This window comes from Acipenser ruthenus, chromosome 1, assembly GCF_902713425.1.
Source record: "Acipenser ruthenus chromosome 1, fAciRut3.2 maternal haplotype, whole genome shotgun sequence".
Taxonomy (NCBI): Eukaryota; Metazoa; Chordata; class Actinopteri; order Acipenseriformes; family Acipenseridae; genus Acipenser; species Acipenser ruthenus.
Window position 1 is genome coordinate 34,386,644 of NC_081189.1, and position 288,358 is coordinate 34,675,001.

Consider the following 288,358-nt stretch of genomic DNA (forward strand, 5'->3'; position numbering starts at 1 on the left):
CCTTGGGCTGAATGACAGCCGAGTATTACACCCTGCCCTTAATATCAACCTAATGGATTGAACATTAAATCTGTAAAACTTGAGTTTGTTCTTTGATGACCAAAAAAAAAAAAAAAAAAAATTGAGTTTCTGGAAGGGCAGACCAACTCACGACATTCACTCAATTAACCTGCAATCTATGCAGGCAGGTTCCAGACCCCCTCTGACAAAAGAACACAATGCAGCTATTCAGTTTACATTTATCTTTGCTTGCATGTCTGTTTTTGTAATGCTGCTGCATCACCATTTAACAGCAAATAACAATTAAATATGAATGTAGAAGCAAACTAACATGTACGTTAAAAATGAACACGTTTTAGTACTTGGGTTATTTAGCACTATTAAGAAATTAAGGACAACACAACAACTGAGAGGGCCAAGGCAAACCCCTGCTGTAAAGCTCTGTTATTAAAATTGCAAAGTGAAATGTTTTTTCTGTGCTGTACATTATTGCCTAATCAGATGTCACTAGTAGAAGTAGCTGCTATTTGAGTAGGCCAATGGAACCTTATACCCAGTGGTGTAGTCGATGGTAAACAGCATTTACACATTTTTAATTTGGGCAATATAGCGTTTACCCACTTCTCATATAAGGGATACAGAGTTTACTAATTTCTACTCTCCTGTGATATGCAAATCCTGGGTTAAAGCAGGGGGGCGTGACCACTGGACTGCTTGTTCGGCTTGTGTGTGTGAGCGTTCTGTGATTGGTTGTTTATGTTCTGTTAACAGCACCTGAGAGTGGAAATAACTGTATAGGAGGGGGAGGGGGGGGGTTGGCTGAGGGCCAATCACAATGTATCTGTTCATGTTTATCTGTTCAATCTATCTGCTCAACTCCACCAAACAGGGGAGTTTACCCACTTTTTTATTTACCACTACGCCACTGCTTATACCCACATATATACAGGTATCATTAGTATTTTATTTCTTATTAATCACTTTGTGTTGTGTTGTCAAACAGGTATTGACACAATTGCCTTTTTCGGACAAGATGGAGAATGGGACAGCAGATGAGAATATGCAGAAACGCAGTGTTAGCACTGATATTAAAGGTAGGTAAATAGTTGAAGATGTGTGGAGAATCCATCATGGGTGAGATTTATTGATAGCAATCGCAGATGGTTTAGTGAACTGTGATGGGAGCTCAGGGCCCGAGTGAATAATAAATTTGGCCGGAGGCCTCGTCCGTGGGTGCGCAAAGGCTACTTGCACAAGGCCGGCTGGAAAAACATGAACAGTTACATGCATCCCAGTGCCGCAGATAGGAAGTGGCTATGAGCCCGCTCCCCCAAAAGACAAGCCCACCAAACCATGAATGGAAAAAAAATAGTGAATGATTAATGCACCCCACAGTGGCGCACTGCCACCTACCCCCCCAAATATTGAAAAAATAATGAAACTGAGCATCTGAGACACGGCCCGTCCCCTAGAGCATGATTGCGCTGGGGGAAAGAGCCCAGCCTCTGCAGCCCGACCACACACCCCACAGAACTAAATACAAACCGCTCAGCACTCAGTTAAGGAAAACCCCCCACTCACATATTTTTTATTTCTTGGGGGGAAACCTCAGGGAATCCATGGTTGAGAGCAGCCCTTCCTCCAGGCTTTAAGTGGTCGACTCCTATTTCGGATTCCCAGCGCTTGACTGAGCGGCCGAAACAAAAGAAGCAACATGAGAGAATAACACACAGAGCCTTTATGTGCTTGCTGATGACTTGTTGATTAGGGGCGGATTCTCCTGCAGAAAAGCAACTGAGTTTACAATGAATAATACAGCAAGTAAACACACATATTTGAAAAAGGAAAACTGCTGTGGACCAAATGGTACAAAATGAAAAAGAAAAAGGTAATCGATTAAAAGAGTCAATTATATCAGGACATTTCGCACTGCTTTTTCCATCAAGCTGAAGAACTGTAGTCTGAAACTTTTTGATATAATACTTTTTTTATTAATTATACACATGTTTGTGTACCAACATTACCTTTTTTATATATATACGAATGATCTCAACCACTGGCTTGCTAATTTAAACTTACAAAGGCTTTACATTGCTATAGTGCAGAGGCATTCCTCAGCATGCACACTTTGCCAAAGAAGGGCTGCTGTCATAAGCTATGAGTAGAAGACACATTTGCCAGAACTATAGATTCCAGTCCAGTCAAGTCTTCTGAGAAAAAATCTACTTTTATTTTTTTTTTACTTTTTGAAAAAACTTCATTAACAATTAAATAGAATACACAAAAACAATATTATAAAATCAGATACCATCGAATCCTCATGAAATCATAGTTCAGTTCCACCCAAAGTGAAAATAAATTACATAAAACCCCATCTGACTAGCGTGTCAACACTGCAGTATAGCAACATTAAGGTCACATTATAGTTACTCACCCAGTTCACAATCTTTAACAGCACACAACACACTGTTTACACACCACGTTTGTTCAAACATTTCCACATTATGTTCAAATCCATTTTAACCTGTGTTAAAACAAGCATTCTAGAAATTACAACATGATTTAAAAAGCCATTCATTTATTTTTGTCAGCTCGTTAAAATTGCTTGCTTGGCCAGTCCAAGAATACAGTTCATCAGCTGGATTTGTAATACCTCATTCCAAAAAAAAAATCACCTCAGAGAAACGCACTGGAACTGGAAGTGAATTAGGGAGAAAGAGTGGCTTCTGCTAATTAGTGATATAAAAGAGATTTGATATATATAAAAAAAAGAATAACAATTTTCCAGACAGCCTTATTAAACAAGCCATTTTTTACATTAATTTAAGATATTTGGTGTTTATAAAGTTGATTGTGTTAATAGACTTCAATGTTGTCTGTACTGCACAGAACTAATCTGTTGTACAGTGTAAATATCACGTACAGCAATGGTAAATCAGAATTGACGAATATAATTCATGAATTCTGAAACAGCTGTGGTTGTGGACTACTTGTAGGTTAATACCTTGTTCAAAGGCCGTAGTTTCTGTTGCTTGAATTAATTATTCTTTAATTGTTAGCAAACATAACAACCTTGGTGATTCCAGAGCAACAAAGACATGACACTGACTAAAGACATATTTATAAGGAACCCAATTTGGTGGGTGTGGTCTTATAATAATAGAGGCAAAGATACTGAAAAGCTCTGTAGAAAATCGGCAGGCCTTACATTTGGGCTTTTTTCAAAATGTTTTTTTTTTTATTGTGAGTATCCAGGAGTCTGCTAATGGGTGGCAGCAATACTTGGCACGCCTATGAAAGTCATTGCACTGTGGTTCAAGTGTGGATTAGCAATCCAGATTGCATAAGTAAATTAGCTAGGAATAGTAATGTCATGTTTCTCAAACCATTTGCGTACAATGGTGAATGGGTGCATTACTGTCTTGAAAGAAGCCATCACCATTAGGGTACAAGTGCAGCATGGATCCACAAAAATGATTAAACAAACTCCGGCCTACCAGGAAAAACCTTCACCACACCAGGCCAATGCCAATTGAGTAGAGAGGTCCTAATAAACTGGCTAGGCAGTGAATTTTTGACCATCTTATAACCTGCAACTTTTCTTTCCCCAATTAAGGCGACGACAAAAAAGAGCTTCAACATCAGAAAAAAAACAGAAGTGGTCAGGATAATATCAAGAAAACTACGGAAAAGAACAAAAAGAAGATGACAGAAACAGACAACAAGAAAACCACAGAAAAAACACAGTCCAAAACATCATCAAATAACTCATCCACCTGTACGCTCTTATAATCCTCTCTGAATGACAATAGACATGCTTGAGGGAGCACAGGTGCCATTACCACGGAGACACACTAGCGCCTCCATCAAAAAAAATACTAATGTTAAATACAGTATAAGGCACAAGAGCAACACCAAAACCACTTTCATGTAAATATGTGTCTTTTTTTAACAAATAGCATATTTGTTTACCAAATGTGATAGTTGTATATATATATATATATATATATATATATATATATATATATATATATATATATATATATATATATATATATATATGGGTTGACTGTAAGTTGTCTTAGTAAAAAGAAAAGCATTACCTTAATATAAAGATCCAATAAAAGTATTTTTGGTCTGCCATGCTCTCATAACAAAATGCTGCAGTAAATCGTGAATGCTCTAGCTTAGCCCAGTTTAGATTCTAGATATTCCTTACATTGGAACACATTTTATATTGTACTTAAATAGTCACCAGTGTTATAAGGTGTTATAATTTCATGTAAAATGATCAGAGGATTTCTTGTCAATAAGTTCAGAATTCAGGTATCTGAAAACACATACATTATGCAAAACATTTGTATAATATATTTTATAATTGTAAGTTTAAATAAAGAAACAAAAAAGAAAGAAAATAATAACAAATACTAAATAGAAAATATAATTAGGAAGTGGACAAATGTATCTTTTTGTATAGTTTTTAAATTGTTACTGTATGTATTAACTAACCATAAACAGAACATGAACAGTGTTTAATAACATGTTAGTAAGCTAGTAGCTCCCCTCAAAGAAGTGTTAACCCTTGTATTACCACACTGTGGATGGTGATAAAGTGCAGATGGACGTACTTACGTACAGTACATATGTTTGTCACACTTCACAGCTTCACAGTTTTCTATATATCTGCAGAACCACTTTTAAATTGTAATTAAAAATGCATGGCCACGTGTTATTGTATACTATTCTGCACATACTGTTGCTATATGTCATGGTCATATACAGGGTTCAACTATAAATTTCCACCTAATTAAAGGGCTCACTTTATAAAGTACACCACAGCATGCTGTGCCAGTCAGTGTGCCTAATATTATTGGTCCCTGTGCAAGAGGTTTAAAATGAAGGGACCAAGAGTGCTTTAGGTTGTATATGGTCAACTGGATCATTGGCTTAAATTGGTCAAGAAGCTGCAATACATTTATTGAAACTACTGCAAGGGAGTTTGAGGATAATGAAACTATAGTATGGCCTCCTCTGCTGTCAATGGAGTTTAAATGCCATCTAGTGGAGAGTTGCAAACTAAGCAACATATACTGCAGCACTAAATCATAGAACACGGCTAGAGCTCTCTGTCAGTCGCAGAAGAAATAGCAAGAATCCCAGACTTTCGGAACAAATTCTCCAAAATTAAGATTTAAATAGTATCCACTGAAGCTAAAATATGTGTCATATTTGATTTAATTAATTTTAATATGGAACTCCAGTAGGAAACATAATAGCCACCACTTTTTCCCCAAAACTAAAGGCAGATCATATGTGTATGTGGCAATAGTCAATGTAAAATTGAATTGTTGCACAAAGTTTATGAGAGGACATCACCTGAAATCCATCACCAAGAACAATGCTTAACCAACTTCTAATGCAAAGTGCCAATAAACGTAAAGTCAAGGTAATCTGGGGCCTTACTGCTAGATCTGATAAAATTCAACCTTTCTCTTAAGTTGTCAGCGAGACCTGCACTTTATATAGCTTAGTGCTACAGAATTTCTTCTGAATAAAAAATAGTTACTAACTAGTGTCAGTTGTAGATGGAAATGCTAGTAGTTATTGTTTTACATTTAACTAGTGAGTTGCCAATATCTGAAAAACAAAGTGATGGCAATTCAATTCTTGGAATTGCAATAAGTATATATTTGAAGTGTTCTTTCGGTTTTCCCCAGCGACACCTGGACTGCAGGTTGAGTTATGCAAATCTGGAATCATAGGAGAGCTGCATTGGTCTGTGCAGTCCCATGGGTTAGGGAGGAAAGTCTAAAATCTTCCGGGATAGTTCATCTCTACACTTCAGAGACCCTGTGGCAGGGCAGAGCCCTGCTTGTAAATAATCTTTGGTTTGCGTGTTGGTAGTGGTGGTTGGCAGGGATGGGGTTAATTACTATCCCTGCCAAAAACATGTGAGAAAGTGGCTGGAGCCTATATGGAATAATTGATGATTAATTAGGCTCCAGCCACATGGGATATAAGGGGAGAAAATCCTTTGTTTGAGAGGTGTTGGGAGGGAGTCGGTGAGTGAAGACTGTGTTGTTTGTTTTATGGCTATATGAACCAGTGAAGGAGAATGCCCAGCCTGACTTTAGTATCGTTTTGTGTTTGTGGCTTGTTTTGTTTACTGTTTATTTTGCTCTGTGAGCAGTGTTTATTTATTTTTGTAAAGAAATGCATGCCCCAGCTCTTAAACCCACAGCTACTGTCTCTCTAACCCTTTGCCATCCTGTTTGAGTACTTTCCTCGCATCCACACCCAGGGCTCAGCGGCTTGGTAACACCTATGCTTATGTTTAACAGAAGAGACAGCTGGCGTGACACTGGGTGTTTGCCTGTTGATCTTTAGTCCTCCTGATTGGTCAGTTTGAGTATCAATAAGGAAACGACAGACCAGTCAGCCTTTAAGTGGGTGATAGCAGGCATTGGGTTGGCTTCGTTTTAGAATACTTCACAGTACTTATGTTTCACAAGTAACAGTTACAACTCTGATGACTCTGACTTAGCTTGCATTTGACTACACCAAACTTCCCTGAATTAATGTGTTGTCACCAATTCCTTGATCCTTCAATAAACCAATGCATTTTTATTAAAGTGGCAAAAACAGCACCAGCTCTTTTTTTTTTATGTATCACCACTTTAGTATTTTGGTATCCTAATTTTAAATCAACTAATATGCATTCATGTTATTAAACAGAAGTATTGTTATTGGCATTTTAATAATTTGGGAATCAAAGGGTTAAACTGCAGGTTGTGTGTCTTTCTGACTGCAGAGGCTTTCCTTACCTACTCTCTTCACAGTGTCATGGCAGTTGTTTATTTTTTTTGTTTTGTTCAATGTTGTAGGCTGCTTAAACTTTATCTAAACCATTAGATACAATAGTTTGGCACTTACTTCATGGCATTATACTTCACAGAAATAATACTTATTAAGGAGTACAGTAAATGTAAAGGTACTTACCATAATTAATCCTAGTTTGCATGTCGTGAAATCAACACAGTAAAGGGGATTGGCGTTATTCAAAACAAGCAATTCATTCAAAGATCATTTTTATTTATTTCCAGTATCCTGGATAAATATCATATTGTAAGAGAAAAATACATATGGCAACAAAAATAATGTAAACTCATCTCAGTATTTATTCTAATTAAAAACTGAACCATGTTGAACAATGAACAATGTAAAGGCCAGTTTATTTGACGCAATGTAACATATGGTTACCTTGCACTAATCTTTGCAACAAAAAAATAAATGATGTATTTTTATGTAAGGCAAAGATCTGAGAATTTTTTTTATGAATTTCTTTCCAAAGTGGGGTTGCTATGTACCAACACTGTAACACTTCAGAAACATGGCTGTTTTCTTTACAGTTCAGTACTTGATATTGGGTCATCAAAGTGAGATCCAGTGTGGTTTGTGGGAGTTAAAAGATCAAACTTCACATAGAAGAGCAAACATTAGGACCTACGTTCCCTGGACAAAGTCTACCCACAAAACAATGTTAACAGTGAATTACAGCAGTAGAATGGGGCCAGTTAGGATGACAGGACAAGAAATGACCCTTATAATAGAAACACCCATGTTTCTATGGGGCGCAAGTACATTCCAAAAGGCAAAACAAGAAGCTCACCTCAAGCACCAATAGCTCTTACTTTAGCAAAGCTTAAATACATTTTTTGTTTGTTACCTGCTTATATAGAGCGTGAATTTATTTTAAATTGATAACTGGAAATTTAAAAGCAACTATATTTGTTTAAAAGGCAGCCAACATGGTGATCAGACAGTACACCAATTTTCCAGCCACGAGGTTCCCTTTCAGTCAATTCTGTTAAAAACCATCATGTACACTAAGGCCTCACGGTCTTGTCCCTGAAAAGCAGTTTGTCTAAATTGGTTTGTTAGTTCCTGGAATGGGGACAGTGTGGCGGAGGAGCACCCTCTACAGGTGCTTTGCTAGACACACTCATCAGCTGGCCGGCATGCATCCTCTCGTTGACACGTAGCACGCAGCCGTCCTGCAGCATGCGCATGGCGATCCGGGCGATGTTCCGCGAGTCATCCAGCCCGCAATGAGGCCGGCCATCATACTTCATCCCAAGGTTCCCCAGCATGGTCGTCAGCTTGGTTTGGGTTCTGGGTACCTGTGGATAACATGGTCGCATATTCGCATTATTCCCACAAACTCCCACAAAGTTGCCTATTACTCTCTCAGCACTGCTACATTAGAAAAACGGTTTATGGTTTTAACTGATAAAACATGTTGTTTCAGGCAAAACCGGCTGTGACAGGGTAGAAGCCCTGCTGGTGTAAATAGTGTGTGGGGGAATGCAAGGTTGGCAGGGATGGGGTTAAATCTGTCCCTGCCAGCAATTACAGGTGTGGCCATTCCCCAATTTGGTAACTGAGTGCTAATTGGGGAGTGGAGTATAAAACGTAAGTAAAATCCTGTTTGTTGGAGGAGTTTGGGGGAGAGTGTTTGTGCTGTGATTTTTGTATGGTTTTGCAATGTGGTAGTTAAGGCTAATGCTCAGCCTACAAGTATTGTTCTTTTGTTTAAAACCTTTATTTTGGCCCTTGTGCCATGTTTTGTTTGTATCTATTTGCTGTGTTTAATAATCGTGTGCATACACGCTTAAACCGCAGCTTTCTGTCTCTGGGTCTGTATTTCCTGCAGGTAGCCTGCCTGGGCCGTGACGTTACCCTGTCACACTGGTCAATTCCATTTTTTTGACAATGTAGAGAAAGTAAAAACCCCAACTTTTTTTTTTTTTTTTTTTTTTTTTTTTTTTAAAAACACAGAAAAACAGAAGCCCTTAATATAAAAATCAGACACATACAGTAGACACTTCCAAACTCCATGCTTGCACATAAAAATCATCCACAGACACCAGACGCTAGAAATACTGCTCATGACTGCAGTAAAAGGTGAAAAGTTCACGTTGGGGCCGCAGCAATTTTGATCAATTAAACTAAGGCTGATGCAATGAACCACTATTGAGAACTTAAAAAAATATATATTCCAAAATTCTTGCAAAACCAAATTAAAAAAAAAAAAAAAAAGATGTTGTTAAGCTATGAAACACGTGAGAAGACTGAAAAGCAGGGTTTCAGGTCAGGATTTTAGGGCATGAGTAAATGAAGGAAAGCATACAAAAGTAGCAGAGAAGGCTCACCTTGTAAAAGTTCCCGTAGGCTTTGCGTATATTTATCCATTTCTTGGCAAACTGAGGATACCGGATACGGCTTATATGGCACTGAATGTTTAAGAACTTACTCATATCCCAGGATCTAAAACACATAAAAAAGTAAAATACAAATCAAAAAAGGAAAAGATTTAGCAAAGAAAAAAAATAGGTCATACAACAAACTTAACATGCTAAACACAGAGAGACACTGGCTTTATTCTAAACAATATATAACTATGCTGCTACAATTTGACAAATGTGTAATGCATGCTTTTAAAAGATGCTTTTCCTCTTAATTACAAGCAGATCAAAAGATCACTGATGACGCACAAATCATGAAATCATGTTTATGCTCTTCATAAGTTAGATCTAAGATAACATTAGACAATTTCAAAAGAAAATAAAGACTTGCTCCTGCCCTATAATAATGATAAATTGGTACACAATTTAACATTACCACAAACAGGAAACTGAGTTCACAAAGTTTAGGGCAGCGGTATTAAGATCTAACACAAATGAAATAATTTACACTGAACACTTACATATAGATTATCCAACCCCAGTAATCCTACTCGATCAACAAATAAGAGCAACACTGGTTCAAAGTGACATAGTTCACTTTTGAGACTTTTGTAAACTAGTACAATCTTGGATACAGAAGCACATGCTATCTGAGAGTCTACAACCTGTTTGCCACACCAGCTCTACTATTGTGGCTGAAAATCTGAGAGACACAGATTTTGCAGATGATCAAACATTGTAAGGCCTCTTGTGAGCAATACTTCTCAAGAGACGCTGTGAGCAGATGCCCAACACTGGATTTGCTGCACTCTTGGGACAAGTCAGACTCCTGTTCCTAGAATCTGCAGGTAGTGTGCTATAAAGGTTTTGTTTTCCAGGAACTTGGACAGACCCCTGTCATTCTCTTTTCAACTTACCCATCTGTCAGCACTGCATATTTATGCTTTGTTCCTAGCTCCTTTTCTTTAAGCCAATCCACTACCTTCTGAAGCACATTAGGAAAGGTATCAGCCTTATCAACAGTTTCCTGAAAAAATAAGAAACACAAGTACTGTACTAAGATTTTAAAACGTTTTTTAAGGTTTAGTTTCCATAAAATTAACTTTGTGCTGAGAAAAAAAATGTAAATTAATCTATTAGCTGTTAGAACCATGAACAAGGCAGTAGATGTCAGGTTGTTTTATTGATGTGCATTAATGTGAGTTTTTTGAAAAGATGTAAGCAAGGCATTGCAGTGGACTCGTACATATCTGATTTTGTTTAATTGAAAATAAATAGTTTTATTATATTGTTTGTAACTGAAGCCTTTATGTCAGGGGTGTCAAACTCAGTTCTGGAGGGCCGCAGGGTCTTCTGGTTTTCGTTCCACCCAAGCTCTCAGTTACTTAATTGGTCTAATTATTTGATTAACTGGACACATTTAACACTTCTCTTCAGGCCTCAAAATGTTTCACAGGTAGTGTACCTTGAATCAAGTGCATTTTTAAAACCATCAACTGTAAAAGACCATGAAAAATCAAATTGAACAAATAATTAGATCAATTGGGTTAATTGAGAGCTTAAGTTGGAATGAAAACCAGAAGACCCTGCGTCCCTTGAGGACTGGAGTTTGACACCATTGCTTTATGTACTTTGGTTGTGCCCATGGTAAACAGAACCCTGAGATACCCCCATTTGTTATAAAATGTTGAAAGACCTTGATTATATATATACATATATATATATATATATTATATATATATATATATATATATATACATACATATACACACACAAACATATATATATATATATATATATATATATATATATATATATATATATATATATATATATATATTTTAAAGCAAACAAATAATCCCCTCTTGTTTGAAGATCAATGATTTTAGCGAGAAGGCCTGTGACCACACAAAAAAGATGTATGACTGAGTGCTTACTTCTGGTTTTTCTATGGGCTAGGACAATGCTTCTCAAATGCAGCCACCAGCAGGATTTTGTGCGGCCACAGCAGCCCCCCAGTAACTCCTCTCTTAATCAACCATTACCTTAACCCGCTATCTAGCTTTCATTCAGTGCAGCTCATGCTGCTTCTGTTTGTTAGCCTCTATTGGCCAACAGTGTCACTATAATCACATGCATGTTGATTGGCAGAGCTTTCATTTTGGCATGCGTCACAAATCTCTGCCCATTTCGCTGTGTCAGTGCTCATTGGTTGATCAACAAGAGAAGACTTTAGTAGTGCCATGTGAAAACAGCAGTATGGAGTACAGAGTAATATTATTTTCTGTAGTGCAGAGAAACTAGCTGAATATTCAAGTAAAGTGCTGCTTCAGATCTGACAAGCTAGTCAGAATCGGGGGATAAAGATGCAGCTATGTCATTCGAAATGCTTCACGCTTTCCAAACACTGGCCCAACTTCCTATTTCCTATTATGAGAGTAATAAATAAAAACCAAAACTGAGTTATTTTTCTTTGTACAACTGTGTAAAAAAATGTGTAACTTAACTACTGTTTGACATCTTCTGCTTTATTAGTTAATTCAGTGGAGCAAAGTAAGGCCTTCAAAACCTATTATTCTGGAATATTACAGTTCTACATATAATTTTATGATATAACAGCATTGCAAATTGTTATACTTTTGTTAGATTTCGCTGTTGTCAGAGCAGCAGTGTGGAGTAGTGGTTAGGGCTCTGGACTCTTGACCGGAGGGTCGTGGGTTCAAGATGGGGGACACTGCTGCTGTACCCTTGAGCAAGGTACTTTACCTAGATTGCTCCAGTAAAAACACAACTGTATAAATGGGTAATTGTATGTAAAAATAATGCGATATCTTGTAACAATTGTAAGTCGCCCTGAATAAGGGCGTCTGCTAAGAAATAAATAAATAAATAATAATAAAGGAATTATCCGTTAATTTAAACTAAACTCACCTGACAGCTTTAGAAGTTCCAAGTTGTTTTAAAGTTTATACTGAAGGAAACCAAAAAAGCGGTCTTGTAATGTGTATTCAACCCAAATCATTCTGCTAAATGTGTGTTAAATAATGATAAATTACATTTCACTCATTAGTGTACAAATAAATTGAATGTTGCAATAACCCTTAAGAAATAACACTAGATATTAGTGTTTGGGAAGTTACTAAAAAGAAATCTTTTACAGTTATAAGTTACTTGAATAAAGATGTAACTAGTTACAGTAACGTATTACTTTGAAATTTGTTTTAAATACTTACATTTACAAATAGTTGCTTCTCAGGCACAGTTTACATTTTACACAGATACTTCTTTTTTGGTTTGGTCAGGCTGCAGCTCAAAATATTCTTTGAAACTCCAGTTATCGAACCTGCTCCTTCCCTCCTCTTTCGGCATTTTCTAGCAAGATGATGTAATTGACTTGCATTTCTGAAGTGCTTTCTGATGTCAACTTATGCATTATATATGTCTTTTTTTAAATGTATTTATTATTTCTTTAAGTGTAACTAAAAGTAACTATCTGAAAAATGAACCATTACAGTTACAAGTCTCTGAAAAAATATAATGAGATTACAGTACTGCACTACATGTACTGTGTTCTTTCCCAACACTGATAATACAACTTGCTGTAGCTCGGAAACAAATTGCAAAATTACCTGTGTGATTCCAGTAAGTTGGACACAGAAATCAGAAAGCTGGCTGTTAACTTCTGGCTTCACATATTGCTGAAATGAATCTTCCTGTTCACAAAATACATAATAACATTTTACAAATTATAAGTTTTCAGTAATTGGAGCATCCACAATAGTCCCACATGATTTTAAAATATCTACCAGTATGTCTAATAGAACAACTACTGGTCAAATTAGGTAATTGCCCCAACCCTTCAGTTGGAATAAACATCCAGGTTAAATTCTCTACATTTATTGAAACATTATCATCTTGTCTTATTGAGCTTCACAAACCGATGACTTGATTATTCAGTGAGCGTGATTGGTATTGATCGGGGTACAATTCCAAGTTAAACAAATGAAGAAACAACCGATTAGATTTGTGTGGATTGCTGTTCTCCAGAGTAATAAAACCAGCAATCGCCACACATCCACGCAGCCGTTTCTTCACGTGTATCACTTTGAATGGTAAATTAGACCGATCACCACCAATGACCCTCACCCCGCCTGATTTCTGTCGAAAGCTCAATTCAAATAATCAGTTTGTGCAGCACTATGGTCTTGTTACCAAAAAACAATGCTAACAGCAGCACCTACAATCTCCAGTGTGTGTGTGTTGACGAGGACCACAGGGAACTCAATGATCTCATGGAGGTAGCCTGGTGGATTGCTTTCCTCGCACGTGGCTTCGAAATCCACAACACAGATGTACTCGTAATAGGTGTCATTGCTGATGCTCTCAGTCTGTACCGTCTGCATCAGTTTCTGCTTCTTGTAATAACTTTTGAGCCTCTTCTTTAACACATCTTTCACACCCCTAAGGAAGAATTTGTATGGGTTAGATGGGTCAGCTTTTGGTTCATTGAAGCATACGAAATTGAAATGCCTTCAATAAATTAAAATGCAGTAGCAATGTATAGCCAACAATTGCCTTCAAGTCCATTTCAAGACTTTTTCAGTTACTTAGTTATTTCATTGAACTTTACATGTATATGGACCTGGAACAAAGTCTTGCATTTGAATGGAATGGACAAGACAAGGTTGCCTACAGGGTCGTCCAAAAGTCTGGAATTGAAAGCAATATCATATATTATGCTGAAGGATGTCTGTTAAAATCGGACTGCCACAACCTGTTGACAATCTGCAACACACATCAAAATGATCGGAGTTTGTTTTTCTTTGCTTAAAGGCATTTCACACCAGAGCAGATACACCCACATGATGCCTGACTTATTTATGGAACACCCTGTATGGATGTTTCTGACCTTGGACAGACAAGATTGACAGGTATAACATGAATAGCTCAGAAATATATTGTCGAACAAGACACCTCGCTGACACTGTCACCAATGAATTGCATGTTGTATAGATTTTGGAGAATCAGACCATGTAATTTAGGACATTCATGAAAATTCATACCTATAGCTATCATTCAATCAATTCCATTTAAAATATCCAAATGTTTGTGGATGGCATGCTTTATAAAATTAATTAATTCATTGAATGAAATCACCCATTTAGCATGGAATGACCCAATACAGATTCCAGGAACACTAATTATGCTTCACAAACATCTCAAATGCCTTGAAGACTACACTGCTTTCTATCACTACCTTGTGCTCACCTGGTTTCAAGTTTTAACTCTGCAAGCTTGGCGCTGAGCTCAATTTTACTCATCCTGTTGATGTGGCCATTTGCAAGAGCTATCTCTTTGTAAACAGGATCACTGAATTCACTTTTATTGGAAGCAGAGGGGGGTTTCTCCTTCTCATCAGGTGTGCAACATTGTTTATCCTGAAATACAAAACATTTGTATTAAAAAAGAAGGCTTGTTGTGTGACTTTTAAACAGGCACAAGCATTGTTAAAGACACAGAAGGGTTTTAAATAATGTAACTCAACTTTGTGTACCTTAGAAATTGAGAAACGGGGTCTCTGACTGTGGCATACTTTTTTTGCACACTTTATACTGCTGAAGGTGTGGAGAAAAAACCCTATGCCAAAATCTAGAACGCCATAATGTTGCATGTACTGTTACTTATCATACATATGTGTAATTATTTGAATAATAATAATAATAATAATAATAATAATAATAATAATAATAATAATAATAATAATAATAACCTGCACTGGTACAGGCAAAACAATTAAGCAATTCACTTACTTGAGCAGCTGTGTCACGTTTCTCCTGAACATTATGTTTTGGTTGGTTTTCATCTTGATATTTTATATTCTCCTTTTGATCCTCCATTTTCAAAACTTAAGAAAGCTTCGTCGGTGTGCTGATACAGCACCAGATATAAATAAATAGTCTGTCTCGATTACAATAACAATACTATTGTATTGTCAAGAATATATATTTTTTTAAAAAATCGTTTCAAACACTGGACCGTGCATCCGATGACTGGGACTGACACATTCGCGCTATATTCCCAGCTGCCTCAGTCAATGTGTGCTTCCAAGTTTTTCGTCCTGCGCATCTCTCACAGAAACAACATTTACGTCTCAGTCCTCGATGACAGCAAATACTGAAATTACATTCCACTTTACTTTACCGTTAACTGTCGTTTGTTTGCCAGTTGTCATTTTTGTTAACAGTTAAAAACGGTTTGATTTTAAAATGCGCTCTTTATAGTTGGGCAATTACTTATTTCCTGTTTAAATTACAACGCGCGGAACAGATGCAACTACTTCCAGGGCACCACGACACGGAGAGAACTTAAAGAACGCCCCCCTAGTATTCTGGCAGACCGAATGCATGGCATTTTTTTTTTTTTTTTCAGAATTATATTTTACTAACATGTATGCTTTACCATACCAATATACTGCGCAGGGGATTAAACTATGTTATGTCTTTACAATAAATAAATAACACATAGTTCTATTTTAAAACGTTTATAAAGTTTTTATTTGGATCTTTTATTTTAATTTATTACTCTTTTGTATAAAAAAGACAAACAGGAAGAGATCTACCTCAAAGATAAGGGCCATTAACTGAGAGAAATGATCTGAAATGCATGCTTATATGTTGAAAAATAAATGTAGGACACAGTCACAGACAGACAAAAGTGTTGGCAGTCTATGCTTATTATGTGGTAATTCAAGGTAACAGATTAAGGACAAGCATTTAGTAAACGTTAACCACTTTTTAAATAAAACAAAAAGCCAAAATACGCCATTTCTAGTAATTTAACAAATACTCTTTATTAAGAGTGTCCTCCTTTTGCTTTTATTATGGCTTTCAGATGTTTATGATCTTTCTTAGCCAGCATGTTACATCTTATTGGTGAAATCTGGGCCCATTTCCTTCAGCTCAGACAGATTGTATACAATGCTTGTCTACTGCTTTTTCCAGATCAGTCAAAAGCATTTCGATTGGATTGAGATCTGATGATTGCAAATGCCATTTCCTTAAAAAGTGGTTTGCAGTGAGGTCTACATGCCTACCTCTTCTGTGTTCAGTGGCTTTTGCTGTACCAGTAATTTTCTTTGGACATCTGCCTCTTTCAAGCGTTTTAGTTTAATTTGTTCTTTATTGTTGATTTTGGTATTCCATATTTCTTTGATACTGTTCTGTAACCATTTCCTTGTTGTAGTTTTCTGTAAGTGCTTTTTTCAAATGTGAATCCAACTCCTATGTACAGTGCCATGAAAAAGTATTTGCCCCTGTCTGATTTTCTGCATTTTTGCATATTTTTGACACTGAATGTTATCAGATCTTCAACCAAAGCCTAATATTAGATAAAAGGGACCCTGAGTGAACAAATAACACAAAAATTTGATACATATTTCATTTATTTATTGTAGAAAGTTATGCAACACCCAATGCCCCTGTGTGAAAAAGTAATCGCCCCCCTTAGACTCAATAACTGGTTACGCCACCTTTAGCAGCAATAACTGCAACCAAACGCTTCCTGTAGTTATTGATTAGTGGGGTCAACTCTGGTGCAAAGTTGTATCCATACACTTCTATGGGGGAGTCAGGTGTTCACTCACATGGTGCGTTCTGACAGCTCTGCAACGCAACACAAACGGGCTGCAAAGATTTAGTCTGCGCTCTCTGTTACACAACCCCCTCACCCCTTAGTTCTTCTCGTCCCTGAGGAGGTGTTCTGAGTCCCGGAAATGGCAGGACAGCCGTCTGTGTCGTCTGTGAAAAGCAGTGGCAGCGAGTTATATTGTTAAGAGGTCCGGACCCGGGAGGCTGCTGGCTGACATTCCTGGTTGGCGATGCAGGCGGCCCAGGCAGTGATGAGTCTGGGTCCTCAGCCCTGTTTGCTGGAGTATAGGTGCTCTGCCCCCGGTATGGGGCGAGCCGGTTCCAGTGTAGCACCACCTTAAAAAATGCTGCTAACAAAATAAAAAGATTCACAATAAATAAAGTGTTACGGGTTGCATTCAAATACCGTATAATGCCATCATGCAACAAATTTGGCAATTATGGCATTTTTAAAGACAGCCAAGTATGAATTCCAATTGTATAAGGGCAGGAATAAAATATGTCTTCTAAAGATTCAGAAAGTGTAAGCCATTAATCAATAAGATGTGGTAAGTAGGATTAACTTTATAATACTGAAGTGAACCTCAAATGAGAAAGACTAAAGCATTGGATAGGTGTGACAGGGTGACTAGTGGTCTGACGTCACGGCAGAAGCAGGAAGGGAAAAATAAACTGACACCAGGGCAAGTACTGCAGTTCAAAAGAAACAATCGGCTGGCTGCCGTTTTTATTTGCAAAACAAAAATAAAATAAATATTTAAACAAAAAGACTTTGCTCACAGAGCGAAATAAAAGGTTTAAACATAAACAAATCACGAACACAAAAATAACGCAATCAGGCTGGGCAATAGCCTTCACTGATCACTGAAATCAAGTTTCTCGCTCTCCGTCTCTCTGCTCGCTCTCTCCCCTTTAACACCCACCCGGAGCTAGAGAGCTGCAGCCTTTTTATATCGTGGCCGAGGGGTTTAACCAACTTGCAATTAATTATTCTATTACCCCTCGGCCACAATCTGCACGAGTTTATTAATTACTACTGTGGATGGGGTTTCCCATCCACGCTACTAAATAAATCGGCTACGCTGTCAAAATCCCAAACAATAACAAAACATATGGCGCTCGCCGTCATATATACAATAAATCATCAAAATAAACAAACACAAAATAACACAGGGGCAGAGGGGGAACCCTCGTTCTGAAAATAAATAAACAAATGAATGTACAGGGCACCTCGCCCTGTTACAATAGGGCTTTAATAAGTTTGATATACTCCTTGTTCGTAATTGACAGTTTGAATTTGCATAGAAAATCATTATAGGATAGTGTGACAGGGTAACGTCACTGCCCAAGCTGTTACAGGCAGGAAAGAGACCCAGATAGAGTTTATTACACAAAAACAGGAACAAATAAACAGGCACAAGGGCCAAAATAAATGGTTTAAACAAAACAATACAATAAGCGACTGTAGGCTGGACATTCAACTTCACTACAGACTTCAAAACACAGCCACACCTGTGATTGCTGGCAGGGATAGATTTAACCCCATCCCTGCCAACCTTACTAGTTTTACCAAAAAGGCAAGACAAGTAGTTTACTGGGTGGGTTATCACCCGCTAACACAGTACAGGTATTTAATTACCAAGTAAGTAGTAAATATGTATTTATAGCAATTGTAAATCAATACATAAAATAAGCTAAAATACGGGGCATTTCTCTACAAGAAAGAAAGGAAACTAAAATAAACTCAACCCTCCCTCTAATCTACAGAACAACAGGCTATCAGGGATTACACCGTATACCAAGCCTGTGTGTCACTTTACAAGTAGTCGGCCACAGTAAATGTAAACCTGCTTAATTTTGAACAGTACATTTCACTAGTCACTTCCCTTAGGGATTTGCTCCCAACAGCCAGCTATGGCTGTAGTTAACCAATTACTAATGATATATCCAAATTGGTTTACTCACGCCCTCTCATAAGTCAGAGAATAGTTTGCCCGCTACTCTCAGATCTTACAAAGGCAGATTTAGAATCTTAAGCCCCTTTCACACTGGCACTCCTACCCGGGTCCCGACCCGGTTTCTGACTAGCCGGGTCACAATCCCGCGTAGTGTGAAACCACGTACCCGGGTTGGCCTGGGTCACAGCGACCCACCTCAGAATGTGGGCCAACACGCTTTGACCCGGGTTGAGAAAGACCAAATGCATGACGGCTGTTCGTAAGCCGACAAAATAACAAACAGCCACGCCTGCGTGAAGGTTTCATTTCCGCAAGGAATATTTCTGTTTATTCTGTTTTGCCATATTTTTGTTGATTGAGACACACCATGAGCCAGATTGCTGCAGGGATGAGGTAACATTTGCTCTAATCCACATTTGGGCCAACGGTTCAGTTCAGAGAAGCTTGGATGGAAGTGTCCGTAAGAAGCTGCTTCACGGGCATTGATACGCGTATTGTGTATTATTATTTGTTTATTTAGCAGACGCCTTTATCCAAGGCGACTTACAGAGACTAGGGTGTGTGAACTATGCATCAGCTGCTGAGTCACTTACAATTACGTCTCACCCGAAAGACGGAGCACAAGGAGGTTAAGTGACTTGCTCAGGGTCACACAATGAGTCAGTGGCTGAGGTGGGATTTGAACCGGGGACCTCCTGGTTACAAGCCCTTTTCTTTAACCACTGGACCACACAGTGGACCACATTAGTTTAATTGTATTTTTTAATTTTTCACCAACCCAAAGGATTTAAGGCTCTGAATACAAATGGATGTTCCAATGTGTCAAAGGCTTTAAAGATAAAGAATAAAACCACTGTATCTAATGTCTAATAATAAACATATGTGATTATGATTATGAATACCTTTAATAAAAACTGATTGGGATTCACTGATAACTTTAGCGGTGCCATTATTTTAATTTATTTGCGTAAATGCAGGCTAACAACTTATAATCAGAACATAATAAAGTAATTGGTAGCCGATTATTCAAAAATAAAGCTATTTACCTGGCATAGAAAGCAGAGTTATGGCCTTGTTTCATAGAACACAACAATTAATTTAAATCCGTGCATTCACTGAAAGCATAAAGAATCCCTAAGATCAGACCAAAAATATGTATCAAACTGTTCATTGAAATGATCTAATACCTCAAATGTTGTTATATGTTTGTAATTTCCATCAATTTGAGGTATAATTGTACAAGTCTATAATTGAAGCATTAAAGAAACTCAATTTGAGAACATTTGGAATTGTATACATTTTATTAGCAATTTTCTGGTGATCATCTATCTTTTGATTATAATGAGGAGAGCAGTTATGGATTTTTTTTTTTTTTTACTTTGAATCTGCTTTTCTAAATTAAAAAAATATGAATTGTTTTTGCCTTTTTTCTGTCTCTTTGCTTTCGATTAAATAAAAGCCCCAATGGCTTTATCTTTATATAGTTTGTCTGGCTGTGGTTGGAAAGACTTTCATTTGGATCTAGTTTAATTATTTAGTTTAGCATATTTATTGCAAACTAGATGTATATCCAAAATAATTGTTAAATTTGTCTAATTTTAGACAAGTCTTTACCAACTTTAATAGAGAAGTTTCCAATGTTTTAGTGATTTGTGTGTCTTTATTGAGCCTTAATTTGGTTACAGTGAGATGCATTGTTAAGTTACAATTACATTTCCAGTAAGACTTAAAGATGTACGTTTGTAGCTGAGGTTCTAAAAGAAGATAAATACAGGAGCGAACAGAGAGGCAGAGAGGGCAGGATGAGATACAACACTCTAACAAGCTTTTAAATGAATTATGTGCGTTAACTTCATCTCAGACCTGGTCCTGACTGCTGCTCTATATTGAACAATCTTATTTTAAATGTACAGACCAAAATTGATAGATGTCTTGAAAACATCCCTTTTAAATGTTTACCACAGTAAATTTGCACAGTAAGTTTTTTTTTTGTTTGTTTGTTTTTAAATATGCTTTACACTGTTTATGCCTTATCATGTTTTCATTATGTTTTACTACACTTTGCTATGCTTCTACTATTAACATTTTTAGAAAGGATGCTACATTGCATAAAGAAAAAAGAAAGACACAGATAATTCTGGTGATAAGTGAAGAATGTGTCAGGTTTCGATATAAATCCCTATATTCATTATAGATATATATATATATATATATATATATATATATATATATATATATATACACACACACACACAAACGTGCTCAAATTTGTTGGTACCCCTCTACAAAAAACGAAGAATGCACAATTTTCTCTGAAATAACTTGAAACTGACAAAAGTAATTGGCATCCACCATTGTTTATTCCATATTTAATAGAAATCAGACTTTGCTTTTGATTTTTTATTCAACATAATATTGTAAATAATAAAACAAATGAAAATGGCATGGACAAAAATGATGGGACCGCTAACCTAATATTTTGTTGCACAACCTTTAGAGGCAATCACTGCAATCAAACGTTTTCTGTAGCTCTCAATGAGACTTCTGCACCTGTTAACAGGTAGTTTGGCCCACTCTTCCTGAGCAAACTGCTCCAGCTGTCTCAGGTTTGATGGGTACCTTCTCCAGACTGCAAGTTTCAGCTCTTTCCATAGATGTTTGATAGGATTCCGATCAGGACTCATAGAAGGCCACTTCAGAATAGTCCAATGTTTTGTTCTTATCCATTCTTGGGTGCTTTTAGCTGTGTGTTTTGGGTCATTATCCTGTTGGAGGACCCATGACCTGCGACTGAGACAGAGCTTTCTGACACTGGGCAGTACGTTTCGCTCCAGAATGCCTTGATAGTCTTGAGATTTCATTGTGCCCTGCACAGATTCAAGGCACCCTGTGCCAGGCGCAGCAAAGCAGCCCCAAAACATAACCAAGCCTCCTCCATGTTTCACTTGTATCTTTTCTAAGGGGTACCAACAAATGTGTCCAGGCCATTTTAGAATATCTTTGTAGAATAAGCAATAATTCATCTCTTTTCACAGCTTCTTTGCTTTATTCTATGACATACCAAAGGCATGCAAGTATACATGATAAAATAGCTTTTCATTTCATCACTTTTCAGGAGGAATGAAGCATTACTTCAATGAGCTGTAAGGGTACCAACAAATTTGAGCATGTCTGTATATAAAGTGTAATTGAATTTGCTTCCTGAACATATGTGATAGAGGTGATCATTTAAAAATGAACATGATACAAATCCATAGTTTTGGGGAAAAGATCTGGTTATTTATCATTTTAAATCACAAACACAACAAACCCTCTTTTATTATGTCGTGCTTTCTTGAGAGTGCTGTGATTGTATCTGTTTTGCCATGAACCCAGTTCATTTATCATACTTTCTTCAGCGTAGGCTTTTCTTATTGGCCTAATATGACAAATATATGTTTGTTTGACATATAAAAGAGAAAGCTTCAAAACTACTTGTTCACAACCAACTTGCTGTCTGTATGATGAAAAGTTGCAGCCGAGTAAGCTGTGGCTCATGTGACACTAATTTCACTTTGTACAATACAGAATAAAGAGGATATCACAAGGTGGAGGTATGTATTATAGCATGATCAGTTTACCTTGTAAGGTCACCATCAAGTTTCATGACCTACAGTGGTGCCACTGTGAACTTTTTTTTTTCTTTAATGTGCTTCTGGAAGCATGTTTTCCAAAGTAGAAGATATGAGCCAAGATATTCGAAGCGATGCGCAATCCCCTGGCAGAATTTGTATTTTCCAACACGGCACATTGTTTCAAAAATATTTAGCTATACAGTTAAACGGGATTACACTTAAGCGTGTTGGTGATTCCCAGTCCTTGCATAAAATATTATTTTACCATTAACAAAATCCATAATGTAAGTATTGAAAGACAATGACATATGTGGAAATAAATAGTAAATATACAGTACTCAGAAAAGTATTATTATTTCCTTTAAAAAAATCCATTCCTTTTCATAAAAATGGAAATGTATTTGTTTACGACTGTAAGTCGCCCTGGATAACAGCATCTGCTAAGAAATAAATAATAACAATAATAATAATAATAATTATAATAATAATAAAAAGCAAAAGTAGTAATCAAATTTCACGATTTTACTTAGTCACGTGCATATTCCTTTTGTAACTATACATGTTCCTTTGCGAGTAGGAAGAGAGCTAGGAAAAGGAGCAAGGAGCTGTATTTAATCTTTAATTTCCAGTTCGAAGCACAGTTTATGTCGTAGCTGAATATCTGTAGGCTATGTGCTAAACTGTATCTGTATTTACATTCTGAAAAGAAACGAGTAAATGTAACAACTGTGCATTATCTCTGGAGTTGTCTGTGTTCATCTTTATACTGAAAGTAATATACCCACGGCCTTACATTTGTATTTAAATGTTTTTAATTTTAAGTAACGTATTGATTAATACCCCCCCCGCCATGAAAAGAGCAAAATTTGTGTTTTGTCCTGTTGTGGTGGTCGCGATCGAATCGTGTCCCAAACAGTAACCTTTCCTACCTCAGCCTTGATTACAAAGAATTTCTTCCGCTCTAAGTGCCACGCGATCGGGTTGTTCACCCACCCAGATGTGAAGTATCTATAGCTGTCAGTACTTTTGTACAATTTCATCTTTCAAGTTGTGTAGGGTGAGGGATTTACAGCCAGATGTGGCTGAAATCGAGGTCAGGGACTTTTTGGCTCTTTTATTGCTGTAAACAGCACCGGAGGTGCACAGTAAGGGTCACATAACCAAGAATTTGACATTTCTCGTTGTATCTTATTAACTCCTTATTTTGGGGGTGACAAGTGTGTTCGTTGTTAGTGTGTGGAATCTATGTAATTTGTATTTGCCGCCATTGCTGTTCTGCCTGCCAATATGGCGCTGGGGTCATGTGACTGCAACCCCTCAATTAGCCGTGATCCCGCTGCTCTGATTTTTGTAATGTGTTTTTTTGTAAGAATTGTAAGTCGCCCTGGATATATATAACTTGCTTGACAAACCTGGGGGGCAATTAATTCAACTTAAATAAAACGGGCTGAACGGGCAGTGGAATAAGAAAGGAGCACCTTTCGTACATTAACTTTACATTCAAAACGACAACAAAATTTACCAATACAGTAATCAGTAGCCTAGCCTACTACTGCAATAGCAGTGTCCTTGATATTGAAATCTATGTGAATGCAAGGTAAGGAGGTGCAAACTGCTGCTTGATCGATCTAGGGTCGATATACTGCTGTATGTGTCTATCAAAATAAATCTTTCCTGCATTATACAGGTAGTTGTTTAGTATCTGCTGGCTCGGTCTATGTTACATACCGACGGTATGTACTATGATACCGCGCTATACGCTTGATTGTGTTTGGGGAGTTATTCTTTCAGCACCAAGAAAGCGTGCTTGGGAAAGTGATTCGTTTTCTTTCAGAACGATCATGATTGCAGCTTCCCTGTTTATTTTTTAAACATGTATTAACACTAGTGATGCTGCTATCACAATCGCTCTTTTGAATATAATCATTACCGTTACATAGATGTGAACGGAACCTTGTATGAACGCTGGGTGTTTTCCATTGTTGTATTACCTCAGACAGCGCCTCCATTTCACTTCAGTGATTGGGCGAGTGCTGGAGTGATGTGCGCGGAATTAAGACATGCTTTTTTAAAGCGTTATTTTGTGCCTCGCAAAACTGATTTTGTGCTTGCCGCAGTTTTGAACATGGCAGGATCTCACAAATTGTCAGCCTCTCCCGCCAAATTGCGCTATGCATACATTATATTTGTGAACAGCACAAAATGGATTGTGGCATGCAAAAAGAAGTTTCAAATATGGTACATTTTGTGCATTCGTGCATAACAGCCATTTGCGAAGGCAGAACCCTCTGAGCGGTGCGCAGACCTTTCCAATATCTGGGCCATGGTCTCTTGGAAATATGGTTCACTGTACTCCAAAACAAGTTCTACTCATTCTAAATATCATCACAATTGTAAGAGAGGTTCTCTCGAAATTAGTTGCTGACAGACTTGTCTGGGTGCTGGTGAAATTAATTCACAGTGGAAGGGCAAGGGGAATTAGATTTCTACTACTGCCCCAAATAACTCGAGGCCTACACTGCGTTGGGAATCCTAATGTGGTATTGAGAAGAATGAACATCATTAAGAGATTGATTAATCATTCGTTCTTCATTGGTTTAGAAAAGACAACAAGCTATGCCAAATTGACCCCCAGGGTCTCACAATAAATTAATGGGACTGACCCAGGCATTCAATTCCAGGTCCCATTTACATGCATCATATGACACTGTCCAGCACATGTAGCATAAATAATTCATGAATACTCTAAACTAAGCAGCATCATTAAAATAATTACTAGCATGTAGAACAGATCCAGCGGTTTCGCTCATTATTCCATTTCAGAAGTATGCATAACAGCAATCCAGAACAAGGATGATTAGTTGCAATCAGAGTAAATATGGAAGTGGAGATCATGTGTTCCATGAGATAAAGCCCTGTTGCATAGCTCAGTTAAGGTTCAGGGACTCTTTCAATTGCAAATAGTCCATAACCGGGACTTTATACAGTACATGCTGCAAAATGAACAAGGAATTAATCATGCAAATATATAAATATGCAGCACATTTTCTTTGAAATGACTGTCAAGTAATTAATGTTATGTGAAGGATGCAGGTGCAAGAGAAAGCTATTCTGAGATTAGCTGCTAGGAGCACTAGATGACTGTTTTGGCAATGCAGTACGATTGTTATTGAAAGAACCATTCACCGATGTAGAACTTTGGGTCAGCAGTGTACTTTACCTATAGGATTAAGAACTATATTTGTCTGAAAACATGCACAATAGGTGTAGGGAAGCCAAAATTATTTAACAATCTTTATTACATTTTTTTCCCACAACATAAAACAAACCATTATTTTCTCTCTCAAAAAATGTACATAAATCTATTTTGTACTTTGCAACACGCCATGCTGCACATAGTTTATGGTACAAGTCACTTTCAAAGAAAAAGTATAAACTCATTTTATTACACACATTGGCAAAAATAGTTCAGATTTACCTTTTTACAATCCAAAACATTATTTCCTACTAACTAGGTGCCCTTTCCATTATTATGAACAATTTGGTGAATTTCATTATATTTTTCAGTGTGCCCCCACCTGCAGTGTACAAATAGCTAAAACCAGGTTTTAAAAAAAACTTTTTGCAATAATGTGTGGTAGATAGAAGAACGCCAAAGAAGATCACCTTTCAAGCCCTTTAGCAAACACTGTAATCTCTACTTTAAAGTGCAGGAGGTATTCAAATTTTAAAAAATGACGATTAAAAATTCTGACGTCATTTACCTTGAATCCCTTGTACTCGTGATCATTTTACAATTATTAATCATTTAAAACAAAAGTGGCGACTCACATTGACAACTTTCAAATGAAAGGGTATGACAATAAAAAGGCAATTACATAAATAAATACTGCTAATTCTCTTCGGTTTAGAGATCACATTTAATTTTTTTTTTTAAGTAGCCATGATTGTTTTAAAATGGGATCTCCAATTTTTCTTGAAAATATTCACTTGCCCTCAAAGATTATAATAAACTTACAAACAATCCCTTTTTTCATTTAGCAAGAGAATGGGGGCCCATAGTACAATACGGACAGATGTCTACAATACAGAGAGATACCAGTTTTTTTAGGCACACAGTCTACAAAAGGATTAGCCTACATATTCCCTTTGTATGCCCAGAAATAACTTGCTACAAGTTCATATTTCTTCTATATACATATAAGGACTCTGACCAAAACGCATAGAGGGATATCGGTGTTACACAAACACTTTCTTATTTAAACATATACCTCAATAGACCGTTTACACAAAAAAAAAAAAAAAAAAAATCTGGATCTGATGGCAAAGAATAAATACTTGCCACAAGCTCCATTTATGGATTCCAGAAATAATGCAAATTTAAAACACTTCCACTATACCCAGTAAATGGCCTTGTGGTTCCTCTGAACCGGAAGGTAAAATATTTGATCCCTGACAATACATAGAGACCAAGATACTAAGCTTTAGCTTTGAAGTTTGTGTGTATATGTATGTGAGATTTTATATAAATCACACACACTTCACAGCTAAAGCTTAGTTGCTTGGTCCCATTCAGTAGCACCTAGTAGTGAGGGCTATCAAAGGCGGAATGGGCAGGATGATAAAAATCCTATTAGAGCTATCTTGTAAGACAAAAGTTCTATTAGAATAAGGGGTTTAGATTGTTATGGACATGATATCATATATACCCATGAAAAAGCAACAACCACTCTGACTGCCACTCAACTCTGCTGCTTTTTCGATACCCAAAACACCCAATTCCCTTTTCTTATGCAGCACTACCTGTATATGAAACTGTATTTAAAAATAAATCTTACTGCAGGTATGCTGATTTTCTGGACAAATGTTCCCTCCTTTTTTCCCCCCTTATTCAATGGCCTAACCGATGCAATTTTATTTCATTACCTGACTGACAAAAGTGTGCAATGGCAGGAGGTTACAGGTGATGGTTGTGCACAACATACCATGTACTACTAAAAAGTGGCTGTGGGAAGCCCTAAATATGTAATGCACTCAGCAGGGAATCTACCTTCCATTTACAATATAGTGCAATCCTCATTCGTGGTGGTTACATGGCAAGCATGCTTACTGCAATTATAGCAGCAAAAGGGTACAGTACAGCCAACCTTACTTTTTAATCTTGAGTAAGCAAGTCAAAATGTGTCCTATCTTGTGACAAAGCAAAATGTTGGCTTCAATGTTCCCTTCACAGATTTCAGGAAGCAAGTTACCAAGACTACCACAATGGTATTTAGTAGTATTGCACTGTGTTAATCTTTTCACCGGCCTAGCAAAAAGGCCCCATCTGAAATTGTTATAAAGGTTGTGTCAAGATTCAATTGACAGAGGTCAAGGTCCAATATTACTGTAACAGCTTAAATATTATTGGTGGAAGTGACCCATAACCAAATACATTTCTGACTACACACCTCCATCTAGGCAAGTTCCTTGTGGTCAGTTCTCATAAACCCAACAGTATTAGGTGCTTAACCTTCAACGTTTCACAGATCAGATAAAAAGAGAAACAAGTAGATCATATGGCTCTTCAGCATGGATATGTCCCTCAACAAAACAAGTTAGTAATAAGGCCCTATTTTTTCAAAGCCTTCATAGCAAGGCCATTCGGGAAAAATACCATACGAGCATCTAGGGCTGCCATAGGGGTCAAAATGAATACCTACGTCAGAAAACCCATTAACGTGAGAACCGTTCACTCCGTTCTCTGGAGAGGTTTTTAGTACAGATCGAATCACCTTGTAATTTTGGCCTTGGTTGCTGTCCCAGAAATCCTTCCCATTGCTTGTGTAGCACAGAGCGAATTCTATGCGTTCATGTGGTGGTATGTTGTGTGGCAGGTCGATCTCGAAGGAGAAAGTGTCCCTGTCAGAGCCTGTGTAAATGTCATTTACATACTGGCACTGGTGGTCTATGAAGCTCTTCCAAGTGTTGAAGGTGACCCGCAATTTGACAGACTTCTCAAATGCCAGATTCTTGACTTTCACTGTGCCCACCAGGGTTTTCTCTTTCAGCATGCAGTTCTCCAAGCAAACATGGTCATTCTCCAGCCGCTGCCTGAAGGCCAGGTAGTCTGCAGAGGGCTGCTCGAAATCCAGCACCAGGCTGTCCCTCTCCACCGACAAGTTCACCACCGTGTCGATCAACTCCTGGATGTTGTACGGGATTTCAATGGGGTCTTCAAACTCTGAAAAGATCTTGACCATTGTCAGCGCCAGCCCCTTGTGGTCTGCAAAGGACACTTGCTTCTTAGCTCTGCACTCCCCTTCAGTGCTGGTACTGGCCTCTTTATGCTTCACTTCCACACTAGAGCACTGAATGCAAGGCCTCAGGGGCTTCGTGCGCTTGGGCCTCCTTTTGTAAATGAAGTCATCACTTGCCATGTACAGAGGCATGGCCAGCTCTACAGGCAAGGTAGACTTATGGGAGAAAAAGCTGAAGATGCTGCAAATAATAGGAAAATAAACGTTATTATAAATTACAATTTGCTACCAATGGTGCATCATGTATAACTTAGTTTCCAAACACATGAGCTGTAGGCATATGAGGTTCATGCTTAAAATATCTAATGGTAATCAAGACAAGAAATGTTGAATGTCAGTGCTGAATGTGTCTTCCCACTGTCTAAGGCATCAAATCCATCCAAAAAGTAAAGCCATTTACTGGATTTTTTGATTTGTGAAACTTTAAAAAAAAAAAAAAAAACCTGACACTTAAACTTGTCATATCTGTAAACAATCAGAAGACAGTTATCTGTAAATAAATTAGATACATTCTGCATATACTATATGTTCACTACATTAAGATGTGGGAAAAGTATTTAAAAAACATTCAATACACTATTTATACATCTATTTGACAGCAATTAAAAGTTTGAGCAACATTCTAAAAGTTTAAACATGTATATGTTGTTAAACTCTAAACTATACCCCCCCCCCCCCCATGTGCTCAATGTGGATTTCTAGAGGGGGCACCCCTCTGAAAAACAATTTCAAGAGAAATTAAAAACAAAAGGAAAAAAAAGAAATAATTGTTGATAATGACAAAATGCTAAACTGGACACAACACATAGGCCTATCTGATTCAGATCACAGCAGTCAGTTGATATTTAAGTGAAGTTCAATTAGACTCTTGACATTTGGAAAGTGCAAACATTCAGGTTGTCATGTCACTGCTATGCTTGTTCACCAGGGAAATCCTTTTCAAAACATACTGTGCTCTTGAAGGCTGGTTACAGTTTTGATGCTTGCTGCACCATGAATACTACTGTTCCAGAACCACCACTAACATTAAAAAAACGTAATTTGTTTAACTTTCAATATATGAACAGGCAAAGGGCTGATGAGTACATTTCTAAATCACCCATCCAGCCACCACTTTCTGACCAAGTTATTTTTGGAACAACCAGGTGCTTCTACCAAGATACACTGACATTTTATATTGATTAAAACACCAAGTCAGCAATTCAGACACGTCACTGTACTACTACACCTAACCTAGACTTCACCATATCATACAGGAATACACATTTGGTTAATAAAAGCTAAATCAAACACACACACACACACACACACACACACACAGACCATCTATCTGTCGACATTAACTGACCTCAAATAAGGCTTTACCACTACTTCGTGGCCTTACCATAACTTTAAAAAAAAAAAAAAAAAAACACTGGAAAAGGAGTGCAACTTTAAAACAGTTTTTTAAATCGATTTTATCAATTGGTAATTTCAGTAGTTTGTCATTTATTTTAATGGAACCGTGGAAGACTGTGCAAAAAAATATTGTGCGTAATTTCTAAAGCTTTTAATTTCTCAATTAGGGGACCTAAAAAAAACTATGTTGTCCAGGAAATTGTTAGCACTGGGTTCCTGAAAGACTTTCAAGCAAGGAGGATATGAAAATATATACTATTTACCAACGCCAGCATCTTACAAAAAAAATAAAATATAAAATACCGGTACAATCCAACATGTTATTGTCAAAGAAAACACACAACAACGTTACCTAGCCGAGTCTATTTGTAACTTCTGTAGAACAAGACTCTTGAGTCTTGTCAAGAAATTCGTTTTTGGTCCAGTCTTTCGGCGCGTTCTCTTCCTGGTTTTAACAGCTGTTCGGAGCAAAAGCTCTCCTCCCCCTATCGTTCTGAAAACGAACCAGTACAAAAGCAAAGTTAATTGCTTGCACATGCTAAAACTATATTGCACGAAATAACAACTTCGTGCTGCTTTATATGTAATCTGTACAAAGAGCCCGCCATAACGTTGTTGTGTGGAGAATACCTAGTTTCTGTAGCACACGGTACCGTACACAATGTGAGATTTCCAATGCACAAGAGTCTTGGTTTGAAACTACAACTTTGTTTAAATTTTACAGTGTGGACCTGAAGTCGTCACACTGTTATACTGTGTCTTTGTTATTTCTGTTTTTATTTACCGACGGTAATTTACGTATAAATAACCCATTAATAAAGTTCTGCAATTACCCAATAGAGACGAACACAGTATTTGACAATTTCAAAAGGCTGTGACAAAAAAAACCACAAAGCATATATACATACCTGGTGCAATTCATTTGAAAACCGCAGGCAAACGCAAATTCGAGAGGAGTATTAGAATTGCATGTGCCCGTTAACAATCAAATAAAGTGCATTATTAACTTATCGGGTTGTTCCGGTGTGCGTTTCACTTATTTCCACGATTTAAGAGTTGCTTTGTTTATTACTGCAGCCATACAACCGTTCTTACAGCACGACTTCACTTTGCAATTCCATTGTTTTAATAAATGAACTACTCTGTGTGAAGTGGCTTTCTACCACAAACAGGTTCCACGTGAACCCAGCTGCGGGGCCAATCACTTTGGTCCTAATTCTGCATTGACCAATGGAAAAACAGACCCAGAGTGAATGATCAGGTCATGAGTGCGTGATAGGAACGCCAGCCTGAAAGATGCCTCAGGTTGTGGCGTCGTCATACAAGTAGAGGGAGCAATTGTGATTGTAATTTGGTTCACGACTCCCAAAAGTTAAATATTTTCGTCGGAAACGTCAAACATTTTTTTTTTTTTTTTAATGCAATAGAAACCAGCGTCTAAAATATGTACAAGCAACTTAATTATCTCAAATAAATCGAAAATAGTAAATTGTAAGTAAATGACACTTTAGAAAAGTATGCACAATTCAAATTGGTTATAGTTTTCTGACGTATTTACTTTCAAAAAGCTTATACTGCAATACTATTCTGCAGAATTTACCATGCATTTACAGCAAATTACTGCTAGATTTGTATTCTTTAAGGCAGAAACAGTGAAATGTATTAACACTGCAGTAAATGGCAGTATTTTTTTTATAAAGGTAAAAAAACAAAACAAAAAAAAAACCAAAAAAAAAAACCACATTGGTCAAACAAGGCTTGCTCATGCAGGAAATATGAAATTCATCCCTTTAAAAAAAACAAGCAACTGGGTAACACTTGTCTTTGTTCATGGTGGTATAGGTGGTATTTTTGTAAGGTGGTGTTTGAATTGGCTGAGTTTGTGTGTGATTAGTACCAGGTGAGTGGCTAAATTGATTAGCAGTTGATTTTGCTATTTGATTGGTTTCCACACAGTTTAGTTGGTTCTTTTGCCAAGCAGGGGTAACAACATTTATTCAAGCAGCTTATTTTAGCGCCAGCACGAAGTGCCAGCCAACAGAAGAGCCTCAACAAAAGAGCCGGGAGTCTAGCTGTGGGAGTCCAGCGAGGGGAGGCCTGCGCTGAGACGCTGTTCGACTAGATCCGAACCTACCAGCGCTCTGGAAGAAGCCATCTACTAGTCAGGTCTGTATCCTCCACCCCACTGCTCCTACTGTGCCTTTTGTCTTGCTTGTCCTGCTATGACTGTCTCTCACATCCCTGTTCTGTCCTCCCGTCCTCGTCCTCTGCCCTCCCTCCGCTACTGCTCCTCCAACCCCTCTAACCTCATTTCTCTGCCTCTCCCCCCCTCCCGCACACTCTCTGGTGCACTCTGGAACTGTCACTCTTCTGCTAACAAAGCTGATTTCATCTCTGCCTTTGCCTCCCACCTCTCGCTCGATTTCCTTGCTCTCACTGAAACCTGGCTGTCCCCTGATAACACTGTTACTCCTGCTGCCCTGTCCTCTCTCTACGTCCTGTCCCATACCCCGCGTCTCACCGGACGGGGAGGTGGGACGGGTCTTCTCCTCTCTCCCTCCTTACTCTTTTCTGTCCCCTCTGATCTCACCTCCCTCTCTGTCACTACCTTTGAATTTCATGCAGTCCAACTAACCTCTCCCTGTCAACTCCTGCTCATTGTTTTGTACCGCCCCCCTGGGCCTCTCACTCACTTTCTGGATGAACTCGACTATCTACTCTCCTCCCTCCCCTCTCTGTCTACCCCGACTGTCCTGTTGGGTGACTTCAACATCCATCTCTCCAACCCCAGCCACTCTGCTGGATTCCTCCCTCTCCTTCACTCCTTCGACTTCTGTCTCTCTCCGTCCCCTCCTACCCACAAAGCTGGCCGTCAACTGGACCTCACCTTCTCCAGGGCCTGCTGCCCCTCCAACCTCTCTGTCACCCCCCTGGACCTCTCTGATCACTATTTCATCTCTTTTTCTCTGTCTCTCCCCCCTCTCCCTGCTCCTCCTACCCCCACTGTCACCTCTCGCCGTAACCTCCGCTCTCTCTCCCCCTCTGTCCTTGCCTCCACTGCTCTCTCTCACCTCCCTCCTATCGACTCCTTTTCACAACTCTCCGTAGACTCTGCTACCTCCACCCTCTTCTCCTCACTCACCTCCTCCCTCGACTCCCTCTGTCCCCTCACCTCCCGACCCGCTCGCCCCTCCCCTCCCCATCCCTGGCTCTCCTCTGTGCTCCGCTCGGCAAGAATCACACTGCGATCTGCTGAAAAGAAATGGAAGAGAACCAAACTCCCTGCTGCCCTAGACCTTTACCGCACTCTTCTCTCCTCCTTCTCCTCTACTCTCTCCTCTGCTAAATGTGCTTATTTCCAATCTGTAATCCAAGCCTCCACTAACAACCCACGTAAACTATTCTCTACCTTCTCCTCCCTCCTAAACCCTCCCCCCCTCCTCCTCCCTCCTCTATCTCCCCTGACGACTTTGCCTCCTTCTTCTCTTCTAAAATCTCAGATATCCGCAAACTCTTTAACACCTCTCCCTCCCCCGCACCCCCTCCTGCTCCAACCCCTACACCCACTACATCCCCTACTAACTCGCCCTCCCTCTCCACCTTCTTGCCCCTCTCAGACTCTGACCTCTCCTCCCTGCTCCAGGGTCACAAACCCACCACGTGTGCCTTGGACCCCCTCCCCACTCACCTCTTTCAAGCTGCTGCTCCTGCTCTACTCCCCTTCATCTCCTCCCTCCTCAACACCTCTCTACTTTCTGGCATCTTCCCCTCTGCCTTCAAAAAAGCCTCTATCACTCCCCTCCTCAAAAAACCTACCCTCGACCCCACCTCCCTCCAGAGCTACCGTCCTGTCTCCCTCCTACCCTTCCTCTCCAAAACCCTCGAGCGGACTGTACACCGCCAGCTCTCTGCTTTCCTGTCCAACCACTCTCTGCTTGACCCTCTCCAATCTGGCTTCCGCTCTGCTCACTCCACTGAAACCGCCCTTCTCTCTGTCACCAACTCACTTAAGTGTGCCCGAGCTGCCTCTCTCTCCTCTGTCCTAATTCTCCTCGACCTCTCTGCTGCCTTTGACACTGTTGATCACTCTATTCTACTATCATCTCTTGCTGACCTGGGGATCTCTGGCACTGCTCTGGCCTGGTTCTCCTCCTACCTCTCCAACCGCACTTACCAGGTAACCTGGCGTGGAGCAACCTCCACACCTCACCCTCTCTTGACTGGAGTCCCCCAAGGGTCAGTCTTGGGTCCTCTCCTGTTCTCTCTCTACACCCGCTCCCTGGGCCCCCTCATCGCATCCTATGGTTTCTCATACCATTTCTATGCTGATGATGCTCAGATTTTCCTCTCCTTCCCCACCTCTGACTCCACCATCTCCTCCCGTATCTCTACCTGTCTGTCTGCTATTTCCTCCTGGATGCACTCGCATCACCTCAAACTCAACCTCTCTAAATCTGACCTCCTTTTCTTTCCCTCCTCCTCCCCCTCCTCTGATCTCTCTATCTCTGTTCCTCTGGAATCTACCACACTCTCTCCCTCTTCCTCAGCTAAAAACCTTGGAGTCACCCTGGACCCCTGCCTCTCTTATTCCCAGCACATCTCCACTCTGGCACGCACTTGCAGATTCTTCCTGAGCAACATCCGAAGAATCCGACCCTTCCTCACCAACTATGCTACCCAGCTCCTGGTCCAGGCCCTGGTACTCTCCCGCCTAGACTACTGCAACTCCCTCCTGGCTGGCCTCCCTGCGTCCGCCACCCGTCCGCTCCAGCTCATCCAGAACTCTGCTGCTCGCCTGGTGTTCTCTCTACCTCGCTTCGCCCACGCTACTCCACTACTCCGCTCGCTCCACTGGCTCCCGATCACCGCTCGCATCCAGTTCAAGACTCTTGTACTAGCCTACAGATGCCTTGATCAGACTGCACCCAGCTACCTCCAGACCCTCATCTCTCCCTACACCCCCACTCGACCTCTCCGCTCCGCCTGCACTAGAAGACTGGCTCTACCTCCGCTACGCTCCCCTGCCTCCCGAGCCCGCTCCTTCTCCACCCTTGCTCCGCAGTGGTGGAACGACCTTCCTACAGATGTCAGGACTGCCCAGTCCCTGACCACATTCCGGCGCCTCCTTAAGACTCACCTCTTCAAACAGCACCTGTAGAACTCCTCTGTTGTATCCTGGGACACTATCACCCTTCATTTAAATATGCTTTATTTTGCTCTTATCTGCCCCCTATTTTACTGCATTTAATCCTGTACCTCAGAATATTGTAATCTCCCAAGTGTTTAATCTGTAGTATTTTGTACTTAATCATATCCTGATGTAACTATCACTACTTAATCATATCCTGATGTAACTTTCACTATTATCTGCTGTATTATTGAATTGTGGTTTGTCACACTTGAGAATTATTGTATTTCTTGTTCTTATTGTATGACTTATATTGTAACACTTGAATGTATTTGTATTTGCTTGCGATTGTAAGTCGCCCTGGATAAGGGCGTCTGCTAAGAAATAAATAATAATAATAATAATAATAGGCACAACTTTGGAAAGATGACAATAGAGGATGTTCCAGAGCTTTTGGAATGGCCCAGAGTGTCACCATGAGGCTGCAGTGCAGATTCCATCTTAATGTTAATGACAGAAGGTCATCATTCATAGTGGCCATCTGCAGTCTTTATATTTCAGACAAGAATCCTACCTGACATCAGTAACTAAACAACACTACCCGGTATGAAACACACCAGCCACTTCCTGTTAGTGGTTAGAGAAGAAACTAAACATTTTGTGTTCTCTTGCGGGGACAGTAAACACACAGCATTTTGTGATAGAGGAGCACACCCTGTCCTCTGAATAAAGACAGCATTGTTTGTCTACTACAGCCGATATACTGTCCAGACTTAAACCATATTAAGCCTGCGTGGGATACACTCTGACAACCTCTGCTCTGAAAACCTGTACACAGTTGGTGCAGATATTGCTTAACAAGCAGGACTGGATAACCTGATTTTTAGCATGCTGAAACTGGCAGTCTTTGATGACAGCGTTACCACTTTTTAGTGACAAATGAATGAAACCATTACCTTTTTAGAATTTGATTTTATTTGTATAATGTAATAGTTGTTGGTTTAATTGTTTGAAGAGAAGTCCTATTGAAAGAAATAATTTCAAACAAAAGGGAAACAGAACAATTATTATTTCAGAACTGGTAAGTAGTTCATTGTGCTGTCATTGTTTATTAGTGTATTAACAAACTTTGGTGCTCAAATTCAGCAAAGCCGAATGTACAGGTAGTGGACAAAAAAATGGAAACACCAATGTAAAGTCACTTCATAGTGCGTTGGGCCACTATGGTATCCCGCTCTGTGGAGTTCTCGGCGGATCGTTTTTGATGAAACTGGCTGATCGCGCCCCAGGTTGAAATTTGCAGTCAATTGATCTGCAGTTGCTCGAATGTTTTGCCTTGCACTTCGAATTAATGCACGGATATCACGATCCTGGAGTATGCGCTTCCGCCCACTGTTGCCCTTTGGTGATGATGTCTTTCCCTCGGAGTTCCATGCTGATATCACCTTAGACACCGTTGCTCGTGAAACATCAGCAAGTTGTGCTGTCTTGGTCACTGAAGCTCCTGCCAAACGCGCCCCAACAATCACCCCTCTTTCAAAGTCACTGAGGTCTCCTCTTGCAGCCATGCTAGCCATAATTATAGGCAACCAGGCCTGTCCAGCATTTTTATACATGACCTTAAGCATACTGGGATGTTATTTGCTTTATTAACACATGAGCCACACCTGTGTGGAAGCCCTTGCTTTCAATATACTTAGTGTCCCTCATTTACCCAGGTGTTTCCAATTTTTTGTCCACTAGCTGTATGTATACAATATTGTAATGATCTTTGTTCCTGCAGACAGGGGTTTCTTTCTCACAGGCGGTGGGATGCGAACCCAGGACCTCCCGCACTGTACAAAAGAGCCGGCGGTTTCTTTGTAAGTGCTTGACAAGAACCTTTGTGCTGTTGTCTCTGCTGCAGCTTAGTGTTACCCACCACCGCACTGTGTAAAGCAAGCTCTACCACTGCACAGGGAAGATAGGGGGCTGTACATGAATGGATAATAACATTTGCTATTGATTGAATTATTTAAATAATTGTTGCAGAACTAATAATAATAATATAATAAATAATAATATCTTTATTTTTATATAGTGCCTTACATAGTGGACCACCACCGCAAAGCGCTTTACACAGGTAGGCTGTGATTGTGTATTATATGCAGAGGCACTTACAATAGGACATTGATGTACCGTAAAAATGGTGTATAAGTCCACCCCCCCCCCCCTTTTTGAGACAACAATTTCAGGAAAAAGCCTATAGGTCACACCGGTGAATAAGTCGCTCCCCCCTTTTTAGGACCCCCTTAAAATATTTAGAAAATAGACTTATACAAAGGTTTTTACAGTAACATCTCATCCGCAGGATGGAGCACAAGGAGGTTAAGTGACATGCTCAGGATCACACAATGAGGCAATGACAGAGGTGGGATTTGAACCAGTGACTTTCTCGTTACAAGCCCTCGGCTTTAACCACTGGACCACAATGCCTCCTATGAAAAAGTGCAGTAGGATTAATTATACAGGTGCTGTTTCTGAATATGTCAGCAAGATTCTAAAAGTATGGCCCTGTGATGCCATAAAGTAAGTGTAAAGGATTCTAGAACGGTATCGTGTTCAAATCATAACCAATGTTCAGAAATCAACAAAAAGCAGTGCTGAGAGTATGGTTGGGTTGCTTTTATTCTGCTTAGAGAATCCATATTTGGCTTGCAATGGATACAAGAGTAACTGAAAAAAAAGAAAGTGAAATGATAAATAACAGGAGGAATTTCTCTACTGTGAGTATCAGTAATTATGAGCAAATTATTTAGAAATCTAATCAGATCTAAAGGGGAATTCCCTTTTTCTTATAATAAATTGACATGTTCTTGAAACATGTTATTTTTTCAGGAACAAGAGTTATCAGACAATTCTAAACAGGCATCTGCTGGGGACTCAGTTCCAAAAGAGGCATTTGAGGAGGACGATCAAGAGAAACAAGCTGTTGCCTTAAAAAATAAACCAAAAAAGAGTGTTTACGATCTGGTATGTTTGTTTCAATAAGTTCACCAATAATGGCTGGTTCATACTAAAGTTGTGAAACCAGCTACAGGTGAGTAAAAGTTGTGCATAGTATGAATCAGCCTTTAGTTCACCATAACTTGTGCAAAATCATTCAGGGAGCCTGTCTGATACTAATATTGGAATCTATCCTATCTGTCCTATCTACAAAAGGTCTACAGGATCAACAATACAGTCCAAAATACAGTTTTGGCACACAACAGTTTTTATTTTTCAAATTATATATATATAACCTGGGAAGCTGTCTATTTTGAACAAAAACATATATATATATATATAATAGCATTGAATTTACAACAGAACTGGCAGAAGGCACAGGTGTCGTTGTCCATCAGATCAACAGTACGAAGGTTACTCTTGAAATCAGGACTTAAAGGATGTGTTGTAGTAAGAATACCTCTGTTAAGAAAGGGGAACAAGACTAAAAGACTAAAATATGCACTAGAACACAGAAATTGGACTATGGAACAATGGTCAAAGGTGCTTTGGACTGTTGATTTGATGGACACCGACACCCGTGCCTTCTGCCAGTTCTGTTGTCAATTCAACGCTTGTCGTCTTTCTATTCCTTAAGGATATGATCTTCAATTATTGCTCATCCTTGTTAGACAGCTGTTTGGGTCTTCCAGTCCTGGGTTTGTCAATTACAGATGATGTTTCTCTGTACTTGTTGATTATGCTTCGGATACCACACCTTGAAAATCAAGTGATGCGAGCTATTTCACTCAATGTTTTTCCTTCTTTATGCAAGTCAAGGTTGTTATAATAGTAGAAAACACTAGTGGAGGCTTTGAGTAAATTGTTGATGATCATAATGCATCAGAGTAGAAAAATGCAACATGTCTAAGACTTTTGCACAGCAGTGTCTATATTAGTTGTCTCCCAGTACTATGGATTTTATTAAAAAGTCTGTTCTGCTGCTTTAATTTAATCTGACATCAAATTCAGTCATTATGGGAGTCTTTGTAACATTTGTCTATCCAAACTGTACTGTGTCGTTTTATTGCTGGATAATGGCAGAGTGATTCCTTATTCATGTCGTATCATAAATTACAAGGAATATGGTGGTGTGCTGTTTTTCTTTTTTTTTCTGCATGTGTACAAATAGTTACTTTTTTTCTGGTAAAAGTAGTTAGGGTTGTGGTATTGGTCATGCTATATGTATACTGATTGACATTAACCACGAATGGATGATCTTTGCCCTTCCAGTGTAGGAAGTACATGAAGCCTGTGAAGGCAGAACTGAAACTGTTGGATGAGCAAGACTTTTCATCCAAGGAAGAAGAACTGGATTCCTTCCACAAACACATACTTAAAATTGGAGCTCACCTCAACATGCATGTGCAGAGATACTCCAGCCCTAAGGAAGCAAATGAGTGGAACATGTATGTGCATTTAAGACAGTTCTGATATTGTATAGAGGGATACTGAAATCTAATATGTGTAGAAGATTTGTTGCTACTCATATTAAATAAATTAACTTGTGACTTGCATTCACCACGTAATTGTATATGAAAACCTACACTGAATATTGAGCTGAGGTATTTAAAAAAAATAAAAGAACTTGGTTCAGTAATTGGTTTAGGATGTTTTGTATATTTTTGTATTACTACATTCATAAATAAAATCGATCTTGTTTCTTTCCATGAACAAAAAATGTAACTATATGAAAGTTATATATATATATATATATATATATATATATATATATATATATATATATATATATATATATATATATATATATATATGCTTATTTTAAGTTGGAGTTGAGAATTCATGATATATTATTCCTTCTGTCTAGATATCTTTGGCAATATGTCTCCATATTCTCAAATTTTGATGACTTAAAGTTGTGCCTTCTCTACAACTTTGCAGCTAAGAAGGACTCTGAACAGTTCAAGGTACACAACTCAATTTATTCTTTTATGATGACTGAGTTAAACCCAGTAATGTGTTCCTGATATTAAGGATGGAATATCTCCTTAATTTGTACTAAATATCATACAATGCTTCCCTTACTGGACTACTGAGGTAGTAAGGTGCCTTGATCACTGTCTAGCATATTCTCTCTGCCCAGTTCATGATACCAGTGGTGGCATAACTGGAGGGCTCAACAGTTGTGCAGCAAGCTAAGTCGCAAGCCTATCCTGCCTTTCACCAGGTTGGATGTCAAATGAGTAGACAGATGAGTTCACAACACAAAACCACCACACAATTTGGCAATATTCACAGTCTGAATTGCAGTCCTCAGGGTGTTTAGGCCAGGACCGCCATGTGCTCACAGAGATACGAGGGGGAGCTCTTGGGGGTTTGCTGGCACCATGCTTAATCTATTCAAAGCCGCTATCCCTTACCACACAAGCAAAAAAACAAAAAGCTTATTGACATTACCCTTACTGGCCCCTTATTTCATAACAGGCCCATGTGAGACTCTGTTGAGCGACACTGAGGGGATAGATGCAATTAATGTCTTACTGTTCTTCAGGCTACCTATGAGCAGTCGCCTCAGAGCTTCATCCTGGTGCCGTTGTGTAAAAGCTCCCATGACCTGGAATGGCTCGACAAAGTCTGGGGCCTTCGTGGCCACCCCTTCAACTCAGCCTCCACAGGGACAGGGAAAGCTGAAAAGAGGCCCCGGTCTCCTGGCCAGCAAACCTGCGTGCTCTAGTGAACAAAGCAGGTAACAAATCAGCACTGAAATTCACAATGGCCTTGCTAGAGTTTGTAAAATTGTGTGTGTGTGGGGGGGGGGGTCAGCTTCTCAATGAAATAATAATGTTAGATCCCTTAGTGGTGCTACAGTGCTATTAATTGCATTCTATAGATGGGTACCAAGTGCCACTAGCAGCAGGGTTGAAACCAGTTTGTCACTTAACGATACACAACACAACACAACAGTGTAAGAGATGCAAACAAATCCAAAACTCATTGTTTCGGTTTTTTACTGTATACCATTTTTAAAAAATGTTTGCTTATATTGCTTTCTCTTTCAAATCCACAGGTACTCCCAGGAAAACAACTTGTCGAATTACTGTTATTAATATATATATACAATATGTATTTACTGTACAAAATCATTTATTTCAGGATGTTTCAGACAAAAACCTTTCTTCATCTATCTAGCTCTAGATAGATAGATAGATAGATAGATAGATAGATAGATAGATAGGCTATAGCATTTTTTTGAACAATTAAGAATAATTAATGCTTTAATTAAGATAGAATTCATACTTTTGTAAAAAAATAAATAAATCTTCATTTTTGTTGTTAACATTTTTTCTATTTGGCATTTACTGTATTTCAATGTCAGGAAACTGCTTGAATCATTTTTTCATAAACAAGGACAAGACTGTAGCACGTTTATTCAACAAATTAAATATATATTGATTAACAAAAATACATATATATATGCACACAGAAATTCACAAATACAAATAAAAATGGCATGTAATTTAAATTATAACAAACCAGTAACAAAGCAAGGGTTAGTGCGTGTTCATGAAGGATCTTGATGCTCCTCAAATGCACCTCCATGCACCTGCTGTTTTAGACAGTTTTTACACCTCTTTGAGCGCAAAGCTTAGTTGCTGGCTTATCTCTGTATGTCAGTAACATTTTGAACAGACTTGTAATGTTTTCATTAACTTTTTATGTTAATACTGCAAAGCAACACTGAAGAGAATAGTAAAATGTAGATATTTCAAGGACTACGCTGTAGATGAAAAGTTGCTGCTGCTTCCTGGTACCTTCCTTGTATACATTTCATGCGTGATATAGTTCAATAATCATACGTCCTACATGTAGCAGTATGGAGCAGTTGATCTATAGCGTTATATTTGAAATATGTGAATATTCTGAATTAACAAGAGTGCAAATTTAAAAACAAACAGCTAGATAGTGACAATCCTGTTTGCACAGGCATTCACTTTGCTAAAAATGGCATTTAGCAGAGTTTTGCAAAGCAATGAATCAGTGAAGCATGGCTCTGCCTGAGGAGGATTTGTATGAGGCAATTAGTCCAAAAAGACTAATAAAGTGATTAGCTGCACTGCACATACATGTGGTTTCTGTGATTAGAGTATCAGGCTTCCCAAGACAGAAGACAAGCAGATTAGCTACTTTGCCTGCTACAAAAAATCTAGTCCAGACATCCTAACTCGCACTGAGAGAGAGTCCCATTTGAAATGACGAATAGGACAGATATCTGATATTTCTCAATTTGATCCCAGTGGCAGCTGGAAATGTGGCATTAATAAATATATTTTCGTGAAAAATATATTTGTGCACATCATACATTAAAATAATAATAGCATAACATGAAAGCGAATGTTCTGAAAGCCAGAAGTTACTTCTACACACAATTGTCAGCCCTACATTAACAAAGAAGTTTAATCCCTATGGCTGGAGTCATGGAAGTTAGATGTTATGTGCAGAATTTATCCTGGTCATGCGGGTCACTGTATCATGGTCTTCTTTGAGAAAATGATAGAATCTTCAAAACTGACAGAAACATACTGTAAAACCAAAACAGTTAACTTACTTTCTACATAGCAGTAAACATTTAGACAACATAAAGACATGGAAAACCCTTCTAATGGCTGTTTAATGCATAGGGTCCATTATTTTCACCTACGCAGAAATGCAGCATGGAATGGAAGTATTAGGCTCAGGTGGGGTCCTATTACATGTAACACAGGAAGTGAACTTGGCAGGTGTGATGTGGCAGGAAATGTAAGAAAGTCTGGAAAAAACCCCAGCCAAACAAGGTTAGTGAAATGTGAGTTTTAATTTTTTTAAGACTTGGCTATTACATATTCAGAATAAAGTAATGGTACTTTTCATATATAAAATATATTTCTATGACTTATGACTATATGACTATATAACTGCATCAATACAAACTACACTCACCCCTAACCAAACACATGTCTTATGTAAATAACTCTGTGCAAGCCAGTTGGATCCTGTTTATCCTTGTTTTGACTGGAGGCCCCAGATATCCCCTCACTGAAAGTGCCTTCATCAAACACTTAGGCCAATGGACTGTCTTTAATCATTAATCACAAACTGAGAAGCAATATATGATTCTCATAGGTTTTTCATAGCTTGTGTTGCCCCCCTCTGATGTGGACACAACGTGACCTGCTGTTCACCTCCCTCATCGGGTCAATAAATAAGCCAAGGCACATTGTTCAAGGAAATTTTCTTTCTATTAAGGCAACAATCCCCAGCCTTACAATCTGACCAGAGGCTCTTGGAAGGCCTGGCCCTTTAAAGCAATGTTGATAACTGGAGACAGCAAGGCAAAGAAGAGATAAAAGGCTACTGAGCTCAGCTCACTACTCAGACTCACACACTCAGTCACAGTGACTCTCACACACACACACACACACACACAAACACTCACCAAACTCTCACACGGTACACAGACAACAGTGAGAAACACATACAGACGACAAAGAGTGAATATAATCCAACTATTTATAAAAAAAACAAATGTAACAGTAAAAATTCTCCCAAGTGACACAGTCCTTCACAGAAACTATTTACATAAGGTCATACAACGTGATGCATACAGAAATATTCTGTAATAAAACAGTATAGTTTGTTACATTTTAAGTACAGTATATGTTCTGTAATAAAAAAAGACTAGTTGTAAAACTACTGTGTATGAAAAGTACTAGAATTCCCATTCAGAATATGCTGTATTTGGAACAGAAACACAATTCCGTCATTTAAACATACTTATTGACAACAATTCTCCAAAAGTGATGATATGACCTTTGGCAACGCCACAGGATATTGATCAAGTGTAAACGAACTTGTAAAATGTGTAATTGAAACCAGATTAACAGGACAAAGAGCTGGGAGTGCTCGCAAATATCACTGAACAGCAATAGATATTCATTCAGCAAAAAACTGATTCATTACTTGACTGGCGCATTAGACCCATAGAAAAACTTAGGTAACGCTTCATCTCTTCCAAGCTTATATGCGCACCAATGACAGTAGAGCACTGTGTGTTTGCATGCACTACTGGGGCAGGTGCATTACACCATAATACAGTTTTAAATTGGCTGACCAGCATCAATGCAGCATAGTAACTGATAATAAATATGAAATCTGATTGACCAGTTGATTTGATTACTAATGCTCCAGATAAGAGCAAAACCAGTCATTTTATCGTGACTGTTGGAACTCTTCACAGCTGGCACCATTACAGTTCCTAACACTCACTTGTAATTGTTCTCTCTGCCTCGCTTCTCCCATGCAACTCCACTACTCCGCTCACTCCACTGGCTCCCGATCACCGCTCGCATCCAGTTCAAGACTCTTGTACTAGCCTACAGATGCCTTGACCAGACTGCACCCAGCTACCTCCAGACCCTCATCTCTCCCTACACCCCCACTCGACCTCTCCGCTCTGCCTGCACTAGAAGACTGGCTCTACCTCCTCTACGCTCCCCTGCCTCTAGAGCAGGGGTGCGCAATTCCGGTCCTGGAGGGCCGGTGTCCCTCCTGGCTTTTGTTCCAACCTTGCCCTAAATTACTTAATTGGACCAATTATTACCAATTATTGGTCTAATTAAGTAATTTAGAACACAGTTGGAACAAAAGCCAGGAGGGATCCGGCCCTCCAGGACCGGAATTGTGCACCCCTGCTCTAGAGCCTGCTCCTTCTCCATCCTCGCTCCGCAGTGGTGGAATGACCTTCAGGACTGCCCAGTCACTGACCACATTCCGGCGCCTCCTTAAGACTCACCTCTTCAGACAGCACCTGTAGAACTCCTCTGTTTTTCCCCTGGGACACTTATCACCCTTCCTTAAATGCGCTTTACTTGCTCTTATCTGCCCCCTATTTTACTGCATTTAATCCTATACTTCAGAGTACTGTAATCTGCCAAGTGTTTAATCTGTAGTATTTTGTATTTAATCATCTCCTGATGTAACTATCACTGACACTGTTATCTGCTGTTATTGAATTGTATTTTGTCACACTTGTACTTGCTTGAACCAAAGTCATTGTATTTATCTTGCTCTTAATTGTATTATTACTTGTACTGTGATACTTTAAATGTATTTGCTTACGATTGTAAGTCGCCCTGGATAAGGGCGTCTGCTAATAAATAAATAATAATAATAATAATAATTGTAATTTATCTTGCCCCATCTTTACCTCTTAAAAAACTACATCATGGTCCAGCCACCAATGGTGTTCCATCCTAAACCGTCCCCACATGTGTGCTGACACAACCAATTTAAACAAAGCAAACCACAAGGATTAATTTAGAAAGGGCCCCCAGCACAATCATGCAAGTCCAACAAACTTCTCCTGCATGTCAGGGATTCCTCCCCGGACCATGCCAGAAACCAGTGCCTAAAATTACAGGGTCCAGTGTGACTGATCAGTACACGTTACATAGTTCTATATGGGCTGCCTCTCTCCTAGGACCACAATAATTATATATTGTATATAATAAAGACATCTGATCTCATTTTCTAAACAGTACTACTGCAAATTCCATCAAAATATGTATCTGTTAATTGAATAAGTAAAGCAATACGTCTGTGTAAAAATAGCATAAAGCTTGGATGAGGCATAGGCAACAGGTTTTCCAATGGCTTTCTGTTTGGTGTATTTCTTTATTTTAGTGACCTACTTTGCAAGATCTAATATGTCATTAAGAAAGCAAGAGTTACACCTGAATGTAATCTAACAATTACAAGCCCCTCTGTTATCATTAGTTGTGGTGGTGATTGCAATGGTGATGGAAGGTTCAAAGGGAGTTTGTTTGGGTTGACTGTGGAGTTTCAATACAGAGTTTGCATTTCCTGATCTACATACGAGATATTAACTTGACAGTGTTCGCTTTACAAATGCTTATAGATATATATATGTATTTACTGGGGCAAGAGAGATGTGCATTTAATTTCCTTCCCAATGTCTGGAGTGCTCCTCACACACATAATAGCATAGGGAGATTTTTGTCTGCAATAATGCGCTTTTGTTTTTCTCTTCTTAAGGTCCCTTTTTAAATAATCTACTTCATTTTGTGCCCTCTGAATCAGCCACTCTGCTTCAGCGCTGCCAGTGAACAGTTTCTGATTGAGCAATTGTGTCTTGTATCACAAGATAACATGATTAGGAATCCCAATTAAAGCAAACGGCAGAGAGATTTCACCTGTCACATAATTTGGCAATCATTTATTAGTTTCGAACCATAGCCTATACAATTGTATTTTCTGATTTTTCTCTTTGATGTGCTATCCCAAGTGATAGCAAAGGGGAGAGATAACACATGTAATCGTTTTTCGTTAGGATAACACAAGCAGCTATACAGTTGAAATTGCCCAAACAGAGTCAAACACTGCAGGCTTTAATTTTGGCAAATACTTCACTGTGATTGGTTGATTTCTGATATTTGCTTTATAATGAATATGCAAAAATACCATGAAAATATAATCCATGTTTAACATATTGTGCACATATTTCATATAGGAAATGTGAAATTTACAAAATGGTGTGTGGCAGGGTGAAAGCCCTGCTGGTGCACAGGTGTGGGTGTGTGGGGGGTGGGGGGGGGGGGGGGGGGGAATATTGGGTTGGCAGGGAGGGGGTTAAAATCCTCCCTGCAGAAACATGTGGGAATGTGGCTGGAGCCTTAAATTGAATAAGTGATGATTAGTTAGTCTCCAGTCACAATAATAATAATAAAACAACAAACAAAATTCTGGAAGAAACAAACAGCGGCATGGTGGCCAAAACAAACATTTCCACAAAACAATACATGTACTTTAAATATAACCCTGGGGTTTTAAGCCAAGTTGCCGCTTCCAATGAAACACATAATCCCTTAAACACCACTACTATACCCCAAACAAACCCTATCCTTCTCCAACATTAACTCTGCACACCCCCCTCTACCCAACACTATTAACACCCTATTTATACCAACATTCATTTAAGTTGTTTATATTAAGTTTTTTTTTCTATATCCTCAACAATTCCTTTGATTGATTTATAAACAGGTTGTAAAATGATAAACCTAGTTATTTTAAGAGATACCTCTAGACATGTGCAGCCATGGCATCACGTTCAAGTATCAACTCCTCAGAGTTCTTTTACTATGGAATTTTGCTTGAAGTGTGTTGTCATATAGATGATTCATTGTGGGACATTCTCCATTAAATATTTATAACTTTGTTCCAATGGTGTTGAAATCAGTATCTCTGATCACATGTGATATTTAAAGTAATGCATCTAGTTATAGTTACTCTGGGTATGCTGACCTTTATGGCTTTAGTGCTGCTACTGAACATTAGCTAGGGTAGTCTTGACTGCTGTAACCTTCCAAGACACTTATTTCTTTAAATGACTTAATGGAAACTGTGGTGTGTTTAGAAAGTCAATTTAAATTTAAAATGCAATCGCCACTGCTTATTATTATTATTATTTTTATTATTATTATTATTTATATCTTAGCAGATGCCCTTATCCAGGGCGACTTACAGTCGTAAACAAAAATACAATTCAAGAATCACAGTACAAGTATTAATACAATTAAGAGCAAGATAAAATACAATGACTTCGGTTCTAGCAAGTACAAGTACATGACAAAATACGATTCAATAACGGAGCAGGTAACAGTGTCAGTGATAGTTACATCAGGATATAATTAAATACAAAATACTACAAATTAAATAACACTTGTGAAAGATTACAGTACTCTGTAAAGTACAGGATTAAATGCAGTAAAAGAGGGAGCAGATAAAAGCAAGTAAAGCGCATTAAGGAATATCATCTAAGCTGAGCAGCTCAACTCTTTTGTAAATAGAAGACTTAAGGCCACGATACACTATGCAATTTCTGTGCAGTCTGATCGCATGCAATCCGATTGCGTGATTGCATGCAATCACGGCTGATCTCTCCGGATGCAACAGGGTGCGATCAGATGCGATGCACTATATATAGAGGGTGTCTGGAAGCGGGAACGAGAGTATTTGTATACGTCTATTTCGTATTTTGATGTTGCTATGCGCATAGCACATACAGCATGTGTACTTTTGTGTTTGTAAACTGAATTTGTTTACAAAATGTATTAAGGATTTATTTTTTGTTTTAAAAAAATACATTTAAAAAAATCATTCATTGTTATTGCATCATAAATTGCATCATCCAGAACACTTTCAGTTTAGGACTGTTTCGGTATATCCCTGTGGCGGAGTGTCCCGCCCCTATTTATTATTATTTGTATTTTTGTTTGCGGTGCGGGTAAAAGCGCCGCGTCTTTTATTATATATTTAAAAACCCTGTGAGGATGCATGGCTGATCAGCTACTGATTATTTAACTAGCTGACAGTCATGCATCCTTACCAAACGCGTGCAGACTCTGGCCGAGGGATAATAAAATAATTAACTACTAGTTAATCCCTCGGCCAGAGTATACCTGCAGCTCTCTGCACTCGGGGTGGAGTGTTGGGGAGAGTACGGGAGAGCGGAGAGAGAAAGAGCGCAAGGAGAATAAGACAATAAGACAATTAACAATTGCTAAAACGTGCTGGATTAGCCAGCACGACACTTACTTGTTTGTTTGTTTATTCGTTTGGCCCTTGTGCCTTTTTGTTTTGTGTTTTGTTTAAATCTTTTGTTTATTAATAAATACGCTGAGTGCCATTGCACTCAGCTTCAAGTTAACCGCCCATCCATTGTTTTGGTTTCTACTTCCTGGTCCGTGACGTCACCACTGCGAGCCAGACTGTCACAATCCCTTACAAAAAAATAATATAGGCTACTGCAAGTAGTTATGGTCCTATTGGTACTATCCTATTTTGGCACACTTGCAGTACGACTTTTGGTCATTTTTTTGTAACGGATGTATGTGTGTGTGTGTATGTGTCTATATATATCTGCCTTGAGAGGAGGGGCAGTGGGCGATTGGCTGTGCCGGTCCTCAATCAACAGGTGGGCAGGTCTCGACCGAGTGTCCTTCAGTTTAAAACATCCAGTGGAGATCACTCAGGGCGACTGCAATGCCATGCTGCAGAGGGGTGCTGCGTATACTCAGGAGGAGAGAAGCATATACTCAGGAGGAGAGAGTCTGCTCTGCAGGAACGACAGCTACGCAACCCTGAAACTGCTAGCGGTGCTTGTGAAGTCAATGCCCAGCCATGGCCGTATGAAGCAGCAGGAGTCGTCATAAGAATACCGGTTCATAAGTAGGTTAGTTTAGGGGATAGTGGATCCCAAGTAATATATAGCGAGGGTTACGTAGTGTAGCCGGCTCCTGGAGCGGGACGCCTCATTTATAAGGCTAGCGCTTACCCTGTGTGGCACCTTTTATTTGTAGTTTTTGTACTGTGTTTTATTTTGCCTTTTGTACAGCCTGCTGTATGTGTCCTCTGTGTGTTACCATCGCTGGTAACGTCACATGACCCCTTTGTTTATTTACTTTCTTTTGTATTAATAAATCCTGCGCGTCTGTGCCGGCGGTGACACAAGCACCCTGTCACAGCATATTATTTTCAGCGTTATTTTATACATTGACTGGATACTTGTCCAGGGCGATCGCATCTGATTGCATGAAAATAGAGCCCCGCTCGATAGCTAGCAATAGGATGCAATCCGATCAAGCCTGATTGCACTGTGCAATAATGATGCAATAACCATGCAATCACGGGCTTCAATTCGATCGGATTGCACCGAAATTGCATAGTGTATCGTGGCCTTTAAATCACAGTGTTGCAGAACATAAATTCCCAATATTATCATATCAAGAAAGAGGATTAGCTGTTTAACTGTTGACTACTTCATGGTACAGTGGAGCTGGAGTCAGTGGAAACATTCAGAATTTTTGCAAACCTCTTAAAAAGGTAAGGGAGTTTGTGTGTGTGTGTACTAATAAACTCCAGGGTGAAGCAACCCGCCTTGAGATATTCCATTTTAGAGAACATTATTTTCACTGTAAATCCATCAGCATTACTATTATTTATTTCTTAGCAGACTCCCTTATCCAGGGAGACTTACAATTGTTACAAGATATCACATTAATTTTACATACAATTACCCATTTATACAGTTGGGTTTTTACTGGAGCAATCTAGGTAAAGTACCTTGCTCAAGGGTACAGCAGCAGTGTCCCGAGCTAGGATTGAACCCACAACCCTCCGGTCAAGAGTCCAGAGTCCTAACCACTACTCCACAGTGCTGCCCTATAGACTTAAATCTCAATAGGGAATGTAGGTCAATCTTCAGCTGAGTCTCCCTGTTTAGGATTAGCTTGAAGGTGTTTGCATGACATCAATTATCTCTTTAACTTCACGCTGCAGTAAGCTAGCTCACTTTCCCTCGTCTAATTACGCAACAAAATGAGACTCACACAGTAGAGCAACATCTGTGCAGGGTTGCATAAGACTGCATACCAGCACGGAGAACCTATATCAGGTGATGCATTTCTGAGCTACTTTGCAGCGCCTGTGGAAGTTAAGTTAAGTTCAGTCATGCTGTAGGTTGTGAAGTGGAGCTTGGAAAAGAGAAGAAGCAGTCAGAATTAAAGTTTTGATTGGCAGTACAGACTTTGACATGGTTTTTCCATCTCTATACAATAGTGCTATGTCATGACTTGTGACTTCTTGTGCACAGCTAATTTTATATCAAGTAAAAATAACAAAGGGCATCTATCACTGAATCTCTGCTCCATGGGGCCAGGTTCTGTAGCATATAGCTAATTTTGCTCTCTGGTCTATAAACAAAAACTTAGCGCTTCAAATGGAAAGGAGAAACAAACCCAACTAACCATGCTAACTATAATATTAATAGTATCCAGACAAGAACAGGGTAATATTGTTACCAGCAAAAGGTTCCCAGAAAATAGTATGAACATGTAATAAATGTGGTGACAACTGTTAATAGCAACAATGATATATGACCCACCATTTTGTAAATACATTATATAGGGTCTTAAACAGCCCCGTTTTATGACCTACTAATGACTAAATGAGATGCAATGTGTCACTTCAGATGCAGATTCAGTTCAGTGGAATAAAGGTAAAGAAAAAATGTCAATATAAAATGCAAGGACAAATGGGAGGATATCGGTGGCCTAATTTTACAGTGACCTACATATGAGTATGGAAAACAAAAGACTGAGTAGCTTCAAAGTAGTTAGATTTTCCTCTTGTCAGGGAGCTTGACATTGAGAACAAATCAAGCGTACTGTACTACTATTCATAAAGACTGAATGTAATCCCACTCATGTATATTAATAGCAGAAATCCCTACCCTGCACCCAGAACCACTCTTTCATTAGGCAAAAACACAGTTCTATTGAGTGCGTATAACAAAAATAAAGGTTTTTCTGTTCTGTGTCAATGGAATTGGGAGGCAGTTGCCAAATTTCCATGTTGTTTTTTTAGGAGCTCTGCAAACTCCTGTAAAATGAGGACACATATCAGCTAACTCCCAATAGCTCAGTTTTACTGTAAGATCTGGTCATGACTAGGCAAACAAACGTCTCATGAGCCGAACTATGAAAAAAAGTTTATTTCTCTGATTTGAGTACCAAAGGAACTATATTGAAGCATTACTCTAGAATACAGTTAGATGAAAGACAGGGTCATTTATTTTTTTTTACAGATTTTACTACTGCAGAGAGCATTAATGCTATTGTGTATGTTTTGTGTATGAGGGTTTTTTTATTATGTATTTTGGACTAGATTGCTTAGGCACCTTGAAATCTATGTTTCAAGATCCTAAAGTCCTATTAGCTTAAATGGCATCTACAACAGAATAATGACCTTTTTTTTTATTTAGTGTGTCCAATTACAATATTCATCCCGATTTTCTCCCAATTTGGAATTCCCAATCATTATTCCCCTCACCGCAGCAATTCCCCACATAGCTCAGGAGACCCGAAGGTTCAGTGGGCATCCTCCGATCCCACGACCAAGCCAGCTTCCTTTTTCACCCAATAACTCGAGAGTGGATTTCAGCGAGCTACTGGCCTCTGGAGGACAAAGGCCAGCCCTGCAGGTGTTTGCTCTGAGCTCACTGGGCACCTGGCCAGCAGGGTTCGCTGTAGAGCAATGAGGAGAAACAGTCTCTGCTGCTTTTATTATTATTATTATTATTATTATTATTATTATTATTATTATTATTATTATTATTATTTATTTCTTAGCAGACACTCTTATCCAGGGCGACTTACAGTCGTAAACAAAAATACATTAAGAATCCCAGTACAAGTATTAATACAAATCACAGTAAAAGTATTAATTTTACCTCTCTAACCTACGGGAGCGCCAGAGTGATGCTCCCTTCAGCGCCCCCAGCGAAGACCAGCCAGGACGCGAATCTGCACTGTACGACTCACCCTGCGCACCACACGGCTGCACTTCTACCAGGTGAGCCACTTGGGTACACCCATAATGACTGTTTTTCCCAGAACCAGATTGGCTGAGACAATCCTTAAGGTACCATTTATCCGCCAATTTAACCCAAGAGCCAGGCATCCCCTCAGTACAGAGGTAAAAATGTAAAAAGCAACCACTATGGTAAATCAATCTCATACTGTGTACCCTTCACATTTGTGATCACATTCTCCAAGGCCTAAATGTGTGTGTGTGTCCTTCTACTGAAGATAATTACTTCCAATAATTACAGACAGTGAAGATCCCCTCTTGCTCTTGTTCCAGCAAGATTAAGAATGCTTCTATCACAAGCAGACATAGAGATCATTAGGTTCAGCTGCTCTGTGCACATTAGCAATCTTCAAGGGCCAGATGAATTTAACCTTTGTTTCAGAGCACAGTTTGCCCCCTTCCAAAAAGTAAATAAAAACTGTTAAAGGGCCCAATTTCAAAGCTCTAACTCGCAGTTATTTTTCTGTTAATTAAAAAGGAAAAGTAGTATGGTTTAAAACACTCGAAGAAGCAGTGAGTAAAATTCACTAGGCATTTTCTGCAGTGCTATGTTTGCACCATTCTTTTTCCTAAAATGGAAAAACAAACTAAATATTGTAATGCACTGGCAACTCATGAATTACAAGACAATGCAGAGTCTGTACCCCCATGTGACGGAAATATAATGAGTTCTGGTTGTAAATCTCTCTCTCGACCTGTGAGGGCACTAAGTAGTGAAAGGGAAAGGCTTTGGACAGGTTGGTCTGACAGTTCATTCCCTGGGTCGGGAAGTCAGTCAGCCTGGAAAAAGGCAAAACTCCAGTGCAGGAACGTATTGACCTGGAAGGTAAACGAGGTAGCAGCTGCAGGCAATAGAGTCAGCTGCAATCGTTTACCAAGGGGTCATGCATAATTGAATAAAAGGGGCCGGAGAATTGTAAATCTGAACTGAAAAATACTGAAAAATATTTGTGAGTTCATGTCTGTTTAGTAACTGTCTGTGTTTTTTGTTATATAGCACTAGACGGCTAAACACGAATCCGGAGCTGTCGCCAAGGGCCGCACAAAACCAGATCAACATTGCACTACAGTCACGATTAACATTGTTATCAGCACTTGTTTCACCAATAGCACGTATTATATTGTACTTCACCACAAGCACTGAGAGCACTCACTTTGGACTTGTGATCATGTATGTGTCTAATTGTGTGTGTTTCGTACTGTGCTTATTGTTTGCGGGACTGCAACCCTTTTTCATTACGATGCTATACACATTGTTTATTTACTGGCTGGTCATCAGACCATTGGATTTCTAATCATTAAACTAACCATTTCACCCGTACTTTGTTGTCTGTGTGTTCTTGGAATTACTGCATCCGCACCGCACCTGCTATACACCTGCTACCAATTACCACTTTGCCACACTCCACCACTCAGAGAGACAGAGATCTTACCATTCATCTCTGCAGTCAAGCAGATAAATACCTTATGCCGGTGTCCCTACTACAGCTTGGTATCCAACACTATTTGAGGAAACTTCAGCTTTCCTAGCACTGGGGAAATATTTCCCTGGGTAAAATAACTTGTCTAATCAAATTTTGGTGGTAGTAGGCTGTATTTGAGGAAATATTTATTTCTATTTGGTTTTTTTTTTAACAGTGTAGCGATATTATTACAAATTTCAAATAACCAGAAAACAGTATCTGAATTATATATATTTCCGTTATTGAACTTTACTTTTTTCTGTGAGCCACGAATATAACCATAGTTACAATAATAGAAACAGATCTGCCTCAGCACTGTGAATGAGTAGAACCTTTCTTGCTACTAGAAGACAAGCATTTCCGTATTTTACTTACACTTCATAAATTGTTTGAATCAATGAACATTTTAGTAAACCTGGTGTAATAGGCAGTGGTGTGTGACAGTTTCTGTCCCCTGTAGTTAAGATAAGATGAAGTTAATAGTTCTAAAACCACAAATGCAGGTGAGCCCGGTTGTTTTGCACAGTGGTTAAGATGCTCAATTGTGGTGTGTGTGTGATAGCCAGTTCGTGCCCAGTCTCCGCACTCACAGTTGTTCAGAGATATGTGAATATTGTTGGGTGCTGTTCAAGCTGTGTTCTGGGATGCACACAGCATAGGTCAGGCAACACTGAAACAAGTGTTGGTTTGCTGTAACCTGACTCAGGTTTCAAGTACAAAGTACAAGTTAAACAGGGCATTTTTATGAAGATAATCTTTTCTGTTTCAGGTCTATTATTATTATTATTATTATTATTATTATTATTATTATTATTATTATTATTATTATTATTATTTATTAGCAGACACCCTTATCCAGGGCGACTTACAACTGTTACAAGATATCACATTATTTTTACATACACTTATATTATTTAATTGTAGGTTTATGTATTGACAACTGTACCTGGATAAACTATATGTACTTTACATGTTATTTCTTTGATTGAGATATGTAAAAATGAGGGATTCAAATTATGGGTGGGGCGGGTTACAGCAAACCAATTTTTTTTTCATGACCTCAGTCAGTAGAACTGTGTGCAGCGATTGAAATGGCATTGATAGTATGTGGGAGGAAAGGTGCTGCTCAGTTAAGTCTCATTCCACTATCTGACAACACGGTTAGCTGCAGAATTGCTGATATAGCAGAAGACATTAAGGAGCAGCTTGTTGAAGCAGTGAGGCAAATACCCTTTTTCGCACTACAAATCGAAGAGAGTACTGACAGCGCCAATGCAGCCCAAATAATGGTTTATGTTGGATACATCAGCTCAACTGAGATTAAAGAGGACTTTTTATTTTGCTGCTCTGCCCCAACGAGAACTACTTCTGAGGAGCTGTTCAAAATTTTAGACGGGTGCATGACGGATAAAAACATCGAGTGGAATTGTTGGTCGGGATTTGTATGGTTGTGGCAAAAGCCATCAGTGGATACACAAGTTGACTTGCAGCTCAAATGAAGTCTGTTGCTCCATGCTGTGTATGGCGTCATTGTTGCATTCACAGGGAAGCGCTTGCTGCAAAAGCGACGCCGAAAGAGCTGTCTGATGTATTAAGCACTGCAGTAAAAATAGTTCACTTCTGTGACAGGATAGTGTCACAGCCCAAACTGTTACCGGCAGGAAGAGAGACTTGGAGACAACAAAACTGCAGTTTAGCGCTGTTGCACACATTAAACAAAAAAAACAAACAAAACACAGGAACAAATAACCAGGTACAAGGGTCAAAACAAAAGGTTTAAACAAAATACAGAAATATACACTAAAAAATGCTGCCAGGCTGGGCATTCACCGTCACTGAACAGATATACACAAACAGCTACACACAGTTCAAAGATCGAAGCTCAGCATTGTAAGATGTAAAGTGTAGTGTGGAATAATGAATTGTGTGACCCAGGATCTTGCCTTCTGAACCGATAGGAGCCGCCCTCGTTTGAGATGCGACCTCCAACGTCAGACAGAGGTCACCAAGACCGGGTGACGGAGGACCACCGACCCCCAGAAGGGAGATACAGTTGCAAAGGAGGTGGTGTGGAGGAGAAAGACTTGCAGAACAAGTATTGGAAGGTAAGCCTGGACTATATAGGTTTAGGAATCAATAGGATTAGCATAGCGAGCTGAGGCTTGCTCCTAGAACTACAGCAAGCCTCTAATGCAAAGATTGAAGCTCAGCATTGTAAGATGTAGTGTAGTGTGGGATTATTGACCGTTTGACCCAGGATCTCTCCTTTTGGACGTTGGTCAGAGGAATCAGGGAGTCTATAAGCAGAAAATCATCCAGAAGAACATAAGAATTTCCAGAGCGAGGAAAGGCCATTTGGCCCACTCATGCTAGCTTGCTTTGGTGCCAGCGTGGTCTGTTAGCACTCAAAATTGGAACCCCCCCCCCGGATAAGCATGTTAACAAACACACCCACTGGATCAGCATGTTAACAGACACACATAAATCATAAATTAATTAGTAAATGGCAATCATATGGTTTCAAAATGCATTGACCATGCATTATTTAGGTAGTCTGGGTTGGATACTAGTCTTAGGTGAGACATTTAATCTATTTTAGTGGCAGGCATTTTTTTCTTAGCACTTTCAGTAAACTTTCTTAGCTCTTTACAATACCTTTATGTACAGGACTAAATTTGATCAATATTGACAGTATGGCTATGGTATAGGAAGACCAAAAAAGTAGCTAATAACTTAGACATTATGTTAATTAGCAAAATCAACTATATTACAGCCTTGTCTAAATAATTTAGATTATAAACATTAAATGATACCATAAAACAGTGCATTTTGTACCCTTTTCAATGATAAATAAAATACTAATGCAATACAATACTCATTATATGATAAAATTCATATATGAAATGAATAGTGAACACCTAATGCCTCATTAACATTTCTTACTACTGTATATTCATTAGAAATCCTGGACAAAGATTACATAGTGGGGCAGCAGTGTGGAGTAGTGGTTACGGCTCTGGACTCTTGACCGGAGGGTCGTGGGTTCAATCCCAGGTGGGGGACACTGCTGCTGTACCCTTGAGTAAGGTACTTTACCTAGATTGCTCCAGTAAAAACCCAACTGTATAAATGGGTGATTTTATGCAAAAATAATGTGTAAATAAATAAATAATCTAATTGTATGTAAAAATAATGTGATATCTTGTAACAATTGTAAGTTGCCCTGGATAAGGGCATCTGCTAAAAAATAAATAAATTACCTGCCAACTACTTTTGTTTGAAAAAAGAGCTTCATGTTTTATTTGTCAAGGATCTGACATTGAACAAAGCAAACTCCCTTTATTTGATTAACACACCCCTTTGTGTTGCAGTGTGTATTAATGGTGTTAATCTTATAAATCCTGAAAGACAATCTTGTTAGACCACACTTGTTTGACAATAGGTGCAACACATAGTCCACTATCATGGCTTCAGTAGCCTTGAGGTAAAACTATTAAAAACTGAACTGAGTAGTATATATTTCACCATGAGTGAAATTGACCCCATCTCTGCATTGCCTTTATTCCTGGATTAACCAACCGTTTCCCCAAATGACTGAAAGCCAGTAACCCGGGAAAGACACGGCTGATCTGAAATAATCCAGGAAGTGAAATAGTCATAGCCTTCATAGAAATAAGGACAGCAAACTGAGAACTGTTTAAATTAGTGTAATATCAGGTTTCATGTTTTAAAACGAGAATCCTGGTTTGGTACTACTTCTTTCAAAACTGCCCATATGAGATCTACTGTAAACATTGAATAGAAGTAAAAGACAGGTAAAATTTAAGGAATTATTTTATTAGCTACAATTACTTTAAGGTATTGCTCTTTAATGTAATTTAAAAAATTGAACACATTCAATAAAGTCTTCTTTCTTTGCACGGCTATGTTTATTCAACCTGGTTAAGAGGGCCGTGCGTCTATGGAGAAAACACAGTGCTGATAGAACCTCCAGGTGAAAGTCCATCGTGCAGTACTGTTTACACCCATTCTTCAAGCAGACTGACTTTGGGTCAGGCAGGTTCGAAGGCCTTTGGTTTTGTTTATTGGTCACAGTGTTTAGCTACTGATTGGGAAATTCAGCTCTGGAAGCCCTTTCTATCCATTTATTGATGTCATATATACAGATGCCTTCTAGACTACAGTTCAAACTACAAGGGGATGTGAACAAAGTTAAACCCTAAAGACTTTTAACAGTGTCTACATATGTATTTCATACAGCTATGGCCAAAAGTTTTGCATCACCTAGAATTTATTTTTATTTTACATCATGCAATCAAAGAAACTACAAAATGATATTGCAAAAGTCTACCGGAAGCCATAATAGTAGTACAGTATTGCACGTTAAGTATATGGAAAACTACAAAGCGGCATGTCATTCAATATGTTAACGCAACATTATTCAGCAAAATGAGTTAATTCTATAGGGTATTCAGGAACCTTAACAATGACAGGGCATTTGCTTTATTTAATTTATTTTCTTATTTTAACAGTATATTACCCCCTGTATTTACAAACAGTCTTAGCAAAACAACACAGACACAATCAAATTGATCACAGAAATTCATTATAAAGGCAGTAGCACATTCCAATTCTACCTTTCAACCTTAAATCCCTGCTTCAATCTCTAGAAAATATTTCTCCAGAAATCACAAGCGCATCACAACCATTTGCTTCTCTTCCTTATAGCCTTGCCCTTACTCACATTATCGATTTCCTAGTCCCCACAGGCTAAAGCATATATTCAATTCTCAATCACAGAGCAGATGGTTTATTAATCGTGGTTTAATTATAGAACGGAGGACAGAGGTTTAATTTAACTACTCTAATCAGCCTTCCCATTTCATGAAAGCAGCAACCCAAAATAAATAAGCTGTAGTTGTTCAGTTTTGGACGTCCTGTTTTCATCTATGTGATTTAGATGATAGGTTGTGTCTGGGGAGTTGCCAATGCTCAAGGCTGTACAGATGTAGAACTGTTGTACACAGTGTTTTTTCATATTGGAATGTCCTGTTCCATCATTGTTATGTGCATACAAATTCAGTACATCATCCTTAAGTTAACCTGTAAGTTGACTTGATTAAGTTAACCTGTAAGTTGCTGCTGTCTAAATGAATAAAGCTACTTGTGGCCACTGCTACTTGTAACCATTCAGAGGGTCCTCATAGTCACAAAGGTAACAATGTAAAATAGTGAATGCACACATTACAAAATATTTAGACATGGGCGCCTGACTTTGTTTACATTTTATTTTTTACTAAGAAGCTCTGGGAAACCTAATTTGTTCTGTTCAAATTTTTTCGTTACTGTTTTTGTAATAGTAAACCCACAAGTGTTTCAGGTGTTTCAGCATCAAATGTAGAATATCTACTAACTGAACATTTATTAAGTACAAACACAAGTAGCACCAAATGGCAGAACCAGTTCCAGTGGCAAATCTTCACAATGCTGTACAGTACCTATAATTCCAACATGCATCTTATTAAAGGGAAGTGCTAAACAAGCACAAAGAATAGCATGTACAACATGTTATAATATGGCTTGTTTATTGATAGATATATTGACATGTGTATGTTAACAGTTAAAATATTCCTTTGCTCTGCTTTGTTTAAAATGTAGTGCTGGATGATAGATAATGTTTTTCACGTTTAGTCATTATATTGCTGCGCTCAGTTATCACAGCGAAACCAGCTGCTACGAGACTTTCGTAAAGTAAACGCTGTCTACAGCAAGGCAATGCTTGGTGCTTATAGGTTGAAACAATAAGCACCCATCCTCACATGGCAATGCTACGTGCAGTTGGTTGAAACAGTTGATTTATGACAATACAACCGGCAGTGCAGATCAACCATGCTCACCCATAAGTTAACAAGAGAACTGGGACAAAAAAGCTCTGCATTCACTTATACATTTCAGCTAAGTAGACCATACAGCTATACACTGAGCTGTATACACTAAGCTGACATGGGGAGGTTCTGCTTATGACTTGCATTTACTCAACACCTCTATCACTCCTGCATTCATTTTCAAGTAAATGCCATTAAAGAGTGGATATCACTGACAGTGTGTCACGGCACCCTTTTGCAAATTTTAAAAGCTTTACACAAGATGAACGTTACATACACGGTGCTGTATATTAACCCTTGTTTTAATTGTAGCTGTCATTACCATTGAGAATGAATTGATGTTTGAGAAAAAAATACAACTACAACCAAATATTTTATATTGTTACATTGATACTATAGTATATAAAAACACAGTTTAAAGTATGATTGTTTCTACTAAGTATAATTATGCGTTTATCCCTCTATATTTAGCATAACAGAGAAGTCTGTTTTACGAGAGGAGCGTGTTTTACAAGGGTTGCACGCTATAAAAAGGGAGCGCGTCAAACAAGGAATGTTAAATTAAACCTGCACGCAATACACAGTACTGCAATCAAACTCTTTGTATATACATAACTGCTCTGAAGGCTATGCAAATATGCAATATCGTTGTATTAATTTTAAAGTGCATTTAAAAGAAGGTGGAAAATAAAATCCATCAATTTGGAAAATATATTTGCATTTCCCAAGGAATTGTACTCCATCATATTCAATTTCCAGGTTTGTAAGAACAGACATCAGAAGATAAAATTGTAAATAAATAAATAATAAATAACTAAATAAGTTATATTAATCACAATATATGTATCCAGAAATGAAAGTCTTATTGAAAGGTGTGACTAAACTGAATCGAAATCAGATCAGTGTGCTATTCCTGGCAGCTTTGGGGCCCTCCATTTCCACAGCTCTTTAAACCCCTCCCACAGCCTCATGGTTCATTGGGGTCAGTTTAGGTCAATTCACTTTTCTATACTGCTTTGGCACCCTTCCCATTCTATTTCTACTTTAATGCCCCCTACAGTAACACAGGGATCTGAGAGAGCTAACACCAACACCCTATGAATGGTAAACCCTTCTCACTGGCATGAGGAGTAAACACAAGGTGTGTATTTCTGTGGGGGCTGTACTGTTGTAACCATGGCAGCGTTACTGTGTGTGGTAAGTTGGTGGTGTTTTTGTTTTCAAGATATAAAAAGCAATAGCCTTCAAATTTACATCATTTGTCGGCATCATTTTGGGTCAACAGCCAGCCGGCAAATTAGCCACTTACTCACACACTCAAAAAAATGGTCTCCTAAAAAATGTAGAACAGTCAGGATGAAGTTTCTTTAGCTACCCTTTCTCAATGCCTTGGATCAGGGTAGTGTAATTATTTTACAGGATCTAAAACAAAAGCATATCCCTGGGAGAAATGGGGTGGAAGAATGATTATCAAATTGCCATTGAAAAAGGCCCCAGGAACATTTTGCGACAGACGAACCAAAAGAAGCACACATGAAGACAAATGTTTCTATACTTTACTTTGAAACATAATTTCAGGCTTTTTAATTAATTAATATTTGATTAATCATACTCCTCTTCACAGGATATCTATTTAAAAGGAATTTTACTCCCTGTGCATTTTTTCATGCACATTGATTTGTAAAACTAAAATGAGCAAAAACATGTGCTTCCTTCAACAACAATGTTCTGAGTTCATTATTAACCAGTATTTTCTATTAAAGGCGTGACAAAAGCTAAAGCAGGTCCATTCACTATTCCTGGTTGCTTGAGGGTCCTGTACACTGCACTTCTACTTTAACACCTCTTGCTGTACCACAGGGATCACTGAGTTCAGTCTTTGCCTCGTAATGAATGTGTTCACCTTACACTGATCACGTGACGAGGAGATGCACACAAACCCAGTAACCTGCTCTTTCAGTGGTGGAGGAATGTGGCGCTAGTAAGTACTTCAAACAGAGAAGGGTAAGGAGCCTCTAATACCAAAAGTCTTTCACAAAAGTCTGCTATCCAGTTTCACAATCATTCTTTTCAATTCAATTTGCATTTGTAAAATATTTTAATAAAATGATGACCTGAAACTACCAGTGCTGAGAAAAAGTGAGGTAAAACAGTTATTGTACTAAAATTGAGAAATTCCACTGTTAAAACAATGACCACTGTTAAATCTCTATGATCATGACCAGTAGGTTGCAAGCTTGTCATAAGCTACAGATGCTGCCATGGTTTAGAGCACTATGCTTCGCATCATAATTGAGTTTAGTGTTTGGTTAACCTGCTTTGTATCTTTTGCTAGTAACCGGAACTTCGTTGTGTTTCACCAGCAGGTGTCCCACGCTGAAGCTCATGAATAGCAAAAGCACTAAGCTTTTACTGAGTTAGTCATTGAGATGTGTTCTGCCTTATAACAAGAAAGTGCTAGTGTAATGGGGCAAATACAACCGTGCCGCATTTTAAATGGTTCCACGTTATAAAGACCCACCTTATAAAGGGGGAGTACTGTAGTTGGTTTGACCACATCAAGCATCTACACAGGTTTTTAGAATAAGAAATCTCCAGGTTTGTGTCGCACTGCAACATTATTCTGAGTGCAATAAGATAGCTCAATATTACAACATACCGGGACCTGTAGCACAGCTGTTAGAACATGCAGATGTAATACAGGTAAAGGCAAGCAAACATTTTAGGTATCTTACATAAGCCTCATTGTTTATAGGTTGGATTGTTGTTCTTTATGACCTATTTCTTGGTCCTTTACACCCAACCCTTATCTTTTAAACTAGCCCCATCTCTGAATGGACCCAGGTAACTGAGCAAACGCAACTGTTGTAACAGGTCAATAAAATCCAACCTCAATCTGCTGTTTGTTAACAGGGAGATTACTCTGTATTCATATCATCCATGTGATGCAAATACAAGCAGACATAAACACTGGCAGAAAGTAATGTCATATACTGGGACAGCACTCACAAAAAAATCAGGAAGCAGAGGCCAAGGCTTGCTGTACCAAAAACCCCAGCATGGAGTGCATTAAACTGGACAAGGAAAAGTTCACAGGCCTTGGAGTTAAAGTCTAGATCGCTACACTATCTTCTGAGCAGGCTGCATAACAGAGGCAAAGCTAATACAATCTAACTGGTGCTCTGTGGCAAAGTGGTGAGTGGATACAGGTGAGTGCAGTGCAGGTACAAATCATACAGACAATTATTAACAGGTGCAAGAGTGTTTATTGATAAATTACTACAATGTCCAGAGCCTTATGGAAAACACCTGTAAATAATAATGTTGGAAGTGATTACAGCAGCGTGTATCACTTCGGTTTTGTAAAATCCCACGGGTTTGACCCGCAACCAAAAAGTCCAGTTGTATCACCCACGCAAAACACAAAGACACAGACACAGTTCCTACGGTGCGTGATTTAAGTGCTTGTGGTGAAAAGACAGTTCTCAGTGGAAAGTGAAGTGCTGGTGTCCGGGTTTAATGCTGGCCTGAGCCTGCAGCTCCGGATCATGTTAGTAATCTTTTAGACAAACGAAACAAACAAACAACGTTTACAAGACAGACTAACAGAACACTCACGGTTATTACATGCAGGGTCTCCTTAGGTTCTTTCCTAACCATTCACAAAAGGAACCGATCACGTACGCTATGTCCCCTACTTATATCCTCGCTCATGACCCCTAAGTTAACGAGCGCATCCGCTCCTCCAATCCTCGGATGCCACGCCGTTTACCGTCTGAGTCATTGAGTTTGGATACCATAGCTCCGCCCCTTTCCTAAATGATCAAATTCCACCTACCCTAAGGAATAAATTGTAGTGCCATTTAGGAGGCTGTATGGTCCAGTGGTTAAAGAAAAGGGCTTGTAACCAGGAGGTCCCCAGTTCAAATCCCACCTCAGCCACTGACTCATTGTGTGACCCTGAGCAAGTCACTTAACCTCCTTGTGCTCCGTCTTTCGGGTGAGACGTAATTGTAAGTGACTCTGCAGCTGATGCGTAGTTCACACACCCTAGTCTCTGTAAGTCGCCTTGGATAAAGGCGTCTGCTAAATAAACAAAATAACAATTAAGGGTACTCTGTTCCTCTTACACAGTGCCCTCATAGGTCGAGAGAGAGATCTAACACCAAGAATCATCCGATCTCTGTCACATGCTCTCGTTGATCCTCTTTACAAACTGCTCCACTCTGTTGTCCCTATTTCCTGCTTGGCTCCACAATCTCCACTTCTTAAATAACGACATCACATCCCAGCTACTAATTGTATTCGGTAATAGACACTACCCCTCATGTGTGCTAACCTGGCGACAAGCCTAAACACAACCCATAGAACAAGTCCTCAAACCACTCCAAGCTAGACAGGGGTTTCTTTGCAGACTGGGCTGGAAATGAATGCTTGAGCTACAAGGGCTAGTGTGACTGGTCACCCCTAAAATAAGCCATACAGTTAATAGTTGCATTTCCCAGTGCTGTAAAATGCTCTGAAATCCAGCTGTGGTGGGGAATATATTTAAAGAGGCAATAGACTTGGTCTAGTGAGGGAACATAATTGGACAATTTAAATGTTTTCCTGTGACCCGGATGGCTTGTGGATGACATCAGACCAGGAAGAGATGGACACACCAGACAAGTACTACGGGACAAGCGCTGAGGCGCACATTTCTTAATTAAATTAAAAACAAAACACTTTCACAAAACAAAATGGCATGGTGGCCAAAACAAACAAAAACAAGTAACGTGCTGGTTTATAGCCAGCACGAGTAGCAATTGTTTTTATTCTTACGTTCTTTATCTCACAACTCACGTCTCTCGTTCTCCACTCTGAACACCAGCCCTGTTCAGCCAAAGCTGCAGGCTTTTATACATGTGACCATCTCCAGATTAGTAATAAATTAATCAATCCAGAGACTGTCACATTCTGCATGAGTTTAGCATGGATGGGGAATTTTAACCCCATCCATGCTGTAAAACAACAATAACAAAACATTGTGTTTTTACTCACTAAACAATACATTTAAATAATAATAATAATACAAAATAAACAAAATATACACAGGGGCTGGGTGTACCCTTATTACATTTCCCCAATGGTCTTATTTCCCCAATGGTCTTATATTTCTGATGTTGTAATATAAATTCCAAAGTAGTCAAATGTAAAAAGTCTTGCAACATATGGGGTATGTTCCAATTCTACATTCTCATTTGGCAAAATAAGGACAGTCTGTGAAGACCTGCTGAAATCTGGCAGCAGTTCCAGTTATTGGTATTTGTGCACTATTGGCAAATGACTTATCTGATCTTTGAAGTTCAAGGAGAAAAGATACAAATAATAATCTGCTGATCTAAGGGATATCTATTTGGATAAACGTGGCCAGTCGATTTTCAGTTTCTAAAAATAACAGAACTGGTTAAATAGGCCAATGAGCTGTTTAAACATAATAGTAAGATAAATATTGCAATTGGACAATTAAGGTGCAATTAGGATCTTTTCCCATAGGCTGAAAGCTTGCTTAGAGTATAAAAAATAAACTTAACTGACAAAGGCAGAAATTGTTTCCAAGAGAGACTGTTCAATCTCAAAATGATCCATATAATCCTTGTATTCTATTTGTAGGATGTAAGTGTTTTACTTTTTTATGTGCTCTATTATTCTCTCCTACATTTTTTATTGTTCCGCACATTCAGAATGGCTTAGCTTTTCATTTTGCTATGCTCATGTAACATGGTTATAATCATTTATACACTTCTAGACTCAAAAAAGACTCCAGGACATTTCACACATGAGCAGCTTGTTGATGCATGGGAGAAATTATTTGATCATCATTCCACTGGCTATTCCATTATCTTCAATTGCTGCATATTGCGCTTCCTTTATTTTTTAATGGTTTTCCCAGTAGGAATGTCCACTTTTATACTGAAAAAATTGAAATGGGTGTTCTGGAGACCTGTGTTTTTTAAATGTGTGCAGTAACTTGGAAATGACATCAGCATGCCTTACATAATGTGCATCTCTCTATTTACATGTCCACTTCAGTCCAACATGATATACTTCACGTGGACCCTAGTTCAATTTGGAAATGACTTGGAGTCTTCTTTTTTTTTTTAAGTCAATCTAAGAACCTTATCAACAAGTAAACTCCATGTGTAGATTTACAGGAGCAAGTCAAGGAGACTCATAAACAGAATTTCCCAACTTGTAGGGGTTTTAAAGCAGATCAGAGCCTTACGTGAAAAGGCAAAAAAACCAAGAGCACGCATACACAGAATGTCCTTAAAATCTTGCACTTTCTGAACATTCTCTTGATTTTGACCGCGTATGGGGTGATACATACTGTAATCAGGGTGCAACATAAATTCTGGCACCAGTAGACTTGTTCATTTTTTTCTTTTTTGTATTCCTTAGCAACAATAGATAAAGATAGTTTCTCACTGGATCTAGACTACTCACATGTTTACAGCCTGGATGGGGTTAAAATGCCCCATCCAGATAAATTCATAAGAATGTGTGGTCAACAGTGAGTTATTATTGACAAACTGGCTGTTGACCACGCATATGAGAAAACCCTGTGCCGAATGTGGCAAAGGGATAAACTAGGTAATTAATAGCCAGTTAATCCATCTGTCACAATATAAAAACCAGCAGCTTTAGCTTAATGTTGTGTGTGTTCAGAGGCGAACGAGACATGAGTGAAAGAGAAACTAAAAGCTTAAACATAACAATTGCTATGCATGCTGATTATACACCAGCACGATACTTGTTTCATTTTGTTTCGTGTCTGGTTTTGTATCTGTCTGTTTTGTTTTGGCCACCGTGCCGTTTTGTTTTGAATTTAGTGTTTGTTTCTGTTTTGTTTAAACCTTTTATTTTTCAATAAATCTGCGCACCAGCGCATTCATTCATACATCAGTGCTGTCTGTGTGTGCTACTTCTTACGGGTCTGATGTTACCACAAAGTCTAGATCAGATACTGGAATTACTGATGCAATCTGTTTGTTTTGGATTTAAAGAGAAATTCCTCTGGGCATTTCAAAACCTCAGGTCATATAAAAAACACATTAAAAAAATCAATAAATTGCAATTATAAATACTGTATAAAGTTAAGGAAACGTAATGGAAAACTAAAATATAATTTGAAGCTACCATACTTGCACTTTAAAGCATGTCTAAAATTCTGATTCCACAGCACATTAACAGATAAAGTGTGCATGAGTGAGAGATAAGTGTGAGCATCAACTACCTATAATAGGATCCAGCTGAATAGCTTTCAGAGCCATTCTATTTTGATGCACAGTACATAATAAATCATTTTTTTCCATTGCCACCCAAGTGCAGTTTCATCTTCTTTGTATTACTGTTCTATTAGGAAATAACTGAACTGCAGGGGCTATGTGCACATTCTTATTAAGTAAGTCAGTAACTGGGAGGTCTGGTCCTGTAATGAATAAGATATTCTCCTTTATCACTGTAATAGCAATGTATTTATTTTTTAATAAAGTATTTTATTTAAGTCGGCTAAAGTCAGGCAAGGGGAGTGCAATAAAACAATTGAAAACCAGCAAACTAATATAAGGACTTGTACATGATTAAATAGCACATGGCCCACGGTGCTGTCCTACAGTATGACAGACACTGTATAATATATCCACAGTGTGTGTCAGCTGGTGCTTTTTTCATAAACTGTCCCTTTAAAGCAATAAGAAAATGTTCAAAGATTACTAAAGGCAAATATCCATGTGTGCGGTCTTTCAACATCACTAATCAAACTTTCTGGATTGACTGATTTTCTGTCTTCCCACTGTCAGCAACCAGCCAACACACACAGGGACTGATAAAACCTGACATTGGACAATGGTTGTCTCACCATTATTTGGCTTCATAAGTGATCACATTCGAGGAAGATCAGTATTAGTTTGCATACCGTATACTGGTAGCTACATTTAAAAATTGCATGAAGCCTGCCTAGAGCTGGTAAAAAGAGGAATATTAATGCAGCTGTGTGTGTATTGTGTTTTATAAACACAAATGCTTAGCGACCAAGAAATTAAGTTTGGAGAATTTAGAAATGTAAATGTATAGCATTTTTTATTTCAAGTTCAAATATACTTTTCTATTGTCTTGGAAGAATTGTCATATACATTGTGTTATCAGGGTGGGATCAGTCAGGCAGAATACCAGAAGGAAAATAAACTAGACCACACTATTATGTCAGGCAATGAACATCGTTTTATTAAACACAGGTGGTAAACTATACTTAACAAGCAACAGGACAGACCTAGAATATACAGTCACAGGCTCAATACCTGCACCGAGACGGGGCTCACAAAAAAAAAAAAAAAAAAAAAAAAGATAATAATAATAATTATAAAACCAATGCAGCCCATCTCCAGCACTCCTATAAAACCCCAATGCCTTTTAAAATACTAGTTTAAAAACACACATACACAACAGAATGGAGACCAAAAGCGCAGGCAGGGAGATACACCCTTAAATTCGGCAGTTCTTTCTTTCCTATTTGTCTTCCTACCACCTGCCGAATCAAATGCCAATTCCTTTACTCCTGCGTGTTCGGCCTCCATTCCAAACAAACCTGAATTCACTTCACAATGGACAAATCAATCTCTCGAATGGATGAAATCAGGAACATTTATACCAGGTGCTCAGCTTCTCCAAATCAATCAATTTACACTGATGGGAGCTGTGAACAGGGGAGCATTAACATGTTAGTGTAATCAGTGCAAATCTACAGAAAGTAATGTGCCAAAATAAACATGCTTTATACAAATGATAAAATCAAAAAGTACAGGAGGGGTCCTCGGGTGCCTCCAGCTCTCGCAGCCTCTGTCAGGGTCTCCCAGTTTCCCCAGCGCTCTCGTCTTGACACCCGTCTGTTCCAGGAACCACTCCTACAATAAATCACTCCTCTGACAAGACAAAATAAAACCTAAACTAAAAGAAATACATTGCCATGACCGTGCTTTCTGTCCGCATAAACTAGCAGGCCACGTAGCAGAATGCTCACAGCAATGGGGGCACAGTGCTCCCACCCCCTCCCTGGTCCTGCAGCTGAACCCCTCCGCTGCGGTCTGGTGGCCGAGCTCTCCTCGGGCGGCGTACTCCTACTGGGTAGGCCACTGGTGGAGGTGGGATCCTTAAGATTTCGCCACCCCACTTTTACCTCTGCACCAGCGCCCTCCCAGACCTGCACGCCCTCCTTACCCTCCTTACCCAGCCCTCCTTAGGCCAAGGTGAAGTACCGGGGGAACGGCTACCCCTTGAGGCATCTTCACCTACGCAAGCCGCCCCTCTCTTTTCCATTTAAGGACCGGTCCCCACGCTAGCCTAGCCGTCGCCCTGAAGGCATCCTCTTCTCGGGGTGCTGGCTGCCTCTTGCTGTGCAGGGGGGTGGACACTGCATGCCCCAGGCACCGCAAGATGCCCCACTGGTGAGCCACTAGAATAGAGACAGAAATGTTTCTAAAAATGTCCTCATTGCCCCGTTTCCCTCTGCATATTTTGCCCAGACGATCCACAACACCCGATCCTGCGAGGGGCACTGGTTCTTTCTGATCCAGTTGGGATCAGCCAGGCGGAATACCAGATAGAAAATAAACTAGACCACACTGTCAGGCAATGAACATGGTTTTATTAAATACAGGTTGTAAAACATACTTAACAAACAGGATAGACCTAGAATACACAGTCACTGCACGGGGTTTACACTGCCTGTTGATTAAAACAATAACTAAATACAGAATTACAATTTAAAACTAAAGCGCACCGAGACAGGGCTCACAAAAAACAAAAAAAACCCCACCAATACTAAAACCAATAAACCCCGTCTCCAGCACTCCTCTAAAACTCCAATGCCTTTTAAAATACTAGTTTAAAAACACACATACACAACAGAATGGAGACCAAAAGCGCAGGCAGGGAGATACGCCCTTAAATTCGGTGGCTCTTTGTTTTATCTTTGCTTTCCTAACCCTCCCCTACAGAATCAAATGCCAATTCCTTTACTCCTGCTGGCTGCGCGTTCAGCCTCCATTCCAAACAAACCCGGGTTCACTTCACAATGTGCACGTCAATCTCTCGAATGGATGAAATCACTGATTTAATCAGGAACATTTATACCAGGTGCTCAGCTTCTCCAAATCGATCAACTGATGGGAGCTGTGAACAGGGGAGCATTAACGTGTTAGTGTAATCAGTGCAAATCTACAAAAAGTAACATGCCAAAATAAACATGCTTTATACAAAGTGATATAATCAAAAAGACAACATTAAATAAAAAGTGAATATACTACAATAATTAATCAAACGTGCCTATTATAAACGTGCGCAACCCCGTTGCAATAAAATTGCATGCTGGGGTCAGTTCATTGTCTGCCTTTCCATTGCTAGTATTTTATGGTTAGCACTTTTATACCTTATGGTGTACAGTTATAAATCAAAGACTTTCTATATCTTTTCTAGAATCAGTCTATTCTACTCAGAGCTCTGTGAAAGTCAGAGTGACAGCTTGAATAATTCTGAAGGATGTCTTTTCTATTGCTTTTTTCCCTGCGATCAGCGTTCTATATAAAAATTCTTTATAATCCACTTTTCATGGCCGAATACCCAAAGAGAAAAAGTTTGAAAGTGGCTCAGCTAGTAGTGCTGTCTGGAGTGCAGGGTCAGTCATGAGAAAGTTACTGTAATGGCCGCCGCAGCCACTGATACGTGGAGTAAATTGATGATTTGTGTACCTCCAGTAAAGCAGGAAGAAATCGATAACTGGTGAATAATGATGCGCTAATCCCAAAAAGCACACAACAGAAAGGATACAGCAACTGGATTGAGGGTTACATTCATGAACTGTAACTAGTATGTACAGTGTTGATATTAAGTACCTGTTGTTTGTATTGTTTCTACATGTGTTGGTATTAATCATGTGCTTGTACATTGTTTCCTAAATACAGTTAAGAGGCAGGAGAATGGATGTAGCGTTAGGGCTAAGGGGTTCCGGTCAATGAGAAAGAATGAGTCTCCTTACAGGTTCAGGTAGCACCATCTCTGAAACCTAAAAGCTTGGTTTGTTCCTCCAAGTTTGTGTTCAGTTTTATACTAATTAACATGTTGAACACTTTGTGTTGTATAAGTAATAGTAAGGTAAGTAATTAAACCACTGCAAGTAATTTTTTAAATAGCTAATACAGAATTCAACTTTTGTGTTTACCCTTCTGACTGCTCCTCCTGTGGCTTACTTGGAGTTAATGTAAAGATGCCCTTTCTGTCATGCACTGTGTGACAAACTGTCTTGTACTTATTCAAACACATTTTGTATTATTTTAACATGCGTTAATACAAACTTTCATAACCCAGTAACAGAAGTTCACTCCCAGGTATATTGCAGTATTGCCACTGTTTAATCATTTCTTAAATGTAAAAATATGTGCTGTACAGATTATGAAATATGACAGATGTTAAGTTAAAATATACATTTTCAATTGATAAGCCCTTTATTGTTACATCAGTAGACACACCATATAGAGGGTTAATCAGCGTTTTACAATTTGTTGAATATAATATTTGACTTATGTATAAAGTTACATCTGTGTTTTGAGTCTTGTGCAGTTGTGCTGAATTCATATTAAATGTGTTCATGATTCATGGGACATCCTATATAACCACCAAACAGTATGTTTATGTACAGGCTAATATTTTATTATTCAGAATACTCAGTATTCCAAATAAGTACTAATAAGTATAGCATACTTGTAATAAGATTTGCAGTATTCTGAATATGAGTACTCCGACATGGGATTATTACGCTACAGGGTTAAACACATTATATAATTTACAAAGTATAATTGACTGTACATATTATGTCTTTGGTTTTATTTATAAAACATTACCAATTCATAAACAATGTGTTAATACAAGGTTAAGTTTATCATATTGTTATGTGAAGATACATCGGTAAACTGGATGATTCTTGTTATTTACCTGAAAATTAAGACAGATGTATCTTCTTTTCTGCATCCACTCTTTGGGAAAGCAATGAAAATACTTTTTTTTTTTTCTTCTTGGGATCACATCGAGAATCAGACACACAACCATGCAACGCCATATTTCAGACTACAACTGACACCCGTGTTGTCCGATCTGAAAAATGAAAATATTGTACTGGAGCCTCAAAATTATTGCATTTCACAAAAAAAAAAAAAAAGATCATACATCGCAAAAATGAAAGAACACGTGAATGTAAATGTTTTTTTTATATATGATCATATTGCTATAAATATATGCTAACCTTGAGTTGATGTATAATACACTAATATTGTCCAAGGTAATGCATTAAGCATATTTGTATAATGCCTAAATGTAGTTAGCTAAAATGATTGTGGAGTGGTGTAAATGAAGTATTTTGAGATCTATATCATATAGGTTATACATAATAGGAAAGAAAAGTATACTAAATGGTTGTTAACATGTTTGCAGCAGTAGTGTACGTTTGGGAGACAATGCAAGAAAGATCTGAGCCAAAGAGAATGTGCTGCCCCTCTTTCTTGCTCCCAGATAGAATATTTCTCTGTAAACCCTTTGTTTATGTTGCATTCACCAGTCAATCTGGATGTCAATACTGTATAATAATCAGGGTTAGACTCCTACAGAAAATAGTGAGTGGACTGTAAAGTACGAAGCAGAATACGCATCCCATGGACCCACTGATCCAGGTGACAAAACCCTATTTTGTTAATCAAATTTACAGCTCTACTCAGGGTGGATTAACTATTTCTCACCCAGTTGATCCCATGTAAACAGGGCCGGATTAACAAAGTCAACAAAATTAATCAATTTTAAAAATGCAAGCTATATCTGATCCAATACACCAACATGAAACGTTTTGAACAAAAATGATTACTATGCAACTGTTTCAACGTTAAAAAAAAAAAAAAAATCTATTATTTGACATACTGTTTGGTTTGGTAAGTGTCATACAAGTTAACTGTAAAGTGAGAGCTGAGGTAATTCTACTATCACATAATGTTAAAAGCAGTGTAAACACAAGAGTAAAACAAATAATACTGTTATCCTTTGACAGAATACAGAACACAATATACCAAAAAAAAAAAAATCATCCCAGATACAATGTTCAGTTCTCAAAAGAACACAATTAATAATACAGGGACGAGGACACACCAATATTTCTTGCTACATAAAAAAACGAACCTCTTACTGTTAAACACAACTCCTCTAAATCCTGCTATGCAAATCACAAATTGCTAAAAAAAATAAAAATAAAAAAAATATCTTAGTAATAGCGGATTACTAATTTATTAGAGTTTATTACAGCTCATCAATAACTTAACTATTTATGAATCCTAACCACACGACCAAGAGAAGGCATAAATAGATAACATTTGAATAATTAATTAGCATATGTTTAGTAATTACCTACTTGCCTACATTTATCTTAATTATCGATGAGCTGTTCAGTAATAAATAATTATACTATGTTTTTATATTATATGTTGTGTGCTTAAACAATCAGGAACATATAAACAATTATCAATGGCCACTCATTGAATGTACTCTATGAAATAAAGACATAGAGACCAATTAAAGAATATGCTTATAGTGTTTTATTTCCAAACTTAGTTTCCAAATCGTCTTTCTAGAACTACACAGTACAATGATGTTGTCCATGTTAAGATGTACTGCCACCTACTGGCCAACAAAGGTTCTACGCTTGGCTGCTCCATGTTATCTATTGCTTTCCAGAGTACGTGTGTCAGCTGCCGAAAAGTCTGACTCAAGACGGTGAGAAAACGTTTAACAAATCTTTAGTTGAAGAGCTCAATCCTTTTTTTTTTTGGCAAACAAAACACTAGCATCACCATTGATTTAGCTGGATTTGGACTTGGTTTTTTGTATTTTTGTAAGTTAATTTAATTAAATGTAGGGTTAAAGTTAAAGACAAATAATTAATTCTTAAGGGAAATGGCACATGCAGATACAAATAGGGTTTGACAGTAGCATGGGCCTTTAGTGTACAAGACAACACAAATTACTTGTATAAGCAGTTCTTGAGAAGAGAACTAGCTACACACAGGGGCTAGATGATAAATAGATGCATCACCTCTCTATAACAATTTAAACACTTTTCAGTCACATCATATCAGTGCTGTCCCAGTGGCCCATTTTACATTTTTTGTAACCCCTGTAGATAACAATTTGTCTTGCAAGCTCTGTGCACATACTGTGACTCATTTAACAACACTTCTGTCTTGTGTTTTCACATCCTAACCACCAGATGGCAAAGACGGGTTAATACCTTGAGGACTTCAAGTGAATGTGAGGGGAAAGTTAATATGGGATAATGTCTTCATAATATGTACGCATTTTTTGTACTTTATATAGAGGGGATAGTGTGTCGTTTGTCTTGCCATTGTCTGAACATGGTCCTCAAAATTTCTTAATTAAAAAAAAAAAAAAACTTTACTGAGGTTGAATATGAAATCCTCTGCACAAAAAACAAAAAAACAAAACCATTTAAACCAGGAGCAGAGTTTGGTTGAATGAGCTATTCCTCATGCACCTGAACAGAGCACAAACAAACACAACTGTCAGCATCAGATTAAATTGTTTCTGATATATGGGTATGACATATCAGAGTTGTAAAATGTATTTTTCTTCTTGTTCATATTTCCTTTGTATAATCAAAAATCCATCTCAAGAAGGTGAGAAAATGTTTAACAAATGCTTAAAATTGGGGAGCTGAGCTGAAGTTTTTGATATTTCCAGTAATCATTTTTTTGGGGACATAATAGTGTAATTTCATTTAATTTAACCACGTTACAAGTTTTAAAAATATTTATAATACCGTGCATGCATTCTCATTTTCATTGACATGAATATGAAATGCTTCTCTGTCAATAAATGATCCATGTTTTTGACCAGCATTCTGCACACAGCAAGATACATACAAATACATTTTGGTTTCTTAGAGACCAGGTGACAGTCATACCCACTTCTTTTATCTCAGTGGCTTACCCCAATCGCTTAAAGCTGGGACTTGCCTCTTTCTCCTCTGTAGTGAAATTTCTGTCATCCTCCCCCCCTCTGCCTCCTTTGCAGCTACATCTGTCTATCAGGGGTTAATGGGTCCCATCACCCAGCATGGCTGACCTCAAACAGCTTTTACAATTTTCACTTCATTAGAATGACAACTCCTTTAAGGCCTAACCCTGGGTCACACCTGTATATTTCATCTACAGAAAAGGTGCTGACTTTATAAAACTCAGAAGTTTAAAGCACACATGTGGTCTCAATAGGATCGTCCAACCTCTAAGTACAGCTTGTACACCACATTTGATTATTTCCATGTAAATTAAAGCACAGAATCAGGTTAATGACCGATCACTGTATTATATATTTTAAACAGGATTCCAGCAGCATACTTTTCTGTTGAATTCCAAACAGATAATTCTTCAGTGTCTGAAGCATTACTGGCAGTCTTCACCCATGAAAACAACAACCTGCCACAAATGCAGTGTTTAAAACTTCTTGGTTTTCAGAATAAAAAATAAATAAATAAAAAAAACTCCTGAAATATATATACAGTAGCACATTCAGAAAGCTAGAGCTTATGTCAAGGTCACAAACACCCATGTAGAAAATGTTATATTTGCAACAAATTTAAATTGCTTTGAGGAAATGAACTATGCAGAGAAAAGTCAAACAAATAATAAAATGCAAGAAATATAACCATTTTGAAAAAGATTTCACAAAGCCTTGTGGTAATTGATGTAAAACTGAAAATGATTGTGGGACAGTAAGTGCACTTCAAACTTTTAATTTTAAGGATCATATTGTGAATAATCTTAATGTGCGGGCCGGGGGAAAAAATCTGTTACATCTGTTCTGTTACATTTAACTTTTCTTCTTTTAATTTTTCCAAAGATGAACCTATGGTAGTAACAAATTAAAAAATAAAGCCAAGCGAGTTTTATTAACCTCCCATTCTGATGAGGTAATGTGGGTAATCTAGCGATGATGATTATAATGGCTCCTACAACCCACAACCTAAGGGTTATGGGAAGCAACATGATTAAAAACATTTTGATAGAGAAATAAATGACAGGCAAATCAGACTTGTGGAGATAAATTAAAAAGAAATGTTGTGTCTTCGCAAAGACAGGATAAATGTTGGAATTAAAACAACAAATTCACTATGCTGTCCAGTAGCTACTGTATGTATTAAAACAAAAATGTGTAGGCGTGTGTGTCTTTTAACACATACAGACACATACATTCAAGTGTTGTATAACCTGCAATTGGTATGTTCTTTTTTATAAGACAGCTTAAAGTTTGAAGCTTGAATATTCACATTAAAAACACTCAAAATATACTTTTTTTAAGGCTGAACCTAAATGCAAGAGATTCACGCATTCCAGGTTCAACAACACAAACATAATGTAGTGTCCCATATAATAGAATGAATTGGTAAAAAAAATCCAAGGTTATTTAATTGCAAACATATTTAAATAAAAAATATATCACACACACACACACCTCTGAGTCTTCTCTTCAACATGGGATGTCATTAGAGTTCAATGAGTCAAATTAATTTCCTCCTGTAACTGAGCATTCTGACTCTCTGGTTCCTCTTTGTTATGCTGAAATCCGCTTTATATAATGAAGTGTTTAACAGACACACTCCACACTGATGGCATCCCACGTTGTAGAGCTGTAACAACCCACAAAGCATAAGAACAGTGTGCAATATTACTGTGGTGAGGATACCCTTGAAGCAGCTTTTAAACACTTTTATCGCTGTACACGATGTTAAAATGTACAGTGCTCCCTTGCTATCTGACCTTGCTATCTGAACTTGAACATCAGAAAAGATGATAATAAAAAGACCGCGTTTACAGTGTATGTAAGCCATACATAATTACAGGAAAGCATGTCAGAGACAAATAGAAAATTCATAAGTTATGGGCCCTCTTTTAAGAGACCACCTGTGTTAAGAGGCCACTATTAGATTGTCCCTTGAGTGGTCTCTTAATACAGGTTTGACTGTACCAAGTTTAATCACAATTTGATAAACTGTTTTTCAAATATATACAAACAATGTAAGTGTGACATACAGATGGACAAATAGAATGTACAGACAGACAGATTATGGACCGGTTTTAAATATAATTTTGTTTTGCAGGAATGCCCGCTTTTAATATCTCATAAAAGCCCCTTTATCATCTCCCACAAGGGATGAAATCCCAGGCAATGGAGATATAGTGAGGCAGCTGTATACGTACGTCACACACTTTACATATAAATACAAAAACGCTTTCCAATTATGAAGAAGCTTGCTATCAAAATGATTTTGATAAAGTTATTATATTCTGGTGATATATGGGGGTGCCTGTCATAGTGATAGCTCTAATTTTGAATTTACAGCCAAGCCAGAGGCTTTATGTTAATGACATACTTGTTTCATTAGCAGATCCTTTTAAGGCTAAAGCTTGTGTGCCCAAAGGGTTAATTTTTTGGCCCACAAAATGTACTATTCTGTGGTAAGCTGGTCACTTAACTAGCATGTGTGAGAGCTTAACTGGAGATTTAATCTGAAATAATGTATTTTTCATGATATCCAGTTTGTATATATCAGTATCCTCCCCCAGCTGGAACCACTGCAATTTCCTTGCTGCAGTAACTCATCAATGTGTGTCACGTATGATTATTGTTCTGTTTCCTGATAGTGGGTGGTTGCTATGGAAACTTGATGGTGTTTTTCTTGCAATGCACGTGAAAGAGTTGAATGATAGACAGGTTCTAGCCATGCTCAGAAATTGGTCATTGTTGTGCACCTGGCCACACTCTTTAATTTGGTAATGTGGGTTACTCCACAGTACATGCCTCTCTCATTAAGTCAGGGATCAATGTCATAAAAGGGATTCCCTAACTATGACATCTGTTGTTCCAGGGAATACTTTATTGGAATCAAACTGTTATGAAGAAAAATGTATTGATATAAACACCAAAGAAAGACTGAAAAAAAGACACAATAACGATTTCTAATAATACTTCATCTATCATCGTTTCATTATTGTTGGTGGTGTCCGCACTAGCCTTCTTCTCGTGTGTTTGTAATGTTGACTGCATTGGCATGGTAATTTTCAGAGTTCTCACAGTCAGAAACATATGGACAGGATGTAGACTCTGCTGATCTCCTATCTACGGAAACATGCTTGTTTATACAGTATGTGTGAAATCTGTCAGGCTGTGGTGTTTGTTTTCTAGGAATACAAGGCACATGGCTACCACTTGTTCTTTTTTATGTTGTTGGGTTTCTGAAGTTGGGAAGATAAACATGCTTTCAAGTCAGTAACCCCCCACCCTCAGTAACCTTGGGGGCGTGTCACATATTGGTTCATTAAGACATTGACAAACCCCTTGCATAACTATGGTGTCATTTCTATTGTATGTTGACGTAACTGTAGCTTATAATTTGCTGTGTTTTATGGGTGTGTGACCAGCCTCTGATCATTGTTAAACAAATAGTTAATAAATCAAATCACTTTTCTATATGTTTATTCCACATGGAGTTCTAGCTAGCTATCCATAGATTAATATATAGGTGGCACCTTATAGGATACATCATAACATGAAATCTGATTTTCATAAAAATACAATAAAGATTTACAGAAAAAAAAGGAGGTACCAATGGTTATCTTTATTCCATTTCTCTTCTCAGTTTTGGTTAATGATCTCCCAGTTGTCTCGGGCCAGTGGTGATCATTTGTATGCGGATGATACAGCTATTCAAAAACCCTCAATGAATTTCTGAACTAAAAAAAAAACTATAAGCAGATTTGATAGACTGCAGTCTTGGATTATTTAAAACAATTTAGTTATAAATGGAAACAAAATGTTGTTCACATCCAATTCCCAAAATGCCATAATTCATTTAATATGACACAAACACTTTAAAATATTTTGGGAGATTTTCTGTGTGTTATATACAGGTTGTGCATTATAAGGTGCACAGTATACGTAGTACAATTATATAAAATGCAGTATGGTGTTTTTGATAGGGTAGTATACAAAAGATACACATTATACTACAGGAGGCAAATCCTTAAGTTTGTTTTCTCTGGGTATATATTTGCAAGTGGTGGTCCAATGAACATTGTTTTGAAATTATCTGGGCTTAATGTACAATTACTTTTCTCACAAGGAACTTAATGATTTTAATTAAAATTCTATTGGTTGCACACTGATGTTATTATCTCAGTGCTAAACATAAGATTGGCTAGATTGTGACTTTTACTGTAACACACACACACACACACACACACATATATATATATATATATAGGTTTCCGAGAAGGTAGAACTGCAGTGTGTGTGTGTGTGTGTGTGTATGTATATATATATATACACAGCCCAAGTTCATAAATCTTTCATACAGGTGTTGATCCAAACGGCATAGAATATGACAAAAGTAGTCTCTGTTTAGTCATCAACCATGTTAAGTAAAAGATATTCAAGAAAGAAAAAGTAAGTGGCAATATTTTACATCTAAAAAACAATTCTTTATTATTAAAAACACTAAATACATGAAACGATACGTGTCTTCATCAGGTGTTAGAGATATAAAAAGGATTAAAATATATGTAAAAATATATGTAAAATTAATGTAAAAAAAAAATAGGCTAAGAAATAATCTATACTTAATGCAATAAGAACATATTTCATATCATAATGGTGTAAACCAACACCCACAGATATTTCATTTCAGGGCCATAGCAATTGCAGTCTTTATAAAATGGAAAGAATGATAGAAGAATACATTCAAATGCTGTTTTAATCCTTGGAACAACAGGCGCCTCCCTGCTAAAATATAATTTAGATATACTGCAAACCTGCAATGGGTGAATAAAACCTGATCTTATCTGGGAACATATAGGAATGAGATGCCTGTGTGGATCCCAAATATTTTATATGGGGGTAAGTAAATGTTAAACGATAATATATGAGAATGGATTGCTTTCCGGAAGATTGGTAGGACTGTTTAAGCCAAGGTATCAATTCCAGCATGGAGATGTATACATTGTTTCCATCTGTCACTGCTGACAACAAATGCATATAACACGACCGATTGCTATTGAACAATCTGTTTACAGCAATATGACTTATGCAAATCTCTTTTATAAATGACAGGCGTGAATTTAAGTACCTATTTTACATTCCCTTTTTGTGATTTAGAATTGTTTGTTGCTGTGCTGGTGGAGCACACAGTGACACACAGAGACAAGGATTTTATAAATGTCTACACATAACCATTACTAACTTTGTTCTCCACATTCATAATGCTGCCTGCCCTTGGGTTTTGTTCTTTATTTTTATAGTGCAAGGCTTTCACATACTTTAAGCACATGGTTGTTTACATTTTAAAATTTCAAATTAATGTATAAATCTATTGCAAGTGACACAACTTATACTTGCAAATGTTATGAAGCTGTTTTGCTAGATACAAGCACATGAGTTGTTTGCTGAAATAGGCCTACAGTACTGTAAAGCCATTAATATTTGCGACCAAAATATTCGGCGAATCACACCCATAAAACCTATTTTGCTCCAGAAATGTTGGTGACCTATTGCAATATACAAAGTATGTATTGTTAGTGGAATTTAATTTCCTGGCAAAGATTTTTGCAGGGTTTTTTTATAAGTGAAAAACACATAATACAATGCTTGCAAATATTTAGGCTTTACAGTATTTATAAACAAGTGCATTTCTTTCCAAACGTGCTACTGATCAAACAACACTGATCTGCTGAAGTGGCAAATGACAAAAAGAGACAATCTCCGATATGGACCGTGGTTAAAGATAATCTCCCATATGCATACTGTAGCTTTGTCTTTAGGTGGATACACATGGACATTATTAATACTGTACATGTTTCAGTGTTCTCATGAATATCACAGATGGCACCAAGATTGATACTTTCATTTATCCTTATGCTTTGAAATGAACTTGACATATACAGGCAGTTCACCAAGCTGTAGTACCAAACATATTATTATTATTATTATTATTATTATTATTATTATTAGTAGTAGTAGTAGTAGTAGTAGTAATAGTAGTAGTAGTATTTATTTCTTAGCAGACGTCCTTATCCAGGGCGACTTACAATTGTCAAAATATCACAGTACAAAGTATCACATTATAAAATATCACATTACAGAATATCATAATACAGATAAGAGCAGTCATGAAACACAGTAAGATCAAATTTAAGTCAGAACAAAATAAGGAATGCAGTAAATTTAAGAGCAAATTTAAGTAAGAGCAAGTTTGACGAAGGGCAGTTATAACTTACAGTAAATATTTGCTTATAAGAGTAAAGTCCAGTAAGAACATGTAGTAAGTATGATAAATGGGTGAGAATGATTTCCAAATAAGAGCAAATACAAGAAACATGAGTATGGTTACCTATAAGAGTAAAATCAAATATAAGATACAGTTATAGTTAGGGTAGGGCATTCCACCACTGAGGGGAAAGGGCCGAGAAGGAGTGGGCTCTGGAAACGGGGGAGCGGAGGGTGGTACAGCTGGTCTGCGGGAGGTGGAGGAGCGGAGGGGTGAAAGGGGGTGTAGGGAGGATAGGAGGGAGCAGAAAGGTCGACAGCGATAGGCGGTTACAAGAGTTTTTAATTGGATACGAGCAGCGATAGGGAGACAGTACAGACAGCGGAGCAGCGGTGCAGTGTGGGAGAAACGAGGAAGGGAAAAGACAAGGTGAGCAGCAGAGCTTTGGATGAGCTGGAATGGGCAGGTAGCAGAGGCAGGAAGGCCGACCAGGAGGGAGTTGCAGTAGTCAAGGCGGGACAGTACCAGGGCCTGAACTACGAGCTGCGTGGAGTAATCGGTGAGGAAGGTGCAGTTCCTGCATAAGTTGCTGAGGAAGAAGCAACAGAAGTGTGCCAGAATCGAGATGTGCTGAGTGTAGGAGAGGGAGGGGTCATGGGTGACACCAAGGTTCTTGGTGGATGAGGTGGGAGAGAGGGTGGTGGACTCAAGTGGAATAGAGATAGAGAGATCAGCGGTGGGGGAGGACGAGGGGGGAAGAAAAGGAGGTCTGATTTGGAGAGGTTGAGTTTGAGATGATGCAAGAGCATCCAGGAGGAGATGGCCGAGAGACAGGTAGAGATACGGGAGGAAATGTTGGAATCAGAGGTGGGAAAGGAGAGTAAGATCTGGGCATCATCATCATAGAAGTGATATAAGAAGCCATGGGAGGAGATGAGGGGACCCAGGGAGTGGGTGTAGAGAGAAAACAGGAGGGGTCCCAGGACTGAGCCTTGGGACACATGTCGAAAGAGTTCAAGAGGTGGAGCGTGAGCCATGCCAGGACACCCGGTACGTGCGCTCAGAGAGGTAGGAGGAGAACCAGGCAAGAGCAGTGCCGGAGAGTCCCAGATCAGCAAGGGAGGACAGGACAATAGAGTGGTCAACTGTGTCAATGGCAGCAAAGAGGTCCAGGTGACAGAGGGGGCGGCAGAGCAGAAAGGGATGGGAGCGACAGAGAGGAGATAAAGTAGTGGTCAAAGAGGGGAGGGAGGAGAGGAGGAAGTCGAGATCATCAAGAAACTGAGTAAGGGGTCCAGGAGGGCGGTACCGAACAATAAGGAGAAGGCGACAAGGGGAGGTGATTTCAACAGCGTGAAACTCAAAGGTGCTAACAGAGAGAGTAAGGGGGACCGAAAAGAGCAGGATGGGAGAGAGAAGAAGAGAAGAAGTCCTGTTCCCTCACCCAGTCCAGTCCAGAGGGGTGAGGAGAGTGAGATAGGACATAGAGAGAGGAAAGGGTGGCCAGATTGGTAGTGTTATCAGGTTTCAGTGAGAGCTAGGAAGTCAAGAGAGAGGTGGGAGGCAAAGGCAGAGATTAAGTCAGCTTTTTTGGAATCCGAACGACAATTCCAGAGGGCGCCAGAGAGAGAGTGGGGGGGGGGGGGGGGGGGGGCAGTGGAAAGAGGGAGAGGCAGGGGGATGAGGTTAAAAGAGTTAGATTTGCAGGAAGTAGACAGAGGACAGGAACAAGGGGAGAGGATTACAGAGATATTAAAGGTAGTCATGATAAGGAGCAGTAGAGGAAAGGAAGTAGAATGGGTACTTGAGGGGGTGGTGCAAGATGGAGACAAACATAGGTACAGGGGGAGCGAGAACATTAAATAATAGAGAAAAAAAAAAGAATGGAATGTATGCAAACCTGGTTTGGAGTTATAAACAGTGTGTATGTGTGTGTGTGTGTGTGTGTGCAATTCAATGGTCCTTCTGAAAAGAGCTTGGCCTATGGTTCTGACTATATTTGAGGCACCACCATTTTACTATCCTATACCTTTACTAGAGAGGAAAGGGTTAAAATGCATGGTACTGTATTTTCACTGGAATTAACAGTAGCACTGTAAGCCCATTCATTGCAACTGGAAATATCAAAGCAATTACACCCTCTAAAGTAGTGTTGCTTCAGTGTAATAATTGAGCATGCTATTGAAATACATGGTGCAAGTCAATTTAGAAATAATAGCCTCAAATCTATTGCCCACTTGAGTTTTATCAATACATACAGTACTTTATTCCACATGATTGCTTTTGCTTCTTGCAAGATATCAAGAAAGGAAGCTTGATTGAACCTCAACTCTAGCAACAGAATTCATTTTTTAGACTGTTCTCCAATCATTCTGCATGACTCATTCAAAGATGTGAAAGGTACCAACTCTGCTATTTTTTGTAGTACTGGTATTTCATTATGTATAATATCTATACTGTACATTATTATCTTTCTGTTGTTTTCTTTAAAAACGAATTCACACTGCATGTAAAATAGCTATAAAGGTAACAAAAAGGTGAAATTGGAATCGCTCTGACATCCAGTGACAAGATGTTGTTTCCTCTTTTGCTACGTGCAAAGCACTCACTCATCATGGGATCCTGTGGATTATTACGACAGGCCAAATTAGAGAATGCAAGTACAGATTTAAGATTTGAGCTGCAAACACACAGGCTTTTGTGTGAAATCAATGGAGTCAATGCATTTACTCAGAAAGCAGTGTATACACACAAGTATAAGCCCATGAGCATTTGCTTCAAGCTGTGTATAATGGTGTGAAACTATTCATCTACAATGATGGGGAAGCAGAAGGATATCAGTGACTTCAGAATGGGCATGGTGGTGGGTGCTTGTGCAATAAACTTGTGCCTCAACGCAGTGGCTGCATTGACTAATGTGTCCATCAAGACCAGTTTTATAAAATCCAGGTCCTGGAGGGCCATTTCATTCCAGGTTTAACAGGTACAATGAAATTATAATTACTTTAAGATCTGGAGGTTTTTTATTTTTTAGACTAGGGTTGGAACAAAGACCAAGACTGGAACTTTGGCCATTTCTGATCAAGACAGTGCCACAGCTGTTCCTGGCATATAGCAATGTTTGCAATAAAACACCAGTGGAAAACACAACCCCAGTTGCAAGCATGATAAATAAGCTCCCTCCTTCCTCCCTACTTTGTCATGCTGCAAACTTAACAGATATACTCCTGCAGCTACATATAGCAGCAAGTGCTATGAATGTCATAGCAAGATGTTTTTTATCTCAGTAAAGCACATTTTCCAAGAAACATCTAGTTAATATTTTCAATGTAGGCTTACGAGATAGTAACATTTTTAAATATATAGCTATATATTCATCAGTGAAAATGTAAATTATGTATTCAATGTCTGTCCTGCTTACACTTTCAGTGTGGTTATCAACTGTCTTCAAACGTACCGACTTTTTTGAGGTTAAAAAACAAAACAAAACAAATAAACAAAAAACAGGTTAGCGTTACATTTTAATCAGCACAACGGGATGACAAAAAACATTTGCCGGCGTTACTGTAAAAGTGAAGCTTTGTTAAAGATGTGCACAAAGAACCTAAGACCACCGAGGTCGTCCCGGAAGTGCGCATTGCCAATATCCCGGAAGTAAGCAGAGCTGTTTTTGTTGCCAAAGCAAAGGGACTCTGTGTTGTGAAAATGGCGGCGTCTCGTCGCTCTTCTCAGCAACAACAGCAGAGTCTATTGTCCCCTCCGAGGAACACGGCTATTTCACCTAGTCCCCCGGGTACTCCTCCAGCTCCAGCTGGAGCAGCAGCGACGTCGGCTCCGGTCGGAGCCGAACAAGAAAACAGTGATGATACGGAGATCATTCCGGCCTCCCCTGATCTCCCAGCTCTGGCCCTAAGTAACAGCAGCAGCTCCACTACAACAACTACCGGCGGGGGCAGCAGCGGCGGCTCCAGCCCTGACTCTGGCACTGTCAGTCCCGGTGGTATTGGAGGGGGTTGCGGGACGAGCGGGGCTTTCAGGGAGCTATTTGAGGCCTGTCGTAATGGGGATGTGTCCCGGGTCAAGAGGCTTGTGGACACCGGGAATGTGAATGCTAAGGACATGGCTGGCAGGAAATCCACCCCGCTTCACTTTGCTGCAGGTCAGTTGTCTGCTTGCTGGTATAGTAATGTTTGATTTTCGTTGACCAAGTATATTTAATTTAACATAACGCAAAAGGCAAGGAGAAAACAACTACAAAAAAACAAAACAACAAAAAAAATGACTTCATGTTTGTATTATTATGCAGTTATGTAAATCATATTCTTAAAAAGATCGCCTGCATCTATCAGTTAGTGTTCATCGACACATTGTGTTAACTTTCATTGTATCGCTATGTTTAAGAGAGTACATGTGTGTTTGTTTTTATCGTATAACCCAGTCAACTGATTCCTCGAGGGTTAGTTAAGTAAGACCAGTAACTACACAGCTGTATCATTTTCGTTTAACTTGACTAACGCCAGGATATGCTGGTTTTCACAAACTCTTTAATGCCACTTGAATTAGGTGGCAGGTGAACTGCTGTCAGCTGAAGTTTTGATAAGCAGGAATTGGAGTCTCTATTCTTGGGAGGTCTGTCCCTGGGTACTAGTAGAACTTGCAAACATTTTGAAGTACTGTCATGTGCTAAGCAAACATAAAATTAAACAACTTAAACTTGAAAAAAATATATATTAACAACTTTAAATAAAAACGCAATTATTAAACAGATGTGACCTTTATTGGGCCTCCCATGAGAGATGTTAAATTGTAACCTGTGATAATAACTCACACCGACCCTTTTTATATAACAAATCTTATGTCCATTTCCAGTATTTATGTAAACTTGTGATAATTGCTGCATTTGGCAGTCTATCAAAGGAGTTCAGTTTTCATGAAATCTACCCCCTTGTCTGATAGCACCCCTCCCCTTCCACAAATAATAGAAAATAAAATAAAATTTTAAAGAATTGAATATTGTTGAAGCTGACACCCTGGGATCCTTCAAGAAGCTGCTTGATTAGATTCTGGGATCAATAAGCTACTAACAACCAAACCAGCAAGATGGGCTGAATGGCCTCCTCTCGTTTGTAAACTTTCTTATGTTCTTAAGTATAGTAAAATGCAAATTCCATCTGACTGACTGGCTTTAAACTTTCTTTGTTACAGTCTGAACATTATTGATACAAATGAGCTATCCAGTAATGGTTGCTTTTGTAGTGTGTGCTTTTTTTTTTTTTTTTTTAAATCACAGAGCTCTCTAAACCATTTCTTTGTTTAAAATTTTTAAACCCTAGGAGCTTAATTCTTGTAGTGCAAATATCAAAGTGACATTGATCACTGACTTTAAATATCTGGTTTTGTCATTCTCTAAGGATCAATTTAACTAACTCACAAAAAATGCATATTTGACTTTAGCTGACAAACCATTGCATTAAAAAAAAAAAAAAAAAAAAAAAAAAGTTATTTTTGAAATGGCTCTAAATTTGATGGCTTTAAGATGTTTTTCACCCCACTGGGGACCTAATATAGTCAGAGTTTGGGAACCGCTGATGGAAGCGGAACAATTGCTGTTGTTTTTTTTCCTTCTGCCAAGGCAGATTTATAGCACAAACTGCTATCCATGAGAAAAGGTCTGGCCAAGGAATCCATTTAGAGAAGAAAACAGCTTGTGCTGGCACCAGTAGTTTTATGTCTTGATTTACATTCATTAAATTGAAATGCATCCTGTTTGCAGGAGAGTCCATGCCTGGATCACTAGCTGTGCTAGTTGTTGTTGTTGTTGTTGTTGTTGTTGTTGAAAGGTGGGGCTGACATGTAAATTAGCTATGCGTAAAGTACTCGTGCTGTTTTTGTAGATTACTAGTGACATTTTGTGAATGTGGTTTCCATGCGCAGAGAACTGGTACACGAGTGAATCTAAGCTGCTGTAATAAAGCAAAATACCCTGTGCCTGCTTGGTTAATAATGTGTTTTACTGCTCTTGACCAAATTGTTTTTCAAATGTCAGGTGGGTTGGCTTGTCGTTAGTATTGAATCCGGTTTCAACTAATTTATCTGATGACTCATTAATTAAAAATTAACTCGGAGGTATAAAATTAATCTGACCAACACAGGTATTGCAGATATACCATGGCTGAAAACTGGCAGAGACGTTCTATCTATCTATCTATCTATCTATCTATCTATCTATCTTTCATTCAGGCAATACAGCATATAGGGGATCAGGTAATGCTGCGTATACTACCCTGGCTTAGCAACCCTACCTGTCCGGACGGCTGACAGCTGCTGAGGAAGCATGCAACACCACGCTTGGGAAAATACGAGTAGTGGGCACTTGAAAGGGAGGTGGCAGATACTGATGAAACAGACTGAAGTGCATTAATTCGCTCCCAAATGTGCCACTGCCTGCTGCCTGCACAAACTCTTGCCAACAACAAAATTAGGTGTTCAGGAATCAGTGGCTACCTGTGAGACAGATGTGGAAGATTACAGTCTCACAAGAAAAAAAAAAGCGGCACTGCCTTTCACAACAAGCCCAAAACAAGCACAACCCATGTTAGAGTACGGGTGTTTATACAAATTACAACCCGCGTCTCTAAAAATGTATTATACGCTTACTTGGCAATAGGATCTAAATTAGGAATGCATTTTGCCAGTACATACATGGGGAAATGGGAAGAACAATTACTTAGAGAATCGGAAAGAGAACCTTTAGTATACATTCGGTTTGTAGATGATATTTTTGGGGTTTGGACACATGGAGAAGACTCTCTTTTCCAGTTTCATAAAATGGCAAATGAAATACACAGTAATATTAAGGTGGACCTTCGATGGACAAAAATAAAGAAATGTGTTAAAAACAAATCTTAAAAAAGAGGATACAAAGAAAGAATTATAGAGATGGAGTTAAGAAAAGTGGATAAACTAAAAAGAGATGATCTACTAGATTATAAAAATAGAGATAAAAAGGTCAAAAGAGTCCCATTAGTAATGACTTACTCTAAACTTTTGCCCAATATTTCTAAGATAGTTTGGAAACACTTGCGGATTCTAATTCAGAAAAATTAAAAAAAGTATTTCTTAAGGCCCCAGTTGTAGCATTCAAAAGAGAAGCTAATTGATATTTTAGTTCACAGTAAACATTAAAGAATAATTGACAAAATAGGTTCTACAAACATGTGCACCAGTAAATGTAAAGTGTGTAAATACATAGACAAAAGTAAAAATATAATTAAACATAAGAACACCACATATCCACTAAAAACTAATACCTACTGTAAAAATAGCAATGTTGTTTATGGAATAGCCTGTGAAAAATGTGATGAAATCAAATATGTTGGAGAGACTGGAACTACTTTATATAAAATAATTCAGAACCACCTTTCATTAATTAGAAATAAAAAAATGAATGAACCAATAGTACAGCACTTCACCAGTCAGGGACATGACATAAATGATGTGAAGTTTGTAGTATTAGAACAGATCAAATTAGACAATGCGACATATAGAAGAATAAAAGAAAGTAAATGGATAAATAGACTGAACACGATTATGCCAGCGGGACTCAACAGAAAAGAATGAACTAATTAACTTCAATAAATATATAACATTTAAATAAATAAACAAAATTCATTCAAAAGTTGTGCATGCTGATGCGCTGGGGAGGCCAAATCTAGACTGATCCTCAGAGCCAGCATTGCATGATATAATAAAAATATAAGTTTATATAAAGTAGTGTTAATTAGAATTAATACAGATTCAAAGATAGAAGTAAAAATTATGTCACAATATATAGAACACCATTACATCATGTAAGAATAAGTCATGGATTTGAATGTAAACAATAACAAGTAGTTGTCATGCTGTCAAAAACCTATAAATACCTCCAATGTTTTGATTCAAACACAGGCTCCCTTGAGAAAGATATGTACAACGGAGGGTTGTGGGTTCAATCCCCAGTGGGGGACACTGCTGTTGTACCCTTGAGCAAGGTACTTTACCTAGATTGCTCCAGTAAAAACCCAACTGTATAAATGGGTAATTGTATGTAAAAAGAATGTGATATCTGTATAATGTGATATCTTGTAACAATTGTAAGTTGCCCTGGATAAGGGCATCTGCTAAGAAATAAAATAATATATATATATATATATATATATATATATATATATAAAATCTGCTTTAGATTAGTGTCAGTCTTTTCATTTTCATTTAAAGTAGGAGGCTAAAAATCCCAAGTAGAAGGCAGGGGGGTTTGCGGGTCCTCCCCCAGCGCGGGTGCAGAGGGGTATGGTGGTGCTCCCCTAGCGCGGGTGCAAGTGGCAACACCCCCCCCGAAAATGAATTTCAGGGTTTTGTAGGGGTCTAAATCCTGCATGTCCTGGGCCTAAATATGTGCCTTAATAGGGACTCAACATTCAAAATAAGTGTAACTTTGTTAAATTTTTAAAATTATTTTAGGCCTTGAGATTTAAAGAGCAATTAAAAGTTACTTATTTGTCTATGAAAAGTAATTACGTATTCATATTTATATTAGAATTTTAAAACCACAAACTTGTCTTAGCACACAATACATTTAAAAGCAAGTAAAGTCCACATATTTAAGCAAACTCTGTTGGTTTTGCAATAATTACACACAGAAAAAAATTGGTGAAAGACAGAACCAGAAACCAATGAAACAGAAATTATATTTCAGACACAAAAACAAATTGTCACATTATATAAATACCATAATACCAAGTGAGACAGAAGAGAAAAATGTGAAGCAATTTCTAAATTAAAGATGATAAGAAACAGTATTAATTGGTAGTAAATTTGAATACAGAAAAGGTAAGCTATAAGCTGTATTTTCTATTTTTTCATGGAGTATTCAATTTTTTCCTTTGCATTCATACAAAAAACAAACAAAAAAACTTGACATTTTAAGTTTCTAAAAATAGTTATGGAACCAACCAGTCCTTACATTTATTTTTAGTCTTCCATGATTCTGAGTCTACATACAGTACTTAACCATGTCGCTGTTTCTCATTAACTACCAAGTCAGAGAATGCGCAAGTGCATTAATAAATAAACCATACATTGAAAAAAATGCGCTTGCGAGAACTTCGATTTCAAACACTGTTGAGTTTACATTTTTCAGAAGAGTTCATTTCTGTTGCATTTTCTGTAAACATTAAATTGATTTCTACAGTAAGTTGTTTTTTTTTCTCTCAGTGTTTAATATTTTTTTAATTCTGTTAACTGTTGCCTTATTAAAATAAATACAGATAACAGTAATGTATTGGATTTCCATTACATGAGGGTAGATGTTAACTTCATGCTGCTTTGAACTCTGCTCTCGCCAAGATAAGCACCAACTAAGACGTAGCTTTACAGTAAACTAATGTGATCCATTTGCGTTTCCTTCCATGTGATGATGTAGATATCCTTCTGCCTGGTGCTGATGGCTGAAGTGTAATGCTGGCTCCAGGGATCAGCTTATTTTTCCCTTCCCAGCGCATCAGCACTCACAATGGCTGCGATGCCGGCTCCAGGGATCAACCCCAGAGCATCAGCATGACAACCGTCAGGATTGATTTGTTCAAGTAAATGGAACAACTTATCTTGAAAGTAAAAGTCCAGTATATAAATAAGTTTATAGGTATATTAAATGGAAACTATTTCAAATGGAAAAGAGTAATATTGAAACAGAAAATCACTTAGGTGTACAAATGACATACACAAATGGTTTTGGATATTTCTTACTCATTTTATTAATATAGATTAGCACAAACTGACATACCACTTCTTTATGAGATTAACATGAGCTACGATAGGAAATCTGGAGCAGCTTCCCTTTTGGGCTGGTGCTTGCAGTCTGCCACAAAACACTGCAATACACGGCTTATTAGCTTTAATTTGTATTAAATTAAAGTACGACTACTTACTGTGGAAATCACATTAATGTTTATGTAGTACCCTGGACAAGTGTAAAAGTTATTAACGTAGATTGTATACACTCTATTTAAAGACTTTCAATGTAATACTGTTGTAGCTCAATTTTGCCAGAACGTGTCGCCACGAGAGGCACTCAGATTGATGGGGCAACTATACAGCTGGTGAGTGTGTAGGAGTAAAAAGTTTCAAAGTGAAAGCAAACTTGGAGTTCACCCATTAATTAATGCCTACATTTTCATACTGTGTACCTATGTTTGTACCAAGCCTTTTGGCACCCTAAAGGGCCTGGACGCTCTGTGTCGTGTGTTTCTTTTTCTTTCTTTGGCGCGCAGTAGACAGTGCCACACCAGCGTGTCTATAACCGTGCTTCGGTTCCCTTTCCCGGGTACAAAAAAAAGTATGTTAGCATTATATTTAGCGCTAAAATACCCCCGTCCGCCCGTCCCCCCCCAATGTTGCTCTTGCCTAATATACAAAGATAATATAGTTGTGTTTTGGGAAGACATGGAAAGTGTGGCATCAACAGAAGAGGAGGAGGAGGAAGAAGAGATTTGTACTGTACATAAGTTTGAACATACAGTTCCATTTGACTTGAACTTCTTAAATGGAATTTAGATAATCACAGTATGTGTTTATGCGTATTTGTACGTGTGTATTTGTGCGTGGGTGTACTTTATCTGCACTTTGTGTGTAAATGTCAATAATTACTTGACCACAGTTTTACAGTAACTGATTATGCAGCAGAAAATCTGACCGGTACATCTTGTAGCTCATATAGTGATCAGCAAAACAAAGCACATAAAAATAAAATAATCGGTCATATTCATTAATTGCTCAATGCGAATATCGTTTCCTGAATTAATTGTATACAGTATGCTAGGTTTCATTTTACAATGCTATAACATATACTCACTGTATTTCCTACACTTTGAGTAAAAACGACGATCTTACATATAAAACGTAGGTTTTTGATTAAAAAAAAAAAAAAATGTTATACAGTGTCAAAACTCTGCTGTATGGTTACTGACCAATTGTTCCATTCACAGTGTCCATGGAAACATAAGCCTGGAAACTAAATGCCCTCAGAGAAGGAATGTTTCACTCGTCTTACATACATAATGAATTGTGGAAATTGCCGCTATTTTACAGGAACAAAATAAACATTTTGAATACTATTCACTGGAACATACGAGCACTGTAAAAACTATTTTTTTTTTTTTTCATTTTGAAATAACTATTTTAGGCAGCTCATCTTGCAAAGTAGACGTCAATTTAGTCGGCCGCCAGCTCGAAATGAGAAGGCTGCTGTGTACTTAAGTAAATATAAAAATAATAAATTGGAGGCTGGTTATTTTATGTTGTCATCTGAAACAACAACTCTTAACCTACCTTTTTCAAATAGAGATGAAAATTAGTTATTTCAAAATGCTGACACTGACTCGTGATATATAGCAAGTCCATTTACACTCCACAGGTCAGCCTTTGAGTGATTATTTTGATTTAAAGGTAGTAGCCTTACTTGTGGTTTGTGCCTTTGCTTCATTTAGGCTAAAGTTCAATGCTCCATTCTGCTTAAATTTTTTTTTACGCATTGCAGAAATTTTACCACCTTTGAAATGCATGTTGAAAATATCAGCTTTGTAAGTATTTTGGTGTAACAAAAACAGGGTTCCCTGATCTGCAACAGAGCTTGCAAATGACTGGATATAATGTTTAATGCACAGAGTGGCAAGAAGGCTTCAGTGCATTTCACTTTTTCAGAAGGGGGTGAAGTCCCCCCCTCTCCCCTCATAGGGTTCCAATTTTTGGTATGGGGGAAAAAAATAAATAAATAAATAATTTAAGTAAAGAATGATTAATTTCCAATCGCTTTTTGTTTTAGTTTTCCTCATCAAAACATTGGGGGTAAATTTTCCCTTTTTCTCCAAGTCTCCTTGGATACAGGTGTCTGCTAAATTACCAACCGGTACCTGATGCAAAGGTCCAAGAAACGCAGATGATGAACTGTATAAAAAAGAATTGGAAAACCCCAAGCATACAAACAGCATATACACAGAAATGTATTATCATACAGTGTTAACATGACAAAGTTTGCAACAACAACAAAACCAAAAAAGTTATAAATAAGATTGCACTTCCTTCCGCGAGCCAGCACACCCACAACCATGTGCTCTGACCAGTGGCGAGCTTGCTTGATTGATGGGGAGGCACGGGAAAGCAATTTGTAGAGCGTGGATTGAGAATGAAAACTTTGACCCCCATGTTAAACTGAAGTATAACATCACAGATTTGAGACTAAGCAAATAATAATAATCTGTGATGACAGTGAAGCGCAGATTACAGATGATGGTATTTTATTAAATCGGCTCTGATTCCGATCCGATTATCGGTGCATCTCTAGTTTCAACTGGAACAAAATGGAAAAGATACAGCATCTATTCATAGCCTAAATGGTTTTCTGCACTGCTTTATAGGTTACACTTGACTGTGACAAATTAAACTGAGCAGAGCCCAAGCCTCAGTTTCTTCCTGCTGTTCATATTTCTACATTAAAACAACATTAGCAAAATGTGTATTTTGATTCGCTATCTTTAAACATAGCCTACAGTGATTGTCCCTACGTATGAATGATTTTATCTTTAATTAGCTTATTTAAGAAAACATATGAAGTCCTATTTTTGTTTGTCGCAGGTCCAATAAAATGTTAATTGGTATAATTTAAATGGTTTTGCACCAGTGTTGAAAGGCATACACTGAGTTTTAACAGTAATTTGCAAGCAGTGCAGGCCATTTATCTAGAAATGATCCACAGATTCACTTCCTGTGCAGGATCAATTGTGATTCCTCTTGACACCACGTAAAGGGTGTTTATAGGAGTGGAAGTTTAACAAGGAGACAGTATGGTCCAGTGGCTAAAGTCCAGGGCTTGTAACCAGAAGGTCACTAGTTCAAATCCCACCCTGCCACCGACGGTCACCAGTTAATCCCACCCCTGCCACTTACTGACTCACTGTGTCACCCTGAGCAAGTCATTTAACCTCCTTGTGCTCCATCCTGTGGGTGAGATGTTAAGTCAATGTCCTATTGTAAGTGACTCTGCATATAATGCACAGTTCACAGCCTACCTCTGTAAAGCGCTTTGTGGTGGTGGACCACTATGAAATAGATATTATATGATTATTATTAAAACTAAGTTTACTGTTCCTTTCATTTTGTGTAATGCCCACCTGATTGCTAAGGCGTTAATTTGCATGTAACCACTATTGTTCTGCTTAGGGTCAGCCAAACATTATTGTACATCAAAGTTAGCAACATTGCACAGCCATGTTTATTGAGAGATACTGTTTAGGCTTTTGAAGAGAAATGCTTAAAATCACTTTTAATGCTAAAATTGCATATATGAGCCTAAAGAAAATCAAAGTAAAGGAAATATTACAGAGAACAAAGGTAAGCTATGTTTTATTAAACTTAAGCCTATAGTATGTTAAGCAAAAAACTTCAAGAAATATTTCTCAATTACTTGTTCATTACCACTTTAAGACATATAGTGTCACATGACATGTTCACTATAAAAGAGACCATGCAAAGTAGTTAAATTGGAGGAATTGTTACTGTAATACAGTTCATTGTGCTGGAAATACAACTGGAAAATAATCTACAGTACGTGAACAGCTTCATTTTTCTGAGCTACTTCAGTATTCCATGCACTGCTGAAAGATCAAACTGAATATCGTGTCCCTGCAGTGGGTAACCGTTTGATAAATTCCTTCCTTATTGTTTACTCCAGCCACGTCCTCAGAGGCACATTTTTTATTCAGCCTGTCAGAATTTTCAATCTTCCTGTCTAAAGAGCTGAGCCAAAGGTGATTGTGTGTTGGAGAAATTACAGCTGGGGGCGATCCATTGGGATCACTGTGCTGGGAGATGATGTTTTATTTATTATTGTTATTATTATTTATTTTTTAAATGTCATCATTCCCAACACAATTATAACTAGGGCTTCTGTTTTTCAGTTATTAATTGTATTTTTCGGTGCTTATTTTTTAGCTATTTTCGAGTTTTATGTAAATTGTTTGTTTTTTCGGGGCTTTCGTTTTTGATATACTGTATGAAATGTAGTGTTTTCGGTTACTTTCCAAAATGCTTGAGTGTTTTTTTTTCTGTCAAAATATGTATAGTAGTAACTCGACAGTACTTGCACACTTAAGTTGTACCTTCTTGCCTTTGCTGTCTTCCACAACGAAATCACGAAAATATGGTCACTGGCACATTCTTCTAGGGTTTTTGTGTGTAGACATTTTTGTATATTTCGCCACAATTCAGTTTTAAATCCTCCGTATCTTAACTGTAATACATCTTTAAATCCCGCTAACACGCCTCCATTCCTGATTGTAATCTCGTTTTAAGTCTCGCAAGAGGATTCTCCAATAGAAATGTAGAAATGTGCTGTCACTCAGTATCTGGGGCGGGTTTAAAGTATTCAGAATGAATCAATGATAGATACAAGTCAGGAAGGCGGGACATTGCCCAGAAGCACTGGGAAATGTATTTATTATTATTTTTGTAGTAGGTTTTATTTTTTAATGGGGAAAAGGGTAAAGTCAATGTGAATTGAGTAACCATTTCCACAGTTTTTCCCGGTGTTTATTGGCTATCCACCGATTTATATATATATATATATATATATATATATATATATATATATATATATATATATATATATATATATATATATATAATTTCTTGCATCCGGGGGTGTTTTATAGGGTTTTATTGGTTAAAACCGAAAGTCAAAAGCCCTTATTATAAGGTTTATTTTGTATTCCTGCCTCGTGAAAAACAGTATTTTAATTTAAACACCATGCATTTGAAATCTCTGAATATATATTGTTGCCAGGGAGCCAAAACAGAATTTAAAGTAGTTAAAGTAGTTTAAAGTAGTGTGTGTGTGTGTGTGTGTGTGTGTGTGTGTGTGTGTGTGTGTGTGTGTGTTGGATTTCGAAAATACAGTAGGACCTCAGAGTTATGAACACCTTGGGAATGAAGGGTGCCCTGTCACGGGTTCGTGGAGTGCTTGTGTGCCTTTTGGAAAGCAGCTGCGACACAAAGTGCTTGGTTTAGGTAACTGCATTGCATGAAAAGAAAATGCAGCTGAATGAGGATTTTACGAGAATGGCGAGGGAGTAAGTACAAACATTTATTATAATATTATAGTACAATATTTAAGTTTAATATTCTGTTTTTTGGCTCGTTGTCCCGTTTTTCACAAACGCCTGTTACCATAAAGGGATGTCAGTAAAATTCGATTTTATAAAAATGAACACAGCCTTAACATTTTTAATGTGGTTAAGGCACATAAGGCTTCTGTTTACTTTGCAAGTAGCGTACAATTACATTGCAGATAAATGCAGTTTCATTGTGCTTTAAACAAGTCATAAACGCCTGGTTTGTGATTTTATATTGAAGTTCAGCAAGATCCATAATGTAGCATTATGGATTTTAACGGTAAAATATTTTTTATGTAAGGACTGGGAATCACCGACCCGCATAAATGTAATCCTGTTTAACTGTATAGATAAATATTTATGAAAAAAACTGCCATACAAGTAAGCGTGTTAAAGTGGGACTTAATACTACTACTACTACTAATAATAATGATAATGTAATAATAAAAATAATAATAACGTAATATCATAACTACCAATACATGCTTACTGATAATAACTTTTTATGAAGCGCTCACTACAAACGAATGGTTCCAGTCTTTTTCGTTTTTTTTATTCTCTTTTAATTGCTGAAATCCATTTTGCCCTCCTGTCTGGATCAGCATGAATCCTGTAGAAGGAAGCTATATTTGTGTCCAGAACAAAAGAATCGGGCATTACTGTAATGTTACCGCGCTAGGCATTTTGGTCATCTTCCACAATAATGCTGACTGTGAAAGAGATCGTTCAGCTTGGTGACCAAAAACAAAACCCAACACAGAGCCAGCCTGAGCACAGACATGCTAAGTTCACTGGTAACGCACAAAGTCATGATGTCAGCGAAGCAGCAAGTGTGTCACAAACAAACCTTTCATGCACTCCACGAGGAGCGCCTTTATTGGATGCACCACTTGGGAGCACTAGAGTTTAGAACATTTAACATGTTTTGAGATGACAATATAAAGAAAATTGGTTATCTGCAATAAATATTCTCAATGTTTAATTTTTAAACTATTATTGTATTATTATTTTTTAACGGGTCTGCAAATCTAGTAACCCTAATTACGTGGGCTGTGTGAGAAACTAAAGCTCTGATATAAATTCACGCAGACACCGAAATCTAAGCAGAACAACTGGACGAAACTCACAAAAATAGTGAAATATGCAGTCTTCTCAAATTAATGCCAGTAGGAGAACAGTGCTGTGTTGCATAACTGAATACTGTACTATTCACCTACTGCAGGTTATTCAACAAATGTATTAAATTAGTGAACCTAAAAAATGCTATTAAAACTGAAGCAATACTTCAATAGTTGCCATCTTTCAAGATGCTTTGCAGGATATTGTAAACATCTGGTTCACAGACCATGTAAACGAACCGAGTGCACACAAATGAGCTAAAAATGAAAAGGACAAAAAAATAAAAAGTAAACTTTAGCTTCCATCCAAACTAACTCGGCCCCTTTTATTTTATTTATCTATTTTTATTTATTTATTTATTTATTTATTTATTTATTTATTTATGTATTTATACAGGAAATTAACCCATTGAGGCCCAGGCCACATTTACAAGGGGGTCCTTTGCAGATAAGTGTGAACAGCAAGCTCATTGATACATTGTTCCAAACAAAACGAACCAGACCGTGTCAGTTTGAAATGGACCCATTGTGAATGCAGCCAAAAAAATGAGAGGGTTAACAGAAGTCTACTTTTATGCCTTAGTGTTTTGAACTATGATTCTTCACATGCTTTAACGGTTTCTGTCTGTTTTAAAATGACTGTCATTTGTTATCGATGTTCACGAACCCGCTGCCATATGACACTTGCTTATCCGCAGTAGCAGAACCATGGTTAACTATGGCAATGGTCCATCTACTGCTTTGATTGGTGAATAGCTATAGGAAAAGAACCACAATAGGCTGCTCTGTACAAACTTTTGGCATCACATGTACTCAATTATTTGTTGTTTACTCGCTGTTGAAATTGGAATCCAGTGAAGACCAAGAAGTCGCTAACCTCACTCAATGTATTATTCTTGCTTACAGGATTTGGCAGGAAGGATGTGGTTGAGCACCTCTTGCAGAATGGTGCCAATGTCCACGCAAGAGATGATGGCGGGCTGATCCCGCTTCACAACGCCTGCTCTTTTGGCCACGCCGAAGTGGTGAGCCTGCTGCTGTGCCAAGGGGCAGACCCTAACTCCAGAGATAACTGGAACTATACACCTCTCCACGAGGCAGCGATCAAAGGCAAGATTGACGTTTGTATCGGTAAGTCATCAAGTGTTGCGATATGCAATTTGATTGTGGATTCCCATCTCGTAATGTTAAAAGCCAATAAATAATTTTTTAATTTTTTTAATTTATTTTTTTACTAAAGGTCATCAATCATAGCAAAAAAAGTGCTTTACGATGGATGCTGCAAGTATAAATGGCCCTAGCGAGTTGTTTTTGGCTGTGTGTAATTCAGTCTAAGCTTTTAAAATGAGATGTTGATGATGATTACTGAGGAGCTGTAAAAGATTATTGAGGAAGTCATTATAAACACAGGCTGCACCAGAGTGGGCCTGTATTAATAATTTCAAAGGTTGCTGTTCATCTAATATTTAATGAATAACCCTTGTAAAATTAGAAAGGTAGGCAAAAAAATAGATGTGTTGTTTGAGGGAAGTTGGGGTTGAGTTTTAAATAAGTCCAGAAAGATACAGTTGTTATAATAATGGTAAATAATTCTTAATTTTAATATGTGGATAATTTACTTTGCATATTGCATGTAATGACAAATCAAACTGCAGTGGAAGGGAAGCTGGGTTGGCAATAGCACCAATTACCCAGCAGTTGATGACGCAGTTGTATTTAGAAGAGCAATTACAGGTTTTGGTTTAATAAATAGATATGACAATTTCATTGGCCAAAATGAGTCTTACTGTTGTAAAACTCAAGATAATTATCATGGAAAATGCCCAGAACTAGTAATTTTCAGTGCTATTTTGTGTGTTACAAATCAGTTAATGTTGTTAATACGAGTCAATTTCACCAACCTGTTTTGTGCAAATTTGGTGCATTTATAGGCCAGCATGTTACCCTAATAAAATAACTGATGTATCTTAAATTATTTTTGTCATGATCCCAAACAAACATGTAAGTTATGATAAGCATAGGTCTGAGGCTGTTTTTCTTACTGCATTTAGCCAAATGAATACCCCAACATCTTTTCCCCAACATCTGCTTATAATAATTTGCAGAGACTGCATCCCTTGATATATGATATGTTACACAGATTTTGCTTTCTTGTTGGGTAACCAGATTGCAAAGTCATCTGTCAAATGCAGCACAGTGCAGAAATCAATTTCAATAAAGTGGTGTAGATGGACCATTGCATACCATTTCTTTTTTTTTTTTTAAGTAACATTGTGAGGGGGACTCGGCAGGATATTGGCTCTTTATTTCTGAGTCAGTAGTTTTGTTGAGATCATGCAACATAGGTTATGTTCTTGTGATTTTAAGACCACTTGCAAAGGTTTTTTTTTTTTTGCCTGTGGCTGAATAAAATGTCTCACTGTAACACTGTAATAACCATCTTAAATCTTTGCCACATAGTGAGATTATGCGCAACATTCCACTAAATGACAAAAAGTGATGTTTTGTAATTTGTTCTGGAATCTCTCTTGTTACTTGGCTAAGTATAGAATAGCTTATTCCAGTCTATAATGTACAATATTTATCTAAGATGTTAGCGCAAAATGCACAAAAGGGGTATGCCAGCGATGACGGAATGAATGAGATCAATATCATACCTAATACACTGGAATCAGCTTTCCTATTTATACCACAAGTATTTTCTATATGCACATTTATTTTTTTGGCTTCTTTTGTAGAAAGCTGTTATCAACTGTAACCTAGCAATAGCCTAGGGATGTCATAGAGGAGTGGTAGCTGAGGAAGAAACTTTCACGGAAGGAGCCTCAAAAGAAGGAGCAGGTCTTAAAGCACCCCAATAATGCAAATCCGAATTTACATTAATTTCTACTTTTGTTTTTAGTGTAAACAGAAAATAAATAACGATAAAACAATTCTCTTGACGAGCTAGTCGTTGTTTTATGATATTCTTTACTGTGGTGTATTTAATATCGTAAATAACAGAACAAATTCACTGAAACTTAAACTTGTTTTTTACTGAAACAATACATGGTTACATGTACAGTAAAAACATAAGAGCTGGCTGTGTTGCATGCTCTTCGATCAGGACTACAAACTAACACTGAGCACGTGAGCTGCAGCATGTGCTATTCCCCATGTCACAACTGCACAATTAGAGGTGCGGTCGCCAATTCTATACACACATGCAAAATATCTCAAATATAAAATGCTGAGTTCATTGCAGCTTGCTGCATAGTTCACATATTCAACATAATGAGACAGCGCACCAGTGAGTGCAATACTGTTTTAGTATCACTTTAGTAACATTTTCTGAATAAGTAAATAGTTATTACTAAGTTAAAACTGTGTTTTTTTCTTTCTGTGGTCAATACTTAGCTTTATTTGTGAAATCTAAGCAAAATTACACAACATCATACACTTTGGCCTTGACTTTAGTTTTGTGGCTTTGTTGCCCTTTACATATTTATTGAACTGAGGCTAATATTGGCCTTGGCCTTTTTGTTGCCAATTTAGACCCCTGCTGTATCTGTATACCCCCCCCCCCCCCCCAACACACACACACACACACACACGCTTGTTAAAAGGGGCAAAGCTTTATCGTAAACCTTTTTGCTTTATTTAACACACTATATTAATTACATTTCATTTTGTGCTCTTTCACTGGTACTGTATGTATTGTTGGTTTGTAGAATACACCGGTAGTGCAGAAAGAGTATAGTTTATGTAGAATATACAGTATAGTTAGGAAGTATTCGTAATTGTAAATTTGTTCATGTATTGCATGTAGCTCAATGGAAGGTACTCTAATATCAATATAGAAAAAAGGCTTTTTGTCAAGTCCTAAACGTATACTTTAGATTTGTATTTTATGAAGCGCACTAGAATCACTATTAACAGTGACAGTCGAATGAAGAAACCCAGTCTCACAAAGAAGTGATGTAGGCCAGCAGTTCCCAAACTGCGGGCTGCAAAAGGTCCCAATCTGGTTCTTTTTGAACAGGGTATAGTTAACACATACAAATATTTAGACATCAATGTGAAGGACAATATTCCATGCTGTGATCTTATTGACTATAATCTAATGGTTTACAGGGCTCTACGTTTTAGATTTTTAAATACTGGCCCCTTGGGCCACTGAGCTACTGTTTTTACTGGCCAGGTTGCAAGTTTATCTGACCCAATATATTTATATATTTTTTCATGGTTTTTATTTTCAGTTTGTTTCTAACTGTGTATGGTAACCAAAGAGAGACCACGTCTCAAAAGAAAGTGGCTAAACAAAGCCTTTCAATATATGTTACTTCAGCCATTTAACATGCGCACATTTGTGTGCTTGTCAGAAAATGAAAATGCTGTATTCAAGATTTGAAAATGTATGTGTGCAAATGATACTCATGTTTTCACAAGCAAACATGTAACTGAGCTGATACCATATGGTCACAGCAACGCTAAAACTGAATTATAATAATCCTAATTAGGGATGGGTAAGTGTAGTCGATTACACGAAAAAAAAAAAAAAATTTGAATAGCATATTGCATTCAAGTACACAAAAATAGCCTTATACATTAGCTACTAGTAGAAGCATATGCATCTTTTATTTATTTTTTAATGCTGATGCTTAACAAGTCTTGTCAGTCTTAAACCCGTTATTTACATATTAAATGTAAGGACCCTAATTAATTATGCAATGCTTGTAATAGCAACATTGTGTAATCGTGTTCTGTTTGAAATTGTTGCCAATTTTATTGCCTTGTTTTTAGCTAATGTTAACAGATCCCTGCTTGAGTTCCTCTGTAATGACTGTACACAGCAGCTTCTGCAGCTGTTGCTAGCCAGTCGTGAAACAGCTTCCGGGAGCATGGCATCGGCAAACTATGAATGTGTGAACTGAAATAAAATAATGTGTATAGCAAGTGCTAAAAGAAGTAATCCAAACTTAGGTAACATTGAATTAGAAATGTAACTTAACATGATAAATATAAATACACACTAAATGTTAAGCAGAACAACGCAGTGACTAATAAGAAAAGGCAAGATACTTGGAGTTGGAAAGGAGTTTTTTTTTTTTTTTTTAAACTCTGGACTGCAGTTCAATGTAAAACACCTACTGCTGACTTTCTGTAAATGGATGGAGTAACGTCAACATTTGCACTGACCATTAAAAGTACAACCAGGTGTCCTTGTTTTGAATTATTTACAGGTTATTGAATAAACAAAGTAACTTGACTTGGATTCATCTAATGTCAGTACTTGATGGCTCGTGTAATTAGTAATGTTAAACTATTGTAATGTTGGAATGTATTTTCTATTGTTTTGGCCAGGTTACAATATTTACACTATTAAGATTATTTTATAAATATTTGTTAGAATTAAACAGATGTAGAGTATTTAGGTTGCTATATGATAGGTGTTATTTTATTCTGAATACACTACAGCAAAAAATTATTTGGTGGTTTGCGCAATATTATGCTACTGTTGCTTTAATCGGCCATATTTAAAGTATGAACAGCTGCGACCCCTTTGTGCAGTGAAAAGGGCTGCGACACGATGAGTCCCGTACAGCGAATAGTGAAGCTGCACAGCTTTTAGTTGTCTGCACCTGACGTATCTCATTCATCTGCAACAGAAGTACTGTATGAACCAGGCTTTAATAGAGTTTCCCATGATTCTGAAACAAACTGCATGTTGTAAAGAAAGCATCTAAGTTGGTAAACGTCTGTTCTCCGATGCATTATTTGTTCTGTCTTTTACAGAAATCAGCTCATTCACTATTTTTTTTTGTTTTGTTTTGTTTTTGTTTTTGCATTTTAGCTGTCACTTTTTTACATGCTTGCTTCTGTCTCATTCGCTGACCTCCATAGCTACACGTAAATGCTGCATGCATACACAACCAAACAATTTACAGATACTCGCAGATTTTTATTTTCAGTGACTACTGCATTTTATAAAGTAAATTGTGCTAAATCAAAAGTGTTTACATCCATTTCCAGGATTTCACTGACTTTTCTTTTTCAAATTCACGATTTCCGTGACCTCTGTGACCTCTAAGTCATAGCCTTAGAGAAGTGATCAACTAGTGGATTTAGCAGACATTGTTGGCACAAAACAATACAATTATTTTTTTTTTTTTCAAGACCCATGCCACCTTTATTTTGATTATTGGTATTCATATGGTCAGTATGCTGCAAAGGTGACCATTTTGAACTGTAAAGCCCTGCTCTATTCAGCTGCTAACTCAACTGAACCTGAACAGACAGCTGCGTGTTTCCAGAGGACAGTGTTACTTATTTTGCAAATGGATGAGACAGTTTGTGTTCTGCAGTCGCAATAAATACAGACATGGACCTAAGATCACAAGTCGCAACAAGTCTTAACTAAGCCCCTAGACACCAGCACACACGACAGGTGGGAGGACCATCCACTTCAGCTTTATTCTGGAAGACAGCAGCCCTAATAGCTGAGGGATCTTCCAAATTGAATAGGAGCTCAGCCTGCAAACTCTTAAACTTCAAGATTCTACTGTACAGTACATGCAAGCCATTGTATTTCACACCTTAATATTTCTGTGTTTAATCTGTATTTATTGTTGCTTCCTAAACACTGATTTATAAAGCACTATTCTTCCAGTCTCTCTATACAGCTATTACAGGTGTAAATGAAAAAAAAAATAAACTAATTGTTCGCCTTTTGGGCAATTTGGGTTTTAATTTTTTAGGGTGAGTAATTCTCCTTCAAACTTCAAATGACCTAATTAATATTAAAATATGAGAGGTTATATTTAAATATTTCTGTCAGTGTTTTACCTCAGCCTTGGTTTTGGTTTTTTTTCTTAATTTCATGTTTTTGTTCTTTTGAACCACATATTGCCCTATGAATTAGGTTTAAAAGCATTTACTTCAACTATGCACAGTCTAATGCTGAGGTCGGTAGCCTGCATCAATAATGTAGCAGACCTCTGGCACGAATTCGAAGCTATGCTAATTGAATACATTTTTGGGTTCAGATGTGACTTTTATTGTTCTTGTTAGCTACTCATTATAGATGCTTTTTAAGACTAGTTAAACACAAACTGTATCTTATCTTGCTGCTCAGGGACAGAAAAGTCTAAGCTTAAAACAATCCGCTGTCTAATAAACAAACAATGAAAATAACAAATGTAAAGGGTATATATTTTTTTCTTCTAAGCTTAGCAAGTGGCTTTGTTTTATTTATTTATGTGTTTATTTATTTATTGCAATTAGGGGTGCACCGATACATCGGTTGGTTATCGGATCGGCACCAATAAAGGGGGAAATAACTTTATTGGCTGTCTGCTATTTATAGCCGATAATGTTTACCGATATTTATGCGGTGACGTATAAACCGTGAGACAAGAATATATTCGCTATAGTGTGTAAGGTGCGCTCTGTCAGTTGTAAGTGTCTAAATTAAGGAGTACAGTTTGGAATTTTTTTTAAGTGTCTGTAAAGAACTCCAAAACAGCTGATTGCAAGCTATGTGGTGCAAATATTTCACGTGGTGGCAACAGCGGTAAAGATTTCAACACACCAAACTTAATTCATCACCTTGTAGGTCGCAATCTATTGTACCAAATACCAAACCACCTTCATTAAGATTTGTCATGTGGAATAAGAGTAACAGATTAAAGTAAAATATAATTTTTTCCCTGAAAGATCAGAGCTAGGCACTTAGAAAGTCTCTGATAAGCAGGGCTGAGCCTATGTTCAGTAACTGACTCGTCCTAGGCACCTACAGTACAGACATTAATAATGGGAAGCTTTTCCCCTCTGTCAAGCATCAGAGGCCATGAAGGTTAAATGCCGGACAGTAAATGGTAGACGGTCATCACATCTGAAGTACAGTTACATCTTAAATATTTCAAAAGAAGCTGGGAATGTCTAACATTGTACTGTGACTGTTTACTCCATTCACTTGCCTCACAAGAGCAGTGTGCTACCCCACACTGTTACCTGTTTTCTATGAATGACAAATGCCCAGGGGTGGTACATTTATTGCCCATTAAACCCACTCAGACCCCTTCATTCCTAAATATCTTGGTGGTATCCCTGAATATCTAATTGACCCCACAAGTGCCATGGCACCTCAAAGTCATCACTAATGAGTCGTGGCATATTTTGCCTAGCATGAATGCACTACGTGTTTCACACCCATGCAATGGCAGGATGCCATAATCGTAAGCCAGCTAATTGTGCCAGGGTGTCATAAATCCATTCCTGGTTATCATTTTATGGACTGAGATAATTTAAATTCAGCAACAGTAATGTGGTTATTGCTGAACCTTGACGTTAATTGATTAAAGAGGCTTTGAAACTTTGTTGTTGCTATCTGAAAAGTTATTTGTCTGAAACAGAAGTGTCACATGCTTATCAAAGTTTTGCATATCAGTAGGCCTGTATGTTTATAATAGAGCTGCATGACAGAAACAGTCTTCAATCTTGTTGATTTTAATCTAGAATTAATTTGCCTTTAACTATTTTACTATCCAGTACCATTTTAAAAAAGCACATTCGGTGTGTGTTCAGTAACTCCCTGAAAAAAAGTGCCAAGCCTAAATGTTTGCAAAATAATGCTTTTTTGATTTAATCTGATTATTCAAACACGTTTTGCAACAGTAGAGGGATTTTTTTTTTCTTTCAGGTTCCCTTGTTGACAAGGCAAAATATATAATCCTAGAAAATGTAGACGGATCTTTAAGAATCTCTGCGTACCTGTATAAAATCTGAGCTGAACTAGGGAATGCAATTTCTTTGAACTTTGTATATTTTAATGTAATCTATTTTATTGTTTTGAAATGACTGTTATATACCCAATGGCCACAAGGGGCTCATCAAGCTTAACAAAAACTAAAATCAGAATTTTAGAACTAAGCCTGGCCTAGCGCCAATACCTGACCAGAAACATTTCATACAGTAAACCTTTGCTATCATGTTGCTTGTATTTGCTTTTGAAATAAAAAATCTTAGCCAACCATTTTGTAGATGCAGTCTCACATCTGTGTCTGATACCTGCATTTTAACTTGGCTGTTTTTGTACATGTGAAATAATTTTTGGTCATTGTGTTTTGTACATTACTGCAACATGACAGATCGTTCTTTTATTTAGTAAGAATTTACTTACAACACAGATAGATAGATAGATAGATAGATAGATAGATATATAAATTAGTGTTGTAAATTGAACCCTGACTGACATCGATTTATCGTGCAAATTCTAACGACAATTATCGATCATTATCATTAACTTCCCTCACAGTAACAGTTTAAAGTAACAGTAAGTCCTCTTTTTATAGAGCACGGTATACAAAACGAATACAAACAAATCCCAGTGTTTCAAGACACGTTTGATAAATACATTGGCATTTAAATATAGCACTCTCCAATTTTCATATTCTTACCATCATATGCCTTCACCTTGTTTTGTGAAAATCTTATGGCCTGTTCACATGGAAATAATTCTCTGTGTTTTTTTTTTTTTTTTTGATTTGCTGTTGGAGGTTACAATTTCTGAATTACGTAGCCCAGCTTCTGGTGAATGCAGCAGTCCCTGGCCAGTATGCCGTGGCTGCAGAGATGCATTTCACTTTTTTCTGTCAAACTTATTTAATCAGAACTTTACATGATTTTGCATAGCCACTTAGATTTGCATTATCTTCAATGAATGCAACTATAGCATAATTTTCCAGAACCGAAAATGCTCCCAAGCATTACTTTGGTTGCTCCTGGATTTCTTACCAGCTCCTGTTCAGACACCATGATGTATATATCCATGTGTCTGACAAGCAGGTTGCGTTCTGGTATTTAACCAGAAACAAAACAACAACAACAAAAAAAACCTGTCTTTCCGAAACAGCAGCACGTGACAATGTAGTTAAGTTAGAGTATTTCGCTCAAGACAGACGGCTGCAGTTGGGACTGAATTTAAACAAAATAATGTCTATAAAACAAATGAATAAAAGCAGGTTACTCTTGACATCTGCAGCATCATCCAGTATTTGTTCACAGACACATTCTCAGTAACTTTTAGAAGCAACAACACAGATTGCGTTCTTGACAGCAAGTTAATATATACAGGACATGTTTTTAATTTCATGGAATGTTCGACTTCAGTAAAATATTATCGATTTTGTTATTGTTGGGTCCCAATCGATAGATAATTCAATTTATTATCGTTACAAGCCTTGTGCCATGTGAAAGGCATTTTGACCTGGAAACAAGAAATGTAATTACTGACGCATGTTCTAAGAGAACACCTTCAAAGGGGTTTGTTTTGTTGGCTTTTTTTTCGCTGTGTAGTACTTTTTATTGTGGCAAAGAAATAAATAAAATATAAGTAGCCTATGAGTATTTACAAGGTGTCTGGTGTGTGTGGTTTTTCTCTGCCCTGCTTTCTTTCTTACTCCTTCCTACATGTATATATTTTGTGATTTCCCTTGGGTCAAGTTGAACCCTTTCCTGACTTAATTAGAGCCTCATATCTCAGTGTTATGTTTGTGTTGGTGTCTGACATTGACCTCCAACCTAAAACGGCTGCCATATTGAGGTCATATAACCTTTTTAAAGAGAGACAGTACAATTTGACCCACTGGAGATGCTTTGTTGACAAACTCTCCCATGCCTGTCTGTCTGTCACACTATACTGGATGAACATGATAGCTGCCTTCATTTTCCATCAAACCTTTGACTCTCACCAGACACTCCTAGCCTCCTATAGACGTTTCAGATTGCATTGGCTTTGATCCGATAAACTTTAGAATTTTTAATATCAACATTTTTTATCCTGTTCATGCACTCATTCACATTAAAGTAAAAAAATATCCCAGGAGTAAAGAATATGTTGTGTAGGCCTTTCTTTACTGCAGTGAATTAACTACTAAACAAAGGATGCCAAGTAGCAGTTTAAGTTAAACATTGTTTTGTTTATTCTCAAAATAAACAGTACATAAAGTTGACACTACATTTTATTTATTTTTTACTTTTTTTCATTCCTTGCCATTGCCGTTTCTTCACAGTAAACAGTGGCCATATACACATTTTCATAAAGTAATAACATGAGGTTGATGCTTCACATATATATGTTGTTGGGAAAGGTAGCAGCACTTTCATGGCTGCTTTTATTAAGACTGGGTACTCCACTGCAATAGTTGGCCAAAACTGGTAAGGGGCTTGTTCCTGAAACTTAATTTTCAGCGTGCGGTCACAGGAGAGTTCGACGAGCTCTTGTTCTGCTTTTCCACTCAAGCGACAGGTTGACGTAGCAAAAGTTGAAAATGGATCTCGAACCCAATCGTATTCCTCCATGTTTAAATTTTTAAAGTAAACTCCGAAGTACTCTGCCAAAGTTGAAAGGTGAGCAACGATAGTGTCTCTCACACAGTCAATTGTCATGCTGTTTGTATCCAGGAATTCTGTCAGTTGCGGAAACATATCGGAGATTCCATTGCTCTCTTGTTTTCCAAATGTCTAGTTTCTTCGTAAATGATGCAATCTTGTCACTCACCTCAAGTATGGTTGTATTGCCCCCTTGTGTGGACAGGTTCAGGGCATTCAACAAGTTAAACATATCTGCGAGGTATGCAAGCTTCGTGATCCATAGCGTGTTAGAAAAGTTTGTGGCAAGTGTAGGATTATGCACAGAAAGAAAGCCCAGCAGTTCTTTGCGAAGTTCGAAATCCCGTTCCAACACTCTGCCGCGAGATAACCAACGCACCTCTGTGTGAAACAATAATTTATCATATTCAGCACCCATTTCGGAACACAACTTAGAAAACAGGCGTGAATTCAAAGGCCTGGACTTCACAAAATTCACAACTGTCACAACTGCATTTAGAACAGCATGTAATTCGGGTTCCATTTTCTTCGATGCAAGGGCCTGGCGATGCAGCATACAGTGTGTTACAATTATGTTTGGGTTTAGCTCCTATTCTTGCTACAACACCATTCCTGTTGCCTGTCATAGCGGCCGCGCCGTCTGTACAAACAGCAACACACTTCTCCCAGTTTAGAGATTCAGCTTTCATGAAATCATCCTATAATTTGAAAATGTCTTCACCTGTTGTACATTCTGGTAACTCCTGACAAAAAAGAAAATCTTCCACAATTTCCCCCAACCAAACATAACGAACATAAACTAACAATTGTGCTGCATTACCAACATCTGTTGTCTCATCAAGCTGAATTGCAAACTGCTCACACGTACGTAGCCTTTCGGTGAGCTGGCATTTCAAATCACTTGAAAGCTCTTCAATTCTCCTACTTACTGTGTCGTTAGAAAGTGGTATGGCCTTCAGTTTTTTCGCTGCATCTTCGCTAACCATCACTTCGCACATTTCTACAGCAGCTGGAAGAATCAGTTCTTCTCCAGTAGTATGGGCCTTTTTACTCTTTGCAATCCGAAGCGCTGTTAAGAAGGATGCTTTCAGAGCCTTTTCTGGAACCGTTGTTATGTTTGTCATTTTAGTTTTCTGTTGATTGTATTCTTCTTTCTTTCTTTTAAAAAAGTCTCTGGATTTATCTTTGTATTCCGGGTGCCTTGTAGTAAGATGTCGTTTCAGCTTTGCAGGTTTCATTGCTTCATTTGACAGAATTTGTAAGCATACAACGCATTGCGACCGCCCATCACTAAATTCCATAAAACCAAAATCAATGTAACTGTTATCAAACTTTCTCTTTTGCTTTTTACTGGACTCAGCATTGTCACTGCCTTCAGCACAACTAGCAGTACATGGACATTTTAAATACTTATCCATTTTTCTTAATGTTTGCTCACTCACTATTTATTTTCTCTCACTAATAATATCTTTCACTTCCACCCGCCAAATATGTCTCAGACTGACGACACTGAGCTCTTGTCGTAAGCATTTCTGCATTTGACGCTTATTAGTAGGCTTACCATAGTTTTCATATTAACCAGCGAGATTTGAGAACATTTTAAAGTTGCCTTTAAACTGCAATATGTTTTTATCTGCAAGTATTACGCCTTTGTTAATATGAAAAGTTTAATTAATCTTGCTGATTAATTTTTCTGATTTGATCGGGAGTGCAAATTATTAGGGCAATATTAGTTCATAGAATGTAAAAAGTGACAGTTGACACTGCAAAAAAAAACATGAATGAAAAAAACGTAATCATTTTAATTATTATTATTGCTGTGTACGGAGTTACGCAGGTGTAATGCTTAATTTACATGTTACTTTATTTCAGTTAAGGGCAACATTAAAATCCCATTCTGTCTCCCCAGCGGTGACTGGGGTACTACTGTCCTAAATGTTAGTAACTCTTACTGTACTATGTTTCTGTACATGCACCACTAAGTAATTATGATTATATGCGTCTGTTCCGGTAGGCATTGCATACGTGCGGTGAGATTTTTTTTCCCCTAATATTTTGCGGACCCCCTGGGCAGTCTCTAAGGACCCGCAGGGGTCCGCGGACCCCAGTTTGAGAACCCCTGCTGTAAGTAATCAAAGTAGCAGATTTGGGTGGATGTGGGGAGCAGAGTGTGGGGCAGTTTAACTGCTTTGAAAGGCAGTTTTAAATTTGATTCAGTTCTGCTAGGCATGAGAATGATTGGAGACCATATAGTACATTTTGATTGACAAGTACTGTCATACTGTCAAGAAAATGTTTTTTTCCATGCTGTTACACAGTGCAATAGTTATTATTTCAAAATCGTGAAATACCCTAAACTGTTGTGTAAGTATATTCCACATGTACAGTGGTATTGTTTCTGTAAAATTAATGAACACAATCTACGAGTAACTGCAATTCATATAAATGCAATATCTGGATTTTATGATTGTATCTACAGTACTTTTAATACTGTTTTTCTGAAATAAGCAGCCGTGCATTTATGAATTCCACCCACAGGATAATCCTGGATTTTAATCTTACTGTAATCCATTACCTAATTCAGTACACAAAGCGGGACTAGTCTATTAATCATGCTTCGTTCTTGACTGAATATTGTTGAAATGCAATCAAGTCAGCATCATTACGACATCACAAAATGAATCCGCTCACAAACAACCTGCTCCGACAGCCTCCGAGTGTAGCGCGCACAATGTCTGAGAGGGGGAGGATGTAGTACATTGTTCCCACTTTTGATAATACAAGTTTCCCTTCTGTTTACCTTCCAGTGTGTTTCTATTCATCAGGCTCTGTAGAGGACAGCCACATTTTCACATGGCAGACTGCAGTGTGCCAGCTCAGTGTGTATTAGCCTATCCATTACATTTACTGGAGCCCAGCCAATGTTTCGTGGTGAGGGTTTCGTATGAAAGTTGCAAGCCACTCAAAGGCTCGAGTCTCTATTATTGTTGCAGCGAGGTGAAACAGCATTTGGACCTTTAAGAGAAACAGCAGTAGGAGTCGACAGGAGGGAGATAAAATAAAGCGAGTCGGTTGTTGGTGTGCTGCTCCTGTGATCCGTGTTGTCCCTAGAAAAGAGGGGGTGAAACAACACAAACCAGCCAAGCAGGAAAAAAAGGACTCTTGAGATAACAACATTGCAGTTTGATATTCAGGTTTCATACCGGTGATGAAAAGCTGTATAGTTCTTGCTTAGAGCATCATTCGTCTCTTGCAAGGAACCTTTTTTTGCTGCAGTGCTTAATTCTTTTAGGTTTTCTTTTTTTTTTTTTGTGTGTGTGTATGCAATGTCTGTGTATGCCTACACTATGCCTAGGAGAGTCATACCAGCAAACAGCTTGTGCATCCCCGAGATAAGGTATTGCTTGTGTTTTCCTTGCACAGTCCTGCTGCAGCATGGAGCAGATCCGAACATTCGCAACACTGACGGCAAGTCTGCCTTGGACCTGGCTGATCCCTCTGCTAAAGCTGTCCTCACCGGTAAGTGCTGTTCAACTTTCTAATCTTTTGAGCCCTCCCTCCCCTGCTTTCTCTCTCCTGTTGTGTGTTTTTTTTTTTTTAAATCTTCCTCTTCTCATTTTGTCATCGGTGTTTATTTTTCCATTCTGAATTTTTTGCAAAATCAGTCTGTCATTATCTTATTGACTGAACATGTAACTACAGTGTTGTTATTTGGTGCGTTGTCATAGCTTTATTTTTAGGTCTGCTTATGTCAAAGAATTATTTGCAGGGTTTTGTAAACACCTATGTTTAGGGTCGAAGCAGGCGGCTGGTGATTTCTGCCTATGGAGAGTTCTGCTCAGAGCTATGTGCTTCTCATGAATTTTGCAGTTTTCAACTCGACGTATAATTGAATACTAATCAGTGAAGCACAGTCTTTCTGCATTTAAGAAGTATAAATGCTCCAGTAAACATAAATAATGATTACAATACTCATACTTTGACCATTTTTGTTTTATTCGCCTTTAAAAAAACGACCATTTCAGAAAATATCATCATCTCTAGCATTTGGAACTGTTAAAAATGAATAAATATTAGTCACAAATGCACATTTATGTAGTAATTGAGAAAGACATAGGGCCTACTATGTGCAGTTTATTTCTTTTTGCTTGTAGTATCTTCTTGATTTAAAAACCGTCTGTGATGATGTGTGAAATGGGTGTTTGCCACATGTTTTTTAATAATAAATGTGTAGATTAGAAAAAATTCTAGCAATCATTTCCTAGTGTAGACCCATCTAAAGGGATAAGAGTAGAACTCTTCACAAACCTAAACATTGTTATTGATGAAGAATTGGTAGCTTAGTAGTAGGCTGTAGTACCAGAGGTAAAGTTTTTAATAACACTGTTTGGGCCAAAAACAATGCAAAAACATATTTCCATTGCTAATGCACATTGAATAAAAACATTGGCTATAGAATTGGCAAGACTTCCAGCTTCCATGAAAGGTAATCTGTCTGAGTGACAACATTAGCCTCTGGGGATGCAGATTGAACAGCTAATATTTAAAGAACATAGGATTCTTTAAACTGTGTCTGCTTTTGGTTTGCTAATGTTTTAAATGGTTAGATTTTAAAGCTGTTTTAAATCTGAGACCCAATCAGTTAAATGAAACTGCTTCTAATGTGTGCGTATATTTATATGTCTATAATCAGACTTGTAGTCGAGTCCTCAAACCTAGAGTCCGAGTCACAAGTCCTTGAAACAAACTCAAATCAATTTTCATTCAACTAGCGGTAGTAGTGGGGGAACAGTGTACCTAACGAACGTTGTCTGATATCCCTCAGGAAAAAGGCACAAATAATAAAAATACAAAAAATTATTTTTTATTTATTTTTTCTAGCTAGATTATTCTATTTGCATGCCTTTTTCAACTTGTCTGCCACTATCTTCTTTTAGAATTGAAATGCTGTTTGAATGTACTTGAAGTTGACTGTAATGGCAGAAAGTGGTACGATGTTGGAGTGCGCTGTCGTATTTTGGTACAATGTGCAATCCATTGCGATCTGATGTGTGTTTTCCTATTGTCTAAAGAGGTACATTTACCATTAATTATACATTAATTTTTTGCAAACTTAAACTGGCAACAGACAATTAATTTCTCTAAAAAGAAAAAACAATTCACGAGAAGCCCACCACAAAGTTACACATGACAAAAAAAAAAGGTGCAAGAACCAGTGTATTGCATATGATAAATATTGGAAACATGATCAATTACATTAAATGACATAAAAGACTGGAAAATATGATTAAATTCAGTAAAAAAATGTAAAAGACCGAAAACAGCATAACGTACCATATTTGAATGGGTGCTTCCCTGCTTTCTTCTTTGTGGAAGTTGTTTAGGCATGCGTGAGCAAGCGCAGTGTGCTGAGTACACTACACAGGTAAGAAATTAAAGTTACTTTCACCTCTGACTATAGCATCTACTTTGACTTCAATTTGGGTAAAATTTGCCAGTCTGACTTAGACATTGCCAGAACTGTATATATACTGTGTTCTTAAATAGTAAATTTAGTATTATTTTTATTATTTGTTTTGCAAAACAGAAACGTTATGTTTCACTTTCATTGCATTTGTACTTTTATTAAGTATGTAATACAGTGATGCATTTATGAGATTGAGCTTCAGTGGTAGGAAGCACTGTCCAGCCTGATGCGGCTAACAACAAGATAAAAAAAATAAATAATATTAAAATACAAATATACTGTATGGTATATTTAATAACCGATTGCCCTAAACAGGCAGTAGTGGTCGGTAAATTAACAAAAAAAAGAAAAAGAAACATTGCCGAACACAGCAAGGTATTACTGAGCTTAAGCACTGCTGAAGGGCTGAGGGTCGGGAGAAAAAGGGACAGGCGGCGCAAAATAAAGGCAGATTAAAACTGTGAAAAGAACAAAGTTGCACAAAGAAGACAAATAACATTAGTTTAAAGTTAGACTAACTTAATTCAGACAGCTTAAACGTTTTCTGTCTTTCTGCAAAGTAACACACTATGCAAGACTGAGAAGAGCCGAAGTCGTGCTGCTCAAAATTATAGCCTATGTGCACATGCGTGCTGATCGCTGTGTTCGAAAACCAACTGTGCTCTATCCAGACATTTTTTAAGCCAATCATAGCCAGTCCTGGCTGGCTGCTACTGCTCATGTGCACGATGGATTTGGGTGCTCGCGTTTCTGAGCGAGCACAGCCCGGCTTCAGCCCATTAAACAGGTGGCATGAACGGCATTGTTGATGTGCCAGTGTCACGTGAGAGGGGGAAATGAAACACACATCACCCAGAAGGAAAGCGCAATTCATTAATAAGAGACAGGGGGTTTGGCGAGCAAGCGAACACTGTTAACTGGCTGCCCCTGGTATTTCCCATTTGTGTAGGTTCATAATGGAACAAAACCATGAAGTTCATACAAGACAGATTTCTAGGTTGATGCTGCACAGCGTATTGTTAATGTATTTTTCACAGCATGCATAATAAATCCTTTTCATTTTGGTAAATTAAGTGGTATTAAGTTATTCTGTCATTCTTTTTTTGCTATCAGTCAGTCCTTCTGTCCTATCAGTCTGATATATCTGCCTGTTTGACAGTAAGCAATTTTTGACTGAATTTGCCAGGTGAATTTATTGACGTTTCTTGCAAACAGTGATGGTGTGTGCTGGGAACGAGTTGATATTAGAATCTCTAAAAGTATGATATAACTTATATGTATTATTTTTCATTAGTTTTTGTTTTCGGTAAACTCAATTAAATTACTTATTAAAAAATGCAGTTTTAGAAATGTATTTCTAAAGTGCTTAAACTTAGAACACGGTTTAAAGTAGTAAAGAGAAATATGTACTTACTTGTTTCTCTTTACTTGTATGCATGTTAACGACAAGAGCCATGGCATTAACGTGCATATAAGTAACAGAACTCGCATGTTTACAGTATTTACACGTTTATTTTTAGTTAAATGTCCTTATGAAAACGGTTGAAAGAACTGTAGCGAATTAATCAATTGCAGTATACAGTACTTTACGAAAACAATCCAACCACAAACTGTTTACTATACTTTTAATTAATGGCTTGTACTGTCTAATTTGATGGCTTAAATAGCAAAAGTTAACAAATGTTCATTATACAGAATTAACTCGGTGAACAAAAAAATAATAATCAACTTGGTTTCACGCAGAAATCGAGCATTGTCGATTTGTTTCGCATGCAAAAACACACGCTTTGAAAGGTCTGCTGACAAGGAGCTGAGACTCTTTTGGAGTAACTTCAATGCCTTCTTGAGCCAAAAACATCTGAACCATGTCCAGTGCGTCGATGGCTTTATCCAGTTTGATAGGAGGCTCTGGAAGTTCAGGTGTTGAGTTTTCCACCAGTTGAGTTAACTGAGGTTGATCTCTTTTCTCCCAATTTGAAATAGCCATTTTAGGCTTAGCTCACCGCTACCACCCCTGCGCTGACTCGGCAGCGGTGAAGACGAACACACGCTGTCCTCCGAAACGTGTGCCGTCAGCCGACCACTTTTTTTTCCACTCTGCAGGCCCACCAAGCAGCCATCTCAGAGCTACAGCGTTGGAGGACAATGCAACTTACAGGCAAGCTTGCAGGCGCCCGGCCAGTCTACAGGGGTCGCTGGGACAGAGGAATTTTGTTCTTCGTGTGTCATATATTGCTGGCATTGGTGGCAAGCTGTTGGTCATGCTGCGTATGTCTTCCAGTGCTAAGGCCAAACACTACAATAGCATATACCAACCGAAAACCGAAAGTCGAGTCCTCAAACCTCGAGTCCGAGTCACAAGTCCTTGAAACGAACTCAAATCAAAAATCGAAAACTGAAAGTGTGTGCCGTATATGTAAGGTAATGTATAGTATTGTAACGACCGAGCGAAAGCGAGCTGGCAAGTGTATGATGGGTTTTTAGGTTTTATGTGGCTGACAGCGGTGGATGGACTTTGCCTTTTTTAAATGTAATTTCAAAATGAATTTTCTAATATTTCAGATTGACCGGTACGTCTGTCCGGCCTGGGCTTTTCACATCTAAATATCAAAACCTCACCGACATGTTAATCTCTGCGGCAATTTCTTCAGTTACCTTGCTCTTTCATTTTTTTATCATGATACTCTTTCTTTTTTGTATTATATAAACATGGATATTTCTCATAGAGATCAATCAGTTTCTCAACGCACTCCCGTTGCCACGTAACTAGAGACCATTTCTTCAAGTTGTTTGAATGACTTTTACCACATGACATCAACAGCCACACTTATTGGTTGATTCCAAGCGACTTGTTGTCCAGAATAGAGGGGAGCTCTATTCTCTGACGACCTGCCGTTTCTCTCAGACAAGAAACGGTTTTTCATCATAGACGGGGCAATTTTGTTGGACCGACATATTGCAGGCGACAAAATCGCCCCGTGTGTGGTGGCCTTTTAGTTGCTTTTAGTGTGCCATTTTTCTCCCTGGTAAATAACTTCTTTGCAAATTTGAATGGGTCTTTATAAAAGTTAGTTGTTGCATGTTCCTCCTTTTTGCAGTGTTTCCGTAGGCACTCAGCTCTGCGCAATGTTGCAAGCTTATCTTTTATGACCCTTTGTAATAGATTGAGTGCCTCCTTCTGACTTTGTTCTGCTCTCCTCCGTTGCTTCCTCAGCTACCTCCTTTCTCGAACTAAGCACTCAATCTCCTGCTGCCGTCTAGACTTTATAGGAATAGTTTGTACTTTCTCCTTTCTTTTTTCAACTCCAAACCTCTCGTTTCCATATGCGTAGATGGTATCTCCAAATTTATCCAGCTTCTTTTCGACTATTCCACTTAACCTTTCCAACGCAAAAAGAGATCCTTGTTTACTGTGTCCCACGCTGTTTTCTCAGCAGCTGTTGGCCATTTAACTCCAGGCTTATGTCCACTGAGATTCTTTAATCTCTTACTCTGGTTCATCTGACCAGGTCCACAAGGATCATTGGGTTCATCACTAGTTGTGATTATGCAAGTCCTCCACTCATGTATGACAGGGATGCTGATATCCTGCGAACTGTGGTTGCTGGATTTCATGCGACTGACATGACTGACTTCGTAAAAAGTACTGATCAATGCAAGGCCCTTGTCCCTTCTCCCTCAAGCATTTCATTCTCCGTTGATCACTTTGCTCCAGCCACAGGCACAAACCTGGAGCTCCATGTCTTTGCTACCTGCAGATCTTGAGCTAGTCCTTTACAAAGTACTCTCCATTCTCATATCAGTTTCTTTTCCTATGTCGATAACCGTGTTGTCAAACCTTGTCATCTGCTGCCCCTGCTCTCGCAGACTCTAGGGGTATTTGTCTCAATTTCTTAGAAGCCTTGGGCGGGTGTCACCAGCATACGTCCTGCTCCATCTGAAAATACAGAGCTGGATTCTGCCAGCTAGGTTGGCTAACCCTTGCCAGCGCCAATGGGCTTCTCTCTCTCTCTCTCTCTCTCTCTCTCTCTCTCTCTCTCTCTCTCTCTCTCTCTCTCTCTCTCTATCTGTATCTCTGTCTCTGTCTCTCTCTCTATCTGTATCTCTGTCTCTGTCTCTGTCTCTCTATCTGTATCTCTGTCTCTGTCTCTGTCTCTCGCTCTCTATATCTGTATCTCTGTCTCTGTATAACTCTCTAGCTCTATCTCTGTATATCTCTCTAACTCTATCTCTGTATATCTCTCTAGCTCTATCTCTCTATCTCTATCTACTCTATCTATGTGTTAGATTGCCAAATCCAGAAAAGTCTAATGCTACAAATAACTGAGCACTACATCTAATTCAGGGTTTAGCTGTACTCAAAATGGAGGGGTCCTGTTTAACCAAATTCATTAGCATTTATGTTCCCTAGCAACAGCAGTTTCTAAGGTTACTTCTCTCTTAATCACACAATCTGATTATCCAGAGGTAGGACAATGACAGAATTTTAGATTTATAAGCACAAATAAATAAATAAAAGCACCCCAACATCTATTTTCTCAGTACAGTCAATTTTCTCAGTACAAGTCAATTTTCCGACCATTTGGGACCAATAGTTTGCATAATTGATTTGTATGGATAACCGAAGAGGTATTAATAAAAATTATTGTACCTTTTAATAATGTATAGAATAAAGTTAACATACACAAGTACCTACTGATGATATATAGCTAGTAACCTATTCCATCACATTAAGCATACAAAATTACAAAGCTTTACAAATCATTAAATTTAGTAAAACTTTAACACCTACAGTTAAGGTAATGAAATACTGTAATTAACGTACCATATATCAAACTTTGAAAATCGTCAAAGAATACAGTTCAGCACAACTTTGACACATTACATAACTTTAGGAATCATTAAACTTCAAAAATGTCTCTATACTTTGATACTTGCTGTTAAGGCATTATAATAACATGCAATTGAAATGAATAAAATAAAAGTTATTAGCTGCTCAATAACATAGACAGGATCTCCAGCCCTTACTGACGAAATAGAAGAATAATCAAGAATGAGGTGACCATTTTAATTTGCTACAACAACAACAATTTAAAGCATACAGTGCTCCCAGGTTTCGGTTCTGAATAATTCTGTAACTTTAATTTGCCTCAGTCTGCTGGTCCTTTTTTTGGCAGCTAAATCTCGTAGCCGTTTTAGCAGCAGAAGCTGTGTGCGTAATAAACCACACGTAATTCATCACGTGATTACAGGTGCGTTCGGTTGATTAGACAGTATGGTTGATCAAAGATCGGATAAGTGATACTATATTTGGAATTTTGAATTATACAGTAGTTTTTTTGTTTAATAATGCTAATCCTGATCCTCTGTTATCAGACCTAAAAGCTTCAGCATGTCTACTACGACAAGTGTTAGTATTGATACAGAGTTGAAATATTCCTTTGCCACTGTGTCTTTCTATACAGAGCTCTGTAATCAATAACATTCTACAAGTTGTAAATCAAAAGCTTGGTTTTGTCAATATTTGTTTTTGACTAGTATAATGAATTCCTGAACTCCACAGAATCTGCTCCTTGTTATCAAAGTGCAGTACTTGGTCGCTTCTGTGACCTGCTTGTGAACTGTAAAAAGACATGAAAACCAAACAAACCAGGCTCACAAAGTACATGGGAAAAGGCTAATATGGCCCTTTCAAAAAGTCTGACAATTCAGTCCTCAGCTGTTTGGATGATTCTCACGATCAACTTTCATGGCAGTCACTTATCCAAATAAATTCACGCCCTCTGACCTAACATGGCTGCTGTACTTGCTGTTATATGACTCAGTTTCCAGAGGATAAACATCCTCCTTTTTGTTGGTCAAGCAATTGGCTTCTAGTATCCAATATTCTTACTAATAGGTTCGCTTTTATTTTTATATACATGAATTTTCAGAAAGGCCTTTTACCAGTATTTCACCTCGGTTTATGGAGTACAGTCGAGGAAAAAGCAGCCCTGCCTCTTGGTGATCTCTCCCTGATTACATCGCAGGCAAGCCATAATTTAAAAAAACAATTTTCTTTTACCAGTTGCACAAACATCTTGCCATTTATTGAAGCAGGCAGCGAATACATTTTAACAGAGGTGCTCTTTATTTTATATTCTGGTTTTAATATAAAAGATGTTGACAGGTTTTTTGAGGTTTGCAGCCTTCCTATTAACCCTGTGTTAGCCGGCCACCTTGGAAGATCCAAATCTGAAGATCCGTCCAAAGGATTATTTTTGTCAATCTATGTGAAACTTCCCATAGATTGACAATCCCTGACTTGAACTGTTTTTTTTTTTTTAATTATTAGTCAAGTTACTGATGTACAGATTTCTACTATAACAATAATTCTGCCTTGACACTCTACCTAATACATATCAAAATGTTCTCTTTTAGTAGTCCTTCAGATGATATTGACCGTGTGTTCATTGATGCAAAGCATATGACAAAAGTTTTGCATCTGTACCTTAGAACTGTATGTTATAGACCAACTGTATGTTTTCACCTTTTGTTTTAGAAGGTAAAACTTACAGGAGTAGAGTCGGAACACATTTCAGCTAGTTCCTTAATCAGTGTTGCTTTAAATTCTATGGTTTGTGTGTTTGAAGTTGTGGATGATGTTTGTTTGTTTGTTTGTTTGTGTGTTTGTTTGTTTTTAGCGCAACACTTTAAACTCAGTGGGGTCATGCTTGCCCCTGGGGTTGTATCTAAACGGAGGTCCTATCTACCCTGCAGATATTTGATTGCATAGTACTAGGGCTGCAACAAAGGGTACATTTTGACCTTCGAAAGTTTGGAACACATTACCGAAGGAAGGTTCGAACCTTCAGTGGTACTATTTTGCATAATTTACTGGTGAGGTCACCATAGCTACTTGTTTATATTTGATTGAAAATCCTGTTATTTTACAGATAATCCATATAAATGGAATAAAACATTTACATGTAGTTTAAAAATGTTATATAGAACAGTAATCATGTTTTTATAATTTGGATAAAAACTAAAATACACATTATTTATTTACACATAATTGAAGATGTTTGCAATATATACAGTAAGCTTGCATTGCAGCACCAACTGCAGCGGACTTTGGCAAAACAAAGCTTTATTTAACAGTCACTGTTCCAAGCAGGTTATCAGTCAGTCACATTTTACAACTACTAAAAATATTAATAATGATACTAATATGAACTTACGCTTGTCAAGTGACCCCAGAGATTGGTTATGCCTCCATGATACAAGTTTCCTGGATGCAACTTTTTTTTTGGTCGTCTGGGCATTTAACAAAAAAATCCCAAACAGCAGAGGGGTTTTCTAGACATTTCTTTCAGTACAGCTTACGCTATACAACGCTTTGCTGTCGAGATGGCAAATGAAGAAATTAAAGGTTTGGCTCTGGATAACCCAAGCTGGAGGGGGAGGGCCGGACGATGCTCAGTTTTCGAAATTAATGATTACTGTTAGCGTATATTTTGTATGTTTTCAAACATATTCTACCATCGCACTTCTCTTACACTGTCTTGTACACTAGGTATTCAGTACATATTTTACTGAAGCAGTACAACCGCTATAGGTACCTCCCCAGTGCTTTGGATACTATACCCTGTTCCCCACACGGCAGTGGCATTATATGAGTTGCTACGTATAGTGATTTGGTAGTGGATTTTAAAACAACAACTTTTGTAAACGTAATATGCATTATACAAATTTAAAGATCGAATGTTGCATGCGAGTGACATTTTAATGTGTGCTTTACAGCATTTACACATTGTCAAACGGCTTCTGTTAACCGAAAAAAAATGCAACTTGACGAACCTTCAAAGGTTTAAAACTACCTTTGAATTCCTGGCTAGTGAACGAACCTTCAGACACAGCCCTACACAGTACAGTACTGGAGTAGGATATTAACCACATACCTGCCCTCCCTCATAAAAATCGTCACGTTTTCTAATCAGTTTGGGCTAATCAGGGTCGTGCACTGCGAGAATTGCATTTCGATAAATTTATTTTACCATTAATCTGTTTTACTAGATTGAATGTTTTATATATCTGAAAATTACCTGTACTTCTAGTAACGTTGTTGTTGTTGTTACAGACCTCTGTGTGGTGTTTGATGGCCAAAGTACTGTTAAATAGACATTTTGTCCTAAGATTTAAACCAGATTTATGCAATGCTTTTTTTAAATACATTTTTTCAAGCTCTGGTGTAATAATAATATGCAATGCAGTTCTGTACAGTACAATACATACATTTCAATTACCAAAAAACAATACACAGTCAATTCTCTTTAATTACAGTAACACTGAAATCAAATTCCAATTCCAGAACAATGAAAAGTATTATACATTTAAAAGTATCGTGCATTTTATTGAGAATACGGCTGTAAGTGAACCTGTAAAAAGTATACATTGCAAATGAACTGCACTTGAAACCTGCACGTTCCATTCTGATCACAGGCATTTTTAAACCACTAAAGCAAGGCTTCCTTAACGTCAGGGTATTGAGCAAATCGGACACACTGACGACTTGCATCCACAGTTTGCTGTTCATGGTCTTGTATTACTGTATCCCATTTCTTCAGAATGGTTGAGTGTGTTTTTGTGTGCAGCAACATCTTTCTTGAGCACTACGGCAACTTGAAGTGCATCAAGGGATCTGTAGTCCCAAAACCACACTAAAATACACTACAGAGGCACTAATATGGATGCAAGTTAATACATTTCCCAATATCCTTTATACCCAGCTGTTCAAACTAGGGCAGTTTCGTTTTATTCAAAATGTTCTTCCCTGGGAGGGCTGCAAAAGAATTTGCACCAACAGGAAATTTGTGTTGTGCATTTGTATTGTAAGAAGTAATTTACATTAAGCCACTGCTAAATTTGCCTGGGACCGTCTAGGAAATGAGTCTAATCAGAGTTAAATGAGACTTGAGTATGTATGTATGAAACTTAAAATATACATTTCTTTATCCACATGAATATGATAACTGTTTTGATTTTGCACCATTTTAAATGCCCACCTAGCCTGCTGTAGAAGTTTCACATTGTATTTCACATAAACGTGTGCTTATTACAAGATTGACAACCCTCTGCATGTTCCTGCACTGGCTGATTTCTTCTTTAGTGGCAGCATATAATTTAAAATCAAAAAGAGGCGATTTTATTTTTAAGTGCATTACAGTGGCAGTAGAAAGAAGGTTGCATCAAAGGGTTATTTTTCAACAGAAAACATGATCAAAGCAGGGTCGCACAAGCCAGTAAGCACCCACCCCTGTAACTGCTGCACTTCCTACTGTTCTAAAGTCCATTGGCATGTGCTTTTGCTTTTTATTTTGGAAACCCTCTTGCATCTTTACAGGTATACACACATGTTATCCCCTGTTTTTTCACATACATTTTTTTTGCAAGCAGGTGTAATGAGTCTGCTGGAAAACAAAAGGAACAATCACTAACTTAATTTAAAGAAAAATCTGCTTGCTGTCTTTGAAAACTACCATTTATTGAACCCCTTTTTTTTTTGGTTTAAACATTTTTAATTTGATGTTTGAAGGAATCGTATTTATTTTTTCAATTCACTGGACCTTGGAGACTGAACCCAAATCAGCCAGGTTAAAATCCATGTGTTCCGTGAGATGCACTGTCAACTTGTGACAGGCTCAAATTGACTGACTCTCTTATAATGGAAATGCCTCGCTATGGGCTTAGAGTACTTTGTCTTCTCTTATCAGAGCTAAACACGACTGTTTGTTCTGCTTAGCACCTTGAAGTATTTACTGTAGTCAGGGAGGGTTTACCCTACATTAGTACCCAGTAAAAGTACAGGCACAGACAGAATTGTGGCACTGGCAGATGTCATTCCGTCACATAATTATACTGGGCTGAGTACCAATTGAGGCTTTTCATCATTCTGTGTAATTTTTCACTCGTTACTGGACACCTTACAAAATATGACTGCAAAGTTGGATGCACTGGAAATTTACATTTTACTTCAAAGTAACATTTTGCCTTTTAAGAAAGCTGCAAGTTTGTACTATAAGACAGGATCAAAGTACAGTAGGTGCTGTGAGGTGCTGAATGGGTGACCCTGAGCTAGTTCTTGCCTACTGTTCATAAGGTAGGTGTCAAAACCACCAAATATATAATGGCTGCCAATATACCTCTGGAAATGTTGGAATTCAGTACAGAATACTGATCCCTGAGCTGCCAGTCTGTAAAGAATTGTATAGTGTATTGATACAGAAGCCGCTGCATAACTTAACTATTCATTTTGACTGCAGTATAGAGGATTTATGTATGCCGTACAGTTTCTCTGGTCGACTCACTAGATTGTAAATTCACTGAAAGAATCAAAGCTCCAGTAACATTTTATAATTTAATAGCTGATCCCTTTGGATTTGTATCTAAAGTAAGAAATTGAACAAAATGATGGCTGGTGAAACTGAGCTCACTGATTTCTTCTCTGGGGTCTGCCCAGTCAATGATGCCTACTTTCATCAATACTTATGCTAAAAATAAACTCTCTTTACCTCAGCAGAAAGGACTGTGAAAAACAGTATGACCTTCAAGCTATTTTCTTTTGTCCAATTAATTTTTGAATCTGTCTACCAACCAGTACCTGAACAAGATTGTGGGTTCCATTCTAGTTTAAAGTATACTGTCTAAATCAAGTGGATATTGTATGACTTGTAGTAGCATGCTTCATTAAAAAGAAATCACAATGAAGATCTATGTTTCTTGATCCCAGAACTCCTATGATAAAGCACTTTCACCCTTATAATATAACTCCAATATAAATCACTGTGCCCTTAGATCACCACAGTGGATATTCACCAGTGGCTGGTGCTTCTTTAGCAGAGAGCTAGGGACCTTTCTTGGAAACCACTCCCCTCTACTCAGGTCATCAACTAGCCCTGTGCTTGTAAGATCTGCTATCAGTAACAGACTAGGTTCACTGCTTGGCCCATCATGTTTGGAAGGGGCCTGAAAGGCACCAGGTTGAGTGCTTATTAGTACACTGACGTTCAGGCACCTTGCTGGTTAATTAGCAGGTCTTTCGACCTGCCTGTCTGCCTATAGATCTGTCTATATGCCCAGCTATTTTAATATGTTGTGTGTATTTTACTTGTCAGTTTATGTCCCTAAAAACTCAGTATACAGTAGCACAATTAAGTACCTATTTACGGGGATGGAAATGAGAAGCTACTCTAGGTTTTACTGTGCTTCACCCTGTCTGTATGAGCACTCATGCAAGATTGAATCCACAAGATGACACTACAGTAGTTTTCATACACAAACTATATTGTATTGCACACACTATACAGTTGTAGTCAAAAGTTTACTTACCCCAATGAAAATTTAGAATTTATAGATATTTCTCAAACAAACAATTAAGAAAAATCTTTTGTAGCAAAAGTTTTGCTTTTGTGGATGAGGAAAAAAAGCTACAAGAAGTAGAGGTCTACAATTATTTATTTCAGCACTTTTTTTTGCAAAACTCCAAAAATGCAAATTCAGAACTATTTATACCCTTTGATGCTATGATAGTATTGTCTACAAGGTGCTAGAAATTTCAATATAATGCAGAACCTAATAATAGAAAAGTCTAGAGAATGCTGGATTATAGGTGAACATTCTTAGAGAGCATATAAGGGTTAGGCATAGGGTGATTGCTGTCATTACCAATAAGTCAATATAGGAAAAAGTAAAGAGCTATCTAAGACCTTAGGCAGATAATTATTTATTGTCATAAAGCTGGAGAAGGATACAGAAGATTTACAAGCATTTGAGTATCCATTTTTCAAATATTGTTTCTTTTATCAAGAAGTACAAGACTCATGGTACTGTCACAATGCTCCCTCGTTCTTGGTGACATCTTCTTTCTTCCAGACCAAGTAGAAGAATTGTGAGGAAGGTTAATAACAATCCGAGATTGACTGCCAAAGTGAATTGGCTGCAAGTGGGACTGGGGATTCCCTTTAAACCATAGGTCGAGTATTGCATGGTGAAGATCTCAATGGTCGCAAGCCAAGGAAAAAGCCACTCTCAGGAAAACGTCACAAGGGCAAATCGCTTAAGTGCACAAGAGAAGTCCTCGGGAATTTGAATGAACTGGAACAATTTTACGTTGAAGAATGGTCAAAAATCACTAAAGAATCATGCCAAAAGCTCATTAACAAATATCATAATCGTTTGAAAGAGGTTATTATTGCTAAAGGTGCCTCAACTACCTATTAATTTCATTTTCCTTGTCAGGGAATTAATATTTTTGAGTTGGCATTTTTGGAGTTTTGCAAAAAAATTACTGAAATAAATAATTGTAGACATCTATGTCTTGTAACTTTTTTTTTCCTCATCCACAAAAGCAAAACTTTTGCTACAAAAGATTTTTTTCTATAATTTGTCTGAGAAATATTTCTAGAAATTTATAAATTTCCATTGGGGTATGTAAACTTGATCATTACAAAGGGAAGCTGAACATGTGTTTGACAACATACTGTAGGGAGATATCGGTGTCACTTTATTAAAAAGTTGCCAGTTTGCCAACTGAGCATACAGGGGATTTTATCTTGTGACATTGCACATCAGGAGAGAATACATAAATCATACTGAAATAATTACGCTGCAGTACTCCTTGAAAATAATGAAGTGTAAATTGTCCAGTAGGTGCTATGTGGCATTGATTATCATTCCCCTATGTGCTGTTGTCTTAGAATGGCTAAAGATTTTTATATAGAGATTAAGGGTTTAAAATCTATTTTCTTTAGAGTTTTTTTTCAGTGCTGCAAGAAACCAGTTTACAAAATTGCATGCTGCAGTACATACATCCTATAAAATAACCTCAGTGACTTGGCAAAGTCCTTCAATCTATAATTTCTTTGTTTTTTCTTGGAGATTATTATTCCCCGCCGGAGAAGTAGTCCTGTACTAGGTAATATAGTGGAGGCGGTCATACGTCCTTCTGTGTGTACATATGTACATATGTCATACTAAACACATTTTTGCATACATCTGGAGAACTGGGTATCCAAATGTCAAACTTATTTTATATTATTTGGCATAAACTATTGAGTATCAGATGCTGTGGATATGGGGGTGTCTCTGTCTCCTGTCCATCTGTATGTTACACTTGCATTACATAGAGTACTGCAACATTAGAAAACAAATTTAAAAACTAATAAATCAGGGTCTCGCCTATTCTGGAATCCAGCCTACAGCAGCATTTTTTCTTCTTTTCTGAGGTGAGCCTTTATAGACAACAGTGGAATTATTTTTTTCATTTTTAAAGACCTTCCTTCAATCGATGACTGATTTGCTGCCAGGTATAGAAAACCCTGGGCTACCTCCCTTTTACCTCCCTTTTATATATATAATATATATATATATATATATATATATATATATATATATATATATATATATATTAGATAGATATGTGTATATATATATATATATATATATATATATATATATATATATATATATATATATATATATATATATATATATATATATATATATATATACACGACTGCGTAACAGAAAAGCAAGAGCACAGTTGCCAGGTGTTGGTGCCATTTTGGTAGTGAGTGTGTTTAACAGTAGTAATTGTGAAGTATTGCAGTAGTTGTAGATGACTGAGGATAAGGGTTCAAGTAGGTTTGCAAGGGGTTTATACCCTCCCCCCATTTTTAAATAGAAGAAATTATAACCCTAGACGTAATTTTGACAACAGGCATGTTTGTAACTTTTTTTTCCATTTGAAATTCAAGTCTAGGTCCCCAAAGCTTTTTCCCTGCAACATGTGCCCTTGTACAAGAATGCACCGCTTGCTTTATGAGAAAGCTCTTTAGTGATTGACTGGGGGTTGATTTGATTCATTTGTCTGTCAGAGAAACTGCAGTGTGACCTGCTGTCAAACTGACACAAATATGGTATTATCTGGGACAAGCAGTTAGGATTTTATTGCTTTCTCTACCCACTTTAACTCTTACAATTTTACCGTGGTTGACATGTTATTTAATACAAGAATCTATTGTCTATTTAATATTATTTAAAAATAAATAAATACTTTTAAATTTTAGTAATTCATAAAATGCTATCCACATTATTTATCCAGTGAGACTTGGTTTGGATGACTAAAACTGCCCACTCATTTGTAATGTCTTCTGAAACTAGCTTTATTACATTGCATTTCAAGCCTCATCATCGTCATCATCATCATCGATCTAATATTTATTTAAAAGGGGACTAGGAAATACTGCAGTGTAAAGTCACGATGCTGATTTTGCATCTTGCATCTAAATTGAACAATAGTATGCAGCTTGATGTTTTCCCAGAGCCGTAAGCCCTTGATGTAACTGATATGAATTCAGAATGCTATCACAGTCCTGTGCAGAATGCGCTTAAGGAATTATCTGCTGTTGGATTTCATCACATCCACCTACTGAATGTTATGATTAATCCTGATGTATGAACATACAAGGTTGACTAATTTAACAAAGCTGAGATTTATTTATGCCGTTTTCTGATGTTTCTGGCTTGTTCATGGCCACACATGACCTATCCATTTAAAAGAGCAGTCTGTTCATGGCCACACATGACCTATCCATTTAAAAGAGCAGTCTGTTCATGGCCACATGTGACCTATCCATTTAAAAGAGCAGTCTGTTCATGGCCACATGTGACCTATCCATTTAAAAGAGCAGTCTGTTCATGGCCACATGTGACCTATCCATTTAAAAGAGCAGTCTGTTCATGGCCACACGTGACCTATCCATTTAAAAGAGCAGTCTGTTCATGGCCACATGTGACCTATCCATTTAAAAGAGCAGTCTGTTCATGGCCACATGTGACCTATCCATTTAAAAGAGCAGTCTGTTCATGGCCACATATGACTTATCCATTTAAAAGAGCAGTCTGTTCATGGCCACACGTGACCTATCCATTTAAAAGAGCAGTCTGTTCATGGCCACACGTGACCTATCCATTTAAAAGAGCAGTCTGTTCATGGCCACACGTGACCTAACCATTTAAAAGAGCAGTCTGTTCATGGCCACACGTGACCTAACCATTTAAAAGAGCAGTCTGTTCATGGCCACATGTGACCTATCCATTTAAAAGAGCAGTCTGTTCATGGCCACATGTGACTTATCCATTTAAAAGAGCAGTCTGTTCATGGCCACATGTGACCTATCCATTTAAAAGAGCAGTCTGTTCATGGCCATATGTGACCTATCCATTTAAAAGAGCAGTCTGTTGATTTTAAAGCAACTCTCCAGGACAGTTAAGAACAAAATGATCCAGCTCTGTATTGAGTACATGTACTAATGTGTTTATCCAGGCTCTTGAACAGTGGGCAGTGGATCACTTGGATTAGCAAAAGACAGAAGCTGACTGCCAACCCAGTCTGCACTGGAGTAAGCATGCAATGGAACCTTTAGTGTTCAGGGTTTTTCAATTTGTTTTGAAGTATGTGGTACTCACGAGGCAGCCATCTCATCGATTTGAAAAAAGGGATTCAAATGGTGGATGGTTTAAGCATGTGCTAGACTAGTAGAGGTCTGCTTGTAGTGTCTGACAAAGTACTCTTAGCCAAATAAAGGAGCATTAACATCCTTATATAATCAATAATAGTTTTAAATATTGTCTTGCATAGATTATTTTTAGTTCATTTATTATCTTTTGATACTGAAGCTATTCATAAATAAGTTAGTATTCCTCAATTTAGTTGCATACTATAATGGGTTGTCTGACGACATATTATTTATTTAACTGCTGCCTTTATCCAAGGCGATGTTTTAATAGTAAAAAACAAAATACAGTTGTATCTCCCAGCTCAGCAGAGACATGCTCCACTTTTGTGTCTTGGTTACCCCAGCAACCCATCTATATTCATTATTATTATTTATTTATTTTGCTTCAATCTCAAAACTCTTAAGATATTTAAATACATTGACGTTAACATTTGTAATGTTGGATTTATACAACACACAGGGAATTAAGGTTTAGGCTATGTGAATATGAACAGAAAAATAGTACAAAACAAGATTTATAATGTGTAAAGAGAGCAAGTAGCTGGAGCTGCTTCTGAACAAAATAAATTGATACTGTAGTGTTAACAGTAAAAAAAAGACCACACTACTTTAGTACTGTAAGTGTTTGATATGCGTCAAATAAAAATTGAGTACCCTGTCCTGCTTGGTGTCAAAGGTATCTTTTCTTTCATAATAATGAATCGAAAGCAACATTTATAACAATTTGTGAATTTAATAAAGACTTCAAAAATACAATTTAAAACATAACCTGTTCTCCAATATCAAGCCAATATTACAAAGGCGCAATAAAAAATATATATATATATATATATAAAATAAAACTTTGGCGATTGTCAGAAAATACTGGATTAAGGTATTAATCAAAAGTATTGATATTTAACACAAACTGCGGTACGGATGTATCATATTTATTTATTTTATTTATTTCTTAGCAGACACCCTTATCCAGAGCGACTTACAGTTGTTACAAGATAGCACGTTATTTTTACATATAATTACATTATTTTTTACACATTATTTTTACATACAATTACCCATTTATACAGTTTGGGTTTTTACTGGAGCAATCTAGGTAAAGTACCTTGCTCAAGGGTACAGCAGCAGTGTCCCCCCACCAGGGATTGAACCCACGGCCCTCCGGTCAGGAATCCAGAGCCCTAACCACTACTCCACACTGCTGCCATTCTGACATTCACGAGAACGGGGAGTAGTTTGTTAAAATTAGTGCTGGGAAAAATATCTGAATATTCAAACTAGTATTTTTTGACATGTATTCAAATACAAAAATCAACTGTTCTTGTTGCAAATGAAAAAGAGCTGTGTGTGATGTGAGATTTAATATACAGTGCCTTGCAAAAGTATTCAGACCCCTGACCAATTCTCTCATATTACTGAATTACAAATGGTACATTGAAATTTCGTTCTGTTTGATATTTTATTTTAAAACACTGGAACTCAAAATCATTTATTGTAAGGTGACATTGGTTTTATGTTGGGAAATATTTTTAAGAAAAATAAAAAACTGAAATATCTTGGTTGCATAAGTATTCAACCCCTGTGCTGTGGAAGCTCCCAGTTTACACCGATGAAAGAAATTGCCCTAACGAGGACACAATTACCTTACCATTGGCCTCCACCTGTGAACCATTAAAGTTGCTGTCACATTTTCTGGATAAAAACCCCACTGTTGAAGGATCATTGGTCAGGCTGTGAATCTGAAGGAAAATGAAGACCAAAGAGCATTCTACAGAGGTTAGAGATAAAGTAATACACATGCATAGATTAGGGAAAGGGTACAAAATAATATCCAAGTGTTTGGATATCCCAGTGAGCACAGTTGGATCAATAATCAGGAAGTTGAAGCTGCATCACACCACCCAGGCACTGCCAAGAAAAGGCCGTCCCTCAAAACTCAGTGCTCAAACAAGAAGGAGACTTGTGAGAGAAGCCACAGAGAGGCCAACAATCACTTTGAAGGAGCTACAGAGTTCAGTGGCTGGGAGTGGAGTAATGGTGCACCAGTCAACCATATCAAGAGATCTGCATAACACTGGCCTGTATGGGAGGATGGCAAGAAAGAAGCCATTACTCAAAAAGTACTATCTGAAAGCACGCCTGGAGTTTGCCAGAAAGCATGAGAGTGACCCAGCTGTGATGTGGGAAAAGGTTTTGTGGTCAGATGAGACCAAGATAGAGCTTTCTGGCCAAAACTCAAAGTGCTATGTGTGGCGCAAACCTAACACTGCCCATGCCTCAAGACACACCATCCCTACAGTGAAGTATGGTGGTGGCAGCATCATGCTGTGGGGATGCTTCTCATCAGCAGGGACTGGGCATCTTGTTAAAATTGAAGGAAGAATGGATGGAGCAAAATACAGGGAAATACTGCAAGAGAACCTGCTTCAGTCCATAAAAAAATGGAGGTTGGGAGGAAATTCACCTTTCAGCAGGACAATGATCTCAAGCACAAGGCCAAAGCAACATTGGAGTGACTCAAGAACAAAAAGGTGAATGTCCTACAGTGACCCAGTCAAAGTCCTGATCTCAATCCCATTGAGAATCTGTGGCACTATTTGAAAATTGCGGTCCACAAGTGTCGTCCAACCAACCTGAACAACCTGGGGCAAATCTGCCAAGAAGAATGGGCCAAAATCACTCCGACACTGTGTGTAAAGCTGGTTCATACTTACCCCAAAAGACTTAAAGCTGTTATTGCAGTGGAAGGTGGCTCAACCAAATATTAATGTGTGGGGGTTAAATACTTATGCATGCAAGATATTTCAGTTTATTTTTCTTAAAAAATATTTCCCAACATAAAACCAATGTCACCTTACAATAATTGATTTTGAGTTTTAGTGTGTTAAAATAAAATATCAAACAGAACGAAATTTCAATGTACCATTTGTAATTCAGTAATGTGAGAGAATTGGTCAGGGATCTGAATACTTTTGCAAGGCACTGTATATATATATATATATATATATATATATATATTAAAAAAAAAAAAAAACAGAGTCAACACAGCAGCTCTTGAGTCTCTATTTAAACGTTTTAGACAGCAAAAAGTAAACAACCCAGATTATGTGCACACACATAGTGATCTCTATGGAAGGCCATCTGGGTAAAAAACGGATTGTGCTGCTTCAGAGTGAGTGAGAATCTCATGGGACAGAAAAAAAGGCAAGCATGTCATGAAATGCCTCGCTTAAACAGTACCCAACTTGCTGTAAATGTTGTGTAGTGATTTTTATATAGATTCATATATTTTTTGTTTGTTTTTTGTTGTGACTGTGGAATGTAATGAACGAGAACCAAAATCGTGAGTTTTCTCCCCTTCATTTTACAATGCCATTTCCACGTTTTGTTTTATTTGAAGTGTTTAAAGTTAAATTTAAATGTTAATGCAGTCCAACATAAAAATGACACTACTAAACATAAATTTGAGAAATGTATGGTGGTGGAAATCTCTCCAGAAGCTTGGAACTCTAACTTCTAATGTTAAAATTTGATCTATAAATGCTAGGCTTCACTCCATTCAATTCAAAATTATACACCGTATAAACTATATAGATCAAATTTAAAACCTAACTCAAATTGCTGGAGATGTGACAGTGAAAATGTAACATTAATACATATGATTTGGGAATGCAGCAGATGACAAGGATTCTGGTCAAAGGTAATACATTGTATCTCATATCTGTGGAATATTATTAAGAAATGATCCTCAACACATTGTTTTAGGGGAACTTAAATCTTCACCTTTTAAATAAATCACAGAAAAGAATCCTATTGTTTTTACTGACTGCTGCAAAACGCTGCATCCTAATGAATTGAAGGATACCAGTCCACCATCATTGGAGTTATGGAGATGCACTTCAGTTGAATTTTTAGAATATGAGAGAGAGTATTATTATAAAGGACAAAAATCTGACTTCTTCATTACAGCAAAGCCTTAAATCTTTTAATAGAAATATCTTGGATACCACCTTTTGTCCGTAAGATTTAAGAGATATTTAAAAAAAACATGTGAGTATCTGTTTCTTAGGAACTGGTGAGTTTTGTTTATTTGTAATATGTATTTTAGATAAATACATATTTTCTTTTTTGTTGATGAAATCATTCAATAAATTGTACTTGCTATGAACCGTTTTTTTTTTCTCCTAATATTATATTTACTGTATGTACACTACTAAACTTATTAATAAAGTTTTATTCTGTGGAAGTTATTCATAATATTTCCATACTGTCCCAGTTTAAACTTAAATCTGGTCACCTTAACATACCAAGTATTTTAACATTTCCCTCAATAAAATGTATTTTTATAATAAAGAGAAACGTTGAACAGATGTTACAGTGCCTATATTGGTGCCAAGTATTGGAGACTGATTCAGATTTATTTTTAAAGTTTGCCGCGGCTGTGTGTCTCCAATTGCCAAACTCTTTACATCGTCCTCCTCCTCAGAGCTCCCTCCCATTCGTCGTCTGACGTCTGCTGATATCCCATCATGCCTTTAATATTAAAGGAGTACAGCCGCTATACATGACATGAACCCCCACTATATCTGATGATGGATACATAGCTATTATGTACTATGTAACTTTGCAGTATGATACTACAACAAAATTGACAATGGTAATACACGCAAGTAATCTTTATATAAATAATCCGCCTCAAATATCGTTTTAGATGGTGAAACGTGTCTGTCGAAGGCTTATTTTGAAAACCCTGTGTTATAACCCCCGTTTACATGAAAAATATGTTTCTGCACTGACATGGCAGCTCTTGTTGGTGTAAATGTTTTCTTTATCTTCATATCAATTTGCATTCTTTTTCAGATTTGGAACTTGGTGCTGCAGAGGGTAGTTTTGTAATTTTGTAATGAATTGCAATTACAGTGTAACTGTAATTGAACCTTAGCAAACCTTTGTAATTATAATTACCGCATACTTGGTAAATTACAGTTCCATTACACACCTTTTCCAAGCTTAATCGTTCACCGTTCCATGTTTTGTTTTACATTGAGCGAATACGCTTATATTTTCAACCACTTTTATTGACCCCATAAAAACTTTCTAGTATGTTTCTGTATTTGTGATTACTGCTTGGTAGAATAAACAGAGTAAACATATTGATGTGTGTAGCTATTTGTTACTTTTTAGTGTAATTGTAATTGAACAGAATGGCATTGTAAGCAATAGTGGTGTAATTATAATTGACCCCAGCTCTGCCATTTGTGTGTAGAGCTGTTCTGGAATTACTGGGTGGAGGTTAATGGGATATGACTTGTGTTCTTTCACTTGGCAGATTAGGAAGTTAATAAGAAAATGTGTGCTTTTGATTTCGTTTAGCTAATGAGGAAAGAAAGTTTAGGTGTTGGGTTTGCATAAGCTGACATTTTGAGAGGAGCTCATCGAATTATTGGCCTTTGCAAGGTGCCCATTAGTGATGCCTGTTTTTTTTATTTTAAGAATTGTTCTGTTCTCTGACCACCCACCTCAGTTTATTTTTCGCTTGGTCCTTTCTTGCCTTTGATCAATGCAAATTCAGCCTATAACAAAAATAGTGATAGTAAAGCACTCTTTACAGTTGTAACAATCTTCAAAGCAAACTAGGAAAGAAAGTTCACAGAATACTAACTACTGTTGCCCTCTATCTACTGAGTTTAGATAACTACAATTCTGCTGCAATAGGATGCATTTTTTCATTACTGTATTACAGTACAATAAAATTCAAAATGCAAAATAAATGAGACTGGTCACCAAAAAAGAAAGTAATTTCTGTACAACGGCCAAGGAATCCACTACTTAAAATTTTTGTATGGATTGTAATTATTTCTTCCCTATAATCCACAAAGGTTAAATTATGCATGCAAAAATTGGTGTTATTGACCAACATCAGGCACCAGTTCTATAAAACATGTCCATACTAATTACAGGTAATGAAGATAAATCATTATTATGAGATGTGTGTTATTTTTATCAGGTGAGCAGCTGTCTCTTGATGGGCAAGCAGGTGGGAATCTAGCAGTACATTTTTTAAATGTGTATCACAAAGTTCTTCTCATTAACAGCAATTAATAAACTCTGTTAAGACTAGAGTACAGTAGACATGGTCCTGTACATTCTTGTGCTGTTGAGCTTACATGACTGATTTGTAAATAATTTATTATTTTTTGGGGGTAAAGGCACTTGCTGCACTTTACTGGACATGTTTTCAGTACTATTCAGCTGAAGATCTGTGACTGCTTTAACACTGTAGGAGCTTGCTTCGTCACTTGTTTCAGTGAAAGTCATGTGTTGGTGCTGTTTTTTATTTTTATATAAAGCATTTCCATGTACTACAGTGTATTTTAGTTGCGGTTATACTCTGCGTCCTACATGTAAAAGCGAGTCGCTGATTGAAATCATTTAAAAATGTACCTTACTAGAGTATCCTGAGCTGAGCGCAGCATTTTATGCCTTTGACGGCTGAAAACATATCTACGATCATGCATGAGTCGGACTGAACACCATTTAACTCCCCTCCTCCTTCCTCCACATTGAGACATCTGACTTGTTCTGTAGATCCTAAATGTTTTACAGAATTTTTGTGTTGCCAGTGACAGACAGCGTACGTTTTTTGGGAAGATCTGAAAACTTCCATTCTAGTCTAGTGTTAACGTTAAGTTGTGCATAAATGCTTCATGGACAAGTTTCATTGTCAAAGCCTTTATACTGAAGTTCACTAATAGGTTGTGCTACTGTCTGTAACAGCCAGTTGAAACATTTTACTCTGCTGTTTAGACAAGTCAAGAGCAAAGCAATACTCCAAGGTCGACTGTAGGTTTTTCTCAAAACATTTAAATGATGTTTTTCTTATAAAGATATTGGAAAAAGACACATTTCTGTTGATAGGTTTTATCTGTGGGAAAATGTTTACCTCCCAAAAGTTGTAATCTGGTTTTTCATTTTCTAGTTTTCTGAGATGTTTGATCAAAATATTATTTTCATTTATTCCTGAAAACCATTGCTACCCCCCCACACTTTTTTAGAAAATCTCCTGTGCCATCGGTATTGGACATATATTTTATCAATAGCTTTATGTTGCTATACATACAGTAGACTTGCATAGAACCTTGAAATTTAAAGTACGCATCCATTGTCTGTGATTATTGAGGAAATCTGATTAAGGCTTTTTTTTCTGGCAGGTAATGTTGATGAATCTCAATGGTTTTATTCTATTTCATATGAGAGATGTTTGTCTTGAATGCTTAGACTTTTTTTGTATTAAACTTAAGAGCTGACACTAATTCCAGTAAGGCTACATCTTCTATGTATTACCATCACTTCAAAGTGTATTTTGTTGTATGATTTATTTTATTATTATTTTTTTAAATAGCATTTCTAAAAAATAAAAATGATCTTCTGCACTCTTCCATGCTTCCCATTTTATTCTTTCATCCGACATACATGAGTTGCTTCTGGGAGTTTGATTTTTTTTTTTTTCAAAATGTTTTCCATTTATTTATTTTTAAAAAACTCAAACTCCTAGACGCCAGATGCATTGGCTTGCCTTTGAGTGCCAATCGCTGGTTTTCCAATGACTGAAGTGTTTTCAGTGTTTAATTTAGTTCCTTCATACAATGTCTCAAAGTTTATTTTGCCATGTAGAGATACAGGCCTACAGTAAAAGCTGTCTAATCCAGGCCCTCTACATACTGACATTCTGTACAATTCAGCCCGACCAAGTCCCTGTTGAAATGAATGAAGTTATACCTTCTACAATTCTACAGTCTATTGTGGAATCTGGCATGATATTTAAGATTCTTCTGTCCCAGAATAAATGTAAATCTGACACCGGGTCATGAGTTTTTTTTTTTTTCAAGTTTCCAAGTTTTAAACTAGCATAAACAAAAGCAAGATGGGTTGCGTATGAACTCCAGCCAGCGCCATTCTGAATCATGCAGATGTTCAACAGAAAATAGTCTAAACATCCACACGATGAGCTATCTTATCAAAAAAGCTCATATGGCCTCTTTGTCTCCTACTGAGAACCAGAGTAATAAATGGCTATGCTGTAGGCGTACATAAGTACCCTTGTATCCTTTTAAGACATAATTTGAGCATTTGGGTAAGGTGAAATGCAGTACGTACCCATATTTTTTGCGGAAAAGGGTAGGGGAAATGTGACCGAGCTGTTGTTGCAGTGACGTGTGGGTAGTGATGTCACGGACCAGGAAGTAAACAAAGGCAATGAACGGATGGAATGGCGGTGGTGAAGCTGAACGCTGTGGTGTTTAGCGTTTTATTAAATGAGTAAACAAAAACAAAAGATTTAAACAAACACCAAAACAGTACAAAACAAAAAGGTGCGTTGGCCAAACAAATAAACAACTAAGGTTTAGCAGTTGCTTGGTTTCGTTTTCTCTCTCCTCGCTCTCTCCGCTCTCACTCCTAATACACTCTCCACTTAGGGTAGAGGGCTGCAGGTTTATATACAGTGACCATCTCCCGATTAGCAACAGTTAATCAATGAATTAACTCGGGAGATGGTCACCGTTTGCACAGGGTTTTTAAAAGTACAAAAACAATAACAAATATGCAGCACTTCCATCCGTGCCGCAAACAATAATACAAATAATAAACCGTGCACATTGCATGAATTATTGCATAAAAACTCTTTCCTCTGTGTAGCCCATTCCTCTGTTTCTATGCCGAGTGCAAATCAGGCATGACCCATCATTAGTTAGTCTATTGTTGTTCTAATAGGGTCCCATACTCTATGTACTGTACAGTGCACATTACCAAAACCTGTATTGTGTAGAGTTGCCTTTCTTTGTTCTGCAAACAATGCATACCATTCATTAATATAGCAGAGCCGAATTAGTTCTAGTCTGTGTAATTAATACGTTTACTATTATATCACAACTTCCTAATGCTCCTACTTTAAGTACTACTAAACATTGTGCCTACATGTACATTGTTTCTTACCACCTGCACTCCCCTGGCTGTGCCTCATTTTGCAAATTAGAATCACTAAACCTAAAGAATTGACTTCTCCTAAAGATAAAAGGCTCCCTTTTTTATTACATGCCATCATTACATTTTTTATAAATGTATTTATATTTTTGATTTTTGTTTTATACATAGTCCACACCCTGCAGCAGCAAAGTATGACTACAACAACCTTGCCATAGGTTTGTGAAATAAGGGTACTCCTTTTTTTTTTTTTTTTTTTTTTACATACATTTTAGAGTTCTTCATGTCAGGACAGAAAATGTATTCCCTTGTTCTCAGATGAAGTGCTTTAAGGCAGCTGCTGGGCAACATGAATTTGAAAGCCTCACACTCCCAGTGCAATCAGAAGGATTTTTAAAAGCAGCCTTAATGATCAAGTGTGAAAGCATTTTTTTCCCTTGTGTGACAGATGTTTTCAAAACCAAGGTTAGACTGGTGGCAGTCCTTTTTAATTATTGTTATTATTTTTTTTAAACCAACACTGCACATTTTACATTTATTATTTTTTCCTTAAATAGTAACTAACTAGTGTTGTGGTGAGCACTACAATGGGAGACAGATATCCATTAATGTAAGAAGACTAGGAACCTCAAAAGCAATGTGTTTTTTGTTCTAGGTATGTGAGAAACTAGTCTTTTAACATGACCTACAATATGCATGTCTGTTTGCTAATGAGCCTTTAACAGCATATCTGCACAGCAGGCCTTTTGCCTGAATGCAGTGCACAGATTGGCACAGTAGGAACAGTGAAATATTCCTTCCATTCTTCTTTGGTTGCTAAATGAATACATGATATACATCTATTATGTTACCTGTAGCACAGGCTTTTTCAACCAGGGGTACTTCTGAGGGTCATCGGGGGTATGCAGGATGACTCAGAAATGCAATTATTAAAATGAAAGTAAAGGATTAATAATTTTGTAAAATAAAATGTTTTTTATTTAACGGTATTATATGTTATTGCTAAACCACGGTGCATAAATATTTCATTATTGTTTAGCAGTTCAAAGGTTACAGTCTGACCTATATATAGTTTCAAAATTATCATCTACCTATACGCATACATGATTTTAATTGAGCGGAGTGAAAGAGGGTGGGTGAAGCAGGCGTCTGGCCATTCTGCCTATGGAGAGCTCTGCTCAAAGCACTTTGTGCCACTCATGAACTCTGTAGTTTTCTGTACTTGAATACTAATCAGTGAAGCACAATCTTTTTGCATTTTTTAGAAGTACACTGTACACTTCTCTTGTAATATTATTGTATGCCACCATAGTGTACTTGGTATTAGGACGGTTGCCATGAATTTTGCAATTGCAATAGTCGGGTGGGCTTTTTTCATTTAACTCGTTGTTAACATGTCCCTTGAAATTATTGCAGTTATAATAAAAAAAAGGTGCATAAATAAGTGTTTTTGGAAGCAGCATTAAATGATCTACTTGGGGAACATTTTTAACAAAAGCAATTTTGCTTTTTGGGGTTTTTACATTCCAAATGTCCTCACTGACATTGTCCCATGGTCTACTGGTGACATTTTTAAAACATACTTTATATTATTTTTTTTAAAACAAAACAAGTCTAAAGAGAATAAAGTAAGCTTACTGTGACATGTTTCTGTTTTAACCCTATTTTCATATTTACTATTTGCATTTTTATTGCTGTCCCTGATTTTGTTCACTAAAATATCCTCACCAACATCAGGCATTATTTTGATATAATCAGTGTTGTTTAAGTAAAGTTTTTCTTATTGGGGTGAAAGGTCATCTTGTCCTTGAGGAATAGCAGCATGTGCTGAGGTAAGACATCTCCTGCTTTTTATGAAATTGTCATGTATTACATGAAATCTCTGTTTAGAGACTTTTTATGCATCTTCATCAACATGAATAGAAATGAAGAGAAATAAGTTTTTTTTCTTTTCAAAATGCAATAAAAAGAATTGAAAAAATAAAAAAATTCCTGTCCTGACATTGCTGTCTTCAACATTATTACTTTAAAAAATTAGATGTTGGTGAAGACACTTAATTCGTTTAATAAATAAATACATTAAACAAACAAGCACAAATAAATAGATAATCTTCTCCTAAACCAGACATGGGGTCAAATACATATACATGCAAATGACTTCATGTTTTTGAAATTCCAAATTTGCAAATGTGATATGCATTTGCATTTGACCCCAAGTCTGTCCTAAACCAATAAAATTACTATTTTCTAGTTATCATGCCATCCAAGAGAACCAGTAAGTTAACAAATGCTGAAAGATGCAGAAGGTATAGAGAAAAAAGAAGAATGACAGGGAAAGACAAGGAATGTATTTAGAGAATGAAAGAGAAAGCAGCAGAAAGCATTATAGGGACATTAGCAAAATGACAGATAGGGAACGCAGGCAGGAACAAAAAAATGGAGATTACAGAAAAAACAGTACAGAAAACCTAAGGCAGCACTTCAGGAGACGTTACCACTCAGCCCACCAGTTTCTTCAGTAACTCCAGAAATGGCAGACAGAACAGGAGTTCGAACAGGAGTACTGAGGCTTACAGGAAGCACCAGAATCAGGGGATGCTGGGAAGAATGGGTATAACAAGCAATTAAAATACAAGTCCAAAAAGTGACTGGAAAAAGCAAAGGAAATAAAACAGCTGAAAGCACAGCTTTGCAACTTAAAAAGAGAAGTAGAAAATGGAGAGGTACTACAGAATTAAAAAAAAAAACTTCAATGCTCAATTCACCAGGTACAAAAACAAACACAATTTTGAAAGGCTGTGGTGTCAACAAGGAAGTGAAGAAACCATTACTCTTACACAATGTAGTTGTTGAAGAACAAAAAAGAATATCCAGATTCAGACTCTCTCTTCTGAAGAAGTACAAACTGATAAATTATGCACAAAAAACTTTCATAGAGATATAAGCACACTGACCAAAGAACAACCAAAGAAAAGACATAAAGTGAAAACAAGCTCACAAATCAAAAGGAAGATAGTCACCAACTTTTTGTCAAGAGATGACATCAGTAGAGTGTGTCCTGGAAAGAAAGACACTATAACATTTAGGAAAATTCAGAAGCGCAAGAGACACTTGTGTGCACCAATGAGAAAGCTCTACTTGAAGTTCACGCAAGAAAACAGAATGAGAACTATCATTTAGCCAGTTTTGGCAGTGCAAACCCTTCTGGACTGCAAGACAGAGATACCTGCAGGTGCATAAAACACGAAAACTTCCAATATAAAGTAAATACACTTTTTCAACACCAGGTTATCACAACAAATGACAGTGAGGAATTGGCCAAAACACTTATTTGTTCACCAGCAAATAAAGCTTGTATGTATAGACAATGCTCTGTCTGTGCAGTGAAAAATGAATTGTTGTGAATGTCTGTGATCCCACCAAGCAGGTCCAATGGAAGGCATAGACAGCAAAAAAAAGAAGAAAAATGAAAAGGGCAGCTTAAACTGTTAGTTTTACTTTTAAAATAACTGCTGGTGGCACTTTGGAGAAGCTTGTGGCAGAAGTGGACATGGATGAGCATAACATGTGTATGCATTTCTGTAACATAACCCACCAATTTACCATCCGTACAAACCTAAAACAAAACCTGAAAGCAGTTATATTTGTTGACTTCTCTGAGAATTACAAATGTAAAAATCATTCTCAAGTGCAATCGACCCATTTCGGAGCTTCTTGTAAATTGTGCACCTGCCATACAGTGGTGATTTATGTAGGCCAAGAAGATCAAACATTTGCCAAAAAGAGCATATGTACAGTGTCAGACAGCTTGAGACATGATGAAGCTGCAGTTTGGGCACATCTGATGCCAGCTCTTGTTTGGATGAACAGAGATTACCCTTCTGTCACAACTCTTCATTTTTGCAGTGATGGTCCACTAGTCAGTACCGAAACAAAGGACATTTCTATCTGATGAGCACCGTTGCTTTCCTCCAGGGTTTTAAAGCTGTCTGTTGGAACCGAGTGGTTGTAGAAGGGGAGGACTTTGAGAATGCAGAAATGCTGATCAAAAAATTACAAGATCGAACCAACATACTTCTAATGATGCTGATAGAGGAAGGAATTCAAACTCTTGATGAGCTGCTACTCAAGGAGAGTCTGAAGACAGTGAAAGGTACAATGCAGAGCCATCAGATTTTTAGTCAAGCAGGTGTAATACATCTGACCAGCTACAGGTTGAATGCATGCATTGTATTGGTAGCAGTAGGTTCTACTGGTCTTCAGCTACTATGGAATGCATGCACTACTTGCTGGATGACGCTTAAACCAGTTCAACAAAGTGGACAACATTTCATACTGAAGCAGAGCTAATGGCACAAGATCACCAAGTGAAGGATTACATACAGTACTTGTTGAACAAAGTTGGGATTCAAACACACACGTTTTACAATCCTCCATTGTTAGATACATTTAGGAGCATGATTTTAAGAAGGACAAGTAGATTTTTCTAGTTGGACAAGAATGTTTTTTTTGAATAGTACAGTTAAAATCCTACTTGGCTGTTTCTTCAGCAGCCAAAGGAGATGGTAATCAGTTAGTACAACATAACATTGGGAATGAGGAAGAATCACAATAAAAACGAGGGCAGTCATAATAATAAAAAACTGTATTACAGAAAAGTGAAATTTAAGGCCCACTAAACTATTAGGAGTGTTAAAATGCCTCTTAGTCGAGGGCATGAAGATTTTGCTCCCGCAGAACAAATTGCTGATCCTGGGAGAGCTGCTGATTTCCTTGCAGGTGCCATTCAACACACTGATAAAATGGAAATAAAGTGCTGCAGATGTATTCTTTTCCCCAGCTGATCCACTGTACGAAGATTTATACTTCTCTATTACAAGAGCTCTTATCTCACTTATTTTTTTGGTGGTTGGGGTGGTGTGGATGGAGGGTGGGTGGAGGGGTGGGGGGCTAATGTTTGGCAGTAGATTTGCTGCATCTGAGACTTGACTGAACGAACATTTATTGCTAAAGCCTGTTGTATAAAATCTTTAATTAAGACACTTGGAAAAACCTTTTTTTTTAGCCTTGCAGTGTTAAAGGGGTGAGGGGATGTGTTCATTGATGGTACAAGATGAATCAGTTTGTACAAGAGATTTTTATGTGTATTTTTTTTTTTTTCATTGGTTGCTTACAAATGGCATGGAGAGGAGTGTCTTGATACATTTATAAAACGCCTTTTAAGAGGTTGTTCAAAATAATTCCATAAATCAGTTGTCCACTTCCTTTCGTTTTGTATATCAAATATGCAGTTTTGAAAGAACCACGTGTTGTTGCAAACATGTATTTTCTTAATCATGATATTGGGAAGTAATTTGCTGGTGCTTCACTTGTGTAACTGGCTGAACGCATGTCAGACAATAAGCAAAACAGACGGTTGGTTAGTGGCAGGAATGGCGGCGATGAAGGGGTGGGAACAATTTCACTCTGACATAAAATGGCCATGGAAATGCAAGACTGTCTGTTAGCCAAGCTTTTAAAAGCAGCCAGGCAGAAGAAAAAGCTTTATATGATACTGTATATTAAATAGACTGCGACAGAAGCCATGCAGTATATCAAAGTAAGGATACCGTGAATTTAAAACTGCCAGTTTTTAGTATAATCAGTTATTTCAAGGTTTGCTACTGTAGCTGTCAGTGGGCAAATGACATTCTTAAAGCATATTATATTTTTACATAAAATATGGCAATTCCTGTTGGTGGCTCCCTTGCATTGCATTACTTGTCATTCCATGCTTGGATGTGTTTGAATTGGATGTGTGTTGACAAGCACATCTTAATCAGTCAAACATACATCATCCAGAATAACTTCACAATGGCACTGGTCAGATGACCACAGTACAAGCAAATACAGGTACTGTAACTGGCCTCTTAATTCCTATCAATTATGTTGCTGTCAACTGCCTCTGCACCTGATCACCTAACCGTGCAGTGTTTTTTAGTTATTAGTTTAATTTTAGTTTTATAGTTATCACAGTTAACTGAATACAATTGTAGTTATTAATTAGTTATTACAGTTAACAGAATGGTGATGACCTTGAAATCTATCGAGGTAAAAATAACATGGGTAATGCCAGGCTCTACACCTCTTCACAGTACACTCTTTAGGATAGCCAACCGCAAAAATGTATTGATCAAAGATTACCATTACTAGCCAAGTCTTGCTGTACAGCCCTCCACACACTTGAACACTAGTCAAATAGATTCTGTATGCTGGAAACAAGTAGTAAAAAGCAGGCTGTTTATTTCAGCTTGATTTTTACTTAATTTACAAAAGCTATATTTAGGTTTTTTCACATTAAACTAACTTGAGGAAAAATAATTAAACCATTTAGCTTGCAGTTGTAAATGTTCAAGTACAACCTCAATGCCTGATGAAAATAAGGCATATTGAAGGGTTAAATATATAAGCAACTTGCCTGAATCAATGGTACCCATGGGAGGAAAAAAATTAATAGAAAATAAAACATTTGCCTTTTCTGTACAATACAAAATCACAGGCTGGAGAAAACATACTGTAAGCCCATATTTATAAAGCATTTACCTTTTAATCCTTATTAGAAAACAACACAAAGAAGTTGGAGTGTCAGGTAGGTTTTTATTGTGCTAATTTACACTCCCTATAGGAAGTTAAAATGTTTATTTTTGATTTTGGTTGAAAATGCTTTATGAATATGGACAATATTGAAACAAAAACTCATTAAAATGTACATTTTCTATAGGCTCACTTTTCCATTCCATAATCAGGTAACAGCTTTGTCGCAAGATACATTTTCATTCCATACATCTAGTACAGCACTAGTTTTGTTTGATTAACTTTGATTAAAGAATTTACTTTTTTTTCCATTCAAGCAGAGAATGAGTGAAATCGACCCCTTTATGCTTAAAAAAAAACACTTTGTCATTGAGAAATGTCTTATTTAGCAAAACCCTTTTATCATATTCAACATGCAACAAAACCATGATTTCCAATATTCTAATTGAAATAACATTTGGTCACAGCGAAGCTATACATATAGATAAAGATCCTACACACATTTCAAAATGTTCTCAAATAAACTGCAGAAACCGCATCATATAAAAGTGTATTACACAGTCTTTTATAGCATAAATTTACGGGTAAAAATAATATGCACAGAACAAAACTAGAGTTAGTTGAACAGAACTAACTTGCACTTATTCGGAGTCCAAGGTCCGCCCCTCTCCTGCTTCAGCACAGCTGGACTCGGAGTCACTGGAAGGCAAGGCAGACAGGCCCGCTTCGTCCTGACCGACTTCAGCCGTCGTTCAGGGTATTGTGCACAATGTTCATTAATGTTTTCCTCTTGCGCCCCATTTTCAAACCAAACTAGTAACTGTCACCGTATACCTATAGAAAAAGCTTACCTACACCTTAACCCGATAATTTCAAGGTAGGCGGTTAGAATGACAGGCGCTGTAGCTGGAAAATGAAAGTGCACAGGGTGCAGGTCTTGACAGTCAATGATTGACAGTCATTTAAACAATTCTAGCGCTGCTTCAGTGAACGAGATCTGTCAGAACAGGATGAAATGACTGACAGTGAAACTACAGTGAATGGCTAGATGTCGTTGACTGACAGTGACATCTAGCCATTCAGAGCGGAACAGAGACAGCAAAAATAAAAAGTACACAAACTACAGATTTTTTTTGGTAAGAAAATAAAAAACAGCGAGTGGTTTTACAGACATTTTATCCTATATAAATTTATTTCAGGCAAACTCATTTATGGGGAATTCGACGTTTAACGAGCTTTACCAATTTACAATCAAAGTAGCAAGCCTAACTATAACAAAATAATTTGTATTTATTTTTTGTTACTATTTCATTATCGTTTTACATTCTATTTTAGTTATAGTTATTATTAACGGATATGATTTATATTCGTTGATAGACATTTTTGTTATTGTTACAGTTAACTAAAAAAACACTAACCAAGTGGTAGTCAAGCTTTCCAAAGGCTTTCAATTGTACCCCCGGCCCCATGTATGTATGGTGCATCTTTTAAAATGCTTGTTCAGATCTTCTTGTATCCATTGCACCTTTTAATTTTGTCTCCCTTTTTGAGGCAATATTTGCTGCATCTATAATTATTTACTTACCACAGCTGTTCTCCTAATGTAATATCTATTTATACCTCTACCCATCTGCTTTTCTTATACATTTGCAGTATATGCTTTTGTCTATGCATCCATCTATTCATCATTTATAGACTAATTCATCTGTTTGTATCCAATTTATCACTCGCTCTTCTGTACCTCTTTGCCACAGTACTTGCCTTAACCTACCATCTATACCCCAATTCATATACCAACTCATGATCATCATTCATTTGACTGCAAAGCAGTTGGACAATAAAAAGATGCTGAAGTATGTGGCATCTACATCTATAGTGTGTGTCTCTTTGCAGATAGCATCAAAACCAGACACTGAAAAACAACAAAGTAATAAATTAGTAACAAACAGAATAAACACCCAATTGATGTCTAATCCCAGTTGTTGAAACCCTGTACTTGTATGTGTGGAGCCCCTTGGCACAGCATAACGTAGACTGCTGGTATCCACAAACGTGCAAAATGCTATTTAGAATTCCCTTTCAAAATATCAATTCTGCTGCTTTGATTGAAATTCTATTTTCAGTCAGTGGCCCTACCTTACACCAGCATACCCAAACCCAATTCAAAAGTTCTCCCTGATTTTACACTCAGGCGCTCCCTCTTATTTGATTGCCAAAGGTGCCAAGATTTCCAGTCACCTGATCTTTTTATCTTAATTTCTCAGCATATTATAATATGTGAAATCTATTGGTGTTTTTTGGCTGGCAATTATAAATACACAGTTCAATAAAAAAAAAAAAAAAACCTTGCATTGCAGTCCCAGAGAGTAATATACCTTACTTGGAGATGATACAGTCTGCACTACAGCTCCCATTTGTGTGCTCCACCCCCCACCTCCTCATCAAAAGGAAAATAATTAATCACCCACAGCTATCTATTGTCATTGGCTTCTATTATCACCTGCTGAAATTGTCCAGTTTCATACATGGCTGATCTGCTGTTCAGGATAGGTTATGGGTTGTATACAGACCAAATCAGTGTGAGAGATGGCCTGTGCTTTCGATCAATACCTCAGATAAGGATAACGATTTAATGGGGATTTCAGCATTACAAGAAAATGAGGATAATGCTGTCCATATATCACCTTCATCAGAAATATTTGTTATCAGAGAATAGCACAATATGTAATAGAATATTAAATCTGATCTGTAATTTTGGTCAGTGCTTCGTATGCACAGCCCATCATAAAATCCATCCGGAGCCTTGCAATAAAATCATTATCAACCAAGGACTTTTTGCAAGTGGAAATTGTGAACTCTGGCAAACTAGTATCTATTCTACTTTATCAGAATTGATCAGAATTATGTTGTGGTACATCTCGTCTCATCTAGATCTACAGTATATTGTCTGTTTTTGAATAATTCCTGAGCTGATCTCAAACTGTGTACTTCTGTGTGTTTTGAGCTCCTGCATTATTTGATTTTGGGGCTATACGGTATTCAAGTGTCTGTCCATATGCCTGTCCAAAGGACATTCTTTTGGCACATAACTTAATGTATTGGCACTATGTCTGTATATTAAACTTGCATTTTTACTGTGCGTACTGAAAGATTGATGTAAGTGATGATTTCACTTTTTAATGACTGATATAGTAATTATTCTGCAGTGCGAATGCAAATCCAAGTCAAAAGATGTGTTGGGGCCATTACACGGGTTGCATGCTATATACTAGAGGTCTAAATTTAAAACACGATCCGAACGCGACCTGAGACCTTTTGAAATATTTGCATACCCGACCATCTTCACAAATATATTTTAAACATACAGCCTTCTGATTTCCAGCCGGCCACTGGCTAAATTGCCGTCTACTTCACCAGATGAGCCGCCTAAAAGTTATATTTAGAGTATTTTGCTGCAGAACGAAGGCTTCCACAGCGTAGCTCACACAGGGTAATGCTGCGTGCGCAACTAATTTACGTAGTGCTTCATTGACCCTCAACACCCCTACCACGTGACCATGATACCCCACGAACCTGAGGGTTAGGGTTAGATTATTGTTGTGTGTATTTAAAGTTACGGCCAATACCCCACGAACCTTAGTTTTAGGGTTAGGTTATTGTTATAAAATAAACTTTTGTTTTAGTACCTACATTTATCACCCTTATCATGTGGTCGGGCTGTAGCATATAATGATGACGTCTATTACGAGTTACGCACGCAGCACTACCTTGTGTGAGCTACCGTGTTAGAGCTACGCTGTGGGAGCCTTCGTTCTGCAACAATACCCCTCTCGCAATTTCCACAATTCATTACGTATGTAAGTCGAGCAAAACATTCCGGGCTTATGTTTCCATGGACACCGTGAATGGACCAATCGGCTTCGAGCTTAAATGAAGGCCCAACTGTACAATCATATACCTGAGTCAGTAACCGTACAGCAGAGTTATGACATTTAATTTTTTTATATAAAATTAATTTTATTATTCATTTTCCAGTGCTGCTGGGCAATGTCCAGCCTTCCTTACTTGCATCTATCATTGATTCGTTCTCAATACTTTAAACCCGCCCCAACTACTGAGTGACAGCACATTCCTACATTTCTATTGGAGACTCCGCTTGCAAGATTTTAAACAAGATTACAATCAGGATGGAGGCTTGTTAGCGGGATTTCAAGCTGTGTTACAGTTAAGATACGGAGGATTTAAAACAGAATTGTGGCGAAATGTACAAAAATGCCTACACACAAAAACCCCAGAAGAATGTGCCCGTGACCTTAGGGATTTCGTTGTGGAAGACAGCAATGGAAAGAAGGTGCAACTTAAGTGTGCTGTCAAGTTACTACTATACATATTTTGACAAAAAAAAAAACGCTCAAGTATTTTGGAAAATAACTGAAAACATTAATTTCATACAGTATATCAAAAACGAAAGCCCCCAAAAAAACTGATTTACATAAAACTCAAATAGCTAAAAATAAGCACCGAAAAATACAATCAATAAAACCCAAAAAACAGAAGCCCTAACTATAATATACAAACTACACCCCACCTGACCCGAACCCGACACTTCTTGTCGGGCTCGGGTCGGGTTGCAAGGCTGTACTATATACTATTTGTTCTGCTGTATGACTGGTGCAGCTACTGTAAGTTGCATTTTTGTCGGAAACATAAACAGGAATAAGATCTCCTAATATTGGGATATTCTGAGAAAAACCTTGTCCGTGTCTTGTTGTTTATGCAACTACAGTAACTGTTGTGTTATTACATCAGGTACTGCTGTTCTGGGGTTGGCAATACTCTGTAGTGTTTCCCAATGCCCTTACATTTTGTATAGAATTATTACTTTTCACTTCCACTGACTGTCTGTCTGGATCTGCTTCAGTGAGCATGGAACTCTCCCAGCACTCGACTTGGAGGAAGGGGTTTGTCATCATAAGCGCATCACATAAAACAGTTTTCGTGGCATGACAACTTCTCACAGTTGCTTTTCTTTTATTACTGGTAGTACAGTACTCTACTACTGCACCAGTTCCCATGTGATTATTAGCAGTATGGTCGGTCTTTCCAGCTTTTTCGATTTCTAGCTTGCATTGCCATATAACTGAACTCCAGGTAACTAGCCTGCATATGAAAAAGCTGTCTGGAAACAATGTATTCACACTGTGGCCCTACTAGGATTTGACATAAGAGTGATGCCGTTTTTATGTAGCGGTAGATGTTGATTTGCATCCTGTATTGCGTACCTTATTTTGACACTTTACACAACATGGTTCTAATGTAGTCTAGCTCAGTGCTGAAGACATGTTTTAAAATTAGGTTGTTTGCCTTTAAAAACTATAATATGAAAGCTTTGAGACCTATGTAATGTGTGCATGACACTCTCAGTACCACCAAGCCTTGATTAGCAATACAATGTGTTGCACATATGGTCTGATCTGCTGTACACTGGCCTACAGTACATGCAGCGTGACTGTAACATGATTCACGCAAGCTAACGTCACCACCACACTGCTTTCCTGCAGCTTTCACTCTGTCTTCATTCTGTCTTCACGCTACTCTTCTGCACATTTCACCCTACTCTCACGCTGCCTTCCCTCAACATTCTTATTGTTTATTTTATTTTATTAGGTACATGGCTGAAGCTGCTAGGCCCAACATAGCGACCCAGCTACAGAACTACGAGAAATATGCTAGAAACTAATAACAGTGATGATACCGTTTTGTACATTTTAGAGTGGCTTCAAAGTATTTTGATTAATTCAGAGGAAAGCGGAATTTATGCTAACGGCCCGTTGGTGGAAGTTTTATCTGAAGTCATTTCTGAGTTACATTGTGAGTTAACAGGTGTTGTAATCAGTTCAGTACCCCCTCAGAAACCTGTATCCCCTGGTGCATTGCGCATGCATAAAATGAGATCGTCCCACAGGCACAAAATTTTTCTTTTGCTCGTGTCTGAAGTAAAATACGAGTGAGGTGCACACGCAGCAGTTGTCGGCTGCATTTTGCAATCATTTACTAACTTTTTTGACACGACGGCTTGATTTCTTTGTGATGTGTATAATCAGTTATAGTTTGTTTTCATTAAAACGTCTTTGACATGCACAGCTAAAACAATCTTTAACTAATTAATGCTTAATGTATAAACTATGCGACCTACCTGTTTATAAACGATTGTGCCGATTTCAAGGTAGCCTGTTTTTTTATAAATTTTTTGGATTTCAAAACTTGAAAGTTGAAAGTAAATGATCACAAAAGTTTTCACGAATGTTGTTGCTCTGGGGCTTGTGCTGTTATGTCTGGAATAAACACGAGTCGTGTAAATTATATTAAAAATGCATAATGTATTACATATAACGTTATTGTTTACAGATACCGTATTTGTTTATATATTTATTTGATGTATAGTACACACACAAGTGGTATTGACTGAGAAACACAGGGCATACCAAATTAGACAGCTAACAATATTTTAGTCTATGGCGGTATTATTTGCTATCCCCTGTGCATTTTAGACAGTGCGGCTCCTAGAAATGTCAAACTTCCACAGTGTCTACGTGTGCCCCATTATCACACACAAAGGGTTTGATTGATATTGGGTGTATTTACAGTGAGATCAGAGGTGGCTAACTGAAACATACTATGAAATAAAACACAGACGAAAACCTAATAATAACTTTTATAACCTGTTGTGGTTTTCAACGTTTCAAATTCTGTATCATTTATACTCAAAGTCTGAGATCTACACTCAACGAAAATATAAGAGCTATTGCTGTTATAATACGCTTCACTGGGGATATGACATTATTAAAACACTGCTCTTTAGTTCAGTGTTAGTTTCCTTTTTTTTTTTCTCTGGCACTCATAATGTGCTGTCATAGGCAAACGTGAAACCCTGTTTTATTTCACAAATTATGCCTGCACGGCAATCATGATATAAAGCAGGTTCATCTGTGTTTAATTAAATTGAATTCATCAGGATTTTCATGCTGGGTAGATGTTTTAGAGTTAGTTTGGTTTAAAGTTTTTAGTTTTTGTAAGAATAAATTCATAAAAACAAAAATGGGACAGAACAGCAACACGATTTTGGGAATAGGCACAATCAACATTGCCAGATGAAAGGCGGTTGAGGGTGGAACAGCATTGTTTTCAATGCATTTAAGAAGTGGTCTGTGGATTTTGTTATAGTGGGAGAACAGATCAATTATTACACCTGTAAAAAAAAAAATGTGTTTGCACTGCTGTGGAATTTTGCATGTATTTTTGAAACAGCAGCTACAATACCAGCCTTTTACGTCAGTAGGGTTATTCAAAATACAATTGGCCTCAATTAGTAGTACTGTAAGCATGCACATTTTAACTACATTGATTTTTATTTAGACAAACTAGGATTTTATTGTGCCATGTATAGGTAGTTAAAGGATTTATGGTGCGATGTGTTCTGTGTGAAGTAGTTTTGCAATTTTTGTTTTTTAAATGTATCGGTGAACAGCCCTTTTTTTATCTGTGAAAATAACGAAAATTATTTATTTTGCAACATGCATTTATTATGCTAAACTTTCAAGATACATTTCTTTCTGTAATATTAAACCAATGAGGTTGAGTTTATTGACTTTGAACTGGAGCATGTATGTGCGAGGTATGCATTGGTTTTTAAAAAGAGGAAGAGAAAAAAATCACTGCTGAAGTGACACTCTGTAAAGAGCAGTGCTGTACAAGTATTTAGCTCGCAGCGGCAGTGCTCCACAGCGCCCCCTTCAATGCCAGACGACACTCGATCTCAACACGTCCTTCATTCAAGCTTCACGCACCATTCCTGCAATGTCCACGCAGCGCTCACAATGTATTAATGCAGGAATCCTGCGTGAATCGTGTTAGTCATGCTGCATGTACTGTACATGATCTGTTCCTCTGATTTTGTATTTCAGAGCACATGCTTGCTTTGTCCATTGATGTGACAGCCTGATAAACCTACACAATTTTCCTCTGTTGCAAAAGTGCCTTTTAAAAATGATTTCAGATAATACTAATTGACTGAGCTTTGTGGGGGGGTACTTGTAGTAGATGGAAGGTGGTTCACACTTTTGAGGTGCTCACGTAATGGGAAATCAGACTTGCACTAATTAATATTGACTTGATGGATATTCTCAATGAACACAATGTTTAGTAAAGTTTTAATGAAAGTATGAAAAAGGCATGTTGATACCTAATATAATTGTCTGCAGATCTTTTGTGTCATTTTTTTCATTGACTCGGTAATCTGTATGTATACTGGATGTACCTGCCTACCATATATCTGTCTCATCTATGATTATCAGCCATGTTAACATTCATAATGAAAGTATCTGTCATTATTTACCTGTTGTACAGTATGTACTCTATTTAGCACTGCTGTAGTATATCTGCCTTACTGCTACGGTAGATATCGATCAGTCTGTCTAGTTTATAGGTGTCATAACATTCACCGCTGCAGCACTTGGCTGAGCTCATGCCTAAAATGGTTGCTAAATTGCGGTGACTTTTTAGTTTCTGGGCGATGGAGACCAAGCAGTGTATTTTGAAGTGACTTAATGTTTGTTGGCAAAAGCAGATCCTTTTTTTTTTTTTATTTCTTTTTTTTTTTTATTCCCATTTCTTTTTTTATGTTGCATGCATACGCAATTTTATTTATTTATTTCTTTTTTCGACAATGAGAAATATCAGAGGAGATCTAAAAATAGGGAAAATATAATAAAGTATAAAGGTATTGTAAGGGCAAAATAGGCTATGTCAATCACCTTTCTGTCAGTTTTGATCAATACAGTAAATCATCTTTCATCATCTCGGGTATTTGGAAGTCTACCTACACAACAGAATCCTTTTGTCTGAATTATACAGAAGGGAAGTCCATCCCTTGTGTTACTGTAGCAGAGCCAATTAAGTATACATACTCATTTCTACAGAAGCCCTTTCCTTAAAGCAGCCTGCCAAAAGGTAACAAAGCAGCAGTTAAACAGCACTGTTTTTGTTTGGGATTTTGGTTTCATTGTCTCCCGTGCCATACTAAATTGGTTAACGGAAGGGCTGTGTCTCCCTTGCATGTGCACACTCTTTTTCAGGATGTGCACATGTCAGGGTTGAACGCATTTATCCCTGAATTTGTTTTGGTTCACAACAACTCAGGCTGGATTGAAAAGGAGGAGGGAGAACTAGAGAATGAGGGGGGGGGGAGGGGATGAGGAGGTGGGGGAGGTAGTCTGTTATCAAGGCAACCTTTCCTCTGTGCAAAAATGGGGGATAGCATTGATTGGTTGTCGGAGGAAAGCCATTTCATTTGAGGATTGGACAAGAATCTGCATCAATTTGCTGCCCGTCTCCAAGACACTGGTGATGATGCCACCACAAGCAGCCTAACGTCACAGCTCTGTCACCCAGCGGGGTGTGGGATAGCTCTCTTCCAGTTTACATTTGTGTTTTTTTTTATACAGACAGGGAGAGATCCTTGTGTGTGTGTGTGTTTGTGAGTGAATATTAGTGTACGGAACATAGACTGTCTTGCTTGTTATTCATCTCTGGTTGTGGCTGTTTCTCTCCCTTTAGCCGGCACTGACACAATGATTTTTTGCAATCACTTAGGTGAATACAAGAAGGACGAACTCCTGGAAGCAGCGAGGTGAGTATACCCTTTCTCTTTCTCTTGATTGTTAGAAAGAAGCAGACACTGCTGTTGTGATCTAGGGGATTATTTTGAATGCTGTATGTTTCTTAAATTTATTTTTTAGATTTGAATAGAATGCCTGTTTTAGTGGTGTGTTTGTGTTTTTTTTAAATGTCTTTTTAATGTTAGTGTTAATCACACACTGCTATGTTGCGCTGAACGGAAGGTTGAGTTTAACTACACATCTTGCTCAAAGCCACCAGAGACGACATGTGCATTCAGGCAGGCTGCTATCTTCATTTTATTTTTGGTTGTAAATAATTTAGTGCCAGAATATCCCCCTGCCTTTTTAATTGACCAGGTGAGTCCTTTTATTTCCAACACACTCCCCTGGGAGGTGGTGGTCAAGGCAATAAGGCACAGGGAGTTTACGAAGAACCTCACAACATTCAGAGTTGCCTTTCTGACAAGCAACACAGCACAGCTTTTCAATCTGAATGCCTGCACAACTTTATTAAGAAAGGCTTAGAAAAAATGTAATTGTTGTCTAAAAACTCTTATATTCAGAGGGGTTGGGGTTGGATGATGAAACTGTGCATACTCACCTGGAAAAAGAATACATACTGTATACAGGCTGCTGGTTTGTGCATTTAGTCCTGTTAAATATTGTATTTTTTATATTAATGTAATAAATATTGCTTTTGGAAAGGGCGGGGAAGTGTTAATATCAATAACAAGTAAACTAAATTTGTCACCACTGAATTTAGCTGATCAATTTACAGTAGAGGTGCCAGATGCGTTTCTATTTCAAATAAAAATGAAATCTCTGTCTTGGTCTAGCCTATGAAAAGTTTTTACAAATTGTTATGTGTTTTATGAAATGTGTGCACAGTGTCATTTGCAGGGTGTCTTGTTAGTAGGCCAACACAGACAACACAACATTGATTTAAAACCATCATGGCAAGACATATCCAAAAACAGAGCATTATGTGTCATCAAAGCAACTTTTTTTCCCCCAGACAGTCTGCTCTGTTATGTCACTTAATATACACAGGTGTCTATCGAATGCATTGTGTCTTGTATAGAACGGGGGGAGGGGGTTCTGCAGAGTATACAGTGTAAGGTAATAGGAAATAAAAATAAACTTGAAATTTAAACACAAACAAAACAGTTTCTTTGCTTTGCATTTTAATCAGATATCATGGTAAAAGCATCAGAAATGTGCCATTCACATATAAATAAACGATTGTTTTTTTATAAGGGTAATCACAACTGCACATAGAGGAAGATAACTTTTTGTAGTTGCTGTCTGGAAGCTTTTAAAAAGTACCACATAATAAAACAAACAACTGTGATACAGATAACGCAGTAATATATGCAGTCTTAGCATACAGTAATTCAGTTATTCTGCTTTTTGGTAAAACTAAATAAATAAAAACTATAGAAATAGTGGTGCCATAATTTAACTCCTTGCTTGATTTAATTATTAATTGAGGTTATTATAAGTCTTGATTCCATTCATGTATTATGAGAGAAGTACATTAAAAAGACTAACAATCCATCAGTCTCCTTAAAATAAATATACATCTGCTGCCAAGAAGCCTGGCCTTGGCATCTCACAAAGAATGGAGAGAGAGAGAGGCTGGGTGCAAATGTTTGCCAAGGCACAATAGACAGCGTGCACATACTTGTGCATCACGGGCACAGAATGTTCTGACAGTTTCGTTTAGTCTTTGTTGGGTAACAGAGGAAGCATTTATGGCTTCAGGTAGGCTTCTGTACCTAATAGTACTGCAGGGTCTTGCCAATTCAAAGATTTTATACTTTGGCACCTGGACATTTCACGGGTTGTATGCCATCAGATCATACAATCTTGTGAGTGTACAGTTGCACCAAAAAATATTCAGATTGGCTTTTAATATCCATAGTTGTATTATAGTTGTGTTTACAGTAATTGTGTAATGGATCAGTTTTCTCTCTTAAGGTGTACAGAAGCATTCTGCATTGTGTTGTGTCCCTTTTATAGTAGGCCACAATTGCATTCTGACATTGTACTTCTTAAATTGTATAACATTTCCTGATTTTTTCATTGTGCCAGTTTACTTATCAATATACTTTGACACCACATTTGTTAACATTCACATTTTACAGGAAAACCCAAGTAAGAAATGTGTGTTGTGCAAGAGCACTCAGTCAGTGATGTGATTAAAAAGTAATGAAGCACCAGTATCACAACATTTATGTAGTGATCAATACCATAGAGTATGGTAGTATATGAGGCTCAAAGTGTTTCACTTGGTTGCATTACACCCGATACACTGCCATTTTTTTTTTCATTTTGTTTTTTTTTGTCCCAAACAAACTTTGTTACAGGATTACATTTAAAAAGGTACACCCAATACTGTAGGTGGGAGCATGTGAAAAACCTGGTTTGTGTTTAACACATATGCATTGTCCATGCTGTGTCTGCATTATAATTTTGTTGGTGATATCTGAAGATAAGTGTAGAAGGTTGAGATTTTTATTTTATTTTATTTTATAAATGGATACACGTTTGATTTCCCATGCTACTGTAGCACAACTTGAGACGCAGCTTCTTATAGTGGGGATTTTCATTCTCCCTGGATTTTTATAGGTCAAGTGATTTGTCCAAGGTCACACTGTGCTGGGATTTGCACCCAACATCTTATTTTGCTTCAACTATTCGTAGCCAATATATAATGTATGCCATGATGGTACAACCTGATAAATGCTTATTCCGTTTTAAAATAGTCTAACCACCTCCCCTCAGAGAGTTAGCGTTTCAAGATTGTAATGCAATTTACATTGTGTTTGCTCTCCTTTTATTAAATGCTATTTTGCTGCAGGAGCGGTAACGAAGAGAAGCTCATGGCCTTGCTGACTCCATTAAACGTGAATTGCCATGCGAGCGATGGAAGAAAGGTAAGACAGTGGTGTGATGTCAGCTTTGAATTAGAGATAGAATGGAGCTGCTGCCACACGACTGAAAACTGTTCACGTTTATGTTGGCCTGCCTGCTGTTGCTTCAATAGTAATGCCCAATTTTACATAATAAATCCACCTAGGCATTGTTTAATGAACATAGTTTCAAATATTACCTATTGGAAGGTTGGCACACATTCTGGCAATGTTGTCCCTTTGTACAAATGGACATTTCTACATGCTCAAACTATTACCAACAATGAATCTATCTGGTTGCTTGTTTCGGAAAACAATGCAGTGCAGTTGAAGTGTATCCTCCTGTATTGAGATTCGCAAAGTCGCCCCTGTATTGAGTTGCTGGTAAAAATGCAAAGAGCTGTTCCTTTCACTTTGAAAACCACAGCTGAGCATCGCATTTGTGACAAGCTGTATCAGTGTATCTGCTAGTACAGGACTTGAGCATTTAAGGCTCAAGTGTTTGTACAAAAGAGCTGTAATGTCTGCTTTAAAAAGAATGGTTCACTGGTGGAGCATTGTGTGTTACTTGATAAAAGGGGATAAGATGCATTTAAGAATCCAAAGAATATTCTACCATGCTAGAACTTATGACAAAATACAAACATTCCGAATAAAACCCATCTTACAGTATAGGAATCGGTTAACCCTTGAACACCATAAACCATTTGGTGTTCAAACATATTCATCAATCAAAAACCAGAGGGACTGCAGACCCCCAATACAATGTAATATATTATGCAAAGGTAGAGCCTTTAAAATCTTCCATTACAGGTACCCCTCAATGGGCTTTCTCCAAAGTTCCTGCAATATGCATTGCTACAGACCTGTAGTAAATGTATTTGAATTCTCCAATTCTTCTCAACCCATATAGATGTAGATGATCAATCCATCATATTCCTTCACGCTTGTGTAGCTGTAATGAATACATGTACTTCCTCATTACAAACGTGTGAGTTTTTTTTTATTTAAGTCAAATGTATTGTGATGAGTAGTTCACAAATTAATTAAACTAATTTCAATGCTTGTTTCAAGATGAAAATTCTAAACTTCAAAACTATTTTTTTAAATGTTGTTTTTTTTTTGTTGTTTGTTTTAAATACAACTTCAGTCACTCAGCCGCTCCAATCTTTTATGACATAGGAGGCTGTGTGGTCTGGTGGTTAAAGAAAAGGGCTTGTAACCAGTAGGTGCCAGGTTCAAATCCCGGCTCACTCACTGACTCGCTGTGTGACCTTGAGCAAGCCATAGTCTCTGTAAGTCGCCTTGGATAAAGGTGTCTGCTAAATAAACTAATAATAATAATAATACTAGTTTTCACCCTGGAAAGCCAAGTCTGTGCCAAACCAAATCCGTAAGAAGCAAGGGTGGCAGATGGAAGTTAGGGCTTGTTTTGTTTTGTCCTGTTTGCTAGGGCGAGAATACATCGACTGAGCAATTCCTGACAGACAAGTTACTCACTGCTGAACTATTATTAGTTTATTGATTTAAGTGTTTTCAGCAGCTTAGGTGCCATGTTTGAACCCAGATAAATCTATGGATTTAGCAAAACCCGCTTAATGTCAGGCTCCCTGTGTTATCACCAGATTTAAATGTCCGGGCTAGTGTAATGGGAGTCAATGGAAATAACTCATGATAATATCACTTCGGTTATTTTCAGCTTCTGCTTTTTATCAGTCAGATTTGTCAGTCGTGCAAGTAATTTTCACCCTACAGTATCATTTCAGACTCTGCATGTATATTGACATACCAAACACTACATGAAATAATTGTAGGAGAATTAATGGAGAAAAACAGAGTTCTTGCTGACCCATTTTCTTTGCTTTGGGAATGACCGGAGAGTAAAGGCCCTACATGTAAATAAGTCCACTGTGAAGGATTTTTGTACATTACTTTTTTCATACATTTCTTACTTTACAAATAAAGAAATGTGAAGATTGGACATTTTACATTTCAGTACAGTAGTTGCTATTACAGTCTTTGTTTTGATTTTTTGTCAAGTTACTGTTTTAAATAAAAATAATAATTTCAGAAATAAGCAGGACAGTTAAGTAGAGTGTACTAAATAAAATGAAACCACTGTATTAACAGGATACAGTACATTGTTTTTTAGTACTGTATGTTCAGTTTGTTGCAAGTCTACATGTGGGGCTGGTGTTCTGAAACTTGCACGTGGTGGACCTGCCCAGCTAATTTTATCAGAACAATGCCGAATGCTGGGCGGTGGTTTAATAGCTCAGCAAGCCTCAGGAAGTGCCAACGCTCTCTGGAGTGGAAAAGCTGGGCAGTGGAAACCCTTGGGGAAGGAAATGCCCTCAAAAGGCGGATGAGTGAAGCATTAGGCTAGCCAATGGTGTCCACTGTGGAAGGATCTGGGAACCCACCACATATGTCCCGCAAAACCATCATGAGTTGTCACATTCGAATGTTTAATGCTATGGCATACAGAGGTGAGGCCCCCAGGCCAAAGGATGTCCCTAGAACTACTGGGGAAGAGGGAGTTGAGTGTCTGAGTGCACCCACATGTAGTGATGCTAGCGGATCAAAGCCACTCTGTGGAAGTCTGACGGCTGAGGAAGGAGGGAGAAAAGACACCATGAACCTTGGTAAGGACATGCAGATAGCCACTTGGAATGTCTGAAGTATGTAGATTGGAAAACTGCAAGCAATTGTACATCATCAGGGTCGCAGAACACCGATGGGCAGGAAGAGGGCACCTTTAGAATGGAGGGAAGATGATCTACTCAGGAAACGAGGATTCGAAAAAAAAAAAACTGAGTCGCACTGATGCTGTCAAAAAGAACGGCCAACACACTTCTAGGTTACAACCCGATCAACGATGAAATTCTAACAATCACTCTCTTGCAAATCAGTCTGCGTAACCATCATACAAGTGAATGCACCCACCAGTGATGCAGAAGATGAAGAAATCGAAAACTTCTACGGTGCGCTACAACATCAAGTAGATGAGGCACCAAGTGGAGACCTGATGTCGGTGATGGGAGACTTCAATGTGCAAATCTGATAGGGAAGTTCGGCTTAGGAACGAGGAACGAAAGGAGAAACACTTGCATCTTTCATGGAAGCAATGACCTCGGTATTGATAACACATTGTTCCAACAGCATCAGAAGACGCTGAATCTCACCCGACAATCATACACGGAACCAAATAGATTACATCCTCGCCAACCACTGCTGGAGATTAGCATCAAGAACCTCAAAACCAAACCAGGTGCAGATTGCGGGTCAGACCATCACATTATTATTTGTTTATTTAGCAGACGCCTTTATCCAAGGCGACTTACAGAGACTAGGGTGTGTGAACTATGCATCAGCTGCAGATTCACTTACAACTACGTCTCACCCGAAAGACGGAACACAAGGAGGTAAAGTGACTTGTTCAAGGTCACACAATGAGTCATTGGCTGAAGTGGGATATGAACCGGGGACCTCCTGGTTACAAGGCTGTTTCTTTAACCACTGGACCACACAGCCTCGATGGCAAAGGTAAAAGTCAAACTGAAAGGGCTAAAGGGAGAAAAACAACCCAAGAGATTTGACCTGGGTGGTATTAGTCAGGAATACACCTTGGAGATCAAAACCCACTTCTACGCTTTGCTCGCCCTGGGTGTTGATGAAATGCAACCCAACTATCTCTGGGAGACAGTAAAGAAGTGAAATGACCCATGGAGTGCAAGCACAAACAGATAACCTGAAAATAAGTCATAGGAACTTTCAGCTTCCTTTAATTTAAAGTAGTACCAGATATCATGTTTTAAAATGAGAATACATGTGTGCCAACATGTCTGTCAAAACTGTGCATATGAGACCTATTTTAGTGCAAAATAGGTAAGATTTATGACATTATTTTGTTACCTACATTTACTTTAAGGGAGTGGAGGGGTTGGGTTTGCCAATGGACAATGTTGTTGACTGCCTCAGCCTGGATGTGTGACGTTTAAGCATAGAAAAAGGGATCAAAAACATTTCTCGCTGTATTCTTTAAAGGTGTTCCATGGCTGATTACCTAACATAGTAATAAAGCAAAGGAAAAGTGTGTTTATCTTGAGCTTTAAGGGACTCTCACAAAGCGCTTTATTACTGAGGTATTATGGATCTCTCACATTGATAAGATATAATCCTTTTAATGCACTTCTACTGGATCATACTGATGCCTAATCTACTTTCAAGCAGGACTGAGCAGCAATGAATTTAAGGCATGTACTATAATGTAATTACATTTATTTTTACCAATATAATGTACCTGTTTTATTGACAGGAGGATATACGCTTATTTGGAATATAGCCACCTCCAAAATTATTGGCACCCTTGATAAAGATGAGCAAAAAAGACTATAAAATAAATAATACCAGTACTGAGTTATATTGTAATGGGGTTCAGGTCCGGAGACTGTGATGGCCATTGCAAAATGTTGATTTTGTGGTCAATTAACCATTTCTTTGTGGATTTTGATGTGTGCTTGGGGTCATTGTCTTGCTGGAAGATACACTTGCAGCCAAGTTTCAGCCTCCTGGCAGAGGCAACCAGGTTTTTGGCGAAAATGTCCTGATACTTGGTAGAATTCATGATGCCATTGACCTTAACAAGGGCCCCAGGACCAGTGGAAGCAAAACAGCCCCATAACATCAAAGATCCACCACCATATTTTACAATAGGTATGACGTTCTTTTCTGCACACGCATCCTTCTTTCGACGCCAAACCCACCGCTGGTGTGCGTGGCCAAAGAGCTCTATTTTCGTCTCATCTGACCATAGCACCCGGTTCCAATCAAAGTGCCAATGCCGTTTAGCAAACTCCAGGCGCTTACATTTGTTGGTTGCTCTCAATAAAGGCTTTTTTCTGGCAACCCTTCAAATAGCCTATTGGCATGGAGGTGGCGTCTAATTGTAGATTTGGAGACTTGGTGACCCTAAGATGCAACCAAGTTCAGTAATTCTCCAACTGTGGCCCTTGGATTTCCCTTTACCTCCCGAACCATCTGCCTCACTGTGCGTGGGGGCAAGATACACTTGCGTCCTCTACCAGGCAAGTTTACCACTGTTCCAGTGGTTTTGAACTTATTAATTATTGCCCTAATAGTGGTAAGTGGTATATTTAGTTTTTTAGCTATTGTTTTATACCCATTGCCTGATTCATGAAGGTCAACAACCAGTTGTCTCTTTTCATTTGTGAGTTCTCTGCCTTTCCCCATGGTGATGGATGACAAATAGATTTCATATGCGTGTTACCTCATTTTTATACCCCAGTGAAAAAGGAAGCCATGGAAGGCCACAATACAGTTGTGAGATGAAGTTAAAGAATTAGAATGTTAATGCAGATTTAATTTTGCTTTGATTTTATTTATAAGAATCTTTAGGGGTGCCAATAATTCTGACACCTATCTTTTTGAGAAAAAATGTTATTACTTGTTAATAAAAAAACTTTTTCTCTGAGCAATTGTATTGGAATAAAAGAATATGGTTTTCCCATATATTTGAGCATAAAATATAGCTCATTACCTGTGTTTTATTTTATACAGCCTTTTTTGCTCATCTTTATCAAGGGTGCCAATAATTCTGGAGGTGACTGTATGTCTTTTGAGATACTGTGGGGGTTTTGCTGTAAAAAAACAAACAAAACAAAATCAAAAGAACTATTTAATTTTTAGGTTGAGCTGTCAAAGGTTCCACCCTACAGTACCTAATATGAACCCCCAGACATTCTATTAAAATAACTTTGTTGTCCTTTTATCATCAAAAGTGTCACTGAAACTGATAGAATCCCCTTTTTCAATGTGGACCCTGCACTATTGTGAATGGCTTGGCGCCATTTCTTTATTTTTGTTTTGTATTTTTGGCCATGTTAAATGTGTTAGGTGTATGCTACAGTAGTTGCCATGGGGGATATTGGTGGCATTTTCCTTTTATTAAAAGAGCAGTAGGCGGTAGGCAGTCATTTATTCCACATCTCAAGATCAGTATGCTATCCATTCTTCAGCTGGCTGGGAAAATACACTGCTTCTGTCTCGCAAACTGCTGAGACCCAATACAGGTTCAGATCCAATGATCGTAATTTATAGAACTGCTTGGGTCAGTAAAACAAGTGCTTAGAATTAATCGGCACAACCTCCTAAAGTCAGCAGGCTGCAGACCGACCTTCAGATGTATAATGCTGTCTTAAAAAGTTTTAGAATTCTGCAGTTTTATATGTTTTTAACACGTTTTTAAAACAAGTGAGTGTTGGCATTTTTGGCCCAGCTACTGCCAGGGTGTAGTTCCAGTTCAACATATTGAACTAATGAGGATTAATCCCCAAAAATATCTAGAAACACAAAATTGCTGTTTATGTATCTTTTTTGCACAGAATATGTCCATGGTTTCTGGCTAGGTTTGGTGATGTTGGAGTGTTTTAATTATTATTATTATTATTTATTTCTTAGCAGACGCCCTTATCCAGGGCGACTTACAATTGTTACAAGCTATCACGTTATTTTTACATACAATTACCCATTTATACAGTTGGGTTTTTACTGGAGCAATCTAGGTAAAGTACCTTGCTCAAGGGTACAGCAGCAGTGTCCCGACCTGGGATTGAACCCACAACCCTCCGGTCAAGAGTCCAGAGTCCTAACCACTACTCCACACTGCTGCCCTTAACCATATAATCTTCAAAATGTTTGCCAAGTAATAGACACGACTACAGACATTTCCCAGAGTTTAATTCAAATTTGTGTTGCCTTCTTTTATGAAGCAGATTGAATATTGAACAATATGCACAGTTTGCACTGCATGTAGCTTATTGCTTGTTGACCTTTAGAAACCTTTGTATCTACAGAGATTTCACAATAAAAAGCTGCTGCATGCAGTTGCATGTCAGTTACAAGCCATCAGATTACTCCATGTTGGCAGCTGCTTTTGGAGAACTGTCAGAAGCCATGACAACAGGCTAATTCCTTGGTTGAGAGGTAATTAATATCTCTACCTGGCTAAGTCAAAAGTTGTCAATAATCTTAGGAGGAGAGGATTGAAAAGCTCCAGCATTTCTATTGGCATTGCACTCAGGCTTTAGGAAGCCATCAGGAATATAGATTTTCAGTAGATCTGATCAGGAAATAATAAAGATGGGCCTGTGGAGTGGTGAACATGTTGCCATGTGAACTTTTTTGACCCAGACTTGTGGAAGTCCACATGCGTAAAAGCAGGACTTATGCACAGTCATGTGGCCACCTCCACTATATCCTCGTCACTGGGATAGTAATTGCTGCTGCAACCGCTTTTTAGAGAAGGGTAAATATTCCCATCTTTGAATAGTTGAGAATGTTCAACCTGAGGGAGAAACTCAGTTCTGTTATCTTTCTTCAGGAATACAGCATGATGCTGCGTCACAAATCAAGATATAATTGCGATGCAAAAGGACCAAGGTTTTTTAGGGTTATCTTAAGTAGCTGTTCTGCAATATATGAAATATGTACAGTAGAACTGAAGTCTAAAGGCCCAGTAATGGCTCAAAGCACATATTTAGAGGACTATCATTTGAAAGTAATTTAGGAAAGGAAGGGGGGTGGGGGCTTCTCATTATTTAATTATGTTCTTGTGTCTACAGTTTTCAATCTGAAGTAGTAGGCTAATGCTTGTGTGCTTGCCAGATTTTTATTTTTGTCGTTATAAAGAACCCTCATTCTGCTCAACAATCTGTCTGTAAAGAAATATTTTGGTCAAAATTATTCAAATATGAAAATGAGCATGTGACGAGCTGTCCTGGTTATAAACATGTTTTCTCAAAGGAAACAAAGCATTCTTGGACATGGAACACAAGATTATTGGAATCTGTAAAATACAATACGTCGACACAATAACCAGGGAAGAGATGGTGTATCTGATCACCAGCAGGTTTTGTTGATTTTTATATTAAATCTAGCAACACTTTCTTTATCTCTTTTTTTATTATTATTATTTTATTTCTTAGCAGACTCCCTTATCCAGGGCGACTTACAATTATTACAAGAGAATTATTTTTACATACAATTACATTATTTTTTACACATTAATTTTACATACAATTACCCGTTTATACAGCTGGGTTTTTACTGGAGCAATCTAGGTAAAGTACCTTGCTCAAGGGTACAGCAGCAGTGTCCCCCACCTGGGATTGAACCCACAACCCTCCGGTCAAGAGTCCAGAGCCCTAACCACTACTCCACACTGCTGCCCTTTCACCCATCTCAATGTGTTGTTCACGGACTTGTATTTGTATTCAGCTCAGACATGTCCAAGAAAATAGTCTGCTTTATTCTGCTGCTGCTGCTTTTCAATCATCTAAAATATGGTTGCATTTATTTAAATAGCGAGACAAAAAAAAGCATTGGTTCAGACAGTGCAATTCATCAGCCATGACAATGTTCCTTACCCCCTTGGATGGAGTTAACTTGGATGTCAAGCTCATGAAACCATTTCAAACTGGAGTACATATTTGGAAGGCAGTAACAATAGAACTAACCAATTAGTTTCAGTTTCTCTTAATTGTCTGTTGACTTCTTACAGACAGTTACTATTTTATAATAGCTAGATACATGGAGTACAGTGAGAGGTGGGACTGCAATTTATTTATTTTTATATCCTTTTAATATATTGTGTGTCATAAAAATGATTAAAGATCAGTGATACTAATGAAGGGTTTGGTTTTATAAGTGTAGCTCTGTTCACAAGAATCTAGACAAAGAACACACCAACTAATTTCCTTTACCATCACATGAGCCTAATAATCCAATCTACAAGATACTTGTATTAACAAGAAAGCTGTCCCGCATTGCCATCCACAGGATTACATCAACACTCCATATAAACTGGCCAACTCATGTTCATCCCTTTTAATTTCGTAATGCATGGTTCTACACAATAGGTGGAATGTTTCTTTAAACACACGTTCACCTGCTGTCTTATTGCTGCAGGCAACCCTCTTAAAAGAGCATCTAATATCCAACTTTACAAATGACTGCAACATTTGTTACAAAGATTCTTCTCAGCTATTCATACATTTTGTTGCCAAGCTGCTGCAATTTGTTTTTTTATCCTACCTATCATACTTCTACATTGTCCACAAAGTCAACGTCGGAGGTTCTGTTTAGTTTACACTTCTAGGGTCTTCAAACAGGTAGTATCAACAGGCTTTTACGTATTTATAGAAGCCAAAAATGTACTGCAGTAGCAGTGATCAAGCATCAAAAAGCTCCACTGGGGATGGGCTATAATGTTTACAAAATGGATTACTGGTAAATGAGAGAAAACAACTTGCAACATCTCCACTACCACTGATGCACACAAACATATTCACATACTTTCACATGCTAAACATTAGTCAAGTATAGGAAAGGTTACATTGCCCCTTTATGGATGAGTTATGATCTCTCTCTCTCTCACTCTCTCCGTTTTGTTAACAGAGCATGATGTATAAGGGAAAACAATTATTTAGCTTGTTAGGTGTCAGTTGATTTTCTGTATACTAGGCAAATTAGCATAATGTTCAGCCTCTAGAAGACTTTATAGTCATACTTTTGTTGGGGTTTGGGTATATGAGGAAGCACGTCATTGAAACTAACACACATTTTTAACAAATGCTATGTTGCTCTCATGTCTAGTCAGGAGGAGTAATGTCTACCCAGTGTTGTTGCTGCATGGGAAGGAATCCTGTTGGAGGGGAAAAAATTATAAAGCTGAAAAACCTGGCTTTTTTCACACAGCTGTTGAGACATATTGCCTAAATCTATGCCATAAACATTGACTACATGTTCTGTTACACAGCTGTAGAAACAATCAGTTTCTGTAGCAATAATTAAATATTTTACTTTTGTGGATATTACCGTTTCTTAAACAACATACAATATAAAACTAAAACCCTAAGTGGTTGTTCACACTTGTTGGTAGATGAAGACTAGGAACAGGAAGGTTATCATGGCTCCTAGCCCATTTGCATCTGTAATGCCTTGTGCTTGGTTCAATCCACCTGAAGAGCAGTTTTAGACAATCTGTATGAGGTACAGAACAGGTGGGTAGATACTGTGTATATTAAATACATGTTCTGCTGGACACAACATATTATACCTCAATAAGAAAGAAACTTAAAAAGAATACTTAAATCCAGTTGGATACATTGAACAGTAGTACTTTAAAAAGGCTTGTGTGGATAAAATGCTTGATTAGTACATTTTTTATACCCCAGGTTCTATGATCATTTTTGTGAATTCAGATACAAGGTATATTTTGGTTGTGGGCATCCGAGTATGTATGTGTATATATATATCATTTTTATCTATCATTTTTTTTTTTTCTTGTGAATAATAATAATTTAAAATGTCATAGCCAGTATTTAAAATTACCCATGGATTTTGTTCTAGACAGATAAAGCATGTGAGAATAAAATTAGATACAGTGGCTTCATACCAAGAAATAAAACAGCATTGCGATTCATTGGCGAGACACAAGCCATTACCTTCCTTCAGAGAGGAAAATTGATTGTCGCCCAGGACAGAGAAACCACAGATAATGGTACATTTAAAACCAGATAGAACGCTGATATAATTCTTGCCTTACAGCAGTGATACGTATCTGCAGTCCTGAATCTTAATGTGTAGAAAAGTTCACTTTATTTATTTATTTATTTATTTATTTATTTATTTATTGTATTTTTCCCTAGGCATTTATGATAATAAATGATTCTTACCAATTTGTACTAACTTGAGACTCTGTTATAAATAGAAACCTAAAATATGTTAGAACCTTAATCCAGCTAATTCATTTTGTTACTGATTTTCAAATATTCAACCAACATAGCTGTCTGCGACCAAAAATAATATTTGCTGCAGTATCCAACGTCTAGGGGCTTAAACGTTACACATTGCCACGGTAACCGTTGCAACAGTACAGATTAATATTTCACCAAGTTTACATTCACATTGATCAAAGGGTTTGTTTTCTGATACTGACAAATATTTTGCTTATATTTCCGACCCCTGTCTTACAGCCTCTTAAGACAGTGGTATAACTAAAGCAGTATGTCGCAATTTCTATCAGACAAACTGATAGAAAACTGATCACATTATTTAAAAATTCTTTCGGTGCAGTCTGGTATTTGTCAGTTGTTTTTTTGTTTTCTGTACCTCATTCTTACATCGAGTTATAATATTTCATTTCATTCCAATTTTAAACATTAGGTGGGAATCAATGTGAATGCAAATTATTGCCTGATCATATCCAAGTGCAGTGAATGAAAGATGAATTGTTTAATTAGTGAGAAATGCAGAAGTTAAAGGCTGTTTTTGTTTTGTTTCAGTAATTTTTTATATTTAATATGATCTGATTAGCAGATCAGTATTTTTTGACTAGAGGGGCTAGAATTATCTCTCATGAAGTGCGGTCACATCACTTTTTAATGTCTTTGAGGCGTGTGAATGTGTGGTTGTATGCTCTCAGTAGGTAGGGATCCTCAGTAAGCAATGTATGTTGGTGGCAGTGGGATTTGCCACAGTTTAGTTATGTTAAATTGACCTGATGAATAAAATAGTAGTAAATGGATGAAAGTGTTTCATTTGGTTCTCTAATGAAGCAGCACACCTTTTTAGAATGTCACAGTTAATTTATTTTGGTGTGAAATAGAGAGGGACTAGCTTTAAGGAATAGGAAATCTGGTACTGTATTTGTTTTATGGTACTTTATGCTCTGTTTCCATGGCAACAGCTGACAGCCAGGAATTGTTCTGGTGCCATAGTTACCATGAGCATGCAGCAACCCCCTAAAAAACAGGTAGTGGGAGGTGGGGTGAAGAAGATATTTAGATTCGTGATTGATTTTCAAGATTAAATGCATCTTTGGTTCAACCCCCATCTAAAGCTTGCACCCACACAGCATTGCCAGATCTGAGCTATGATTTCCATCTTTAATTAAGGGGACATTGCATGTTGTTTTTGTTTGTGTACCGTATATGTGTTTTGGGCTGAACATTTTCCCAGCAAAAGGAACATTCCAACAGTAGATCCTTTCACTTCAGAAGCAGATACAAATTGGCAGTCTGAATGGAATTAAATCCTCTTTTCTGCCTGAAAGCCAAAGTGTAGTAAACCTATTTCAATTGTGAACATTGATGTAGTTTAAAAACAAGTATGGCACAGTTAAACCTAAGCCATGCCCAATACGTTGTGCTTTATTTATACCCTATTGGTTTTAATTTCAAAGCCAGACCCAGATTCTTCATAGTTAGGAAACACACTGCTCCATGGGAAAATTGTTTTGGTTGTATGGTTGCTGTCATAATCAAACATGCAAGTTTGCTCTAAGTTGCTTTAGCTCTAGTGCAGACCAGATCTTGGTGGATTGATTTTGTGTGAGTTTCATCTAATCATCTTGAAATACAGTAATTTTAACAGACTACATTTATAAGCATGTTGGTATGAAATAGTTGCACCAAGTCAACATACAGTAACTCTCTTACCATGATCATTTAATTGAAAGAAAAAAAAAGTTAAGTAGGTGAATTGAAACCCTAACCCTAGGGTATAATGTGTTGGGACAGGCCGTGCTGCCACTTACACATTTTAAAGGATTACTAGGAATATTTTTTCTCCCTGTCTTGCCTGCAGACTGCTCTTCTAGCATCTGATGATCTTGCATACCCTGGTAGTCCATTTGAAATGTTGTGTTCATTTATGTATTTTATATGCAGCATGTAATTTTATCCTACTATACCTTTTTAGAGATTGAGGCACCTTGGGAGTGTAGCTTTACGGAGTTGTGAAGCTACAGTAGTCCATTTAACATGGCACTGCAAAACCCAGCCACCAGATTGTTGAGACAATTCTGAGGCTTTGTGTTAAACTGTATTACCCATCTCATTGGCATCTGGTGGTCCCTCTGCTCTGTATGCTAGATTAAAACAATGATAGGGATATTACATTAGTAGATTAATATTATGGGCTTTTTATTTTGAGGAGTTTTCTTTTAATTAAAATATACTAATGTCAATGCCAGAACATCACTCTTCCAAATTGAAGTGCGACACAAAACAATAACTTCCCAGGTTAAATAAAAACAGTTGCCAGGTGCCAGCAGACAACATACATAAGATTAAAAGGCTCTTTAGGGGTGGATTGCAGGTAAATAAATTAACATAATTTCAATATTTGCTTTTAGTTTTCACTGTAGTGTAAATTTAGCACAGTCCAAAATTGGGCTTTAAAAGATGGTGTCTTAAGCCTAGTTTCTATTAGACTGCTTGTGTTCACTGAAGGAGAGGTTCAGTGCATGTAAAGTGTGTGTGTTCTGTGTGTTGTGTTTTTAAACACTACTGTGCTGCAGTATTGTAGCCGTGGGATTCCCGGAGTAGAGTAATTGTATTTACAAATTAAATCTGTATGAGAAGTGCACCATGATTTGAGGAAGCTGCTTTAAATGCGCATGTGCAAGTGGCGTTGATATGTTGCTGGCTTTCCTACTCCAGGGCCATCTCAACTAGACAAAGAACAGAAATGTGTTCAGTAGATCGGATGGGGTTGCCATTTTGACTTCACATGATACAATAGCAGTCTGGTGATTTTCCCCAGGCAGCAAGTGCACTTCACACGCACTTGATACAACTGGCAGTGTAAGGTACGTCTTGGTGGTGTCAAGCTGCACAAGCATCTCTGTCCAGGGCCTTGAACAAGCACACTATTTGCCTATGTGATGCTAAAAATGGGATAGGACAAGGGTGCATATGGTGTACAAGACTGACAACTGGTATAAACTCCACTGGTCATGTAACATTGACACAGGCCTGGTAGAAGATGGCATCTATCTCACAAATCCAGTTATTTGCTATCTGACTGTGAATGGGTGAAAACTACAAAAGCATAATTGAAAGTGCATAACATCATTAGTCATTTTCTGAGGGATTTTATTTAGCACAGCACATTTTCAAACTGACCTGTCAAGCTGTGCGCCCCTGATCTCCTGAATACATAGTTCATTAATGATTATTGAAGACAAAATTATAATACAAAAAATAAATAAAAATAAAGTCTTAAGCCTGTACTGTTGATTCACAAAATCTAAATACAGCTACAGTATAGCCTGTATTTTTTATCTGAGATAATAACATGATGCTATCATTTTTTTTGTTTGTTTTTTTTGTTTGTTTTTATTCTGGCAACATTGTCTATCAGTCAACATCCCAAAAAATGCTGGTAAGTTTATTTAAAATAAAAGCTCTTAAATTGATGCACCATTGTATATATATATATATTTTTAAAATTCATAAATAAAATGGCGCAGACTCCTTTAGGCACTAAATCGTCTTGGGTCTTTTTGCTGGTCACACACCATCTACCAACATCACAGCTTGGTGTGTTGGGGAGACTTGATGTGAGAGGTACAATCCATTACATTGGATTTACTGTAAAACCAAATCCCATTTGTTTTGGAAGGGGTAAATAACCCCGGTCTGTGGCTGAACCCCCTTCCCCCCAAGTGGATTCACTTCCCCACCCCTCAGCTTGGTCCACCACCTTTTTATGGCAGAAATGCATGCACAAGGACTGTTCTGCATTTTGTAAATGTTTCCAGACAGCAGTTCTGACACACACCAATTTCTAAGCTAATTCTATTGTATTTTAAATGTTTTTTTTATTTAATTTGTTTTAATTCCTCAAGGAAACAAACCTAATTGAATCCTGTATAATATATTTATACATCTGTTGTCAAATATGTTACTCTGCTGCTTCAAAAGTCTAGCCTTTTACTCACTTTTTTGTTTTACACTGGTTACTCAGAGGTGATTTTTAAAATAACTCTTAAAGCAATTGCATCTTGTTTTAATTTATCCAGCCGATTCTTGACAGCATGAACTTGCACAATAAACCATCTTGTACTGCACTCAAAGTTCCAAATGTTTTGTCTGCTAAATTCCATCCTTGAAAGTCTGCAGACCACTTCCTTCTACAGTGTAAGCAGGTTAGCTGTTGGTTTAATTTGAGTGTCATGGAAGCGTATTGCCTTGGTGTGCCATACTCAAAGCACCTCTATGTTCATGCATCAACAGCTGGGTTGATCATGTCGGCTACTCCTCAGATTAACTCCCAGATGAAAGTAGTTTATGAAAATGTTGAAGCAGAATCGCTTCCTGCTTCTTAAAGATTTAAACATACGTCCCATCATTCTCATCAATGTGTGTGTGTGTTTCTAGATGGATTCCTACAGTAGATGACTGCTTTTTTTAACAAGTCGACATGTAGTTACAGTTTTGGGTAGTACCTGACAGATCTTTGCTGCAGCAGTGTGCAGCTCAAGTAAGGGGTTGTTGAATCACAATGTAAGTGATTTAACTTGCTTTTTAGCATAGCAGAATTTTTATGATAAACACACTGTTGCATTTGTTTCGTTACTTATTGACTTGCCGGTCGCGTTTGTCCTGGTTTAGTCAATGAAAGATGTTTGTTGATTGAAGTTACTTGATTTAGATTGTTTCCTTCTAAATTCACTCGGCTGCTGGCTGTGAGGTTCAGTTGGCGCTGAAGGCAGTCAGCAGGTATGTGTGTGCTTGTGCACTTTCTCACCACACTTTGCGAAGGGCCAACCATGCAGACTTCACTTGCTTCCACAAAAACATGCATTGGCTGACAGTTCATTCACAGGGAGAATAATTGAGATAAAAGCATCTTTAAGGCAGAAATATTAAAAGCTGATAGGTTCCCATTCATCATTTTAATATATTATTTTACTGTTATACATGTAGTGTTTGGGGGAAAGAAAATAAAACAACGGCTCATCTTTTTTATGTGATAGAGCCCCTTTTATGAGGCTCTTTTTTCTTTTTTTTTTCTTAAATTAGGTTTGGAACTCTGTTTTGTAATAAGAGTCATTTTGTCTTGCAGTCCACCCCTCTGCATCTGGCAGCAGGATATAACAGAGTGAGAATCGTTCAGCTCCTTCTGCAGCATGGAGCTGATGTGCATGCAAAAGACAAGGGGTATGTAGTGATGTCCCTTTTTACTCCAGCTATCCCTACGTTATCCATCTCCATACTGACCTTTTGCATATCATCTCATTTCATCCCACCTCCTCTCACTCATCCAAGCAAGTTAGATTTACCTGCCCATGGTCTCTACAAGGTAAAGCAAGTTACACTAACTTACAGGTAACTCTGTCTTATGTGAGTCTTTTCTTGTAAAAGGAAGTCCCTCATAGGCAACAAATAGAAATGAAAAATTGTGAAAATTTAGCTGCAAACAGGAATGACTGATAATATATTTTATCTGAAAATAAATACTATTGCTCTTGACACACTAGCCACCCTGTTGTCCACACCCCCAGTGTTCTATAACTTCAAACACAAACTCTGTAGCAAGCAGAGAAAGATTAAAAAAAAAAAAAAACACTGAAATGTTTGTGTGCTTGACATGTCGTACATTTATAATTGACTGCTGTTGTTAATTGCTGTTATCCAGTCGCATGCTTTGCCAACTTTTTTACTCAAATTGTAGTTGCTTTTGAAGATTGGATGATGTCAAAGAATAGTGCATGTAATTATTATTATTTTATTATTATTTATTTCTTCGCAGACGCCCTTATCCAGGGCGACTTACAATTGTTACAAGATATCACATTATTTTTACATACAATTACATTATTTTTTTACATACAATTACCCATTTATACAGTTGGGTTTTTACTGGAGCAATCTAGGTAAAGTACCTTGCTCAAGGGTACAGCAGCAGTGTCCCCCACTGGGGATTGAACCCACAACCCTCCGGTCAAGAGTCCAGAGCCCTAACCACTACTCCACACTGCTGCCCTACTACTCCACACTGCTATATTCAAACAGCCAGTGGCAACACATCTGCTGGTTTTACTATATTTGTAGCTTAATAAAACAATTTGACCGACGAGCATAACATCATAAAGCAGAATATTTTACATTATTTAATATTGTAGAATAACAATAAAATTAGTGTCGGTTCTGAATGTGATTTTTTTTTTTTTTCAAAAGTATTGATGAGTGCATTCTAATTTCTTCCAGTGGTCTTGTCCCACTTCACAATGCTTGTTCATATGGACATTATGAAGTCACAGAATTACTTCTCAAGGTAAGAAGAAATGAAAGGCTTAATATTAAAATTTGGTTTGCAAATGGCTATGTTCCAAGGTCCCCAGAGGCTCATCCCGTAAAGGCCCTGTTGCACTGCAGTGCAGGGAGAGTCTTATGATGAGTAGCTTATCTTGGTTGTGCCAAATTGCCTTGGCTCTGATCTACAGGATGTGCATGTGCTGGTTTTGGGGAGGAAAGTCATCTTGGCATGGTTTATCACGCTTTAGCTGCAGGCATCCCTACTGGTTCATGCACCCCATGATCCTAGGCAGAAAAACTTCCCAGGCCCTTTCTTCCAGGATTCTGTGGCTTGGTAACATCTGTTGCTAGTTTTTCCAAGTTAATAGAGGAGATTGGCTTAACATGGGAATGGGGGCCACCCATTGAGTCCTTGTGATCAGTAAGTGGGTAGTAGTGGCAAGGCAATATTTAAATTGGGCATGTCAAATTGGTATGAAACGTGTGTACATGTTTTTTTTTTTTTTTTAATTGATAAAGTAAAAAGAATTAGAATTATAATACCCAAACACAGCTAACAAACCATTAAATAGTTGAGCAGCCTGTAGATCCAGATTTAGAAATTGAAGATAAAGTTGGGCATTATTATTATTTACACCACTTGGGGATTTTATGAGTGACCTTGAGCTCCTGTCCAATAGGTTATGCTGGAATATCTCCTCAATCATGGCTGATTAAGGGGCTTTGATGGTATTCACTTTGCACAATGGAAACCATGGCTTATATCTTGGGTGGGGGAGGGGTAAAATTGACTTGTTATATTTAGTAAACTGCACATCTGGAATCGGTGTTTTGACTGCAGTACATTGACTATACTAAAAGACGGTGGATCATAGAACTGTAAATCAACAAAAAAATATGAAGTTGGTACTATACTGCAAGATGCTTTGTTCTTGTTTTCCGAAACATCAATATCTGTTTCTTATTTAAAGCTATCATGTTGTTGATATAGTTATGTAGTATCTCAGAGCTTTGAAGTATTTTGATGTTGTTTGTGAATGTGTATGTACAGGCTTTTTACCACAAATAAAAAGATCCAATAGTATTGCTGCTGTTTTTCCATTAATGTCTGATATCCATGCAGGCCATGTCTTTGAAGTTGTGGAGGTCTACCAGTATCCATCTTACTAGCATAATAAAGATGATATTAATAATATTGAACTCTAAGCTATTTGCTGATTCTTTGATCTTTTACTGAAGCGCTGCTCTGGAATTACATGTGTCTTTTGGAGGAGAGTGCATGTATGCTTGTCAAACTGTAATCGCAATTCTTTCCAGCACGGAGCTTGTGTCAATGCTATGGACCTCTGGCAGTTCACACCTTTGCATGAAGCTGCTTCCAAGAACCGCGTTGAAGTCTGCTCTCTGCTTCTGAGTCACGGAGCAGACCCTACACTGGTCAACTGCCATGGAAAGAGTGCTATTGACATGGCACCAACTCCGGAACTGAAGGAGAGGCTTACTTGTAAGTACACCTTCAGCTGAAGGGTATCTGATCTTCATCTTTGCATTCCAGATATGGATTTGTCCACCATTACTTTGGCATTGGACGAAACTAGACTCGCCCAGGCTAGTCCCGAAATTCAGTGAAACCTGTTGAAAAATGGGTTTCGCACAGTCTTCTTTTTCAAGTTCTGGGCCAAAAAAAAGTGGTAACTTCAGGATTTGCCTAGAAGCCCTTATCGAAACTAGATTGGCCCGAGCTGAACTAGACTCACCAAACCACCGGGTTTCGCCCTTAACCCTTTGCGGTCCATTGTCGGACCTGGTCCGACATTGCAATTATTCCTATCCAGTCCATTGTCGGCGTATCTCATGAATAGTCATACTTGCCATTGGCATCCCATATGGGCGGTCATAAGGAAACAAGCTGGATGTTACTGTATCAGCGCACAGAGACTATCACGGACATTTGCAGAGCTTTTTTGAGTAATAAAATAATGACTTGGATTGCATTATTGAGGAGTTTGGTGATAAAACGAGTGATCAGGAGATGATTGATCGGTATGTACGACTACTATTATTATTATTATTATTATTATTTATTTCTTAGCATATGTGAAAGCGATAGCGAACGAAAGGGTGGGGTGGGGCTGGAGATGCCTAGTGAGTGCTTTGTTGATATGCAGGGCCTTTTAAACCCGTTTGACTGAAAAAAAAATACTTTTAAACAGCATGTCTAAAATTAACTGCGCGTGTGAAAATAAATTGGACCTGACGCGCACTTAATAAATGGACTGCAAAGGGTTAACATTGTGGCTTCTGTACAATAAACAAAGTGGCCAAAGACACATTTGCATAAAGTAATAACATTACTGAAGTCTTTTTTTCACTTGCCATTTTAGAAACTCTCACACAATTTGACAAGATGGTAAATCTGTGCAAGGCAAAACTGTTTGTTTTTCTAACTTCTGTCAATTATGTAATTTCAGATATTTTTCCCAGCAGTACTACTTATTCATAGTTGCCTCTCCACCCCCACCTCCCAATCATGCACAAACACACACACGTTTGTAAAGTCTAAATACAGTATTTGGCTTTTTCCGTCCTCTTAAGGTCATAGAAATGACAATATCTCAACCGACAAGAAATGATGGGATAAAACCCAAGCCGACCTAAACTGGCAGTGCTAGTAATTGGGGTTTTTTTTGGCCTTGATTTCTATCCCTTTTACCTAGTGGAACTAAGGGAAATTCCTATGTATTGTAAAAGTAGCTAGCGTAGCTTAATATACAATCTGAAAAACAATTAACAAATCATGATATACTGTAGAAATTAATAATTATAATCCTGTATAATAGCTTTCTGTGCATTTTAAAATATAAGGGCAGCTAATGCAAAGCCAGCGCCTATCCTAACCTCAACACTGAATTATACTGTATATTAATTACACATCAATCTAGCTTCAGGCTAGCACATTAATAGCTATTGATGGGGTAATTTTTATTTACTCATTTCACGTGATGAGGACTAATGCTGATGGAACTATTTCTGGATCTCAGAAGGACACTCAATATTGTTGATCATGAAGCTCTTACAATTTCCCAAGCATTTTAGCTTCAGGATTGCAGAGTACATTACAATGCACATTTCCATGCAGACACAACACGTACCTGTGCTTGTCGGGTACATTGCCCATTATGATTCTCTAGTAATCTATTCAGTTTGTCAGGAATGCCTTTTGAAGGATTGCTAGATTGTTTGTGTGTAGTTCTACACAGGAATTAACATATAAACATTACTGTGTTTCAGCAGTATTAAAGCTTTTTTTTTTCAGATAGTGTTTGATGCATACAGTGCCATGTCTTCAGAGCTTTACTTAGTTATAGCATAAGTTTCCTTTGTATACCTTCTCTGCAAATAATTGAGCAATTGCGCAAAGCTTTCAAAATCTTTTTATCCCCCCAGAAGTTTGGTCTATAATTTGTGTGATACACTGCTGTTATTGATTGTGACCGTTGGTGAGATGAGATAAGATTAAAAGCTCTATAACCACGAATGAAGTCTGTTGTCTTCCTCCAGCTTAATGGCATTACATTATCTTTTTCTGATCGATTTTTCTGATCTACTGTCTCAACAAACCAGAGCTGGCTCTTAAAGCACTACCAAGCACTGCCTTTTTTGTGTTATGAGGTATTGAAAACGTATTTATAACGCACCCGCAATTGTTTATGTGATTTTATAAAGTCCATTTAATCGTTAATTCAGGTGTCTGCTAATTGGGCAATGTACTGTATAATGGACAATGCAACCTTGTCCATTATACAATACATTACTGTTTGTCCTTCATAAACATCCAGATTGATTTCAGAATACCAAGTGGTGCAAAATGACCATGGTAGCAATATTAATGACCCCTCCTTCCTCCAGATGAACATCTTACTGTTTTTGTTTTTTCCACACAGATGAATTCAAAGGTCATTCTTTACTCCAAGCAGCACGGGAGGCTGATTTGGCTAAAGTGAAAAAGACTCTTGCTTTGGAGATTATCAACTTTAAACACCCACAGACCCATGAAACTGCACTAGTAAGTCACACAGAGCTTCCTTAGTGATTACCACAGTGATTTTTAGCAAAGCTTTTCCAGCTTTATTTTACATTGCATATATACAGCTATTCCCTTTAACTCTATAGTTGAGAGCCATAGTTACAAAACCATATTTGTGTATTATAAAGTGCTGCCTTTATGGGCAGCAGTGTGGAGTAGTGGTTAGGGCTCTGGACTCTTGACCGGAGGGTCGTGGGTTCAATCCCCAGTGGGGGACACTGCTGTTGTACCCTTGAGCAAGGTACTTTACCTAGATTGCTCCAGTAAAAACCCAACTGTATAAAAGGGTAATTGTATGTAAAAATAATGTGATATCTGTATAATGTAAAATAATGTATAATGTGATACCTTGTAACAATTGTAAGTCGCCCTGGATAAGGGCGTCCTGCTAAGAAATAAATAATAATAATAATAATAATAAAGGGGGAGCGCTGTAGAATGTCCCTTTCCAGATTCTAGGTTAAGGGCATGTGCTAATCAATAGTTTCACATACTGATTTATATGCAGTGTTACATTACTTGAATGTAATGTAGTTATAACCTTATGTTTTTTTAATTAATTTACCAGTACAGAATGATAAAGTAGATGACTGGCGCATAGCACTACATAAGGCAACATGATGTTCTAGTGTCAGTATGGTGACTGCCAGCTGATGGATTAATGCCTCCTTTTATACTGTTCTGTCCATGTGATGTGTAAGGTCCCGTGTTGTCTATATGGCAGTGTTATATTTTTAAACATATAGCTGATTCTCTTAAAATTTGTAATTACACATCATTGTGTTAATCAAATGGGCAATACATTTCTCAACATTTACTCAAGAGCTTTGCCAGGAGTTTAAAAAAAAAAAAAAAAAAAATCTAAGGATCGCAGTGTATCCAGATGTGCTCCCTCCTACAACAATGCTGGTTTCCTGTTTCCACAATAGGGCACTCAGAATACCAACATTGTTGCTCGTGGCAAACGTTCCTGAATAAAGGTTGGAAAAAAGTAATTTCCTAGTTTATTTGCCTATGATGCGTGACTACTTGCACTTACTTTATAATCTGACTGTATATGAAATCCGAAATAAAACTTCAGTATTGTGTTTTTTAGTTTTTATTTTTTTTATTTTTTTAAATGGCAATGGCACACCATACTACAGTGCCTGTATACACCTAAAAAGTGTAACACATACTTTGTTGGAATTGGTCGCATTGATTGAGCATATTGAAATTCAGCAGGCAGAATTAAGAGCAAAAAATCCCAACTGAGCAAATCCTCTTGTCATTTCAGCATTGTGCCATGGCATCACCACATCCTAAACGGAAACAGGTCACAGAGCTGCTACTGAGGAAAGGTGCCAACGTTAACGAGAAGAACAAAGAGTAAGTAGTGGCAAAGGCCAGGTTTAGAAATTGGACGCCTCCCATTTGGAAAATCCCTGCCCTGTGTTGGCATTGAAATAACACCAGTTTGTCTTTTTCCAGCTTCATGACTCCGTTACATGTTGCTGCTGAGAGATCCCACAATGATGTTCTGGAAGTACTGCAGAAACATGGAGCAAAGGTACTGTTTTGTTTAACCAGATGCAGATTTTCTCAGACCTGCATAGGCGCTGATGTAGTCATTTGTCAACCGCTGGTCTCCATGGTCCTTTAGTCTGCATGACTACAGAGGGTTGTTACAGGAGTTAGCCTCCCTCTTGTCTTCAGCTTTCGCATGTGATGCATTCTCTTCTACACTCGTGAAAACACATCCCTATCTTCATGCGAGATGGGTGTGCCCGTCAATCAAGGGGGAACGCAAAGGTATAGCAAAAAATACATTCATGATGTCACAATGATGTATTGAGGGGAAAAATGTGTGCCAAAATGTAAGGGTAGACTGCAAACACAGTTTAACTGAATTTGTTATTTACTGTATAAACTGCTCAGCAGCACCTGCAGTGTGCTTCTGTTGCAGGATTTGGATGGGTGCGTTTTGCCATTGTTTGTTTTGTTTTTTTGCTGTTTTAGTGATTCTTAAGGTAGTGATAATCAAGGCTTTAAATAAACGTCTTATTGGGACCAGCAATATTCACGGGTCCTTTTTTGTGCTGAAGATCTCATGTTTCAGAAGAGAGACAGTGATGTTGCCAATGCTTGTAGAATGTTTGATTTTAAGTTGCAGAAAAGTACATTTTTTGTACTATTTGTGCACTCATTAATCTCCCTATTTTATACTTTTGGTCTTAGAGCTCAGAGAATCATGTTAGTCTGTTTTAAGAGTGGCCATGGCACTGTTGTGAGTAGCAGTGGTTCTCCTACCAATGTGTTATAAATAAGGGAGAAGTAATAGAATAATTCTGTGTCAACTCAACCAGAGCTAACCTAAAGATTTTGCTTTTGTTTATATTTTGTGTAGTGGAAGGTACAGGTCAGGTATGAAACCAGGCCAAATATTTAAGCTCAATGAAGATTTGCTGAGATACACCACCCCCTTTTGTAGGGGAGGGGTAGTCATATTTGCAACGCGTCTCATTTTGGAATGATTATGAGGATCTAAAAATGATATTTAGAATGTCAGTAGCCCTATGAATGCTTCTGTACAGATAGCCAGGTCGGTCTTCTGTAGAATTCATGCAATATAAGTACCACGGCTTTAGTATTTCTGTGTTGCTGGGGGCCTTAAAATTTAAAAATTGTCCAGTTGTCAAATTCCTGAGTGACTTTTAAGTGCATGTTCCTTCTAAAATATTACTTTCAAATTGCTTAGGTGTGCTCATAATTTAACAGACTTTCTGTATGCACCTTTTACTGTCTGATGTAATCACTCCACAAAATGCTTCAGGATGAAAGGCATCCAAATTGCCCCCATCTTTGAAGGGCTGAAACTGACCTTCGCCGGGCTTATAGATGAGGATTTGAAGGACTGTCTTGATGCTATTGTAAAGGTCTCCACACACCGGATGCAATGTGATTTGTCCTGTGATAAAATGGTCCTTTCGCTGCGACACTACCTTTCACACCAGTGGCAACAGGTGCGCAGGATGTGATCGGCAACTCTCCTCTGATTTGTATCATCAGCTGGAAAAAAATCACACGTATGATAGTCCTGTTAAAAAGCTAATAAAAATGTTGAATATATGATAGCTTTTCAGAATACTTTACTTTTCAGTAAAGGTAAACGAATCAAACACACCAGCTATATCCTGTTCCCTGGAAATGGACTGCCAGATGTTCTTCCTCATTGCCGTGTCTTTATAATTTGTGTCCTTTATTGGACAGCCCGGGTATTATGATGCTGCAAGAATGATCTTTTCTTCCGCCATTGTTTACTGAAGGCGTAGGAAGCTGTTCTTCATTGGTCAGTTCCCTAGCTGCTGATTAACACAATTACAAAAGTAGACACCAGTCCTGTTTTTTTCGCATTACTTCAGTGTTGCCCATCGCATCGCAGGCAGTGTATCAAAAATACATTTTTTTTTTTTTTTTGTCATGGTGCGGTGTGTTGTACGACACATTCGCTTGTCTCATCGCGTCTGGTGTGTAGAGGCCTTAACTGAATTTAGGTTAACCCACAGATTAGTCATGTTACATTTTGGTGTAAAACATTGCTTGAGGCAACCAATGAAAAGCTCACCTCAAAATAAGAGATTCTTTGTGCGTGTGAAAGTGATACATCTCCATGATCCCCAGCGTTGTTGGATTAGATGTTTTTGTTTTGTTTTTCTTTGGTTTCATTTGCTTGCCAAAGTATTGCAGATACTTAATTCTCGTAAGGATTAGTCTGCCTGGAGGCCATGCTACCTAATTATTGGTTGTGTTCATTTTAAATGGATACATTTACACATGGCTTCATCTTCCTAGAATTCCAGGATTCGAGTCGGCATCAGTCATTTTTGTATGCATAATTATTCAGTTTCTTCCTCTGCCTCTGCAGGTGAATGCCTTGGATACCCTGGGGCAGACAGCCCTGCACAGGGCAGCCCTTGCGGGTCATCTCCAGACCTGCCGCCTCCTCCTGAGCTATGGAGCTGACCCGGCCATTATCTCGCTGCAGGGCTTCACTGCAGCACAGATGGGCAATGAAGCTGTGCAACAGATTCTTAATGGTATGTACAGTCGTTGCAAAAAAGGGGTGGGGTTGAATGTGTTTGACAGTATTGTCATCATAAAATCTTGGATACTACTTATAACTTATCTGCATGAAATAAAGCACATTTTCCCATAGCCATAACCTATTACTGCCTGCCTTATTGATTTGGCTCTACAACTTGACTAAATCAGTTTGTAAAAGTTCTAACTGAATCTCTTCTGGAACATACTGTACATCTCCTTCACCCAAGCTAAAGCAGTCTCTACAAAAGTCATTTGAGCTCTCTTGGATACATTTTTTTTATGTAACACAAATATGCAACCTTGGATTTACATTTGCCAGTGGTGCAGTTTCATAATAATGCAGTGATGTCTGGATCCGTTCATGCTCTCCCTCTCTCACGCCACACTCACATTTGTAATGGTTTGCTTAATTTCTTTTAACTAGTCGGTTCAGCAAAACCTTTTTGTTCTGGTCTCCCAGAAAACATTCCAGTGCGTAACTCTGATGTTGACTATCGGCTGCTGGAAGCTGCCAAAGCTGGAGACTTGGACACTGTCAAGGTAAATGCATCACAATGCATGTATTGCTAATTAAACCCCTAAATCCCTAGTTCAGGTGTAATACAGGTATACCATTTGCTGCACCTGATGTGCCATTGGCCAATTTACAGCAGTCCAATTTATTCAAACTTTATCATTAACAATTAAATGGAGTAAGCAAGACAGTGTGAAAAGGCTAGCACATACTCAGCATAAAGCAAAATATGCTGAAGTCAGATGAATAATATTATGTATTTACTATGTATTTGATACAGTGTTTTTCTATAATACTGTTTTCTGTATAGGTCAAACATTGGGAAATGGCAATTTGCTTTAGGCAAAGCAACATACATAGGATTGGCGATTCATGCTACAGATTTTGTACGCTAAGCATGGCTCATCTTCAATGACATTTGACATTAAATTGCTGGGGTCATTTTTTAAGTTGTACACAGGGCTAGTACTTGCTGGAATCTAAAAATAGTTTTCTTATACAGTATGTATAGTAAATGCATAGCCTTAAAATCAGATTAATTAAACTGTTGAAGTTAATGCATACTAAAGCAGTGGGTTTTTTTTTTTTTTTTTTTCCCCACTTCATTTTTTTAGCAACTGTGTTCCCCGCAGAATGTGAATTGCCGGGACCTGGAAGGCCGCCACTCAACCCCGCTTCACTTTGCTGCAGGTTACAATCGAGTGTCTGTGGTGGAGTACCTGCTTCACCACGGGGCGGACGTCCATGCCAAAGACAAGGGGTAGGAGCTCAATATGTTATTTGGCCTTGAGGGCTGTTGAAATTGGTTCAGTACCTAAATATATGAACATATCCTCTTCTGCCTAGTCTTGCTCCTTTGTGAATTGCCAGATCGGTTAGTTAATAAGTGTGTCTGTGTACTGAAAGATGAAGCTCCCGCAGGGAGACATTTCATTTCTTATTTCCATTTTCACTGCACAGTAGCAGTTCAGCCGTCTCAGTGTTAATAAAAATTGCAAACCCTCTTACTGCAACTGCAGCAATATTTAAGTTATTTATGCATATTTTTTAAATGAAACCAGTTACAGGGCAAAATGAGCTTGCATGGTAACCTTTTGTTCATAATTTGTTGTGTATGAAATTAAAAATCATCTTATAAGACATCCTGGGATTCTAGTGGCAAAGCTTCACAGCATATAGTATTATTGTCCTAATTTGCGTAGTCTGACACCTGTAGCTATGTTTAATGGCCATGTTATTGAAATACACGTAACAATCATTTTGTTATAAGTTTTTTTCCTAAGCATATTTAAGCTATAATTCCTTAAGACTCAATATAGATTAGCCTTTTTGTTATGGAATGGAGAGAGACAGTATGGCCCAGTTAAGAACTGAGAGACAGGAGAGTCTGTTTTTCAAAACTCAGCTCAGTCATTAACTTACTGTATGACCATGAAGGCAAACTCTGTTCTACACCCACACAACTAAATAGCAAGGCCGAACTCTGAAGGCTGTCCAATACTTTCTGTTTCAGAGGTTTGGTTCCTTTGCATAACGCCTGCTCATACGGACACTACGAAGTAGCAGAGCTGCTGGTGAGACATGGGGCTTCAGTCAATGTGGCAGACCTTTGGAAATTCACCCCTTTGCATGAAGCAGCAGCCAAAGGAAAGTACGAGATCTGCAAGCTGCTCCTTAAGGTATGTGTTTCTTTGTGTGTGTGTGTGTGTTATAGTAAATTCTGCTTCATCAATAATACATGTTGTGCACACATTGTGCTTCGTTTTCATGCATTAAAGTGTTAAGGTGATTGCAGCGATAGCTAGCCTTTTGATTTGTTCTTTTAGGTCATACCCTTCCAATTGGTTATGTATATTCCCCTGGATAAAAACCTCCCAAAAATTAACCCTCAATGGGCAGTTATTGATTCGGACTAGGTTGATAGCAATATCTTGTCACTACATTTTAATTGCACCATATAAATTGAAATGGTGGCACCACAAAGTCCAACAGAAGAATTACATGTGAAATCTGTTGTCCGCAATTTCCTGGTGCAGTTATTACCTTATAGTATCACGGAATCGCTGTAACACAATACATGGGAACTACAAACTAATTCAGTTTCTGACCTTTTGGCTGTGTGGCAGAGCTGTTTATTTCTGAGGCCTTTTTATAGATAAGGGGTGTTTTAATAATACCCCCAATATTTATTTCAATAGCACGGAGCAGACCCCACGAAAAAGAACAGAGATGGGAACACTCCCTTAGACATGGTGAAAGAGGGGGACACAGACATCCAGGACTTACTGAGAGGAGATGCCGCTCTGCTTGATGCTGCCAAAAAAGGATGCCTGGCAAGGGTTCAGAAACTCTGCAGTCCAGAGAACATCAACTGCAGAGACACCCAGGGCCGGAACTCCACTCCGTTGCACTTAGCAGGTAGGTGCAGTGTGCTGAACACAAGAGTTACCTTAACATTGCTAAAGGTTTTTCTTTCAGAATCCCATTCAATTCCATCGGTCCTTGTAAGAAAACTGCTTCTTAGTTTGCTATACCACATCACTGTTTCTTGTAAAAATGTGCTGGTTGTTTTGTAGAATCTTGAGGAAATCAGTAGTTGCATGGTGTGTTCCTCACCCTCCCACACACAAGCTGATTGTGTTATTTCAGCTTTGTCCTCTGGTATGTCATTTCATATATCAATGACAGTGAAATAAATTACTCCTAAAATTATGTAGTCAGCTCTGAATCTGTTGTTCTTAAAGTACAATATGCAATTTGCTCTGTACAACTTTTGTAATTGCTTTCCAAACATATGTTTGTGAATAACATTATTGGTATTATTGTTTAAATTGATCACTTAATAATGCAGTCATTTTGAAATGCAAGCCCTATGTGTATTTATTTTTAACCAAATTCAATATTCCAGCTGCCTTCTCTGTAGGTAGTCAGGAAATTGCATTTATCTGTAATTAGCTGTCTCTGCTGTTTTAAAGGCTTTGATTGTGTTTAGATACTATTTTACATACATTTGCATCAAGGGTCCAAACAGATTTCCTAATGGAAATGGAATTGAGTGACCTTGAAGCTCTGCTTTAACACTGGAAATGGAGTTTTAAAATTGCAGATTCAGACTTGTTAGCTTAGTAGTTTAATTGACTTGTCCGATATATGGTGGTATACATTTCCAAGGTGTTGATACCATGACCATTTTTTCAAACTACGGTTATCACGTTTATGATTTACCGTGGTATGCAAACATAGTTTACATGTTTTGTCCCTACTGGCTCCAAATTGGTGCTTTGTCAAAAAAAGAAAATTAAATGGCAGTGGTCTGTACAGTCCCACATAAAAACTAAAATAGCTTTATACGCAGGGGGATTCTCGCAGCTAAAGCGTAACTGTATTCGCCAGACACATCAAGAAAAAACTGGAAAAGCACTGCAAAGAACAGAGAAAAGTTCATTAAATATAAACAGGCATAACTTGTATTACGGCTGCTATGTTGTCATGAAAAATGTTTATTTACATTTTAAACGTAAGGTAACATTATTATGATTTTATTATAATTCTGCCTAAAGTTACTGCTAAATGTAATAATAGTCCGTTTATTTTTATTTTGTATGAACTGATAACTTTTTTTTCTTATTTTTTTTTTTTAATGATTTAGTCCTTGCCAATTTAGTTTTTTATTTATTATTTTCTCCCCAATTTGAAATGCCCAATTATTTTTTAGGCTCAGCTTACCGCTACCACCCCTGCGCTGACTCGGGAGGGGCGAAGATGAACACACGCTGTCCTCCGAAGCGTGTGCCGTCAGCCGCCCGCTTCTTTACACTCTGCAGACTCACCGTGCAGCCGCCTCAGAGCTACAGCGTCGGAGGACAACGCAGCTCTGGGCAGCTTACAGGCAAGCCCGCAGGCGCCCGGCCAGACTACAGGTGTCGCTGGTGCGCGGTGAGCCGAGGACACCCTGGCCGACCTAACCCTCCCTCCCCCCGGGCGACGCTCGGCCAATTGAGCGTCGCCCCCTGGGAGCTCCCATCCACGGCTCGGCTGTGGAATAGCCTGGACTCGAACTCGCGACGTCCAGGCTATAGAGCGCATCCTGCACTCTAGCGAGTGCTTTTGCTGGATGCGCCACTCGGGAGCTCCTGATAACTGTATTTTGATAAAGTTTCAGTGTCTCGATTTATCGGCAGAGACAAGCTATGGCAGCAGAATAGCCTATATTGGTTCAACAAGTTGTTTACATTTTAAATTTGGAATCTTACTTGTGTGATGTCATGTCAACTGTAGACACATCTAACATACGTCTTAGTGTTATAATACATTTATAAGAGTTTTGCTGCATGTATTTTGGCCCTGTGCCAAAAACAAATAATTTGATAAAGATGGTGGATTTGATCATCAATCTGGGTTTTTTTTAGTTATAATAACCTCTGCACCCACCGACGAGAATATCACCCTCATTGTACAGCAAAATCTGTAAATGAGTTAGTCGGCTACTCTTACTGAGTCTTACTGTATTAGTTATGATGAGAAAAGGATGAACCAAGTTCAGGATAATGGGGTTTTAAAACTGTCCTAATCACACATCCACTTTATTTTTAAGAAACTAGAAGCAGTATTTTTAGACGAATGCTACTATTGCAATTCCAATATCTTCGTTGGCTTCCCTACAGTACTGCACAATCACTCAGACGTGCAAAATATTCCTTTTATCATTTTTGTTTTTTGTTTTTTTCACGCTGGTATGTAATTTTACAATTTTGGAACTTCCCTTTCTTAAGCTTTTTTTTTTTTTTTAATCAAAATATCTACCAAGTCTAGTTTGGAAGAAAGCCTGTTAAACATTCTATATAGTAGTAACTTATACTGAGCTTTTACTCAAGCAAAGGTTGCTTAATATTGCATTGTTGTTTTAAAGCTGTTAAGAGTAAACGTGGGTGCATGTAACTAAAAGCACTTCATTCAACACTAAGATTATTTCTGTTTTGAAACATTGAAGCTGTTTTTTTCTTTTTAGAAAAATGTTGCAAACTTAGCACTGTCATGGAAGTTTATTAAAATGTCATTTTGTACAGAATTTTGTAGTTGTAGAGAGAACTGGAAAATGCTCCAGCTAAAATGTAGAAGAGGGCAATACAACACATACAGCTATGATATATATTTAAAACATTTTCTTTAAATAGATACTTAAATTTTGTTTGTTTTTTTTAAATAAAATTAATGGCATTTATGTGGCTATTATGTTCATGAATGTTCTACTTCAAACCTTTGATGGACTTTACTGGATAAAATAAATCAGATTTCTGACATGGGTTTGAAAGTAATGTATCTTGCCATGTAATCAAGCTGTTCAGCTCTCATTTGGCAGCTTCATAGCCACAATACAGGTAGGTATTAACATAATAAACACTTCTTTGATCCATTCACATCTAGCATGGCCACAATTATACTGTCGCTTCCTTAGTGGGGTTGCAGGTATTTCTAGAACATCATGTTTACTTGTTATGCATTATACCAGAGGTGGCCAAACCGCGGCTCTATTGCAGTTCAAGTGCAGCTCCTGGTGAAATGCTGGGTGACGCACGCTTTGCGGCTCGAATGAACTGAAGAAAGAATAATAAACAAAAACAGAGAGAGACAGTAAAAGTAAACACAGTTTATTATTTGTGTTCTCTGTATTGATTCATGTTAATTATTCTTTCTTCTCTCTCATTATCTCGTCTGTTTCTTTGAGCCTGCATGTTCACTCAAGGATATTTCGTCACTATTTTACTTTGGACACCGCTCGCTGGCGCATGCGTATTTCGAAGCAGGATGTGCAGCTGAAAGTAAATTTCATAATTTTGAATTAAGTGCTTGTTCATTTCGTGGAGACAATGGCATTGAGCAAACCCTCTATGAGTAATAAATGAAAGTATGAGGGCTTTAAACCAGACTGGGGAAAAAGAGTTTGAGTAATACACAGAAATAATGGAAAAACGTAATACGCAGAAATAATGAAAAAACGCCAGTGTTACATTTAAAGTTTAATACACTGTAGATCTACAGTACAATATAAATTACACAAACTGTGTAGGCAATGTTCTATCCCTTGCTCATGTGTATTTTGCTGCCATCAAGAGATAGCAACTACACTGCACAACAATGTTAGTATTTAAAATGTCTTGCTCTCGGAATCATTTCACATTTTACAGTACGTGTCTTGCGGCTCTCGACCATGTGTAAATTTTGGTATGGAGTTCGTAGGGTCAGGAAGCCACCCCTGCGTTATACCATGATCTAATGCAATCAGTAGCTTTGCTGGAAGTATTAAGCAGTTGATGGTTCTGTAAATGTTGGAAGAAGCTAGTTTTTACCGGGTGCCTGTGTTCATGTAAAATGTGATATAAGCCTCTTCATTGGAATAGTTATTTGACTTGGCTTTCATGTGTTAGACCAGGCTCTTACACACTTACACAGATGATAACATTATTCATATCATTAAAATGTAACATTGTTTTTAGTGTATGAGTAATTTATTTTAAAGCTGTCAGTTGTTACCATTCTAAGGCCGGAAATAAGCAAGCAATTTAAGATTTTTTTTTCTTGGCAACTCAAATTGACAATGCAAATTGACTGCGTATCACTAATTCACAACTCGGTTTTGATTGGCAATCGAGTTGCTAGAATAGAACAGTGCTCTATTTTCATAAATTCAGTTGACAATTCTGTGTTGTGTATGTGTTCAGCCAATGATATTGCATTTTCTAATCCTCCTGATTTTTGTCTCAATTTGCTAACTGTTTATGGGATGTTAAATGTGCGGAATATAAAGACCACAATAAAAAAAAGACAAATTAGAAAATATTTTTGGGCAATCCCAAGCAGAGGTAAAAGACAAACTGAAGAACCTCTTAAAAATTGCTTTAAAATAATTGTCAGTGTTCCAGTGAGCATGTGGCAGATTTAGCAACAGCAATTCAGCTATCAATGTTTTGTTGCCAACTACAGTTATGATCACAATTTTTGCATCACCCTATATAATGAACTAATTTTGCTTCATAAAGTCGAATGAAACCTGCTGAATAATATTACGTTAACATAGAATTACTCGTGCTTTGTAGTTTTCCATATACTTACCGAAAACTGTAACATGAAATACGGTACTAAGATTATGGCTTCCAGTAGACTTTTGAATATAGTTTTGTAGTTTTATTTGATTACATGATATTAAATAAAATATAAAAATTATGTTCAAATAGTGTTTTTTTTTTATTTATTTATTTATTTTTTTATTATGCCTCAAACAAACATTTCTCGTACTTATTTGGAACAGTGAGTCCAGCCTATGTCACAATGCATATGTCAGAACGAATATGGCTCAGACTCTGAGATCTACTACAATGATCATTTTTTTGAGCGTTTGTAAGGAACTTGAGACTAAGATAGATTGGAGTTATTGTACTGGTCTACCACAGTTTGTCTTAACATTTTGAAATGCTCATTTTTTTAAAAGATATTTTCAGGAGAACATTTATTTCAAATTGAATGTAGTCTTTTTGATATGAAATGTTTATATGTTCATGATGTTTTCCACAGCTGGGTATAATAATCTTGAAGTGGCAGAGTACCTTCTTGAACATGGTGCAGATGTCAATGCCCAGGACAAAGGAGGTCTCATTCCACTGCACAATGCAGCCTCATATGGGGTAAGTTGAATGTAACTTCTAGTTTTCTTTGGAAATACTTCAAGTGCTGATTTTAAGCAGGTTTCATTTCTCTTTGGTTCTCCAGTAATCTAACTGCCTCTTACATGACTGCTATATAGCACAGTGAACAGTTTAGAGGCTTTTTGTGTAACAGAGAATTTAATCACATTGCTGACCTCGTATTTTTATGTGAAATACTTCTGCCGCATTACCTTTTTTTATTTATTTATTATTATTTTTTTAAATCTACACTATCATTATTACGTTTGTGATCCGTCTTTGAATTGGATTACCCTTCAGTTGAAAAAAAAGAATATGTGGATGGAAGTGTTTCTTTAATAAAGTCTAGAATTGATTCTTGTGTGGAACTTGGATGTGCAATCACTATGTGACAATTAAAGATTACAGTGGAGCCATTATATGGCCTTTGCATCTTCCTCCTCATAGAGAATCGAGACCAGCCTTAACTCTATTAGGACTGTCATTGTGGTACTCATCCACTGTCACACTGTGCTCTTGAATGTTCTGGCACACGGCTTACAGATATGCTTCAGTTTAGATGAGTGCATTTTTCTTAAATACTGTAACCCAGTTTAGCTAAAAGCTGATTTGCAATAACACAACATCAGCAAACAATTAAACAATTGGATTATACATTGGCAAACTTTTAAATAAAATGCATCACATCTTTCACATACAAAAATGTCCTAATTTTGTACTAAGGATGTTATAAAATAAATGGCTCAAGGACAACAAAGCCAACAAGTAGTGTGCTGAATTAAGTTAGTGACTGAGTTTCATTTTTAAACATTTAGTGAATGGCTATACGAATCACAGTTGTAAAGTGTATCGAGTGTAAAATGTATCTGTTTAAATTTGACACCTTTGACATCTGCTCTCGTAACTTGAAATTCTTGGCTATAAATTAACAAGAAAGGAGCTTTATCTTAAACATCCTTGAAACAATATATTCAAAGCACAACACACCAAAGAAACCATTGCTGTAAAACAAGACATTTAAATTTTAGGGTGAATTTGTTGCTCATAAAAGGTAAAGGAGAAAAGCACTGTCCTATTGTCCCTCACAGCTCTGCAAGAACAGTTCAATCCTGGCCTGAAAAAGACCCTGTGATTCATTCAGATCTGGCCTCTCTGAGACCCACAGTTTACACGGTTTTGTGATGTGAATGACGTGATGAACTTGTGAGTTCTGAACAAGAAGTTCTGGAAACACTGAGGGTGAAACATAAATAGTGCAAAATAGACGAGCCTGGCAATTCTGAAATACTTATCATCTAGCTTGTTCAATCATGCTGTAGGTTAATTGCCTAGCATCAGCTATCCCGTGCATCTGCTTATCTTTGTTTTCAGTTAGTACCCAAAGGCATCTGAATTTCATGTTGCTAGACATTTTTATTGCAAGTCAGTCAGACATGAACTGGCTATGCAGCAGTTTTTTCCACTGAAGACTATAGTCCATTGATCAAACAAACTTCTCTGTCTGTCTAGAGACAACATAAGGTTTCTTAATTTGAGCTCCCATTCACCCACTGTTGTGAGAAATAACAAAATATGCAATTTTCTTATTCTAGTCACTGTTGACTGAGTTTTGTGTACCCTTTTCTTTTTCGATAGCTTTTGTTTTGAAAGACACTAATCATATCCTGTATTTGTTGCAGCATGTGGATATTGCCGCCCTTTTAATAAAATACAACACCTGCGTAAACGCTACTGACAAATGGGCCTTCACCCCGCTCCATGAGGCAGCACAGAAAGGTCGAACCCAGCTCTGTGCCCTGCTCTTAGCCCACGGGGCAGACCCCACCATGAAGAACCAAGAAGGACAAACGCCTCTGGACCTGGCAACGGTGAGCATTTAGATTTCATGTCTTTTCTCAGGGTAGCCCAGATCAAATCCTGAATGTTCTTTGTCTTTCAAAAAGCATATAAATTGTTCTAGTTCAAGACTTGTTCAAAATACACTATTGCTGCTACGAAAAAATACCCCTTTTCTATTGGAGTCCCATTAGAAAAACACTTTAGAGCATGCCATTTTCCAGCTACCATAAGTGAAATTTCATGTGACTGTTTTCTGTAGACTTGGTACAATTCAATTTTAATTGTGTTTAATTTTATTGAAATTGCTTTATTACAGGCGGATGATATCAGAGCTCTGCTGATAGACGCGATGCCACCTGAAGCCCTCCCAACCTGTTTCAAACCCCAAGCAACTGTGGTCAGTGCCTCTGTCATTTCACCTGCCTCAACACCATCCTGCCTTTCGGCTGCCAGCAGCATCGACAACCTGACGGGACCTCTGGCTGAGCTGGCAGTCAGCGGGGCCTCAAGTGCCGCTGATGGGGCGACTGGTACAGAGAGGAAAGAAGGAGAAAGTAAGTCAAATTACTTTCATTAATTATGCTTCACCTCCTCCATACTTAAGGGCTTAAGTTATATTTTTCAGGACTGGAATAGGATTTGAAATGCCTCTTTTAAAAATGATTGTAAAATATAAATCTACTGTTATCTCCCCAGACAGTGTGCTGGCTGTTACTTAGACTACTCTACAGTATATGGTTAACATCAGTGCTGGTAGAACTAGCAAATATGAAATAAAAGAAACAACCCTTAGGCTGCACATTATTTTGATATTTATAGTATCGGATGTAGGGAAATTAAATCTCTGACAAATTATTTATTTATTTTTTTTATCAAAAATACTTTATATGTATAAAAGAAAATAATGTTAATACAATCGTATAAACATTAGATACAAGCAAGCAAAGACGCGCAGGTCACAGCATGCCCTAATGTATACGGTTGTATCATAACACAGACGTCCGTGGAGTCAAATAAAAAAATGGACTGACAATTCAAACAAAAACATTACATTAAATACTATGAATATATTGGCATTTCCATCCCATTTCTTATACTCTCTTTCAATCAGTATGGATCCACCCTGCTATCACACACCTTCAACACACCTCCTGGTAAGGGGGGAAACTCACCCAAATCTATCACATTCTATAGTGCGTCACATTTAAGCATTTTAACCTAATCTGTTAGAAACTGTTTCAAACTAGTCTTTTGTTTGTGGTGTTCTGTTTTCACACGGTGTCTCCACTCCTCCACCCATCTTGATTAGAAATCTGATAACTTTGGCACTCTGCCCAGACGCCAAGATACGAGAGACTGCAAATGTCTTGCTTAGCTAGTTGTGCTTTAAGCTGTATCAAAATATGAAAATAAAACTTTAACATAGAAGAAAATTATAATCAAATACATAATTAATACTTTATGCAAAATGTCATCTCCTACAAGTAATGTGTATATGTGTATGTATGTGTGTGTATATATATATATATATATATATATATGTATATGTGTATGTATGTGTATATGTATATGTGTATGTATGTATGTATGTATGTGTATATATATATATATATATGAAAGTACAGTAATGGATACTAGGCCTAGGACAACTTGTGTATATATGACTACAGATATTTTATGCTAGAATTTTAGAAATGTAACAGAAACAATAACAGTAAGATCATTTTATTATATTTTTATTTGAATAGGCAGACATTATTTGATATAAACATGTCCACAAACAAAAAACAATAGCACACCAAGTCCCATTACAGGTACTTAGATTTGCTTTATTGCTCTCGGCAGATGAATTATGCATGAGCATTGTTTCCAAAGAAATGTGTGCTGCAGGGGGTTTAAAAATAAAATTACCTGGAAATGAATAACAGGATCACATCACTGAGTCAATCTGAACCAATGCTAACACAAGGCTGTTTCCTAAGTAGGTATTCTACATTTCTCCATGCGAGCCACGCTAATTAGGCAGACAGCCAGTAGATAGTGGTACTGAATTGTTCATCAGAATTTGTCTAAAACAAGCATGATAGATTAATTGATTATTTATTTTAGCATTAAGATTATTTTTTTTGATGGTAATGTGCTTGTGTTTTTTTTTTTTTTTATTCTTTTAGTGGCAGTACTTGATATGAATATAAGTCAGTTCCTGAAAAGCCTGGGCCTGGAGCACCTTCGTGATATTTTTGAGAGAGAACAGGTGAGGAGGAAAAAAAAAAACTCCCTTTGCATTTCCCCTTCAGTCATCCTAGAAGATGGCTGGTTTTAGTTTACGTAACGGTGTTGTAGGACAACTATTGTAGGTGTTAACAATCCTCATTATTTTTCTAGTAATTTGTTGACATTAAATATATTTGTCAATAAATAAATAATCCAATGAACCCTTGAATAATTTCCTGCCCAAAGCATTGCCTACAGCATTTATGTTGTTACCAGCTGTCAAGCATGGTCAGTAGAGGGTCAAAGGGCATCTTCTTTAATTTACGTGATGCAGACTTAGATGAATAGTGGTGATGATCTAATTCTATTAATTTTATTTTGTCTTTTTTTTTTTTTTTTACTGTGAATTAAAATGATTACAGATTAACACTTATAGATCAATGATTTCTTTGTTAAACCAGTTTCTTACCTTTCTTTTACCAGTTGTCATCCTGCCCTGCTATAGCTTTAGTGGTGCTAAGAATATGTGTAGATTGCTTCCCATGGCTATAAATGACTGTAATCATTTTGAAGTCACAGATATTTATGTAGGAAAAGCCAATAAAAAAAGTGTAAATGAATAAAACAAGGTCAAGCATCAAGGTCTACGACATGAGCTGTATGAAAAAAAAAAACAAATATGCAGCCTGCCTGGCAGTATCAATTTCCCTCCCTTTTATGCAGGGCAAAATGCTATCGTTTTTTAGTAATTCATCTTGGGAAATATTGTTATTGGACATTGGCATTCAATTTGTTCGCTCTGGTCCCTGATGTATTGTTCTGGTATTTGATTCCTTCACAATTATGTGCTGCTTTTTCATCGACAGTGGCTATGCTTGAGTGTAAATTATGCATTTTAAACCTCCTGTGGTATTTCTCCATTACCACAAAAGCATACTTCATTAAATAGCATTTTTATAAAACTGTCCTCGCTTGGAAGGGCTTGCAGGCAGAAAGTAAGTAAGTTGATTTCAACTCGTCATTCAAACTGAGACTAGTTGCAAAGTAAAAGGGTTTGGCACCTTCTATTTGCTTTTTGTCAAGTCAGTGATGCTATTTTTATTGTTCCATCATTAAAATATGGCAAATACAGTACATTGAATTTATATATATATATACACTTCAGCCCTCGCATTTTATCTTTATTCCTTGTTTTTCCGTACCACAATTTATCTGAATTAAGTTTAAAGATGCTGTCCAAGCAAGTACAGTTTGTGTTTATTTTATGAACATATACTCATATTTAATATCTATGTGGATTGATAATCGAATTGAAATTGACTGGTAGGTACATGTTTGAAATTTGAAAAAATTATGATCCCTTTATACTATGTTCCCACATTTGAGTTTATTCATTTTATAAATGTTTCAGATTACATTGGACGTGTTGGCAGACATGGGCCATGAGGAGCTGAAGGAAATTGGCATCAACGCCTATGGGCATCGCCACAAACTAATTAAAGGAATAGAGCGTCTTCTAGGAGGACAGCAAGGTAAGCCAGTATGGAGGTGGGCAATCCAGTGTTGCAGTTTTTACCAATACTTTGATACACTTGGTCAAGTCTCACAAACCATGACTTGGTGACTTCAGACGCTGCATGTAGGATTATAAAAAAAATAAATAAATTTAAAAAAATTACATAATCCCTAAATGTTAAATGTGTTGGTGACATTGACATGTGTCCTAATATGGCTGCCGTATTAAGGTTAGGTGACTTTTTTAATTTACTGCTGTAGAGACAGTATGCTTTAAGTTATTGTCTTAATTTTTTGTACTAGCTTTAGATCTTTTTAGATCTAGAGATGTATGTCTATTGTTTTGACAATTAATTTTAATGAGATGCTTTTGGACCAAGTAGTTGAGATTTTGACCAAGTTTTTAATCAGTTTCACTGGGTTGCCTAATCATTCTGAAAATTGTCATGTAGGTCACTTTTTTATAATAAATGCCTGTTTTTGATTTTCTAATACCCTAGGAACAAACCCGTACCTGACTTTCCACTGCGCTGGCCAAGGGACCGTTCTTATTGACCTGGCACCTGATGACAAAGAGTTTCAATCTGTGGAAGAAGAGGTACTATACCTAATCCCTTTACCTTATCTCCATAACTATCCTTCAGTGATTTATGAGACGCATTACCCCAGTATCAAAACAATGAGCAGGAACTGAATGGAGAACAATATTGCCTTCATATTGGTCAGAGTGCTTTGAATTAGTGTATCCTAAAATGAAACCTACAAGATTAAAGCGTTATTTCTTTTTATACAGTGGCTCTTTTTGAAATGACTTTGTATAACGAAAGATTGTTTACACAATTGTGTCTGTAGGGGGCTCGATTTGTGATGAAACGAGTGCAATCGCAGACGCAGTAGTTAGTCAAACGCGTCTGCCCCGTAGGGCGTGGCTTCTCCAATGTGTGTAAAACCACTGGCTATTTTTTATTTTCTTACCAAAAATAATCATCTCTAGTTTGTGAACTTTTTATACTTGCTGTCTGTCCTGTCTCTGTTCCGCTCTGAATGGCTAGATGTCGCTGTCAGTCAACTCAATGGTCCCTTAATAGGCTACTGTAGTTTCACTGTCAGTCATTTCATCCTGTTAGAATGCTCTCATTTGTTTAAATGACTGTCAATCATCAAGACCTGCACCCTGTGCACTTTAATTTGCCAGCTACCGCGCCTGTCAGTCTAACCGCCTACTTTGAAATTATCGGGTTAAGGTGTAGGTAAGCTTTTGCTATAGGTGACAGTTACTAGTTTGATTTAACTGTAATAACTAATTAATAACTACAATTATATTTAGTTAACTAATAACTATAACTAACTATAACTAAAATAAAAAATTCATAACCTAACAAAAAAAAGTAACTAAAAAAACTGGCAACAACCAAGGAAAGGAAAGACATACACATACAGATACAAAGTGGTGCTCCTGTTGTGTTGCTCTCCATATACTGAAAATATTTTCACTTGTAATAATTGCCATGAAAATAAATTGCATAAATTAATAATTTATGGATAATATTGTTAGTTTCTTAGGTTTTTTGTCTTTTTTTTTGTCTTAGGTTCTTTTTTCTTTTCTTTTACCTATCTTTCTTTGAATTCCTCTTTCTATGTCGGTCCAAACGCACGCAGTTGATACTTAGGACTACTTTGCTTTTTATAGTGTGTTCAATTGTTAAAGTTCCTGATTGCACCACTAAATAAACCTGGTTTCAGTGGGTCTTAACACAGTGCTCAATTGTCTATTTGGGACCCCATTGCGTCATCAGAATCGCTTTGGCGAATATGTTAATGATTCCACACCCCAAAATTGATGCCGACATGTGGTGATGGGGCAGGTGCTATATAACGGCACAGGACACGTCTTCAGAATACCATTTCAGCGCAGTGCCGTTTTTTTACGTCTCCGCTCCATTTTTGTGCCACAGAATGGGGGGCAAGTGCCGTTTGCATTGCATTTGCACTGTGATAAGAATACAGCCCATGCTGTTTGAAAGAAAATAACATATTACTTTTCATAGTCTGGTGATCAGTATTGTCTTTATAGCTGATACTCAGGTGAGTAGCATACTCAACTGAGAATGAGCTTTAGCTGTTTGAGAGATGTATGTGTCGATCGTTTGTCCTGTATTCCTGTTTCAGATGCAGAGCACTATCCGGGAACACCGGGATGGTGGCAATGCAGGCGGTGTCTTCAGCAAGTATAACATCCTAAAGGTGAGCAATACCTACTGCTGACAGGTTTTCTACAGCATTGTGTATTTTCCTAATTTTTCCACTGCATATTTTAATGCTAATTGACAATAACAGTGTTTAAATGAAGGGCTTGTGATGGCATAAATGCCTATGGTTTCTCATGTAACTCATCCAGATCCCATTTAAAATATGACTTCAACTTCAGCATTTCACAGGAGTAATGTTCATATTAGATTAAAGTTGATTTACTCCCACACATTTAGTATTAACCCTTTCAGGACCAAGCATTTTTCAGTGGGATACTCCCCCAGGACCATGGCTGTAGTTGACTCTCTTCCTAAAAAAAGTTAACTAAAAACCAGTTTTACAGATTTTTTGCAAATGGTGTCCTTATTTTCAGAACACTCTGGGGAACATTTTAAAGTACTTCAAATGTTTCTGTGATGTTTTGTTTCTGCTTTTGACTCTTCCTGGCTGCTGTAAACCGTCTCCGCCCTTTAGACACTAAATGCTCCCCTCAGTGACATCACACGAAAAAAAAAAAAACTATCAGGAAGTGAACGTCAGTCCCTATCCAATGATGTGTGTTTCAAGCCTGTACTGCAAAGTACAGTGACCCTGTAAGTCATTAAAACAAAGTGCTTTTTTATCGTGTTTACATGATCGCGGTCCTAGAAGCCCATTTCAGTATGATCTTTTTTTGTTTTTTTGTTGAATATATATATATATATATATATATATATATAGAGACACACACACACACACACACACACACACACACAGTGCTCAAGACCGTGCTATTTGTGTTCTGCCTTATAACGAGTATAAAAGGGCTACTGTAATGGCATTATGGAGCAAATGGGAGCCACGACCCATTTGTGTATATATATATATATATAATATGCCTATGCTGTGCATGATTTTAATAATTTTTCAATACCTTTTTTTAGATTCAGAAGGTGGTGAACAAGAAATTAAGGGAGAGGTATTCACACCGGCAGAAGGAAATAGCAGATGAGAATCACAATCACCATAATGAACGCATGCTCTTCCATGGTAAGAAAGTATTCCTTGTTGAGCAGCACCTCATCATTACTTAGAATTCAGACAATTACAAATTTTAAATCTCGACCTAGTCACATGAGATTCATCAGCCAAGATCCCCAATCTGCTGGCCATGCATTCAAAGTATGCGTTGCTTCTGTTCAATGAAGTTGATACGGCTTTGTGCACTGTATTTTCACCTCACACTGCCTCTAGTATTGTGATTTTAGATTTTGAGCCAGTCAGCTCCAAGCGCACAGTGTGTCTTTTATCCATTTCTACAGAACTTGCATAGCTTTATCAAGTTCTGTAGATAACAGTTGGACTTCATCTCTGGAGTGAAGCAACTGTTTGATAACCTGCAATAGGAGTGGTAATGAGTTGGCAGTAGCCTGGAGTGTCTCATTATGTTCTGAGTAGGATTTAGCTGGACATTTCTAAAATACTGTGCAATTAGATAGTGTAGTGAGCCAGAAGCATTTCTCAATGGAAGGAAGGAAGTGTAGCAGTAAATATAAATGATTCGTTAACAATGCAGAGAGATATCTTTTTTATTTTAATTCCCTTTGCCGAAGTCACTGTGTGCAATTAGATCTTTATTCATCACAAAGTGCTGTACCATTTTAAATTCAAATTATAGGTTGAAAAGTCCCTCTGCTGGCTTTTAAAATGGATTTGGATATGGAAACTTCTCATAATAACTAAAATAGGAGGTTTAGTTCTAGAACAACTAATTACAAAACTGGTTAGAAATTGCTGTTAACGTGAAAGAAAGTGTTGCTTTCTGTTAATAAAGTTCTCCCTCATTTACAAGGCAGCCTGAAGAACTGGTAATAAGACAGTGTGGTCATAGCTCCTATTTGCCCCATAATGGCATTCCAGTAGCATAGACTTTTTATGGCAGAACAGAAAAACAGGTAGAACTGCAGTATTATAAAGGGGAAGTACTGTTCTGAAAAGGTGAAATATGGAAACAGGCATATTTCTGAGTTAAAAGTTCAGGTGTTCGGGTGTGCGTGCGTGTTTGACAGTTTAAATATAATTAATGTCCTTGCACATAATTCATTTGAGATGTATCTAAAGTGAGTAGAGAACTATTTAAGTAAAAAGGGATTTTAATTGCAAGAGAAATTGAAATGCAAATTTCAAGCATTAGATTATTCTCGAACATCCATTCATTTTCTGTGAATTTTGAGCTAATTTGACAGGTTAAGTAATTTATCAAAAGGACCTGAAACTCATTTCAGCTACTGAACATATGTATATCAGAGAGAGATGAACCATTTTTCATTCAAAGGGTGTACAGTATTTAAAAGAGGGCTCCCAAGGGGTAGGATCATAGAGCTCACAATTAGCAGCTGTAGACACAGTTTCCTTGCTTCCTATTTGAAAAAGTTCTTGCTTACAGGTATACAGATCTAGAATGAAGTACACCCATTTTATTAGTGTGTTTGTTCAGACTGAAATCCCTACACTCAAGTCCAATGTAGGTTTGTTACTAAAATGCAAAAGTGTACTCAGCCCAGTCCTGGGGCAACAGAAAGTGGATGAGATGTTTTTTTTTTTTGAGTACACAAAGTCTCCATGAACCAAATGGATTTGTCCTCCTAACAGAATTTAATGAAAAATAAATGTTCAGTAACTGCCGACAGAATATAAACAAGAGATTAATTGCGTTTTTATTTAATTTTTTTCCTAGGTTCTCCATTTATAAATGCAATCATTCACAAAGGATTTGATGAAAGGCATGCCTACATTGGAGGGATGTTTGGGGCAGGAATATATTTTGCTGAAAATTCCTCAAAAAGCAATCAGTATGTGTATGGGATCGGGGGTGGGACTGGGTGCCCGACACACAAGGACAGGTCCTGTTACATCTGCCACAGGTGAGACTTTATCCTTCTGTTCAGGTCAAGCTGTCTTTTCTTACTGGGTTCCATGTCACTTGCTGTTTTCTAATAACCCATGACCTAGTTAATATCTCCTGTATCTGAATTGCTGGAATAGCTCAGTTTAATTACAATTTGTCTATACATGTTGTATGTGCATTTAAAACCACAGAATGATTTTCCTGAACTGTGCTTCATGCCACTTCAATACTGTTTGTAGCGAGCTAGCTCTGTATTGTTCAGAATCAATATGGCACTAAAAAATTTGCAATAAAACAATGTAGATACACAACCTGTTCAATTGGTACTCTGCTCAGTCTCATACAAAACATGGTGCATAAAGCACTGTAACACAGACTTATTGGGGGAGGGAGGGGGTACGGGACAATTGTAGTTACAATAAGAACCACTGAGAATCATTGCACCTACTTAAAGGTAACTAACTGGCAACTACTAGTTACTACTTGTGTATTTCCTGTGTGTGATTGGTTACACTAATGATGGCTATGTTTTGCAAACAGTTTGCCCAGATTGGATCAAACTGTGCATGGGCATTTATCTATCATTCATGTAGGGGGTAACTCATTTATATAATGGTTTTACATGGTGTGTGTTTGTCTGTTTGTTTGTTTGTTTAATGATGACAATTTACTGTGTTTCAGACAAATGGTGTTTTGTAGAGTAACATTGGGAAAATCCTTCCTACAATTCAGTGCAATGAAGATGGCTCACGCACCACCTGGTCACCACTCTGTCATTGGAAGACCAAGTGTAAATGGGCTTGCATATGCAGAATATGTTATCTACAGAGGTGAACAGGTAAGCAAAGTCTGAATTACTTTGTTATTTGTTCATCTAGCCATTACTGTGCATTTACAATAGTATGTTATGCTATTAGTCTAACTGTGTATTCTTCTGTATATCTCTATAGGCCTATCCAGAATACCTCATCGCATATCAGATTCTGAAGCCAGAGAGTACCCCCCAGACAACAGAAGGTGCAGAACAAAAGTCCTAGTTTTAGGAGGAAATGAAAAGCAGCAAACCTTTGGAACCACCATGCGCCTGTATTCCAGTACTGCATTACTTGTGACTGTTACTGAGCTTCATAAACATTCTGGGAGCCTGCAGATTAACTAGTAATTCTCTTTTGTAAAAGCATTAACGAAAGCTACTATTTTGGTTGTAAACTGCCACAGTTTCCTTAGAGAAAATGTTTACAAGGGTTGCCTTTATACAAATAAACTCTGGCTCATTTTCAACCAGGTTCTCTCCTCACTGGCAGTTAACCAACAGAATTGTCACCAACTGGGTTTTCCAGTGAAATATAATTCTATATATATATATATATATATATATATATATATATATATATATATATATATATATAATATACATTTTCTCTTTTTTATTTTAAAGGAAAAAAAACTACAACCTGGAGCCTGAATCTGCTTTATTCCTCAGTGAAATTAGTTTGTGGCTTCAGTCTGTGGTTTTAAATTCAAAACCGCTTCATCTTTTACCCAAGTCTGCAAATAAGGCCATGGACCAAAACAGTGACTCCATTACACTCTGCTCTCTCACTAGAATTGCTTTCTCCAGGGCAGCACTGAGGTATTTTGGAAAAGCATTCTGTGGCCAATTTAGTCTCTTCTCCTTGTCAAGTGGATACAAGGCCTCACTGTCTCCACTCACTGTGGCTTTTTATGATTATATCATCAAGAATTGTTATTTTAAACTTTTTTTGTTTGTTTTTGTACCGACATCCCATAAATTACCACATTTACTTTAATTTATTATCATGGTTTTTTTAATGTTCTTTTTTGTTTCTATAATAATTATGCTGTACACAGATGGACCATTTACACAATTTGCCCAGTAAGGGACCCTAATGTATGATTTTATATTTAACAATAAATTCAGAACCTACACTTTAGGTGATTTATGATTTACATTGAGCAAGCAAGTCATTTTTTTCCTTTTTATTTTTGTCCTTTTTTAATGCTACTTTTACTTGGAAAGCAGAGTAAGGTATTGGTTGAGAACTTGAAATCAAGTGAGATTAGTTAAATGGAAAACTCTGAAAATGAGCCAGGGTATTCTTGAGGACATTTTGTGCATGGACAGATGCCTAAAACAAAGATCCAAAATACGAACCTTTTTCTCAACCACAGAGCTCGTGTCTAAGTTTTAAAGGATTTGCACTTTTAAAGAGGAAATATTTAAGTTATTGTAAGAATTGCAAATAATTTCATGTTACTAAGAAAACAAATATAATTCATGTACAGGTTGTTTAAATGACGATACCCTGTAAAGCTTTTGATGTTTACTGATGCGATTTGGGTTTTATTAGTATTGTAACTGAAATCAGTTTTGATTTGCACCTTCCCTTGGAACACTTCTCATATGGGCCAGTAGGTGGAGCTGTTGCCTTTTGAATTCTGTTGTCGTTTTGAATAAAACGATGAATGCAAATAAATAGCACATGGAGATAATGGTCTCTATAGTGGCAAAGAAGATTGGACGTGCATGTCAGACCTGATTTGTTTATCAGGTGTAAAGGATTCAATGACACAAGTTATTCCTGTTTCATTATTCCTCAACCAGTGCAATTTCAGTTTTTCTGACCTGCTAATTGTGATATGTTTAGTTAGTACTCCAGAGAAAACTTGCAGACCCCCCAAGGCAGCAAAGCTAAATAAAAACTAAAAGCTTTGGTTTTATCCTACCTCCCCCCTCCCCATGTTGTATACACAGTACACAGTTTATAGCATTTCTTGACTCTAAGCTTCTCCTGGTTTTCGTTGGACCCTGTCACTGGACATTTGAATGGGATCTCACTCTTTTGTTTCATTAACCTGGTTGTAATTCCAATGTTATATGTAACCTGAAATAGTCATACATTGACCAGTAACACTCAAATAGGGATCTGAAGACGACTTTAACACTCCTCAACCTTGTAACCGGTATTGAAACAAGTCTTAATAAAACACATAGCAAAACTGGTGTCCCTCATGTTGGTCTTTTTATTCTCTCTCAAGGTGCCTGCTTGATATTGAAGAATACTTTTATTTGCTACCACAAATTTAAATTGCTTGGCAAAGCTCTTTAGGAAGCAGCCTACTATGGAGAAGGGTTCGGTTGCAGACTGATGTCGCAATTAGGTTGTGTGTCAGTTTTTTTTTTTTTTTAAACAGGGCCCCATTTTGAATACCGGACAGTTAATAATTAACAATCATTGGTGCACTGGGTACACTTTATTATTCAAAAGTAAGAAGAAAAAAATGTGTAGAATCACAAAAACCTTCCAATACAACAAAAACATGCATGTGCATTATATTATCGATAGTGCTGATATGCTAGTAATATTATACATGCTTTAAATAGGGCACTAGGGTAATTTAATCAATGTTTAATTGAAGCTTGCAAAATAAAATCTGGACATCAATTTAATTAATTTTTGAATAACTGCATTTTGACTTGAATTTACAAGCTAAAGCTAAAATCAATGTAATGATTTTCTGAAATGTACAATACAAACTATGTAATGTTAAGGAATACAATTTCTCATCATGGAACTATATAGGCTGCTTTGCTAATGACAACTTTTCACTTCATGGACTTTTTTTTCTACTTTTAAAGGTTGCCAAGTTGTATAATGTAAAAAAAGTAATGAACAAATAATACAATTTGAGGCATACCGTGATCTTTTCCTGGTCACACTGTCCTGTTCTTGAAATTTAGCATATATTTGCAGTAATGTTTGTGCAAGTTTATGGATTTGTGCTACTTTTACATTTATTGTAAAGTTTCACTCATTTTAGATACTGTGTATATTGATTACCATATAACTGTTGTATGTTGTTCTGGGGATGAAGCGTTTATAGCCCTAGAAAGATTAAATTATGGAAAACCATGTATAGAATGCTTTTAAATTAAACAAAGCTTGTTCTGTGATATAAATCTAATGAAAGTTAATACCAGAGCATTACATACTGCTATTTATTTATCTCCTGTTGGAAATCATGCATTTTATATGTAGCATGTAGATGGGCATTAAATGATGGTTAACATTATGAACTGAAAGGGTATATCCTGCTACAGTAATACCCTTACAGTTGGAGATCTGCAAATCACCTGCATATAATGGTCTGCAAAATTCCCAATCTGTTAGATTGGTGTTCTATACGTGATAAAAAGGGAAGAAGGCTTATTGGTTTTGACAATTGGATTGGGAGATTTCTTTGCTATTTCATTTACACACCCAAAGTCCTTCACAATGAAAGAGACAGAGAGATGTTGGCTCTTCTGAGCACACAAATACACTAAACACTAATTTTACCATTTTTGGCACAGCAGTTCTTACTTAGCATAGCAGAACATAGGGTCCCATCATTCCTCTCACAAAAGCACATATCTGGGTTTAATTGAAAAATGACAAAACTGGAGGTAGTGAATATACCAATATTATTGTGACGTGTGCTTAAACATTTACCCACTTGAACACCATTTTGCTGAAAATAAGCAATTATATTATTGAATTACCAACCTGCATTTTTTCATGGGTGTGTGAGAGAGACGCTTTCGTATTGCCAACCTGGGTTGAAACCTAGTGCCTGATGGGATACGAGAAAGTAGTGAGATAAGAAATGCACTGCCTCATTCCACACAGCTGAGAATCAGATGTATAGTGATGAAGATTGTGCTATTCAGTCAGACCATCCTAGGTAAGTCGATACTTAAATACACACTAATATTAAATATGACCAGCATGAGTGTTTCATTTAATTTTTTCAAGCAATCTTTAATTAATTGTCACCTTTATTGTAGCTACCATGGAGTGCTTTATTGTAGCTACCATGGTGCTCACATAGGATTTGATACACGGGGGGGATATGACAAAAGACATGTTTTTTGTTGTTTGTTTTGAAAGTATACCCTATGGCAGTTAAAGGTGAAACAACTTCTGTTGTAAATATTTCATTTTTGTTTGGCAAAATTCCCATCTTGCAGGTTCATTTTCTTTTAGATTGTTGTTCAATGCATCAGTACAAAAAGGGATCACCAAAGTTGATGTATATGAGAGATCCTTGCTGAAAAAAGGAGAAATACTTTCCTTTTTAATTTAACGACAATATTCCAACTACAGTACTGTTAGAACAAACTTTATATGGCTGAGTGTGCAGCATTTCAGCAGAGTGCTTGTCTCGGAATTCGTGTGAATACCAGCCTTGATAATGAACCTACACATAAGCATTACAGTTAGTAGATAAACTTGTCTAGGAATATATTTTGATATATTGTGATTTTCATGCATAGCACATTACAGCCACACAGTAGTTTGCAATAAGTTGTGATGTGGAGCTAGTGTGAAGCCAGGCCAGTTTGAAGGAAGTTGAATGTAACAGAAGCTCTTTAATATTACAGATAATGTACTAATACTACAGTAATGAGGTCTGTACTGACCAGCATTCTCTTAGTGCCAATACATAATGAGGAAACCCATTTATTTCATTATATTAGAACCTGACTTGTGTGCCCTTTAAAATCCAACTGCATATCTAACAACAAAAACCCAACAGGCTTAGCAAGAATATATTGTGGCATGGATTTATTATGTCTCCAAATGTGAATGAACCAGTGTGAAAATAAATCGAATCGCTCTTTAAAAATGTAAATCAAAATTAGAAGAATGGGAATGGAATTAAGTATTGTGCAATGCATTAGCTCTGCAGGTTGCCACGTACATATTCTGTAAACAACCACTTGGGGGCGACCAAACACCATTTGACCAAGCACAGCTGCTGTCACTTGAAAACAGTTTGTGTTGCTGCAAACATTTTCTAGGTTTGGGATATTTACCTTTCTTGATGTGACTACCTTCTAGTAACAGCTCCATTTACCTGATATGTTTGTAGCTTGGGATCCCTAGCGTGCATGCAGTAAAAACTTTATCTTTACATATTTATTTTTAGTTTTTCAGCTATAGTTTCTAATATTCGAATTAATAAAGCTGCTTATTTTATAACATTTTATACAATGGTTAATATTGCTCAGTTAAATATCAATACATTTGTAAAAGAAATCCTGAAACCTGTAGTTGACAAAAGAAAGTTGATATAGTTATTATAATTACCTATGCCACAGCCTGTGCTTTACCTGTGAGTTTCCATTGACCTGTACATTTTAGAGGACACAGCTGCCATCTGTTTAGCACAATCCATGTTTCAAGCAATTGCATCTGAAGAAATGTGAGACTTTTTAGGGTGAGGTGATGTGTTTAAGATCCAATTGTGTATCATTTTATTTTTGTTAAAGTACTACAAAACTTTATAATATTACCTTTAATCACTAAGTACATGTAACCCTAAAATCCCTTGTTATAGAACATTTTATTAAAAAGCCATTTTTGACTTTTAAAGTTAAACCCCTACAGGTGGTAAATATGAGTATGTTATAACGAAATTGAAGTATAATAGCTTTGTATTAAATAAAAGGGGGGGTGGTAAATCACAGAATAAAATGAAAGCAGACATAAAATATAATATTTAAAGCTTTTTCAGTCTCTTTTCTTTACAGCTGATAATGCTACCCCTGACCACCTACATTACCAAAATCACAGCCATCCACAGTCAGCAGCAGTATACGCTGAGTCTTCTCGTTATAAATCTCATTGAGTGTGCATCGAATATGCTGCATTAGACACTGAGTAACCTTTCTTAACTAATTTGCGGGATTGTGTCCCTATGAAGATGCTATATTTTTTATGTTCATTTTGTTCATTTTTGTCATGAGCCATTCTATTGGCAAAATGGAGCCTCTATACAATGCAATGTATAGATCTTGGCTACAGGGCAATAGTAGCAGCCCCAGTGTCTTCTTGTGGCACCCAGGTTTTTTTGTGCAGCAACTCTTTTCATGTCAATGTGGCAATCCCAGAAGGTGGCGTAACAGCATGAGGTTTGGAATGAAAAGTAAATCATGTGGCCACAACAGGAACATTCCTTACGAGATGAATATGCAAATAGACGAGTTCAGTTTTGAGTAGTGTGAGCACTGTACCTTGTGTACTGTCTTTCCCTTCCAGATGAACGTGTAGATAATTCTCATAGAGCCCCAGCACTGTTTGATACTCATAAATATTATCACATTTGCATTTCAGGTTTTGCAAATTCCTGTCTATTTTTAAAGAAGTGTCTTTATTCTTGCACTATTTTGAAAACATGAGTAATACAAAAGTGAAAGACGTGTTGTAACTGGTGTCCTTTTTCAAATTACTCATTCAAAGCTTATTCCATTGCTATTTTAGAATATAAAGATTCAATCAATTGCCCCCCCCCCCCCCCCCAAAGTCGGTTTGATTAAAATGCCTATAGACACTTCTTTAATTTGGAAACACCGGGGCCTTCAAAATGCTAATACATTTGTAACCCTATCTAAAATATTTTACAAAAGGTTTGGTGACAAAATTAATTAAATGGGCTGTTAAAAAAGAAAATTATATTTTCAAAAACGTTCCTTAAACCTTAGAGGCCTTTGGTACTATAACAAGCCAGAGAGAAGCAGGACTAAAGAATGAAGAAACAAACCAGCCAGGGACTGCACTTAGCTGGGCATAGCCCTACGTTTCTCTGCTGTAGCTGTACCACTGGCTGGTAAAGCAAAGAGCTTTGCCTGTCAAGTGCAGAGTCCCGGCTTAATATTTTGCTGCATTTGAGAACCTGAAATACCTGTGTGAGCCTGCTTGTATTTCTCGCAAACGCTACAATACTTTTTAGGACCACTTATTAAAATAGTGTATTTGACAGTATTAACATCGCCCGAAATTAAGTATTCTGTTAGCTTACACTCAACTCTAGTTTATATTCATCAAAGGTACAATACGATTACTGCTTCCTTTTTTTTTCAATATTTGTTATTATTTACTTAAAGGTACTAGGAATACTACAGTAATGCAGGTTTCAGAAAAAAGTTTATGGTTTGAAAGAAGAGAATGAAGGCTATTAACTGGTACTAAAAATTACTAACAGGCCACTAGTGGATTTTTGATAAATGTATGTCCCTGAGTCCTATATTGAAAAATGTTAAATGCATTAAATATATTTCTAAAAAATTCAAGTTTAATATATGTCATCACTTTTAGTACCTCTTTTCTTTTTTCAAAATGGATGCTTGGATCTTAATTTGTTTTAAGTTGCTTTCAGGGGTCTCCTAGATGCCAAAAACTAAAGTTAAAAAAACTCGCACCATTTTTGTAAGGTATTTCCGGTCTTTAAGGGTTCAATGGTAAATGGCAGCCTACTTTACTGTGAGTTATCTCCATTTATTATTATTCCCCAAGGGGAATAAAACTTAAGTTTGTTGCATTGAATTTTTACAGTGTTGTTCAGTTGTCCCATTTATATGCATATCTAATTGGATTCAAGCTATCTGTTTGAGCAATCGATGCCAAATCCAGGAACATACAACACTGGCTGTGCTTGAATTTTAACCAAGACTACAAATACTAATGAGGAGTTGGCTGAAATGTTGTATCAAGTTCTTTATACAGTAGTTTATCCCCAGATCCAAGGATTCCCCAACTTATTTGATTCTTCAAGAACAGCACACTTTGTACAGTGTCACCACCCAAAAAACACCTTGAGACATCATTTCTGAAAATGAATTTATATTGAAATGGCATTTCAAGAAATAAATAAAAACAGTAGACCTTGTGACAAAACAAGGGCAAAAGAATGTCTGAAATTCTATCATTACAAATTATATTGCCTTAGGAAGTTGGACAATAACATTGACTACACACAGGTAAAAAGTATTGCATTGTTAACATCATATATCAGTACCTTTTCATTTTTACACACAAGAACTGAAAAAAGGTATCAGCTACCATCTGTTCATAAATAAAAACATCAACAAATAACTGTGCAAATTAAACATAAGAATATCCTTAAGTTGTACTACAGTATTGCATCACTTAAAAAGTGCTCTACAAAAAGGTGCCACCATTCTCAACAAATACCCTTTAACATGTTTAACAAGTGTGATTGGGGAACCTTTCCTGGCACAGGAGGCAAGGAAGAACACTGGCAGAGTTTGGAGTTTTTGGCAAAAAAAAGTAAAATAAATCATAAAAGATCATTCTGAATCCTATCACTTCAAGTCAACATACAGTACTAAATAATTTGGATTAGTGGCTGCAGCTACAGATGAGTGTCTAAAATTCTAGCTCGCTGATGTACAGCAGATATACCTGTCTACCATTGCTTTATGAGCAGTGTCATACTTCTGTCATTTAAATATCCCAAAGCCCAATTTATATTTACTATTTCAACAAACACCTTTGTTGGATTTGTATTGCAAATCTAAGATGTTTAACAAGATTATGTTTAACAAGGTGTAACTCCATAAACCTACACATATCTGGTGAAATGACTGTACTTATCTATGGAAGTAATGGAGATCTGTTAGCATGCTTGTATCTTCAGAACCGGCTCCAAACAGCCCTTTTCATTTTAAGAAGGTTATGTACAGCCACTCCTATTAAAAATGGCATGCTTATTATACTCTGTGTATCATTGTGTAGCTTTTTAAAAGAGGCATCTGATTTATGGATACTGTGCCTTCAAGTTTGGGGGTTGTGCTCCATACAAACAAGACAGAAGCCTCTTCCTGTTGTCTAAATAGTGAATATGGCCTTAATGTTCTGGTGTTGGCTTTCCAGTTGTAAGCATGCCAGGAAAGATCTTGATCAGCCTCTATTGAAACCATGATAAGGCTAAAAACAAAAGTCTTCAAGTCTCAAACTGAGGTAAAAATGAGGTAAAAAGAAAACTCCAATAAAAAAAAGTCGAGTATTGTTTGTGTGACTGAAAACACAAACAGTAAAATGTTCTTGCTCTCTCGGGTGGGATAGGGAGGTTTTGAGTCTAAAGCAACGTACTGAAAGGAAAACAGATTTACAGCACTTCATAAAAGTCAGTATTGCAGTCCTGAAGGTTTTAAACGCCTTCTTGCGCAGAGGAGCGCCTTGCTAGTAGAAACCGCTATTATTGCTGCACCCAAAAACAAAAGCACTGAAGGTGGAATAAAACCTTAAAACTTCCAGGAACAGGGTGTACCTTCTCCAAGAACAAGGCACTGGAAAAAGAAAACACTGACACATCTACACAGCATCTCACACAGGCCAGACATTTCAGGCAAGCAGTACCAGTCTGTTGTAGTCAGCAGGCTTTTGGGAACTGGTGTCAAAGTGACTTTTTACCATGAACAACCTGGTTCATAAAATATTGTTCGGCTTTCATGATACCATATTTTGGTTCTGTGAAACAATTCTGTTCAATATTTGGCCCCTTCTGGTTGTGTCCGTTTGACACCAGCACCTATTTGTTTTTCCTATGTGAAATACTGATAGAACCGAGTAATTTTATGACAAACAACTGAAGAACCATTTGCAAAAGACAGATCAGGCTTATGTGACAAGTTGGAAAACTGTTTAAGTGGTAGAAGCAGTATGCTTGTCAGCTTTATTCAGACCTCTTCTAAAGCAAGCTGCAGTTCTCCAGGATTAAGATAAAATATATACTGTATCGTCACAGGAGCTTCAGGAGACACGCAGACATAAACTCATCAGTGAGTATATGCAACTACAAATGTGAATCTGTAGATCTTTGGTAGGATTACAGCATTGTCGATAGCAGGAAGCATGCAAGCATGTGTCTGGAGCCATGGTGACGCATTAACAAGAGATCATGTGGTGGTTGCATCTTGCCTCTGTTAGAAAAAACAAGGGTTCAACAAAATATGTATAACTATAAATTATATAAAGATTATGAGATTCTTTATATAAAAAAATAAACCATCTTATGTCTCATATTCAGTTAAATAGAAAAAAAATGCCAATTTGTTGAGGGATTTGTAACAGCAGAATGAGCCATGCAATGTATCTATACTGATATATAGATTGATGTACATATACATACTTGATATCCCTATTGAAAATGGTTCTACATAGTCTCAGCCTGACAAGGATACGCTTTCAAACCTGTGCCTACCGCCTTGCAGAAGGACTCTTCACTGAAGACTCACATATAAAAACTCCAGCACAGTCAGTAAGCAAGTCTCACACGTTGAACATTCTGCAGTCCTAAGGCCCAGCGTTCAAAATCTTTGGAGGTTCAGTTTATTTTTTGTGTGTCCCTTTCTCCGATCCGAGCCCCTCAACATCTGGGGGATGTGGTGATGGGACTCTGTAGGTAAGTGAGACTGCTAGGCTGCGTGTGGACCGCCACAGAGACAGGGAAGCTGAAGACGAACTGCGAGGTGGGGGTGGACTTGCCGCACGCTGCAGACGGGCTTGCAGCCTCCACTGCACAAGATGTGGCCAGGACCTGCGACTCAAACTGCAGGAGCTGCCCCATGAAGCTGAAGTTGGGGGAGATGATGCTCCTCCGCTGCTTGACGAACTCGAAGGCCTCCTCCAGCTTCAGCAGCTTCTTCTTCATCAGGTACGCGAGGCAGATGGTGGCGGAACGCGAGATGCCAGCCTGGCAGTGGACTAGCACCCTCCCATTAAAGTCTTTTATTGAATCTGCAGGAAGAAGGTACACAAAACAATTTAGCATTGCCTGTTTCATGTTCCAAAAGGTTAAATTCACATTTTGAAATAATAAAACCTTGTTTCCACAATGGAATTGGGTACCTAGAGCTTTCATAGCCGTCTGTTGGAGGGCCCCAAGTAAACGCTTAAGGATAATTACCGGCTGCACTAGTGTAATGCATACTCTGCATCTTATATCCCAAGCCTAATGGCCATTTAGGCTGTATTGTTATTGTTAACTCTATGTTGTTAAAATAATTGTGGAAGAGTTTATGGAAGCACAACAATTTGATCTCAAGCTAAAAATATAGATTTTTGATTTTAACCATACAACATGCTATACTACACAATTATCTTGAATAATACCGACCCTAGGAAATGTAGCTCAATTTCGAGTCCAGAAATGGAAACAAGGCCAGCTCATACATGTAGAATTCTAAACATAGCTAGTGCAACCTGGGTGCAGTTTTTCTCTGTATAATATGCAAATGATTGAGTCATCACCCATCGCTCAATGCCGCATTGTGATGTATGCGTAAAATTGATAATGTTGCTGCATTCATATTTTGTATTCAAATTAACATGTTATTATAGCCACTTTCAAACATCCATATAATTTGCCTGCCAAATGGTATCTGAAATCTACTTATGTATTTAATATTGATACATATGGCTATACAGTATGTTGGTATAATATACTATAATACCAAATTAGAGTACTGACAACAAAACAAACCAAAAAAAACATATAATTACCTATATATTCAATTGCCTCTATAAACCAGGAGCTAATGTCGGCTTTGTGGTTGTCCTCCACTGGTATGCACTTATACTGGTAATACCCTTCAAAGTGATTTGGACAGTTCGAAGACACGTTTAATAAGGCATTTATCCCCAAGGCATCCAGCATGTCTTTTCTGGAAGCATGATAGGCACTGCCCAAATAGAGGAAGGGCAAGATTTCTACTGGACCACCCTAGAGGGGGGAACAAATTATAGAAATTTGTTAAGAACAGCAAGCACAATATAAAACGTGCAGAGAATTACAAACTTCCACTTTTTTATGTATTTGTTTATTTTTCAACATAGTCCACCGGGGGTCAGAATCATCACTGGAACCAATCCAAGCAACTTGCAGCAGTGAAAGTTTGAAATGCAGATACTTCTAGGCAGGATTTCGAGGGGCACAGACTATGTTATTGGAAAAGTGAGGCAGACCTAACCTAATACTAAGGCCTTACATTTTATTTCAAAGTTCAACTCACTGTATCAATCAAATGCAAGAGTATTAACATAGTAACGTTACAGTACCTATAAAAATGCATAACGTTGTTCAGATTTCCGGTTACAGAGCAAAGCCATTCATTCACAAGGAAACCGCATAGTATTTGACAGCGGGCCACAATGGATTTTTTAGTTTTATCTTCAGCGATGTCCACACTGGGACAGGCAATAACATCGGTTTCAATAATATGGAAGTCGTTGCTTTTGCAATACGGAGACAGGTTAAAAACGGTTTATTTATTTTCTGTACAAATGTATGTGTATATACCCTGTTCAAAGACCAACCCTGGATCACTTGAAACCCACAGGTTGGGAACCGCTGATCTGCTTTGCTTGTTTTGCTTCTACTTAAGATACCTTTTTTTAATCTCTGCTATGATAAGGCTTACGTCTCTTAGTATCACACAAAAACGCAGTTAAAAGGTAATATTAACAATACAGAATGAGTAGTTAAAATGACACTGCATCGTTAAACACATTTACGTTGTAAATCCCGCTTATGCGGATACTTGACCGAAACCCTTAATAGTGAACTCTTAAAGTTGTGTCACCTACACGTTTGCCCTAAAGTTGTCGTTACATCATTTGCTACAAAATGTACCCATACCAAACCATTATAGCCCAGCTAAATTGTTGTCAACATTCCTGAGCATGCATTTGAGGAAGGGATCGATTTAGTGGTTCAGAAGAGGAAATGGCATGGTAATCAGCGATGGTTCCTGCCGATGAGTACATTACCATTACCCTAAGGGGTACTGTATGTGTAAACAGCAATGGACAAAAATGCACTGCAGATCAATTAAGAACTTTCAGAAATGTAGGCCTGCTGCTACTCGCCAGGGAAAGGTCAACGGAAGACCTAAGACAAATAAAGGCGCCAGGTTATGCCAGACAATTTCTTGTTAAACCACTACAATGTTCAGTAGTAATAATACCTGGTCATGATGCGGGGTCCCACAGGAAGTACAATTGGTTTCTGTTACATCTGTGCTTGACAGAGATGAGATTCCGGATGGTATTTTCGTTTTCAAGCAGAATTCCGGGTAATCGGATGAAAACTTGTCATAGCCACCTAAAAATGAAGCACAAAAAAACGTGTTTTACAAAACAATAAAGAGAGAGTCCAAAAGGCATAACCCCCACCACACCCCATTAGACGCCAATTAACTTTTGTTTTGGGGATGCAAATGTATTAACAGCCCTATCTCACTCGTCAGAAAACAGAACAGCCACTGTATTTACAAGTTGTGTTAATTGGGGATTTCCGTCAACTGGAAAACAATACTGCTTTGTGAAGCCAGCTGCGAATGGTATACGTTTTAAATACTATGATAGCAAGCTTATTTTTTTTACAACCCCACTACGTATTTCCATTGGCATACCGCGTTTGCTGTTGCTGCGATATTTGTATTAAAACCACTTCTTTCAGGCATTTAAGCAAAAAAATATTTGCTATGCATTCAATCATTTCAGTTGTGTAGCTAATGCACAGCTTGTCACCAGTGCCGTCTAGATACACTTGATTGGTTAAATTATTGTTATTTAGCAAAATAAAAAATAAGAAATAATAATTCTTAAAAAAAAGCGAAAAAATCCAGTAAACTGTAAACAGATCGATTTATGCAGCTGGTTCAAATGGAGAAATTTTCTTGAAATGACAGATTTTCTTTGATACCGGTAACATTTATTTTTTTGTTTTTGAGGCAAGGTTAAACTACACATATAGATTTGGCTTTGTGCTCCCATTTTGTAAGCCTGGGATGGACTGTGGATGAGCAAGGAAATATGTTAGAATGATTGAAATTGTGATCTTGTTCAGCAGGTAATAATAATAATAATAATAATAATAATAATAATAATAATAATAATAATGAACAGGCTTACATAAAAACGATCACACCTTAAGGGAAACTGTTTGTTTGTTTATTTATTTATTTATTTATTTATTTATTAGAAACAAAACTGAGATAATTGTTCAAAATATGTCATGCATAAGTTTAACGAGGATTCTCAAAACATTACACTGGTATAGGATACTGTAGATTAGCCTAGGAATCAATGTATTCGTTATTATTATTGTTTTTCAGACAGCATCATTGATCCTTATGCCATACTCACGCCGCTGCATTTTTGTTTTCTTAACCAACAATGAAACATTGCAGTAGGCTAAATATCATTCTATATCTCTATACTGTATGAACAGTATACAATATTCACCGGCTGCTAATACAATAATAACACATATCAAAAATTGGGACCAGAGAAATTATCACCATTTTTTTAAAATCAGTAATCTTATTTGTATAACCAAGAGCAGCATTTTCAACTTTTTGTCAAATATAATTGTCTGCCTGTTAATACGCAAATACAGATTAACATAATTCGTATCTAAATTCACAGTGCGGTTTAAACGGTTTCGTGTGCTATTCTGTGAATTCTAGAATTGATATAGTCATATACCATGAATGTCAACAATGCATCTACAATTGTGATTGTCTTCAGTGACGTCTCGCATATAAATGACAAGCACTTATTGAAGCGAATTAAAACACTGTGTTCATATCAAGATTAAAACACATACGTGATGCATCGCCATACATTACAGGGTGTATTAAATATCCTCTGTTTTATGAATGGAGTACATGTGTCTCTGCCTATTGTATAAGCTGTTTTATAACATAAGTAATACCTTTTTTTTTTCTTTACAGATTTAATAACGGTATTGTAAGCCTGGCTGTACCTGACAGCATAGCACGAGCTAGACATACGCAGACATTTACCTTTAAGGAGATAGATTTCAGTCCCATAGGAATCCCTATACAGTGCGTTGAGCACTAGTGTAATTGTGCTGTCTTCTTTTATGGAGTCCATATGCGAAGTCCTTTCATCATACAGAATAACTGCGGAGTAAAGTCCTGATTTCAGTCTGGATCGGACCTCCTCGTCCCCCGAAAGAATCTGATCCAGGCTTACGGAGCCCTTAGCCCTTCTCCTCACAATAGTATTGCAGCGAATATTCACCGAGCCTCTTATGTGACCCGCGCTGTGAGCCAGAAACGATCTGCAATCCAGCACCAAGCATTTACCGCTGTCATCCCTCACCAACCTTTTCAAAACGTTACAATCCATCTCACAAAGCTCATTCATGATTACCATTGTGTTTTCTTTAAACATAAAAAACAAAAATACCAGCTGCGTTACAGCTTTAATACCAGTAGCCGCCTTGCACTCTTGCCGTTCAGTGTGCTATTCTCCTGAGAAGATTACGATCGCTGCACTAACCTCTCCTTCCTTTTTATGAATGAAGCGCCAGCCGCCAGCTCCATATATGGAGAATACGTCACAAGGACGAAGACGTCACCTACTATAGCACCATTCATTATAACCTCTTGCCATTTTTTTCATTCATAAAACACAGTGAAACGGAAGATCAACCTAAGGTGTTACAAGAGTTATCAGAAGTTGTAAATTACTAACCCTATATGAGCACAACGTTGTTTTACATTACTGCTAAAATGATCAAAAATATTATAAAATACAATTCCATTATTTTCCCAGTCGCTGTAAGTGTATGTTTTTCATTGCCATTGTATGATCTTTGTGGTAGGCTCTATGTATTTTCTATTGGTTCTGAAACCTATAGATTTAAGAAATACACCCCAACAAAAGCAAACATATTAGACTATATTTAAATAATAGGTATGTTAAAGTACGTCCACAACACAGACATTAACCATCTATGTCTATTAATCATCTGTAATAAGCAGATCCGTTCAGATGGTATTTGTTTTATTTGACCTGTGTAGCTGCACTGAATACTTTTGTATTCTTTGTGGCTGCAATTATGTTCCACACCAAGCGACCATTTGACGCTGCGCTAGCTTCACAATCTAGGCTAGTATTGTCTGTGCACCAGGCTTTTTTGGTGCACTGGGAAGGTGACTGTTGTAGTACTTTAACTGGAGGTTTCACAGGTTGAATATAAAACACATCCTACTGATTAATTGCTACAAATTATATACGTGTACCTTAGTCTGTATTGTTAGGCAGTAGTATAGCACAGTGTGTTCTCCCATCCAAATACTGTCAGCAATCAGCTAAACATAACACGGTACGGTATACATTCATTGACTGTCTGATAAATAAGGGTTTGCATGTGTGCTATCGAAACCGTTAGAACCCAGCTTTGTCAGATAAGAACATAAAGACATTCATGTTAGACCAGTTTGAGACTTTATGTAAATTATTTCCGGAGGCACCAAGCTCGAGCGCCAGGGTGTTTGTTTTAGATTAGCAATCAACCAAAACTAAGAAGGATCACTTCACTGTAATATGAAGGAAGCTACGTAGTCATATTGGCCTTTGATGTTTTACGCAATATAAAGTAATATCAATTATGTATAAGTTTATTTTTCTCTAATCGTTTATTCATTTACAACAAAGTTACACGTTTTTTATTTTTTATTTTATTTTTTATTTTATTATTATTATTATTATTATTATTATTATTATTATTATTATTATTATTATTATTATTACCAATGTTGTAAAATCAATGTTCAATGCATGAATGCTCTTAAACTATGAATGATTGTGGCAGAAATGAATTTAGCAAATCGATCGGGCTGCATTTGTAATGATGAAACACGCAGAGAGTAAACCAAGAGGCGGATGTAATACAATCGCCAGTAGGCACACTTGTGGACCACGTTTCGGAAACAACAGTTTGAATAAAAGATAAGAGGGCTTTTTTTCCCCCATTGCGACAGTGTATGTATTTCACGATACAAAACAGGTTTTACCATGACGGTGAACATTAGAAAGAAAGAAAGAAAGAAAGAAAGAAAGAAAGAAAGAAAGAAAGAAAGAAAGAAAGAACATGTTTAAATAATCACGTTGTAATGTATTGCTTGTTACAAACAACAATACAACAGGTCAACAGCCTAAATAAAAATGTGGATTCATTACATTAAACCGACTATCTCCTCCTCCTCCTGTCTTTTCTTCCTTACCCCAGGCTGGTCTGGTCTGGTCACACTAATTGGGAAATGAGAGATTAATTATAGCCAAGTACTGGGTTGTAAACATAAACCGCTTCTGGTATTTGCATTTTGCTATTCAGATTATTCAGTTGTCCCCGGGCTAATCAAAGAGGTCAACACTACCGTGGAGCGGAGAAAAGGTTTTTAAAAAAAAAAAAAAAAAAAAAAAAGTGTAAAATGCGATTTTCAATTGTATTTTGAGCAAAGAACAGTTTTAATATCGGCCAGTACTGTGACACAAGTACGTGTGAATGTTTCCTGTTTTACTATGTGTGAGTTATGCTGCTTAAAATCCCGATTTGTGTACTGCGTACTGTAGTTTAGTCTACGGTAATAATCCAACCTGATTTTTGTCACTGTCATTTCAAGGTATTGACAAGGACATGGAGCTGTACCAACCGAACTCTTTACATTTCTAACTGTAGCCTAGGGGCACAGTTAATGTAAATTATCTTCAAAAGAAAAAGATAGGGGTGACCATTAGACCTGGGAGGTTTTTACACCCATCTATTAAGCCACCTAGCCCATATTGTCCCTCAGTTAAAAAAGGTAGTTTAGCAACTGATATAATTTTATTTCCAATAACTTATTTTATATTATTTTCATGTACAAAATGTATTTCCCTGACCTTATATATGTGTTAATCAATTTCCAACACATTGTTGCTAATGTATTGTTTATTATTATTACTACTACAACTACTACTACTACTCCTACTACTACTACTACTACTACTACTACTAATAATAATAATAATAATAATAATAAAATCGAAATGTGTATAAACAAGGAAGACTGAGGGGTAAAAAAAGTGACATTTTACACATTTTGTATCACAAGGAAAAAGGTCACACTTCAAAAGGTGTGAACAAAAATAAATAGGATTGACATTTTAAATACTCCATTTAGTCTTTTGTATGGCTACTTAAATTTGACACCAACAAAAAGACGGATATGCTGGTTTTTGACATCCTTTTCAGTGAACATCTTATTGCCATGTTTCACCATATTGTAGTTCTAGATAACATAAGGAAATGAATGTCACAGCCTTTAGTGCTGCATTAAGTTGAGATGCTGTGTTTTGATTTTGGGCCGGTGGAGGGGAGTTTAAAATATGTGGTGTGAAGCTGACAGTGCCGCATATTCATCTCATGACGTGATTCTGCAGTGCAGTTACTGGAGTGGGTCCTCGCTGAGACTTTCTATAGAGTAATCAGGCCAGTACTCCACTAAATAAAGAATCAGAATGGGGGATTTTCACTTGTTCTGTTGCTTGGTACAAACTGATGACAATCTACAGCTCTACAAAGCAGCCTGTAAAGATACCTGCAAGTATCTGTTTTTTTTTCTAAAGGGCAAATTAAATGTATCCAATCAGATAGCAAGATTTAGCCAAATTATTTTGAGGAGCAATAGCTTTATTGTACCTTACAACAAAATGAATTCTTCATGTTTTAGAGCTTTGCAAATACTGTCTCGTATTTTTATTATTATTTGTTTATTTAGAGGACACCTTTATCCAAGGCAACTAGGGTGTGTGAACTATGCATCAGCTGCAGAGTCACTTACAACTACATCTCACCCAAAAGACAGAGCACAAGGAGGTTAAGTGACTTGCTCAGGATCACACAGTGAGTCAATGGCTGAGGTAGGATTTGAACCGGGGCCCTCCTGGTTACAAGCCCTTTTCTTTAACCACTGGACCACACAGCCTCCTGTTTATACACACGACTAAACAGCTCACCACATTTAACAGTCAATAATGGTTTAAAAAATACCAAACCATTTTTAAATCATCAGGCTTAAACAATATATATATTTTTTTAAACGTTTTTTTTTTTTAATCTACAGAGAAAGTGAATTTCAAAACACTGATGGTAAAAAAGCCGAGGACCTGCTGAAATTAGATGAGATTTTTTTTGTGATAAATTATCTATGGTGTGCATTCTGAAAAATGTATGACTCACTGCTTGGTGCAATGGGAAGCAAGCCCACTCAGTGGCTCTGAGGACCAGTGTTTTAGTTTTAGTTTATTAAAGGTTGATAGTTAGGGCTTGGTAATCACGTACTGATGCATAGATTTACTGTAGGTCTCTTCAGTAATACTGTAAATGATTAAACCTTGATCCCACTCTCTCAACGTCAAACAAAAATCAATTTCTTGCTAAGATTTTTTTAATAAAATATATGCTTTTGGTAGGGAGGGGGAGGGGGACTGTGCTATGTCAAAGACTAGAAATAACGTAAAAACTTAGCTGTAGCACAAAGCCTTACACAACCACAGTAGTGCAATACTGTCAGCTTCCTTTACATGGTAGTACAGCTCATAGATAAATACATGGCTGTTAACAGGTAAGAGAGGGATAAAAAAAAATGGAACTAAAGGAAACGATGCGCTGTGAAGAAGTCAAAATGCCAGTGCCAGTTGTATTCAACAGCAATGCAGTTATACTGCAATGGTAAAGCAATGGTTCTGTACTTAGGACCAATAGTAGCACAAGGCTAGCCACAAAGGGGAGGGCCATTAGTAGAATGGAACCCCACTGGTAACATTTCCAAATGTTCACATACCAATGTTTTTATGCATGAATCCATTGCAGCACCATGGTAACATATCAGTACCAGTGTGCAACAGTGGTTCCAAATCCATTGTTTTGCCAAAGTTGGTATGCTATTCCCATTTCTTCAGGATAACGCACTGTTATTATATTAGGGTGTGAAACAAAACAAGAGGAAGGGAAGGTGATTTGCTATAATCACGACAACTAACAAAGATTTCTTTCAGTTCATGTTCTTCACTAAAAAAGAGGAAGAAATTGCTGTAAGCCTGTACAGTTTTCCTTCCTTTTTGTTTGTTCACTTTAAGGCATTGTCCCTTCCCTCAATGGTGACTCTTTGAAAGTCCACCACCCTTTATGACAGCATCCGCCCATCACTTCACCAAAGTGTAGGTTCTCCGCCTTAGGTGTGCCACGCTCTGTTCCTGTACTATTAAAGGATTCATGCTTAGTGATTCATTTGGAGTCGGAACACCAGATACAATAACTTTACTATTACATTTTATGTGAGAGAAGAACACAAAAAATCATGCTATAATCACAATTTCTGTAATTACTCCTGTTTCCAAAATGCATGTCCCTTAAAGTGGGATATTTATCTTAAATGAATGGTCATTTTCAACCTAATAAAGGGAAGTGTAAAGTTGCTAATGGAAGTGAGTTCAGGGAGTTCTGAATACCAGCTAGTTTTAAACAGTGATATTTAAAAATTAGTGGACCTTGTCAGAGTGATTCTTTTTACAGAAACAGGGAGCGGACCAATTAGGACCAACATGTACTTTCACAAACCATTTTTTTAACAGCTAAGGCAAGGTTAATTAAATCAGTTAGAAGTTTGTGGCTATCACAGTCTGATGTCACAGCCATAGCGATTGTTGCTGTCTAGTTGTAAAAAAAAAAAAAAAATCTGTATTTTCATGGGAAAATGCGTATTGGAAAATGCTGGCATTTATATAAATCAATGACAGATATTTCCATAACAATGATGGAGTAGATTCTCAGATTGACCCTGCTAACAACTCATAACCTTTGGCTGTGACTGTGATGAAAATAAAGACACAATGATGACGCCCCATCACAGATGTTAGTTAAGAGAATAAGTATAATGCCCTGTGAAATGCAGGGGTGTGGAAATCCTGTGTGGTCAAAAGAGACTGCTTAGTTTAAAACCACATATTCCCTGACAGGCAAGTTCTGCATGGCGCATCCCCTCTCCTGCTTCTTCCAAAAACAGTGCTGGCCACACCTCACAGAAAATGAGACATTGTCTCAGCGTGAGTCATCCCAATTCACACTGGGAATAAATACACAAGTAATACTGTGAAATATATCAATTTGCATATTTTCTTCCTCTGCTCTGTCTGTGTTGAACTGTCTCTCTATCAGGCTATTTCCATGGAAAGCATATTTTCTGTCTGATTTTCCATCACAAAGACATTAGGATTATATGTAGCCAGATGCAGATGAAAGATGCTGATTGAGTCTGGGAATCAGAAAGTGGGGGAAGCATGAGGCAGCTGTCAACAGGAAAACCGAGTGCGAAGAAATCGCCTGTTAACTTTAATTATTATTATTATTATTATTATTATTATTATTATTATTATTATTATTATTTATTTCTTAGCAGACGCCCTTATCCAGGGCGACTTACAATTGTTACAAGATATCACATTATACATTATTTCACATTATACAGATATCACATTATTTTACATACAATTACCCATTTATACAGTTGGGTGTTTATTGGAGCAATCTAGGTAAAGTACCTTGCTCAAGAGTACAACAGCAGTGTCCCCCACTGGGGATTGAACCCACAACCTTCCGGTCAAGAGTCCAGAGCCCTAACCACTACTCCACACTGCTGCCCTAACCACACGTATTGCTTTTTTTTTTTTTTTTAATTTAGTCGTTGCCAATTATTTTTTATTATTTTCTCCCCAATTTGGAATGGCCAATTATTTTTAGAATCAGCTCACCGCTACCACCCCTGCACTGACTCGGGAGGGGCGAAGACGAACACACACTGTCCTCCGAAGCGTGTGCCGTCAGCCGACCGCTTTTTTTCATACTGCGGACTCACCATGCAGCCACCCAAGAGCTACAGTGTCGGAGGATAACGCAGCTCTCGGGCAGCTTACAGGCAAGCCCGCAGGCGCCCGGCCAGACTACAGGGGTTGCTGGTGCTTGGTGAGCCGAGGACACCCTGGCCGACCTAGCCCTCCCTCCTCCCAGGCGGTGCTCGGCCGATGGAAGCTCCCATCCTTGGTCGGCAAAGGAATAGCCTGGACTCGAACTCGCGACGTCTAGACTATAGGGCACATCCTGCACTCCACGTGCAGCGCCTTTACTGGATGCGCCACTCGGGAGCCCCATACCAAACAGCTTTTATTTAAATTAACAACTAAGCAGTTTAAGTTTCATTTAGACACAATTCATTTTCATTATCCATATTGAAGCACCTTTCAAGCATGAACCTACTATTAGCCACATTGATCAAATCTGTTGTCTTACCAATTGTGACTGAAACTAACTGGCAAGTAGTAGATATATCCAGAGATTTTTTTTTTTAAATACATAGCTTGCTTACCTTTTGCATAACATCTAAGCAAAAGATAATTTAAGTGTGTGTTACATATTGCAAGTATTTGACATTTTTTTGTCCAGCCTACATAAATTGAGATATATCCAGAGGTATGCAGACTTCTAGTCCAAAGGATTGATAGATAGATGAACAGTGTTTATTTAAAAGTCTGGCTTCTAGATCTGACTAGTAGCCCAGTTGGTTCACATTGCGAAGAGCCTTCCTACCCCTTGCTGTTGCACCTTCAGTAGCACATCACATGAGCTGCTGCAGACAGAAGGAGTCTGTCGCTCAGCTGCTGCTCATGAACATCATTATCAGTCCCCAGGGGAATCCTGTTTCTGCTCACCTCCATACCTCAGCAGGGGACCAGCATGGTATTTATCAATGCTAACTCATTCTGTCTCAGAAGCTTCTCAGTACAGAGAAGGGTTTACAAATAAAGTGCACTGCCTATTGTCTTCATAGATTAGGGTCTTGTGGCAGCTCGGTTCCCTGGAAACAGGCGCTAGGCTTTGTCGACTCCACGCTGCTTGAAATGTGTCAAGAGTTCAAACAGGCCTGAGCAACGCAGTCTTCAGGGGGAACTGGGTTAATTCGAGGGCTTTTTCTTCTGAGCAGCAATTTATGATTAGCAGAGTGAGATAAAGTTGGATATGTCTTTTTATTTCCCACCCCTCCTGCGTGAACTAGCCAAGTCACCAAGTTCTTTACAGTTGTTTGTTGTTTTACAACACATTCATAATCTTCACATCCTCTGAAAAAAAATCAGCTTGCTTTCCAAATAGCAAAAAAATACCTCTATTGGATTTTGTCATACCCTTTATGTAGTGCTAACCAATACATTAATAACCATTTTCTTACTTCTTATTGCAACACATGTATCCTAAACCAAAAGATCTTCAAAACATGAAGAGGGAGGGACCAGTGATAATGCAAATAAGAGGTAAGAAAATTGATTTGAATCCACCCACCCACCTCCCTTTGTGGCTCGTCTGATCTTCAGTATAGGGTATCCTTTATCCCATTGCAACTCCAATTGCATCTATATAACATTGTCTTGCATGACTGTAAATTGGCCTAATGCATCTTTAATCTGAAGTCTGTCATTCTAAGCAAGCACAGCCCTGTCGTTAAAACAACTTTCACAAAACCTGTTCACACCTCTGTGCTTCCTTGGGAAGCAGTTAATTAGCTCTGCAGGAATAAGGGTAATCTGCAGCAGCAGCAGCAGCACCAGTATCCATCCTTGACATGCGACCAGCAGCAGACAGCAATGGTGCCAGTGCTGGTGGGCCAGACATTCCCCCTCCCACCTATTAGTCCCCAGCTGGAGGTCAAAGAGTACATGAAAGCCAAATTCATTGCCACCTCCGTAAACGAGAGGGAGGATGTCAGACAAAACATTTCATACTAACGCTACCTTGCGTCACACGCTTGCACTGTGCATGTGTGTTTTAAGTGACTCAAGAAGCCATATGGTTCTTCTAATTGGAGTGTCTTTGATTTTGCTGTACTCCTCCTCATCACCCGTCTGACCTAGTTGCTGCTAAAACCTTAGGAATGGGAGAAGCGGACAAACAGACAATAGTATGTGTTTCAATTTTTTATAGTTTGCTGTTAATATACAGGATAGCCCTTTCAGATTTAAGGAGACCCATTTTTGAAGCAAGTGCACACTTTTTTCTAAGTGGAACCCATAAATCACTGACCTGCTTCTACCTGGAAGTAGTTTTTTGAAAAAACGCAGAAACGTGCAAAAATAAGTAACAATCGATCGTTTGGGGGTAGTGTTGGCGATGTCGGGGACCGGCCATTAAAATATGGGGGAAAAATATGCTGTGGAACACCCACAAGCATATGAAAAATATTAGATAAAGAACAAATGAATAATACAGTACCTTGTCTATTGATGATTATTTAGGTGACAATACCAATTGCAGTCCCAGTTTAACATTTTAAAAATGATGCATGGATCTGGATGGTTGTATGGACTCTATTTGTACAACTGAAATGGAAACTAAAATATTAAGCTATAGAATTTGTTATTTTTTATCCCTAATTTGGTTCTCTTTCTTTTACAAAAGAATGACCTAAGGACACTAGGTTTGGGTGCTGCCCCAAGTACCTTCTACTATGGTGAGTCGTCCCCCCCCCCTCCCCCTTCCAGTCATACATGTTCATATGAAGAAACTCACAAAGATATATCATTTACAGCTATAGCCTAATAAACTTTGCTTCTAGCTTTACAAAATGCAGTTAAATAAAGAAAGGTAAAATCTTATTTGTTGAACCAACAAAACAAATATGGGGCTGTGCAGAGTACAAGAATACAATTTACAACACGCTAATGTGTAAACAAAGCTAACAAGGCTGCTAAATACATTCAATGTAGTAGTCATGTTGTGTCCAACACACTGAAATGCACATTGAACATTTTCATTAGCTGCCACAGGCAAGTGACATTGTAATGTAGGTGTTCACAGGCCAAGATAATAATAATAATAATTGTAATAGTTATATCCTTAATATTTAATACTTATGTATTGTCATGAGATAGGAGTGGGAGAGATACTATGATAAAAGCTATGTGTTGGTCATTTCATGCTCATAGTAAAGGCAAATTTAGTAAAACTGTAGTGGATGTAAAGCATGAAATTACTGTTAACTGCAATAAACCATGCAAATATACTATTTGATTTGGACCTCCTTCTTTTTATGTTAACCTTTTTAAAATGTTATGTGCCAAAGGGGGGGTATTTGAAAGTGGAACACGTAGGACTGGGTACTCTAAATTGGTCAGCAGTCTTTTTAAACTGAACGAAATACAGCAGTATTATAGTGGTAGTCACTATGTAGCCTGAATGGTCACCGTTGGGTGTTTTGATTGGTTGGGTGTTTTGAATTGTGAGGGTCTGGAACCAACTCCCCAGTAATGTTGTTGAAGCTGTCACACTGGGATCCTTCAAGAAACTGCTTGATGAGATTCTGGGATCAATAAGCTACTAACAACCAAACCAGCAAGATGGGCCGAATGGCCTCCTCCCGTTTGTAAACTTTCTTATGTTCTTATTGTCTTCTAATTTGCAGAGTCTGAAGACTCAGGAAGGCAAATAACATCACACTACAGTCTATGTCATCAGGAATGCTAAGTCCCAACGCCTATACATCCAACAAGCAGATAAATTTGATTGCAGCCTCTAGTATCCATTCTCATGTTGTCACACCCAATCAGCGTGCAAGATAACTCTCACATTCCAATGTATGTTGTCAGTGTAGATTCATATTGGCTCTTGCATGTGTGTACACTAACAGTATTCCCTAGTAGAATACTGTACACACATACTCACATCCATTTTTGAAGATACACACACGCACACGCACACACACGTTTGCATTCCTATATTTGTGGGGACTCTATATCTTTATTTACTATTTCTATCTCGTCATACAAAACTCCACACTTTTGGCACTTTTTTTTTTTAAAGGCATATTTAATTCTTAAAAAGGTGTTTTAAAGTGAGGACATCCCCACAACATCATTTTTTAGGAGCTACTATCTTTGTGGGGACATTTTCTAAAATTTTGTCTACACATTGATAGTAATACCTGCCCATACACACACGGCCACTTGCACAAAACTGAATAAGGAATTATTATCTAATATGTTTTAGTAGATGTGTTGTAAATAACCCTGCTACTGAATCCTACGTCAGGTTTATTGCAGAAATTAATCCTTAATCTTTATCTCCGCTCGCTGCATGCACCATTCCAATCCCCCCTGGAGAAGGTAAAAGAAATCAAGGTGCTGGGGATGTCGGCTGCTTGTTTTCCTGAGAGAAGAGGAAGCTGGCAAGTGCAGACTCTGGCACTCTGTATTTCCAATATCACACCTCTTCCACAGAGGGGGGAAATGAATGGCAGTCTTGCTAATGTGACACTTGATCTCTGAAGTGCTTCAATTATGTGTCAATGTCATAATTAATGGCAGAAGCGGGGAGCGTTTATCAAGGTCTAGTTCATTAACGGCGACAGCATTATACGTTTTCAAATCAACTAAATTGGTGGATGAGGGATCGTTTTAAGGTACCTCCTCATAAAGCTTTCACGAGAGCATGACAAATGCTCTATGTAGCCTTGTTTTCTATCCACATGGAACTGTGTTCTATCAAGGACAAGGTCATATACACTGTCTGGCAAGGTTTGTCATGTTAGCATTAGGGACCTGGTTAAAGCATAGTAAAGCACAGAGATGTAAGGCACAAACCACAGGAAAGCAGTATAAGTGCAAACTAGAAGAATAAAGAAAATAGTCAAGTTGACAAATATTTAGTCTATAATAACACTGATGGATTTCCTATAACCAACATCCAAATAAACAAGCCAGAGGAATGAGTTATGAGTTATAAAAGACATATCTTTCAAATGTAACACCAAGCTCTAACAATAAAGTGTTAGGGCTAACAATGCAATGCTGTGAGGGTGGGTAATAGTAACCGGAAAGTTAGCAGACACTGTTAGTTTGTTTATTTTGTTTTACAACCTTTTTGACACGTTCAGGAAGTGGTGCTTTTGAAGTGTGGACTCTTCAGTCAGTTGTTATAAAATGGCAGACTCAACACATTGAAAAGGAAAGGAGGAACTAAATAGCAGCCCAGCCCTGTCCCGGTTTTGTTTATTCTGTCGTTTAATGTGTCAAATTGGACCATATTTATGGTAACTCAATATTGGGTTTATTATTGTACTCATTCATATCTTCAAACTCAGTTATAAATTAGGTAATATTTATTTAAAATATATATATATATATATATATATTTGGGGCTCCCGAGTTGGGCTTCCAGTAAAGGCGATTTTGATTCCTTGTTGAACAAAACTGGTTGAATTTTGATAGTTTTTATTGGGTTTGTTTATGAAGGCTGAAAAATTGAAATATTTACATTTGATTGGCCTTCAGTTTAGAGAAAGGGAAACGGGTAGTTATATTAACAATACATATTTTTACAATTATTTCACTAAAGAGAAACATTCTTTATTGATACATTTTAATATATAATTTAACATTATATTTCACTGTTGACAACTTTTTTTTTTTTTTTTAATTTTCAAACTACAATTTTCTTCAGTGTTAGCATCTTCCATGCAAGGAAAAGCAGATTATTGGCCAAAACTGGTCTGAGAAACTTAAAAAGCAGTGCTAGGCATGTGTTAGGAAATCAGTGAAACAAGCATCTCAGCCACAAAACTATGGGGAGGTTTTTGTTTTTTTATCCTCTGTGTTATTATTGTGTTGCAGGACTGTAAGCAAATAATAGTATATGATGGCTCCCTCCATGATTGAGTTCAAAACACTTCATTCTCAAAGTTCTTTCCTGTCCCTAAATGAATCATTAATCCCTTCCTTTCATAATAACACTGAAAGTAAATCTATATAAAAAACAAATCCACAATATTGAGTGCTTGGTACTGCATTGTCATTGAAAATAACACACAATTAGGCATCTCTGATTTAAGCAGCAATCTCCTGATGGCCAGTAGTGTTCGAGGAATGAAATGTTGATATTGCCCTTGGACTCCCAATGGTGAAATGTGAGGTTCTTAAGATAAAGCTATTCTGATAGTTATATAGATAAGCTTGGAGATGACCATATTGTGGCACTCCATTTGATCATAGGTTTTGTCTTCCAATACACATTCCTATATTGAAAGATAAAACAATTACCCAGAAACACATCAACTATTCAAGGCAAAGACAGGGAGCCTCTAAGCCAAGTTCAATGTCAAGAACTAAGACCCCAATCACACTTGCGATTTAAGGTGGCCCAGGGCCTCCTCAGGGCTGCTTTTTCTCCTATGTGAACGCTCCAAAAAAGAAAAGGCAGCCCAGGGCCGGCCTAGATTTAGGTCACTGTTTCAATGTGGCCCAGGGCCTGCAATTGCAGGACCAGGGCTGGCTTTTGCATAAATATGAACACAAAGCTGACTTAGGGCCGCCTTTTCGTATCACATGACCAATTCGGTTACGTAGCTCAGTAGAGACTCCCATACTCCCACATGCACGAAAGAAAGGCGAATAGAAAGGCGAATGCTTTGTTAGCAAAGATGGCAGTGGATCAATATTGAATGGTAATTATTTCTACATCACACAACTGTGTGGAGTAGTGGTTAGTGCTCTGGACTCTCGACTGGAGGGTCATTGGTTCAATCTCTGGTGGGGACACTGCTGCTGTATCCTTGAGCAAGGTACTTTACCTAGATTACTCCAGTAAAAACCCAACTGTATAAATGGGTAATTGTATGTAAAAATAATGTGATATCTTGTAACAATTGTAAATCGCCCTGGATAAGGGTGTCTGCTAAGAAATAAATAAATAATAAAATTCTAGCTAGTTAGCATTCAGGTTGTTTCTTTCACATAATATATGAGCTGCAGTGCATTCATAATTAAGCTTAATTTGTCACAATTACCTTTTCTTCCTGTTATTTAGTGACTAAGCGATAAATATAGAAATTATTAATAATGCTGGCGACTTGGCATATTCAGCCACCATTGTTTATTTTGCACGCAACGATATACATAGCTACAGAAGTGTGTGTCATTACATTAAACTGCTGATCATTTCTTTTAGCTGCTTGCTTTTACACACAAATAAAATACTGTTCTCATCCACAAATATTAAGATCATTGATGCACCATAACATTAAGTAAAATTAGTCAATAATATATATATATCTCACAAAATTGCTACTGTGCTGCATTAAAAAAAAAAAAAAAAAAAAAAAAATATATATATATATATATATATATATATATATATATATATATATATATATATATATATATATATATATATATTAATAAGAAACATCTGCTACAAATCAAGGATTACTGTATATCCCGGTAGCTCCCTTCCGACCTGTGAGGGCATGGTATAACCGGAGCAGATTCCAGGGTCAGTCGGAAGCCGGCCATCCAGGAAGGGGGTGGAGCCATGATACCACAAGTCATCGCCTTAATGCGGTAGGCGATGTGTCAGTGAAGGATTGGAGGATATGTGATTGGCTGCACCACCGAAAGAGGGCGTGACTGAGGGTATTTAGGTGAAGTGGCCCAGCGATCTGTTCCTTTGGTTGGTTGCTGAAGTATCCGTGGGAAAACAGATGTAATTAATAATCGTGAGTGTCAACGTGTTTTGTTTGTCAGTCTAACTGTTTCTCTTTGTTCTTGATAGACGGCTAACACAATCCGGGAGCTGTGGCTTAAGGCCAGCACCCAACCTGGACTTCACTGCACTCGTGTTCACCAATAAATTGTATTTCACCACTTGCACGTTAGCACTCACTCTGGACTTGTGATCGTGTTTGTGTGTGTTTATACTGTGTTTATTATCTCAGGATTGAACCCAGTGGTTATTTCACTGAGCAATACACATCGTTGTGTATTGCCAGTACTCCTTTATTACTGCTGTTGTCAAGTGACTTTTGGATTATAAATAAACATCATTTCACAAGTAAATGTTGTTTGTTATTGTATTGAGCACTGCATCGCCTGTACACCTGTGCACTACTTACCACTTTGCCACACTCTTCCATTCTGAGTGCAGGCTATTGTTCTGTAAAAAAAAAAAAAAAAAGCAGTTCGCCACATTTTAGGCCTGATTTACAGTCACATATGTGAATGCGCAAAGACGCCTTAAACCACAAATGTGAACGGGGTTGCAGACCTAAATATGCGGTGGTCCTGAGGCGGCCCTGGGCCAGCACAGTAGTGTGAACGGAGTCTCAGACAAAGTCAAACATGCAGTTCTGTTTATTCGGGTAAGATGGGATAAATGTGGACATTTTTTATTTACATTCATACCTATCTCCAGAAAAAGGCTCAGCTAAAAGAAAACATGGGATTGTGAACAGGAAAATAAAAGCTAGATGGATGCAATGTCCTAGCAGTAAGTTTACATATGTTTATGGCAGATACATTTCCCAACATTTGAAAACTGCTCATAAATACAATCTTATTAGTGCTCCTCTCCATTAAAGTTTTTGGTAAAAACATAATGTATTGTATTAAATTAACAACAGCATAAGATGTATGGATTTTATTGTAGTTATCAGTATGATACATTACACGAGACCAGCACCAATGACATCCAAGGCCAAACACCCAAGGCCAAGGTCAGAGACCAGATAATAACTAACACTGGGAACCTTTGTATTCCTGTCCAAATCATTAGTTTTATATTTTCCCCCAACAGACTCCCTGTAGTATTAGCTTGCTTGTTTGCCTGAACAACATGACCTTGCAAACAGCACAGTACTTGATTCGATAGCTTTCAAAGAACAGCAGGAATGTGCTTCAAATCTGTAACCTGCACTGAGGGCAGTGTGTGGGTTGGTACTCTAATGCCCTCGCATTTCTTTTGCATTCCATTCCAGTATTTCACAAGAAAAGAAAGACTGCGTGTCTTGTTTTAATCTTCAAAACAGTAAGGGGATTGTTATTAATCTCAGGCCACCACAGAATATTAGCACTGCGATTGTCTGTTCTGAAAGAAATATAGGAAGATTTATAATAAAAAAAAATGTATGAAAACAACTTTCTACTTTGTGCTGATGCTGTGGAGAAAAACATATATCGGGCAAATTGAAAATGGTGATCAGTCATCTAATACAGCTCCCCCTTTGTTTTGACCCATAATTGTAAATTCTTATTTCATATCATCTGGTGCCACCACTTGTCAGGGTTCATTGCCTTGTGGTGGGATGTTTCTCAATAGCTTATCTCCTTTACAGTTGCAGCTAAGCAATGTGGCCAACGGATACCATAGCCAAACTTTATTTGTGTGCCGAGATAAAAAATAGGGACATTCCCCATGTTAAACTATTATAGCAGTATGTCCAAAAGAGGGATTCATTTCAGTCTATGTAGCTGCTCATGGTACGGTTGAAATGGAATTCGAGGAACGTGTTGAGGAACATTACGCCTTAAAGAGAGTTTTGAGATAGAAAATCATGCAGTGGCTCTTTTTATTTTTTATTTGTTTGCATCGCTTTGAATTTTACTACTGAATTAAAACTGTGAAAAAAACAGAGCTGTGTGTGGGTGTGTTTTATTAATTCGAATTTTAGTTGCTGTGCTGCTTCACTTATCCTTTGAGTGATCCCAGTTCTAATCATGCAGGCAAGTGTGTTTTAAAAATGACTAACATATGTATACTGTACGTGACTGAAAATTAATAAGTAAAAGAAAATCAGAAAATTGCTGGGTGAAAAGCATGCCAATGGTTTTTAACTTTACATTTTGAAATATAAAGGTAATTTCTCTATTGAAGGTGTGCTCAATTCACATTCTTCCACTGAAGGTGACATGAAAAAGTCAGCTGTGATTCTTCTGATGAATATTTGATCTAGAAATGGTTTGTGTTCCTAAATCATACTCTGCTCTCTCAATATCAGAGGCTGTGGTTGAGAGCAAGCCTGCAGGGAGGACTGTTGACCATGACTGTCAGTTACACTGAGATAATAACAAGCTGTTAAAACAAACACATCTGGTTTTGTTGGTATAACAGCCACAGTAGGAAGAGCTGGCGTTATAGAGTGCACCAGATATCTTTGAAGCAATGTCATTAGAGACAGCCTGCAGTGCACGCTGCTGCTGCTGCTGCTGCTACCCCATTGTTTGCAGTGAGCCTGATTTACTGGTTGGTCTATCACAGATCTGCTTGAGACCTGAACAGAGTTTCATTCACTTAGCTCAGACAGTCAGGAATGATTTGGTAAAGCACACATACATGCACACTTCATGCCCATCCTTTGTGAGAACCTCTCACAGGAGAGTCATTGTAAATATTATCTGGGGACTAGGATTGAAGCCTTTCAACTATAGCTTACAGATCCGAATGCAGACATGGTATTTAGTGCCTGTAATCTCCAGGCTTTTATGAGGCTGTTTGGAATGAGCACTGGTTCTCTCCTAGACCAGCGGACCAGTGGCCACATAACACAAAATGATTTTCACAAATTCAGACCAGAGCAGGCAGTCTTCTAGATATAACAAGGACAGCAGCTATGCTTTAATTAGAGTATATGGAATACAAGTACGAATTATCATACCTGTACTGATATGTAATAGGAAGCAGTAACACTTTACAATAAGAGGTGAAATGTAAATATATTGTTTTTATGTTATTTCCTTTTGATTTCAATGACAAAATAATCAATTAGTCATGAATTCCACAAAATACAGTTAATGAACAAATAATGATAGGGTAGGGAATATTGAAAGTTACAGCCAACCATAACTAGAGAATGCATTCTCATAGCTTGAAGCTTTTGAATGGCAGAGGGACTAGATTCCTGGGCTTCCACTGTTTATAAACAAGTTCACGTCTATGTTGGGAATATGCTGTAAAAAAAGGGGCATGAAAGCTAGTTTTTAAATTTTAAATCCTTGTTAAAACCAGTTTGAGCTTAACAGATATTCAATGTCACACGGTCAATGTAGTAAATTAAGCCTTTCCAACATGGCTTTGCAACTGTTCTCAGCAGGGGTTAATTGTAGCACACCGAGAGCTACAGTGAGCCATTGGTTTAATAGAACTACATATCTTGCATATAACATTGGTAACACAATGGTACCAATAACTGGTAGTATATTGCAGAACTATGATAACATGTCACTACCAGTGTGCAACCCTACTGTATCATGACCTGTGTTCAAAATGTATTATGTTTTTATTGATTACTGGCATTGTTGTGGCATCTGAATGGTTTTGTTAAGGCTTCTTCAGGGTAAAAGGCTGTTATAAACTCATAATTGCATCTCAATGGTATTCTTTAAGCGTTCGTGTTTTGGAAGGTTCTTGGTGACCAGTTCATTAGATACAGAAAAAAAAATCCACCTCATGTTTCATAAGCCAACATCATACAAGAGTGGAATAAACAAATTGCAGGGGTGGAAATATAATTTTACTTTTCAGTAAAACCTCACCCGCTCAATTATCCTCATTGCAGTTGCACAGAACAGACAGATTGTCACAGCTAAATATGTGGGTGTTGTGTGTGTAAATATTTACTGTATGGACATATTATTATTATTATTATTATTTATTTCTTAGCAGACGCCCTTATCCAGGGCGACTTACAATTGTTGCAAGATATCACATTATTTTTATATGTGCAATATATGTGCAAATATGTCACTCACACTTTGATGGCAATAAAAATTACAAGTGTGTGTGTTTTAATAACTTTCTTTTCATTCACTGGTTTAGTATAGTAAAGTATGGGACCCCTAAAGGGACATCGTGAAAAAAAATATATACTATCTCGTGTGCACAAGTCGGGGAGGGTTTTTTGGCAGGGTTTTAACTTTCCAACTGTTTTTCTTGTTCTGAGCAAAAACCAAAAATGGCCAGGAAGGATGAGAACAGTCGCAAAACCCCAATTCCGAAAGTTTGAGGGATGTTATGCAAACATACATACCCCCCACTGTGCAAAATTCAAAAGGGTTGATGTGGTCGAATTGAATATTTAACATGATTTGCTATGTATTTTAATATGCTTTACCATACTTCTCAGTGCTTTACAAAATGTACCTACACACTACTATGCCTTTGCTATGCTTTACTACGCTTTGCTATGCTTTTTCTACTTTTGTAAGCAAGATCTTGTGGTCAGGTGCTTGCTGGCCAGCTTGTGCAAACATGAATACACTTGTATATATGTTCATTGTTCAGATTTTCTATCGAGCAGAGAACTAAGGTCATACTCCCAAGCAGGCTTATCAAACTGGTAGTATTTTCTCGAGCACATTTACTGTAAGCTCACAACAGTGATCCATATACTTAAAGTATAAAGCAGCAGTCTTAAACTACTGTGATGCTTAAACACGTGCACACAATGCCCCATGCTTCAGTATGACAGCTCTCTCTGCTCTGTTTTTTTTCAACAAGTGGTCACAAGCTACTAGTATTTACTTGTAACACAGAACAAATGCACAATCCCACTTTCACTAAGTGTGTGGTTTCCAATATAATATTTTTGAGGAACAATATGTGCCCCGCTTGAATGAAGCCACCAAGAAACAGATACACAAACTCTCATACACGACCCTGTAATATTATGTTGTGTGACAGATTTTATTTTTCATTTCTACCATTCTGATAAATGCAAATCACCAGCTAGCAATTCAGGTATACTATGATGGAAACAGATGTACAGTCCACATGATTTGCACAGAAGTGAGCACGTCAACAGCCTTGTGATGTTACTTCCCACTGTAACATAAACACTGTGTGGGAACACTTTCAAAACATCCTGGGTTTTTTTGCAGCCCTTCTCGTTGAAGCTCCTGTTTGTTGTTTTTAGATGCAAGTCTCTTGAAAACACAAAGGAAAATAACAAGCCAATGTAATTAATGTCCTACTATTTTCCATTGCTGTTTGTACTATTAAATACAGAAAGTGATTAAGTGTAGTGCCTGGTGTTTAATAAAGAAAGTCCTTGCAAAACAGCAACTTTTCATGGTAACAGACAGTTGTCAGTAGATAATAACAACTAATAGCTAAAAACGGACAATAACAGACACCTTATATCTAATGGATGCATGTGTTTTTAATGACAATGTATAACTATCAGTTCACAGCACAGCAGGGTTTTAATTGCTTTGAAAAATGTACCCCAAAAATGAAGTGAACTGCTCTATTCTGTTCCACTGCATGGGACAACACAGGGTGTTCATGCACCCAAACCATGTTTCCCATAAAACAGAGTACCTGTAAACACACATCATGTTAGAGAACAAAGTACGGTAACAATATCTGTTTATATAAATTCTACATTTCCATAAGTTTCTTTCCTGTTTCATATGTCATTTGTTGTTCCAACAATTTCAACATGAGATTTACAAAACAAAATTCCAAAATAACTTCACAGCAAAGGTGAACTTTACCTTAATTTGCTGCATCTGCAATAGCATTGCCTTTTGTGAAAGATAATTAAAAAAAAAAAACAGTTTGCCACCTCTCCAAATTGCTAAATTCAAAACATGCAAGTGAATTAAATCATGCAAACGTGACTTAGGGCAACTTAGGGAAACTGCTGTAAACTGACATTGAAAATATGTTGCAAAAAATGCAACTGATTCGTTATGTAAACATGACCTTTCCTTAAAACTAATATAAGCTACTGATGTGGAAACCTGGATATGTAATTCTTTGTCAGGTTTAATCAGATATAACAGCTTGCCCAGAACTACAATCCCACAACTCACTGCAGAGATGACTAAGGAAAGTGAAAAAAAAGGATTTCATATCAAAAGGATAAAAGATAGGTAAGACAAATAATCGCTTCTAAAATACAATTGAGTTTTAGGTAGTTTGATCACGACAGGTTCTATATTAAATAACACTGTCAGATTGGAACTGATTGATGCATTAATTGTGTAAATAAGTTAAACCGGGGGACTGCATTGCTTTGTGATGAGTAATTAACATTTTTTTTTTCCAGTCCTGGAGCTAGAAAGAAAGAAGTAGAGAGATTAGAAAGAGATCGAAGGACTACGAGACAGACTTCTCGTCGACAGCTGAGAAGGAGAGGAAGAGTCTCAAGAAATTAGAATAGGGAAAGCGCACAAGCTGCGACAGGACAGAGAGTGTGGCCGGGTGTTCCCTCTGTCCCAATGCAGAACCTCATTAACCCCCCCAAAAATTGGACCCCCGCCCCCCACAGAACCGCACCTGTGAGGATAGAAAAGAAAAGACTGCAGCCACTGCACAACATATACTTAAGTGGGGAAAAATAAACAAGACAAAGAGAGGTTAGTATTGACGACCTAAAGGAAAGCCATCCACACTGTGGAGCGGAAAAAACACCCTTTTTAGGAAGAAACCTCTGGTGGACCGGGTGGAGAGGGCACCCCCACTTGATGGCGTGTTGGCTGAGCCCAGCTCTTGCTGCAGATGTTGCTGCTCCGATTCTAAGAGAATGGGGTGTGTAGAACTGGGAGGGCAGGTCTGCCTTGGTGACGAGGGAGGAGAGGTTAGAGGCAAACCAATGCCTAGTGATAATGTTTCTGGATAGATCGGAGAAGAGAGGTTCAGAGGGTGAAGGTTTCCTGGTTGATGGGAGCTTCTGCAGAGATGTGTAGGGGCAGAGTTGATCTTTGAGAGCTGGATACAGTGCCCGGATCGAAGCTGGTCATTTTTTGAGGATCAGAGAAAAAGGAAGAAATGTTGGTCCTTAACGAGGAAGAGGTTGCTGGATCAGATGCCAGAGGCTGGGAAGCTGGGAAGGGATGGCAAGGTGAATTCTACACCAGGCAAATGGACTCCATAACAAGATAATTGACGGGATTGAAACAGCCGTGGCGAACGATGGAGATCAGGTTAAGGAGGATATCCGAGGTGATGGGCAGTCTGGATGGAAAGGAAGGAGGGAGACTTCTCTCAATCCCACACAAAGTAAGACTGACGGCTGGGATTGAGAGGAGGGCAGGAGCTGGAATAGACATGATCCAGTAGAAGTGTTGAATACTGGAGATACAGGACTTGATTGAAGAAGGAGAGAGGCGGAGGATGTCCCTGAGATAGATGATAAAAGCCAGATCCAGGAAGGCTGACCAAGCTGTAGAGTAGGAGGAGTTTGTGGACGGAGCGAGAGCAACTGACATGTACTGCCAGGCTGAGCAGAGCACAGCGGACAAGGAGGAATTCAGTCCAAGATTAGTTGATGGAACTCCGGGACTTGGAGAGGGAAGGGAGTGGCGGAGGATGTCAGTTGACGGGACCGGGCTACCTGCAGGTGAGAAACAGCATAGGCAGAGTTATTAAGGAATCCAGGAATATAGCGAGCTTGAATGATGAAATTATTTGAAACTGATAGCCAGATGAGGTGGCGCAGGAGTTGCATGATTAGAGGGACTGAGGATCTGCCTTTATTGATAAAATGGACTGTTGCTAGGTTGTCGCTAAAGAATAGAATATATTTTCTGGCCCAAGTCTTGCCCCAGAGTTGAGCAGCTGTGATGATTCGGTAGAGCTCAAGGAGTGTTGAGGACTTTCATTGGTGGGGGCAGATTCTGGATTTGCGATGGCCATTCGCTGCTGAACCATTGTTTTCCGAAGATACCCCCGAATCTGAGGTAGGAGGCATCTGTAAAGAGTGAGAGGTCTGGGGCTGTGATGAAATCCTGGTAAAATAAGGATAGGCCATTCCAATGTTGGAGCAGAGTGAATCACATTTTGATATCCTTTCTGGCGTATGAAGGAATGAAGATATAATTGAGGCTTTTTGCAGAAGTGGATAGCCTGAGAAGCTGAGATATGAAGGTTCTGCCTTGAGGGATAATGCGGAGGGCATAATTGAAGTGGCCTAGCAGAGAGAGCAGGTTCTGCTTTGAGATGGACCGTGACGACTGAAAGGCATTGATGAGGGTGCGCTGACCGAAGAGAAGAAAGAATGGAGTGCATTTATGGCTTGGGCAGGGGGATGTGAAGGAGGGCTAATGAGAAGGAAGTCATCGAGAAGGTGGAGGAGAAAAGGAACGTGATAGGAGTTTAGCAGGATCCAACATAGCGCTTTGGATAGAGTATCAATGATCTTCGGACTGTTGCGGTAACTGAAGGTGAGCTGGGTGGCAACATAGAATCCTCCGTTCCAGTAGAACAGAGGAAGGGTGCATGGGCATCACCTTGAATGCATCCGAAATATCCGCTTTAGTTAGCCACGCTCCTTGACCTGTCTGCTTGATGGATTTAATGGCATCTGAAAGTGATATATGAAGTGAGAACTCGTCATGCGGGATCAGTGCATTAATGCTGCTGGTGGAACAGCCTCTCGGGACGGACAGATCTATAATTAGCCATTTTTTCCTGGAGATGTTGGGCTAATTCAATATTGAGGAAAGGGAGGGGCTGGAAAGGGCCCCGCCAAGAAACCCTTATCGACTTCTACTTGAATAAGGGAGGATTTAATAGACCTCTCACTCTTTACAGGAGAATTTAATAGAGTGGCCGCATTTATCCTGGGAGCGAGATGCTGATGGGGGTGCTGAGCCATGGATAGGATTGTCGAAAGAGAAGTGACGGGTGGAGGGTGGAGAAGAAGGAGGCAGCCGGGTGTGAGAGCTGTAGGAAGCTGCTTTGGGGCACAGAGATGAAGAGTGGGCTGTCGAAGCACAGATCCCACAGGCGTGGGCTCACAGCCCGCTGAAAATCCGATTGAATAAATCCATGTGCAGTGTGGCCCAGTTGATGATGACGTTGTCGGCTTCCAGGATTGCGGCTGCTTTGGCGGAGAAAGCTTTATGGTAATCATACAATATGGTACCCCCGTATCTAACCGACAGCTCGGAAACGTACAGGAGATATTGATCCAGAAGGCCATTGATGTCTGAGAAAATCTCTCTGTGGAGCATGGGATAGGTTGGCTGCATATTTGTCTGCTGCTGCAGGCTCATCTGCACGCTGATCCATGAGAAGGTTAGGGAAGAGAGAGAGAGTTGGGCTGGATTGCACAGAGAAAGTAACTGGAGCCTGGTGCTGAGATTGGAAGTGCTGGGCATGGAGCTGAAAAGCTGGTGCAGCTGCAGTGACTAGAGCTGCTGCAGATGCGGTGGACTGCGCAGCTGAGTGGGGCTGCGCCTTGGAAGAGGAGTGGCGGGCTCTTGACACTGCCGGGGTAGGAAAGACCGGATTAGCTGACTGAGACTCGCACAGGAGGAGAAACATTGCTTTTCTGTCAGTACCTGCTGGTATGGATATTCCGAGATCGAACAATGATTTGAGTAACTTGTTGGTTGGCCAGTTTTTGAAGAAGCAGCAGCTTGGCAATGGATTAGACGGAGCAGATCTCTTATCGCGGCAGGGTTGAGGAATGGCGGCAGCTGCTGCTGAAACTGGAACAGAAGAGATGTCTGGAAATCATGAGGGACTCGGGTTGTCTCCGAAATCCAATAAAGGAGAGGTACAGGGCAGAATATCCATACTTGATTGAAGCGAAATAGCTGCTAGTGGGATAGCAAGTAGGAGGTACTTCTCGCTCCCTTTTTTTTTAATAGCTTTGGCTAAGAGATTTCTATTTTTTTTTCTTTGAAAAGTAGACTCACAGACTATGAACAGACTGGTAGCCTACTGGCTCATATGAAAAACAAACAAACACTAGAGAGGGCGGAAGTGGAAACAGGAGACTTATATAGAAGAGGGAGAGTGATTGACAGGGAGATTAGAGATAAGGGAAGGACAGACGTGACTCACGAGCGCCCCCCGAAACTCAACCTAAAGGTTTACACAAATGCAGACCTTGATGCACCAGGAAAGAATACCCCACATTGAAAAATGGGTTTATTCAACCACACCATCTCAGGCTCGCTAAAAGACTTATAATCTTACCCCAGTTAATCACACAAATTGAAAACACAGCTTAAAGATAAGTACAGTAATTGTGTGGATTATGAAACGCCTAAATTCTGCTGATTGTTAACAGGAAGAAATGAAAACAGAAAATAACCAAATACCTACTAAACCTCAACAAATCTCTCTGGTTTTCAGTGAAGTTGTTGTTAAAACACACGTGGCATCTGAAATAAAGAGTCAGAACCACCCAAAAATAAAGTTTTTACAAACCATTGTTACCAGACTAACCTTCAATTTTACTGCTAGGATTCATCTGTCAGATCTATGTGCAAATGGGTAAAGGCAGGACTGATAATACAGTTTTGATTGTATTCATATTGTACATGGATAAATAAAATATGGAAGTAATTAACCTTGGGTTAGGTGGGGTAAGATAGGTGAATCTTTTGTCATTTGTCTTAAAGAGCCAATATCACGTCCATGTAAGTTATAACAATACCTGTAAGATGTATTGGACCATTCTGTACTTTTTCGGTATTATGAACTGGTTTGGTCAACTCTGATCTATCCAAAAGCTTGGTGGTACTTGGTTTACTTTTTTTGGCTGCAATGTGAGAAATAGCATCCTCATTATTTCCGGTCAGGTAGTAGCACTGTGCATTACAATAAAAGTCAGTAGACCTCCCTGAGCTCTTTTACAAACAGTAGCTGCTCAGGTTGCTAGGATACGGTCTGCATGGTGTGACATGCAGCAGTGTCATCCAGGATGAATGAACTCAATGGCCTATCGGGTTTAGATATATTTTGTGTTTTTTTTTTCTTTCGTCAAATCTCTACAGCAACAGTAATTGTATACAGTAAATTAAATATGAAAACCATTCTGGTTATGACTGAGGTCAGAGACAGTGTTTGGTTGTCATCTCATGGCCTGTTCCTAACCAGAAGCCTCATGGTTGCTGTTAAAGAAACCAGCAATAGTCTTGAACAATTTCATGGATATCTAGATTTAGTATTATCCATGTAATCAGACTTTTAAAAAACATTATTTAATAACTTCCAGTATTAGTAGAGCTTGGATGAATACATGAATACATTAATAAATAAATAAGTGTTCTTCACTTTATAGACTATTGATTGCATCAAAGTTCAAGCAATGACTAGCAATGACCAGATACAGACTGTTGCCTCGATTATTGTGAAACAAGAAGTAAGGGAGTCATCTGTGTTTGACCTTTAAAGGAAGAGAGAGAGAAGAGAGAAGCTGCCAAGCTAGCAGACCCTCCCTCCAACCCACACAGTTTAAGAATGAAATTCTCAGGAATTCTGCTGCGCTGCAACTCCAAAAGGAAATGACAGTGCTCTGCTGTATTGTAAGCACACTAACCCCTCCCACACACTCCTAATAAAATACAAGGAACATAACAGGACATGATACTTTACTGTTATTGCAACTTTTAAAAGATAAAAAAAGAAAGAAAGAAAACTGAAATATACTTTACAAATTCTTGGAACAAATGTCCAAACAGGAAATGACAGGTTACTGTAATGAAATGCTTTTTTGTTCATAGCTAGTAAAAAAATGTTACTTTAAATAGCCCCATTGAAATTGTGAGTAGCAACTAGTATTTCTGTTTTCATCTTAACTTCTCAATAATTTTGTTACTGGTTTTCTAAAATGTGTGTTATAAAAATGTTTACTGAGAGCTGGGTTAAAGGGCTTGTCTCTGTTCAATGTATAATATTTTCTTAAATAAATGTTTCAAAATATTGAGTTCTATGAACACATCATAACAAAGGTGATGTAAAATGAATCTATTTATATAAACTAAATCTGGAAAAATTGGTCACCTGGTATTTTTTAAGGACCTTCTTTTCATTGGTGCCGTTTACATGCCATGACAGTTTTCCTCATGACATGTTTGCCGTACTTTTCAGGAAATGCGTTGCTATGCAGTTGTGATTTAGGAAAATAAATCGGCCGTACCAATGCAGATTACTCAATTATTAGTCATTTAGGGGAGGGGATATTTAAATGTCCGTGTCTGCTTACTAAGTAGGAAAAGAATGACTCTGAATATCGTGAGGAGAGCTTCATGCGTTGCCATGAAGATAAAAACATTCAACAAGAGAAATGAATTCACGTGTTGCCGCGCACATTCTGAATTACACCGCGCATTAGCTACTTGTTTGTCTGGATGCCTTTCTAACACACACACACACACTCACACACGTATACTGTACTGTAATTCCCATTGTATTGTGTTCCTTTCCCCCTATGTATTCCCTGCAGTTGCTGGTCATCTGTCTGTGTCTATCTGTAAATGTAGCCAGCGCGTGTGGTGCTTTCTGTATCCCCCTGTTATTGGCTGTTGTTTGTCTGTGCCCATTGGTCCTGGTGTGTGGTTGAGGACCAGTGGGATGTGTGTAAGCTCTGGTACCTGATTAGAATAAAGGGGCAGAGCTACGTTATAAGAGGGTGCTGCATCGGCAATTGTGTGTATGTGTTCTAAAAGCTGGTTACTGTTCCAGGATTGCAGTGAAGCAGACAGAGCAGTGGTCTCTGAGTAATTAAAGCAATTGAACTTGTCTCCTTCCTTTCTACTTCCTGCGAAACGCTACACTGGCCTCAGAAGCGGGATACAGAATGGAACACCCGACCGTCAAGCAGGAGCAGCTAGGAGAAGGAGAGACGAGCAGCGAGATGGAACGACTGTCCCAGTGCCTCCGGGAATTCGACACGGAGATTGCCAGGGAGATGGAACAGGCCAAGAGCCGCACTGAGGAACGACGGTCACCGGCGACAGATCGCATGTGGCCTGGCTGGGTCCCGGAGAGCACCACAACGGACACCCGGAGCCAAGCAAGACCACGGGCTGATCAACCAGACGATGCGCAAAGCTGCCCAGCTTTGATGGAACCACGAACTGGGAGGCTTTCCACATGCAGCTATCTGTGCTCGGTAAGCTGTGCAAGTGGAGCGAAGATGAAAAGGCACAACAGCTGACAACGGCGCTGAGAGGGGAGGCTCAGATGGTGTTGCTAAACCTATCCGAAGAGGAGATGGGCAACTACCACAACTTGGTGGCCACCCTCCAACGCCGGTTCAGCAGTACAGGGGAACCAGAGCTGCTGCGAGCCAGGTTCAGCAGGCGAGCATGAACAGCAGGGGAGTCTCTGGTTCGATTAGCCACCGATCTGGAGAGGGAAGCCCAGCGGGCATACGTGGACGTGCCGTCTGAGAGCAAGAGGAGCAAGCCCGATTCCAGTTCGTAGAAGCCGTGGTCGCTACAGACCGCTCTCCAACTCGCCCAGGAATGGGAAGATGTGACACGGTAGGAGAGAAGTACATGACCACAACCCACAGCCCGACGGGCCGAGCAAGAGGAGAGCGCCACCCTCCGAGAGCATTGCATCACTAACAGAGACCCTGCGGGATATCGTGGCTGTACAACAAGCCATAATCAAACAGCGCAGACCACCACAGCCCACCGGCCCCCGTCTCTGCTGGGGATGCAAGCAGCCCAGTCACATCCGCGCCTACTGCCCTCGGCAAGCGCCGCAGCCCAAAATTAGCCAGTCGTCGGTGGGAAATGAAAGAGGACCGAGGTAGAAGGGGAAACCTCGGCCCGGGTCTTCAACCCCAAACCAAACACCAGTGCACCAGTCATCGTGGGGAGAACCAGTATCAGGGCACATCTCCATCTGAACTTCAAGGTGGAGGGCGTGCACTGCACCACGCTGATAGACACTGGATCCATCATCACCCTGGTCAGACCCGACATCCTTCAGCAGGCTAGCCAGTCCAGCTGGGCTAAAGTGGCAACCATGGTGGTGCAACTATGGATGGTGACGGGACAACTTTCCCCGATGCGAGGGAGAGGGATACTGCAGCTGCACCTGGGGGAGACCGCCTTTGACCAGCAGGTGTGGGTCACTGACATTCAGGACCAGTGCATCCTGTGGCTGGACTTCCTTCAACAGACGAGAGGGCGGCTAGATCTGGTGAAAGGGACGATGACCTTTGGAGCAGGCCCAAGAGCATCAACCGAGCACAAGTAACGCCCCCCCCCCCCCCCCCCAATCCCAGCCAAGAGTGCAACCAACTCTGTGCGCTCTTTCAGCAGTATGCGCACCTGTTTGCAATCTGGCCCTAATATGGGGGTCCAACATCGGATTGACACCGGGCACTCTCGCCCAGTTGAGAACCACTACACTGACTACCTCTGTTCAGACGCAAGGTGGCCAGGAAGATCCTACAAGAAATGCAGGAGGAGGGAGTGATCGAGCCGTCCAACAGCCCCTCAGTGGTACCTTTCGTCTTAGTTGGAAAGAAAGATGGGAGTCTGTGTCGTGGTCACCAAAAAGGATTTGTACTCGCTTCCCCACATCGATGAGTCGTTGGCTCTTATCGCCGGATCCTCGTGGTTTAGCTCTCTGGACCTAAGAAGTGGCTATTGGCAAGTGGAGCTCGACCCGACGCCAAGGCAAAGACTGCTTTCTCTACAGGACAGGGCCTCTGGCAGTTTACTGCCATGCCGTTCGGGTTGTGCTATGCCCTGGCCATGTTAGAACGGCTGATGGAGAGGGTACTGGACAGCATCCCCCAACGGGAGTGTGTTGTATACCTGGATGACCTGCTGGTGTATGTTTTTCATGTTTTCATTCGAATTAGGTTTAAGAGATTTTACCTCAACTCTGTACATGGTCGCTAAAGACTGGTACTGAGGTCAGTAGCCTGCAGCAATATAATTTGCGCAGCTTTTTAACGCGAGAAGGCAATTTACCCACCCTTTTAAGTCATATCATGTTTTAGCTGTGCTGTGCATGAGGGCTATATGTGATAGGTGCGCAACCACATCACATTCTCATGACAATAGCAAGAGTATTTGGAGTTTCTGAAACCACGCCATTCTGTACAAACTGTGACTATATTTGGACACATGTCTGACCATGCAAGAAGCACCAAATAAAAAATGGTGTTTCAGCCATTTAGTTACATCAGGGTTTAGGTGTTTCGCTTCTTGTCAGACATCCACAGGAACCCAGCCCACAGGATACAGGTTTTTCATACAGAACAGAAAGTTGAACTGAAGTCAAGAAAGTTAAACTGTATTACTTGCTTAATTATGTCAAAACCGACTTTGAGCTCTTCATGTGACTCCCTGATCTTATTACTGGGTATGAGATCATGTTATGTATTATTTACAGGTTGACTGTTACAGACAATGTGTATTTGTGGAGGTGGCAAGGCTAACATCTAATATAATCACTGGCCATTTAAAGTGCGTAGTTTATTATAACTTTTTTCTGTTTGGACGCCACCAGTGGCACTGCATTAGTTCTGTGCTAAGGGAAAATTAGATCCATTGTGTGGACACTGCTGGTAATGTGGTGGTCTGATAATGGTTCTGCTAGGATTTCTTCAAGGAGACATTATTACCCCTTCAATCTCCATATTAATTTAATTGGATATTGGGCATTTTCATCTGAAATCCCACATCGTAGTATTTTTGGTGCTCTGACTTAGAATGTGTTTTGATTTTATTTTTAGAAACTCTTAGGTCTCTGTTAAGTTACATACTAACAAACAATCAAGCAAGTGGACCACAGGCTAATTGAAGTTAAACCTTTAAACTTTTTTTTTCAAATATGATCATATCCTCACTAAAGCTTATCCATTCAGTGACTAAGGGACTGAATCACACAGTGGAAAAAAAAAACAAGTTGTGAAAAGGTTTCTAAGTAATTGATAAGCTTAAAATAGTGCTTTCATATTACAGTACTTCCAAATATTGGTGCTCATTCACAAAATGTAATGGATTGGTTTAAGAAGTCTTTATTAACTTAAATATGAATTAAACATCTTCTAACCGTCTCTTTAAAATTTGAAAAAAAGGTTGCATAATTAATTTAAATAGGTTTTAAAAACACTCCTTCATTAAGCATTCCTTTAAAAAGTATTTTACATTTTATGTTTTACAATCTAAATACCTGTTTGATTGATGTGGGCTGATTTCAGACCCTAGAATTGGAAATCTGCAAAACAGGCTAAATCTATTTATCTCCATACTCCATAACACATGAAGAACAGTCTAAGGTTAATGCTGACCGGGGTCTGTCAAAAAACAGCCGGAAGTGTTTAAAGTTATGGATAACTTCATATACGGCTAATGGTTATCAATGAGAGTATGAGCCCACACATTATGTAACAACAGAATGTAATAAAACAGAAAGAATACTGATGCATATATGTTCATGCAGAGAGGCTCAAAGAAGCTTTCTTTGCTTTTTAAATAATAAGGCTGGCAATACACACCAATGTGTATTTGCACAGCCAAAACCCAACTGGGATTTTAGTTGTGAAATAATAATAACAATAATCCAATGAAACACTATACACAACATGGTCACCAATCCACAGTGAGTGCTCTTAGTGCAAGTAGTGAAAACCAATCCACAGTAAGTGCTCTTAGAGCAAGTGGTGAAATACATGTTAATGGTGAACAATAGTGCAGTGTAGTCCGGGATTGGTGCTGTCTCATACCTTTAGCCGTCTATAATGATAAATACAACAATTACTAGACAAAACAAACACAAAACATTCAGTTACTTTTTACTCCTCCAGCGATCCTTTCATAACCATAACAGAGGACAGATCGCTTTGCCACATTCTCTGATATAACCTTAGTCAATTGCTTTTCCTCCAATCCATGATTGCCACATCACCGACCACATTAAGGCGATGACTTCTGGCATTGTGACTCTGTCCCCTTTCTGGATGGCCGACTTCCAACTTTCCCTGGAATTAATTGCCAACCCATCCAGTCTGGGGCACACTGTTCCTGTTATACAGCTCCCACAGGTCGGGAGGGAGATTTATGACTTGGATTCAATAGCTCTCTGTCACAGGGACGTACAAGGCAGAGGATTCACATTGTTAAGAAAAATAACAAGCACTGAAATAACGGAAGAGAACAGGAGAGAACAGAATGAGAGAAACCTTGCAGGATGTGTGGAAAAGGAACTGCGAGGGGTGAGCAGGGAGTCAGTCTCATAAAATAGGAACACATTCTTCATAATAACAGCTTTTGGACACACACACTTCAAAATATAGGTACATTAACTGCATACAGTTACACTGTGTTTAGGATTTACTAATATATACTACATGCACATAGCAAACAAGTATGAAATGTTGAAAATTGAACCTCATACATTATTTATTTGATCCTATCATTTGGTTTTAAGTAAATGTATTAAATAATGTAACAAAAGTGTAAGTACAGTGTAGCTACAGTATCTCTATTGTAAAGTCCCTAGCCTGAAAAAAAGAAACCACAGAAAATAGCCATATTACAAAATTAGCCATATTACATCTGAGCAATAGTGCCCATCAATGAAGGCTCTATGTTATTCAGTAAATTGAAACAAGTCATTCGATAGGGTAGTACAGTGAGTAGTCTATGGAATCTTAACTGCTAGTTGTTGAACCATGAAAGAAAAGTCGAAGAGCATATTCTGAGCCTGCAGTACTGCAGATTTTAGACCAGCAGCACCAGGTGTTAACCACTGCTGTTGTGCACTTCTACAAGATATTGGCTGTCAGTGGGCAAGTTTACAAAGCTGGAATGTGAAAATGATTTGACGTCACAGCAGACGTCTATTATAAGAATGTGTTACAGGTGTTCATACTAATTGATACAGATTAGAACTGAGTTTTACAGATGGGGATTGAGCACTGGGCAGTGTCATAATCACTGTACAAAAGGGGAGCCTTGTTTTTATGAAGCTCATTTCACATGCAGGGGCCAGCTGTATCTATAATAGTAGTGTGTATCAATGCAACAGGTAGAGGCTAGAGGGCAAGCTGGCAGCCTTGTGGCTCCCAAGCAACCTTCTTCAACCTTCTTCTTCAAAATAATCATCCCCCTTGAACTGGTGTTTTTTTGATGACATCATATACCTCTCACATGCAAGGATCAGCATTATCTGACCAACTCTCTCTCAACATGTGTTTATTGATCCACGTGGACTTGATTGCAAATGGAGTTTGTGTGAAAAGCGAACGCAATACAGAAAAAGAAAGAAATCTACGTGTTTGTTCTGGGAATTGGAAAACAAAGTTAAAGGAAACTGCTTGAGTTAAACCTAAAAATGAAGACATAAAGCCGGTTGGGAACAACCTGGAAGTAAAACCGCTCTGGAACAACCTGCTTTTTTGTTTTTTAAAAGTGAATTAATAATTGGAAGTTGCAGGTTATACTCAGCGAAAGGATACAATAGAAATACAAACCCTGATCACTCGCTGTGACACACTGTGCCCCCCTTTCTGGAATTGTGGGTAAAGAAGCTTTAGAATTTCACTCTAGCATGCAAAGATTAAGACATTGAAGAACTGAGATAAACAGCTTAACCAGCAAAGAGAAATGTACTTCCTGTGCAGTCAGCCAACTTCTCGCAAAATATCTTCACCTCTTGTGAACTTTGCTTTGGACTGTAAGGCCTTTCATTCCAATAATTTATAGACAGGCAACCTTTTGTTTGGTTCCTAGCGAGAGTTTTCTGCTTGCAAAACACACATTTCCAAACCAGCCCAAAGATGCTTATTTTCCAGGACTCTCTGTCTCAGCACAAAACCTTTGCTAATCTAAGCCCCAAAAAAACAAGGTTTATAATTCAGTACACTATACTTGCTCAAAATTCCATAAGGGTTCACATTGTAGGGGGAGCTATTTTTTTCCTTGACAGTCTGAGATGATTACGAGCTAATTGGTTATGACATGATGTTCTTGGATGCGGCTTCCTTTTTGAATTTGGTGGAGATTTGGGTTAAAGGAGTTATAGCTAATGAGACAATTCGAATTCCATTCACAATGTTAATATCACATGTTATTTTATGAGCCGCATGGTACCATCATACAACAGAAGAAATGGTTTGGACTCATTGCACTAATGGATGGTGGTCGTTTGCTTAGTGTAAGTCCTGAATACAAGGTAACTACGCAACAAGATAGTATTATAAACCAGGATAAGTTCTGTGATCCTGTGTTGTGAGCCATTCATATTACATTTTTTTTTGTAATTGAAAGGATTCTTAACATCTGTCTCTGTCCATATCTAAATATGCATGTTGCAAATGAGCTCTGGCAGGTTCATGTAATGATGAATCATATATATATATATATATATATATATATATATATATATATATATATATATATATATATATATACAGTACTGTGCAGAAGTTTTAGGCAGGTGTGAAAAAATGCTGTAAAGTAAGAATGCTTTCAAAAATAGACATGTTAATAGATTATATTTATCAATTAACTAAATGCAAAGTGAGTGAACAGAAGAAAAATCTAAATCAAATCCATATTTGGTGTGACCACCCTTTGCCTTCAAAACAGCATCAATTCTTCTAGGTACACTTGCACAAGGTCAGGGATTTTGTAGGCATATAGTCAGGTGTATGATTAAACAATTATACCAAACAGGTGCTAATGATCATCAATTCAATATGTAGGTTGAAACACAATCATTAACTGAAACAGAAACAGCTGTGTAGGAGGAATAAAACTGGGTGAGGAACAGCCAAACTCAGCTAATAAGGTGAGGCTGCTGAAGACAGTTTACTGTCAAAAGTCATACACCATGGCAAGACTGAGCACAGCAACAAGACACAAGGTAGTTATACTGCATCAGCAAGGACTCTCCCAGGCAGAAATTTCAAGGCAGACAGGGGTTTCCAGATGTGCTGTCCAAGCTCTTTTGAAGAAGCACAAAGAAACGGGCAACGTTGAGGACCGTAGACGCAGTGGTCGGCCAAGGAAACTTACTGCAGCAGATGAAAGACACATCATGCTTAGTTCCCTTCGCAATCGGAAGATGTCCAGCAGTGCCATCAGCTCAGAATTGGCAGAAAACAGTGGGACCCTGGTACACCCATCTACTGTCCGGAGAAGTCTGGTCAGAAGTGGCCTTCATGGAAGACTTGCAGCTAAAAAGCCATACCTCCGACGTGGAAACGAGGCCAAGCGACTCAACTATGCAGGAAAACATGGAAAAATGGCAGCAGGTGCTCTGGACTGATGAGTCAAAATTTGAAATATTTGGCTGTAGCAGAAGGCAGTTTGTTCACCGAAGGGCTGGAGAGCGGTACACGAATGAGTGTCTGCAGGAAACAGTGAAGCATGGTGGAGGTTCCTTGCAAGTTTGGGGCTGCATTTCTGCAAATGGAGTTGGGGATTTGGTCAGAATTAATGGTCTCCTCAATGCTGAGAAGTACAGGCAGATACTTATCCATCATGCAATACCATCAGGGAGGCATCTGATTGGCCCCAAATTTATTCTGCAGCATGACAACGACCCCAAACATACAGCGAAAGTCATTAAGAACTATCTTCAGCATAAAGAAGAACAAGGAGTCCTAGAAGTGATGGTATGGCCCCCACAGAGCCCTGATCTCAACATCATCGAGTCTGTCTGGGATTACATGAAGAGAGAGAAGCAACTGAGGCTGCCTAAATCCACAGAAGAACTGTGGTTAGTTCTCCAAGATGTTTGGGCCAACCTACCTGCCGAGTTCCTTCAAAAACTGTGTGCAAGTGTACCTAGAAGAATTGATGCTGTTTTGAAGGCAAAGGGTGGTCACACCAAATATTGATTTGATGTAGATTTTTCTTCTGTTCACTCACTTTGCATTTTGTTAATTGATAAATATAAACTATTAACATGTCTATTTTTGAAAGCATTCTTACTTTACAGCATTTTTTCACACCTGCCTAAAACTTTTGCACAGTACTGTATATATATATATATATATATATATATATATATATATATATATATATATATATATATATTCTTTTAGACAACATAATTGTTTCTTAATGGGTTGCTGATTACATTACAGGGTTCTGTCCTCTTGATATGCAGGGTTTAATTATTCAACACAATCATTAGACATCTTTCTGCGGGGGTGTAAACATGAGGTTGATTAAGGCCTTGCTTGACATCTCTCTGGAATGAAACATGGAATGCTGATGTCAAAAGGTGTAGGCTGTTTCTTTATGTTGGAACATGGTGATCTGTATTACACATTTCCCTGGGATTTTTTTTATGAAAATGCTATAACATCTGTATGTTAAGCTACTCTTTGTTTGGTAATGCTTGTGTCATACGTGTAGATTTGTTAAAGATTAAGTAGCTTCAAAATACATTTTTAAAAGTGTTTTTACTGATGCCACACTTATTTTCAATTGTTTTTTTTAATTGTAATTACTCTTTTTTATTTTATTTTTTGAGCTGTGTTCAGAAGTTGCTCTTCTGTTTTTGCTTGCCAAAGGCATACTGTAATCCAGCCTAGATCTGCCAAAGTGGCTTTATAAAAGCAAGATTCAGCGACCTCTAATTAACAGATACGAAGGATTGCGTTTCCATTTGTGTTTCTGTCAGAACGGATGCTCAGTTTATATTAGATATAAAATGCTGCTTCTTTTTTCGCCATTATGTATTGTAGCGGCACTGGCTTGCATACAGAGGGATGTCCTTGTTATAGACAACAGTAGTTATGTACAGCAGGTTGATGATTCCCCCCACATAAAGAGAACGATATGGGCTGAGTCTGTGCCAAGCTGCCCACAACTCCTCCTTGTAAAATAGGGAGCCAGTTTCTCCTTTGTAAATCATTATTGTGATATTGTTCATCGTTGTGCTGGAAGTATGTCAGGAGCAGTCCATATGCATAAGCATATTGCTAAGAAATCCTTGTACATTTGTCAATTGGGGGTTATTTATTAATTGATCCCCCCAAAAGAAATGGACTGCTCCAACATATAAAAGTGACTGGGACACTTATTCAGAGTGGAACGACTGTAAGAGTAGCTTCAGACACCATTCAGCTGATCCAGGGGATAAGTCACCAATTTTGACATGTGTTTCTATAGGGAGGCCTGCAGTTATAGAACAGCTAACACTATTCACTGTTCTGTTGTAAGTATAAGCCAGCAAAGTCTTTCCCTTTGCTTTTTAAAACCTGTTAATAGGCAGATTTTCTTCAGGTTTTTTTGTCAGTCAACCAGAAAATTAATTTAAACGTTGAACTGCCTGATCAACCACTCAACTATACTTACCTTTCACACCTCTTAAGAGGTAACATCGTGTTTTACAGGCAGTGCTGCTGCATTAATAATTGAAAAAGTAAAATCATTAGTTCTTTCCAGTGCTAATGTTCATTCCTCATTTGTAGGAATTTTTGGAAATCTATTGAACATCTAAAGTCATAAGATCATAGAGAATTGTAATGGACCACGCCCTGCCCTCCGAACCACATGAGTGACTCTGCTTGCACGAGTGAGCTTGCTCCAAGATACGTCATTGTTTTTTTTAAGACTTCGTTGACCACTTTTTTCCAGCATTTTGTAGATAAACAAGTGCGGCATTTCTGCCAGTGAAATGGTATATAACTGGATACATATAGTTGTCTGGGATATTGATCTGAAACTACTCCACTCAACCTGCTGTTTCAGTTTCAAGGTCTGTTATTTCATCTGTTGGATATTGAACGAGCATAACTAAAAGAACAGGATCTGACTGATTCTTGTGTAATTTGCTAGGATAATCTCAACAGGATGTTGTTCATGATACGGTGTAGTTTTCTTTCTTGTTGTACAACTAGAAATATGGATCCTGTTCTGGTATTTGTATGAAGAATATACTTCCTTTCAAGATTATTAGTCTGAGTACTACTAAGACCTGTGGGTGTTTCAGCTATTGCTGTGTATGGGATCAAACCGTTAGGGGGTTCTACAGCCTACAGTGTAGGCCCTAGACAATTATCCCACTACTCAAGGTTTCTATTCATTTTGGTTTATAGAGTTTCTTCACAAGAACCCAATTACAAGTACATACCAAAGCTTGGGTTATAGCCAGTACAAAAAAAGCTTCCCATTTTGTCTTAATCATTTCTTTGTCATTCAATTTGCATGAAAACATACTAAAGTGTCATTAAATTCAACAGTATAGAAAAAGCATCCATGAGAAATACTATTTCACGTAGAATGTACTAATTAACATTCAGTACATGACCAGAATTGAAATCCCTATTCAGCATTGCTCACTTTTTAATTGGCACCAGCTGATGAATATTAATAAGCACATGTTTGTGAGTGACAGTCTGGTCTTATGTGTGCTATTGTCACACAAGTTGATATTTCTCATGCTTCCCCTGGTGTGCGTTGTGCGAGTTCCCTACTCTGTGTGTGACCATAATGATTTCCTGCCCTTCAGAAAGCCTTATACAAAGAAAAGCTGATAGCTTCCTTGTACATGTCCAATAATTGAGTTTTTTGGGCTCACTACAATAGCTTCAGAGAGTCTGTCAGTGACTGCTGGGCTCCTTTCATCTATACTTAGCATAATTTCCTGCCACTGAGAGTGAGCAGTGGATTGCTGAGTACGTCATTCAAAGGGAGGCAAGCACTGGCTCTGTCAGGCCGCCTCATCCCAGGCATTATTTACAGCAGACATCCCCTCTGCAGCTCCCGATTGCCTTCTAAAAGGGTTATTTACCTACAGTGAAAACCAGCCATTTCAGCAGAATTTCTCACGTGTCAACTTGTTGCAATAAGCTTAATTTTCTATATAATATTTACTTTGTATAATATGTGTTTGAAAACACATGCTTACAATTATTAATTTATAATACCTTTTTTTTGTATAACAAGTTTGAGTGTGGCCAAGTGTGCTAAACAATATGTTTACATTTGGGGGGAGGGAGTCGAGTCTGTGTAAACTAGCAAGATTTTGACTCTGTGGAATGCATGACCATATATGGCAGAAGAAACAGGAATGTCAGTCCCTGAAGGTAACCACACCCAAAGAGCATCCACACCCAGCAGCATCACAGCAAGCTGAGACAGAGCCTATATAAGTCAGAAGTGAAGATTAGTTAATTACGTTTCCTTATAACAGAAAGTAATATTCTACTTTGGCAGGGTGATGTGTCCAGACATGGTAAATATCAACTGTAAATTCATGTTTATAATTTTTTGTAATTTTATATATCGGTCTACAATTTAATATGATGAATATTAATTGTTGGAATAAAGTAGCATGAACCTTGAACACCGAGTAATGTATATTGCCTTGTTTGATATGTTATTGTTCAATTTTAAATATCTCATAATAATGTTATAATGGTGGTAGAATAACATTTGATGAATGTTAAATTACTGTTTACCATATCTTTATCTGTATAAGTGTTACATATCAATTTGAACATAAAACCTACACGTATCGAGATGGAATAATTATTACAGAGAATAAGAACTAATGATCATATTAATAAAATCCATCAAACTGATGGGGTTAAGTAGTAAATGGAAGCACATTCTTCTATACACCTTCTCTTAATCAATGGAAATAGTTTCTATGTGTCTATAGCAAACAGGGGTGTTCTGTTACTGTGTGGGTATCTGCTGAGAGACGAGAAAGACACAGAGGTTGACGTTAAAACGCCGCTCTGACATCCAGGTTTTATTTACAGACTTTACAAACTGTTGCAGTAGGTGGGGCCGCCACTAGGGTACTGTGGCAATGTGCCCCACCCCTGTGTGCATATTATGTGTTGTATGTTGCGTGCGTGTGTTAATGTTGGTGTATAGTCATTGGTACACGGGATATAAACGGGTCTGTGTTTCACGTGTGATTTAAAAATGTAGATTTGTATTTAGGCACGAGGAGGGCACAAATCACTTCACGTGCTGGTTAAATGTAATATGTGAGCACGGGGTTGCACAGAATTAATTCATGTCTTGGGATTCAAGTGAATAATTAATTAGTAATTGAATCCCAGCACAACAGTATATATAGATGCACATTTCATTCAGTCGGGGTTGGGTGTTCGGTGAGTGGAGAACGGGATTGGAGACGGAAGTAGTAATTGTTAGAATAATCGTTAAAAGAAGCTCACCGTGTTTTGTCTGTTTGGTCCGTTTTTGTTTGTCTTTTTATTTTGGCGTATAGTGCCGTGTCCTGTTTTGTGTTCCAACCTTTTATTTTCTGTTCTGTTTATTAAATGCTGAGCGAAAGCATTCGCTCAGCTTCACCAAACCACACCTCTCTGTCTGTTTATTTCCTGCTTCTGGTCTGACGCCACCCACTCCGGCCGTCTTTGTGACACGTACATAATAATAAATACAAAAGTACAAAAACAAAACACAGTGGAAAAAACAGCTAACAAAACAAAAGCTGGCCAAACACCGGCCGAGCGCTGCTCCCAGTATAAGGGATGTCCCACTCCAGGAACCTTCTCCCTGACACACTGAATACAGTTTTGTGGAATTAAAATCACCCAAATTAATTCCATTTGCTAAAGGCCAAGGATCCCGGTTAAACACACGGTGGTCCTTGGTTGAGCTCACGACACTGGTTGCGTATTTGGTTCACCCTGGATCTACACGTGGTCGTGAGGCTTTCAACTGGTAAACAAAGCACAGAACAAATGACTGCCTTTTCAAACCCTTTTTTAAAGGCAATTGATAACCACTTAGTCAATCAACAACTGACCACCTGCTGCACATGGATTTCAATTAGGCAGGGATGGCATTCTAACCTCCCAGCCCTGCCATATATAGCACAAACTTATTTTCCGTAATAGAAACACATTTTATATACAAACAAAAACCAAACACATTACAGCTTTTTTTAACAGAGCAGTTATAAATCTGAGTCTATCGGTAATTTTCCCATAAGCAGATGCCCTCAAAAGCATGGGACTTTTGAATCTTAAAATTGGCTTAAAACGGCGACAAAAAATTGAAAGTATATTAAGAGTTAATTGAGAATTATCATTATTTTGTGAAAGTGCACAAATGCTTTCCTGCAATAGTACTACAGCCACCAGGGATGTCACTTTTGTCAGAGGTTTTGAGATAAAGGATCCTGTTAGCACACCTTTCCTTCACACAGTGTACAGGAGAGTATAGGCGATGGAGCGTCAATGACCTCTGGTTCATTTTCTCAGTGTACTGTACATGTTTAAAACATTTCTTAAGCTAATCAGTTTGCTTTTGAATGAAATGTGTTTATCAATAAAACATAATGGTGTATATCGTGGGCGATAATTTGAAAATGAAATGGTATTACAGTATCATTTACCATGAATGAAAATACAATTCACTGTTCAAAAAATAGCAACTCTGTTCATCACTTGAAACAATGTGGTCCAAGAGTTTAAAACATGGCTGAGCATGTATTTGACAGAATATGTAAATGTCTTCTGATATTCTGGAGTCCCCTGAGATGTCGGTTGGTACTTCATATACAGAACTTTAGATTTGACAGGCCCAGGTTACTTCTGCTCCAAAGAACAATTCCTTTCCAAATGAGAATGGAAGCTACGAAGGAAAAAAATCCTGTTGTCTGATCTAGAAGAATCAGATGTTGGTTTAAACGAGTCTTAACAAAACTGGAATGCTTGATCAATGATTGAGAAGAGAATTAAAGCAAGGATAGTTCTAATAGTAATAGCAGTGCGGGTGTTTCTGATAGTACCCTGCTGATCACTGGATGTCTTCATGACTTCCTCAGAAGGACACACCCTTACTGTGGTTAGTAGTGAGAGTGATGTGGTCATTGCTACAGTGGATGACTGCAAGCCTTATTATATTAGCAACAATGAATACCCTTGTTATTTGGGAAGTTGTTACTGCACCGGATCTGATTTGAATGGTCTGCCCCATCATGTGTCATTCCTTATGAAGGCAAGATATACCATGGGATCATGATAAAGGACTGCTAAGGAACAGACCCACCCAAAATGGTCATCAAGGTCCTCACCCCAAAGTGCAATATGCACAATATTCTATCCATTGAACGTACAGCTATGGCCAAAAGTTTTGCATCACCTAGTATTTTAGGATTGAGACATAATTTTAATATATATATATAACATTGTGTAATCAAAGAAACTACACAATGATATTGCAAAAGTCTATAGTAGTAGTACTGTATTTCATGTTAGATTTACAGATGAACAGTCTTAGTTGTCTTTTTTATTGGTTTATCAATATGTTACTATTAACATTTCTCAATATGTTAGTGAGCATATTTTAAAAGTGCTCCTTAAAATAAGATATGGCCATACTATTGTTCGTATATGCAGTTGTATACCATAGTTTTCCACAAAAGCATTTGAAAATATTAAGTTAATTGTTCAAATTTGTTGGAACCCACTTTCAGCCTTAACTTCAAATAAGTATCAAATATCACAAATATATAATACATGTTTTCTCCTATCGCACACCTTTGAGGACAACCCCTTGGCTCTTCTGCAATGATTTAATGTCCACTGAACTAGATGTGTGCAATGACTGTCCTGGTGAGCAGTTAATTAAGTGTGTACTGTGAAACATTTACAGATCTATTTGTGCCACTAAGGGATTCCTTGACGCATACTGTGATGACATGAATAAACATGGAAAAGTATTCTTTTAATTTGTAATAAACCTGTAGTGACCCACCATGGCCTACATTTACAAAGTGGAAAATGACAAGGGATTTACTCTTCCACTTACTGTAATAATTCCCCACTCTCCACGCACAGGTTGCAGAGTTTGGATACTTTTTTAGGGATAGGCGGCCATCAGGAACAACATCCACAACTGAGGTCCTATAGAGCTACCAAGATTACCACAGTACATTTGCTTGGTAATTTTGCAGTTTTCACATGATTATTCTATAGATTTACCAAATATGCTTTACCATACCTCTATACAGTGCTTACCTACAATTTATCATGCTTTCACTATGCTTTATTATAGTTTGCTAAGCTTTTATTATGGTAAACGTTTATAAGGGTATAGCTGTGGCAGAGGCTGGGAGGGCTTCATAGTCATTGATATCCACTGTTTAACTCCATATTCATTTCAATACTACATAGCAGTCAAACTATAAGCCCATGTGATATTTTAGAAACTAAATATGGATTCAAATGTTACATAAACAACCTGCAAAGTTTACAAAAAATACATTACTTTACCTTTGCTGTGTCCTGTGTTGTCTATATCGCAGTGATTTATAAAACTACTGCCTGGTTATATTACTGGCCAGCAATGGGTTTTGATGCAATTTACCATTGTGAATTGTTACCGAGGGATTTTATCTAACCAATTGTCAGAGGTATACAAATGAGCCGTGTCCCCTACTTAAGGCGTCAATGGCATACACTGTCTGTTTACACCGTCACGTTATGGCTACAGAACGTGTCTGGGGACAGGCAGGTTGTCCGAAATAGCGAGATGTTAGTTTTAAAACTCATAATAGATGCACACACCACAGGTGCTGGACGCAAGTGAAAGGTTAGGGTAGGTGCAGAAATTGCTTTTTTAATTTAAAAAAATGTTTTTTTAAAATTTTATATACAGCTTATATGCACATGCCTTGCTGAAAAACAACAGTAACTACCAGAAATGTAATTGTGTTGTCACAGTTCATGCTATTTTACTTTTGGTTGAGAAAAAAATGATCCTCCAATGTTAGCACACGTTTCCTTTGCAGCGCACAAGAATTTATAGAAGACACTACAGTGTCAGCAAGCGCCGGTTATTTTTCACATAATATTTCGTTTGAATGCCAATTGTCACAGAAAGACAGCACCGCACCGTTACATTAAAATACAATTCATTGTTAAGTGGCATTGTTATTTGTTACTGTATTCATACCTGGCAACTAAACACAAAACAAAACAAAACAAAATACAAATCAATAAAATAAAGACTCAGGTTATGTAAAATTAATTTTCAAAACACTCAAGGACTAAGGTTAGCATTGGCAGGTAATGGTTATTGGCAGGTATGTGTTGGCTGAATGGATCAAAATCCAATATAAATATTGAATGTAGAGGTTACTTTGGCCATGAGCTTTACTTGTGGTGTTCATTACAAATCAAATAAACAATGAAAAAAAAAACTGCATGAAGGGGTTTTGTAGGATTCAAATCAGGATCAGGAAGGTCTTGACTTGAATGTGTTTCCTGAGTTTACTTTCTTTAATTCTGGGGTCTACTAAACCAACCTTATAGGGGTGTGTGACAGAGAGCGAATGAATCCAAGTCAACAATCTCCCTCCCGACCTGTGAGGGCACAGTATAACAGGAACAGTGTGCCCCGGACTGGATGGTTTGACAGTTCATTCCAGGGTCAGTCTGAAGTCGGCCATCCAAAAAGGGGTCGAAGCCACAATACTAAAAGTCAGCAGCTTACTGCAGTAGGTGATGTGTCAGTCATGGATTGGAGGAGATGTGGTTTCACTCGCTACCAAAGTGGGCGTGACTGAAGGTATATCAGGGGTTGTGGCTGAGCGATCTGTACCTTTGTTTTTGTTACGGACAGATTCCAAAAAATGTAAACTAACCTTGAGTGTTTTTGTGAGTTTTGTTTTGTATTAATAGTGTTTGCTTTGTAATTAGTACTGTTTAATCGGGGAGGCCAAAGCAGCCTACCAGGCCATGACCAACAAAGAGGCTGGCCAATACGATCTGGTCAAACAGGCCATCCTCTGGCGACTCAATATCACAGGGGAAACTCATCGGGTACGATTCAGGGAGTACCTCAGGACACCAGAGACCCGCCCCAGGATAGTTGCCCTGCGATTGTGCAACCACATGGTACACTGGCTTAGCTCCCTCACGAAGACGGGGGTGCAAATGGACGAAGCCATTGCCCTGGAGCAATTCTGCCATTACCCTGGAAGCCGTAGTCAAACTGGCGGAGGACTTTGAGGACTCCCTAATCTCCTCCAGGACCAGCCTGCTGGCCCCTCCCTCACCACCGAGTAGCAGGGAGCTGGCTCCACCTCCACCACAACCCCTGCTTGCTCCAGAACCCAGACCCCCCAGACCACCAACCCCCATGGGCAGCCTAACCTCCCTACCATGGAGGTGATGGCTGGGCCCCAGCGGGGGCAGATTCAATGCCCCTGACCCGCTGCCTTATCAGCAGTGGGACAGATTTGTAACCCCAGTGCCTTCTTCCCCTCCTATCTGTTCCAGGTTGCACTGAACAGGACATATCGCCTGGCTGATCTCCTCAACAATGAAGTGCAACGTGGTAACATGTTATCTGGCATCGGAAGCTGGTAAGAGATGGGGAAATGGTCGGGAGGGACCTTGTATTGTTGATGTGGTTATCGGTAAGGTGAGTACCCATGCATTGGTGGACTCAGGGTGCGGGCAGACCTTATTTCTCTCTTGGGCGGTGTGTCGTGGAAGCTACAAGGCCAGGTGGTGATCTCCTGTATCCATGGATACCCATGCCCATGGATACGACATACCCCCTATAAAAATATATACATCGGTAGGACCGATGCAATGTCACCTCATAGTGGGGGTGGTGGAAAGGCTACCACACCCAGTAATTCTGGGCCAGGACTGGCCAGAGTATAAACAATTACTTAAAAAGGCAGTCCCGACCATGCACATAAACGTGGAAGAAAAAAGAAAAGGGGAAATGTTTGGTGATATTCTCCCCTTACAAGATGACTTGTTTTCTTCCCTTTTTCGTCCTAGAAAAACAAAGAGAGTGATGGATTGAAAAATGGGAAGGTGCAACAATGAGACGAGGCTGGGGTCTGGTGGGCATGTGGGACCAAAGTGCGGACCTAGTGTGGGGCCAAAACAAAGACCCCACACTGGTGCACGCTTGGGGACAGGTCCGGTCTATTGAAGGTCAGGATGTTGAAGGCGCTGGGTGGCTAGTATTTCCACACTTCATTATCAGTGGGCAATTATTATAGAGGATGAACCCTGCCACGGGCACAGGACAGCCTGTAACGCAATTAATGATTCCACAGTCTTATCGGTCCAAGGTCATGAGGCTTGCGCATGACATCCATTTTTCGGGATACCTCAGAGCTGATAAAACTAGGGAATGCACATTGGCCCGATTTTATTGGGTAGGACTGTGTCAAAATATGTAGCCACCTGCCCAGACTGCCAGTGAGTAGCGCCGGGTCAAGTGCGCCCCACCCCTTTGGTCCCACTGCCAATAATTTCCACTCCCGTTGAACGCATTGCAATGGACATTGTAGGTCCTTTGCTACCTTCTGATTCTGGTTATATTAGTGATGGTAGTGATGCAAGCAGTTCCATTGCGGTCTACTAGTGCAGCTGCAATTGCAGATTATGTCTAGAGTAGGGATCCCTAAAGAGAGCACCATTATCTACACCTGCGCACTGCAAGCCACTTTGCCACAGGATGCAAATGTACATTTATCATTTTACTAGCAAGGCATGTGCATGAACCTGAAGCCTGCATTCCAAAAACTACACAAATCGATTTAGGGATTGGAGCCAAGTCCTCCCCAAGAGCTCAGAAACAAGAACAAGAATCGTAGAAACATCATTAATACAATATCATCGTTGACTACAGAACAGTTAAACACATCCACATTTTCCACAGCAAGTAAAAAATCCACAATCTGGGTTCAACCAGCATAGTGGGAGTTTGTCATATGCTGGCGTTTGCTAACAGTAAGAATTCTGGGCACTGAAACTGAATAACAGACCCTGTAGATTAACCCCTTGCAGTCCTATGTCGGACCAGGTCCAACATTAAAATTTTTCCTTTCTGGTCTGATGTCGGACCCTGTCTGACATCATCAAAAAGGCGTCAATCACAGGTCCCTAGTCGGTTTTTCTCTGGAAAAAGCAGAGAAAGGCTTTCAATGGCTGAGAGAAGCCGAGAGAAGCCAGGAAAAAAATGGAGGCGGATCTGAGCAATACACATAGTCCTTTCACCACAGACATAACACGGACATAAACAAACAAGATAGCTGCTTCCGCATCCAGCGCTCAAAGAATCACAGACATTTGCCAAGCTTTTTGAGATGTTATAGCAATAAAATAATGACTTGGATAGCATTATTGAGGAGTTTGGTGCTAAATCGAGTGATCAGGAGATGATTTATCAGTATGCACGACTATGAAGCGATATGTGATAAATACAATGAAAAAGAGGTGGGACGGGGCTGGAGATGCAGTACTGAGTGTCCTGTTGATATGCAGTGCTTTTTAAACCTGATTAGCTATGAATAAAATTACTTTTAAACAGCGTGTGTAAAATAAACAGCTTGTGTGAAAATAAATTAGACCTGACGTGCCTGACAGGCACTGCATAAATGGACCGCAAAGGGTTAACAGTTGTATAGATCTTTCGTATAGCTTTGACATGTCAGTAGATTTTATTTCATTTGAATCATTTATTGTTACCAGGACCCTGTGTATGTGAATTATTTTTGCAACAGGTATGTGCTGCTACTGTACACGTTCAAGGTTGCTTTGGATGGAAGTCATCTGATATAAAATCAATAACTTACTAAATTAATACAGAAACTGAGGTTTATAGAGAACTGACAGTATATTGATTTTATTAGACTTGCAGTTGCATTTCCTTAGGGTTCCACATTCAAAGGAAAAGATGAACTGAAATGCGTACAAAAATGCCTCTTTAACGGTCATCACTATATAAATTACAGTCTTGGCAACAGCTGCTCGGCATGGCTTTGTACCCCGCAGGATACCTGTGGGAGTCATACTGATTGTGCTGTAGATTCACGTTGAAAGGCACGCACTCATCTATTGCTCACCATGTACTGTAGATCACAAATGCCACATTCAATGCCACAGTACCTGATTGCCAAAGTCCTTCTGGTACTAGTTAGCATTGTTCACCCACAAAGGTAATTTAGCATTCGCTGCACTGCCTGTGAGGTGCAGGGCAAGAGGCAACAGAATTTTGTGTCAGCGTTGCCATGGTGACTGTGCATTAGTCATCAAGTCCCACACATACAGCAGGAGCTGTCTCTTTATTAACTCTTCCTTTCCTTGATGTTTTCTAGTCCTTTCCTGTAACTGAACAAAATGCATGTGAGTGTGTGCATGTGCACCGAAATGTGTGTTTTATGCCTTTAGCCCCTGTGCTCTTTTAATCACATCCCTGGGCTTGCAGTTCTCTCTGCTGCATAGATAAAAACACAGGCATAGAAAACATTATACTAAATAAGCAGCTTGAGGTATTTCCAAGGTAAACGTCATCCTACTGTTGCACACAGCTTTTGTTCTGTTGAGAGCAGCAGTGTGCTAACTCCTGTTTCATTCTGTAGACACAGCACGGGCAGACTGCTTTTCTTAATGACTGGCTCACTTGGAACGGGATGAAAATTGTATTGCCCCCCCCCCCCCTTCTTATTATCCTTCAGCGCTATGTTGATTAGTCACAGAGAGTAATCAACAACAAATATTTAGATTCAATTTTATCATTAAAAATATCATTTTAGCCTTACTGTGGTTCTGGGGGCAGAACAAGCACTCCAGCTTACTAAATTAATGAAGGCACTTATATATAACTCGTCTGAGAATTCACATTTTGTCTGTGTTTCAAGCTTCCTTCATCCTACCCTTCACCACCACGGCAACAGTGTAATTTTCTGTCCCCATTGCTTCAGCCTATTGAATCTTCTGTTTCAGTCGTCACATCCTGGTGACTCCTAAAACTAGCTCTCCTGATAAGGCATCAGAGCTCGCAAACATCTTATCTCTAAGTACATCTGGTACACTAGAGTATAACCATTAGCCTCCAACATTGCCCACAGTGTATAAAAGAAATACATGAGTAAGAAATACCAACTAGAACAATGGTGGTATTTCCTCAATCCACTGGAAGCAGATATTGAATCTGTCTTAATAAAAATGACTGATAAATAAGAGACAAGTGTATTTTTGTTGTCATCGACTATATTTTAACTCTGAATTAGAATTAAACTGATAGAAATTTATAATTTAGAGCAAAAGTGTGTCTGAAAACTTTTATTTTTTGATAAACAATAATATGGATATGTCATAATATGTCTAGAGCTTATGCTTTTCAGTGTTTATTCATTTTATTTTTCGATGTTATTTTCAAGTTTTATGTAAATCGGTATTTTTCGGGGCGTTCGTTTTTGATATACTGTGAAATTATAATAATATAATAATATAATGAAATTAGTGTTTTCGGTTACTTTCCAAAATGCTTAAGCATTTTTTTTTCTGTTAAAGTATGTATAGTAATAACTCGACAGTACTTGCACATTTAAGTTGTACCTTCTTTCCTTTGCTGTCTTCCACAATGAAATCCTTATGGTCACAGGCACATTCTTCTGGGGTTTTTGTGTGTAGGCATTTTTTTACATTTCGCCACAATTTGCAATTCTGTTTTAAATCCTCTGTATCTTCACTGTAATACGGTTTTAAATCCTGCTAACATCCCTCCATTCCTAATTGTAATCTTGTTTTAAATCTTGCAAGCAGAGTCTCCAATAGAAATGTAGGAATGTGTTGTCGCTCAGTAGATGGGGCGGATTTAAAGTATTCAGAACAAATCAATGATAGATACAAGACAGGAAAGCGGGACATTGCCCAGCTGTGCTGGGAAATGTATTTGTTATTTGTAGTAGGTTTTATTTTTTAATGGGAAAGGGGTGAAGCCAACGTGAATTGATTAACCATTTCCACTGTTTTTCCGGTGGTTTCCGGTGTTTATTGGTTATCCACTGATTTATTTTTTTTTGTATCGGGGGTCATTTATGGGTTTTTATTGGTTAAAACTGAAAACCAGAAGCCCTAAATATGTCATACTGTCAGTTTACGAAAGTAAATACCTGTATTTAGCCTATGTTCCTGAGATAGAGTGTGGTAGGAGCTTCAATTAATGGTCAGCACTGAAAGAAGTACTGGGACTCCAACAATGAAAAATAAGGCAATTAAATAGATGTTAACTGATTCCCAATGAGTAATGGGCTTTTCACTGGCTATATGGCCCAAAGTCTTAGCAATTACATTATTGTATAGTGGTGCAAATAAGTGAATGAGTCAGGGGAGGAAAATAGTGTGTGGGGGGTGTGGCGATCCTTGGCGGTTTTTGAGTGTGGTCAGCTAGATCAGCATGACTTAAAATTCTTCATAATGTCCGCCATTCTAGGTCTTTGTTTTTAAGCCAACAAAAAGGAGTGGGTAGTAGTCTCAGCAGATGGAATATGTGTACATGAGAAACCCAAATAAAAATCTAAAAATAAAACTGAGTTGTTGTGATTAATATTGTAAAGCACTTGAGAGTACAGAAAAAATAACCACAAGCAAATACTGGAGCAATTTTCCTTTTCAATGTTGCCTTTATCTGATGTGACTTGTTTCTAAAAATCCAAACATGATCGTTTTTAGGTTAGTTTGCACTTAGATACATTCAATATGGTCTTTTTAAAATAAAAAAGATATTTACTTATTGAAACCTTTATCAGAATTGTGACCATATATTAGCAACTAATTTAAGCAACAATGCTCAACTATTAGTGGGGATTACTAAGGTAATAGTGCATGTCAATCAATCAAGGCTCTTGTAGATGACAGTGATGAGAGATGAAGATTTACCTTGTTGGTCTGCTGCTGTGACAAGATGAGGTCACAGCGGTCGAAGCCAGCTAGAGCTGAAAGCTGATTGGCTGATGGTACTAAATATTTCCGAACAGATCATAGACTGCTTAGGAGTTGTCAGCCAATCCAAAACACCAGTTTCACATGCTGTATACAATCACACGTCACAAACAAACCCCATTCATCACATCATCCTGGGGCCTGGGACAATTAAAGAGCCAGTATTACACAGATAAAAGTTCTAACAATACCAGTAAGATGTATTGGATCTTGCTGTTCTGATTTCTGTCTTCCAGGATCACTTGAAATAACTTTCAGTGCGTTTTTTGGACAACTCCAATCTATACCGAGGCTCGGTGGTACTGGTAACGGTGGTCTTAATTCTTTAAAATCAGGTATAAACACCTATTATTTTCACTCGAGAGTTCCCCCGAGCTAACTTTTAAAGACAGTAGCTGCTCAGATTGCTAGGCTGCAGTCTACCAGGTATCACTTGCGGAAGTGTCATTTGAGATAAAATAATTAAATGGCTTATGCTTTTTTTTAAGACACCATTAAATTGTCATTTTCCAGTTTTTCATAAAATACCTACTGCAACAGTAATTGCATATACAGTTGGCGCCGCCTAATCGGGATACTGATAATCGGGATTGCTGCTTAAATGGGATACAACTCTGGGAGACGGTTCTTCCCAATGCTATTTATGTCGTTCGTTTATTGGGATACAGTATTTTCAAATGATAAATGGAGATCGTTTTTCAGAGCAAGACAGGTTTGCGTAGCACAGTGCGGTGATTACACTGTGATTTGCATAAATTGCGTAAACCAGGAGTCTCCTGTGGTTTCTCCGGCTGCTGTTGCAATGAAAATTGGTGTGTCAACATCGCAGGTGCCTCACCTTGTGTTAAGATGGGATTTTATTATTTTTCATTTCATGTAAAAATAAAAAACAGCGATTAATTTTGTTTAGGAATTTTAAAAAAAACCAATTGACTCGTATTTTAAAGTATATATTTAACATATCATCATAATATGACATAATTTCATTCTTTTTCTTTTTATTTTAGAAACAAAAAAGTGTGACTAAGGTTGTCTCAAATGCCTTTCATTTAATTGGCACAGCCGCTTATTTGGGATATTTTTACTTCTCCCAAGGCGCCCCAATAAAGCGGTGCTGACTGTAGTAAAATAAATACCATCACTGCTCTGGTTGTCTGGTTGGTCAGAACTGGTATTCTTTTGTCACCTCCTTCCCTGCTCCTAACCAGAAGCCTGGACATTCCAAGCTATCATTCTAGCATTTTACATAGACTATTTATTCAATCATTCATTATTTTTGTTATGGTGACATTACTGCAGTAATAGAAAAAATAATAGACATTTAATTATTAAAATATCACTCAAAACATCCCTAAAAGTTTATTTCTCTACATTGTGTCAGCAAGAAATAAAACAGAACAGCTTTTCACTTTTCTTTTTTTTTTTCAGTTCACCTGGTTTACCCTATATCTTATTTCTAAACCCCAAACATAAGGTTTACCTGACATGTTTGCCTCCAGTGACTTAGCCTGCCAACTCATTCACATAGTGGGTATCCAAAGCTTCTCTCTCTGTTCACATCTCTGTTTACAGTCTTTAATTTGATCCAGTTGGCAATTTAGTATTTGTTAGTGGATTTGTCTCTCTATGATTTAATTATTCTAGATAACTGACTCTTAATCCTATTTGCTGTCATGGTGTGCTTTTTTAAACCTGATGTGTTGCATCTGGCTGTCTGTTTTTACTTATATCCCCCCACCCCACACCCCTCTGTAAACCATATGATACATAACATTCTCATCTCTTTTGTGCAAAGCACCATTTGGACAGCGTGATTTTAGAGAGAAAAAAAGGTATGTGCAGAGAGTACAAATCTACTGGTGGTGACTCATATAGTTGAGCGATACACAACCTGTCAAACCCTCAAAAAAAGAAGATGTGATTGATTATGCTCTGGCTTTCTTTTTGAAATCAGTTGTGGGCTTAAGGGAGGAAAATTAAATGGGGCTAGGTCTCCTCATCATGCTCTGGTGACCACTTTTGGTTGTGCAGAATCTTCCCAGCCAAAGACAGGTAATCAGTTATACAGTGGGAATGGACTCCTCCGGAACAGAAATGGATTACAGTGGTGATGTGACATTTGAAAAGGTTATTTCAATTTGGAAAGCAAAAAATAGGAGTACAATTTATATTTACAAAAAAAAAAAAAAAAGTGGGACTCGTTTTCTGTACAGGGATCACATTACAGGACAATGTCTGTGAAATGATCTTGACCTAGCACTGCCCCAGGCTGATTTTAATCAGCTCAGATCCTATCAGGGAGATGCCAGGTCTCATTTAATTGACCACTTTTTTAATTGGCTTTAAGTCTATTAATGTAGTAATATTAGTTGACAGATTGGGATTGAAAGCATTATTAAGGTTAATCTTGTTTCTTTTTTTTGTGTGTATGGTTAACATTTCCTCTTAAGTACAGTGTGGTGTGCTGTTTTTTATATGGAAATGTGAAATCTGGTTACATAATACAAAGGAGGTCAAAAACCAAGGGCATATTACAAATGACATTTTTAATCCACACTGGAAATGAGGCTAGTGAGGTAACAACTGCATACTAACTGATTCTCCCTTAGGAACTGATGCAACATCAGAGCCTCTTCAGCCCTTTCACGTAGGCTGGGTCAGTTCCATTCCCCACTGTACCACTGTTTCTGTGCAATTTAACATGTAAATCTACCATTTCTAATTAGGTCTGATTCTATTTATCTTGGTTTATTTGGTCCCAATACACTTCACACTACAGGTACTGCATTAAATTCTTATTGTCGCCTTTATACTATAAAAATATTAGCAAGTACCAGTACCAAATCACATAACAACCATGATTAAGTTTTATTTTGGTATTGCAGTGTTTGTGTTAAATAATCGCACACACTTATCACAATTTTTTATGTCTACCCTCGGATTACATTTTAATTATGGCACTGCTATCCTTAGTGTCTTGTAAAAAGTACCAAATAACACAATTATTTAATGCTAGCACTGCATAAAATACTATCAGATATTAACACGCTAGTCACTGTTTCCCTTATAAAAATACTACAGTATTTTTGCATTGCAATTTTGCACTTTTCCCATGCCTTTTACATACTTATACTACACATTTACTGTAATTTACCACGTGTTGCCATATTTTAATATGCTTTACCATACCTCACTGGGCTTTATAAACCTTACCTATGCTTTACCATGCTTTCACTTTGCTTTATTACGCTTTGCTATGCTTTTACTATAGTAAACTTGTATAAGGGTTACTAAGCATGGTTTATTATGTATTCAGAATGTTATATATTGGTTTCTTTATTGATGTAACATTAACATTATTGCACGACTAGTGTTTGCACAGATGAGGATGGCAAGTGTGCAATAAGTTGAATTGACCCTTTTACACTACAAATCTTTAAAATCTATATTTACAGATTTCTATTGTTGGTTTAATTTTTGTGTTCTTTTTTTGCTGTACAAGTGAGGTTCATAGCTCTATGCAAATTACACAAATTATGGTTCATTTAGGGGATGCAAAAATATTTAATTTACCATTTGTATTTTAGGTTCTGTTAAGGACAAGTTAATACGCATTTTTTAATAAGCTTTATTTTTTTACAATAAAATATATGTCTTCTATAAATAAATAAAATACGTGGTTGTAAGGTGAGGACAATCTGCAAATCTAGTACACTTTGTGAGCACTTCATTCAATAAGTAAAATAAATATTTTTATTTATTTCTTAGCAGATGCCCTTATCCAGGGTGACTTACAATTGGTACAAGATATCACATTATTTTTACATACAATTACATTATTTATTTATTTACATACAATTACCCATTTATACAGTTGGGTTTTTACTGGAACAATCTAGGTAAAGTACCTTGCTCAAGTGTACAGCAGCAGTGTCCCCCACCTGGGACTGAACCCACGACCCTCCGGTCAAGAGTCCAGAGCCCTAACCACACTCCACACTTAGTCCTTGCTAAAAACTACATAGAAAAACACAGTCTGGACATTGCATTTGCTATTTTCTATTTCTTTCCCCTCAGAAACATTTCTATAACAAAAGATCCCTTAGTCCCCACAAACAGGGGCATAGCAACAAAAGCCATCTTAAGCCAGGTTAATTAAGCTGTCTAAATTATTTATAATTGGTGGCTACGAGCTATTTACCTTGCATGTTACCTTGCAGGTTTAGGTATAGTGTTATACTCATTTCCAAATAATGGTGACCTTAAATCAAATATATTGTGGTATACCAAACAAATTAGATATAGTTGTTAATTACTGTTTGGCTGGAATATGATTGTTATGGTGTATGGTACAAGTAGTTAAAGGAGTCTATTCAGTTCACCTAAACAGCACCATATTGTTACTAACTGTTGGGTGTTTGAGGTTCTTCTGGAAAGAAAAAACAAGCAGTTCTTATTCATGGCAACACACCATTAGTCATTAGAGGCTGTACATATGTTTACACAAACTAAAAACACAAGAGGCATGCTAAGATAGTGCATCATTTACCAGGGTATCAGAATTCTGGTAAGACAAATCTGAATCTGAATGAGAATTCCTTCTAGCTAATGGTTCCCATATTTCACATTTCATTTACGGGTGCAGTGCCACATATGGTTTTAAGAATATATGTTTCACATCATTTAAGTAGGTTGTTACCTCACTAGCATGAGTCGAAAGTATTAGCTTTGTTTCTTGTAAAATGTTATCAGTATCCAATAAAAATGTAAAAAATGGCATCCTTCTTTTACCTTTGTTTTCAATTTTTGTTTTGCTTCCTTAACCTAAAAGAGATATTTGGAATTCAGTCCCCTTTCTAATGCAGTTAGTAACAGGATAGATGTTTAGCTCACCGAAACTAGCATGCAAGTAGCTTGTTGTTAGTTAAAACTACACCGTTGTGCGTCAGATTTTAATATTGAGTGTCCTGCACTAATATTAACAGGAATATTAATATGGGACTTCCACCGAAAGCACATTTGATAGAAAAACTGTGCTGCTTATGAGTCAGAAACAGAACACTTTACTAAATATATACATTCTTATGTTCATTAGCATCCTAAACTGTTTACATATTTATTTGTTTGTTTCCTGCTGTGGATGATGGTGGAGTATGTGTAATAAAACATACTGTGTGTTCTTCTGTGTTTGTATAGTGCAGGTGCACAGTGTTAACTGTTTACAAATGCATGGCAGAGAGGATTACAGAATGTATTCTCAAGACTTCCTGGTAATCCACGGTGGATGGAAATATCAGTTTACAGTGGCTTTTGTTGTTCTGCAAATTCTTGACATGGAGAAAGTAAAAAACAAACAAAAAAACAAACATCAAAACAATTGCTATGAACACAATGTTAGTTTTTCAATGGATTTTCAATGCATGTTCCTCTGAGAGCTACATCATTATTTTAAAACTTGTGAGACCTGTTTTATTGTTGTACAAAACAGTGTTATGGTTGTCAGAAACAGTTAAGGCAGATGCTGGTTTTTCAGAGGATTTGTTTTTTTTCTTTATAAAACAAAGATGGGAAGTCCCCTGAGTAGCCAAAGGTAACATATTTAACAGTGACAAAATGTACAGTGTAGGATACATATCTACAGAATTCAAGTTTCCTTTTTAAAGACAAAAGTACAATGATAAATTAAACAGCACAATGAAGCAGGGCCATGTCGTTTCAGCTACTGGCTGCTGTCGATTAGTGTTTTACTTTTATTATTGTTCTATAGCTGAACAGGAAGCCAATTCAATCTGTGATAATGGAATTGACCTCTGCCCTTAGGCAGTTCACTGACTTCCTGTCTATATCGACACAAACAGATTTTCATCACAACGTGGCAATTCTGCAAGTTAATTTCCTAAGTGCAGCTCAATGAACAGCCCTGAAAACATGACAATGACCTGACAAAAACCTCACGGATTTCATGGAAAGCACAGAGAGAACTTTTAAAATGTGACTGTAAAAGCAAGGACAAGTGTGGAATAGTCGCAGTAAATAACCAAAGCATAGAGAAGAATTACCCATTTAAAAGCATGGCAAAGTGAACACAATAACCATGCAAATGTAAAACTGTTTTAGCAAGACATTGTTTTGTTTTCTATTGAGGACCCACCTTTCTTTAGTCCATTGTCATTTTCATTGAAAAGAGGGAAAAGGTTGGCCGGTTGTGAATTGACTTTGCCATTGAATAGAATTGGTGCCCATCTATGTTTTTTTTGTTTTTTTGTTTTTTTAAAACCAGATGTCATCAACTATACCAATATTGAGAATATGGTACTATTCATGTCATGAGTTGGGTTTCTCTGTGATGTATTGTGAAATAACATATTGGCTAAAAGTTCCTCACTAGTCCTCAGTAATTTACACTATACTACAACCGGACATTGTTCTTTTATTTTTCCTAAACAGACAAATAAATAAATACCTTTAACATGCCACAGCAAAGCCATTACCCCTTAAATAGTATGCCTTGAGTTCACAAATTTTACTCCTCTTAAAACTGGACATTCGGTGATCCCTTTCTAAAATGCATTGAAGGATTGCAGCACAATTTCATATAGTATAACATCTCTCTTTGCAAGGGATGACACAATAGATGCCTCAACACCAGAGGCAATACAAATCCAGGGCAAAAGATTTATTGTAGAAATCACACCTGTCCCAACAGCCCTATTCAATGGTATTATAATAAGACCAAATAAGTAAATACATTGTGTAAACCTTGTTTATCTGTTACTTAAGCACTATAGGTATCATTTTACACACTATAAGTGCAATGACTCCTCAGTAGCATGCAGACTGTTGTGTGTATGCCTGTGTTTGGGAGACAGGTTCTGAAATTCACTCACCACTTACTTTTGTTCTTCCCTGTGAACAGCTGAATGCTTCTACTGCTCCAAGCTACACACAAACTTAAAAGTAAAAACTCTTTATGATTTTACGTCAGGTAGGCCCTCACCTGGGACTTGGGTTGATATATACAGTAAAGGATATCTGCATTATTTATCTTGTGATCATCTTTACAGAGTACAGTGGAATCAAATGCAATGCCTTCCGAGACTAATATCTGAGCTGAGCACTTAAGGTTACCATATGAATAGCACATAAGTGAGGTGTAATTGCATTAGGACCCTTAGTGGTAGGATGCACCAATTAACAGGAACTGTCAAGGCAGAAGAGCACCTTTGTAGTAACATCTGGTATCCTGTCTACATCCTGTGTCACGGAGAAGGGAGGTACAAAAATTAAACATGCTTCCTTCTTCATTATAACATGAGTAGGAGTGGAGCAAGGTCATCCTGGGTCATTGCATCTGGTGCTTGCAGATATTGACATGGGCATTTTGTGGGGGCTGCTGCTCCCTAATGCTTTCATATTCCTTTGGGGGCATTTTTGTATTAGGTTCTGGCAATAAATCAGACAGGGATCAAGTTACTCTGATTTAACCTTTTATCATGGATGAGTGGTGCTTGTCACATATGACGCTCACATACCCTTAGTCTAACAATTATATAAATGGGTTAAAAGATATGTAGAATAACTGATGCACACAGGGCTATGGAGATAATTTGGATTTTAACTTTTCTTTTAAGAGGAATTGTAATATTTCTCCCGCACAGTTAATAACTTGCTACAATCAACGAAAAAACCTTAAAAATGGGTAGTCCATTTACACACATACTTACAACCAACACATAGTCCCAAAACTCTCAAAACTTTATAAATATACTTCTAAAGATAAAATGACCAACAAGGGACTCTTCTACCACCCTTTTTTAAATGATTCATCAATATATAGCATGAAAACAAGAATTGACAAGATGCTTTCCATTTTTATTGTTTTAATATAAAAACATAAATACAGAACAATTTATTAAATAATATTATTGTTACTTTTATTGACCCAATTATTGGTTAATGACAAGTTTATGCAATAAACTGAGGAAATGTTGATTGTTATGTATTTGGAACAAATTAAGACACTTTAATTGAACATAAATCATTTTTTTCCATTCTATTGCATCAAATTATTATTTACTAATTAAATTAGGATGCATACATTTGATTGGTAAAATGCATTTAAAAACATGATGCATTTAACATTGAAGATATAAATATAGCAGATGGATTATTCTCGATCTATTAATTTTAATGCTCTTCATTCAAACAAACATAATTTGCTAACATATTATATCCATATAGCCTTGATTGAAAAAAAAGCTCCAGTTACATTTAGAAAATAAATGGACACAGGTCTATAAATACCTCTCTTCCATATGTTTAAGTTAATTTCTTGTGTGTTATATTGGCATTGGCAGTTATCGTATTCTATGCGTTCACAACTTTCAAACCTGTGTGGACCTCTCTGTATTCCATGGCTTTCAGTGTCTTTTAAGCATCTTTCATGCTGCAGCTAATGACTGCAAAATCCATCAACTCGAATGCAAAAACCATCAAATCGAATGCAAAATCCATCAATTCGAATGCAAAATCCATCAACTCGAATGCAAAATCCATCAACTCGAATGCAAAATCCATCAAATCGAATGCAAAATCCATCAACTCGAATTCCCAAAACTGTGGAAGGAGACCTCTGAAGGCATTATCCCTTCTATTGGATCCATACTAGGCCCAGTGATAGTGTCACACAGTCAGTATCACTGCTTTATAAAGTGTGGTATTAATTTGTTTTACTGAAGGGCACATTATCACAATATGTCATGAAACGTCGTATCCATGTTTATTAATATGTTTTACCATAACTTGCTATTCTTTACAATGCTTACCCATGCTTTACTATGCTTTCACTGTGCTTTATTGCACTTTGTTATACTTGTACTATAGAATACGGTTATATATATATATATATATATATATATATATATATATATATATATATATATATATATCTTTTAGTGTTACAGTACTACACATACAGCTCAATCCAGACGGTTGTCATGCTAATTGCTGATGCGCTGGGGAGGCCGCACTGTGGTTGATCCCCGGAGCCAGCATCGCAGCCGTTGTGTGTGCTGATGCGCCAGGGAGGAAAATAAGCTGATCCCTGGAGCCAGGATTACACTTCAGCCATTAACACCAGACAGAAGGATATCTACATCATCATATGGAAGGAAGCGCAAATGGATGGAGACACATATGGATCACATTAGTTTACTGTAAAGCTACGTCTTAGTTGGTGCTTATCTTGGCGAGAGCCGAGTTCAAATCAGCATGAAGTTTTATTGGCTATGTTAGTGATAGCACACTGTAATATGAACTTCATTCAAGGTAAAACTGAATGTGTCTGGTACCACCTAAATCAATTAATTATCAAAGAAGGCTATTATTACTATTATAATTATTGTAAGAGAAGTACTTATAAAATAATTTCCAACAGCAGGATTTGATGCTATGATAGTAAGGACTGTAAGCTAGCGTTATTGAGCTGCATGGCAAGGTCTGCTTGCGGTTGAGATTTCAGGGGTGTTATCAGCAACAGTCTGGAGGTGTGTATATCTGGACTACACTATTTGTAATTTATATCAGTGTGCGGATCATTTTGGACTTTTAATTACTTCATGCATTTGGAGATCTATGCACCTGGTTGTGTTTGTTTGTTTGGACTTCGCTTTTAAGGACTTCATTTAAAAATAAAATGTACATTATAAATAGATTCTGTTGTATTGAGAGAGCAGCAGTGTGGAGTAGTGGTTAGGGCTGTGGACTCTTGACCAGAGGGTCATGGGTTCAATCCCCGGTAAGGAACACTGCTGCTGAAAAAACCAACTGTATAAATGGGTAAAAATAATGTGATTTCTTGTAAGTAAGTTGCCCTGGATAAGAGCATCTGCTAAGAAATATTCAGAAATGTATGTTTTGAAACTCCTTATCGTTTACTTTTGACAATTGCCCTTCCTCTTGTTGGCATCTTTTTTTTATGCCGAGTTTCATTGGCCCTTGCGTTATTTGTTCGGACGTTGTGTGAGAAGCATCTTTTAACACAAGATTTGCAACAGGATTACAGGTGATTCTTCAATCTGTCCCTTGGATTTGATGCAAACAGGCTTGGAACCTGCATTTAGAAAATCTAGAAAAGTATAGTACAATGATAGTATAATGACATCATAAATCTAGAAAAAGAACATTCCGTTCTGGGTGCCAAAAGCCGTTGTAAACAAACCATAGCCATTGATTGTTTTTGTATCAGAGATGCAGAAAAAAGGAAACCCTTTGCCAGTTACCCAAACTGAATCAAAGAACATACCCTTCTTTTATGCTAGTCAATAGATTTGCCACTTCTAAATATATAAAAGAACATCGTATATATTGTTTCTATCTCTTTTTCCCCCCTTGGCTAACAAGGCTAATTGCCATTCTTCTGAATTGCCTCTATTTTATACATTTATCTCTGTTCATTGACTGTCTAGACATTTTGATGAGTGGGAGGCATCATACTACATCTATAGTGTGTTATTTTACCTCCACTCCACTTCCCTTTTGTAAAATTCCATGGTGATTTAAAGTGAACCATTCTGTAAACATAGACTAGCAGGGTCAACGGAAATCATTCAAATAAAGGATTTAACATTTTAATTGTCATATACTGCTTTCATATTAAGAGCAACATATTCTAATTTAGCAGCTGACACACTGAGTAACCTTAAGGAAGTCATTTGAATGCCTTGTGCCTTGTGCCTTGTGTCTTTGTAAAACTGAAGAAAAAGCAGTACCATACTGGAATCTGTTTACTTTAAAAAAAAAAAAAAAAAGTTAATATGATTATTACATGCAACAGCTTTGCTTGTCACAGAGTAGACTAATTGCTAGCAGGAGATACACATTTATCTTAACTATTCGGGCAGTTTGACACAACGAATTAGCATAATTTACAATGAATTAACCTGTATTTGTAAACTAGTTTCATATATAGAATTTTGATACAAGATTTCTCTTGTTTTATCAGAACATAATTTCAATGGAATAACAGTATACATATTTTCCCCCTCATTTTAATTTTTTATATTTTTCAAGTCACAAGCCACTGGATAACACTAATTGAACTAAGGGGTGGAATCTGTCATAAAGCACAAAGACTGTGTTATTTCATGTTCTGTAGTGACATTCAATCAACCATTCCAGAGGCCTGGTCATGCTAATCATCGTTATAGTTGGAACTTCCACTAGGAAACGTGGCTAAGGACGATTTGGAGAATATATCTATTTGCCAGTTAAAGAGGTCTGGGGTATTGTTGCTGGTACTTTTGTTGCTCTTGTTAAGCACTTAATTGATGCCTCCCTTCTCTGACCTTTCACCCCTGAAACCTGATTCTTATCCTGGCTACTGTAAGTTCACTTGGCTGGCACTGCAGGATATATAACTGGAATGAGTGCAGTTATTAAGTCTCTCTCCTGGACAATATTGTACATAAAACGGTGTATATAAAAATAAAAACTACTGTGGCAATCCGGAATATAATGATCCCCATGGGTTTACTATTGGACTGTTTTTGAAACTTATGCAGTGGGACAACTACAAACTTTGCCCAGTTTGTGGGTGTTTAATTTCCTTAATTGTAATATTTTGTATAGAACATCAAAATTCAATGATGTTAATTAAATCAAAATGCACATCATTTGTGAAAACCAATGGATATTAATTAATTGAACAAAAGCATGCTTGATATTTAAAACAACTTTTATTTTATAACTTTTCTGTATCTTGCTAAAGAAAAACATGCATCTATTTTAATCATTTAAATAGAATACATCATTGAATCATAGCTTTTTCCTGTATGATGCCTCACACAATCAAAAAACAAGCTAAGTAAAATAAAATAACAGTAAAATGTAATTGGATGAAATCAGAACCCTCTCAAAAACGGGTCCAAGTCTTTAGAGTTGAACATTTAGAACGTTTTTTAAAAATACATTTTTCTAAAGCACTGTCAAAACAGAACACAATATTAAGGGATTAAGATAGAAATTCCAAAGTAAATTCATACTAAATTATGTTTAATTTGAAACAACGCCTGGATCAATAACTTCATCAATAACTATACAGACTAAAGACTATCAAAAGCAGATTAATATAAAGACATTGACACTGATATTAAGTGCACTGCTGTTATACATGTAGCTATAGCACAATCATTGGTGTAACTAGAGTATAATTATATTTGTCAATATTTTGAAATATCCTTAATTATATCATTATATGCAGTATACTAGTAACAGTAAAAAAAAAAAGTTACTTTTATTCCATTTTGTTTTTGTATTATTGTATATTTTGAAATATATTCTGGATAAGAAATACATTACAATATATGCTTTATGCATATGGCTCACAAAATCCAAATGTTCTAAAGCCATCTCCATACATCAGCCAAAATCAGTGTGTTCAAACCTCCTGGCTAAATCCTTACAAGGTAGAGTTTGCAGCTGCCATACAGTACACCTGTGCAGAAACCCACTTTCATACTGCACAGTAATAACCTGCAGGAATCAAATTCAACATATATCAATGGACTATTAATTTGTACTCACACAATTAAGTACTGTGAAAACATTTTTTTCATTAAGGCCTAGGTCGTTGCTTCCTTTTCTTCTTTCAGGTCCACATCTCCCTGATTCTCAGTGTACTTCACAATGAGCAGTATGATGGGCCTGGAAACTGGGAGCCACTTGTAGTCCAGGTTCTGAACAGCAGGACAGAGGGCCAATTAATAGTGAACCAGCAGGTATCTAGAGGCTGACTAGATGTAATTGGAAGACACATTTCAAACTAATGTGAAAGCAATCAGTATGTATATACTGTATACTGAGATTTAAAAGTATATTTAATTAATTATAAGGCCTACATTCATAAATAAAAATCTGTGATAATATTGATCAGCTCTCAGTAGTTCATGGGTTTTTGGAAGGCAATTTTAGTATACAGGTGGAATTTAAAAATTGGATTATAGACTGACAACAGATGTTGTCTGTGTTGTGGTATTCATACCTCATTCAAAGCTAAAACAAATATCAGTCAGGAGGATGCTCGCTATTTCTATAGTGCTGTGATGAGCTTGATGTGATTTCAGTGGGGGACATCATGGTCAATTAAAAGTTTAACCTCAAGAAAACATGACAACAACAATGTTGAGTTACTGCTGTTTTGACCATATGGGTATTAAAAAAGCATTTTATTCATGTGGTTCAAAACACATTTTGCGGATTTTGGTTTTTGTATTTTCCAGTTTGAAAAAATATAAGTGAATTATACATGATGTTTTATACCAGCAGACACTACCACTCAACAAGTTCTGGCAGGCCAACATTTTTTACATGCATTGGATAATAGCCAAGATGCTGGTGTTCACAAGACCACCATGGGATCTGTAGACTGTACCTCACTGCCCTGTAACACCATGCTAGGATATTGGTTGAGTTCTGACCAAGAACAGTGCTCTTTACTGAGTCCACTTTCTATCCATGTTAGAACCAGCTTTTGTCAACTTCTGAGATCTAATGAAAGCAGAATTCCAACTGGTATAGATACTTCTAGAAACTCAGGACATGAGAAGCACATATTTTTAAATCAAGTTTGATCTCCCATCTTAAAATAATAACAATAAGACTAGTGTGAGATATATATATATATATATATATATATATATATATATATATATATATATATATATATATATATATATATATATATATACAGTCACCTCCAAAATTATTGGCACCCTTGATAAAGATGAGCAAAAAAGGCTGTATAAAATAAACAACACAGGTAATGAGCTATTTTCATGCTCAAATACATGGTAAAACCCTATTCTTTTATTCTAATACAATTGCTCAGAGAAAAAGTTTTTTATTAACAAGTAATCAATTTTTTCTCAAAAAGATAGGTGTCAGAATTATTGGCACCCCTAAAGATTTTTATAAATAAAATCAAACAAAATTAAATCTGCATTAACATTCTACTTCGTCAAGTTCACCTCAGTCTTAAGGAACTGTATTGTGGCCTTCCATGGCTTCCTGTTTCACTGGGGTATAAAAATGAGGTAACACGCATATGAAATCCATTTGTCATCCATCACCATGGGGAAAGGCAAATAACTCACAAATGAAAAGAGACAAATGGTTGTTGACCTTCATAAATCAGGCAATGGGTACAAAACAATAGCTAAAAAACTAAATCTACCAGTTACCACTATTAGGGCAATAATTAAGAAGTTCAAAACCACTGGAACAGTGGTAAACTTGCCTGGTAGAGGACGCAAGTATATCTTGCCCCCACGCACAATGAGGCAGATGGTTCAGGAGGCGAAGGAAAATCCAAGGGTCACAGTTGGAGAATTACAGAACTTGGTTGCACCAAGTCTCCAAATCTACAATTAGATGCCACCTCCATGCCAATAGGCTATTTGGAAGGGTTGCCAGAAAAAAAGCCTTTATTGAGAGCAACCAACAAACGTAAGCGCCTGGAGTTTGTTAAACAGCATTGGCACTTCGATTGGAACCGGGTGCTATGGTCAGATGAGATGAAAATAGAGCTCTTTGGCCACGCACACCAGCGGTGGGTTTGGCGTCGAAAGAAGGATGTAAAATATGGTGGTGGATCTTTGATGTTATGGGGCTGTTTTGCTTCCACTGGTCCTGGGGCCCTTGTTAAGGTCAACTGCATCATGAACTCATGAAACTTGGCCGCAAGTGAGTCTTCCAGCAAGACAATGACCCCAAGCACACATCAAAATCCACAAAGAAATGGTTAATTGACCACAAAATCAACATTTTGCAATGGCCATCTCAGTCTCCGGACTTAAACCCCATTGAAAACCTGTGGTTTCAATTGAAGAGGACAGTCCATAAGCGCAGACCGAAGGAGATCAAGGATCTGGAAAGATTCTCTATGGAGGTCTAAGATCCGTCCCAATGTGTTCTCCAATCTCATTAAACATTATAGAAAAAGACTCAGTGCCTTTATCCTTGCAAGGGGAGGGTGCACAAAGTACTGAAAACAACGGTGCCAATAATAAAAATTCCATTTTGGTTGATTCCATTGAATCATTAATAAAATCAAATATATTCCACATGTTGGAAAATTACAATATAGCTCAGTACTGGTATTATTTATTTTATACCATTTATTTGCTTTTTTGCTCATCTTTATCAAGGATGCCAATAATTTTTGAGGTGACTAATATATATATATATATATATATATATATATATATATATATATATATATATATATATATATATATACACAGTATATAGTTCCTAAACATGGTATTAATGAAATGGAATAAAATGTGTTAATTATTCAACACAAAACAATGCATTTTTCTGGAGTTTCCTTAGAAATGCATTGTCTCTGCAGTGAATTGTGTGATTGTAGTCCTGGGCAAGGTGTCATCTGTGATTAGGTTTAACAAAAGGTCACGTTTGCATGACAAATCACTTGTGTTTGCTAGTTTTGCAACATATTTTCATTGTCAGTTTACGGCCTCGGTACGGCAGTAATGCAGTACAGCAATAAATATGTCAGCGCCCTGGATGAGAGAAAAAAATCTCTTCCAATTGGCTTTTCAATGCAGAAGTTCATTCCAGTTATTGGTACTCAGTTGTAAAGGTGGGGGAAGGGCACATTTTCTTATTTTGAAATCAACACATTAATAAATAGGCATGTTTTGATTGATTTAATACCTGCCTACAAATACTTTAACATAAGGAGGCTGTGTGGTCCAGTGGTTAAAGAAAAGGGCTTGTAACCAGGAGGTCCCCAGTTCAAATCCCACCTCGGCCACTGACTCATTGGGTGACCCTGAGCAAGTCACTTGACCTCCTTGTGCGCCGCCTTTCGGGTGAGATGTAGTTGTAAGTGACTCTGCAGCTGATGCATAGTTCACACACCCTAGTCTCTGTAAATCACCTTGGATAAAGGTGTCTGCTAAATAAACAAATAATAATAATTATTCAGAGTATCAGCACATCTCTAGTACATAGGTCACACAATGTATGTTATAACTGCCTTACTTCTTTACAATCTTTGTACTTTCAGAATGCATATCTGCAAGTTACATCTATCATGCCTTACAGTAAAGGACAGTGTATATTAAACTTCAAAAGACAACTGAACTAGACTGGCATCACTTGCATTGGTTCTCCTTAGACTCCATGCCAGGGAAGCAGAATGCCCCACTTGCTGTTTTCAAACAGATCCATTCCAGGACTGCCTGTTCACTATAGGAAGTCTGTTCAGTTTATTAGTCACAACTAAAGGCTGGTTCATACTTCTGACCGACATAATTTGTGGTCGGAGTTGACGGTCTCCGTCCCTGTGCGACAGGCACAGGGTCCACACTCCACATTCTTTTTTGGAAAGTCGCACAGCGTTTTCTCATGCATCTGCGCCATGAAATTGCATAGGGTCAGATGATGTTGAAAAATGTCAACATTTGCTGCATGGTCGTACACTGGTAACCATCATGGAGCAAGACTTCAAGGAGCTTTTAATAGAATAAGTTTGTAAACATCCACATTTATATAATCCCTCACTAAAAGAATATAGAGATGCCCAAATAATAAAATCAGTGTTGGTGTATAATTCAGAAAAAAATGGAAAAGGACTGGAGAGAATATAAAGCCTGATGGAGAACTGTTGGACTGATTTGTGAAGAGCAAGAAAACCCTGAAGTAAAGAGTGGAATCAGAAGCTTGCGGCCACTCTTTGCTGGGAATTGCCAGTGTGACTGCAAGTCTTTCTGCAGGTGTCGCTGCATCGCTGTGTATTTTTGTATTGAAGCAATGGCCCCAATCTGTTTAACAGGTCATCAAACCTGTCATTCAAGCAATGTCTTACCTGCATCTCTCTAATTAATGTATACAATTCTCCCTTTTGGATTCTCTGGTGGTTGAGAGGACAGATGTACCAACGACGTCACTTTTGATTTTTTTAAAAACCTCTTGTATAAGAGGTACAAACTCCAATTATGCGAATGCAGTCTTTATTTAAAGTATGAATGTCAGCTATGCAGTAAAAAGGCTGCGAAGCGATGCGTCCTTCGTACAGCAAATAGTGAAGCTGCACAGCTTTCATAGCTGTCTGCTCCTGACGTATCGCATTCATCTGGGACAGAAGTATGAAGCAACCCTAAGACTGTTATTGACATGAAACCTAGGAAAAATACGGAAATCTTAAATTTTCTGCAAAATTGCATGTAAAGAAGTGATAAAAAAAGCTGAACAAATCAGGAATGAGATTGAGATTACCCTTGTTCCCTTTCCATCAAACAGCATCATGTGATGTTAATAACTCCAGTGTCCTTCCATCACTATGTGGCTGCTCTTATTAATGATGACAACCCCGTCATATGGTCCCACCTACTCATCTCCATCAGACGATATCAGGCTTCAGGCATTGGTATTTACCACGCACTCTTCTGACAGCTCATCTTCCTCGCATTGCTGGCCCACACTGCACCGTTTTATGGTTTCAGCAAGAGTGTTAATGAAGTGCAAAATATTAGGAGAAACAGCTCGATGTGCCTATTCCTGTGATCTACACTTACAGTCATATCTTGTGGCACCACACTGCTTTCCAGAAGGCAGATAAAAGGCTCTGGCCGGAAATATATAATTGATTCGGCTGCTCAGTGAATGCGGACAATGCACAGAGATCCGCACTGGTGGAAGTGGAACTGAGCTGAATACATAATTGCTCTGATTTTACCATCTGCAGATTAATCACAACTGACCCTAAGCCGCACACACTGGGGGATTCTGAAACAAACTGATGCCTCGCTGTCGGTTGGCTCTGCTATTATAATTTAAGTAAAGGTGAGGCTTCATCGTTGGGGGATGGGATCTAGAGAATGAATGGAGAGATTGTTTTAAAGGACAGTGCAGTTTTCATGAATGAACATGATGCCATTCATAAATACTGGCTGGACTATAAATAAAATATAGTAATTCCTATATTAAGGGTTACAGCAAGAGCAAATTTCCTCATAAATGATCAGACTGTCATTGCTGATTATAACCCCCTCTAAAATGTGGCATGCTATTCTATATTGAAGTGATAACAGAATATTGCTACTGGCATCCTTATAATATTCAATAATAATAAAAAATATATATAGAAATAAATACAAAATTATGGTGTCCTTTTCAAATTCTTCATTTCATGAAACCCTGCTATTTTTATTAAAAATATATAAACAAATACATTCATAAATGAACTACAAAAATAACATCTTCTAAAAGAAGAGACCAATATAGCAGAACATATCACTGGGTGTAAGACACCGTACTGTGTATTTTCTATGATATTCATGAAATTGCAGATAATGTGTTCATTCATTTCAGCAAAATAGAAAGAAAAAAAAACATCCTTTAAATAACCCATGAGTTGAAGTTTTGTGAACAGGGACCTCTATCTATAAACGACTCCCTGGAGGTCAGTGTACTTACAGTTTATATCCAGGTGTCAATAGGCAGATACAAATGGAGCCGGCAGCACTTTCCAAGGCAGAGTATTTAAAGCAGTCAAATAGTTCCAAGCTAACTGCCATCTCTAATGAGGTTAATCTTGACTTCCGGATTTTTCCAGAAGCTCACAATTTAAACTTCTCCCTAATCTTGGCCTGCCATAAGAAATGTTAAAAAGGCAGATCTCTTAAAGCATGACAGAACAGTATGTGGAGTCTCTATTACTGGTCTTTGCAGCTGCAGATTTAAATAATGATCAATTTTGTTTTACTATTTAAAAAAAAAATACAGATAAAAGAGGTCCACAAAATCAAGTTTATACGTTTAAGGACAGCAATATTAAGATCTGCCACAGTTTAGATAATTAAAAAACATACTGTTTCTGCATTTTGTGCACTGCATATGGTTGCAAATGTATTTTTCAGCACCAGCTCAATTATTTGTTATTTTTATTCACGTGTCCAGGGACCATTACAAGCATATCATCCCATGAGATTACAACTCCACATGACCATAAAGCAGCGTTTGTAAGAGACCACACTTTTCGTTACTGACCCTGAAAAGGTTTCTAATCTAAGTATCATACTGCTGTGCTTATTTGTCGAAGCAACAAAATCTCTCTCGACCACTGTTACTGCTGTAACATGATTATGAAAAGCAATTGGTTGGTTTTAACTAAAAACAGTGATAATATTCAACCTGTATATTGTGAAAAATTATAAATATGTCTGACAGATGCATTTCTATAACTTGATAATTGAGCTGTGCGCCTTTAAATACTGTATTGTTCAAATTTCAGTAGAACAGCCTTTAAATATTTACAATGAATATGAAACGCTTTTTAAAGAATGTCACTGCTGGTATGCTAAACTTCCTGTAAGGAATAATAATGTATCAGTAGCATACTACACAACAAAAGCATTCTTCTCATGCATGCATACATGTACTGCATACTGTTTATATTGGAATCTTGTAAATAATATTTTGTCATTAGTCAAGATGTATTAAATAGTCATTTAAGCAGGCAGCACTGTATACAAATTAACTTAATTGCTAATTTAGGGGTCTATGTGTACATGACTAATGATGTCTTGTGGATGTTTACCCATAATAATAACCCAGGATAGCTCAAATTAGATGAACCAGCCTTCATTTTTTTTCACAGTAATTGTGTAGTTTACCATGCTATACCAATGGTTATTACAAATACAATGTTTTTTACTGAGCTTTACCATAATTGTCCAATTACCTAGCTATGTAAGTAGTTTGGAATCTATCTATTAAAACTGATTGCATCAATGAATCCACCGGGATTT

The 288,358-nt window shown here is 37.9% G+C and overlaps 4 protein-coding genes across 11 annotated transcripts; 1 reads left to right on the forward strand and 3 right to left on the reverse strand.

The window, feature by feature from the left end:
* Positions 1–7,071: 7,071 nt before the first annotated feature.
* On the reverse strand, positions 7,072–15,595 carry LOC117420810 (3'-5' exoribonuclease 1-like). Its single transcript, XM_034034459.3, has 7 exons — positions 15,056–15,595; positions 14,514–14,683; positions 13,487–13,706; positions 12,875–12,958; positions 10,163–10,272; positions 9,213–9,327; positions 7,072–8,180 (listed from the first exon to the last, which is right to left on the reverse strand). The coding sequence occupies exons 1-7, from the start codon at positions 15,140–15,142 to the stop codon at positions 7,938–7,940; spliced, it is 1,029 nt and encodes a 342-aa protein (XP_033890350.1). The 5' UTR covers positions 15,143–15,595; the 3' UTR covers positions 7,072–7,937.
* Positions 15,596–25,879: 10,284 nt separating this feature from the next.
* LOC117420786 (protein phosphatase 1 regulatory subunit 3B-like) lies at positions 25,880–31,350 on the reverse strand. Of its 4 annotated transcripts, XM_034034421.3 has the most exons (3): positions 31,069–31,350; positions 30,513–30,653; positions 25,880–28,943 (listed from the first exon to the last, which is right to left on the reverse strand). In XM_034034421.3, the coding sequence occupies exons 1-3, from the start codon at positions 31,080–31,082 to the stop codon at positions 28,061–28,063; spliced, it is 1,038 nt and encodes a 345-aa protein (XP_033890312.1). In that variant the 5' UTR covers positions 31,083–31,350; the 3' UTR covers positions 25,880–28,060. The 4 variants fall into 4 exon arrangements, with proteins under 4 accessions (XP_033890312.1, XP_033890314.1, XP_058880133.1 ...); XM_034034423.3 differs by lacking the exon at positions 30,513–30,653 and having other exon boundaries at positions 31,069–31,347; XM_059024150.1 differs by lacking the exons at positions 30,513–30,653; positions 31,069–31,350 and adding an exon at positions 30,994–31,032.
* A 53,765-nt stretch (positions 31,351–85,115) lies between these two features.
* LOC117420842 (poly [ADP-ribose] polymerase tankyrase-1) lies at positions 85,116–205,586 on the forward strand. Of its 5 annotated transcripts, none has more exons than XM_034034528.3 (28): positions 85,117–85,667; positions 98,733–98,957; positions 112,620–112,715; positions 155,424–155,460; positions 158,313–158,388; positions 172,594–172,614; positions 174,301–174,395; positions 175,446–175,512; positions 176,811–176,997; positions 179,438–179,559; positions 180,857–180,948; positions 181,051–181,129; positions 183,485–183,656; positions 184,088–184,203; positions 184,792–184,937; positions 185,691–185,856; positions 186,376–186,595; positions 191,747–191,856; positions 193,536–193,724; positions 194,012–194,249; positions 195,867–195,949; positions 197,321–197,441; positions 197,925–198,022; positions 199,594–199,668; positions 200,598–200,703; positions 202,391–202,577; positions 203,243–203,399; positions 203,512–205,586. In XM_034034528.3, exons 1-28 carry the CDS (start codon positions 85,214–85,216, stop codon positions 203,596–203,598), a joined length of 3,822 nt encoding a protein of 1,273 aa, XP_033890419.2. In that variant the 5' UTR covers positions 85,117–85,213; the 3' UTR covers positions 203,599–205,586. The 5 variants fall into 5 exon arrangements, with proteins under 5 accessions (XP_058880162.1, XP_033890419.2, XP_033890422.2 ...); XM_034034531.3 differs by having other exon boundaries at positions 184,124–184,203; XM_059024179.1 differs by lacking the exon at positions 112,620–112,715 and having other exon boundaries at positions 85,116–85,667.
* Positions 205,587–211,231: 5,645 nt separating this feature from the next.
* LOC117420916 (dual specificity protein phosphatase 4) lies at positions 211,232–218,741 on the reverse strand. The gene is made up of 4 exons (XM_034034668.3): positions 218,241–218,741; positions 216,396–216,532; positions 214,933–215,152; positions 211,232–214,167 (listed from the first exon to the last, which is right to left on the reverse strand). The coding sequence occupies exons 1-4, from the start codon at positions 218,632–218,634 to the stop codon at positions 213,797–213,799; spliced, it is 1,122 nt and encodes a 373-aa protein (XP_033890559.3). The 5' UTR covers positions 218,635–218,741; the 3' UTR covers positions 211,232–213,796.
* Positions 218,742–288,358: the final 69,617 nt, after the last annotated feature.

Bases quoted from the DNA above. Each gene is read 5' to 3' on its own strand.
- LOC117420810 (XM_034034459.3), bottom strand. From the start codon at position 15,142: ATGGAGGATCAAAAGGAGAATATAAAATATCAAGATGAAAACCAACCA. The intron at 13,707-14,513 runs GTGAGCACAAGG...ATTCTTCCTTAG, and splicing joins GAGTTAAAACTTGAAACCAG to GGGTGTGAAAGATGTGTTAA. The intron at 8,181-9,212 runs GTGAGCCTTCTC...TGTTATCCACAG, and splicing joins CCTACGGGAACTTTTACAAG to GTACCCAGAACCCAAACCAA.
- LOC117420786 (XM_034034421.3), bottom strand. The intron at 28,944-30,512 runs GTAACGTTGTTG...TATTATTTGCAG, and splicing joins TTACAAATAGACTCGGCTAG to CATCTTCAGCTTTTTCTCCC.
- LOC117420842 (XM_034034528.3), top strand. From the start codon at position 85,214: ATGGCGGCGTCTCGTCGCTCTTCTCAGCAACAACAGCAGAGTCTATTG. The intron at 98,958-112,619 runs GTAAGTCATCAA...TTCCTTGCACAG, and splicing joins CAAGATTGACGTTTGTATCG to TCCTGCTGCAGCATGGAGCA. The intron at 172,615-174,300 runs GTAAGTTTATTT...TTTGTCTTGCAG, and splicing joins CAACATCCCAAAAAATGCTG to TCCACCCCTCTGCATCTGGC.
- LOC117420916 (XM_034034668.3), bottom strand. From the start codon at position 218,634: ATGTTTAAAGAAAACACAATGGTAATCATGAATGAGCTTTGTGAGATG. The intron at 216,533-218,240 runs GTAAATGTCTGC...CTTCATTTTTAG, and splicing joins TGAAATCTATCTCCTTAAAG to GTGGCTATGACAAGTTTTCA. The intron at 215,153-216,395 runs GTATTATTACTA...TCCCCCCTCTAG, and splicing joins GGACCCCGCATCATGACCAG to GGTGGTCCAGTAGAAATCTT.